This window comes from Ovis canadensis, chromosome 23 (assembly GCF_042477335.2).
Source record: "Ovis canadensis isolate MfBH-ARS-UI-01 breed Bighorn chromosome 23, ARS-UI_OviCan_v2, whole genome shotgun sequence".
Taxonomy (NCBI): Eukaryota; Metazoa; Chordata; class Mammalia; order Artiodactyla; family Bovidae; genus Ovis; species Ovis canadensis.
This window is the reverse complement of record NC_091267.1, coordinates 34,471,909-34,760,266: the sequence shown is the minus strand read 5'-3', so window position 1 is coordinate 34,760,266 and position 288,358 is coordinate 34,471,909. Positions and strand designations below refer to the sequence as shown.

The 288,358-nt window shown below is 41.3% G+C and overlaps 6 protein-coding genes, 1 long non-coding RNA gene and 1 other non-coding gene across 14 annotated transcripts in view; 5 read left to right on the top strand and 3 right to left on the bottom strand.

Annotated features, from left to right (window-relative positions):
• Positions 1-652, top strand: part of LOC138428095 (ribosomal biogenesis factor-like) — a 1,168-nt gene extending 516 nt beyond the window's left edge. The window contains exon 2 of the mRNA XM_069568308.1: positions 298-652. Coding sequence (XP_069424409.1) covers positions 298-652 — 355 coding nt within the window. The remainder of the gene's footprint in view (positions 1-297) is intronic.
• Positions 653-4,263: 3,611 nt separating this feature from the next.
• C23H18orf21 (chromosome 23 C18orf21 homolog) lies at positions 4,264-15,541 on the top strand. Of its 2 annotated transcripts, XM_069568706.1 has the most exons (6): positions 4,264-4,489; positions 4,572-4,594; positions 8,420-8,619; positions 9,915-10,111; positions 11,971-12,349; positions 13,031-15,541. In XM_069568706.1, the coding sequence occupies exons 1-5, from the start codon at positions 4,413-4,415 to the stop codon at positions 12,122-12,124; spliced, it is 651 nt and encodes a 216-aa protein (XP_069424807.1). In that variant the 5' UTR covers positions 4,264-4,412; the 3' UTR covers positions 12,125-12,349; positions 13,031-15,541. The 2 variants fall into 2 exon arrangements, with proteins under 2 accessions (XP_069424807.1, XP_069424808.1); XM_069568707.1 differs by lacking the exons at positions 9,915-10,111; positions 13,031-15,541 and having other exon boundaries at positions 11,971-12,149.
• A 12,721-nt stretch (positions 15,542-28,262) lies between these two features.
• RPRD1A (regulation of nuclear pre-mRNA domain containing 1A) lies at positions 28,263-96,342 on the bottom strand. 3 transcript variants are annotated; one of them, XM_069568704.1, is made up of 8 exons: positions 96,008-96,336; positions 67,752-67,881; positions 64,834-64,940; positions 64,657-64,754; positions 62,182-62,308; positions 61,898-62,073; positions 31,537-31,734; positions 28,263-29,026 (listed from the first exon to the last, which is right to left on the bottom strand). In XM_069568704.1, exons 1-7 carry the CDS (start codon positions 96,156-96,158, stop codon positions 31,585-31,587), a joined length of 939 nt encoding a protein of 312 aa, XP_069424805.1. In that variant the 5' UTR covers positions 96,159-96,336; the 3' UTR covers positions 28,263-29,026; positions 31,537-31,584. The 3 variants fall into 3 exon arrangements, with proteins under 3 accessions (XP_069424805.1, XP_069424804.1, XP_069424806.1); XM_069568703.1 differs by having other exon boundaries at positions 28,263-31,734; positions 96,008-96,342; XM_069568705.1 differs by lacking the exons at positions 28,263-29,026; positions 31,537-31,734 and adding an exon at positions 57,893-60,582.
• Positions 96,343-131,215: 34,873 nt separating this feature from the next.
• On the bottom strand, positions 131,216-153,265 carry SLC39A6 (solute carrier family 39 member 6). Its single transcript, XM_069568694.1, has 10 exons — positions 152,504-153,265; positions 150,054-150,872; positions 148,373-148,556; positions 146,369-146,538; positions 145,113-145,331; positions 138,916-139,021; positions 136,187-136,564; positions 134,475-134,555; positions 133,182-133,372; positions 131,216-132,467 (listed from the first exon to the last, which is right to left on the bottom strand). Exons 2-10 carry the CDS (start codon positions 150,861-150,863, stop codon positions 132,315-132,317), a joined length of 2,292 nt encoding a protein of 763 aa, XP_069424795.1. The 5' UTR covers positions 150,864-150,872; positions 152,504-153,265; the 3' UTR covers positions 131,216-132,314.
• On the top strand, positions 138,687-138,758 carry TRNAE-UUC (transfer RNA glutamic acid (anticodon UUC)). The gene has a single exon. It is a non-coding gene; the product is annotated as a tRNA-Glu (tRNA).
• On the top strand, positions 152,790-208,668 carry ELP2 (elongator acetyltransferase complex subunit 2). Its single transcript, XM_069568684.1, has 22 exons — positions 152,790-153,503; positions 162,658-162,736; positions 165,468-165,538; positions 169,796-169,952; positions 170,348-170,425; positions 171,813-171,877; positions 173,170-173,236; positions 173,710-173,850; positions 175,232-175,327; positions 177,659-177,759; positions 177,947-178,078; positions 183,793-183,942; positions 186,603-186,791; positions 189,639-189,708; positions 190,201-190,296; positions 190,439-190,496; positions 191,079-191,151; positions 200,151-200,343; positions 203,999-204,120; positions 205,773-205,906; positions 206,412-206,525; positions 208,111-208,668. Exons 1-22 carry the CDS (start codon positions 153,366-153,368, stop codon positions 208,265-208,267), a joined length of 2,481 nt encoding a protein of 826 aa, XP_069424785.1. The 5' UTR covers positions 152,790-153,365; the 3' UTR covers positions 208,268-208,668.
• On the bottom strand, positions 207,563-222,070 carry LOC138428238 (uncharacterized). Of its 4 annotated transcripts, XR_011252356.1 has the most exons (5): positions 220,961-221,422; positions 219,926-220,097; positions 219,595-219,755; positions 211,294-211,362; positions 207,563-208,643 (listed from the first exon to the last, which is right to left on the bottom strand). It is a non-coding gene; the product is annotated as an uncharacterized lncRNA (long non-coding RNA). The 4 variants fall into 4 exon arrangements; XR_011252355.1 differs by lacking the exon at positions 211,294-211,362 and having other exon boundaries at positions 219,595-219,752; positions 220,961-222,070; XR_011252354.1 differs by lacking the exon at positions 211,294-211,362 and having other exon boundaries at positions 220,961-221,408.
• Positions 221,457-284,935, top strand: MOCOS (molybdenum cofactor sulfurase). The gene is made up of 15 exons (XM_069568683.1): positions 221,457-221,710; positions 229,187-229,276; positions 230,512-230,578; positions 231,709-232,353; positions 236,420-236,496; positions 239,039-239,238; positions 245,212-245,328; positions 246,749-247,210; positions 252,082-252,244; positions 260,248-260,326; positions 261,650-261,774; positions 267,263-267,368; positions 270,851-270,986; positions 273,951-274,055; positions 284,154-284,935. Exons 1-15 carry the CDS (start codon positions 221,569-221,571, stop codon positions 284,304-284,306), a joined length of 2,667 nt encoding a protein of 888 aa, XP_069424784.1. The 5' UTR covers positions 221,457-221,568; the 3' UTR covers positions 284,307-284,935.
• The last annotated feature ends 3,423 nt before the right edge of the window (positions 284,936-288,358 follow it).

Sequence of the window (288,358 nt, the reverse complement as noted above, 5' to 3'; positions counted from 1 at the left end):
ACTGAACTGAACTGAACTGAACTGAATACATACTGTTGGAGAAAGAAATGGCAACCCACTCCACTATTCTTGCCTGAAGAATCCCATGGACAGAGGAACCTAGCAGGCTACAGTCCACGGGGTCGCAAAGAGTCGGACACGACTGAGCGACTTCACTTTCACTTTCACTTTAAAGCTATACAGAAAACCCAGACTGACTCATGAAGAGTCTAACCACATAAAAAATCTTGGGGGGCAAAATGCTATAAACCTTCCAAGGATAAAAGTTAAGTAAGGAGCTGGATCTTGCGCGTACAGATGGCATCACCTGGAATTTGAGAAGCTGCACAAGGGTATCGGAGGCCTGACAATAGCCAAGAACAAACTAAGAGGGGAGAAGTCCAGAAATGTATTCCACATAGCCAGCCAAAAAAGCTTTAAGGTTAAAAATAAAGTAAAACCAGTTACCACTAACCTTAAGAAGATAAACATTGTGAATGATGAAAAAGTTAACAGAGTGAATAAAGCTTTTATAGATGTACAAAAGGAACTGGCAAACTTCTCAAAAGGCCTTTCCCTTGATCCCCTACAGAAACAACTGCTATCTCAGCAGTGTCATGAACACGTACCAGTTAATGTTGATGAAGCTAGAAGATTAATGGCTCACTTGTAATACACCGATGATGCATCAAATTCCCCAAAAATACCAATAAATTTAATCTTTTATACAAGAAAAAAAAAGTAAGGAAACTGCATCATAAATGACAAGCAGAGGATGAATTTCACCAAAATACAAAGATTCCCAGAAACTGATAAACAACTCACTGAAGATTTCTTTCCACAAAAGAAAATGCAAACCATCAAGAAATGAATGAAAAGAGGCTTTATTTCAGTGGTATTTAAGTAAGCTAATAACCTTCACCTTTTCACCTATTCAATTTGACCCAGCTTTCTCAGATATTGATGCTGAGAGTGTGAATTGCTACAATCTTTCTTGGATGATCTAGGAAATTAAAATATGGATATTATTCCACTCAGTAATTTCTCTTTTAGGAATTCAGACAAAGGAAATAAAAAGCATTAGCATATACAAGATATTTGCTGCTGCACTATCAGAGCTAGTAAAGCACTGAAAAAAACTGAATGTTCATCAATAGGAAAATGGTTAAATAAATTATGGTTCATTACATTTTGTCATATTGTCAGCTATTAAAAGCACATGCGAGTATGTGTGTGTATATATATATATATATATATATATATATATCTTCAGTATACTGGAGAGATGTGTATGACTTGTTGTTAAGGAAAAAGGCAAGTAATGTGGTAAAGGACTAATATTCTACTTTTGGTTTTTGCTTTTTGTATATGTCTTGTTTTGTTGTTGCTGGGTATGTGGTAATGGTGTTTGGGGATATTTATATATTCATATGGGCATTCCAGGTGGCACTAGTGGTAAAGAACCCACCTGCCAACGCAGGAGACATAACAAAGAAGCAGTTTTGACCCCTGAGTTAGGAAGACGCCCTGGGGGAGGGCATGACAACCCCCTCCAGTACTCTTGCCTGGAGAATCCCATGGACAGAGGAGGCTGGTGGGCTATAGTCCATAGGGTCACAAAGAGTCAGACATGACTGAAGTGACTTAGCATGCATGCATGTATTCATACATGTGCTTGTGTGTGTAATGGCACAGGAGAAGAGACTCAACTGCCAGTGTTGATCATCTCACAGAAATAGGGTGGAAATGTGGGAAGAGCATATGTAATAACTTTTCTTCTGAAAAATTAAAATCTGGTGTTAAATAGATACTTTCTCTTTACAAACTTTTGCATCATGTGACTTCTTTCTGAACTTAAAAACGAAGGATAAATAAGAGTCTAATATCCAGAATATGGATACTAGTGGCTGGTCATGGCAGCCCACTGTAGTATTCTTGCCGGTAGAATCCCATAGACAGAAGAGCCTGGTGGGCTACAGTCCATATGTTTGCAAAGAGAGGGCATGATTGAAGCAACTTAGCACACACGCACGCATCCAGAACACATTTTTTAAAACTGCAACAACTCAACAACAAAAAGCAAACAATCCAATTAAAAACTGGACAAAGAACTGGAACAGACATTTCTTCAAAGATATACAAATTGCCATCAACACATGAAACGATGCTTAACATCATTATGCAAATCAAACCCACAAAGAGATGTCACTTCACACTTGTTGGTGAAGATGTGGAGACGTTGGAATCCTTGTTAAAAATGGGATTACAGTATGACCCAACAATTACACTGCTAGGTATAAATCCAAAAGAATAGAAACTAACACACCTTCAAGTTCACAGCAGCAGTATTCACAATAGCCAAAAAGCAGAAACAGCTCACATGTCCATCAATGACTGAAGAGATAAAATAGGTGCCAATCCTAAAGGAAATTAACCCTGAATGTTCATTGGAAGGACTGATGCTGAAGTTGCAATATTTCGGCCACCTGATGTGAACAGCCAACTCATTGGAAAAGACCTTGATGTTGGGAAAGATTGAAGGCAGGAGAAGGGGATGCGAGAGGATGAGATGGTTGGATGGTATCAATGAATCAATGGACATGAACTTGGGCAAACTCTGGGAGATGGTGAAGGACAGGGAGCCCTGGTGTGCTGCAGTCCATGGGGTAGCAAAGAGTCGGACACGACTTGGTGACAACATATATACACTTCAGTTCAGTTCAGTTCAGTCATTCAGTGGTGTCTGACTCTCTGCGACCCCATGAATCACAGCACGCCAGGCCTCCCTGTCCATCACCATCTCCCGGAGTTCACTCAAACTCACGTTTATCACTTATCAGCCATGCATCCTCAGGCAAACAACTTATCTTTCACTGCCTCAATTTCTTTCTTCACTGAAAGGTATGGTATGGAATGGCATGCTCAGTCGTGTCTGACTCTTTGCAATTCCATGGACTGTGGCCCTCCAGGCTCCTCTGAGTCGGTGATGCCATCCAGCCATCTCATCCTCTGTCGTCCCCTTTTCCTCCTGCCCCAAATCCCTCCCAGCATCAGAGTCTTTTCCAATGAGTCAGCTCTTTGCATGAGGTGGCCAAAGTACTGGAGTTTCAGCTTTAACATCATTCCTTCCAAAGAACACCCAGGGCTGATCTCCTTTAGAATGGACCGGTTGGATCTCCTTGTAGTCCAAGGGACATTCACTACTCAGCTATAAGAAGGAATGAAGTTCTGATATATAATACAAAGTGTATGAACCTCAAAAACACTATACTAAATGGAAGAAGCCTCACCTGAAAGATCTCATGTATGATTCCATTTACTTGAGGTTGGTGGCTCAGTGATAAAGAATCTGCCTGCTAATGTAGGGGACATGGGTTCCATCCCTGGGGCGGAAAGATCTCACTTGCTGTGGAGCAACCAAGCCCCAGCATCACAATTACTGAGCTCACCTGCCTCACCTACTGAAGCGGACAGAACCTAGAGCCCATGCTCGGCAACAAGAGAAGTCACCGCAACGAGAAGCAAGAGCATGGGAAGCAGAGAGTCGCACCCTCCACTTCCCCACTCCCTGCAACTAGAGAAAAGCGTATGCAGCAATGAGGACCCAGCACCGCGAAAAATAAAACAAATTTTAAAAAGTGTTATCAGCGGTTGCCAGGGGCCGAGAGGGAGGGGACAACGGGGAATAACCTCCTAGCTTCCCCTACGCTGTTCAACTGTTTCCAAACTAGTAACTGAGCTGTGTAGTTAGCCTTAAAATGGCCAACGAGTTAGGTGAATTTCACTTCAATTAAAAACAAAATAATAATAATAATAAAGATAAGCTCGTTAGCGCCCCTGCCAAGAGCAGGCTGAACTGGAGACCCCAGCGGCCCCCTTGTTGGCCCCGCATCCGCCCGCCGCGGCCCAGGTCAGGACCCGGGCTCCCAAGTGTAGAGACGACGGTGCTGGAGGCGGGCGCACCCTCGGCTCCCGACACTGCCAACCCAGCCCAGTCAAGTTACTCCGCTCAGGCTCCCATGTGATGTGATCCTCAGACTGAAATATCTGCCTGCAATTCAGAAGACCAGGTTCGATCCCTGTGTCGGGAAGATCCCCTGGAGAAGGGATGGCAACCCATTGCATGGACAGAGGAACCTGGTGGGCTACCGTCCATAGTCTCTCAAAGAGTGGGACGCGACTGAGCGATTAACGCTTTCACTTGACTCCCAGCCCTCGGGGACCAGGCGGAACCCAGGGGCGGGGCCAACGGCGACGGAAGGGTCGGCCCCCGGACGCCAGCCCGGACGCGGAGGGACCGGAACCCTTCAGCCGAGGGTGCCTGGCTCCGGAGGACGGTCGGATCCGGACATCAAAGTACGCCGCTTTAGGAAGCCGGCTTCCGGAGTCTCATTTTTGCAACCGGGTCTCTGCGGCGTGGGATATCGGCGGGAATGAGGCAGAAGCACTACCTTGAGGCCGCGGCGTGGAAACTACGAGACAGCTGCCCGGGCCAGGCCCGCTACCTCCTGTAAGAGAGGAGGGAGGGGAAGCGGGAGGCGAGCGGCAGGCGGGTGTGTCCCGTCCCTTACGAGTGTCTGTCTCTTTTGCAGCTGGGCCTACAGCTCGTCACACGGTAAGGAGGACGCCCGTTGGTTGTGGGTCGGGCTCTAGTGGCCCCGCTCCCTCCCTTCCGCACAAAGAACCAGATGATCCAGAGAAATGTGATCGACCCACAGCCATTATAAACCCCCCTCCAGAGGCTTCTTAGTTCCGTAAAAAAAAGGAATGCCTTAACATGCCTTACCTTGTCTGACCTTTTATTGGCATTTGACACAGTTCATCAATCTACTCGAAATAGTTTCTTCACTTGGCTTCCAGATCTTCACCGAGTTCAGCTCCTGCCTCTTTAGCCAGTACTTCTTGATCTGCTTTATTGGCGCCTCCTTCTCCACCCTCCAAATGATGGAGTGTCCCAGGACTCAGCCCTTGGACGTCTTTTCTACCTACGCCCAATTCCTTGATGATAGTTTTTCATGCAGTCTTACGGGTTTTAAATTCTTCGTACTGAGGACTTCCAAACTTATATCCCAGTTCAGACTGCTCCCCTGAATCCTAGACTCATCCAGATGCCTTGACAACTTTTTTTGAATGTCACATTAGGCGAAAACTCGAGGTTTATCTCCCAACAGGACAACCCCCCTTCCCCAGTTCTTCCCATTTTAGTAACCAAAGTGAAAGTGGAGAGTGAAAAAGTTGGCTTAAAGCTCAACATTCAGAAAAGGAAGATCATGTAATCTGGTCCCATCACTTCATGGGAAATAGATGGGGAAACAGTGGAAACAGTGACAGACTTTTTTTTTGGGGGGGGGGGGCTCCAAAATCACTGCAGATGGTGATTGCAGCCATGAAATTAAAAGACGTTTACTCCTTGGAAAAAAAGTTATGACCAACCTAGATAGCATATTCAAAAGCGGAGACATTACTTTACCGACTAAGGTCCATCTAGTCAAGGCTATGGTTTTTCCAGTGGTCATGTATGGATGTGAGAGTTGGACTGTGAAGAAGGCTGAGCGCTGAAGAATTGATGCTTTTGAACTGTGATGTTGGAGAAGACTCTTGAGAGTCCCTTGGACTGCAAGGAGATCCAACCAGTCCATTCTGAAGGAGATCAGCCCTGGGATTTCTTTGGAAGGAATGATGCTACAGCTGAAACTCCAGGACTTTGGCCACCTCATGTGAAGAGTTGACTCACTGGAAAAGACTCTGATGCTGGGAGGGATTGGGGGCAGGAGGAGAAGGGGACGACAGAGGATGAGACGGCTGGATGGCATCACGGACTCAATGGACGTGAGTCTGAGTGAACTCTGGGAGTTGGTGATGGACAGGGAGGCATGGCGTGCTGCAATTCATGGGGTCACAAACAGTCGGACACGACTGAGCGACTGAACTGAACTGAACCTCATCCTTAAGATTCATTTAGCCCAAAAATCTAGGAGCCACTCTTGTCTCACTAACAGCCTTCCTCCCCAGGACAATATGCCAGCAAATCCTGTTGGCTTTAAAATGTATCCAACATCTAGCCATGTCTTTCCACATCCCTCTTACCACCCTGTCCAAGCCATCAGTTTCTCTCCTGAATTATTGCCAACAGCTCCCATGCATCTCTGCAGTCCAGACTCAATCCAGCAGTCAGTGTGAGCCTAACAGAAACCTAAGCTAGATTCATGTCAGTTCTCTGCTACAAACTCTGAAATGACTGTCCACCTCAGTAAAAGTGAAGATCCTTATGAGTCCACAGGTGTACCTATGTCATAGGTCGCATTACCTCTTTGAGCTGCTCTCCCTTTTTTTCACTGAACTTCAACCACTGCCAGGTGCCCATGTTGTGTCATGGCCTTTGCAACTGCCCTTCCAGTACCTGGAAGTCTTACCTCACCTAAGTCTTACCTTACCTACTTGGATTCCTTTCTCATTTCCTTCTGGTCTCTTGAAAATGTCACCCCACGAAGCCTTCTGTGGCTTCCCTATTTAAGATAATAGCAGCTATATCAGCAATCCACATTCTCCTTTCGTCTTTTTTCTCCCAAGCACTTAACATTTGGCATTGTGTTCACTGTCTCTCTCCATGAATTGTGCTCTGTTCACCATGGTATCTCCCACAACCAGTGCTTGGCACATAACAGTCTCTCAGTGTGAATGAATTTTACACTTTTCAGAGCTAAGTTACAAGCATTGTCCTTAGCTTTTCAATAGTGCTATTCCTAGCACTTAACACAGGACTTACCCCTAAATATTTAGGGTGTACCCACCTTCCTTTTTAGCAACATTACCTTCACACTTCACCTTTCCCTAAATAACCATGCTTGCTTTTTCACTGTGGTTGTACTCAAAAGCCCTTTACCAATAACAGATGCCTTTTCCAAATACAGTTTAGAGTTTATACTCATCTACAATGACCTTTATCAAGCCTCTTTGAAATTTTCTAGCTAGTCTATATAGAGTTTAATAATTTTCAGGGCATTTTAATCATATTTTGTTACAGTTCTTACCAGTCTTACCTTCATTTCCCTAGGGCTCCCCACGAACATGAATTCTAAAAGACAGCAACTCCTTTTCTTCCATATTTATGTCTCCAGCCTAGCATGGTAGATGGTCAGTGAATGCTTTCTTGATTGCATAAAGGGCCTGGGGCAAGTCTGTTGTCCTGTTACCTTGTACTGCAGACAAAGCCCAGCTCACAACCACAAAACTGTGCTGATTGTTTAAAAAAGAAAAGTCACAATATTGTTATTTCATGATAAATGTGTTTGTAAAATTTGTGAGACTTACAGCCTTTTTTTACTTGGTAGTAATAATGAACAACATAGCAAAGAGTGGCTCAGTTCAGCCGCTCAGTTGTGTCTGACTCTGCAACCCCATGGACTGCAGCACGCCAGGTTTCCCTGTCCATCACCACCTCCCAGAGCTTGCTCAAACTCATGTCCATCGAGTCAGTGATGCCATCCAATCATCTCATCCTCTCTTGTCCCCTTCTTTCCCCTTCACATCTTACTGTTGAGCACAATTATTTTCACATCAGCATCAGGGTCTTTTCAGATGAATCAGTTCTTCGCATCAGGTGGCCAAAGTTTTGGAGTTTCAGCTTCAGCATCAGTCTTTCCAGTGAATGTTCATGATTCATTTCCTTCATGATTGACTGGTTTAATCTCCTTGCAGTCCAAGGGACTCTCAAGAATCTTCTCCAACACCACAGTTCGAAAGTATCAATTCTTTGGCACTCAGCTTTCTTTATAGTCCAACTCTCACATCCATACATGACTACTGGAAATACCAGATGGACCTCTTTTGGCAAAGTAATGTCTGCTTTTTAATATGCTGTCTAGGTTGGTCAGATTTTCTTCCAAGGAGCGAGCATCTTTTAATTTCATGGCTGCAGTCACCATTTGCAGTGATTTTGGAGCCTCAAAAAATAAAGTCTGTCACTGTTTCCCCATCTATTTGCCATGAAGTGATGGGACTGGATGCCATGATCTTAGTTTTCTGAATGTTGAGTTTTAAGCCACCTTTTTCACTTTCTTCTTTCATCAAGAGACTCTTTAGTTCTTGTTTGCTTTCTGCCATAAAGATGGTGTCATCTGCATAACTGAGATTGATATTTCTTCTGGCAATCTTGATTGCAGCTTGTGCTTTATCCAGCCTGGCATTTCGCATGATGTGAAAAAGAGTGGGGACTTAACTTATCTGTTGCTAAAAAGAGTGACTCGATAGAACTATATTGTTTTGTAAAATAAATTATTGCCAATTTATCTTTGTAGATTCTTATATTTTGAGTTTTGCTTAAGGAAAATTTGTATTTGCTCATATTAAATAATATACTCTTGCATTTATAATATTGATAGTTTGTGGTAACAGAATACTCTGATTTGCTGACTTTTGGGTTTTACTTGTGTAATTTTAGATGATAAAAGCACTTTTGAAGGAACATGTCCATACTGTTTCCAGTTGCTTGTTCAGGATAAATCTCGAGTGCGCCTCAAACCCAAGCCCAAACTGACACCCAGAATACAGAAACTTCTGAATCGAGAAGCAAGAAATTATACACTCAGTTTTAAAGAAGCAAAAATTCTGAAAAAGTACAAAGACTCCAAAAGTGTGCTGGTAAGATTTCAATTCCATTCTGTATAGGTAAACTAGACTTTTCTTTTACTTACGATAAGGTTAAGAATTAGCCTGAATATAACTCAGAGGTTTGTAGTAGTATATTTAGATTGTCAAAATATATATATGATTTTTTTCTAGTGATTACTGTTTCATCAAGAGTACAGCTTAGTTTTGTTTTTCAGTGTTACCTAAAACCAAACATAATGAACTCTCAATGCCCAGATCTTACTGTTGAGCACAATTATTTTCACAAATTTGAGGATTTCTTGAGCTCACCAGTGTGACATCATCCGAACTGCAGTTACCACTAAATATTTTCAGCTAATGGTCCTTTTCTTCAGACACAGTAAACTGTATTAGGTATACATAAGGAAAGAGCGTAAAGTATTAGGTACCAGTGTCATTTCTTCAGTCACCCCCTCCATGTCAGAGTATGTATTTAAGTTATGTCCAACAGAGATAAGTGTGTCTTATGTTCATTCATCAAACATTTATTGAGAATCTTACATTATGCCAAACAGTGTTATATATTGGAGATGTAAAGTAGAATAAAACAACCAAATTAAATTACTTATGGTTTACTATGTAGCAACCAGTATTAGATACACTTTATGTGCATGTTCTGTGTTAAACATTTATCAACTATTCCAGTGCCTGGTTACTAGGCACTGTGCTGGGCATGGTGGACACTATGACAGATTAGGTCTGGCCTAAGACCTAACAACTTGGATTGGAACTGCCATATTTAGGAGATTACCATTGTTGGACAGGTAAGTGCATTTTCATAAAGCAACTTACACCTCTGTGAATGCATTTTTACCTGCTCATGAACATTAGAGTACTTCTCATAAACTAGTTTGTTAATTTTGTTGAGGCCTGGGCCGAATCTGGTGCCTGTGAGTCAGATGTGTAGAAGAGCATTTAGCTATAAAATGGACCATGTCTTGAACAATGAATCCTGAAAAGAAAGTCAACCTCTATTCCTAATGAAGTGAAGAAGGATGAGAATGTGAGAATTCATGTGCCTGGTTTTATAAATTACTTTAGACTTGTATTTATATATAGATTCACTAAGGGTCTGAAGGAGTCAATTATTTTCAGTGATATTTTGCCATATTTTATTGGGAAAAGGCTTGGAATTTTTCTGCAAAAAAAAAGTTGCAAAATGTTGTAAAGGTATAAATGCCTAGATACTAAAGGGTGCCTTACATATAAGAATTTAATGAATATACAGTTTATTGGATTAAATTATAAGGAGAAATAAGACTCACTGTTTCTTCTTTTTGTGGCAGTTGATTACTTGTAAAACATGCAACAGAACAGTTAAACATCATGGGAAAAGCAGAAGCTTTCTGTCAGCAGTGAAGAGCAATCCTACCACTCCTATGAGTAAACTCAGCCTGAAGACCCCAGAGAGAAAGACTCCAAGTTCTGCAAACCTAAATCATATGTCTGGTTCCAAAGGCAAGAGCCCAGCATTGATTTTCAGGTATGTTAATCCATTAAGCTATATAAATAGCCATTGCTAACCCCTGAGTTCTAATTTCTCTGTATAATAAACACTCCCTGAAACTGCCATGCAGTTGAGGAAGTCATCACTGCACTGACTTCCAGGTGTGTTCCTCTACATCCAACCTCTCCCTGGGCCCGTTCCCAGCTGCCTCTTAAATATATCCACTTCCCACCCCTGCATGTCGCCAGAGGTAACCACTCAAACCTGCCCCTCCTCCTAAGTTTCCTTAATCTGTAAATGAACATGCCCTTCTAGACATTCTGACCTGAAATGGTCGGTGCAGTTGACAGTCCTGCTCCCTCTGTCTGGGCCCAGTCAGTCACCGGTTTCTATCCATCCTGCCCCCAAGGTGTTTGCACCTGTCCTCTCCTTTTCCTCCGTGCTGCTGCTGTCTGTTCAGGTCATTATTCATCCTTTGCCACAATTACTACAATAATTCCCTGAGTCTTCCTGCTTCTAGTTTCAAACCCTTCTAGTCCAATATTTATTGAAAACACAGTTCTGATTAGAAAAACACAGTTCTGATTAGAAGCCTGTGGTACCTCACTCTGTGCATATGAAAGACATAAACCCAGAGTGGCATGGGTTTCAGCCCCCACTACCTGGCACCAATCTGTCTGCCTATCACTTGCCTTAATTCATCCTTTGTGTCACCAAGACAACCAGTCAGGGTTGACTTTCCTGCTCTAAACCTTTATTTTCTGCAGTTTCCCCTGTCAGAAACTCAACAGAGTAGGGATTTGTGAAATGATGTGAAGTTAACTATGTGACTGGGCACATGTTTTATTTTCAGTAATCCTCAATACTCTATTCATTATGCTGATGAACAAATTTAACTCTGTACTAACTGTGAAAGGAATTTTAAACATTTTTATTACAGAAGAGTCTGATAGCTTCTTGAAATTAAATAACAAAATTCAGCAAGGACTAGATTATTTCTGCTTATTAAAATTGAGGTTTTTATGAGGATTGACATTTAAAATTTCAAGTCAGTTTTCTCTGTATCCCTGATTATTTTGGTGTTTGATATGATAGGAATTCATCGTGAAAGTTTCTACTTACAGGATATATGCAGATAAAAGAAAATTTGGAATATTTAAAATAATTCACTTGCATTTAGACCAGACTGCTTATTAGGTATATGCAGGAAAGAGAAAGTTATCATGTTTATCATGGTTGGGGAGTCAGAAAAGGGATGAGATTGACAAACCCCAAATATTGTTTGGGGGTTGAACACACTTGGAGAGAATGAAGTGGAAGGAGGCATAAATACACACATACCAGAAGGGGAATTGTTTATTCAGTGAAATTTATAGAGAGTACCCTCTGTGCTTGGCTCTGCTAAAAAGCACTGGAATATACAGTTAGCCATACAAAATATCTGCCCTCTAGAGCTCACCTTGTATAAGGGTGAAAATACAACAGAATGGTACCTGTATGCATAGGTTGAGATTTTTCACTTTTGAGAAAGAAAGTGGTCTTGAGCTGTGAACTAAAAAATGTTTTTGCAGTCCTTGCTTAGAATTATGAATTTTGATGTCAGTCTTACAAGGAACTCAGTCCTAATGAGACTTTGCCTTTAGCTTCCTCTTTCAGGTATGAAAGAAGCTTCTAGACACACCCCTTATATCTCCTAAATGTTGCCATTAGCTTGTTTAGTGAGATTTTTTTTTTAACAAACTGGGAATGGCTTTGCTGGGTACAGCTACTGCTCATGTATGGCCGTAATTATTACAGAAGGGTAGAGAATGATTATAGTAGTAGGTATCTAGGCTAAGTAGGAGGAACTGCTCTCTGTCTGTATATCTAAGTGTGGCTTTATGTTTTTTTTTCAGAACACCTGCATCTGGACAGTCAACATCCATTTGTTCCTCAAAGCATGCAAGCAAAACAAAGAAACACTTCTCTCGACTAAAAATGTTGCTTAGTCAGAGTGAATCCAAAAAGAATCCAAAGATGGACTTTAGAAATTTCTTATCTTCTTTGTAAAAGATAGATTATGAAAATAAATGTTTAATGCAGTTTCTGAAACTAAGTTAGAAAAACTGCTTTTTAAAAAAGTTACTTATTCTTAAAATAAATGGAAACTCAGGTCCAAGAGCAAACTTTTCTTGGCATTCTTCAGTGTTTGTGGAGAAAATAGCTCCTTGGAATGGAAAAAATTAACCATGCCTGCCTCACAGAGTGATTGCAAGGATCAAAAATATATGAAAGGTAAGTAGTAAAGATAAATACGGACAGTGAGTGGTTATATTATGATTTTCTCCTCCCCTAAGTTTTCATGATTTATGTCCTTTTCTTTCATAAGGAAATTGAGACCATTATAAGAGCTCTACTTCCTTTCTAGCTGTCTGTGGCCTTACTGTTAATTCAGAAAAAGTGTACACTATAATGTTTCACTGTAAGTGGCATTTCATTTGCTCTGGTGAATACCTACTGTTAGGTCTGAAATTTATATTGGAGCATAACACAGTAACTATCTTAGCTTAGTTAAGATAGCTATCTTAGTTTAGCTATCTTAATATTTCCTGGAACATAGATATGCTTTTTTTAAAATGATAGGCTAGGATTATATTCAACCTGTGTTTTAAAAGCTCTTTAAGTAATTTACTTTATAATCTGTTTCCAAGCCTCTTTGGTACTTAAAAGTTTAAAACTTAAATTTCTTAAGAACATACAGTGAAGAAAGGATAATCTCTTTAGTAAATCGTACTAGGAAAACTGAACAGCTACATGGAAAAAAATGAAACTACTATTATCTCACACCATACATAAAAATTAAAATTAACTCATAGTGAATTAAAGACTTGAATGTTAAGACCTGAAACTATAAAACTCCTAGAAGAAATCATAGGCAATATGCTCTTTAACATCATCTTTGCATTATCTTTCTAGGTATGTCTCTTCAGGCAAGGGAAATAGAACCAAAAATAAATGGGATTACATCAAATTAAAAAGCTTCCATACAGCAAAGGAAACCAATAAAATGAAAACCTACTGAATGGGAGAAGATAGCTGCAAATAATATAGCTGATAAGGGGTTGATAAACTCATATAACTCAACAACAATAAAAATAACCTGTTAAAAAGTGGGCAGACTGCCTTGGGGCCTGGAGATGCCTCCCCTTATGGGCCTAGCCCAGCCGGAGGGGTAGAGGCTTGGAACAGGCAGCAGGGAAAGATCATGTAATCAAGAATTATTTAAACTGTTTGCTGGACTTCATTTACCATTATGATGGGATATAAAAGTTTAAGGGCTTTTGCCAAAAAAAAAATCTATGAACCAGCTCTATACCAGTTCTAATAAATCTGCAAAGACGGGGGAAAAAAAAAAAAAGTGGGCAGAGAAGCTGATGGACATGTTTCCAAAGAAGATATACAGATAGCCAACAGACACATGAAAAGATGTTCAACTTCACTAATTAGGGAAATGTGAATTAAAATCACAATGAAATATCACTTCACACCTATCAGAACAGCCAGGATCAAAAAAGCCAACTGTTGGCAAGGATGTGGAGAAAAGGAAGCCCATGTACACTGTTAGAAATATTAATTGGTGTAGACACTGGAAGATGGAGATTTCTCTAAAAATTAACGATAGAGCTATCATAAGATCCAGTTATCCCACTCCTTGCTATTTGTCCGGAGAATACAAAGACACAAATCTGAGAAGTTATCTGTACCCCCATGTTCATCGTGGCATTATTTATAATAGCCAAGATATGGAAACAACCTAAGTGCTCATCAACAGGTGAAGATTCAAAAAGGTGTTACATATATACAATGAATACTACTATGCATGATTCACATGGAATGCTCAGAATAGGAAAATACCTATAATAGGAATAGATTAATGGTTGCTGAGGGGAAGGGCGGGGGAATGCGGAGTGGACTGATAAATGAGAATAGGATTATTTTTCACAGTGATGCAGATATTCTGGAAAGTTAACAAGAATTTGCTGTATGGCTCAGGAAGCTCAAAACAGGGGCTCTGTATCAATCTAGAGAGATAGGATGGGGAGGGAGATGGGAGAGGGGTTCAAAAGGGAGGGGATATATGTATACCTATGGCTGATTCATGTTGAGGTTTGACAGAAAACAAAATTCTGTAAAGCAATTATCCTTCAATTAAAAAAAAATTTTTTTAAGAAAGTGAAAGTCACTCAGTCATGTCCAACTCTCTTCGACCCCATGGACTATGGAATTCTCCAGGCCAGAATATTGCAGTGGATATTCCCTTCTCGAGGGGATCTTTCCAACCCAGGGATCAAACCCAGGTCTCCCACATTGCAGACAGATTCTTTACCAGCTGAGCCACCAGGGAAGCCTAAGAGCACTGAATGGAGTGGGTAGCCTATCCCTTCTCCAGCAGATCTTCCCAAACCGGGGTCTCCTGCACTGCAGGCAGATTCTTTACCAGTGGAGCTACCAGGGAAGCTCCCTAAATATTCTGGAATTAGTAGTAATTATTGGGTAACTAAAAACTACTGAATATACTAAAAACCACTGAATTCTACACTTTAAAAGGGTGATTATAATGTGTAATTATCTCATTAAAGCTGTTGTTTAAAAAATGAAAATAAACATTACCTAAAAATATTACAGTGTATGTTGGCAGCAATGTAAATTGCTAGTATAGAAAAGGATACGTAGGTTCCTAAAAAAAACTAGAAACAGAACTACCATATGATCCAGGAATCCCACTCCTGGGTATCTATCTGGAAAAACTGAAAACACTTAACTCGAAAAGATACATGCTCCCCAATGTTCACTATAGCGCTATTTACAATAGCCAAGACATGAAAGCAACCTAAATGCCCATTAAGAGATGACTGGATTAATAAGATATACATACACATACAGATACATATGATGGAATATTAGTCCTGAAAAAGAACAAAAAGATTGCTTGGAGGAGGGCATGGCAACCCACTCCAATATTCTTGCCTGGAGAATCCCATGGATAAAGGAGCTTGCCAGGCTGTAATCCATAGGGTCACACAGTGTCAGACACGGCTGAAACGACTTAGCACGTGTACATGCACTGTTATTTGCAGCAATGTGTATGGACCTAGAGAATATGCTTCATGAAATGTCAGACAAATGATGTATATCACATGTGCAAAATCTAAAAACTAATATAAATGAATGTAAAGCAAACAGACTTATAGAAAATAAACGTGACCAAAGGGGAGAGGAAAGGGGCAAAGGACAAATAAGGGATATGGGATTAAGACAAATTATTATATATAAAATGGATTAGCAATAAGCTATCACAGGGAATTATACCCATGAATCTTGTAATAACCTATAATGGAGTATATCTGCAAAAATACTGAAAAACTATGTTTAACATCTGAAACAATACTGTATATCAAGTATATTTCAATAAAAATTTTTTTAATATTACAGTGTAGATTGTTGTTATTTAGTCGCTAAGTCATGTCCAACTCTTTTGCAACCCCATGGACTGTAGCCCGCCAGGCTCCTCTATCCATGGGGTCTCCCAGGCAAGAATAATGGAGTAAGTTGCCATTTCCTTCTCCAAGGGATCTTCCTGACCTAGGGATCAAACCTGCACCTCCTGCTTGGCAGGCCAAATTCTTTACTGCTGACAAGCCACCTGGGAGGCCAGTGTAGATACTCTGCACTGGCAGGCAGATGTACCACCACTAAGCCACCAGGGAAGCCCCTACTTGTGTGCTCTTAAAAACAAGTACAGTCTTCTGGTTAAGACTGTCTTTGTGGTCTTGCCCTACAGAACGAGCCTGTGTCATTTACTGACTGTGATCTTTGGCAAATTCTTAAATTTCTCTGAGTCTGTTTCATTATTTCTAAAACGAGGATAATAATAATACTTACCTCATAAAGGTGCTGTGAGGACTCCATGAGATGGTACCTAGAAGAGTGGATGGAATATTAAAAGTGCTCAAGCAATTTGTGCTATTATCATAGTTGATCAAAAAATCTTAATATGACCACCAATAAAATAGCTAGATGAATAACAAGATCAACTATTACACTATTGCCCTTTGAATGTGTCTCACTAATGATGGATATAGGCAAATTGTTTTTAATTATATGGACAAAGACACACTTCTTGTCTAAACTTCTTCTCTGAGCCCCTTTTTGACTAGGCCTCATCCTTGGGCTTTGTATTTGGCCTGCCTAGACCAGTTTTAGTGAAAATCCTGCTAAGTCAGTTTAGCAAGAATTCCCCCACCCTCAACATCTGACTTTAGTAATTTTCCATCCACTGGACCCTCTCATTTGCTGCTCCATGGCCATAAAGTCCAGCTGCCTTTGGCATAGAGTTGAGCCCCAACTTTCTCCCCTATTGCAATAATTTCAATACCTGTAACAAATGTCCTGAATAAAGGCTTCCCTTCCCTTTAAACAAGTGTTAAATAATTATTTTTCTTTAACAGTATCATCACTTGTCTAATAAATCTTCAGTCTAAGTTCAGTAAGGCAATGTGGTTTTCTAACAAGTGACAGACTGACTTTGGTGACTCCTGTCTTGAGGTGGCATGTAGGTAATGGAGGTTAAGCGAAGTCTGATCTATGCATTCATTTCATGAAGTGCAGAAAATCCAAGTGGTTCAGTCTCCGGAAGTTATGTCCAAGAGGTCCTTCTGGCCTCAGCTGGGTCTTCCTGTAATGGCTCTATCCACAGTTGCAAATACAAGATTTATACACACAAGCCTCTCTGGAATAATTCCAAAACATCTTTTACTTTTCTCAAGGACAGAAATTGCAGCAACATGTGTGGAAACAACATATTCTTTCATCAACCGGGCATCCCAAAATATTAGTTATAAATCTTGAGTACAACTAGCAATTGTCATTAAAGTTAACAGACAAAAGAGTGGTACAGGTGTTCATATAGCTTTTGATATATTCAATTCAACCTGTCTTTTCAACCTTGTTTTGATATGAAATACTTGAAATTTATCTTTTCAGACCTATTAGCATTTTAGAGAACATTTTCTTACTAATTTTAATATGCAACTATACACACAGCAAATATATATAATTTATACTATTTAAACTATGTCTTTGAATCCTTTCTTAACTTTTAAGAATGTAAAATCACCAGTTGTAGCTTAAAGTGAAAGTGTTAGTCACTTAGTCATGTCCTACTCTTTGTGACCCCATGGACTGCAGCCCGCCAGGCTCCTCTGTCCATGGGATTCTCCAGGCAAGAGTACTGTAGTGGGTTGCCATTTCCTTCTCCAGGGGATCTTCCCCACCCAGGGATCAAACCTGGGTCTCATGCATTGCCAGAGATTCTTTACCATCTGAGCCACCAGGGAAACCCTTATTCATTTCAGGTTATCCCAAAATTTCAGTCTGAACTTGGGTATTAAATATTTGTATTTGGGGTTTTGGCTTCAATATCTTGGAATTAAGAGTGTGTATACCTAAATAATTCTCCCTGCAATTACTAGCTAGCTGTAGTACCTGCTACTTTTTCTCATATACCCTCAGGGAAACACTGGGCTTCCCAGGTGGTGCTAGAGGTAAAAAACCCACCTGCCAATCAAGGAGACTTAAGAGACAGGGGTTCGATCCCTGGTTCAGGAAGATCCTGAGTAGGGCACGACAACTCACTCCAGTATTCTTGCCTGGAAAATTGCATGGACAGAGGAGCCTAGAGGGCTACAGTCCACAGGGTCGTAAAGAGTTGGACACAACTGAAGTGACTTAGCATGCACGCAAACATCAGGCAGGATTCCTGGCATTTAAATATAACTGTATATAAATAAAAAGAGAAATAAAAGTTGTTTAGGTAGGTCTAATATTTAGCTTTTTAATTTTGTGGTCAAAAGCAGGACTATTTAAACATATAACTTAGAGAAAGAAGTTCCCTTGTGGCCTAGTGCTGTCATGACCCAAATTTAATCCCTGGTCGAGGAACTGAGATCCTGCAAGTCATGTGGCATGGCCAAAAAATAAAACCTAATTTGGACTTTTGAGTTTTGGGGAGTTTACACTCCTCCACTAAGATTCCAGGAAGTGTTTTGTTATTTCCTCATATCAATTAAGAATTACATTTCCCTGAGCTTCCAGTATCTCTAAGGTGCAGCAGTATCTTGTCTAGGATAATAGGCTTCATTAGAGATTATGGTCTATCTAAAATATTGCTGGCACACCAATTCTATTCTAAAGAATTTATAAAGTCTCTAACCATAGTCTCATACAAGCACATCAACTATACTAATACTGTCTCTAGGCGCTTTCTGGAAAACTACAGTACCTAAATTCTGACAAGAGAAAAACACTTAGACCAGTAAGCCTCTGAAACCTGAGGTTATCCAACCCGGGGAAGTTTCATGATCTTGGTAATATTACTTATTTGGCTTTGCTGGGTCTTTGTCGCTGCCTAGGCTTTTCTCTAGTTGCAGAGGGGCTGCTCCCTAGGCACGGTGCTTCTCTTGCTATGGAACATGGGTTCTAGGGAGTACGGGCTTCAGTAGCTGCAGCACACAGGCTCAGTAGCTGCGGCTCCCAGGCTCTAGGGCACAGGCTCAACAGCTGGGTGTATGCGGTGAGCTGCTCCATGGCATGTGGGATCTTTCCAGGTCAGGGACTGAACGCGTGTCTCCTGCACTGGCAGGTGGATCCTTAACCACTGAACCACCAGATGTGTGTGTCTATGTGTGTTAGTCGCTCAGTCATGATTCTTTAAGATCCCATGGACTGTAGCCCACCAGGCTCCTCTGTCCATGCGATCCTCCAGGCCAGAGTGCTGGAGTGGGTTGCCAGTTCCTTCTCCAGAGGATTTTCCTGCACCCAGGGATCGAACCTGGGACTTCCACATTGCATCACCAAGGAAGCCCCATAACCTCAATTATATATGTAAGCCATTAAGCTCTTGTAGGGGAATCGTTAAACGTCAATAAAAGCAGGAAAATATAGTACATTCCCACAAATTAGTGCGTAGGTTAAGCTAGGAACAGAACCCTCACTTGAGGGTGTATTTTACAGGTCCAGGTCTGAGAGACACAGCCAAAGCTGGGTGACGGATGCTCTTCCGAGGAGGATTCATATATTTTACCCTTAGTCAGTACATAGTTCTCGCTGTTGCCTCAAATCTTTACAGTCAGGAATGACATTCCTCAAATTATGTGGTTAAACAAACTAGCTGCTGCATTTACCAAAGACTAAATCTAGCTAGTGAGCAGCAAGAATGAGTAGCACGGTCCCTGGTCTGCAGTCTGACCATCTCTCCCCGTCAGACAGTCAATGTCAGTCATGATGACGATAGAGTGAAAGAAATCAGACTGTACTCCACGTTTCATTTTTATCTGCTAGGATCTTTATTTTACTGGTCCATAGTCTTAACAATTGTTGCAAGTGAGTTCAGATACAGCGTCAGGTTTTATGAAGCTAAACATCATGTTCTAACCATTGCATTTCCAACAACATGAGTAGAATAAAAAAATGCATCACTTTTTTGCCACAGAGAAGAGAAATGTGTACACACACATACATACACACAGCTGTGGCATGGGGTAGTGGCGAGGGGCAAGGAACAATTCTCAAAACAGCTTGTGCTGTCTGGCCCATGCAGCGTGTAGCACATGCCTGAAATCAGGTTTTTCCTTTAAACCTTACCCTTCTTTTCAACAGACCTACTGTAAAGTTAGTCATATTATTCAATAGGAGCAACATTTAATGCCTTCAGATTTCCACTGAGCAAAAAGTATGTTTATATACAGTATTTCATTTAATTTTCATTTAATCCATCAGTGTTGTTGAGACACAGGTCAAGAACACATTAAAAAAAATCTTTTTCATTGCTTGTTTGATCCATGGTGAGTTGGCAGAGATAAAGTCAAACGCCATTCCTCTTTTCTATAGTGCTCTCTCCAGGGACTTCCCTGGCGGTCCAGTCGTTAAGAATCTGCCTGCCAGTGCAGGATACACAGATGAAACCCCTGGCCCAGGATCTAAGATCCCACATGCTGTGGGGCAACTAAGCCCACGTGCCACAACTACCGAGTCTGCACACTCCAGAGCCCGTGCTCTGCAACAGGAGAAGCCACCACGAGAAGCCCGCACAGCACAGCTGAGGAGTGGTCCCCGCTCGGCGCAGCTAGAGAAAACCCACAGGCAGCAATGGAGACCCAGCACAGCCAAAAATAAAATAAAATAAAATAACTTTCTAAAGCTCTAGCCTAGATCAATGGATAAAGAAGCTGTGGCACATGTATACAATGGAATATTACTCAGTCATAAAAAGGAATGCACTCGAGTCAGTTCTAATGAGGTGGACACGTGAAATAAAGCAGAAAGAGAAATATAAACATCATATACTGACGCATATACGTGGAATCCAGAAAGATGACACTGATGAGTTTATTTTCAGGGCAGCAGTGGAGAAACAGACATAACAACAGACCTAAGGACATGGTGGGAGGGGGGGAGGGAGAGGGTGAGATGTATGGGGAGAGTAACATGGAAGTTTACAGTACCATATGTAAAATAGATAGCCAGTGGGAATTTGCTATGTGACTCAGGAAACTCAAACAGGGGCTCTGTGACAAGAAGGGGGAGATGGGGAGGGAGATGGGAGGGAGGTTCGGGAGGGCGGGGACATGGGTGCACCTATGGCTGATTCGTGTTGATGTTTGACAGAAGACAACAAAATTCTGTAAAGCAATTATCCTTCAATTAAAAAATTAAGTGGCCAAAAAGAAAACAAAGCTCTATCCAACTGTTCCCCATAGACATGGAAACCATTCTTTCCTCAGTGTTGCACATTTTTTCATACCACTTGCATAGAACTGATGACATTATAATATAGTCAGTATCTGCTTCCCACATTAGAACTGTAAAGGACAGAGGTGTAGCTCACTCATGCTTGAATTCTCTCAGCTTCCGGTACAGTAACTACTACATATTAAAGGCTCAACATATTCATTAAAAAACAACAGAAACTACATTTGCTGTATGAAATGGAAGGGAGGTATTTACTCAGACACCATGTGTGCATGTAGTCACTCAGTCATGTCTGACTCTTTGTGACCCCATGGACAAGACCACCAAGCTCCTCTGTCCATGGGATTTCTCGGGCAAGAATACTGCAGTGGGTTGCCATGTCCTTCCCAGGGGATCTTCCCAATACCATGCACCACTATTAATTGGGCTTCTGACAGCTTAGGTCAATACAATCTTGAAAACCTGAAATGGGAATTCTGGAATACTTAATTTCATTAGGTAGCATACAATGAAAGAAGTCTATATATCCTTCCCAAGAAGCTACGGTTTTCTTGGGAAACTACAAACTCTGAGACTATCTTCCTCTTTCTGGTCACTACAGTTCAGAACTACTCTCCAGCCTGAGAAGAACTGATGATACAATTTTGACTTCACAGCTGAATTTTGTTGGCTCTTGATGCTATGTCTTTCTAGAAAGTGCTTGATCTTTTTTATCTGAAGACCTCTGCAAATAACTACTTAACAGTTTCATCCTTTAGAAAAGTACAATGTGCAGAAGCATTCTAGGACGACATAAAATACAAATCACAATTTCATTAAGTAGCATACAATGAAAGAAGTCTATATATCCTTAATAGTATATCAATAAATAAGATTTCTAGTACAGTACCAAAAAACTCTACACACTGCTATCGTATGCACGTAATGCACTGAGTAATATAACAAAAATGGAAACCAAATCAATGTTCATAAACAAAAATGAAAGGCTTCCCTGTCAGTCCAGTGGTTAAGACTCTGCGCTTCCACTGAGTGGGGCATGAGTTCGATACCTGGTTGGGGAACTATTATAATAAAGTCCCACAAGCTGTGCAGCATGGTCAAAAATAAATGCAAATATGGAAGAGTAATAAATTGCCAACATCCACTGGATCATCAAAAAAGCAAGAGAGTTCCAGAAAAACATCTATTTCTGCCTTATTGACTATGCCAAAGCCTTTGACTGTGTGGATCACAATAAACTGTGGAAAATTCTGAGAGAGATGGGAATACCAGACTACCTGACCTGCCTCTTCAGAAACCTATATGCAGGTCAGGAAGCAACAGTTAGAACTGGACATTTAACAACAGACTGGTTCCAGATAGGAAAAGGAGTACGTCAAGGCTGTACACTGTCACCCTGTTTATTTAACTTCTATGCAGAATACATCATGAGAAACGCTGGGCTGGAGGAAGCACAAGCTGGAATCAAGATTGCCAGGAGAAATACCAATAACCTCAGATATGCAGATGACACCACCCTTATGGCAGAAAGTGAAGAAAAACTAAAGAGCCTCTTGATGGAAGTGAAAGAGGAGAGTCAAAAAGTTGGCTTAAAGCTCAACATTCAGAAAACAAAGATCATGGCATCTGGTCCCATCACTTTCATGGCAAATCGACAGGGAAACAGTGGAAACAGTGGCTGACTCTATTTTTCTGGGCTCCAAAATCACTGCAGATGGTGATTGCAGCCATGAAATTAAAAGACACTTACTCCTTGGAAGGAAAGTTATGACCAACCTAGATAGCATATTCAAAAGCAGAGACATTACTTTGTCAACAAAGGTCCATCTAGTCAAGGCTATGGTTTTTCCAGTGGCCATGTATGGATATGAGAGTTGGACTATAAAGAAAGCTGAGCACCAAAAAATTGATGCTTTTGAACTGTGGTGTTGGAGAAGACTCTTGAGAGTCCCTTGGACTGCAAGGAGATCCAACCAGTCCATTCTAAAGGAGATCACTCCTGAATATTCACTGGAAGGACTAATGCTAAAGCTGAAACTCCAGTACTTTGGCCACCTGATGCGAAGAACTACTCATTTGAAAAGACCCTGATGCTGGGAAAGATTGAGGGCAGGAGGAGAAGGGGACGACAGGGGATGAGATGGCTGGATGGCATCACGGACTCAATGGACATGACTCTGAGTGAACTCCGGGAGATGGTGATGGACAGGGAGGCCTGGCATGCTGGGGTTCATGGGGTCGCAAAGAGTTGGACATGACTGAGAGACTGAACTGAACTGAATATTTTAACCAAATAATGCTTAACACTGACTCTTAACTTTTTATAGTGAAAGCAACTATTTAGAATTTCTAAAATGACAGTAAATAAGCACTTGGGGGATCTCTTCATTGTATCTAACCTAATTATTCAAAGGTAATTATTAAGCTGCAAAATATATATCTAATGAATATTTAAATTCATATATGACTATGATTATATAACATCTGAAAATAAAATTCCTCACCTATTGCCCTGGGTTATTTGAATTACTGTTACATTATATAACTACAAGAATTTTTAAATTAATAATATGGAGCTTTTTAAAAAACACTTAGAAAACTTCTATATTAAAATAATTAAGTTTTCTGTATACTATTTCTAAGTCATTTGTTTCAAAAAAACACACTAGCCTTAAAAAAAGATCTAAGCCATGTTATAAAACCTGGGTAAGAAAAAATAATATTTGAACCAATCAGCTGTTCAATTTTTATTAGCAGTTCAATTTTTATTGGTTCCTGGTGGGAAAATTACACCCAACTAGAAAAAGAGCTTTATGCCACTTATATAGAACTTCATCATAATTGTAACTGCTGGGCTCATCAATGGACATAAAAGCAAGAAAGAAAAGAAAATAGAACTAGAAAGAAGTTAGTCTTTCTTCCTCATGCTTTCTAAGACAGGGAAAGACTAGCAATTCTAACAGGGAGAATGCTGAGCGCTAATGACTAGGCTATGGTGTCATGCACTATCAATTAGACAAAGGTAAAAAGAACTGGACATGAAGCATGTCTGAAGTGCTGCAGAGCTCAAAAGTCAAAGTGTTACTTGCTCAGTCATGTCCGACTCTTTGCATCCCCCATTGATAATAGCCTACCAGGCTTCTCTGTCCATAGAATGCTCCAGGCAAGAATATTGGAGTGGGTTGCCATGCTCTCCTCCAGGGGATCTTCCTGACCCAGGGATCGAACACTCGTCTCTTTAACATGTCCTGCACTGTCAGGCAGATTCTTTACCACTAGCGCCACCTAGGGAGCTCAAATACCAACTCAAAAGAACTATGAAAACTAAATTTCCCTCACTTAAATTTCCCTCACTTGAGCTGCAGTCTAACAGCTCAAATCACAAAACCACAACCACCTTATGGCAGTTTATCACCAAATTATACAAATACCTTAACAACCAAACAGCTTGTGAGCTCTCTGCTAGTAACCTGACCCCATAAAAGTACAAGATTTTACAACACAAATATCAAGAGCTGGAAAAAGGAGACACTACTAATGTGATATTTTGAAAAAGCCATGTATTAATATATGATTTAAACTTCTTAAAATTTCTTGTTTAACTTGTATTTCCATAAGTAAACACAAGTTTTATTTAAAACAATAAATATTTCTTTGTATATTTGTAATATGACTTTAAGATGATAAATCTAACTAAACAACGCAACTGAATTTTTCTAAATTATATCTGAATAATAAGCCAATGGCTCTGCATAGCAATTTCCCTTAAATCAAAATTTCAATTTTGTACCTTTTCCATGATGCAGAGAATTCAAATGTAAAACACGTTACTTCAGAAATTCACTTCAGTCATTCCATTTTAATCAGTGATCCATTTATAAAAAGGGCAATAAAGGGACTTCCCTGGTGATCCAGTGGTTAAGAAATGTGCATTGCGATGCGGGAGATGTGGGTTGGATCCCTGGTTGGGAAGCTAAGATCCCACATGCCACGGGGCAAGTAAGCCTACGAGCCACAGCTTCTGAGTCAGCGTGTTCTGGAGCCTGTGTGCTGCAACAGAAAGACCCTGTGCAGCCAAGACAAAGGGGTGCGGGGAGGAAAATGGAGTTTTTCACCTTTGATGGCATCCAGCAAGTTGAAAATAAAATCACAGGGATTTCGGCAATTCAAATGGCTAAACCTGTGGTGTTATAAACATACAAAGGGCTAGTCAGCCTTTTCGATAAGGCAGATGACAGTTGGACTCCAGACTGGATCGCTGTTTCTCCTTCACTCTACCATCCTCAGAAGAAGGATAAGAGATGCACTGGACAGAGAAATGAAATAAGAAAATATTTTCATATTTTCTCACCTGAGAAATTTTCCAGAGAAGAGACAGGCGGTTTCCAAAATGTAGAAATAATGTAGATGAAAAGCATTTCTTGGCTTGCCAGAAAAGCGTATTACTTTACAACTGCGTTTGTTGCACCAAGTCCTTTTATTCCCTCTAAAGCTTTTCCACACTTGACGATAAATTGCTGAGGTAAGCTGTTGACTGTCTCGGACAGTGGTACACAAAACAAACCTGGAACTTCAGCGTGCATCAGGACTGCCCAGCGGGCTTGTGTGAAGGATACACTGCTGGTCTGCAACCTCCGATTTTCCAATTCAGTAGGTCTGGAGGTTGAGACTTCAGCATTGTAAAGAAGTTCCCAGCTGAGGCTAATACTGCTGGCCTATGGAACCACTGGCTTGGAAGAAATATGGTAGTTTAAAAATAAAAGCACACTTTGGTCAATTCTAAAGTGTTATCATATTCCATTCCCACTAGACTGTAAACCTTTTGAGAACAGCCATGCAGTTGAATAATCTCTGTATATCTCAAAAGATTTAATACCTTAAACACAGTAGGTATTTACTGAAATGTTGTCTAAGAGTATCCCTAGCAACAGCTCATTCTAACTCTACTTTGTTGATATGAATACAAATAACTGCTTTGAAAAAAGCAATTGGAAATCAAAGTAGGGACTTGCACAGATATTTGCACACCCATGCTTATAGCTGTACTATTCACAATAGTCAAAAGATAGAAGCAATCTCACATGCTGTGCAGCACAGCCAAAAAATAAAAAGTAAATAATAAATACATAAGGTGGAAACAATCCAGGGTCCACTGACAGATGAATGAATAAACAAAATTTGGTGTATCCGTTATTACTGAGTATTAAGAAGAAGGAAATTCTGAGACGTGATACAACATGAATGAACCTAGAGTGAATTATGCTAAGTTTAATGAGGTAGGCACAAAAGAACGAATATTTTATAATTCCACTTATATATCTGGGGAAGTCAGATTCATAGAGACAGAAAGTAAAATGGCTGCAAGGACTGACTTCTAGCTTAACGGGTAGAGTTTTATATGCAGAAGTCTTTGAAGATGTTTTAAAGGTGGGTGGTAGGGATGGCTGCAGAATAATGTTACTCATCAATGTATTTACTGCCAGAGCACACTTTAAAATGGTGAATTTTATGTTACATTTGAAAACAACACAAGGCAACTGGGTGTCATAGCTTTTCGTAAGCCCCCATTCTTCAGCAATGCTTCCAGTTAAGATGTTTCTTTTTAATTTGAATGTTTGCATCATAACTTCACATTACACAAAATGTGATATGGTGATGGTGGAGCTGCTACACAACATATCAACTTAACAGGCAGCATTGTGTGGTGGTTCAGAAGCACAGGCCCAGTGTCAAACTTGGAGATGGGTCTGAATCCCAGCTTCACCATTTGACTTGTTCAGGGTATCTAAGGCTTCTCCATGGGCTTCCCTGGTAGCTCAGCTGGTAAAGAATCCACCTGCAATGCAGGAGACCTGGGTTCAATCCCTGGGTCGGGAAGGTCCACTGGAGAAGGGATAGGCTACGCACTCCAGTATTCTTGGGCTTCTCTTATGACTCGACTGGTAAAGAAGCCACCTGCAATGCAGGAGACCTGGGTTCGATCCCTGGATTAGGCAGATCTCCTGGAGAAGGGAACAGCTACCCATTCCAGTATTCTGGCCTGGAGAGAAATTCCATGGACTGTACAGTCCATGGGGTTGTAAAGAGTCAGGCACGACTGAGCAACCTGCACTCACGTTAGCTTCTCCATAGGTAAAACTGGAGTAATCAGAGCCATCTATCACAAAAGTTACGTGAAGTGCTTACAGCAGTCCTGGTGTATAAAGTAAGTAAGTAGAGTCGCTCAGTCGTGTCCGACTCTTTGTGACCCCATGGACTGTAGCCTACCAGGCTCCTCCCTCCATGGGATTCTCCAGGCAAGAGTACTGGAGTGGGTTGCCATTTCCTTCTCCAGGGGATCTTCCCAACCCAGGGATCGAAGCCGGGTCTCCTGCATTCCAGGCAGACGCTTTAACCTCTGCGCCACCGGGGAAGCAACATATATGTGAGACCTACCATCGGTATGTTATAGACCATAATCTGCTCAGTAGGGCACTATTTCCCAAAGTGCAGTCAAGAATATCCTGCTCAGAATCATCAGGTAGCTCATTTAAAATGCCGATTTCCAGGTCTATCCCAAATCTTCCAAACAGAATCTCTGGATAGAAGTTCCCCTATAGAAAACCTACTGCCACAGCGGGAAATAGTGGAATGGCAATGGGAAGCCCCCGAATTCAGATAAAGTGACCAGAGGCCATCCAGGGGTGGGGAACCAGGGGCACTGGCCTAAGGACTAGCTCTCTCGAACTTTCTAGATGGTAAAATCACAGAGAATTCTGATCCACGAGGTATGTGCCCTTCCTGCAAATGTACCAAGAGAGACTTATGAAAGTTTAGCAAACAGTGCCCTAGAGATTCCTTAGATTTCTAGTATTTTCCAGCTCTGCTTTAAATGTGGTGAGAGGACCTGTACTCCAGGGAGTTCAAGGTACTGTAAGTGAATCTGCCGATTCAAAGGCACTTAAGACTGTGCAGCAGGTCATAAAAGAAGATGCAGTTTCATTCTCTGCCCAAAGAACTTGCTACATAATGAACTGTAAAACCCATACTCTTATTATCACTTGGAATTGCCTGGAATTTTAAGTCATCAAGCAAGTCACAGACTTTAAAGCTGGTCTAGAGCAGTGGTTGTCAAACTCAGTGGCATCAGCATAAAATTGTTAGGAATGTAATCAGGCCTTACCCCAGTACCTCTGAGGGTGGAGCCCCGCAATCTGTAGTTTAATAAGCCCTCCAGGTGCTACTGATGTTCGCTCAAGTTTGGTTCTCACTGACCAAGCAACTGGAATTTCCTTTGGCAGTTTCTCCACCATACCACTGCTGAATACTTCCAGCACTTTCCTTCCCTCCCAGTCCATCCTCATCTCCCCTCCTCACCCCATATCCACCTGAGCAAATACACAAAAATGATCTGCACATCTCAAAAAGAACGTAAAACTTTATTAAGAACATCTTATATTGTCATCAGATACAACCAAAGAAAAGGGGGTAAAGAAATAGGGAGACTTCATCTTCCCATGTGCTATTGCCACCTCAGAACAGACTCATGTGTGGATGGCTGGAATTACAGATAGCAACAAATGCTCTGTATAAATAAATTCAGTAAGTAACACAATGCTCCCTTTCTATACAGAGAAGAACTGAGTTTACACTTTTAAAAGCTGTGATATAGTGCAACAACTATTAAGACTGCCGCTTAGAAGCTACTTCTTAATAGAATACAAAGCTGTTTAGTAGCTTTTTGTTATTTCATACAAATTTTTTGAATGGAAAATTAAGAAAGGACAGTCTAACTTTCCTAATTAATTTGTACTTTTGAGAGCTTTCTTTCTGAAGATTTCTCAGAACCAGTTCAATAATAATAGATGAGTTGCTCATCTACAATGACAACCAACAACCTGGTTTTAATTTTGCAAATCAAGATGACCAGGTCATCTCAGCTTTTGCTGATCCTGAAAGAGTTCTTATAGAAAAACCCTGATTCAGAGTGCATGTGAGATGAGGCACCAAAACAGCTGCACCTGGACTGGTTTTCCTAGAAGGGGAGGTTGGCTATTGAGCACAGCTGATTTTCCCAGACTCCCAGGCTCCCCCATGTGGTTCTTTTACTTACTGTATTGATGGAAGGAGCAGAGGGAACACCAAGGAATCTGTTCAAATTGCCACTCCAGACAGCTCTCTGCACTGTTTGTGGAGAAAAGAGTGATGGTATCCATTCAAACCAAACATGCCTACTGCAAGTATGGTGACATGCTTTTTCCTTGAGGGGCCAGGCCAAGCTGCACTCAAAATGCATGATTTGCCTCACGTACACAGTGAAGAAAATGTTCATGATTTAGAATTTGGTATTAGAGTACCCCCAGCTAACCCAGCTAAAGTTTCTTGAGAAATTTTAGTCCCCCTTTTAGAAAGGAAGGCTATTTACAGCTAAGGCTTACCACATTAACTATCAAGACTTCTAAACTAGACCATATCATTTGTGTTCATGGTCAGTGAATTAACCAACAACTGAAGGCTTATGAAGACTTGGTCAAAGGGCGAAACTGGGGGTAGGATTCAGGTTGAGTACGATCACTTACCACAAATTGCATCAAGCTCTTTAAAAAAAAAAAAAGCATTTTTATAATAAATATTTAGAGCAGATACTGGCATTAAAATCAGTATCTAAGTCAGAAGTCTTTCTTAAATGGTGAAAATATTTCAACAAACTTCTAGTAGGTTTCAAATCTTCCCAGGAGTACATAGTTTATAAATTAGTATTAAATGGAAAAAAAATGTATTTTGAATAACTCACCACTTTAGTAGATCATAAATAAGGTCAAGATGCTACAAAACAAGTTAATACACAAGTTTTCGCTTTCACTTTAACAAAGTGGCATACTTTTGTAACAGGTATGACCAGGTTTCAATAATTGTGCATTCCTCACACCCTCCACCCCCACGCTGAATCCTTTCCTTACGTACCCTACACCTAGGGACAGAGCTACACGAGACAGAGAGACACCCCAGTGCGTAAGTCCGGCTGCTACACACCATCTCCTTAGTGCAGAGTGATGTTACCAATGCTGGTCAGGATCTACTACTCATAATCTGTCAACCACATTACACGTTCAGTACATTCATGGTTAAGCGGATTAGGTTCCTGGGTGAGCTCTCTGTGGGAGTGTTCACAGGGAACCTAATTACTACTGTTCCTGTGGAAAATGTGCCCCGAGTCCCAAAAGTTGACTAAAAACCTTTGGGATATAAGCTATGTATGGGTGGGAACTACTACTAAGTGTGTCTGTTTTGGAGAGGCCAAACCGTTCAAAGCACTGTTCTGAAAACTACTGGCTGCTAAAATGAAATACTGGCTTTCTCCTTCACATATAGTAAATTCACTTTAACTATAATTTCTAATACTGAGAAAGAGTGAAGCCATTCAGACTAGTGAGACATAACTGACCTGTGGGATTTAAAAAGCTGTTTTATTGACTAAGATGAATCTTCTTACAACAAAAAGAAAAATGTCTTAATATGTAATCAACGGAAAAAAATGTTTATCCTAAATAATCACTGAGTACAAAATCCACAGCTTAACAGTGTGATTTAAAGAGAAAGCAGGAGAGCATGCAATTGCTCTAACACAGGGTTAGAAATAAAAGGTAAAAGTACATTTGTTTTTGGTAATTCTAAATATACAAATATAATATTTACCATATCTACCCTGTAGTGTAGGACTGCTTAATTCCCAAATATACGTAATTCAAAAACCTTAAGGAAACATTAAAAATGTTCCAGGCTACTTTACTGAACATTAATGAATATTGAGTTCATGAGATATTAGAGCTAAAAATACTACTGTTTTTTAAAGTTAAATGGCTAAGAGAATATTAAGGTACCATTATTTTACTCTTCTTTTAATCCCACAGATGGCTTTTTATGTTAAAGGGATCAATTATGTTAAAAGGAGCTTGATTTGACAAACAGAGATTCCAGAATCAGAGTTGTTCTCTTGGTACAATGTCAAATTTTTTTTAAACATTTCCAAAAGCATTTTCATAGCTATCTACCTAAATAACTCTAAACAGCTTTTAATCAAGGGGTCCCTATATAACACTCCTTTTATCCTACACTGTGGCTGTTGGACGGAACCCCTGTTGTGGAAAGGTTCTCCAGGTTCTGATCTGACCCTCAAAACAACATCCATGTTTAGTATTAAATGACCGACCTCTGGGGAATAAGGAATCTAAGGTGTTGAGAGGCACAGAACTGATGTTTTGGTTGAGGAGAAGGGTGAAAATCAAGTTGGAACACCTAGTCCCTTCTACAATCAAGTCCTAACTATACCATAATAAAGTCTCAACCAACCTGATTAGTTCTTACCCTTTAGGAATCACATACTATACACTGATTAGATACTGAAGAAAATAAAGAAAAACATTTGAAAATACATGAAGAAATAGAAACATGGAAATTTCTCACAAGGCCCTGGATCAAAAAAATTTACAAAAAGATCTTTTGAAAATAATCACTACTTGTGAGCTTAATACACATAGAGATTCACTTTGTTTAAACTAAGTCATGTTAACTTACCAATAAAATAGTAAACAAACCAACATTTTAAACAATTTTATAAATTACCTGTCATTTCTTTTTGTTAATGTCACTCTCAACAATATACAAAAATAACACTACAGCACTATCCACCTAACCTGTCTCCATCTCTTGCAAAGTCCTGGGCCCTGGAAAGAGACTGGTCATCAATCTTCACTGTAGATATCCCCCGCAAAGGGCAGGTGCATGTGGCTGCCAGTGACATTGGGCAATCGAGATAAGTCCGGCAGGCTCTGGATCCGGGACCTGAGTTCTTTGCGCACCAGGGAAACTCTGGCTAACTTGCGCTTGTATTCCTGTAACATCAAACCACTCTCATTAGCACTGTGGGAGTTCAGAGAGGACCTATCTAGCTTATCCAGCTAATGCTCTGCAGAAAATCTGATAAAGCACTCAGTTTATGCTGAAAAACAAGATTATGTGAGCCTTAGGATCAAGAGAGGGATTTGGGAAATACTCAAGTAGAGAAACTCATTCTTAGGAAAAACTACAATCTTAAATTGCTGCTTCACACCTGTAAAAAAAAGATTAACATATTAATGTATCAATATTTAACTGAAGCATATAGGATTCTCAGGTATACCGGGGCAAGGATAATAAAAAGTATATATTTACTTCCACAAGCTTAAAATAAAATTTAGCAGTGTTTTTGACTATAAATGCTGGCAAAAAACCACAGGAGTATTATCAGTATCTTTGAGTTTATCTCGAATAGAAACCAGATGCTTCATTATTATATCATTTTTCACATTTATCACTACTTTGAAATGATCAGACCAACTGCTAGTATTACTTATCAGTAAAGAACCATGTATTAGTGTACAAGTTTTATTACTTCAATAACTATTTCAATATAACTTTTTCCTATTGTAATGTTATGCATTTTATTTTCTACATTTAAAATATTTAACTTGAGAAGGGGTCCAAGGCTTCATAGGCTCACCGAAGGATCTCAATGGCACAAAAGGAAAAAAACTTAGGAAACCCTGCAATCAGCAGACTAAGGTGTCGGACTATAAACCAATAAAGATCATGTCTGGCTTAGGGGGAACAGGCCACTCTCTGCAGCAGAAATATCTTTTATTAATAACGGAAGTTTTCAGACTTCAACCAGAAGAGAGGAACCTTCTTTACTCCATCACCTAGTAGAGGCAGGGTGTGAAGAGGGGAATCAAAAAGTTGACTATCATTTCCTCTGTAAAGACTAGAAACTTTTCCACCCTCTGACCAAGGGTTAAGCTCCCCGAGACAGAGCAGGTGAGTAAGAAGTTTTCATCTGGGGCAGAAGGCCTACCCACAAGGAGCCCCTTTTTGTTTCTCAACTCTGACTGAATCTCCTAGGAAATTTCTGGAGAAACTCAGAATTCTCAGAAGAACACCAGCCTCACTGACCATCAATTAAATGAGAACCTCTGGAAGCAGGTTCAGAGCTCTTGAATTTTGTAAAAGCTCCCCCAAAGGATGCTAATATACGAGCCACTTCTCTATAGTTTTTGTCTAAAAATGAAATCAGGGAAGCTTCTCTGTATTACTGAGTTCCCTCTTTTAAAGAACAACCATTAATATGCCTGGGGAAAGGAGTCAGTCAGAATTACTATATCCCGACCACTCTAAGGCAATGTGGGAAAGAGGGTTTCTGAAGCACACTGGGGAAGTGAGCACCCAGGCAGACAAAGCCAACGAGGTTGAAAGCTGGGCATGCTGTAGGACAGCTTTGGACACGTGAGAAAGGTGTCGATTCTTGCCCTGTCTGCCTGTCCTTGCACTTTTAATCCATCATGAAGGTCGAGGTTGAGTAAGGGAGTTTAACAGGGATCTAAAACCTCAAGGTTACGACTTTCCTGTTCCCTTTTTCCCTTTGCCAGTGACACTCTGGCACAGCAGGTAGGTTTCAGTACAGCAGCTCCGAGTGGCACACAGCAGAGCAGCTAGGTGTTCATTCTAGATACACACTTTTCAGTCCATACACATCTCCACCCTTAGCACACTTCCTCAGAATACTCTGGTGGGGGCGGGGGCAAACACATACCTCCATCTGTCCCGTCTGTGTGCATGCTCAGGGGCTTCAGCTGTCTCTGACTCTGCAACCCCATGGCACGCTCCTGTTCATGGGATTTCCCAGCAAGAATACTGGAGTGGGTTGCCATGGCCTCCTCCAGATCTTCCTCACCCAGGGATAGAACCCATGGCTCCTACGTCTCCTGCATAGCAGGCAGATTCTTTACCACTGAGCTACCAGGGAAGCCCCCATTTGTCCCTGTTTGTACTAAATCGTTCTTTAATAAATAACACCTCAAGTACTCCGAGGTTAGCACGATAGATTCAGATGCTGTTCAAACATGCACAGAAGTAATTTCTCTGCTCCTCTTGAGGCTAGATGTCCTGAGAAGTCTCATGTGCTTTTAGTGATCATTACTGCCCATCCTAATTTCAAGTCTCTAGCAACCACACAGGCTGTTCTTGTTACTGAGATTTATCTTAATCCTTCGATTCAAAGGATCTACGGCAATTAAAAGCCCTTCACCAACTGGTGACATTGCATACAAAAAAGTGGTAAACATAAGCAAACGCTGCCCTTTACTGGATGTCCACTGATACAGCAGGCATTAAAAAAAGAGCCCATTTCATCCTCTCAGTAATCCTGTGAGAAGACTGACTATCCCTCACAAACAGTAAAAATCAGGCTTTCTTCAATTAGGAACAAAAGTAGTAACCAAAAATTTTTTTCTACTGTCAGAATCAGACTTTCATCTGAAAGACAGAAGATTTAAGAAGTTGTAGTTAACCATCTGATGTTAGCCTGAAGAAAAAACCAGAAGAAACCTGATTACCCAATTCTATGACCCAGGCCACAGTTCTAAAGGTCTTAAATTGCCTCACTGGACTCCACAGGCTGGTTTCCTATGGCAACGATGCTTACAGTAAGAGGTGTGTGTTGTTCTGAAACTGAGGTCTACCTCAGACGTGGAGGTTGAGAATACTGGGGCACTGATAACCCCTGCCCACCGCCCCTACCCACCCCAACGCCCCATTCCGCCGCCGTTCAGGAGATAGCAGTCTTCACAAGCAGCTGAGAGGAACACAGGCTGCTGCACCCCTCCCCTCCACCTAAAGTTCAGGTCCTACAGCAGGGGGAGCATTTAGAGAAAAGCCTGCCATCGTCTCCACCCATAGTTCCACAGTCCCGACTCTCAGACTTTACAGGAGGAAAGAAACAGGCAATAAAACAGCGCCCTCCTGGGGTCGGAACAAATATCTAACTGACCTCAAAACAAAATCAGTATCTGGAAGAGATTCCTGCACTCCCATGTTCATCGCAGCATTGTTCACAATAGCCAAGACACGGAAACAACCTAAGTCTCTGCCAACAGATGAACGCATAAAGATGTGGTACGTATGTACAATGGAGCACTCAGCCATGAGAATGAAGGCAATTCTGTCATTTGCAACAACCTGGACAAACCTAGAAGACACTGCTGTTGTTTATGGTCACTAAGCTGGGTTCGACACTTTTGTGACCCCATGAACTGTAGCCCGCCAGACTCCTTGGTCCATGGGATTCTCCAGGCAAGAATACTGGAGTGGGTTGTCGTTTCCTTTTCCAGGGGATCTTCCCAACACAGGGATTGAACCCAAGTCTTCGGCATTGCAGGTGGATTCTTTACCACTGAATAAAAAAATTAGCCAAAGACAAATACTATGTAATCTCACTTACATGTGGACCCTTAAAAAAAAAGATGAACTTACAGAAACAGAGTAAGAGTGATGCTGACCAGGGACTGGGGTGCTGGGTGGGGGGAGATGGGAAGACGCCAGTCAATGGTAGAAGCCTTCAGTTATAAAACCAATATGCTCTGGAGATCTAATGTCGAGATGCTGATTATAGTCAATAATACTGAGTACACCTGGTATCTGCTGAGAGTAGACCTTATGTTCTCATCACCAAAAAGGAAAGAGAGAAAAAGTAATGCTGTGTAGTGAGGAATATATTAATTAACCTGATTGTTAGTAATTATTTTACAAAGAATACTTCTGTCAAATCATCCCACCATTCTCTGTAAATATACACAATTTTATGTGACAGTTTCACCTCAATGCAGCTGAAGTTGGGGGCAAAGAAACATCTCTTTTTATTCTTAGTAAATAAAAAAGGCCACTACAGCTAAGTCCCTTTTAGTTTTCTCATTCTTTTCTAACTAAACCTGCATTTTGCAAAAACGGCTTTCAAAATTTTTGTATTTTAACCTAAAGAGCTTCTTTTTCCTGCAAGAGTTTAGCTCTGTTCCAGTAACAAAGAGGATCTGAATTCCAAAGTTTAAAAAAAAAAAAATGCTGAAAAGCCAAAGCATTAAAAAATCAGGCCCTTTCCCTTAGTAATAAATACTGAACTGATATATACACCCTTCACTGCAAAAGTACAGTGTTCTAGTTTGTCTTTTTTAAATTTTTATTTTTTAACTGAAATACAGTTGATTTATAGTTATTGTAAACCCTCTAGTGTACAACAAAAATGATTAAGTTATATAGAACATACATAAAAGAATGTATCTATATTCTTTCTCAGATCCCTTCCCATTACAGGTTAAGATGTTGAATATAGTTCCCTCTGCTATCCAGTACATCCTTGTCATCTACTTTAGATACAGTAGTCTGTATCTGTTCATCTCAAATTCCAGTCTATCCCTTCCAGCCTTTCCCCCTTTGGTCTCTTTTTTCTTTTGTTCTCGTCTGTGATTTGTTGACTATCTTCAGTACTTTTTTGGATTACTTCTTGTTTATATCTACTATACATTTTGGGGTTTGCGATTACCCTGAGGTTTTGGTATAGTCGTCTATATAAACACGAGTGTTGTAAGTCACTGATCTTTCCATTTCAAACACATTTTAAATACCCTGCCATTTATACTCTCCTTCTCTCTAGGTTACATTTTGATAACGTATTTTACATCTAATTGCTCTGTATATCCTTTAACTGCTTACTGTGGACACAGGTGTGATTTTACTACTTTTGTCTTTTAATCTTTCTAGCTTTGTGTGTGGGTGATTTCCTTAATGTTTTCTTTTACCTGTGAGCTTTTTCATCTCTTAGCCTGTCTCTAGTTGTGGCCTTTTCTTTTTCAGCTAGAGAAGTTCCTTAAACATTTTTTTGTAAAGCTGGTCTGGTGGTGCTGAATTCTTCTACCTGTTACTTCTCTATAAAAGCTTTTGATTATCCATCAAATCTGAAGGAGAGTCTTGTGGGTAACATATTCTTGGTTGTAGGCTTTTCCATTTCACTCATTTCTGGCCTGCAGTTTCTGCTAAAAAAATCAGCTGCCATTTTTTGAACCAATGTTTTACCTCATTTCCTGCCAACTGTTGATACGAGTTATTTTACTTCTCCCTTGTTATTCCCCACTCATTCAACAAGGCCTCTATTTTTATTCTTAATTTACTTGCCAGATCTCCACCAGCACCACACTCAAACAGCAATGCTCATGTATATTTCAATATCAATCAATCAGGAGGTGCAATCTATCTTGTGTGCAGTGAAAGTGGGGTAGAGCTAGGTTGAAATTTGAACCACTAGAAACACTTTACAGCTAATATTGAGTATCTCATGTTGTGTCCAAATTTTCTCATTTCATACGACCTATTTTAAGATCAATCTTTGCCATAAGCTTTTCCTACGGTGGTTTCACACCTGCTACTATTCAAGTTAGTTCTGAACCTAAATACTACTGTTCTGTTCTCTGGTTTTTATATCCATAACTGGGGAAAACACACTTCGTGTCTATCTGTATTCCTTATAGTGTCCAGCAGAGCACAGGGTATGAACAAGTAGGTCCCCCGTGGATTCTCCTGGAAATTAAGTCAAAAGATCTGGATACAAGTACTGCTGTGAAAATGCTGCACTCAATATGCCAGTAAATTTGGAAAACTCAGCAGTGGCCACAGGACTGGAAAGGTCAGTTTTCATTCCAATGCCAAAGAAGGTTCAAACTACTGCACAAATGCACTCATCTCACATGCTAGCAAAGTAATGCTCAAAATTCTCCAAGCCGGGCTTCAACAGTACATGAACCAAGAACTTCTAGATGTTCACGCTGGATATAGAAAAGGCAGAGGAACCAGAGATCGAATTGCCAGCATCTGCTGGATCATAGAAAAAGCAAGAGAATTCCAGAAAAACATCTACTTCTGCTTCACTGACCATGCTTAAGCCTTTGTATGGATCACAACAAACTGTGGAAAATTCTTAGAGACGGAAATACTTGACCACCTTACCTGCCTCCTGAGAAACCAGTTTGCAGGTCAAGAAGCAACAGTTAGAATCATACATGGAACAATGCACTGGTTCCAAATTGGGAAAGGAGTACGTCAAGGCTGTATATTGTCACCTTGCTTATTTAACTTATATGCAGAGTACAACATGTGAAATGCCATGGTGGATGAAGCACAAGCTGGAATCACGACTGCTGGGAAAAATATCAATAACCTCAGAAATGCAGATGACACCAGCCTTATTGCAGAAAGCAAAGAGGAACTGAAGAGCCTCTTGATGAAGTGAGAGAGGAGTGAAAAAGCTGGCTTAAAACTCAACATTCAAAAAACTAAGATCACGGCATCTGGTCCCATCACTTCATGGCCGAAAAAAAGGGGAAACAATGGAAATACTGAGTTTATTTTCTTGGGCTCCAATCACTGAGGATGGTGACTGCAGCCATGAAACTAAAAGACACTTGCTCCTTGGAAGAAAAGCTATGGCCAACCTAGACAGCATATTAAAAAGCAGAGACATTACTTTGCTGACAAAGGTCTGTTTAGTCAAAGCTATGGTCTTTCCAGCAGTCATGTATGAATGCGAGAGCTGGACCATAAAAAAGCTGAGCGCCAAAGAATTGATGCTTTTGAACTGTAGTGTTGGAGAAGATACTTGAGAGTCCCTTGGACAACAAGGAAATCCAACCAGCTGATCGTAAAGGCAATCAGTTCTGAATATTCATTGGAGAGACTGATGCTGAAGCTGAATCTCCAATACTTTAGCCACCTGATATAAAGAACGACTCTTTGGGAAAAACCCTGATGCTGGGAAAATTTGAAGGCAGGAGAATGGGACGACAGAGAACGAGATGGGGGTCACCGATTCGGTGAACACGAATTTGAGCAAGCTCGGGGAGCTGGTGATGGACAGGGAAGCTCGGCGTGCTGCAGTCCATGGGGTCGCTGGGTCAGACACAGCTGAGTGACTGAACTGAACTGCTTCCTCCATTTATTACCTATAATCTTAGGCAACATGCCCTAAGATTATCTAAGCCTCAGTTGCTTCCTTTATACAATATGGGTATCTATTTTATTGGGCTGTGAGGCCTAAATAAGTTAATTTTGGAAGTTTTCAAACTATGAAGTGTCATATGACTGTAGTCATCATTCTGAGATGGCATCAGAACCATTGTGCACCAAGAACAGCCAAGAGAATAAATGTCCTGAAATGCGGATTTCTTAGTCACTTTAGGGCTGACCCAGATACAGTTGTTCTAACATTCCAGTTCTTAAAATAAATGTCTTCACTATTTCTGAATTTAAATGTATATATAAGGGCAAACTTTTTCTTGCAGATGCCACTAAGTAGTCTGCTCTCTTCTTTCATACATGACTATGACTTAAAAAAAAAAAAAATTAAAGAGAATTTCAATTGTGTCCAGGTGAAGATCGTTAATAGCCAATAAAGGCTGTGGTCAACAATTTCAAGCATCATGCCTACCACGCTCCAGCCCTTCCTTCCTACCTACTTCCTGAGGGACAGCTGCTGCAGCAGAAAAGGAAAACACCAAGTTAGGAAGCCCAGTCCTGATTCTAGTGAGTAAGCTGTGTAGCTTCTCTAGGAACCGAGTCTGAGTGTAATCCAGGTTCCAGAATACTCTGAACACAAGGTTTTGACAAATCATTCTTTCATCTGTGGAATCAATCTTCAGCATCCCCTTCAAGTATAAAATATGACTGGGCCAGGTAACAACCAGTTTTAAAAGACATACATACTAGGATATATTTTTAGTCAAGAAAACATGGACATCCTAGCATGTGGAGGTTATTAAAGACTTTCCCCACAACAGTTACTTCTTAAAGATGAAGTCAGTAATGTTTCCACATGACATCTTATTTATATAGTGTTCTTAGGTGTACCTATGTAAACACCTAAGCAATTTAATTTCTCCCTTTATGACTGTATGTATCCTTAGTTGAAATTTGATAGTAACATACTTGAGAATCTTGGGTTACAATGGATTAATGTTAAAGGTAGAGCTAGTCATCTTCATTCCAAACAGTATCAAGACATAATCTTCAGAACATATTATAAGAACCCCTTAGGCTGATGATAATGCTCACAATCCTGGTTCCTTTTATTGTTCTTCTGCAGAACTCTAAATGGCTTTGTTCTTTGATATGTATATGTCTTTTGCCTCTCTCTAGATGTTATGAAGTCTTTCTTACACGACTTTCTTCAAATAACTATTAATAGAAGCTCCAATTCTCACTTTTGAGAATCCACCATAATTTACTTCATTTTGTTTTTCCTGGTGTTGGGACTCTTTGCTAGGTTAGACAGGAAAAGTTAACCAAAGAATTTAATATCAATCAAGATTTTTTTATTACCACTTTTTTTTCGAAACAAGGCCAAGAAATTCCACAGTGTCAAGAAAATTAATCAAGTCTGTGTCGTTTCCAGGGAACAGAGTATAAAGCAGGTAAAGATCTCAGTAGTTTGCCCTAACCTGTCATCTAGAAAACAAATACCCAAATTTAGTTTGGTATACAGTCCTGAAATTTTTCAAAATTATAATAATTAAAATATTTTAAAAATATCAAATCCTTTCTATTTTATTTTCACAGTATCCTATTTGTCTCTGATGGGCCCATTTTTCCTTGACCATCTGCAGAAAAGTTCTACCTTTTAGTGCGAAATACTTTAGCATAAATGAATGTTATCTAACACTGTCTTACATCATTCAGCTCCTTTGAGGGCTCACTATCATTTTCTTAAGTATTCTAAAAGCAGATTTTACCTTAAAATATCCTTGAAAAAGGTAATTCCCACCTGTTAATAAGTTATGATTCTACTAGCACAAAGGATCATTAGCTTTCTGGATTAACAAGTAGAAAAAAGATTCAATATTTACTCAGGGACTAAGATTTCTGCAGGGAACCCAATGCCTACCTGGCTATCAGCTGGGTTTTTAAAAAGTCAGTAATGCTAAATTATGATGAGGGTAGATACTGTTACAAATAAGCTTTATACATTTCTAGATTCATCAAGTATGATCCTAATTAAAATTTTGATGTGCTGACTAAATGTCAAACACGGTTCTAAGTGGCCCATTTAATCTTCATAGGCAGAGATTATTATCATCCATGCATTACAGGGCTTCCCTGGTGGTTCAGCTGGTAAGGAATCTGCCTGCAATGCCGGAGACCTGGGTTCACTCCCTGGGTTGGAAAGATCCCCTGGAAATGGGAATGGCTACCCACTCCAGTATTCTGGCCTGGAGAATTCCATGGACAGTATAGTCCATGGGGTCACAAAGAATTGGACAGGACTGAGTGACTTTCACAGATAATAAAACTAAAGCACAACCGCTGCTGCTGCTGTTCAGCCGCTCAGTCATGTCCAATTCTTTATGACCCCATGGACTGCAGTCCGCCAGGCTCCTCTGTCCATGGGATTTCCCAGGCAAGAACACTGGAGTGTATTTCCTTCTCCAGGGAATCTTCCCGACCCAAGGATCAAACCTGCATCTCCTGCTTGGCAGGCAGATTCTCTACCACTGAACCACCAGGGAAGTCCAGAGCACAATTACCCACTTGTTAAGAAACTTCCTCTAAAGTCAACAAAGGCTGCAAACCGACAATCTGGCTTCAGAGTCTTCATACTTAACCATTATTCTATCTTACCTCTCATATCTAGAATTGTTACTGGTATGGGTATTCTGAAGAAGTGTTATCCAGCTGAAATCTACCTTACATCGAATACAGGATTAGCACAATTACAGGACCAACAGGTCCCTAAAACTCAAAACCCAACACATTAAGGAAACAAATTGTGACTTATAGTAGGTAGTCTATCCCTTCATTAAAACACCTCTGGAATTTCCAGTAGTGGAGAGATGTCATTTTCACATAAGTAACAGCATATGGGCTTAAAGATTAAAAAAAAAGCGGGGGGTAGGGAAGGGGACCAATGATAGTAATAGCAGCAACACAGAGACACAAGAGAAAAGAAACAAGAAAAGGTAAAGGGCCAGTCCAATCAGCAATGATGACCAACATTTCAGGGAAGTTGAACCTATTGCCAATTATCACTTTTGACATTGGAAGGGGAGCATGAGCCAGGAGCCTACAGGCCACTTCTCTGAGTAACTTCAAAATCAAATGGAAAGAAGGAAATTAAGGAAGTGAGATGTAACACATTAATTTTTCTACTCATCTTATATTTACCCTAGGAAGTAGACTTAATCACGCTTTCTTGAAATTATTTTCATCTCCTGTGTGCCTTTTAGTCTCACTCCCTAAGAAAATGTTATCCAGTTACTAAAGAATCACACTATCTCAGTGTCATGGAGGTCAGCTAATTCGGTATTTCCCAAATTGAGTGTCCAGTAGGTTTTCCAGTATGTCATGTATGGATGTGAGAGTTGAACTACAAAGAAAGCTGAGCACCGAAGAATTGATGCTTTTGAACCATGGTGTTGGAGAAGACTCTTGAGAGTCCCTTGGACTGCAAGGAGATCCAACCAGTCAATCTTGAATATTCATTGGACGGACTGATGCTGAAGCTGAATCTCCAATACTTTGGCCACCTGATGCGAAGAACTGACTCATTGGAAAAGACCCTGACGCTGGGAAAGATTAAAGGTGGGAGAAGGGGATGACAGAGGATGAGATGGTTGGATGGCATCAGCGATTCGATGGACCGGAGTTTGAGTAAGGTCTGGGAGTTGGTGATGGACAGGGAAGCCTGGCATGCTGCAGTCCATGGGGTTGCAAAGAGTTAGATCCAACTGAGTGACTGAACTGAACTGAAATTGGGTGTCCTGCAGAATATTGCTACACAAGGCTTTTAACAGGCAGGCCATAAACCAGGGATTCTAGGCTGTTCAAGAGCACATACCGCTTCTTTGTGACATCCCTACTCCCGTCTCCAACGTGCTCATGTCCAGAATGAAGCTTCAGAAGAGATTCTGGTTTGTAACATTCCTCAAAAACACTGACATACATAACACAGGCAAACATTAGAGCCAACATTTCTCTTGTTCTTGTCATTCAATCTCTTCTTGACCGCCTTCAGCAACAGCAAACATTGCATTCTCTTTTACTTTTAAAGAACAGTTTCACTGGATACAGAATTCTAGGATGGAATTTCTCCCAACACTTTTCACTCCACTCTTCTTGGCGTGGTTCTGCTGTAATTCTTTTCCTACAGGTAAGAATTTTTTTTTTCAACTTTTCCCAAGGTTTTCTCTTTGCATTTCATTTTCTGCAATCTGAATATGACACGAAAACTGAAAGAGTTAGTCGCTCAGTCATGTCCAACTCTTTGCAACCCCACGGACTATACAATGCATGAAATTTTCCAGGTCAGAACACTGGAGTGGGTAGCCATTTTCTTCTCCAGGGGATCTTCCTGACCCAGGGATCAAACTGGGGTCTCTCAAATCACAGGTAGATTCTTCACTGTCTGAACCACCTGGGAAGCCCCAACACGCCTAAGTGCAAGCTACATTTTTTGTATCCTGTCAAGTATTTGTCCTCTCAGGTTCCTGGATCAGTCAGTTTGATGTCTTGTCATTAATTTCAGAATTTCTTCTGCTTCATTTGTTCTCCTTCTGATATCCCAAGCAAATGTTATGTTACACTTTTCCAAACTGCCCACAATTACTGAATGTTCTAGGTTTGGTTTTTGGAGAAAAGGTTGTTGCTGTTGTTCTATTTTCTTTTTGCATCTAAGTTGAGAAAATCTCTACTGATGGATTATCAAGCCCATATATTTTTTTCCCTCAGCAGTGTCCAGTCTACTGAGGTGATCATCAGAAGCACTCATATCAGTGTTTATTCCTAGCATTTAAAATTTGATTCTTTAAGCATACACCTCTACTTATATCTGTTCTTGCATGGTGTCTATTCTTCATTAGAGTTGTTAACATATTAATCAATTACATTCCTGAACTGGTGATTCTAAAATTTGTGTCATACAAGAATCTATTTCTGACTTCTTGTTTTGTCTCTTTAGGCTGTTCCTTGCCTTTTGGCATGTTTTGCAATTTTTCAAAAGCCAGACAATAAAAAACTGAGGTAAATAGAGGTTTTACATTGGTCTGGCCAGGATTTGGGCTGTATTGAAGGTTTGCTGCAGATGTAGATAGCTGAGGCTTTTTGAAACACATTACTTTCATAGTCCTTTCACATTAGGCCAGGTCTAATTGGAAGAATGGTCTTGTCATTTGGAATACATCCACTGGTCCTAATTCAGCCTTCTTATATAAATCAAACTCTTCTCTCCCAATGGCTTTCAAAGCATCTGAAGACAAGTAGCACATAAATTATGCCTGTCCTTAAGTCTGATCTCTGATATCCCCATTTGTTCAACTGTCCCCAATGTACTTTGTCTTTATTTCCTTTGCCATCCTGACCCCTGCCTATGAATACACTGTGGTAATTCCCTTTGCTAATGTAGAATCCAGCCCAAGTTAAATACATAAATCCAGCTATAGTTTAACAAGCATGCAATGAAACAGAACTTATTTTTCATATTCTGAACATTTAGGGTAGCTTAACACTGTTTATGTTACTACAGCTTTATCACCACGCTAACAGCTACATGACCCCTGTTTTCTCAAGAAATGATGCCAAGCCATACTGATGCAGTTAGCTTAGAGAAATCTAAATGCAGGAACTGACAGTGGAAATTTTTAAGTGATAATGAAGGCAATGCAAGAGTCAGGGATTCCCCATTCAATCTGCACTGGTTATGGACCAATGGTTATTAAACTGTGAGCTATAGATGCATATTAGAGGCAGCTTTAATTCAACTAAAGTTGTGAACAAATCTGGGCAATGTGCATTTTTCAAAACTTTTGGCCACTCAGAAAATTTAAAAATGACAATGCTCTCATATTCTATAATCTGATATTTCATGAACAAATTTTTTGGGGGGGTTTGTGGGGGGGGACACACAGCATATGAGGTCTTAGTTGCCAGAACAGCGCCCCCTACAGTGGAAGCACAGTTTTAATCCCAGATGGGAACCAGGGATGTCCCAAACACTTTTTCTTTAATCAAAGACAGCCGAACACATTTATCTATGGTCCCAAAAGTTAAAAAGTAACTGAAATCTCATTAGGCTTTAGAACACAGAACACATTACTGTAGCATAATGTATTCAGCATCCAATAAGTTATAAAATTTATCAAATTTACTGATAATGATCTGCCTCATTAATGTGTATTTCATTGTATGTAAAATTATCTCAATTTTAAAATGCACTAAGTATTAGTCCTAAAAAACACCCAAGAATACTACTTTATGATGGAATAATATCACTGTATATTAGAAAGCTTCCAAGAATGAAATTGGCTTTGCTTTGAAGCAGCGCCTTTCTTCAGAACCTGATCTAAGTAAGCATGACCAAATTTGACATGTTTTACAAAGAAATTTTGCTTTAGGAAGCTATGCCAGACAAATTCTTTCTGTGGGATTATATTAGTATGAATGACATAAGGCTCTCTTTAAAATTTTCATTACCTAAGAAGTTCATATTTTACTTCAACAAAAATGGTATGTGCAATGGTATCAAAATTAGCAAGACAAATTCTAACATGAATCTTACTTCAAAAAGGAGTGGACAAATAAATTAGAAGGTATAGTTACCAAAAATACCACTTCCCCAATAAATTACAATGGTGCATTGAAGGACTGAGCTGAGAGAGGCAGTGAGGACTTGTATTAAACAGATTAACTTCTAGTATTTTTGATAGTAAATATCTCCCCCAGCCAGTATCTCACATGGACCTAGGTCTTCCAATAGATCCACAACTTATATATCCTACATGGATAAATGGACCTCTTTCCTAAGGCTTCAGCTGTCTTTTTAATAAAGGAAACAAAAGATACAATAAATGCTGCTGCTAAATTGCTTCAGTCGTGTCCAACTCTGTGCAACCCCATAGACGGCAGCCCACCAAGCTCCCCCGTCCCTGGGATTCTCCAGGCAAGAACACTGGAGTGAGTCGCCATTTCCTTCTCCAATGCATGAAAGTGAAAAGTTAAAGTGATGTCCCTCAGTCGTGTCCGACTCTTAGCAACCTCATGGACTGCAGCCTATCAGGCTCCTCCATCCATGGGATTTTCCAGGCAAGAGTACTGGAGTGGGGTGCCATTGCTTTCTCCGACAATAAATGTTGGCCACCTATAATGTTGTTTTAAAAAGTCACTATCACAAACACTTTTTAGAAGATGAGATTGAATATATGCAACTATTCAAAACAAAACAGTGGAGTGAAATACACTGAAATATTAAAAATCATTCTTTTCAGAGAGGCTGATATGAACTCTTGAAGCTGGAATTTTTTCGGTACTTTCCAAATTTTCTATAATAAACATTTATTGTTTTTATGATGGGAAAGCATTTTAGGAATAAAAGGTAAGGAAAAACTTTTAACTCTGCATACAAACTTACTTAGAAGTTTCCATGATGAAGAATGGGGGCAAAGTTAAAAGCACTGAATTTTAAGAGTTTAAACAGATCTCATAAATCATTAGGTTTGATATCTGCATTTTGAAGATGAGGGGGAAAAGAGATTTATATTACACAACTTCAAACCAAAAGTTCTAAAACCCATAACTCTCTGGTTCATTATTCTAATCCAAACTTCATACTCACTGAAGGCTAATCAAGATAAATATCCAAGTTGGATGTAAATCTGTACATTGAGTATAGCTGTAACTCTTTTAACATTTTTGTAATTATGCTTACAATGGTATTTTTAATCTGTGATTTTTATAAGAAAGTACACTGAAATGTTATCAGGAGCTAAGTAGTTTTAATATATTCATTTTAATGTAATTATTTTAATATATTTTTCAAATTTCCTTTGAAGATAATATTAACTAATACTTCAGTGCTTCAGTGTTCTCATTCATAAAACAGTATCCACCTCATATAGTCACAAATAAAGATAGGATCAGTACCTAGAACTGCACCTTCACAAAGAGTAAATGCTAAGTATTCGTTATTATTTTATAATAAAATTATAAATTGTCTCCTTAGAATGGTGTTTAACTGTAGTATCAGGTTTCAGGTTAGACACTGGTCATTTTTCACCCATATAATGGAAAATGTTTCCTTTATTCAGGATTGGGATATTTCATGCAAGAGGCCAAAGATTTTGGTAATCTAAATAAAAACTAATAAGCTCTTAGAGGCTGTGAAGACAACCTATTTTCTGATGGATACTAAGTAGGGATGGGGTAGGATCTCCACATGTGTAGGCATTTTCAGTAGTTTACATCACTATGTTGGACTTTTCTGTTAACTATTTCTTAGGGGAAAATTCTTCTGTCTGAATCTGCTGTTTTATGTATTGCCCTTCAAGGAATGCCTGGTGATTCCAGTGATGTTACTGTCTTTGTGACTAGACTGTTATGTACAACTTACTTGGGTTGTCACTAAAGTGGACAAGACCCAACATCAATTATCCCAGTGAATGATTTTCCAGAAACAGGTGATCCCCATTACTCCTGGGCCTCACCAGCTTGGAGGAAACACTGCCCTTTCCCTCTGCTCCAAGCTCCGATACAGACACGAATGCCTCACCGCTGCTACCTGGCCCAGGGAGTGGGGGAAGTGACCTTCCTGTTTCCACGGCAGCACGCTTAGTCACTGTGTGTTGTTCCAACCTCCTGCTTCCACTTCGGAGCTTAGAATATTTGAGCAAACGCTCTCATCTTGCGGAGGGCACATGCCAAGATGTGGTGTATTTCTTCAATTCCTATCAGTGATCCACCTTCAAAGTAGACTGCCATTTGAGGGGGGAGGGCACCCATATCATTTATCTTATTAGAGTGGAACTATCATATACATATTTAATAAATATAACTTCTGCACTGTATCTATCTGAATCTTTTAAGCAATCTTTATCAGTCACTATAAATAGGATTTTCTGTTGCAATAGAAATGTTCTATATCTGCACTATCCAACAGAGTACCAAAGAGCCACAGGTGGCTACTAATCATCTGAAATATGGCTAATACTGATAACTTAAAATTTTATTCAATTGTAATTAAATATCACTGTGGCTAGTGGCTACTGGGTAGTGCAGCTCCTTATCTCTTTACATTTCACCTCAACTCCATGTGTGTCTCCAATTCATTTTTCTTCCTCAAATTTCATTTCATCCCCCTCTTCACTGAATCTACCTTTATATTTGTGTAATATATATACATATACATCTTTATTATATCATAAAGATAGACCATGCTAGGTTTAATAATTCCTTTTACTTTAATATATATTAACTTTTCTATAAGTTCTAGGAGGTGGGAAAAGCTGCCACTCAGTCTAACATCGTTAAAAAAAAGAAATCTACTCTGCTTTTATTTTCTCTACAGAAGAGAGTGAAAATCTAAATCAGGCAAGAAATAATGTGAATATCACACTTTAATTACACCCAAGTCTCCTAAAAGAATCAATTATATCCCAGACCAACTTCATTTCTGAGACAATTACATCTCAGATATCACAAAGAACTACCAACAGGGTGCACGCCAGCATTATTGTACCTAATTTTGAAAAAAGGTTAACCCTGGAGAAGGAAATGGCAACCCACTCCAGTATTCTTGCCTAGAAAATCCCATGGACAGAGAAGCCTGGCAGGCTACAGTCCATGGGGTCGCAAAGAGTCGGACTGAACGACTTCACTTGACTTGACCAGACTCTAAAAACAACAGAGAAGTTAAGTATGGGGCAGGTAAGTCCAAATCTCAAAGAAAGATTGAATATATTATTTAAAAGAACCTAGGAATCCAGCTGCAATCACTGAGATGCTAAGAATATAACTAGGAATATAAACACTTGCTTTTTGAGAGCTCACACTACAGATACAAAAACATGCAGACACCGTATACTCTTTTTACAGTATCCCAATAAATAAAACATAAATTCACTGGTTAAATGAATTAAATGAGTTAAAACAGATGTAAACTATCTAGAAAACCTCCAAGTCTCTTTGTTTTGAGGCTGAAACTTCTGGGGCACTTACTATATGCTAAGCAGTTTAAGCACCCCTACTCGTTTAAATCCCGTAATAATCATATAAAGCAGGTATAATTATTATCTCTACTTTACAGACAAGGAAAATGAGGTAGAGAAAGATCAAATGACTTGCCATTTGCCACTCAGCTAGTGGGTGGTGAAGCCAGATTCTTAACTAAGGTAATCCGGTTCCAGAGTTCCTACTCTTCAGCACAGAGCTAAAGTGCCTGGCTATGTGTTCACTGATACAAGACCAAGCTGATTAACTGGGGAAAACATCTAATCACAGGCATATGTTTCTAGCCTAGCCTTATCTCTCAAACAGATAAAAATACTTTTATTTGTAATTTTAAATATATTCTTAAGAAATCTGCAGAAGAAACAAAAGCCAAAACAAGAAGTAACAAAGTGTTTTTAAGAAAAACTCTTACAGACTGAAACCCTGACTCAGTAAGATAATACAGACACATGTATTTTAAAAACTAATTACATAAGAATCTGACAAACAACTCCAAGATTAACAACATTGGCTGATGTTCAAAAAAAAAAAGTTTGAAACAGTCCCCAAATTAGCATGAGCAAAAAAATGCCAGAGCTACACTGTCAAAAATATACTCCACTGAAAAAAAAAAAAACCCCTCAGAGCTAGAAGTTTATATGTAGCCAAAAAAGCTCCAAAGTGAACGGAATGGTCTTTCTCAAAGGAAAGCAGGGTGTTTGCTTTGATATCCCTGCTGCATCAGTAACAGAAGTACAGGAAAAGTGGCATGATTCGCAGCTGGCAGCTTTCTGTGGCCACAGAGCAACCAGAGCTAGAGGGTCCACGGGAAGGATATCGCAACTTCCGAGGACAGTGGGAAGGCAATCGAGGCTTCAGGGGACAGCGCGAGGGCAACCGAAGTGTCAGGGGACAGTGGGAAAGAAGTAGAAGCTTCAGAGGACAGCAATCAGGAGGTGGCAACAAAAGTAACAGATTCCAAAACAAAGGCCAGAAGCAGAGTTTTAATAAAGCATTTGGACAGTAACTTGAAGTAGAGGATTTATTTGGCAAAAACAGAACTATGTTCAGCAATGTGGAACTGAACATTATTTTTCATACAAAGTTAAAAGCACATTGTATTTCCTTCCTGACCACTTGCCCAGTCCCCATCTCTTCGAGAGAGAAAAGCTTCATCTATTTCTGACTGATGACTGTCATTTATAACTTTATTGCTGCATTTATAACTTTATTGCTACTTCCATCTGGGTATTCCTTTGGAAAAGGTGTATGGATTCATTACATATTCTAATGTATTGTTTATAGATTATAAGATAAAATCAAGCATGTATCTGCTGATACTTTTTAAGTTGACCTGTCTTTATATTTAGAAATGTCTCTTAATAGTAGGCTTCCCTGGTGGCTCAGACGGTAAAGACTCTCCTGCAATGCAGGATCCCTGGGTCGGGAAGATCCCTGGAGAAGGAAATGGCAACCCACTCCAGTAATCTTGCCTGGAGAATTCCATGAACAGAGGAGCCTGGCAGGCTACAGTCCATGGGTTGCAAAGGGTCAGGTATGACTGAGCAATTATCACTCACTATCACTCAAAAAAGCTCTTAAATTATTTATGCTAAAATAATATTTTATTTATTGGAATTAACTTCAACATTCTTTAGAGAATAAAAAAAAAGAAATCTAATTATTTACTTTGCTTACTGAAGTGATCTTTTCTCAGAGCTCATTACTTTCATCAAACATGTACTTTCAAATACCTATTTATTTGTACAATTCCTAAACCCACAGATTAGGAAAAATAATCTAAAAGCAGAGAGAAAATGCTTTAAACACTAACTGTAAGCAATAAAACATGTAAGAAGCTAACCTACAAAGAGCACATATGAAAGTTTCTTAAAAAAGCAGACAGTAGCAGATTAAGCGGTATTTAACATTTACATTAAATAGGTCCAAATACTCCTATACATTTCACCAAGCTCTATGGGGAGGACTGTTTTCCAGTTATTAGACATTTATAATGCAGATTCTCCTGTGTGTCACTTTAGCAAGCAACCTGTGCCTGTGGCGACTCCTGGCAGCACAGGGAGGGTCCAAGGACCACCGTGACTAAAGGGGTCCTAGGGTGGCGTGGCTCCTGTGCTGGGAAAGCAGAGGCAACGCTCCAGTCAGGTCTGGGCCGACTGGGCAAACTCGCAGAACTCTTGGTGCTAACATCTCTTCGGATGCCAATTCCCTATCCACCTGCCCCAGGGTTGTAGCATCTGTGAACTGGCCAACTAAAAGCCAGTATTAAATCTCTTTTTTTCAACAGAGATCAATAAAACACTGACAAAACTCTCCACTCCCCCCATTAGAGAACCATGCTGTGAGGGAGAACAAGTACAACAGAAATAGCAACATCAACAAAAACCCACGGGACAATTAAAGGAAAACAGAAATGAGGAAAAACGATGAGAAAAGATAAACAGTGTGGCATAAAGATTCAAGAGAATCAATATATGTAACAGGGAATTTAAGGAGAAACTATGGAGAAGGCAATGGCACCCCACTCCAGTACTCTTGCCTGGAAAATCCCATGGGTGGAGAAGCCTGGTGGGCTGCAGTCCATGGGGTTGCACAGAGTCGGACACGACTGAGCGACTCAGCAGCAGCAACAGCAGCATGGCAGCTCAGATGGTAAAGAATCCACCTGCAATGCAGGAGATGCAGGTTCAATCCCCAGGTGGGGAAGATCCCCTGGAGGAGGGCATGGCAACCCATTCCAGTATTCTTGCCTAGAGAATCGCACGGACAGAGGAGCCTGGCAGGGTCCATGGGGTCACAGAGAGTTGGGCACGACTAAACAACACGTTAATAAAAAATTAACAAAAATAAATGGCAACATACATTTTTCTGATAAAAGGGCACAGTAATGTCAAGCCAAATTAATAAAAGGCCAATATCCTAAATATGTGATAGTCAAAGTGTTAAATGTGTAGGAGAAGAGAAAAAAAACCACGGTAAGTAGGCCAAATGAAAAAAGAAAGTGACCCAAGAATTCTACATTCAGCCAAGCACTCATATGAGAGCAGAAAGGAAAGCCACTCACAGACATACCAAGACTTGCACTAATTTTGCTATTCGTCAAGACTTCCACATCTTTGTCCTTTTTTTGACATAGTTGACTGGAACAGCTTTTCAAGTAAATTTTTAAATGACAAATAATATACAAACAATGTAATAAAATTAAAAAATAAGAAAAATATGATTTTCTACAGACCACTGAAAAGAAACTGGTCGGTAAAGAGCAAAGAGGGAGAAAACTAAATAGAGAGCTATTCTTTCAGAATAAGTAATTTCAATATCAATAGTAGGTTGTGGTTTTTACTTATAATTCTGGATTTTTGGTATAATCTACATTTTCCCCAGGAATGTATGTGAATGTATACACACACACATACACACACAAATATATAAACACATAAATGAACAAAAACTTTTGTGAAATTTCCTTAACAAAAGTATATAGTAAATTTCTAGCTACTGTTCAGAAAATGGAGATTACTAGTCTCAAAACCATGTGCTCCCTTCACATCAGAAACATTATTCAAACATAGGCTATCTTTTGAAAAGTGTGCTAAAATAATTTCCAGCACTGGGTAAATTAGATGATCTCCAAACCAAACATCAATCTATTACTACAACTACCATTTTTCAAAGCAAAAACTCAAATTAAAAAAATGCACAAAGGACTTCTCCAAAGAAGACAAATAAATCACAGACAAGCATATGAAAAGATGCTCAATATGACTATCAGGAAAACACAAAGCAAAACCACAATGAGATACCATTTCATGCTCATTAGAATGGCTACTGAGCAACAAAGACAGAAACAAACGTTGACAAGGGATGTGGAGAAAGGGGAGCTCTGTGCATTGTTGGTAGGATGCAAAATAGTTGTGGCCATTATAGATGGGATAGTATGGTAATTTCTCAGAATAATGGAAAACAGAATTACCACACGATTCAGCAATCCCACTCCCGGGTATATACCCAGGAGATGTGAAATCAGGGACTCAAAGAGATATTTGCTATGAACCCATGTTCACAGCAGCATTATTCACAATAGCTAAAAGGCAGAAGCTACTACAGTGTTCACTGATAGACAATTGGTGGTCCAGTGGTTGAGACCACCTGCCAATGCAGGGGACATAGGTTCAATCCCTGGTCTGGGAAGATCCCACACACTGCGAGACAACTAATTCTGTGCACAACTACTGAAGTTCATGTGCCCTAGAGCCTGTGCTCTGCAACAAGAGAAGCCACTGCAATGACAAGCCCCACTCACTGCAACTAGAAAAAGCCCTCAAGCAGCAATGAACACTCAGCACAGACAAAATTAAAAAAAAAAAAAAAAAAAATTCTGGCCTATAACATGGAAGAACCTAGAGAATATTATGCTAAGTGAATGAAAGTGAAAGTGGTAGTTGTTCAGTCGTGTCCGACTCTGTGCGAACCCATGAACTGGAGCCTGGCAGCCTCTCTGCCCATGGGATCCTCCAGGCAAGAATACTGGGGTGGGTTGCCATGCCCTTCTCTAGGGGATCTTCCCACCCCAGGGATTAAACCTGAGTCTCCTGCACTGCAGGAGAATTCTTTTACCATCTAAGGCACCTGGGAAGCCCCTGCCGTCAAAAAGACAAATATTGCATGGTTACTCTTATATTATATATCCAGCATAGACTTACTCATAGAGTCAGTTTGTCAGGGGTGGTAGGGAATGGGGAGTTGATTAATGGGTATAGTTTCAGTTCTGCTACATGAAAACAATTCTGCAGGCTGGCTACAAAAGAACATGAATATACTGAACAGTACTGAACTGCACACTTTTAAAAATGGTTAAGATGTCAACTGTATATTTATCTTACAATTTTTTTAAGTGTAAAAGAAAAAAAAAAACTATACCATGACTTTAACTGCTCCCAGAATTTGTCCCACTTAAGATTTTTCTGGGTATTATGCAATTTAAAGGATCTGGCAGTAGGGCAAAAGCAAAAAAAAACAAAAATTATGTAAAATAATGGCTTTTGGTATTTATTGCCAACTGTCTTTCACAAAGAATGAGTGATACATGAATTTACATCAACAGTGTAAGAGACCCACTCCCATCTTCCCTTGCCATTGCACAGGATGCCATTTCCTTTCCTTAAACTTGTAGCTAACATGAGCATGAAAATCATATCATTTTACTACTTTTTCATTTTCCCCCTACTTCTAAGAATTTATGAAACCATGATTACAGATAAGCATATTCTTAAACTGGAAAAAATAAACGCTAAACAGCAGGCAGCTGGCTATAGAAATACTTCTTTAAAACAGAATATGATCTAGATATTAAAATGAGAATCTCTGTAATCACAGGAAAATGTTTACAGTACACGTGTAAAAAGGGCAATGTATAAAAATGTCATACGTGCTAATACAATGACTGACCCCATCTTCCAAATCTTGTCAAGGGTTATTTCAGGAGGAATGAGACTTTCGGTGATATAAACTATGAGAAGCATGTATTACTCATAAAATCTTTTTTTAAAGAACTAATATTTATTGACCCCTCAAGCTAGTTCTCTAGTTTAATATCCTTTTACTCAATGTCAGAATCATTCCCACCACGGTTTTCAATCTCATTTATCACTGATTCCTCTTACTCTTCTGATCCAATTAACAAATTATGGTGATTCAATTGTTCCCCTCACCTGCCCATCCCTTTATTTTCTCACTGCTATCATCAACTATGGTTTAGGCCTTCATTACCCATAATATAAAATTTCCAGTAAAGTCCTATCTGGTCTCCCTATCGCAAATCTCTTGCCATTCTAATCCACTTGGCAACTGCAACCGGGTTTCCAAACACTGCCAATGCTACAAGTCCTCTCTGGCCTCTGGGCTGTTATAACCAACCATCTGCTCAGCCAGCCATTCAGTGCCGTCACAATTTGATTCCAACCTACTTTTCAATCTCATCTCACTCCTAATTCTCAGCTGCTACAGTAACAACCAATAATTGTAGCAGCTGTCAGTTGTTGAGCACTTTACTACACACAGGGTGCTAACTGCTTTATATGTATAAATTCCATAATCACAATGCTTCTCCTGAAGGGTATTACTAGTATGAGTTCTATTCCACAAAGGAGTTAACAAGCAGAGGCGCAAATAGAGTTTAATTCCTCTTTTTACCTAAGTGAACGTAGACGAGGACTGATTTCATTGGTAGCTACAGTTCTTCCACCAGGTAGCACTGTGATGCTTATAAATTCAGCCCTTATGGATTGCTGAGTATTACTGCTCGTTATTCATGTTTTCTAATCTATCATTAAAGTGTTATTCTACTAAAGACAAAAAGTAAACACGTAAAATAATTTTAAAATTCCAAAACGGTCTTTCATTTTTTGTTCAAAATTCTCAGCTGCAGTTCTAGAATCCAGTCCTTTAACACAAAATCCCTTTTTGAAAAAGTACTGGGCTTATACTAATATGACTTAAAAATTAACTTATTTTCTGCTGAATATAATTTTCTTCAAAAACCTCAAGTATCTTTAATCATTTTATCAAAGCATCATTCTGATTTAATTACAAAAGAAATCACAAATTTAAAATACAAAGATTACTTATTTCTTGCAAACTACATTCGTACTAGCATTCATTCAAGAGAAGGTGATGGCACCCCACTCCAGTACTCTTGCCTGGAAAATCCCATGGACAGAGGAGCCTGGTAGGCTGCGGTCCATGGGGTCGCGAAGAGTCAGACACGACTGAGAGACTTCCCTTTTATTTTTCACTTTCATGCATTGGAGAAGGAAATGGCAACCCACTCCAGCGCTCTTGCCTGGAGAATCCCAGGGACGGGGGAGCCTGGTGGGCTGCCGTCTATGGGGTCGCACAGAGTCGGACACGACTGAAGCGACTTAGCAGCAGCAGCAGCATTCATTCATCATTTGATGGCCAACTATCATTTTACTCACTCAACAGAAACACCTACCTACTAGGAGAAAAACTATTGCTCCAAACCCTTAAGATACAGCAATAAACATGAAAAATAAAGTTCTTCCTCTCTTGGTACTCACATTCCAGTCAGGTACAGATATAAGTATATAATAAGGTTTTAAATTTCAAACAGTGGTTTAAGTTCCACAGAGAAAAAACAATATATCAGCAATGTAATCAGGAGAAGGGTAGGTGGAATTTTATGAGACAAGGGTTCTAAGGAGGTGATACAGGAATGAAGAAAAAGGAACCAAGTTCCCAGGTGGTGCTAGTGGTAAAGAATCCACCTGCCAATGCAGGTTAGACATGAGATGCAGGTTTGATCTCTTGACTGGGAAGACCCCCTGGAGGAGGGCATGGCAAGCCACTCCAGTCAGTATTCTTGCCTGGAGAATCCCATGAACGGAGGAGCCTAGCAGGCTGCAGTCCATAGTGTCGCACAGTCTGACACAACTGAAGCAACTTAGCACGGAAGTAAAGATTAGGAGACAGCATTGCAGCCACTTTGTTAGCAATTGGCAAAGCAAAAGCCCTGGTGTGAAAACTTGCTTCATCTGCTTAAATTGATGCCTCTGAGACGGTTACAAGATGAAGTTAACAGAGACTCGAGACTAGTCATCTCACAGGCCATGTATGGCGTCTAAGATCCAAAAGTGTAATAGGAAGCATTGGAAAGTTTTACACAGGGGTCTGATGAGATCTGTTTTCCTCTTAAAAGACCAATCTAGCTCCTGTGATGCAGAGAGTTAACAGAGGGCGCAGGAACCTCAGCTGTTAAAACAATAGAGGCAACAGACATCAGTGTGGTCTGGCAGGAGTTATGAAACATATATTATTACTTCTATTTAATTAGACACAAAAGGTCTTCCATTTACATAACAAACTGAACTCCACTTCCTCCCCAAAAGTCACTAAAATAATAAAACAAGCTATCAAGGCAGAAGCCCACCACGAAAAAGAAGGAACCACAGTATACAGATGTCCTGGAAGTTTTAGAAAAGAGAAAAAAATGAAACAAGGGATAATGACCAAGGGTAATGTAATTCATCCTGAGGAATTCTGGACGTTCTGAGGACTCTGAGGCACCAAGCTCCTTGAAATGTAATGGTGGGCCTTGTTTTGACAATGAAGACCAAATACGTACATCTTTCCATCAATCTGTTAAAACTCATCTCATAGAGCCAACAGATGAGGGATAAGAAACAAAGCCAAAGACCTGCTTCTGAAGATACGAGTCACACAGATAAGAATGAGGCCCTGCTCTGAACAAAGACGTCCTATGTTAGCTACTGAGCAAATGTGAACCATTTTGTCTAGAGAAAAGCCATGGCCCAGAAGAGAAGACCTATACAGATTAACGATTATTTGAGGATCATCAAAGGCAATGACCTAATATGATCTTACTGAAAGTCTTTAACATGAATGAGCAAGTTCATCTTTAGGAATTTATCACAAGAGGTGAGTAGGGAGTTAATAAAAGAGATGTTTACTTTCCCTGAAAGTCCAGTGGCTGGGACTCAGTGCTTTCATTGCTGAGGGCCTGGGTTCAATCCCTGGTCAGGGAACTAAGATCCCACAGGCCTTCCAGTATGGCCAGAAAAAAAAATGTCCACTGCAATACTGTTTATAGTATCAAACAAATGGAAACAATTAGTCATAAAGAACAGAAATATCCATACATTAAAAAAGAAAATAGTCACATGATAAGATGCATATATCACATGAAAAGGGTAACACAAAATACATGGACCCAATACATACGGCTAATAAGCCTTTGCTTATGTAGCTTTTTTCCCATGATGAAAACAGCTTACTGGAGTAGTTATCAAAAATAATTAAAAGATTACATAATCCTTGAAAAATGGACATATTAACCATAACAAAGTTTTAAACTTAATGATATTTTGATCTCAAAAAATAATCTAATTAAGACACTAGTAACATTTGCTTCTTTAAAAAAAATTCATATAGCTCCATCTTATTAATTTTAAATTTAAATGAAATCAGTATGATTTCAATGGAAAGACAAAGTATAAAGAAATAACTAAAGATTCCATAAGCAGTTCTCCATACTCTTACTAATATGCCCTTGAATGATACTTGTAATTTGATAAATCAGTAAATAACAATCAAAAAGCTACATGCAAACACTTTTAGCATTTTAAAATGTTTAATTCTGCATCTTCAGTGCTATATATTTAAAATATTCTTATTTCCTATATTGAGAGATATACGTGTTTCTAATCACTAAATGTTTCATGCAAAACAAAATTTACCTTTATGCACTTTTTAAAAATGGAAATTAAACTTTTTGGAAAGCAAAAAATTTTATAAAAGCAAGCACTCTTGAAAACGCCAAGTAAATTAAGAAATGTCTACTTAGGAAGATGTCATTTAAAATATTAATTATAAATAGAGGCAAATACAAATAAGATAGTAAGAGGGAAGAAGAATTCATAAGCACAATAATCATTAGAAAAAATTAGACAAAAATAACAAAAAGTAATAAAAAACAAAAATCTACCACGTAATTAAATATGTGTAAAACAAACAGGCCAGCAGGATAGAAAAATGACTACATTCACAAATATACATGTATACAGAAATAAATATGATCAAAATTATACTTTACAATATAGCAAAATAGACTAACATTAAATGACTAATCATTAATCAATGACAAGGGGACATTTACTATCACTTTCAAATAGTTATATCCCTATATCATATATATCATGAACAAAAAGTCCTATAGGATAAAATTATTAGGGAAAAAAACTACAGAAAACTTGTATAGTATTTTTATAGTTATGAAAATTGAGAAGGCAATCCTAACTATATCCAAAAAGCCTAGAATTTATAAAGGCAAAGACAATTTGTCATTGAACCATATACCTAGAACCAAAGTTAAAGAGATACAGGAAATCAGCAGAAATGAAGTGGCTAACAAATATTTTAAAATGACCAACCTAAGCAAACAAAAAAAATATTTTTAACCTATAAAATATACAAAAATTTTTAATATTTTTATGTGTTTCATTTTTAAAGTTTTTATTGAATTTGTTGCAATATTTTTTCTGTTTTCTGTTTTGGTTTTTTGGCCAGGAGGCATGTGAGATCCTAAGTTTCCTAAATCTTAACCACTGGACCATCTGATTTTGTACCAGATATACAAAAATTTTAAAGATCACTGACTTCAGTACTGGATGATGTTGTGCAGGAAAAGATGCACTCATACTTCAAGGAGTTGAAAAAAGCAAAATCAACATTTAACCAGTCATTCTTGACCTAGCTATTCTATTCTACTTCTGAGACTCAATCCTATAGATATATACTAGCACTACTAAACAAACCTGCATTAACAGGATGTCCTCTGTAATACTAGCTGTAATGCACAAAACTAATAAAAGCACCTCAACGGGTACAATCTGACACCATAAGGGAAAGACTTAAACAAACAAACAATAGTCATACCATGAATATTATTCCCTCATTTTAAAAAATTAGGTAAATCTGAATATACTGATAAAGGACTGCAAAGGATAAACACTATCCTCTCTGACAGCTTTCCCACCCTGACTTCTAAAACTTGGAACTGTGATTTGATTTCTCCTTTTAAGAGCCATCAAACCATGATTTCCAGTTTTCTATGGAAGTCTACCAATTTAAAACTGATCAATGTTGCATGAGGTAAATACGTACTTCATAAAAGCCTATTTTTTTAAATACCATCTGTATCATGAAAAGTCACCTGCTTTAATAACCAGCTATAGTTACAAGTTTAAAAAACGATTCATAATTTCCAAAAAATTTTTTAAACACTTCATGTTTTCATTCATTACAAATGTTTTAATACTGGCTTCCTTAAGAAATATGAAACAGCCATTATATCCCCTCTTCTTCTTAAGAGCAATTACGGACATGTCAATACCTGGTCAATCACACTTAATGTTCAAGGATGCCTGACAAGTAAAAACTATGTGATGCTGATATGGTCTAAATCCTGACCACTCAGTCTCAACTTCAAAGGGATGCCATCTATTTGGCGCAAAACATGTCTAAAAAACTCAAATTATTTTCACATCTTCTGAAAACAGAATCACCTAGTTATAAATGATATTTACAAAGAGTGCTACGAAACAACTTCCTAGTTTATTAGAAATCTAAATATTTTTTACTTCTAAGAAACATCTGACATAGTTTAGGTGGTTTATGATAACAAAAATCTAGTTATTCTAAAACACAACAAAAAAGTTCCTAGAACACCTTATTTTGAGAAAAGTGACTACCAGCTGCTGCTATAATCTTACACTGATGCAAAAACTGGAAGCAAAATTTTCATTTTGGAGGCAGATTGCTTGGGTTCTAAACAAGTCACTACCTCTTTACAACCTTAAACAAATTATTTAATCTCCTTCCATTTCCTCTATTTATAAAATTCGTATGTTTCCTGCTACACAGGATTAAATTAGTTGATATGCGTGAAGCGCTTAGAATAGTACCTGACATATGGTAAATTTCACTGCCATTATCATCATCAGCCTCACTACCTGTAACTGTCATGAAATCTGCCTTCCTGGAAGACACTGGGATAAGAGGGGGTTAGGCTGGATGGTATCTGATCATTTTTCTATACATTTCAAACATAAACGCTATTTTTGTAACCAGTGATATATAACCAGTTTAAGTGGGAAAGCAGTATGAAGTGGAATAATGAGGTTTCAGTCTTCAGTTTTCAAAAACATGAGACAATTCAGGCTTTGGAGTTTGATATTTATTTTTAGCAGGAAGAATATGCTAAGGTTGATGACATCATTAGAAGATACGCCCATGTCCAATACCTGCAACAGAAGCTCAACAGAAGTTAAAGAAAGCATACCAAGGACTAGAGACAAACATTACATGGCATTACTTACCCTTAATTCTGCTAACAGTAAAACAAGTAACAGTGTGTTTAAGACTGAGGTTCCATCACAAGATCAAAAACCAGTAAGTTAATTATCAAACTTATTTTTTAGAAAATTCTGTTATATGTAAAACTGGGCAACCTCTCTAAAGGTGAGCAAAATGCCAACAACTATGCTTTGAGTGTGTATGTGTGAGCAGAGGAGGGGAGGACTGAAAGGGGTAATGCTACACAGTGCTGACAATACGGGGTGGGAGAGCTCTGATGCTGGTACTTAGTCAACTGCATTCACAGGTAGCAATGGTAATCATCTTTGGCACAGTCAGGGACTGCTGAAACAAGAACTAAACTCTAATAAATAGAAGCAACTTAACAGATGCAGCATCATAACATACCTAGAAATTTAAAGAGGACTATCTTAAAAAAGGGATCCAGACTTTAGAAATTCTATGTATTATTAGAAAAAGAAATTACTATAGCAGCAAACAATTTTAACAAGAACTAATCAAATTAAAGATTCTGTTAAATAAAATGAAGTCTGGTTCATTCCCTACCCCTGACAATGGCTACTCTGCTCAAAGGAAATTTGAGTTTCTTCTTTTAACCCCTGTAGCTCCAGACTTCTTGTCAACAGTATCAATCATCATTCAATTTAAAGAAGCAATAACCTTCTACTTAAGGGGGTGTCCAACCCAAGAGTGGAGTAGAAATATGTTAAAATTCAAGAATGGAATAATGAAGTAACCTGACAACTACCTTCCTAAGCAAAACTGATAAACTGCTCAGGGACAGGGAAACTGGGAACCAGTATACCCGTAACAAAAAGTCTTTATTTCTTAATTGTATACCCAAAAGACTGCATGTACTCAGAACAGGAATTAAGTCCAACCATAATTTACTGTAGCTAAGACAAGACTTTATACTAACTGCTATTTTCCCATTATTTTTGTTATTGAGGATAAGGGTTTAAACGCATAAGATGAATTACTGTTACTGGAATTTCACATGAGTAATTTAAAAACACAACCAATTTTTACTCATTCGAAATCTCTAAATTTTCTTAGGCAGACTGAGTTGGTTCAAGTAAAAAACCAATTAATGTAGCTTAATTGGAGTAGCTTACCTGGGCCATTGTCTAAAGGGCTCTATGTTCAAAAAGTGCAAAACGTGCAGGAATATTAAGCTATTTTAAGGTTCCTACCAAAAATAAATTTAATAAACAAGCACTAAATAAGGAAAAGGTTACGCACTTCCAATTTATGCTCTTTCTCTGCAAGGGCTTCCTTTTGACAACGAAGAAAATCTGCTAACATTCGAGTGAGCTGCTTCCTATCATCTATTTCAGCCGCCAATCTGCCGTTGTAGTCTGCCAGCAACATACAAGCATCCTCTACCATTTTAGAAAGTCTTTCTCCAGACTCTTTATCTAAGAAAAGCACAGGATAACACAAGTATTACACAACAAAAACAATGCCATATGCTGTTTCCTTACCCTGTCCCCCTGAAAAGTTCAGATCAGACTTGCTCTTCTTACCTGTTATTTTATCTAGAAGGGACACTTCTTGAACTTCAACAGGCAAAGAAGCTATCCTTTGATGAACTGCTGCATCACCAGAAGCTGCATTTTCTAGATCTTGCAATGCTCTAACGAGATCTAGAGTCTAAAAAGTTAGACAACTTTAGAACCAAAAGTAGTGAAGCTTAAACAAATATAAAAGACCTAAAATTCATTCATATTCCTTAATCTGACTATTCGACTATTAAAATGATGTGATTCATTTGTAAGCCAAATATATACAGTGGTAAGGGGTCGCAAAGAGTCGGACACGACTGAGCAACTGATCTGAACTGAACTGAAGACGGAAGGCAGGCTATAACTTCAACCTGGAGAATACAAGTTTTATGAATGACATATTCATTGTAGAATCATTATACTAATATATAAGAAGAATTTCTAGTATTAAATTAGATATTGGGGGGTAGAAAACATAAATCATCATCTATCATAACACAGAAGAGCCCCCCAAATTCCATCTCCCAATGAAGTAATTAAAGCATAAGAGAAATGTACTTTTGGAATATGTATGTTCACATATGATACCTTCAATTATTCTATGGTTTGTTACTAAGATCATTAAAATGTTACAAAGTTCCATATATCTGGTGACTTATATTTATATAATGCTTAATCAGCATTTTAACATCAATATTTTCATTGCACTGTTTTCATACCAGCTATAATTAGGAGGGATGGGCAAGTATTTGCTGATAATTTCATAATTCATAACATCCCTAAATTATTCCAAAGAAAACTGAGTAAATTTTCTTTTTCCTAGTCTCCATTCCCATCCACATCTTTTTCACTTGTTTTCTTTTTTACATCTCTAAGCCTAGATTCTGGAACACTAAGAAATTACACACATACATGAAAAGTGTAGGATATTATTAACACTGTATATATTTAGATGACACTGCCAGCCAGTTTCGAATTTTTCTTTAAGCTATCCCCTTACAAAAAATGTTATTACTGGGGTCTAGCATATAGCAAATAATCAAAGATTAGAATGAATGGAACCTAGTTAGAAATATACTATCCCCAGTGTGCTTTTAATTCACTACTGTTTTTAAAATCCAAATATTACAAAAAAAAGTTATTTTGTTATATTTCACCACTACAATGAAAGTGAGCTTAACAGCAATGACATGACAAGGAAGCTTGTTTCTCATGATGCCCCAAATAACTTACATTATTATTATTTTTTAATCAGACTTAGAAAGTTCTAAAATTTTCTGGATTACTAACAAGAAACCTGGCTTTATGGTTTTGACAATGTATGCATGCTTTAATTACAAACTACTCTCATTACACCTTCACACTCCTACATGAAGAAAGCAAGCGGAAACAACCTCCTGACAGAGGAGAATGAAATGATTAGGTCCTATGAAGAGAAATCTTTGCCATTCTGAACCATTGAGAATTAAGCAACACAACTAACCAGAAAATGGTCATTATAAAGCCAAAAGCAATTGCACTGTATACAACAAGTGCTAGGGAGGAGTCACGTCAGAAACTCCTAGAAGTACAACTTAGGTTACTCTCTCATCAGGGAGAATAGGAAAGGGTCAGACCCTTTAATTAAAACTGGAGTAAAATACTGTTCTTGGAGTGAGTTTCAGTCCAGGTCTCCAAGTCCATGGAGCACTTAAGTTCTTATTACTCTACAGGATACTAATTCCTGCAAACCACATCTGCTTCCAGACAAAGCTCAGCAGGGACCACATTCTGGCTCACACACTGAGTTACGTTTCTGTACCATTTGTAGCCCATGAAGATATTTACCTTGTTTTAAGAGTATGGCTATGTCTTCATTTTCTCCTTTAAAATTCTATCTGTCCCTCCTATATGTTTGAAACATAGAAGGAGGAAGCTTTAAGACTCAATGCCCACATAATTAAGGTAAAAATGTCTTTTTGGAATCATCTGATGGTTAGAAAATGCTATACTGTACCAACCTGGGAGGACATGGAGTATTAAGATAATGATTCTAATTAATCTGTTTTTACCATGGAACTACATGGTTCCATATGGTTCCATAGAACTATATGAATACGTACTTGTTAACTCTAACATGCATTTTTACATGTTTAAAAGCGAAAATACTTAAAAAGATTGTTTATCTCTAGGCATGGAATTTTTTGCATACTTAAACAATATAATAGTCTACATTTTATTTAAAAAAAAACAAACTGTTGAAATGGTAGATATCTCACCAGATCTTATCATACCTGGCAATCAAATACTTTTTATGTGAAATAAAATTGCCTAATATACAACACACATTAAACATTAAGTGGTTAATCAGAAAATAAGACTTATTCACATAGCTTGTTTCCTATACCCAGAATTATAATAAGTCAATTTACAGAAATAAGACAGCAAAATTAGTAAAGCTTGGTGGCTACATGAAATACTAGAAATATAACTCTCTCAAGAGAGAAAAACTGCTACCTGTGGTGGTTCACTTGGAGATCCTAGAGAGGAACAGTTTTCATTCTCATCCACCTTTATCTGCTCATACGTTCGCTTCCTAGGCTTCTTGTCACCATCTGAGTTGAAAGAACATTTAACTTTTAATGAAAGAACACCTTTCAATGAAGAGATAATGATAAAAGATTATATACTTACACAGAGCTTGCTTAAGTTGTTCTAATACATCATTTTCATACACAGACCTTTCTTCCCAAATAGACAGCACTCTTCCAAGGTGCTTCTTACAACTTTCATCAGTTTCACTAAAGAGAAGATAAAAACATTAACAGTAAAATGCACAGTGCCATTGCAAAGATACTGGTGATTTTAAATACAATGGTTACCCACTCCCTGAAAAAAGCTGCCCAACTGTTCACTGGAATTTCACTATGTGACCAGCAGTTCAAGGGTGAAGTGACCAAGACAGACATACTCTCTGCTTCCCTTAAAGAACTTAAGAGACACACTAGTAAGCAAAAAACCACCAAAGAAGGATGACAGCGCTAGGACTGGTGACAAGGGGTCATCAAGAAAGTGCCTCTAGCCTCATGGGGGGCGGAACATAAAGCTAAGGAAGACTGCTAACAGGTGACTCTGAAGCTTATTTCACAGATATTTCCTGACCAATGTACGATCTCCGACACTGGAGATAAGATGGAGCTTTGTGGCAGCTGTTATTTGTAAGAGCCACAGAAGAGAACAGAGCGTTAGAGATGGGTTTCACAGAGACATGGCCCACTTCAAGAGAGATCAGGAAAGGTATGGGAGGAACAGTATTTGAAGAAATGATATGCTTATCTGGACACACAGAAGTGGGAAACAGCCTACTCCCAACACTTCCCACCACCTTCACCACTCCCGCTGCAGACTGAACCACCACGATCTCTTGCCTGGATTTCTGCAACAGCCTTTTCACTGGGTTCCCAGGCTCTACTCCTTCATCCTATTCTCTACTAATGTAAACCACTTCATACTGCTCTCAGTATGAAAGAACCACCAATTATACCAAGGATAAAAGCAAAGACTTTACCCTGGGCCACAAACTGGGCATGTTCTACTTCCTGGCTACCTCTTAGACCACATTTCCTAAATGCAAATCTTGCTGATCCTCAAATATGCCCAGCACATGGTATCTCCCTGTGTCTGCCTCGAGTTTTCTCTACCCAGGACCCTTTCCCGCTAGATAGTCAAATGGCCTGTTTTATCCCTCCCTTCAGTCTCTGCTCCCCCAAACTGTCAATCCTCACCTCATGAAATAACTGAGTGTCATCACACTCTCTAGCTCCTTCCCTGCTTTATGTTTCTTCGTAGTACTTATCTCTTTTTTTTTTGACATTTTTAGATATATTCAGTTGTATTATTCTGTTATCCACTGAAATTTAAGCTCCACTAGAACAGAACTTTATAGTTCATCCATTATGGTATCCTCACTGCCCAGCACAAAGTAGATGGCCAATAAATATTTTATGGAATTTTAGGAAGAGGCAATGAATTAAAAAAGCCCAAGCCAGAAAGAACTAAATAACTTAACCACATAACTTAACCACATAACCATAAGGTAACCAGTTAACTTAAACCACATAAACTATAGTGTGCATGGGGGAGGAGAGGGGTTGAGGAGGTGGAGAAATGTGAGCAGGAGTCTGAAGAAGTACACTGGGCCAGGGAGGAACACCTGAAGCTTTACTCAGCACTTCAGACCTGATCTCTAGAGAAACAAGAACCACTCAAAGACAGAAGACTGTTTAGTCAGTTCTACAGCTATGGCTACAGTTTCCTAGATGGATTAAACAATACTGGAGGCTACTGCAATTATACAGAAATGACATTATGGTAACTGGAATGACAGGAAGTCTAAGAACCAATAGAACTCTATGTACTATATGGGATACAGCGAGTCAAGGAGAAAGGACAGTGGATATATTATAAATCACGGTATCACAGAGAGTTCACAGTAACACCTAATTTCTCACAGGGGCATCAGGATAGATGAAGTTGCCATTCATTAAGAAAGTGAACCTAGAGAAGGAGCAAGTTTGACAGGGAGGAAGGATATTGTGAATTCAATTACATATTTAAGTCTCAGATGTGTGGAAGCATACAACTAGAAATCAATACGCAATTGGATATACCTACAAAACTGAAAGGAAAAACACTGCACTGGAGCAAAGATTATCAGCTTTTAGGGTGTGGATAATAACTAAACATATGAAATGTATGAAATCACCCAGAGGACTAGTAAAGAATATGACACCAGGAGGCCTTGGACTGAATTCTAAGAAACACCAGCACCTGAAAAGATGGTAATAGACAGTATCTAAATTGAAGGATAAATAATATTAATTTAAGAAAGCAACATACAGCAGTGTTTCACACTCTGTAATTCTTTTAAAAAATACATCTGCTGACTTCAGGGCATGTGGTGAGTATATTTTCATCCTTAAATCATTCATTCAACACAGATCATCATTCACCACTGAATTCTACAAATTAGACTGATGTAATTGCCTACCCCAATGTTTACAAAGTAATCTACCAAATATTTGCACATAATATTTGGAAATAAGCATTTTAAAAGCACAGACTTCTACCTTCAGAAATTTTCTATAGCAAAATTTTCAACAGGCTTGTGATTATTTTAAATATTCTGTATTATCAAAGCATTTAAAAATGTTGTGACATATACCCACACACCAGAAAACATTAAAATTATTATATGCAATATGACAGAAAGGGGTAAGTTTTTCCAGAAATATTAGTTGGAAGATTGATCATTATAAGCACACAAATTTTCAATTCAACACACTTATTAATTCTTAATAAACTTCATTTCAATATGGCAGTTGCTTTTGGTCACTTAAGAAACAGGTGAACTCCAAATGTCCACCTGAGCAAAACCTTTTCCTTCATACAAGTATTTAACATATTTATAAATGCCATCATTGGTAAGTCTTCTCAAATGAAAACTTCAAAGAAATACAGCTTATTTTTTTATTTTAATGTCTTAAGTTTTAGCAAAAGGACATATTAGACATTTATAACAGATTACCTAGTACCCAAAACAATGACCATACCTTGAAACATGCTTAAAAGCCTCCACTATAACGGGTGCAAAATCTTTTGTAAACTCTGGCCCCTTCCTTTTGCTGTTTTGAATGACATCATTAGCTAGGTAGAGAAAAGTAAGCTTCCTGTTCGGTTTGGCTGGAAAAAAAAAAAAATCTAATTAAAATACCCTCAACTTAACTGAGACAAACTTTCTCAATACCTGAAATTAAGTAGTTTGAGAACTACAACAAACTTACTAGCCTTTGTATATTAGGTTCAACCCTAGCTTCTCATTCTACTGCTAAATTCAGCAAAGCAAGTCAATATTCTTTAAAGGATAACTACTTTATTGTTTCTGAAGATCACTCACATGAGAGAAAAAAGAGAATTCATGAGGCAGAGGTAGCCAATAACATATTTCCTTACAGGTTTACTAAGTCATCTAAAGCACTTATCTTTGATGGGTAGTATTATCATTAGTTACAAATTTTTATACATGGAAATCATCACATCTGTGTAAAAATGTATTTCTGTGGCTATTCTGTACTAAATTTTATTAAAACTATTAAACACTACATAAAATACAGTGAAAAACCTCACTTAAAATAAGATGGTGATTGGTCATGTTATTAAAATGGTACCTTAAATCTTAACTGAATTTATGACTACTTTATTGACAATACATATATTCATTTAAACATCAATCATTAAGTTACCATGAAACAAAAGAGAACAAAATGTAAGACAGGTTGAAAGAGGCATTACTTCGATCAATTACAGATTTTTTCACTTACTAAATAAATATCTGTCAAGCTAACAGAGTGAATGTTAGAGAAACCAAGTGGACAAAGTTTAGATGTCCCCCTACTTTGGATTACATGGCCTTAAATAACTGATTCATCTCGACAAAAATACACCCCTACTCACAACATTCCGTGGGTACAATTATCCTCCTAAAAGAGCAGACAAGATTTCAATAATCTAACCAGAATACATTATTACTCATTAAATGTTAAGTGGCATAAAAGTACTGAACATGACTTAAAATTTATATATATATATATATGTGGAAAAATTAGTTGAACACAACCTTTTATACTATTTTCACAGTAGTATTTTACTAGAATTGGAATCATTCAAAGTTGTACAATTATATTCACAAACAGCATACTTTGTGACATTCACATTACACTGGTGTAAGGGCTTACTCTAAGGACTGATAATCCAGTGTACTATTCACGGGGACAGTTTATTGGATTTAAGGCAAATATTTGGGCAGACAGCATTTAGTCCTCAAGATACAAGTATTTAATTTAAAATTTAAGCCACTTTTGAGTTCACATTTTTCTTTTAGAGACTGTAAAATATTGAGTCACAACTGATCAGACCTTACAAACCTGTAGTGCCCATTGACTACATAACCTGGTTTGCCTGTCTAAAGTTGCAGTCTACCAATTACTGGGCTTTTGAAAGTTGCTGGCACAGAATGAAGATAAACGGAGAGATGGCAATAACAGAGACCAACTTCTGATTCTTCTGGCTCTTGTCTGGTCAGCTAAACCATAGAGGACAACTGATTAAGATACCAAGATCCTTTCTTGTGAAGATTATAACAGTAAATTTCCAGTATTCAACCATATCTTTAAAAAAAAACATCCTAACCTTTGCCCACAGAAAACCTCACACAAAGAAAAGGCCTTAATCTAAATATTAAAAGTATTAATCCAAGTATTTGCATTCTTGACATCAAAAAGAATTTAAATACTCAAATTTGTTCTTAGCACTTTATATATATATATATATATAACCTAATTTAATCCAAATAATGTAAGGTATCATTATTATTTGAATTTGGCAGTTCAAAAAGGTTATCTGCCCACAGTGAAATAGCCAGGAAGGGATCAGTCATGATTTGAATTCCACAAGTCCAACTGCAAAGGATTTCCTCTTAACATTAACAACTGGACTATGCCTCCTGTCATAAATGCAAGTGGGTATGACTTTTGAGAAGATTTAATAGCAGCTCAACCAAAATGTTTCAGAATGTTAACAGTATTATTCACAACAGCTAAAAGGTGAAATAATCCAAGTGTCTGTCAATAGATGAATGAATAAGCACAACATAGTATATAGATACAAATAGACTACTACTCAGTCTGAAAAAGAAAGAACATTCTGACACAAGCTACAATGCTCAGATGGTAAAGAATTCACCTGCAACGCGTGAGACCTGGGTTCCATCCCTGAGTTGGGACGATCCCCTGGAGGAGGGCATGGCAACCCACTCCAGTATTCTTGCCCGGAGAATCCCCATGGACAGTGGAGCCTGGTGGGCTACCATCCATGGGGTCGCAAAGAGTCAGACACGACTGAGCAACTAAGCACACACAGAGGACGTTATGTTAAGTAAACAAGCCTGCCACAAAAAGACATACACCGTATGACTGCATTCGTAACAGGTACCTAGAATAGTCAAATTCATAGACAAAGTAGAACGGTGGCTGTCAGGGGCTAAGAAGAAGGAGATACGGAGAATTACTGTTTAATGGCGACAGACTTGCACTTTCATAACAGGAAAAGAGTTCTAGAGATGTATGTTAGTGACAGTTGCACAACAGCATAAATATACTTAATACCACTAAAACTTCACACTTAAAAATGATTAAAGTGTTCAATGTTATGTTTATTTTCCCACAAAAATTTTAAAGTATATATTTCACAATTTTTAAAATTTGTGAGTGCCTAACCTCTTGAAAATAATTCAGAATCATTTTCTGCAATGTACACTAAAGAAAAAATTTACAAGATATCAACATATATTTCCCAGTATATTCCAAAGGACAAACTCTGAACCAGCAGCATAACTTTATAGTATGGGATCCAAATACCAAGGCATTATTTTCATTTTTTCCCTTGTGGAAACCACAGCAAAATATGAGAAATACCTAGAAACTGCCATAAATTATACCCTTCTCCAGATTTTCAGGGGAAAAAAATGTACTGCCATTTAAAACTTTATGTAGAACAAATAATAAACTAATGGAACAAATTACAACAAGCAATTCCAGAAGAAATCACATTATTTTCAAATAAATTTTTTTGTAAATAACAGATCCATAAATTGTTTCTAAAACACACAAAGCTAACAACAGGAGCAAACAAGCCATTTCATAATTTCTTAAAGAAATAACTCTATTGGCAACAGAATATAAGGCTAAATAATGGGTCCGACCTAATCAATTCCTATGTTTTTACTGTTCACAGGGCTCCCTGTAAAGACACCGATTTTCCCAATCTTCCATTCAATTTAACTCGTGTTTACTTAATATTTGCTGTGTGCCATGCTGTGTTCAGACCAAAAATAATCTGTCCTGTTCAATCAGGACTTTGCAACATAAAAACTGGCACAAGATAGGTCATGTAACTACGTGAGTTCTTTTTTTTTTTTAATTCTCTCTCCGCTGATATATGACACCAATACTGACAGCAACCATAAACTCAGTATTATATCCCAGTTAGCCTACCCACTCCAGTATCCTGACCTGGAGAAATCCATGGACTCTACAGTCCATGGGGTCACAAAGAGTCGGATACGACTGCGTGACTTTCACCTCACTTCACTAGTCTGTGTGTGCCCTACCATGTTTGTACCAGTGAAGTATAAGCCAAATAAGGACCAGTCAACATATTGTGAGAAATCATTTTCTTGTATCTCACCTCACCAAACAAAATTTTAAGCTCCTGTAGGTACTAAGCATAAAGCTTCCCAGGTGGCACAGTTCAGTTCAGTTGCTCTGTTGGGTCCAACTCTTGGCAATCCCATGGACTGTAGCATGCCAGGTTTCCCTGTCAATCACCAACTCTGGCAGTTTGCCCAAACTCATGTCCATTAAGTCAATGATGCCATCCAACTATCTCATCCTCTGTTATCCCCTTCTCTGCCTGCCTTCAATCTTTCCTAGCCATCAGGGTCTTTTCAAATGAGTCAGTTCTTCGCATCAGGTGGCCAAAGTATTGGAGTTTCAGCTTTAGCATCATTCCTTCCAAAGAACACCCAGGACTGATCTCCTTTAGAATGGACTGGTTGGATCTCCTTGCAGTCCAAGGGACTCTCAAGAGTCTTCTCCAACATCACAGTTAAAAAGCACCAATTCTTCGGTGCTCAGCTTTCTTCATACTCCAACTCTCACATCCATACATGACCACTGGAAAAACCATAGCCTTGACTAGTGGACCTTTGTTGGCAAAGTAATGTCTCTGCTTCTTAATATGCTGTCTAGGTTGGTCAGAGCCTTTCTTCCAAGGAGCAGGAATCTTTTAATTTCATAGCTGCAGTCACCTCTTGCAGTGATTTTGGAGCCCCCAAAAAGAAAATCTCTCACTGTTTCCATTATTTCCCCATCTATTTGCCATGAAGTGATGGGACCAGATGCCATGATCTTAAGTTTTTTAAATGTTGAGTTTTAAATCAACTTTTTGACTCTCCTCTTTCACTTTCATCAAGAAAGTGTTCTTCTTCCCTTTCTGCCATTAGGGTGGTGTCATCTGCATATCTGAAGTTACTGATATGTCTCTGGGGAATCTTGATTCCAGCTTGTGCTTCATCCTGCCTGGCATTCCCCATGACGCAGGTGGCGCAGTGGTCAAAATTCATGGAGATGCAGGAGACATGTGTTCGATCACTAGGCCACAAAGATCCCTTGGAGAAGGAAATGGCAACCCACTCCAGTATTTCTACTTGTAAAATCCCAAGGACAGAGGAGCCTGGTTGGCTACAGTCTATGGGGTGCAGAGAGTTGGATGCAACTGAGCATGCACATGCGGACACACAGGTACTAAGCATAGCCCTTTGTCCAGGGCCCTTGTATATGAACAGGTACATCAAAACAAATAATAATTAAATTCTGAGAGCTGCTAATCTGTGAAAACATAGTATTACCTAAAAAGTTGAGCATACACCTCAAAAAAGGGCAAAGCAAGTTCAGTTTATCACACAAGTAAGAAATAGTTACACAGTAATTCAGAAAGAGGGCTTTCCTGGTGGCTCAGTGGTAAAGAATGCACCTGTCAATGCAGGAGACACAGGTTTGATACCTGACCCAGGAAGATCCTACAAGCCTCAAAGCAACTAAGCCCGAGCACCACAGCTATGAGCCTGGGAGCCGCAACTACTCCTGGGCCCAAGTGCTGCACCTACTGAAGCACTTATTGGGGAGCCCATGCTCTGCAACGAGAAGCCACCACAATGAGAAGTCCAAGCACAGCAACTACAGAGTAGCCCCTGCTTGCTGCAACTAGAGAAAAGCCTGTATAGCAATGAAGACCCAGCACAGCCGATAAAAATAAATTTTAAAAATCATTAAAAAAAAAAAACCAACAAATAATTCAAATAGAAGATCAGTTACAAAGCTTCAAAAAGATGAGACCAGGCTATTAAATAAAGAAAAAGAAACAAACCTATTCAAAGGATTACAGAAATGGCATCTAGTCTAACACATAATGAATTCAAAATCTAATTTTACTTCTTCATAATCAGATAGGATAATGGTAATATCATTACTTATTTTCTTACACTGTTCAGACCACAGGCCTACTTGCTTTGATATATACGGAATATTAAAATCTAATTTAATCACGGTGTTTTATGGAGACTGAAACTTACAAGCACAGTAGATGATAATGCTGATAAATACAACAAATAGCTAAAAAAATTTTTTTGTCATCTATAAATGTTAAGAACTTTCTAAGAGACGTCTTCTATATAGAGAAGCAGCAAAAAAAATAATAAAAAATAAATGTTACATACACATGCATGTATACATACACACACAAAATAATGAGTACCAGTGCAATTCTTACAGGAGGAAATAAGAAAACCCATTATCTTGAAAACAAAAATCTACTAAAGATTTATTAACTGTCCGACAGCCTCACTTATTCCCATGATAAACTGATTCACAGACCAGAAAACATGTTCATATGGATGGCTAGGTGGTTGTAAGAAACACAAGCTGGAATCAAGATTGCCGGGAGAAATATCAATCACCTCAGATATGCAGATGACACCACCCTTATGGCAGAAAGTGAAGAGGAAGTAAAAAGCCTCTTGATGAAAGTGAAAGAGGAGACTGAAAAAGTTGGCCTAAAGCTCAACATTCAGAAAACGAAGATCATGGCATCTGGTCCCATCACTTCATGGGAAATAGATGGGGAAACAGTGGAAACAGTGTCAGACTTTATATTTGGGGGCTCCAAAATCACTGCAGATGGTGACTGCAGCCATGAAATTAAAGGACGCTTACTCCTTGGAAGAAAAGTTATGACCAACCTAGACAGCATATTCAGAAGCAGAGACATTACTTTGCCGACTAAGGTCCATCTAGTCAAGGCTGTGGTTTTTCCAGTAGTCATGTATGGATGTGAGAGTTGGACTGTAAAGAAAGCTGAGCACCGAAGAATTGATGCTTTTGAACTGTGGAGTTGGAGAAGACTCTTGAGAGTCCCTTGGACTGCAAGGAGATCCAACCAGTCCATTCTGAAGGCGATCAACCCTGGGATTTCTTTGGAAGGAATGATGCTAAAGCTGAAACTCCAGTACTTTGGCCACCTCATGCAAAGAGTTGACTCATTGGAAAAGACTCTGATGCTGGGAGGGATTGGGGGCAGGAGGAGAAGGGGATGACAGAGGATGAGATGGCTGGATGGCATCACTGACTTGATGGACGTGAGTCTGAGTGAACTCCAGGAGTTGGTGATGGACAGGGAGGCCTGGCGTGCTGTGCTTCATGGGGTCGCAAAGAGTCGGACACGACTGAGCGACTGAACTGACTGACTGAGGTGGCTGTAAGCAGAAACCTCTTAGTAATACTCTTTGCCACAGAAAATACAAAACCAGCAGATGATTCTTGAATGGATTCTATCTATCCCAGATGGGACAAAGAGTTCAGTCAAACACAGATGACTGCTTCTTAACAGGTGAGGTGGGTGAAAATGGATAGTGCCGGTGTATTCCTGCATCACTGCCGGGATGCTTCAGACTTTTGGTAGCCCATCCTTTGCTTAAAATCCTTCCAAGATTTTCTATTGTTCTCCAGATAACATTTTAAATCCTTACCACAACCAAAGGCCCAGAAAGATCTAACTCCACCTCAACACTATTCTTTCTTCAAACCCGAACTTCCTGGACTCCTACGTCTACTTTAGACCTCAGTGAAACGGGTTCCTCTGGTTTTTCTCTGACCACCCACCACACACTGGTGAGGCAGTCCTGATATGCTCTCATGCCACCTCATACTTTTCCTATGGAGCATTTATTCCAACCATTTAACTTTTTATTTAATCTAGTGCTTCCCAACTAAATCCCATCGAAAGTAACAATTGTCAGGCTCATGCACCAATCTATGGAATCAAGCCCAGCAGCTAAGTCATAATTTACTCAACATTTACTAAATCAATAAAATTTGTGCTAAACCTTTATGTCTGTAATTATTTGTTCTACTAACTTAGCTTCTGGTCTTAACCTCACCCAGCTGAAAGGGGAATGCAATTACACTACTCTCAGAAACCTCCACTTCAAATTCACATTACGAAAAGACGAACTTTCTTACAGATACAGCTACTCTTTATTTTCAGTGTATTCAGTTTCAATATTTTCCTTTCCTCCCTCCTCCATTTTAGAGTTCTCGCAAATCATAATCCCACAGAAGAATAAGCCAACAGTGTGAATGGGAAGGTCAAAGAACTACAAATGTTAATCAACTAAAGCCAACTACCATTTCTACCTATTAGATTGATCAAGACAAGTCTGACACTACAGTTGGCAAGAGTATGAGTTAAGATTATCCTCTTTAGATACCTCCAAACATGATTAAAATTTAAATTAGTGTGACTTTTTACAAAAATAATTCTGCAATACCTATGAAAAATGTAAATACACGAATCCCTTCACCCTGCAAATTTCCCTTTTAGGAGTTTATCCTATGGTATCTTCTCATAAATGCACAAAAAAACCACAAAGGATATTCACGAAACAACACAAAAGACAGAATTAGATAAATCATGATATATTCATATAATCCATACTCTATAGCTAAATCACTGCAGATGGTGACTGCAGCCATGAACTTAAAAGACGCTTACTCCTTGGAACAAAAGTTATGACCAACCTAAAGTATATTCAAAAGCAGAGACATTACTTTGCCGACTAAGGTCCATCTAGTCAAGGCTGTGGTTTTTCCAGTGGTCATGTATGGATGTGAGAGACTGTGAACAAGGCTGAGCGCCGAAGAATTGATGCTTTCGAACTGTGGTGTTGGAGAAGACTCTTGAGAGTCCCTTGGACTGCAAGGAGATCCAACCAGTGCATTCTGAAGGAGATCAGCCCTGGGATTTCTTTGGAAGGAATGATGCTAAACCTGAAACTCCAGGACTTTGGCCACCTCATGCGAAGAGTTGACTCATTGGAAATGACTCTGATGCTGGGAGGGATTGGGGGCAGGAGGAGAAGGGGACAACAGAGGATGAGATGGTTGGATGGCATCACTGACTCGATGGACGTGAGTCAGTGAACTCCGGGAGTTGGTGATGGACAGGGAGGCCTGGCATGCTGCAATTCATGGGGTCTCAAAGAGTCGGACACGACTGCGTGACTGAACTAAACTGAATAGCTATTAAAAAGTGGGATATATTTATATATAGATATAGAAAGATATCTAAGATATATTATTGAATTAAAACATATCCACACACACAGTAGATAGCTTTACTTTGGGGGAAGATCAAGAATCTGAAGGGGATTCAGAATTACCAAAAAAGAACTGTCATAACAGGGGAACACTTGAGCTATATATTAAATGATGCACGTGAGCCACGTACTGAAAAGGGCTCCTGGGTAGTGTGGACTTGCTGCTCTTCCAAAGCTCAAACTTCACCCCAGACCACTCAGTTCAGTTCAGTTCAGTCGCCCAGTCGTGTCCGACTCTTTGCGACCCATGAACTGCAGCATGCCAGGCCTCCCTGTCCATCACCAACTCCCGGAGTTCACTCAGACTCACGTCCATCGAGTCAGTGATGCCATCCAGCCATCTCATCCTCTGTCGTCCCCTTCTCCTCCTGTCCCCAATCCCTCCCAGCATCAGAGTCTTTTCCAATGAGTCAACTCTTCACATGAGGTGGCCAAAGTCCTGGAGTTTCAGCTTTAGCATCATTCCTTCCAAAGAAATCCCAGGGTTGATCTCCTTCAGAATGGACTGGTTGGATCTCCTTGCTGTCCAAGGGACTCTCAAGAGTCTTCTCCAACATCACAGTTCAAAAGCATCAATTCTTTGGCGCTCAGTCTTCTTCACAGTCCAACTCTCACATCCATACATGACCACAGGAAAAACCACAGCCTTGACTAGATGGACCTTAGTCGGCAAAGTAATGTCTCTGCTTTTGAATATGCTCTCTAGGTTGGTCATAACTCTTCTTCCAAGGAGTAAGCGTCCTTTAATTTCATGGCTGCAGTCACCATCTGCAGTGATTTTGGAGCCCCAAAAAATAGTCTGATACTGTTTCCACTGTTTCCCCATCTATTTCCCATGAAGTGATGGGACCAGATGCCAAGATCTTCGTTTTCTGAATGTTGAGCTTGAAGCCAACTTTTTCACTCTCCTCTTTCACTTTCATCAAGAGGCTTTTTACTTCCTCTTCACTTTCTGCCATAAGGGTGGTGTCATCTGCTTATCTGAGGTTATTGATATTTCTCCTGGCAATCTTGATTCCGGCTTGTGTTTCTTCCAGTCCAGCGTTTCTCATGATGTACTCTGCATTTAAGTTAAATAAGCAGGGTGACAATATACAGCCTTGACGTACTCCTTTTCCTATTTGGAACCAGTCTGTTGTTCCATGTCCCCAGACCACTATACCACTATAAAAGACAATGCGAACTGGAAAAGATCTCAAGAATACATGTCACATTGTTTGTTCACATTATGCATACAGAGTGGAACTGAAACTAAAACTTTTTTGGTCTATTATAAATAATATCTTTAAAATAATACTAAGTTTCTTAAGACCTAGGCACTATTCTAGAAGTTTATTATGTATCTCTTTTAATCTTCAAAACAATCCTACAGAGTAATTATCCCTATTTACCAATGAAATAAGTGTTGAAGTAATTAAATGCACTCAGAGAAATGCACTAAAGTCAATCAACACCTACTACAATCCCTAAATAATATTTTATTAACAAGACCAGGAACTACATAAGATAAGCCTGTAACATCTTGTCGTGATAGAAAGTAAGAAACCTATTTTAAAAACTACCACAGTTGTATCCAGAGGACATAGGCAATGCTCCACGATCAAAAAGATGACTCAGTGATCTAAAACATAATCATCTAAAAATCTGTAAGTTCATAAAAAATACTTTTAAAAAGTGGTTGCTAAGTAACTGATTCAGTTGACAAAGCGGGGAAAATGAGCCATTTAGCCTCCTTTTCTGTGTGAACTGTATTCCAGAGTCAATGGTTGATGAAGGGAAGTTCTTATACACAAATGCTGAAATTTCAGCATGCTCAGAATCACTTAGAGGGCCTGTTAATACGCAGATAACTGGCTCCTACTGACAAAGTTTCTGGGACAGGACCCAAGAATTTGCATTTTCAACAAATACTCACATGATACTGATTCTGCAGAGGCCCATGTTTTTGAGAACCACTGTTAGAAAAGAACTCTGGATAATAAACACAGAAAGAATGAAATAATTAAAAATTCATAGTTTTGTAACTCCTGATAAAGAGTCTAACCCACCACCATCACAAGCTGCTAAAACCACGTGGTGAAAGGAGATGGTGTACGTGTGTGCGCGCCCAGTCACGTTTGAGCTCTGCGGTCCCAAGGACTATAGCCTGCCAGGCTCCTCTGTCCATGGGAAGAATACTGGAGTGCGCTGCCATTTCTTCCTCCAGGGGATCCTTCCGACCCAGGGATTGAGTCCACATCTCCTGAGTCTCCTACACTGGCAGGTGGATTCTTTACCACTGCCCCATCTGGGAAGCCTTTGAAAGGTGACAGGGGACTTTTTAACAGAGTCACAATGACAACAACTAAATCCACTGATCAATCTCACTTTTAAACAGAAAACAAACTTGACATTAGAGATCTCTTAATGTGATGCAGCAAGAAGTGCATAAAATAGGCAAGAAAGTATTCTTTGAGAATGACACCATAGGGATTGAATCAGTCAAATGCCTAAGGAGGGAAATTATATAGTCCATCTGATAATCTCAACAAATAAACTGCATGAAAAAATGTGTGTGTGGGAGACACAAATTTAAGAGACCTATTAACCAAATGTCATAAATGGACCTTGTTGGATTCTGTTCTGAACATTAACTACAAAGAGACATTTTTTTAGGGAATCTAGGATACTGAACATGAACTAGTTTCAAAAAAAATTTTTTTAAGTCAACAAAGTTAACTTTGTTAGGTGTGACAGAGCTCTTACAATTATACTAAAAATTTAACATAAAGCTTACTTTATCAATTATAAATATATGTAAATGCTCTGAAGTCTAGTTTTGCTTTAAAAAAAACACAGAAAAAAATATCAGGGTAGGGAAGATTTAGGGAGATGAAATCAGAAAGATAATGTTACATAAATAATGTTGAAGCTGGATGATGGGTTCACTGAAGTTCAAAATCTTACTGTCTCCTACTTCTGTATACAATTTTGTCTATCATAAACAGTTAAAAATCTAAGTTGGAGTGTAAAAAGTGAAATCTCCTTTCATCTCCACCCCCTTATCATGAATGAGCTCATTATTATAGTGTATAGTTTCCACACCATTAACTGTGCCTTTGCAAATACCATATACTCATTCACATGTCCACAGATACCCCATACAGAGGATTTTTTTCTTCAATAAGATCACACTATACATAATGTTTTGCAGTTTTTTCACACTTCAAATATCCAAAGCATTTTTGTCTTCATAAACAGATCTGTCACCAAACTCTTTAGGAGCCTCATTCCTTTTAATAACTACTGAGTTGATGCTTTTAAACTATGGTGTTGGAGAAGACTCTTGAGAGTCCCTTGGACTACAAGAAGATCCAACCAGTCCATCCTAAAGGAGACCAGTCCTGGGTGTTCATTGGAAGGACTGATGCTGAGACTGAAACTCCAATATTTTAGCCACCTGATGGGAAGAACTGACTCATTTGAAAAGACCTGATGCTAGCAAAGATTGAAGGCAGGAGGAGAAAGAGACGACAGATGATAAGATGGTTGGATGGCATGACTGACACAATGGCCATAAGTTTGAGTAGACTCTGGGAGTTGGCGATAGGGAAGCGTGGCGTGCTGCAGTCCATGAGGTCGCAAAGAGTTGGACATGACTGAGTGACTCAACTGTAGTCACATGAGACATATATATGTTGTTTCAAATCTTTAATATCTTTTATCTTTGTAAACCTGAGCAAGTATGTCTACAGGATAGATTCTAACAGGCAGAGGTAATAGGTTAAAAGGTATGTTGTTTAAATTTTGACAGACATTGTCAGGCTGCCCACCAAAGAGGTCAACTGTTTGAATTTCTCCCACATGAAAATGTTCATTTCTCTACATCATCAAGATACTACTACTAATATTTAAGATCTCTGCCAATCTCCCCAGAGTAAAATGATTGTGTTTTCATTTGTAATTCCCTATATACCAATAAAACTGATTTATTTATTTTCCTTCTTTTGTAAATTGCCTATTCACATCACATTCCTCATTTTTCTACTGAGCTTTTTCTTATCAAAACTCACAAGAGCATTTTATATGTTATAAATATTAGCTTTTTCCTATTTTAGGTAGTACAAATATTTTCTCTGAACCTGTTGCTTAAAACCAAAACTTGGTATTTTCTGCATTTGGGGATTTTATAATTTTATGTGGCCAAATCTATTTATTTCCTATATGACTCATGGCCTATACTTTATTCATGATCCAAAACTAGAAATTATAAATATATATTTTTTCTTATATGACTCTATAGCTGAATCTTTTCAGTGCTGTATCTGTAATTCAACTGAATTAATTGCATAGATGATATTAGTTAGGAATCTAAGAATTACTTGTCAATATCCTCTTTGGCCTTCCCAGGTGATGTTAGTGGTAAAGAACCTGCCTGCCAATGCAGGAGACTGAAGAGATGCAGGTTTAATCCCTGGGTCAGTCAGGAAGTTCCCCTGGAAGAGGGCATGGCAATCTACTCCATATTCTTGCCCTGAGAATCCCCATGAACAGATGCCAGGCTATAGTCATAGGGTCGTAAAGAGTTGGATGCGTATGAAGCAACTCAGTACACAGCATGAAGCAGCTGAGTACACAGCACTTCCTATCTCTTATCCCATGAATTTCAAGCATCTAATTCGCCAAATGCCCACATAAAATAGGTCTCACAAATCTCCACTCTGTGTCTTCCATATATATTATTATTCCTGTACCAATAACATACTCGGCTCATTTCATGTCTTTACAGTCTCCATGGATACCAAGAAGGACATACTATTTCTATTACTGTTTTCCGGTCAAAACTGTCAAAATTCTCAAGACAAAAACTGCCATAGCTCTTCCTGCACATTCATATTTTCCAAAGATTTACAGAATTAAGAGTTAAATTTCTCAGACTGCTCTGAACTTACAGATTAATGTGAGGGTAACTGACCTCTTTGCAATCAAATTTACTTAGCAGTTTTACCTACTATTGTATTTTAAAACACATACAATAAAGGCATGCTTTAAAGCAATAAAAAGCACAAGTGCCTGGCATACAGCTACATTAAAATAAACTTGTTAATACTTAACACAACACATAAACCTGAAAATATCCTATAATATCAAAGACAAGAAAACACTGGTGGAAAACACTAGTCTCAGTAACAAATGATGTGTCCTAATTCCAATATAGAGACCAATTTGTAGGAGACTTCAGCTTCTGAGAAGATAGAGCAGACATATGTTTTTCTAGTCCTCCTCAAAGTAAAACTACAAATCCTGGACATCATAAATAAATCAAACACAGGAAAAAAAAGAGAAGGTAGACTGGCTAGGGGCCTTGGGAGTTCAACACAAGGTGGGTTCCCAGAGTTTTCATTTTGCCTCAGATATCTCAGATTCAAAGTTGACAAGGCCAGCAACCCAGAAGTCCTAACAGGTGCAAATATAAAAAACCCCAACAAAAGCTTTCTCGCTCTAGTCAAAAGAGTAGGAAAAGGGCAGCCTAAGAAGACAGAAAACTTCTAGAAACTAATCTACCTACTCCAACCAAACACACTACAGAAAGGAAAAGGAAACAATCAGTGGCCCCACTCACACCCACAGCAGCAAAGCCTGTAATGTGGAGTGTAACACCTCTCCAGAGTGTTGTCAGAGAAGGCAAAGCAGAGAGCCTGTGCTTCCACCCCACCCAGCAGCAGGGAGGCACCCCTTACCGGGGTGGTGTCACAGAAGGACTAGGGGAAAGCCAGGACCTCCACCATGGTCCAGCACTACTGGGCCCACACATTCACTCCTACACGTCTGTGGGAGCAGGGTGAGTCTTACGGGAAGCTAAAACCCCCACTCACACCCAACAGTAATGGAAAAGACCTCCCTCTCCTGACGGGGTAGTGTCAGAGATACCCGGCTAAAATAGAATTAGATAAGGTCCAAAGTCTCATCAGTCAGTTCAGTTCAGTTACTCAGTCGTGTCCGACTCTGCGACCCCATGAACTGCAGCATGCCAGGCCTCCCTGTCCATCACCAACTCCTGGAGTTCCCTAACACTCAAGTCCATCGAGTTGGTGATGCCATCCAACCATCTCATCCTCTGTCGTCCCCTTCTCCTCCTGCCCCCAATCCTTCCCAGCATCAGTCTTTTCCAATGAGTCAACTCTTCGCATGAGGTGGCCAAAGTACTGGAGTTTCAGCTTTAGAATCAATCCTTCCAATGAACGGGGCTTCCCTGGTGGCTCAGAGGTTAAAGCGTCTGCCTGCAATGTAGAAGACCTGGGTTCGATCCCTGGGTTGGGAAGATTCCTTGGAGTAGGAAATGGGAACACACTCCGGTATTCTTGCCTGGAGAATCCCATGGACGGAGGATCCTGGTGGGCTGCAGTCCACGGGGTCACTAAGAGTCGGACACGACTGAGTGACTTCACTTTCACTTTCCAATGAACACCCAGAACTTATCTCTTTTAGGATGGACTGGTTGGATCTCCTTGTAGTTCAAGAGTCTTCTCCAACATCACAGTTCAAAAGCATCAATTCTTCGGCACTCAGCTTTCTTCCCAGTCCAACTCTCACATCCATACATGACCACTGGAAAAACCACAGCCTTGTCTAAACGGCTCTTTTATGTATCAAGCAAAAAATCCACCATACCAAACATCAAGATCTCAAACTGAACGAAAAAAAAGACAATCAACAGATACCAATACAAAGATGACAGAGACTTGAGAATTGATAAAAATTTTAAGACAGCCATCATATAAATGCTTCAACTAGCATATGCAAATATGCTGAAAATTCAAAATTTCTGGAATAAAGCTGAAGCAGTATTGAGAGAAACTTGCAGCACTAAATGCACAGACTAGAAAAGGTGAACAAGTCTAACGTCAATAATCTAAGCTCTCACCTCAAAAACCTACAATAAGAACAAAATAAAAATAAATTCATAAAACAAGGTAATAAGGAGAAATAAAAAAAGTAGAAGCAGAAAAAAATGAAAGTGATACACAAAAATAAAGCTGCTTTCCCCACCCTGGTTTTTTGAGATCCAACTGACACAAAGCACTATTATCATTTAAGGAGTACAACACAGTGGCTTACATATACCGTGAACTGACTACCACAATTAAGTTAAAATCTGTCATCTCATATAGATGCAATAAAAGAAAAAAAAAATTTTTTAACTTTTTTCCTCCTTCTGATGAGACCTCTTGGGCTTTACTTTCTTAACACTGTCATATATACCATACTAAACTGTTAGTCACGCAGTCGTGTCCAACTCTCTGCCACCCCATGGACTGTAGCCTGCCAGCTCCTCTGTCCATGGAATTCTCCAGGCCAGAATAGCCATTCCCTTCTCCAGGAGATCTTCCAACCCAGGTATCAAACTGGGTCTCCCATTTTGCAGGCAGATGGTTTACCACCTGAGCCACCATACAGCAATGTTAATTACAGTCATCATTTTATACATTCAGTTCACTTCAGTCGCTCTTCCAAAGCTCAAACTTCACCCCAGACCACTCAGTTCAGTTCAGTTCAGTCGCGCGGTCGTGTCCGACTCTTTGCGACCCATGAATTGCAGCACGCCAGGCCTCCCTGTCCGTCACCAACTCCCGGAGTTCACTCAGACTCACGTCCATCAAGTCAGTGATGCTATCCAGCCATCTCATCCTCTGTCGTCCCCTTCTCCTCCTGCCCCGACTCCCTCCCAGCATCAGAGTCATTTCCAATGAGTCAACTCTTTGCATGAGGTGGCCAAAGTCCTGGAGTTTCAGCTGTAGCATCATTCCTTCCAAAGAAATCCCAGGGCTGATCTCCTTGCAGTCCAAGGGACTCTCAAGAGTCTTCTCCAACACCACAGTTCAAAAGCATCAATTCTTCAGCGCTCAGCTTTCTTCACAGACCAACTCTCACATCCATACATGAGCACTGGAAAAACCATAGCCTTGACTAGACGGACCTTAGTCGGCAAAGTAATGTCTCTGCTTTTCAACACACTATCTAGGTTGGTCATAACTTTTCTGACACTGTCATAAAGTCTGACACTGTTTCCACTGTTTCCCCATCTATTTCCCATGAAGTGATAGGACCAGATGCCATGATTTTCGTTTTCTGATTGTTGAGCTTTAAGCCAACTTTTTCAGTCTCCTCTTTCACTTTCATCAAGAGGCTTTTTAGTTCCTCTTCACTTTCTGCCATAAGGGTGGTGTCATCTGCATATCTGAGGTGGTTGATATTTCTCCCAGCAATCTTGATTCCAGCTTGAGCTTCATCCAGCCCGGCATTTTGCATGATGTACGCTGCATATAAGTTAAATGAGCAGGGTGACAATATACAGCCTTTCATAGTGAAATATGTTTTTCAATATATTAGCAATAAATACATGAACAGTAAAATCAAAAATATAATATCCTTTAAAATTGCCCCAAATAATTGATATATTTAAATGTAAACATAACAAAACACAAGACTTGAGTACTGAAAGCTATTTGACAGTTATAAAAAAAATCAAAAATTATAAATAAATGGAGAAATATACTCTATTCCTGGATTAGAAGTGACATAATTAAGGTGTCAATTCTCCCTAAACTGGATTAATGCAACTCTTATCAAAAACTCTAAGCAAAATAATCTTTATTGATATAGACCAGATTATTCTGAAATCTGTTGAGAAAGGCAAAAGAACCAGAAGAGCTAAAACAATTCTGTAAGGAATCAACGTACCCAATTTCAAGACTTGTCATATAGCTAACAGAGTAATAAAGATCACCTGTGGCACTGGTGAAAGGAGACACACGTGGATCAATGGACTAGGCCAGAGAACCCAGAAACAGAATCACACAAATACGCTCAAGTCCATTTTGACAACGGAGCAAAGCAATTCAATAAAGGAAAGATACTCTGCTTTTTCAACAAATGATACTAGATCATTTAAACCTTGATCTAAATTTTACACCTTATATAAAAATTAACTATTACATGCAAAACTATAAATATTTCCCAACAAACTGTTTGGAAAAACAGGTCTAATCAGAGTTATTAAAACTTGACACTAAAAACATAATTTATAAAGAAAAATTTGATCAACTAGGATTAAACAGTGGTGTGTTGGGATTGAGGTGGATGTAGCTAAAAGGCAACACGAGGGGTTGCTTGTGGTGATGGGTATGTTCCATATTTTGACTATATCAATGTCAATCCGATAGCTGTGATGTTTTGCAGGATCCATAATATCAGATTTTTTTAAAAAAACTAGTTTTCTGTGATGCTACCATTGGCGAAAGCTGGCAGTAGGTAAGCAGGATCTCTCTGTATTATTTCTTAAAACTGACTGTGAATCTATAATTATAGAAAAATAAACACTATTTTTAAAAATGTCATGTTTGGGGGCTAAAAAATCACTACACCAGCACTTCCAGAAGAGGGTGGTTAGAAGAAAATCTAGTGTTCACTCTACATATTTATTTATAGACATTAATATCAATTTCAGTTACTTAACTCCAAAAGAATCTAAAAGCTAGAGTTTTAAAAATGAAAACAATTACTACACTGAATTAGGCAAGATGAGCTAAAATAAAATTGATGTGAAGAACTCATGGTCTCTGTTAATCTGAAAACAGCTCTCACACTTTCTGGTCTCAATCCCATCATGTTCTTATACCCATCAATATGTACCTTATTAAAAATTAAAAGAGGAATTCTTAACATAATCTTTAAAGTTACATGTTAATACAAATAGCATTTGTTTAAAAAATACATTTCTCCCCAAAAATCTTAAGTGAGTCATACTGTTTTACATTTTTGCAAATCTCCACCTCAACAGAATATAGATGGATTCTCCTATCTGTCTCCCTATAGAATATACTACAATACATTGTTTTACTGAAAGCAATGAAAAAAAGCAGACCACACCCAGATAAACTTGGTAAGAGCAAACTGTCTCAACAGTTACAGACAGTTTCGGATATTCTTTGAAACTACACCAAAATACAAAAAGCCATAGTTTTTTAAAAGATTCTAAATTGCAATATGGAATCTAAACCCCTATCAGCGAACTTCTAAAACTCTCTTACATTAAAATACTTTAATCTATCATGCTCTTTGAATGGATCTTTGACTTACATTATCATTTTTTAAATCACAAATTAGTTTCTTGATAAACACTGGTTTACTGAGTTACAAAAGCATTCCAAAAGCTCAACATTTTATTAGGTGATTATTTTGAAAAATTACTTTTGCAAAAGTATCACTACTGATTTCATTGGAAAAGTGTTTAAAAGCACTGAGAAGGTGTCGGGCTCAAGACGGCACGTGAAATTTTCCAAAACTCTAGTTTTTGCTTGAAAATTGTATAACGGGCAACAAATACTGTCAGTTTTCTTTCTTGAGTAAACAGACTCATTACAGTCATTTTGAGAAAACATCTGGCAAATATCCATGTCTCAATAATCGCCGTTTCTCTCATCAGTCAGTTTTTTCAAATAAAATGATATTCCATGGAAAAAGCAGCTGGTTTAGCTCAGAACGCAATCACACAGGTGTATTTCCTCCAGAATGTGCAGTATACAGAACTTCATGTATACTTCTCATTTTGTTACACAGATTATTTAAAAGACATGTAATCACATCTAATGCGATTCTCTAGTCAAACACTGAGAGCTTTTCCCCTACAATCCAGAAAAAGAGAAGAATGCTCACTTTCACCACTTTTATTCAACATACTACTGGAACTTCTAGGGAGAGCAATCAGGCAAGAAAAAGAAATAAGATCCAAATTAGAAGCAAAGAAGTAAAATTATCTGTGATCATCAATGTTACTTGTTGTAAATAAAACCCTAATGAGTCCACAAAAAACTGTTAGAGCTAATAAATGAATTCAGCAAACGTGCAGCATATAAAACATTAAAAAATGAACTGCATTTCTATAAACTAACAATGAACAATAGAAAAAATAAACTAAGAATTCTATTTATAATTTTATCAAAAAGAATAAAATATTTAGGAATAAATTTAACCAAACAGGTATAAGACTTGTATACTGAAAACCATAACAAGAAATAAAAGATACAAATAAATTGGAATATATCTCATTTTCATGGACTGGAAGATTTAATACTACTAAGATAACCATATTCAAATTAACCTACAAATTAAATGGAATCCCTGTCAAAATGCCAAACCCATCCTAAAATTCAGATAGATTTCCAACTGATCCTAAATAGCCAAAAGAATCTTAAAAAGAAAATTAAAGTTAAAAGACTATTTGCTGATTTCAGTACTTAAGAGAAAACAACAGTAATCAGAATAGTATAGTATAGGCATAAGGACAGATGTACAGACCAACAGAATAGAATAAAGAGCCCAGAAACAAACACCTGCATACATAGTCTTCACTGGTTATTATGGAAAGGAAAATTAAACCACAGATACTACTCCATAATCATTAGAATGTCTTTTCTCGAAACAAACCAAAAAACAACAACAACAACAACAGAAAACACTGTGTACTGAAGAAGATGTGCAGAAACTGGAGTCCTGGCGCACTGCAAGGGGCAACATAAGACGGCGCAGTCAGTGCGGAAAACAGTGCAGCTGTTCCTCACAAAACCAGACACAGAATTACCACAGGATTTTCCAGCTTCACTTCCGGGCACACACTCAGAAGAACTGAAGAAGGCACTCAAACACAGATATTTGTACAATCTTGTTCATACCAGTGTTGCTCACAACAGCCAAAAAGTGGAAGCAACTCTACTGTCATCAACAGATGATTAAAATCTGGTATATAGATACAAGACTATTATTTAGCTCCTAAAAAGGGAAAAACGTCTGACACATGCTACAGCATGGATGAACCTGGAAAATTATGTTAAGTTAAATAAACCACTCCCAAAAGAATAAATTCCATGATTTCACTTAAACGAGCCAACCCAGAGTGGCCAAATTCATACTCACAGAAGTATGGGTGGTTGCCAGGGGTGGGAGAGAATAGGGAATTACTGTTTAATGGGAATGGAGTTTCAGCTTGGGAAAATGAAAAAAGTTCTGGAGGAGGATGGTGATGACAGTTGCAAATCAGTGCGAATTGACTTAACTGTACACTTAAAAAATGGTTAAAATGGTAAATTAACATTATGTATATTTTACTAAAATAAAGAGGGAAAAAAAGGTTAAAGTGTTAAATTTTATGTTTCATATGTTTTACCATAATTGAAAAAGCCCACGCACACACACAGACACACACACACACGGGTTAAGATTTAACAAAATCAGTAAGCTGAGCTACTGTGATCAGCAGTCAGGAAAGTGACTTTTTTTAGCTGTGAACATGCAGTTTGAAAAATACAATGATTACTGGTACAGTCTGGTGCCTCTGCCTTGATTAATTATTAGGCACTACCAGTTTTCACCCACCTTTCCTTTTACGCCATCAAAGAACATACCAACACAGCAAAAAGAGCTGTGAGAGAGAGAATATCTTGGTAGTATTTGAAAAATAATTTTTACCTTGTCTCATATGCTTCCTAAAAGGGTTCTGGTGATCCACCAAAGGGGATCTAGCGACCACACTTTCAGAACCACTTCTCTAAGAATGGATAAATATGGGAAGAGCAGAACAATATGACAGACTGAAAAAGCTAGAAATTCTTCCAAGTCTTCCTCAAACAGGTCAGTGTTTGTAACTGGAGTTCATTATTGGCCTTAACACATCAGAAGTTCCTAAAAATCTTATGATGGGCACACAATGTATACAAAATGCAGTTTGTGAAGACAACATAAAGACATACAAAAAGGTGTTAAATCATCTTTTTAAATTTTTTAAATCTTTTTTATTACTTTTTATTTTATTTTGGCCACACTGTGCAGCTTGTGGGATCTTAGTTCCCCAATCAGGGATCAAACTTGGACCTTCAACAATTAAAGTGCAGTCTTAACCACTAGACTGCTGGGGAATTCCCTGTATCTTTTCTGAGTTGAGAGGAAATTCATATAAGTTTAAATTAACAATGTTAAAGTATATATATAACCCAGGGACATTTATCATACAGTTGTGCTGCCATCACCTATATCTAATTCCAAAACACTTTTGTCACTCTCAAAGACAACCTCATACCCATTCAAGTCATTCATTTCCCATTCCTCTTCTCTCCGAGTCTCTGGCAATGCCCTTCTCTCTTTGTGGATTCATCTATTCTGGATATTTCATATAAATTTCACTTCACATGTTTTTGAGGTTCACCCACATTGCACATGAATCAGCATTTCATTCCTTTTCATGGCAGAATAATGTTTCTTTGCATGGATATACCACATGAATCTACTCATGCACTGATGGACAGTCAGGCTGTTTTCACCTTTTGGGTATTGTGAATTGTACCACTGTGAGTATTCTTGTAAAGTATTTGTCTGAAAACCTGCTTTCAATTCTAGTGAATACATACCTAGACGTAAAATTACCTCAAGAGTGCTAGTAAAAGAGGTGGACAGGACTTCCCTGGTGGTCCACTGGTTAAGAATTCACCTTCCAATGCAGGGGCATGGGTTTGATTCCTGGTGGGGGACCTAAAATCCCACACGGCGTGAGGCAACTAAGGCCCACGCACCATAACAACCAGGCCTATGGGCTCTAGAGCCCTTCCATCGTAACTAGAGAGAAGCCCAGCCCTGCAACAGAAGATTCTGTATGCCACTACTAAGACTCGATGAAGACAAATAAATAAATATTAACAACAACAAAAAAAGTTGAGGAGTTAGGCAGTAGGGTGGGATAGGACACACACAAAAATACTGCTAGAACAGTAATAAAAAAAGTTGCAGGTGGGGCATGTATGAAGAAAGGCGTCAAGACAACCTTTAAGTTCTGAGTTTAGGCAACTAGTAGACAGTAATTCCTTTCACTAAAATACGAAATATAGGAAGAGTAACAGGGAAGCGGGACAAGAGCGGGGAAAAGACGATAAACTGTTGTTTTGTACATGCTTGATGTGCTCAAGAAATACCATTCAGTGGCATTTAGACTGCTAAAAAAGAAAAAAAAATTACTGAATCATCAGCACAGTGATGGCAGGAAACATATTTTAAGGCACCAATTATAAATATATAAAGTGAAATTATTCTTAATCATTAAAAGCTTTCTACATGCTATAGCATATTAACTGTATTTTTAAAAATTCTAAAACAATTGCTGCTGTTGTTCAGTCACCAAGTTAAGTCCAATTCTTTGTGATCCCATGGACTGCAGCACACCAGGCTCCTTTGTCCTCCATCACGTCCAAGAGTTTGCTCAGATTCATATCCATTAAGACAGTGATGCTGTCTAACCATCTCATCCTCTGCTCCATGCTTCTCTTTTTGCCTTCAGTCTTTCCCAGCATCAGGGTCTTTTCCAATGAGTTGGGTCTTCAAAACAGGTGGCCAAAGTATGGGAGCTTCAGCTTCAGTCCTTTCAATGAATATTCAGTGTTGATTTCCTTTAGGATTGACTGGTTTGATCTCCTTGATGTCTGTGGAATTCTCAAGAATTTTCTCCAGCACCACAATTTGAAAGCATCAATTTTTTGGCATTCAGCCTTCTTTATGGTTCAACTCTCACATCTGTACATAAGACTACTGGAAAAACCATAGCTTTGACTATACTAACCTTTATTAGCAAAGTATTATCTCTGCTTTTTAATACACTGTCTAGGTTTCTTATAGCTTTTCTTCCAAGGAGTAAGCGTCTTTTACTTTTGTGGCTGCAGTCACCATCTGCACTGATTTTGGAACTCAAGAAAATAAAATCTGCCACTGTTTCCACTTTTTTCCCATCTATTTGCCATGAAGTGATGGGACTGGATGCCATGATCTTAGTTTTCTGAATGCTGAGCTTTAAACCAGCCTTTTCACTCTCCTCTTTCACTTTCACCAAGAAGCTCTTTAGTTTCTCTTCACTTCTGCCATTAAGGGTGGTGGTATGTGCATATCTGAGGTTACTGATATTTCTCCCCACAATCCTGATTCCAGCTTGTGCTTCATCCACCCTGGCATTTCACATGATGTACTCTGCATATAAATTAAATGAGCAGGGTGACAATAAACAGCCTTGATGTACTCCTTTCTCAATTTTGAACCAGTCCCTTGTTTCATGTCTGGTTCTAATTGTTGCCTCTTGACCTGCATACAGGTTTCTCGGGAGGCAAGTAAGGTGATCTGGCATTTCCATCTCTTTAGGAATTTTCCACAGTTTGTTGTGATCCACACAGTCAAAAGCTTTACTGTAATCAATGAAGCAGAAATAGATGTTTTTCTGGAATTCTCTTGCTTTTTCTATGATCCAAAGGATGTTGGCAATTTGATCTCTGGTTCCCCTGCCTTTTCTAAATTCAGCTTGTACATCTGAAGGTCTTAGTTTACATACTGTTGAAGCCTAGCTGGAAGGACTTTGAGCTTTACCTTGCCAGCATGTGAAATGAGTGCAATTGTATGGTAGCTTGAACATTCTTTGGTATAGCCATTCTCAGAATCAGAATGAAAACCTGACACTTTCTAGTCCTGTGATCACGGCTGGGCTTTCCAAATTTGTTGGCATACTGAGTGCAACACTTTCACAGCATTATTTTTCAGGATTTGAAATAGCTCAGCTAGAATTCCAACACCTCCACTGGCTTTGTTCTTAGTAACAACAGACTGGTTCCAAATAGGAAAAGGATTATGTCAAGGCTGTATACTGTCACCCTGCTTATTTAACTTATATGCGGAGTACATCGTGAGAAATGCTGGGCCGGGAGAAACATCAATAACCTCAGATATGCAGATGACACCACCCTTATGGCAGAAAGTGAAGAGGAACTAAAAAGCCTCAAGATGAAAGTGAAGAGCAGAGTGAAAAGGTTGGCTTAAAGCTCAACATTCAAAAAACAAAGATCATGGCATCTGGTCCCATCACTTCATGGCAAATAGATGGGGAAACAGTGGAAACAGTGGCTGACTTTATTTTGGGGGGCTCCAAAATCACTGCAGATGGTAAGCAGCCATGAAATTAAAAGATGCTTACTCCTTGGAAGAAAAGTTATGACCAACCTAGAGAGCATATTCAAAAGCAGAGACATTACTTTGCCAACAAAGGTCCTTCCAGTCAAGGCTATGGTTTTTCCAGTAGTCATGTATGGATGTGAGAGTTGGACTGTGAAGAAAGCTGAGCGCCAATGAATTGATGCTTTTGAACTGTGATGTTGGAGAAGACTCTTGAGAGTCCCTTGGACTGCAAGGAGATCCAACCAGTCCATTCTGAAGAAGATCAGCCCTGGGATTTCTTCGGAAGGAATGATGCTAAAGCTGCAACTCCAGTCCTTTGGCCACCTCATGCAAAGAGTTGACTCACTGGAAAAGACCCTGATCCTGGGAGGGACTGGGGGCAGGAGGAGAAGGGGACGACCGAGGATGAGATGGCTGGATGGCATCACCAACTCGATGGTCGTAAGTTTGAGTTAACTCCGGGAGTTGGTGATGGACAGGGAGGCCTGGCATGCTGTGATTCATGGGGTCGCGTAGAGTCGGACACGACTGGGCGACTGAACTGAACTGAACTGAATGCTTATAGGGTAGGTTAATTGTATCTCAATAGAGCTCTAATTATTTTGGTAATTATATCTCAACAGAGCTGTTACAAAACAAGAAAATGCTCACTTCTGTTTTTGGTTACACTGTGTTGTATGTATCAAGGATATAGCTACTTTGTTCTTCTTAGGGGCCCTGGGGTACATATCTCCAAAAAGAAATTATCTTTCTTTCAGGGAGACAAAGATAAGCAGACAAGCAGGGGAAACCGTCATAACTGCATTTGACATAGCATTTCACCTACTGGTTCTTACATTTTCATCAGTACTTTTCCCTACCAATGTCATTTAACCACTTCAAGAAACTAAAAAATGCGAAGCTTAATACAAAATGTTCAACTAATTTTCCTTAGTTTATTTCTTGACATTCCAAATTTGATCAATCCTTTGTAAAATACTTATTCTGCAGAGATAATGTGAGGATTCAAGATATCACAATAAGATGTCTAAAATAATGCCTGGTTCTCAGTAAATTACTGTCATCATCATTATACTAAAGAAAACAAAGGATCCTAAAGTTGATAAGCAAAACTGCAGAGAACGGGGAGGACATAAAGGTTATGTGTGCCCTACAAAGGCACAATCATGTCACGGAAAGGAAACACTTGGCAGAAAATCCCACATCACACTGAAAAATGCAGCAGCGTGATCACCTCCACAATTACCATCATTTCTATCTTCACCATCAACACCCAACACTTCTCTCCCCTAAAGCATCTATTTACATGCCTTTAATTTTTTCTATTTATGGAATATTTAAACCTATGAAAACATTCCCAAACTCAGCTAACAGAGAATCTTATCATTTTCAATACATGTTTCAAATATATGTACTATGTGCTACACAGATCTGTTTTCATTTCCTCTCTCCCACTATCTTGGCCTATGGGGTCAAGCATGTTTTCAGACTTTCACTACATGGCATAATGGTCTGCACCTTGCTTTCTTAGCTCAACATTTTGCTTGTTTGTTGTTTTTTAATTCAGTCATGTTGTTTCATGTAGATCTAGTTAATTCATGAAAACTGTATTATATTAATATTGTATGAATGTAAAAACACAGTTGTCCATACTCTAATGAGATGTCTACACTGTTTATCTATTTTTATTAACAGGCTACAATAATTTCTTGAGTTTCCAGGATATAGTCATAGAACTAGTAGGTCAAAGGACATATGCCTTCAACTTCATTAGAGGTTACTAAGTTCATCTCCTTTTTCACAACCAGCAGCAGTATAAGAGAGTTCTTGTTTCCTGTCCTCCTCACCAATCCTTGGCACTGTCATACATTTTGCAGGGCCATTCTCCCTCCGTTTGCAGGATCTTAAGTTCCCTGACTAGGGATCAAACTCAGTACTCTCCCCACTTCCCGCAGTGAAAGCTTTGGGGCCTAACCACTGGATCATCAGGGAATTCTCTGTCATACTTTTAAACTTTGCAAACCAAATGGTCTAATGCAGTACTTCATTGATTTATGTCTTCTTGATTAGTAAGATGAGTATCATTTACCGGTCTTTCACGATTCTGCTTATGTGAAATGCCTTTAACAGTGATGGCCACTTTTCTACTGATCTGTGGTAGTTCTTAAGAATAGTCTGGGTAACAATCCTTTTGCTCTTTCTCCCTCCCCTCCAACATAAACAATATAAAACTGTTGCTGATTTTCATATCTAATAAGGTAGATAAGCAAAGATAATTCCTGCCTTCTCAAAGTTAATAGCTATTTTCCAGACATTTATGTCTGTGTTTCTCAAACCTTTTTGGCCACTCACAAGTGAATTTCTCCATGAGGGCCAATAAACACACACTTAACATATGAAGTGAAAAACAGGACTCTACATCAGTTTTTTCTAAGTAATTAACAACAAGCAAATACACAAGAAAATCACAGCTTGTCTCCTTTCTATATAAATAATTTGGATAGGGTATTAATACAACATATGGCTTTCGTATGGATCAGTACACAAGCATTTATTTGATTAATAACTGTTAGCTAAAATGCTTAATTCATAATATCAGGTACATCCGGATGCCTGAAACAATAATTAAAGAGTCTACTCTCTTTATCCAATAAATTAAGGTATAAATCCAGACTAAGCAGATCAAATATTTTAATTTTCAGTCGCACCATCATACAGTCGGTTCTCCTGGAAAAATTTGCTCTGCAGTAATGAAATGATTCTTCTAGATATTTTAGTGACAGCAGATTTCAGCTGGAAAAAAGTTAACTTCACTTACAGAAGCACTATCGAATGCTTTGTAAAATAAAGACACTACCCTAAAGACGTGTAATAATAGACCAAGAAAGTACCTTAGATCACTTAACTAATACATTTTCAGGTGAGCCACGTGCAATCCAGAAATTAAGAAATCTCCCTAATCCAGGTCCTCCTAGAATCTACAGTCCTCTAAAATCCACAAAATCAGGATTCTTTCCATTACATCATGCATCTTATTTTAGACTCCCCCAGTCTAAAAACTGATTCCTGTCTTGATTTTACAAGATAGTTTTGTGTTATAGAAATAAAATCATCTCCCAACCCCATAACAATCTTTTACTTTCCATACTTCCCAATTTTGCCCTTCCCCCTATCCTCCATTAGACTGTACACAATGAAAAAAAAAAAAACCTGACTGCTAAATTTCTGAGTGTAATTAGTAGTGGAGTCCTGAGCCCCTGGCTACTGTTTCCACGTTAAACATAGCACTAATCCTTTATATCTTATCCAACAACACCTACTAAACATCGCTTCGCAGGAAGCGCGGTGCACGCCGCTCCTCCTCGCCGGCAGCCCACCGACGCCAGGGAGCCCGGGGCGCCGGGTAGGGGCGGTGCGGGGCACCCGGGGGCTGGGGTCGCTGGGGGAGTGGGGATCCCAAGGAGCGCGGGGAGGGGGGTCCCGGAGGCGCCAGGGAAAAGGCCGGGGGGCGAGGAGCGGCCGACTCACCTTTCCGCAGCTCCCGCTCCCACACGGTGACGATGGGTCGCGAGTGCTTGCGATGGTGGATGAGCCACAGGGACAAGGTCTGCACGCTCTGCTGCGAGTTGCTCAACTCCGACAGCTTCTTCTCCAGCGCCGCCTCGGAGAAAGCGGACATCCCTCCGGCACCGCGTTTGCGCCGTCCCACGCGGTGGGGCTGAGCGGAGGAGACTTTCGCCGCCCCCGCCGCGGCCTCGCCCCCTCACCCCACCCTTCCCCACGCCCTCACCACCACTGCCGCCACATCCAACACCGGCCGCAAACCAGCAAGATGGCGTCCAGCCGGCAGTGACGTCACGGCTGGCCGATGCCCCGCCCCCCGACCAGGCGCGGCCGAGAGGCGGGAACTCCTAGCGGAAGAGGCGGGACCGAGGCTAGTGCTGAAGAGGCGGGACCGAGGCTAGTGCTGAAGAGGCGGGGCGGGTCTGGGCGGGAGGCGGGGCGGGTCTGGGCGGGAGGCGGGGCGGGTCTGGGCGGGAGGCGGGGCGGGTCTGGGCGGGAGGCGGGGCGGGTCTGGGCGGGAGGCGGGGCGGGTCTGGGCGGGAGGCGGGGCGGGTCTGGGCGGGAGGCGGGGCGGGTCTGGGCGGGAGGCGGGGCGGGTCTGGGCGGGAGGCGGGGCGGGTCTGGGCGGGAGGCGGGGCGGGTCTGGGCGGGAGGCGGGGCGGGTCTGGGCGGGAGGCGGGGCGGGTCTGGGCGGGAGGCGGGGCGGGTCTGGGCGGGAGGCGGGGCGGGTCTGGGCGGGAGGCGGGGCGGGTCTGGGCGGGAGGCGGGGCGGGTCTGGGCGGGAGGCGGGGCGGGTCTGGGCGGGAGGCGGGGCGGGTCTGGGCGGGAGGCGGGGCGGGTCTGGGCGGGAGGCGGGGCGGGTCTGGGCGGGAGGCGGGGCGGGTCTGGGCGGGAGGCGGGGCGGGTCTGGGCGGGAGGCGGGGCGGGTCTGGGCGGGAGGCGGGGCGGGGTTGGCCAAGCTCCTTCTAGGAGAAGGTCTCTTTCCCAAGCGGTAGTTAAAATCTACATAGGTATTTAAATTTAGTACAGCCACTTTGGAAGATAATATGGCGTGATATAGTCCATTTTATTATACACCTTTCTTGTGACCCTGCGATTTCCCTAACTGCTAACAATGCTAGGAAAACACTAGCACGTTTGCCAGGCCTAGAACCTTTCTTCTGGGGGAAACTATGTCTCCAAAGGGGTAATTAAAAATCCCTTGAACACCAGGCGTTGTGTGGTCCAGCTGCATAACAGAGAGGGGTTGGGACTTTAAGTAAATGGCTAAATTATTTGTGATAGTTCATATTACAGAATACATGCAGTAGTTTAAAAGATTTATAAATCCAGTGGTGGGTTGTGTTTTTTTTAAGTTGCAAAAAAAAGATACAGAATAATGTTTCTTTTATAAAAATGTACATTTTATAAGAATTCATAAGTATATAAAGGCATGGCAAAAAGGTCTAGAAAAATACACATTGCATTAATAGTGGTGTAAAGACAGGATAAGAATTGGCGCCCCTTAAGCTCTGAATTTTTTCATCTTTTACAAGAACATATTCATGTATTACAGAATTTAAAACTAATTTCAGAATTCTCATAATTCAGCACATTTTGACATAGCATTTGTCTGAATTATGATACATCACAAAAGAAACAGAAGAGGAGATACTATCATATTCTAAATATGAATGCAAAAAAAAAGGTACATAAGAAACCACAGGAATGCCTAAGCCATGTTTTGAGACGCACTGCTTAAGAACTTTCCACCAAGTAGGCATCAAATAGACCTATTTATTTGAAGCAGGGGCTGCAAAACATTGTAGATGTGTGTTAGTCACTCAGTCGTGTCCAGTTCTTTGCCACCTCATGGACTTAGCCTGCCAGTCTTCTCTGTCCATGGAATTCTGCAGGCAAGAATACTGTAGTTAATAGCCATTCCCCTCCAAGGGATCTTCTCGACCCAGGGATCAAACCCAGGTCTCTTGCATTGAAGGCTGATTCTTTACTGTCTGAGCCACCATGGAAGCCCAAAGATGTACTAAATGCGATTAATGTATGTTTTCAAATGGTTAATTTTATGTTATGTGCATTTTATTTCAGTAAAAAAAAAAAGAAACCTAATAGCAATGACTACATTTATTTCACATTCTCCACATTGTAATGGACCCAAACGGTTATGAGGGCTCTTATGTTTGCCAAACTTAGGATAAAAGAAAATTTGCAAGCTAAAAAAAGTTCAGTTTTAAGTTAAATTTTGTGTAAGGTTTTTTTTTTTTTACTTAAGAATTTTTTATTTTTAATTGAAGTGTAGTTGATTTACAATATTATATTAGCTTCAGGTGTACAAATAGTGACTCAGCATTTTTGTAGATTATACTCTATTTTAAGTTATTAGAAGATGATAGCTATAATTCCTTGTGCTCTGTATATGTAAATCATTAATAAATTTATGTTCAATGGTGTATTTCTCCAGTTAAAAGAAGCATACTGATGTTCGTATACAAAGACATACAGTAACAGGGTACAAAAGATTTCACTTACAAGTTTCCAGATTTGAATGTTCTTGTCAAATGGTAATATGTCTAGTACATTTTATGAACTGAAAGAGTAGAGAGATTTTTTCAGTGCTCTCAGGTTATCATAAATTAATCCTTTATACAATATATTACTCCCCTCTATTCTGATAATAGTACTAAATATAATAAATGAGGGAAAGCTGTTCAATCTTATCACCAAAAGGTATGCATGGCTACTGTCTTCACCAGTCACCTAGCCAGCTTCTATATACTTTTAGACCAGGAGCTTTTAGGTTATGAAGACGATCAGAGAAAATTTCAATAAGAAGGACCTAAGCAAGTGCTGGTATCAAGTTACACGACAGTAAAATTCCAAGGTATTGATCCCTGGGTTCAAGTCTCTCAATTAGAGGGACACAAGCCATCATCAATTCATTGTTCCAGTTGTCTCGTGAAACATATTAAACCGTCCCCAAAGAGTGACTTTTCAAACAATAACAATCATTTTATTTTAGCTCAAAAACTTGAGGAATGACCAAGGTCAGTTAGCATTTATGCGGTCACAGTCAGATTATGGCTAGAATCACCTCAAAGGATTCCTTGCTCATGTTTGATGCCTGGGCTGGAGAGACTGAAACCACTGGGAGGTGAAAGAGCTAGAGCCCTCAGATCCATCTCTTCTCCTCCCTTCTCTCTCTTTTCTTATCTTCTCATCTCCTCCTCTTCTTCCTCTTCCTCTTCTTCACCTCTCTCCCTTTCCCCACTTCCCTCCCTCCCTCCCTTCTTCATCTTCACATGATCTCTTCACATGGCAACTCCAGGATACACAGATCTCTTAGACAACTGCAGAAGTCTCTAGACTGAGTGTCCCAGGGGCACCTGGAGGTCACACAAAATTGCTTCTATCTTTTCTATTAGACAACACAGTCAAAGCCCACTCCATTCATGGACATAGACTCTACTTCTTTAAAAAAAAATTTTGACTGCATCACATGGCATGTGAGATCTTAGTTCGCTGACCAAGGATCAAACCTGTACCCTCTGTGCTGGAAGCACAATAGAGACCTCCTCTTGATGGAGGGAGCACCAACAACCCACAGACATGGTTCCAAGCATCCTATTGGATGCTTCCCACTTTTTGTCTTCAGTTAGTCCTGGGTATAATACCTAACGCCTAATGTGATTTTCTTGTCTTTTAGCTAAAACATGTAATAAAACTAACTGTTGGGTTTGCATCCACTTTCCTTTGAGTGCCACCCAGTCCCCTCTAGTATCTTTTCCACCATCAGTTGATTTCTGGTTAACTAAATTCAATTTGTTGTTATTTAGTCGCTAAGTTGTATCCAATTCTTTGTGACCCCATGGATTGTAACCCACCAGGCTCTTCTGTCCATGGAATTTCCCAAGCAAGAATACTGGAGTGGGCTGCCATGTCCTTCTCCAGGGAATCTTCCTGACCCAGGGATAGAACCCATGTCTCCTGCATTGGTAGGCAGATTCTTTACCACTAAGCCACCAGGGAAGCCTAAATTCAATTAATAACAATTTTTTTTTTTTTTTGGCCTTACCATGTGGCCTGGGGGAACTTAGTTCCCCAACCAGGGATTGAACCTGTGCTCCCAGCAGTGGAAGCATGGAGTTCCCACCACTGGACCATTAGGGGATTCCCTACTAACAACTTTTTATATGGCTTACACCACAATAGACAAGACATTCACAAGTCTAACATCCCTGTCATTTCACACCCGGGAAAGGATGGTTCTGTCTCCATCAAAATGGAGGAAGGGGGATGCTATATGTTGCGGTAGAGAAGTAATGGGAAAGGTAAGTGAATGCCACCCAAGTCTTCGAAACTCTTTCAACATTTCATAAACTTGAGCAGGCAATGATCAAAATAGAGTTGTTCTGGATATAATATTGACCTCTCAATGTAGAATATATATTGTCGTAAAAGAAAAATGTACTTACATTTCTATAGGTTTCTCCAGAATCTTTAATAATACCAAAATGTTTAAGAAAACAAGAAATGAGGAAGTCAGGTACTTTGGCCTGTACATGTTTTCCCCACACACATAAATACTGCCATAAAGCCATTGTTACATCTGATCCAACAGCTCATCTGCTAAAAAAGGAATATGAAGCTCTGACTTTAGTTCAAGAGCAGATAATGTTCTCTAAACAACCTTCTGATGAATGGAATCTTGACAGTAGATCTGAATTTCAGAGTGAAATATCCTGCAGGCTGACTTCATCTGTCCTGGATTAAAATAGGGAACTGAGAAAGTAAAAAGATAATCTGAAAGCTGATAGCTAGTGTTACCCTAAAACAATAAAAACAACCAGTTATTTTTACCAGCACAATGAGTGTATTTGGGAAGAGCTTGAGTGTGTTAAATCACTACAGTCATGTGTGACTCCTTGTGACCCTGTGGGGGATCTTCAAGACATACAACTGTGGTATGCCACAAGTAAGCCTAGTAAAACAAGACTGAAAACTCTTACAGAGAAGGGAAAGGTGGGAGGAGCTGTTAGAACCAGAAGGTCCCCTGAAGGAAACGGGAGTTTGAAATATAGTGGCTTTCTCATTGGCTGGGCTGTTGCCAGGCAAAGACAAAAAAATTTCCCCTCCTTCTGGTGGTAGCAGCGTGGCTTCTGCTGGAGAGACAGGGTTTCTCTTCCTTTGGGGATCCAGTGATAGGTGTGTGAGAGCTCCCCCTTCTGGCCTCCCAACTCCATTTTAGCGTTGTTCAGTCACTGTCGTGTCCGACTCTGGGACCCCATGGGATGCAGCATGCCAGGCTTCCCTGCTTTTCACCATCTCCGGGAGCTTGCTCAAACTCATGTCCATTGAGTTGGTGATGCCATCCAACAATCGTCCTCTGTCGTCCCCTTCTCCTCCTGCCCTCAATCTTTCCACTTTAGTGAGGTTTACCTTTATTAATTTTCACTCTAGGCTGTAATGTCCTGGAGTAGGAAATGGCAACCCACTCTAGTAGTCTTGCCTGGAAAATTCCATGGACAGAGGACCCTGGCAGCTGAGGTCCACAGGGTCACAAAGAGTCGGACACGACTGAGTGACTGAGCACACAGGCTGTAATGTTCCTAACAAAACATCAAGTTAGGCCTTACAGGATATAAACAATAACCAGACAAGGTCATTCTGAGACTGTAGTGAAACAAGTCCCCACTGAAGCCATGAAAATGGCTAAGATCTTCCTCTTATACCTACAAGAATGATTACAGCTTCTTTACCAATGACAGCTCTTGCCCAATCTGAATCCTTTGGCAATCCAGATAAAAATTATCAAAGATCTACCAAATTGTCCCTGTGTCCTGACAGCACCCAATCTAGGACAGGTTCCTGCTTTCCCTAAAGACTCCTTAGAACCCGCCAGCATAAGCTCAGATCTTGTAATAAACTCTTCCTCATACCTTCTTAATGATATATCCCTCCCCCACACATCCCTATACATTTCCTGGGATGGGCTCTTCCTTGCTGCAGCAAGCTAAATGAACCTAATTTTAACTTTAAATGGTTCTTGTGGTCTTCAGGTAGTGAGTTTTAATATGGGATATACATCAAAATTTTAATAGTGGTTAGCGATATGAGTAAGAAAATGGTAATCTCTTCTTTCCAATGTTTAGATTTCAGTATGGTTTGACTTTTTGACCACAAGCATGTATTATTTGTATAATGAGAAAAAATAATAAATAAACAGATTTTGATTGGGGTAGAGGAGGGAACTCCAATGTGTCTCCCTTGTCTATAAGAAAAAGGTCATAGTCTTAGCATGGCATACAAGGCTCTTATTAACTCAGTTCTACCATTCTCAGCAGCCCCATCAGCCACAGCTCCCCTCTCTGTGCTCTTGAGCCCTCAAGCAGTGATAAAACTTTGCGAATTATTTCCCAAATCCTGTACAATTCCATTTTCCACTGCTTTATTCATCTATCATGCAAACAATATCCTTCCTGCAAACACCTGGCCTTTCCCCAAATAAAGAAGCTCCTTTCAAAACTGGTTTGAATTGGGACTTCCCTGGTAGTCCAGTGGCTAAGACTCTGCGCTCCCAGAGCAGGGGACCTGAGATTGATCCCTGTTCAGGGAACTAGATCCCACATGCCTCAACTAAGAGTGCACAGGCTGCAACTAAACAAAACAAAACAAAACAAAACAAAACCTCCCACATGCCACAACTAAAGATGCCACGAAGGAAGATGCTACATAACTGAGACCTGGTGCAGCCAAATAAATAACAAATATAAAAAAATAAACAAAATAAAATTGGCTTGACTCAATAGACCAGTGGACAAATAAAATGTAGTCTATGCATACAATGTGATAATATTCAACCATAAAAAGGAGTGAAATTCTGATACATGTTACAACAGAAGTGAAATTTGAAAATGTGCTGAATGAAGTAAGTCCATTCCAGAGGACAAATATTGCATGATTCCAATTATATGAAGTACCTGTGCATGCACGCTAAGTTGCTTCAGTCTGACTCTTTGCAACCCTATGGACTGTAGCCCGCCAGGCTCCTCTGTTGATGTAATTTTCCAGGGACGAATACTGGAGTGGGTTGCAATGCCCTCCTCCAGGGGATCTTCCCAACCAAGGGATCAAACCAGCATCTCCTGCAGGTCCCGCATGAAAGTGAAGATGCTCATTCGTGTCCGACTCTTTGCAACCCTATGGAGCCCGCTGGGCTCCCCTGTCCATGGAATTTTCCAGGCAAGAATACTGGCATGGGTTGCCATTTTCTCCTCCAGGGGATCTTCCTGACCCAGGGATCAAACTCAGGTCTCCCGCATTGCAGGCAGACTCTTTACCATCTGAGCCACCAGGGAATCCCATCGTTTCTGCGTAGCAGGGAGATTCTTTACCCCTGAGCCACAGGGGAAGCCCCGTAAGTAACTAGAACAGGCAAATCCATAGAGACATAAAATAGGATAGAGCTTACTGCAGTTGGGGGAGGAGGGAATGCACTGCACTGCAGATGTTTGCTTCCTTGTCTGTCTCCACTTCTAGAATGTGAATCCTCAAAGGACCTAGAATATCTTGGAGCCACTGTCTGATTCTTCTTGGGAACTCCACAGGAAGGATACTGGAAGGCCAAGCAAGCTTTGGAGATCTTAACAGAGCTTCATACAAATTGAAGGCAATTAGTCCAGGCTTCTAATCAGTGCCTTAGTTATGTCTATAATATCCTAACCCATTATATCTCCAGCCTCCATTCAGAAGTCAAGTCACTGGAATTCTTTCTACTGAGGGCCTCATTTTTTTTTAAGCTTTTATGGTGAGTGGAAACTTGCTCACTCTGTGACTTACCCATTGTCCCAACTTCACCCTCTGAATTCTTATTAAATGAGCCTATTTTACTTTCAAGTGACAGCCCTTCAGGTATATGAAGACCATCATTGTAGTCACTCATTAAATCATTTTTTTTTTATGATGTTAACCCCTGTGAAAACAGCCTGTTACCTCATCCTCAACCAATCAGAGAACTGTGCACAAACTGCTCATGCACCCTGCAACTCTCTCTGTCAGCTTGCCTTTTTTTTTAATTAATTAATTTATTTTTTTAATTTTAAAATCTTTAATTCTTACATGCGTTCCCAAACATGAACCCCCCACCCACCTCCCTCCCCATAACATCTCTCTGGGTCATCCCCATGCGCCAGCCCCAAGCATGCTGTATCCTGCGTCAGACATAGACTGGCGATTCGATTCTTACATGATAGTATACATGTTAGAATGCCATTCTCCCAAACCATCCCACCCTCTCCCTCTCCCTCTGAGTCCAAAAGTCCGTTATACACATCTGTGTCTTTTTTGCTGTCTTGCATACAGGGTCGTCATTGCCATCTTTCTAAATTCCATATATATGTGTTAGTATACTGTATTGGTGTTTTTCTTTCTGGCTTACTTCACTCTGTATAATCGGCTCCAGTTTCATCCATCTCATCAGAACTGATTCAAATGAATTCTTTTTAACAGCTGAGTAATACTCCATTGTGTATATGTACCACAGCTTTCTTATCCATTCATCTGCTGATGGACATCTAGGTTGTTTCCATGTCCTGGCTATTATAAACAGTGCTGCGATGAACATTGGGGTACATGTGTCTCTTTCAATTCTGGTTTCCTCGGTGTGTATGCCCAGCAGGGGGATTGCTGGGTCATAAGGTAGTTCTATTTGCGATTTTTTAAGGAATCTCCACGCTGTTCTCCATAGTGGCTGTACTAGTTTGCATTCCCACCAACAGTGTAGGAGGGTTCCCTTTTCTCCACACCCTCTCCAGCATTTATTGCTTGCAGATTTTTGGATCGCAGCCATTCTGACTGGTGTGAAGTGGTACCTCATTGTGGTTTTGATTTGCATTTCTCTAATAATGAGTGATGTTGAGCATCTTTTCATGTGTTTGTTAGCCATCCATATGTCTTCTTTGGAGAAATGTCTATTTAATTCTTTGGCCCATTTTTTGATTGGGTCATTTATTTTTCTGGAATTGAGCTGCATAAGTTGCTTGTATATTTTTGAGATTAGTTGCTTGTCAGTTGCTTCATTTGCTATTGTTTTCTCCCATTCAGAAGGCTGTCTTTTCACCTTGCTTATATTTTCCTTTGTTGTGCAGAAGCTTTTAATTTTCATTAGATCCCATTTGTTTGTTTTTGCTTTTATTTCCAGAATTCTGGGAGGTGGATCATAGAGGATCCTGCTGTGATTTATGTCTGAGAGTGTTTTGCCTATGTTCTCCTCTAGGAGTTTTATAGTTTCTGGTCTTACATTTAGATCTTTAATCCATTTTGAGTTTATTTTTGTGTGCGGTGTTAGAAAGTGATCTAGTTTCATTCTTTTACAAGTGGTTAACCAGTTTTCCCAGCACCACTTGTTAAAGAGATTGTCTTTACTCCATTGTATATTCTTGCCTCCTTTGTCAGAGATAAGGTGTCCATATGTGTGTGGATTTATCTCTGGGCTTTCTATTTTGTTCCATTGATCTATATGTCTGTCTTTGTGCCAGTACCATACTGTTTTGATGACTGTGGCTTTGTAGTAGAGCCTGAAGTCAGGCAAGTTGATTCCCCCTGTTCCATTCTTCTTTCTCAAGATTGCTTTGGCAATTTGAGGTTTTTTGTATTTCCATACAAATCTTGAAATTATTTGTTCTAGTTCTGTGAAAAATATGGCTGGTAGCTTGATAGGGATTGCATTGAATTTGTAGATTGCTTTGGGTAGTATACTCATTTTCACTATATTGATTCTTCTGATCCATGAACATGGTATATTTCTCAATCTATTAGTGTCCTCTTTGATTTCTTTCATCAGTGTTTTATAGTTTTCTATATATAGGTCTTTAGTTTCTTTAGGTAGATATATTCCTAAGTATTTTATTCTTTTCGTTGCAATGGTGAATGGAATTGTTTCCTTAATTTCTTTTTCTACTTTCTCATTATTATTGTATAGGAATGCAAGGGATTACTGTGTGTTGATTTTATATCCTGCAACTTTACTATATTCATTGATTAGCTCTAGTAATTTTCTGGTGGAGTCTTTAGGGTTTTCTATGTAGAGGATCATGTCATCTGCAAACAGTGAAAGTTTTACTTCTTCTTTTCCAATTTGGATTCCTTTTATTTCTTTTTCTGCTCTGATTGCTGTGGCCAAAACTTCCAGAACTATGTTGAATAGTAGTGGTGAAAGTGGGCACCCTTGTCTTGTTCCTGACTTTAGGGGAAATGCTTTCAATTTTTCACCATTGAGGAGAATGTTTGCTGTGGGTTTGTCATATATAGCTTTTATTATGTTGAGGTATGTTCCTTCTATTCCTGCTTTCTGGAGAGTTTTTATCATAAATGGATGTTGAATTTTGTCAAAGGCCTTCTCTGCATCTATTGAGATAATCATATGGTTCTTATTTTTCAATTTGTTAATGTGGTGAATTACATTGATTGATTTGCGGATATTGAAGAATCCTTGCATCCCTGGGATAAAGCCCACTTGGTCATGGTGTATGATCTTTTTAATGTGTTGTTGGATTCTGACTGCTAGAATTTTGTTAAGGCTTTTTGCATCTATGTTCATCAGTGATATTGGCCTGTAGTTTTCTTTTTTTGTGACATCTTTGTCAGGTTTTGGTATTAAGGTGATGGTGGCCTCATAGAATGAGTTTGGAAGTTTACCTTCCTCTGCAATTTTCTGGAAGAGTTTGAGTAGGATAGGTGTTAGCTCTTCTCTAAATTTTTGGTAGAATTCAGCTGTGAAGCCGTCTGGACCTGGGCTTTTGTTTGCTGGAAGATTTCTGATTACAGTTTCAATTTCCATCCTTGTGATGGGTCTGTTAAGATTTTCTATTTCTTCCTGGTTCAGTTTTGGAAAATTGTACTTTTCTAAGAATTTGTCCATTTCTTCCACGTTGTCCATTTTATTGGCATACAACTGCTGATAGTAGTCTCTTATGATCCTTTGTATTTCTGTGTTGTCTGTTGTGACCTCTCCATTTTCATTTCTAATTTTATTGATTTGATTTTTCTCTCTTTGCTTCTTGATGAGTCTGGCTAATGGTTTGTCAATTTTATTTATCCTTTCAAAGAACCAGCTTTTAGCTTTGTTGATTTTTGCTATGGTCTCTTTTGTTTCTTTTGCATTTATTTCTGCCCTAATTTTTAAGATTTCTTTCCTTCTACTAACTCTGGGGTTCTCCAGTTCTTCCTTTTCTAGTTGCTTTAGTTGTAGAGTTAGGTATTTATTTGACTTTTTTCTTGTTTCTTGAGGTATGCCTGTATTGCTATGAACTTTCCTCTTAGCACTGCTTTTATAGTGTCCCACAGGTTTTGGGTTGTTGTGTTTTCATTTTCATTAGTTTCTATGCATATTTTGATTTCTTTTTTGATTTCTTCTGTGATTTGTTGGTTATTCAGAAGTGTGTTGTTCAACTGCCATATGTTGGAATTTTTAATAGTTTTTCTCCTGTAATTGAGATCTAATCTTAATGCATTATGGTCAGAAAAGATGCTTGGAATGATTTCGATTTTTTTGAATTTATCAAGTTTAGATTTATGGCCCAGGATGTGATCTATCCTGGAGAAGGTTCCATGAGCACTTGAAAAAAGGGTGAAATTCATTGTTTTGGGGTGAAATGTCCTATAGATATCAATTAGGTCTAACTGATCTAATGTGTCATTTAAAGTTTGTGTTTCTTTGTTAATTTTCTGTTTAGTTGATCTGTCCATAGGTGTGAGTGGGGTATTAAAGTCTCCCACTATTATTGTGTTATTGTTGATTTCCCCTTTCATACTTGTTAGCATTTGTCTTACATATTGCAGTGCTCCTATATTGGGTGCATATATATTTATAATTGTTATATCTTCTTCTTGGACTGATCCTTTGATCGTTATGTAGTGGCCTTCTTTGTCTCTTTTCACAGCCTTTGTTTTAAAGTCTATTTTATCGGATATGAGTATTGCCACTCCTGCTTTCTTTTGGTCTCTATTTGCGTGGTATATCTTTTTCCAGCCCTTCACTTTCAGTTTGTATGTGTCCCTTGTTTTGAGGTGGGTCTCTTGTAAGCAGCATATAGAGGGGTCTTGTTTTTGTATCCATTCGGCCAGTCTTTGTCTTTTGGTTGGGGCGTTCAACCCATTTACGTTTAAGGTAATTATTGATAAGTATGATCCCGTTACCATTTACTTTATTGTTTTGGGTTCAGGTTTATATACCCTTCTCGTGTTTCCTGTCTAGAGAATATCCTTTAGAATTTGTTGGAGAGCTGGTTTGGTGGTGCTGAATTCTCTCAGCTTTTGCTTGTCTGTAAAGCTTTTGATTTCTCCTTCATTTTTGAATGTGATCCTTGCTGGGTACAGTAATCTGGGCTGTAGGTTATTTTCTTTCATCACTTTAAGTATGTCTTGCCATTCCCTCCTGGCCTGAAGAGTTTCTATTGAAAGATCAGCTGTTATCCTTATGGGAATCCCCTTGTGTGTTATTTGTTGTTTTTCCCTTGCTGCTTTTAATATTTGTTCTTTGTGTTTGATATTTGTTAATTTGATTAATATGTGTCTTGGGGTGTTTCGCCTTGGGTTTATTCTATTTGGAACTCTCTGTGTTTCTTGGACTTGGGTGATTATTTCCTTCCCCATTTTAGGGAAGTTTTCAACTATTATCTCCTCAAGGATTTTCTCATGATCTTTCTTTCTGTCTTCTTCTGGGACTCCTATAATTCGAATGTTGGAGTGTTTCATATTGTCCTGGAGGTCTCTGAGATTGTCCTCATTTCTTTTAATTCGTTTTTCTTGTTTCCTCTCTGATTCATTTATTTCTACCATTCTATCTTCTATTTCACTAATCCTATCTTCTGCCTCCATTATTCTACTATTTGTTGCCTCCAGAGTGTTTCTGATCTCATTTATTGTGTTATTCATTATATTTTGACTCTTTTTTATTTCTTCTAGGTCCTTGTTAAACCTTTCTTGCATCTTCTCAATCCTTGTCTCTAGGCTATTTATCTGTGATTCCATTTTGATTTCAAGATTTTGGATCATTTTCGCTATCAATATTCGGAATTCCTTCTCAGGTAGATTCCCTACTTCTTCCTCTTTTGTTTGGTTTGGTGGGCAACTCTCCTGTTCCTTTACCTGCTGAGTATTTCTCTGTCTCTTCATCTTGGTTATATTGCTGTGTTTGGGGTGGCCTTTCTATATTCTGGGAATTTGTGGAGTTCTCTTTATTATGGAGCTTCCTCACTGTGGGTGGGGTTCTGTCAGTGGCTTGTCAAGGTTTCCTGGTTAGGGAGGCTTGTGTTGGAGTTCTGGTGGGTGGAGCTGGGTTTCTTCTCTCTGGAGTGCAGTGGAGTGACCAGTAATGGGTTATGAGACATCAAAGGTTTTGGAATAATTTTGAGCTGCTGTATATTGAAGCTCAGGGGAGTGTTCCTGTGTTGCTGGAGAATTTGCGTGGCATGTCTTGTTTTGGAACTTGTTGGCCCTTGGGTGGAGCTTGGTTTCAGTGTAGGTATGAAGGCATTTGATGAGCTCCTATTGCTTAATGTTCCCTGAATTCAAGAGTTCTCTAATGTTTTCAGGCTTTGGATTTAAGCCTCCTGCTTCTGGTTTTCAGTTTTATTTTTACAGTAGCCTCTAGACTTCTCCATCTATACGGCACCGATGATAAAACATCTAGGTTAAAGATGAAAAGTTTCTCCACATTGAGGGACACTCAGAGAGGTTCACTGAGTTACAAGGAGAAGAGAAGATGGAGGGGGTAGTTAGAGGTAACTGGAATGAGATGCGGTGAGATCAAGAGAGGAGAGAGCAAGCTAGCCAGTAGTCACTTCCTTATGTGCGCTCTATAGTCTGGACTGCTCAGAGGTATTTACGGAGTTATACGGGGAAGAGGAGAGGGAGGAAGTAGACAGAGGTGGCCAGGAGGATAAGAGAGAGGAATGAGAAGGAGAGAGACAAATCCTGCCAGTAACTAGTTCCTTAGGTGTTCTCCACCGTCTGGAACACACAGAGATTCACAGAGTTGGATAGAGAAGAGATGGGGGAGAAAAGAGACAGAGGCCACCTGGTGGAGAGAAAGGAGAGTCCAAAGGAGGAGAGAGTGGTTAAGCCAGTAATCTCGCTCTCAGGTAAACTTGGGTAGTGAAGTTTGGGTTTTTAAATGTACAAAATTGACAACATAAACCTAAGAGCAAAGATTAAAAATCTAGAGTAGAGGTTGGATTTTCAAAAATGCAATATTAAAGAAAAGAAGCAGAATGAAAAAGGAAGAAAGAAAAAAAAAGAGAGAGAAAAAAAAAAAAGAATTATAAAAAAAAAAACCACCAACAACCATCCAAAGACTATATATGGTGTTTGCCTTTAAAAAAAAAAAGTCTTTTTTTTTAATAGTAATAGTAGGTTATAGAAATAAAAATTAGAGGAGAAATAGAAGACTTAACAATTTAAAAAAGTTAGAAAAAAAAAAAGGAATGATTTTAAAAATAGTAAAAATATATCTAGCCCTTCTCTGATGTTGTGGGCCATGTGGGATCACTTCCAAGGTGGTTCCCTCTGTTTAACTTCTTCTGTTTGCTGGTTTTTTAGGCTCACTAGTTCAGTCGCGTTGTAGGGAGGGGGGATGCTGCAAACAAATAGCACTGTCATGTGCACACAGTGTCTCAGCCCCGCTTGACCTGTCCCTTCTCGCAGCGCACAAACTGCTACGGCTCTACGATGCTCAGCTGGGAACCGTCTGGGGCCGGCCCTAGGCTGCATACACTTCCCCGGTCCAAGCCGCTCAGGTTCGGCGCTCAGGCAGCCCTCAGAGGCACAAATGCGGCTGGGACTGCGCTTTGTGCCCTTCCCAGGTCCGAGTAGCTCAGGAGTTTGGCGAGCGCGATCACCGCGACTTGTCACCTTTTCTGCCGCTGCTGCTCAGCTTTCTGGGTGGACCGCTGGCGCCCCCCATGAGGCAGATGGTGACTGTCCAGCACCCCCAGAAGTCTTAGCAAAGAAGCCTGCTTGCAGTTAGGTAAGTAAAGTCTCTCCGGTTCTGCAATTGCCCCTTTCCAGTCCTTACAGCTCTGGCTGCCTGTCCCCGGCGGGGGATGGTCTGCAGCCGGCTTATTCCGTTCCGTCCTTTGTTCTGTGCTCGGTCCTGGCGGTGTCTTCTGTTCGAGCTTTTCGTGCGGTAGCTATCCCATAGTCTGGTTTGCTAGCCCAAGTTAGATCGTTCTGGTTGCCCGTGGGGCGTTCCTGCCCGATTCTTACAAAGCGCTGCGGCCACGCCTCCCGCGCTTCCCTGCCCTGCCCCCACTAGCTTGTGGCGTATGCAGGCGTCTGTGCTGCTTTTCCGCTGGGGGAGTTACTGTTGGGCTTGTAATCTGTTTTTGAAGACAATGGTCTGCTTTTCTGGTTGCCTGATGTCCTCTGCCAGCCTACAGAAGTTGTTTTGTGGAGTTTGCTCAGCGTTGAAATGTTCTTTTGAGGAATTTGTGAGGGAGAAAGTGGTCTTCCCGTCCTATTCCTCCGCCATCTAAATCATTTTTTTAAATGTATGCTTGAATAAGAAAAAAGCAACCACTAACCTTGGGAACTAGTCTGGTCCTCTCAGCTAGGTCTAGGTGGCATCAGTCATTGGCCTGGCACTCACTGATAGGCAAGGTATTTTCCTTGATGGACATAAACAATTTCACAGAGCTCCTACATCAATCTAGACCACTCTGTGATCTTGGCAGCATGAGGTAAAACAAAACAAAAACCAGATCACTTCATTAATCTTATCTAAGCAGTTATAAAAAAAATAGGGTTACTGTATAAACCACAAAAAAACTGAACCTCCCCCCTCTCCCTGTTAATATAACTGCTGTTGCTTTACCAGTTACAGTATTAGGCTTGCACTCTGCCCTCTAGCCTGAAAAAACTCATTAAGATACCCAACCAGGGAGTTATTACAGCTTCTGGGCAGTGTCCAATCCAGAATAAAGCCCCACTTCCTTGAAATCTCTCCCAAATCCCTAATATACTTACTGCTCTAAGTCCTTGCTAACAGCTAGAATCGCTCCACAGTCTCTCCTGGGGCCCCTTTTCCCACTTTGCAACAGGCCCGCAAACCAGTTCGTTTAACTGCGGGTGTGTAACTATGGCCCACCTGGAGGACACTGACATACTGAACAGCTGATGGGAGCTGGGCCGTAGGGGCAGAGCAATGAATAAAACGCACAGAAATCACTGCCCCTCATAGAACTTATATGGAGGTGAAGAGTGAACCGTGTATGTACATGTTATATGGTGTGTTGGGTTGAGTGCCGTGGGGAAAAGTAAACGGGATCGGTGGGGCCGTGGGGGAGTGTTGATGTGAGTTAGAAGTGTTTAAATGGTTAGCCAGGGAAAGCCTCACTGAGATGACACTTGAAAATCTGAAGGCGGGAAAGCAGGAGCCAAGCAGTTATTTCATGGTGTGTCAAGCTGACAGAAGGACAAATGAAATGATGCTAACACAGGAGCGTGCCTGGGGTGGCTCAGGAAACAGCAAAGAGGGCTCTTACGGCTGGAGTGGGATGATCAGAGAGGAGAGTCATAGGAGAGGGCAGAGAGAAAACCAGGGTGGGGTGATCAGAGAGGAGAGTCATAGGTGAGGGCAGGGAGTAAACCAGGGCGGGATGATCAGAGAGGAGAGTCACAGGAGAGGGCAGGGAGAAAACCAGGGCGGGATGATCAGAGAGGATCAGAGAGGAGAGTCATATAAGAGAGGGGTAGAGAGTAAACCAGGGCAGGCTGATCAGAGAGGAGAGTCACAGGAGAGGGCAGAGAGTAAACCATGGCGGGCTGATTAGAGAGGAGAGTCATAGGAGAGGGCAGGGAGTAAACCATGGTGGGGTGATCAGAGAGGATCAGAGAGGAGAGTCATAGGAGAGGGCAGAGAGTAAACCAGGGCGGGGGAGGGAAGGACAGTCCCATAGCACTGCTAGGACCTGGGCTTTTACTCTGCAAAACGAAGTTGTTGGAAAGTGTTGAACAGAAAAATGACATGGTCTTATTTACATTTCAGTTTTAAAAAGCCAACACTCTAGCTGCCATGTCAAGAAGAGATTGAAGGGGCTGGACCAAGGGGTTAGGAGAGAGATGGGACACAGTTTTCCCTGGCTATCTGAAAGCAGAGTGATCCTATAAAACTTTTTCTAAGCTGAAATGATGGAAGGCGAAAAAGCAATTACCTTAGGGCACATCTTGCTAATGATGGAAAAAATAAATCATGATAAAGCACAGATGCTCACGCCAACAGTGAAAAGCTGACGTGCCTTGATGCTGAGATGCTGAGTGTAGCTCAGTTCCCAGGGAAGGAGGTTGGCGGTGCCATTCTCCAGCTTTGGGTGCAGCCTCAGTAACCCACTAGCTGCTAAACACTATTTTCGCCTTTCTCTTTTTTTTTTTCCATAAAAGCAAAAAATCCTCTTGAGATTTCTTTCAGTTAGTAGATATTTTCCAAGAAGCAAAGTAGCAAAACTCTAACTTTCCGAAAAGCAGGAGAAACCTGTACTTGTGATAATCCTGTGAAGGATGATGGTAAGTGAGACTAGGCTAGAAACACTGAGGGTTCTGGATATATTTGGCAAGTAGAACAGGCCAAATTTACTAAGAAGGCAAGGTTTGAAAGAGAGACAAGTCAAGGAAGACATTAGGGTTCGCAGCCTGGGAGCTAAAAGTGGAAGGCTGACCATTGTCATTAACTGTGGGAAGACAGTGGGAAGGCAGGTTCCTTAAGAAGGAAGAAACAGAAATTCATATAAATTTGCAGTTATAAGTGAAGATGTTGGGTAAGCAACTGAATAGCCTACAGTTCAGAGGAGAGGTCTGGGCTGGAGTTACCATTTTGGAGTTTGGTGATATGAAAGAAAGACAGTGAAAGTCGCTCAGTTGTTTCTGACTCTTTGCCACCCCATGGACTATGCAGTCCATGGAATTCTCCAGGCCAGAATACTGGAGTGGGTAGCCTTTCCCTTCTCCAGGGGATCTTCTCAACCCAGGGATCGAACCCAGGTCTCCCTCATCGCAGGCAGATTCTTTACCAGATAAGCCACAAGAGAAGCCCAAGAATACTGGAGTGGGTAGCCTTTCCCTTCTCCAGGGGATCTTCCTGACCCAGGAATCGTACAGGGGTCTCCTGCACTACAGGTGGATTCCTTACTAACTGAGCTGTCAGGGAAGCCCTAGTTCAGAGGAGAGGTCTGGGCTGGAGTTACAATTTTGGAGTTTGGTGATATACAGTATTTAAAATCATGAGACTGCATGAACTCACTAACTAATGAGTACAGACTGACAGAGGAAGGTCTCAGGGGACTCCTGTGTTTAGAGGTTGGGAAAATGAGAAGAAATAACCTAAAAATAACCAAAGGATATTAGCCATTGGGATAGGAGGAAAGCAGTAGTGGGAAATCCTGAAATCCAAAGAATGCATTAGAAGAAGGGAATGGTCAACTATGTCACATGCTGCTACTTAGCCAAGATGAGGATGAGAATTGACTGGCAATTTTATGTTTTGTTGACTAGCAAGATTTAGCAATATTTTCCTTTGGTCTTTTCTTTTCAGGGGAAAAAACTGATTCTATAATCCCTTAAAAAAAAAATCACCTTCTAATGCATGCCTTAATTTACTTATGTATCTTACTGTCTGCATGTTCTTCTAGAATGAAAGCTCTATTAGGGGAGGGGTTTTTTGTCTGTTTCAATACTTAATAAAAATTACATAGACTAGCATCTGATCATAGTCAAAGCTCAGTAAGTATTTGCTGAATGAATGGCTTTCAGATCCATCACTATGTTGGCTTGACATCTGTGAACATGCCCGTTTGGCAATGTTTCTCTTGAACCACCAGAGTACGTTCTGGCCAAGTCCTGGAATACTAGAATGGTTCCTCTTTGTTCAAAGCCTGGTGTTTTATGGTGCAGCCTAGCAAGCCCAGTCTGTCTGGGAGGCAAGCACCCTGCTCTGTCTTGCCGCGCTATTCAGCCCCGCGTACTTTCCTGTGAATTGGAGAAAAAGTCCAAGGCCAGCCAGCTCTGCGGAGTTCAGGACATGAGACACATCTCTAATGTGGAATCAGGTAATTCAAAGGAAATGGCAAAAAAAGGACATCAGACAACAGATCAGGAAATCCTTTTTAAGATGGGGTGCCCAGTGAGAACTCCCCGCAATGTTTCAGCTTTGGAAACTGACAGGACCTGCAGCCTTTTCTGCGGCATCAAGGGGTGCTGAGACTTTTGTCACACCAATGAATTTAACTGAGCTTCATTTTCCTGATCTGCAGCATGAAATTAATCAGGTCTATACTGCAGAGTTGTTATGTGAACTGAGAGAATTATGTTCAGGACTACAGCAGACCTTAATAAATGTTATTATTCTTTATTTTTTCCTTTTCGGCTGAGCCATGCAACATATGAGGTCTTATTTTTCAGACTGGGGATTGAACCCTTGCCCCCTGCATTGGGAGGTCAGAGTCTTAACCACCAGACTGCCAGAGACGTCTCAATGCTATTATTACTTCATAATTACTTTCTATTTGCTAAATGTTTACAACTAAGATAAAGTGGAAGAGATTTTTTTAAAAAAAATTATAACTCCATACAATAAAAAAGGAGAAATACAATATTTGTCCTTGTGTTTCTGGCTTATTTCACTCAGCGTGATGTTTTCAAGGTTCATATAAATGGTAGACACTTTTATTTCTAAATTGCATTTTTTCTTAAGAATGAGAAGTTCTGCAATATGCAATCTCTTATGTGGTAAAAGAGCGATTTGAATCTTTTTCCATGCCACTCAGCTCCCATATTTTATGTATTCCTCCTACACAAGAACAGAAAATACTTTGCAGTCAGTTCAGTCGCTCAGTCGTGTCCGACTCTTTGCAACCCCATGAATCGCAGCACGCCAGGCCTCCCTGTCCATCACCAACTCCCGGAGTTCACTCAGACTCACGTTCATCGAGTCCATGATGCCATCCAGCGATCTCATCCTCTGTCGTCCCCTTCTCCTCCTGCCCTCAATCCCTCCCAGTATCAGCGTCTTTTCCAATGAGTCAACTCTTCGCATGAGATGGCCAAAGTACTGGAGTTTCAGCTTTAGCATCATTCCTTCCAAAGAAATCCCAGGGCTGATCTCCTTCAGAATGGACTGGTTGGATCTCCATGCAGTCCAAGGGACGCTCAAGAGTCTTCTCCAACACCACAGTTCAAAAGCATCAATTCATCGGCGCTCAGCATTCTTCACAGTCCAACTCGCACATCCATACATGACCACTGCAAAAACCGTAGCCTTGACTAGATGGACCTTAGTCAGCAAAGTAATGTCTCTGCTCTTGAATATGCTATCTAGGTTGGTCATAAGGAGTAAGCATCTTTTAATTTCATGGCTGCAATCACCATCTGCAGTGATTTTGGAGCCCCCCAAAATAAAGTCGGACACTGTTTCCCCATCTATGTGCCATGAAGTGATGGGACCAGATGCCATGATCTTCGTTTTCTGAATGTTGAGCTTTAGGCCAACTTTTTCACTCTTCACTTTCACTTTCATCAAGAGGCTTTCTAGTTCCTCTTCACGTTCTACCATAAGGGTGGTGTCATCTGCTTATCTGAGGTTATTGATATTTCTCCTGGCAATCTTGATTCTAGCTTGTGTTTCTTCCAGTCCAGCATTTCTCATGATGTACTCTGCATAGAAGCTAAATAAGCAGGGTGACAATATACAGCCGTGACGTACTTCTTTTCCGAATTGGAACCAGTCTGTTGTTCCATGTCCAGTTCTAACTGTTGCTTCCTGACCTGCGTACAGATTTCTCAAGAGACAGGTCAGGTGGTCTGGTATTCCCATCTCTTTCAGAATTTTCCACAGTTTATTGTGACCCACACAGTCAAAGGCTTTGGCATAGTCAATGAAGCAGAAATAGATGTTTTTCTGGAACTCTCTTGCTTTTTCCACGATCCAGCAGATGTTGACGATTTGATCTCTGGTTCCTCTGCCTTTTCTAAAACCAGCTTGAACATCAGGGAGTTCGCAGTTCATGTATTGCTGAAGCCTGGCTTGGAGAATTTCGAGCATTACTTTATTAATTCAAATATTTCTGCTCATTAGCAAAACTTATTAGGATAACTTATTAGCAAAGTTATCCTCATATCAGTTCAGTTCAGTTCAGTCCCTCAGTCGTGTCCGACTCTTTGCAACCCCATGAATCGCAGCACGCCAGGCCTCCCTGTCCATCACCAACTCCCGGAGTTCACTCAGACTCACGTTCATCGAGTCCGTGATGCCATCCAGCGATCTCATCCTCTGTCGTCCCCTTCTCCTCCTGCCCTCAATCCCTCCCAGTATCAGCGTCTTTTCCAATGAGTCAACTCTTCGCATGAGATGGCCAAAGTACTGGAGTTTCAGCTTTAGCATCATTCCTTCCAAAGAAATCCCAGGGCTGATCTCCTTCAGAATGGACTGGTTGTATCTCCTTGCAGTCCAAAGGACTCTCAAGAGTCTTCTCCAACACCACAGTTCGAACGCATCAATTCATCGGCGCTCGGCATTCTTCACAGTCCAACTCGCACATCCATACATGACCACTGCAAAAACCGTAGCCTTGACTAGATGGACCTTAGTCAGCAAAGTAATGTCTCTGCTCTTGAATATGCTATCTAGGTTGGTCATAACTTTTCTTCCAAGGAGTAAGCGTCTTTTAATTTCATGGCTGCAATCACCATCTGCAGTGATTTTGGAGTCCCCAAAAATAAAGTCGGACACTGTTTCCCCATCTATGTGCCATGAAGTGATGGGACCAGATGCCATGATCTTCGTTTTCTGAATGTTGAGCTTTAGGCCAACTTTTTCACTCTTCACTTTCACTTTCATCAAGAGGCTTTCTAGTTCCTCTTCACGTTCTACCATAAGGGTGGTGTCATCTGCTTATCTGAGGTTATTGATATTTCTCCTGGCAATCTTGATTCTAGCTTGTGTTTCTTCCAGTCCAGCATTTCTCATGATGTACTCTGCATAGAAGCTAAATAAGCAGGGTGACAATATACAGCCGTGACGTACTTCTTTTCCGAATTGGAACCAGTCTGTTGTTCCATGTCCAGTTCTAACTGTTGCTTCCTGACCTGCGTACAGATTTCTCAAGAGACAGGTCAGGTGGTCTGGTATTCCCATCTCTTTCAGAATTTTCCACAGTTTATTGTGACCCACACAGTCAAAGGCTTTGGCATAGTCAATGAAGCAGAAATAGATGTTTTTCTGGAACTCTCTTGCTTTTTCCACGATCCAGCAGATGTTGACGATTTGATCTCTGGTTCCTCTGCCTTTTCTAAAACCAGCTTGAACATCAGGGAGTTCGCAGTTCATGTATTGCTGAAGCCTGGCTTGGAGAATTTCGAGCATTACTTTATTAATTCAAATATTTCTGCTCATTAGCAAAACTTATTAGGATAACTTATTAGCAAAGTTATCCTCATATCAGTTCAGTTCAGTTCAGTCCCTCAGTCGTGTCCGACTCTTTGCAACCCCATGAATCGCAGCACGCCAGGCCTCCCTGTCCATCACCAACTCCTGGAGTTCACTCAAACTCATGCTGGTCGAGTCAGTGATGCCATTCAGCCATCTCATTCTCTGTTGTCCCCTTCTTCTCCTGCCCTCAATCCCTCCAAGCATCAGAGTCTTTTCCAATGAGTCAACTCTTCTCATGAGATGGCCAAAGTACTGGAGTTTCAGCTTTAGCATCATTCCTTCCAAAGAATACCCAGGACTGATCTCCTTTAGAATGGACTGGTTGTATCTCCTTGCAGTCCAAAGGACTCTCAAGAGTCTTCTCCAACACCACAGTTCGAACGCATCAATTCATCGGCGCTCAGCATTCTTCACAGTCCAACTCGCACATCCATACATGACCACTGCAAAAACCGTAGCCTTGACTAGATGGACCTTAGTCAGCAAAGTAATGTCTCTGCTCTTGAATATGCTATCTAGGTTGGTCATAACTTTTCTTCCAAGGAGTAAGCGTCTTTTAATTTCATGGCTGCAATCACCATCTGCAGTGGTTTTGGAGCCCCCCAAAATAAAGTCTGACACTGTTTCTGAAGAAGGAGTTCATAGGGCCTGCACTCCATCTTAAGCCTGTTCATGCTGATCATGCTCAGCCACCTTTACAATGGACTTTGAACTCTGTGTTTAGTGCCTATGAAAACAACAACAGAAGGATAAGACCCCCTCAAGACAGGGGAACCTTGAAGATCATATCTAGGTTGCTAATCACCTAAGAGAAAGCATACACTAATCACCCCTTCCTCCAGACAGGCCATAAATTTTTCTGTATCTATCAGAGTGTAATCTCGGGTTTATTGAATATTGGCTAATTGTTTGACTGTTTGAGCACATGAGCACATACCACGTGAATGATGGGGTTAATGGGATTGCATTTTCCTTGATTTATGTAAGTCTCAAGGAATTTGGAGTGGTGGGTTCAGACACATACACATGGAGTATAAAAGATTTTCACAAATGCTGGTCAGGTTCCTTGGCTAAGAGGAGACTCTGCCTTGGGCCCGCGGTGTAATAAACTGCACTCCACTATCTGCACTGTCCTTCTGAGTGAGCTTGTTTCCCCGAACAGGTGGCTACAACATTTCCACTGTTTCCCCATCTATTTCCCATGAAGTGATGGGACCAGATGCTACGATCTTAGTTTTCTCAATGTTGAGCTTTAAGCCAACTTTTTCACTCTCCTCTTTCACTTTCATCAAGAGGCTTTTTAGTTCCTCTTCACTTTCTGCCATAAGGATGGTGTCATCTGCATATCTGAGGTTATTGATATCCTCATATAGATCTTATATAGATACATTAAATGAAACTGGCTCTTTTTAGTTGCAGGGCAGGAAGAGAGACACAGACATAGAGAACGGACTTGTAGGCACAGCAGGAGAAGGAAAGGGTGAGATGAATTGAGAGAGTATCATTGAAATATATTCATACTCATATTTACCATGTATAAAACAGATAGCTAGTGGGAAGTTGCTGTATAATACAGGGAGCTCAGCCTGGTGCTCTGTGACAACCTAGAGGGGTGGGCTGGTTTGGGGGGTGGGAGGGAGGTTCAAGATGGAGGGGACATATGTGTATTTAGGGTTGATTCACATTGTTATATGTAGGAAACCAACACAATATTGCAAAGCAATTATCCTCCAATTAAAAATAAATCTTAAAAACTGGTTCTTTAAATTGACACAAAACAAACAATTATTGAACACAATGGCATCATCTCTAAATTATGGCCATCCTCTGTTTGGGCAATGGCAACCCACTCCAGTACTCTTGCCTGGGAAATCCCATGGACGGAGGAGCCTGGTGGGCTACAGTCCATGGGGTCGCGAAGAGTCGGACACGACTGAGCGACTTGTTTCACTTCTGTTTCTAAAACTGGAAGTTGCATTAAAATTCCACAAGGCGGCAGACTGATTCCATTAAATCAGGTTATTGCACTGATTTAAATACAGTCTAGATAGTCTCTGTATTGGCATTTCCGAGTTAAAAAAACTTTCTAAGCCAACACAAGGAATCTATGAAGGCATTTTCTCCCAGAAACAACTTTGCAAATGATGATTAATTTTGTAAATCAGTTCATGAATCTTCTTTACCATTAAATTAGTTGTAATAGAATCATAGAATTTTACACATAAACTTAAAAATGATTTAACTATATACTTCTTACCCCAACGCAAATATATTTATTCTTGGCTTAAAAAAACATGGCAGTTCTATTGTCCAGCACAGGGAACTCTACTCAATATTATGTAATAACCTAAGTAGGAAAACAATCTGAAAAAGAATAGATACGTGTATAACAGCATCGCTTTGTGCACATCTGAAATTAACACACTGTAAATGTAAATCAACTATACCCCAATATAAAATAAAATCGTTTTTAAAGAACCCTTATATTTACCTTTCCTCTTAACAAAAATGTCAGTGGGGAAAAATGCCAGTGGAAATTTTAAATTGTACAGTTGCTATGGAAAATGGTATGGTGGTTCCTTGAAACATTAAACATATAATTATGATTCAGAAATTCCATTTCTGCATATATACTCAAAAGAACAGAAACAGATATTCAAACAGATATTTGTTCATAGCAGCATTATTCACAAAAGACAAAATGTGGAACCAATGCTACATCATTGGACAAATGGTTAAATGCAGTGTGGTATATACATACAGTGGATACTATTCACCTTTCAAGAAGACAGACTCTCTGATACATGCTTCAACATGGATGAACATTAAAAACATTATACTAGGTGAAATAAGCCAGACTCAAAAAACCAGATACCATATGATTCCATTTATATGGTGTACTTAGGATAGTCAAATACATGGAAACAGAAAGTAGGACCATGGTTTCCAAGAGCTGGGGGTAGGGAAGATAGGGAATTATTCTTCTTCAATGGATACAGAGTGTCAGTATAGGGTGGTGAAAAACGCTCTGAAGAGGGGTGGTGGTGATATTTTCACAACAGTAAAAATGTACTTAATGCCAGTGAACTGTCCACTTAAAAATGGTTAAAGCAGTACCATTTATGTGTTTATATTTTACCACACACACAAAAAGGCATCCTAAAGTAAAATTCAAGTACAGAAAATGTATCGTGTGTGTGCTCGTGCCTGGTCACTCACTCGTGCCCAGCTCTTTGTGACCCCCTGGACTGTAGCCTGCCAGGCTTCTCTGTCTATGGGATTTTCCAGGCAAGAGGACTGGAGCGGGGTGCCATTTCCTTCTCCAAGGGATCTTCCCAACTCAGGGACTGAACTCATGTCTCCTGCATTGGCAGGTGGATTCTTTACCACTGAGCCACCTGAGAAGCCCCACAGGAGGTTAATAAAGAATACTAAATGGGATGGGACAGCCCAGTGGTTAAGAATCCACACTTCCACTGCAGAGGGGTGCGGGTCCCATTCTCGGTCAGGGAACTAAGATCCCGCATGCTTCACAGTGCAGCCAAAAATAATAAAAAGAAAACTCCCTCACCTTACTGTATATACCTAAAATTTATAATCGTACATCTACACCCTTGTATAAATAAATAATTTGTACATTGTAAAACTCAATTACCAAAAGTTTTACAGGAAAATTTACTTTTCAAGTTTTCATTGGAGTTCTAGAAGCTTTAATACATATGTAGATTTGTGTAATTATCATTAGAATCAAGATACAGACTGCTTCCATCACCTCAAAAAATCTTGCATTACCATTTTATAGTGACACCCTCACCACAACACTAACCCTGGGAAACTGCTGACCTGTTCTCTGTATTCTATTATCTCCTCCAGAATGTCATAGAAATGGAAATATCCAATATATAACCTCTTGTTATCTCTCTTCCACTTAGCACAATGCCTTTGATATTCATGGAAGTTGTATACATCAAGTGCCCAGTTTTTTTAAAGAGAAAACTGAAAAGTTTATTGGAAAAGAAAAGTACATGTGGGAAGATGCAGGGGTGAACTCAGAGAGGGAACAGGGGCAGTCTTCTGGGTCTTTGAGGTGTTTTTGGCCAATTGTACTGGTTTTAAATTCCTCCCCCCCTCCACCCCCCCACCCCCCCAGCCAATTCCTGAGCATTGCTATTTTGTTCCTTACTGAATAATACTGCATGGAGCAAACACCAGAGTATTATGTATCCATTCAACTGTAGATATATATTTGGTGGTTTCCAGTTTCTGGCAATCCTGTATAGAACTGTTATACAAGTTTTCACGTAAATATAAGTTTTAATTATTCTAGGGTAAACACTCAGAGAGGGATTGCTGGGTCATAATGTAGGTTTACTTTTTAAAATATATATACACTTATTTTAATTGGAGGCTAATTACTTTACAATATTGTATTGGTTTTGCCATAAATCAACATGAATCCGCCACGGGTGTACACATGTTCCCCATCCTGAACCCCCTTCCCACCTCCCTTCCCATACCATCCCTCTGGGTCATCCCAGTGCACCAGCCCCGAGTATCCTGTATCATGCTTCGAACCTGGACTGGCCATTCGTTTAACATATGATATTATACATGTTTCAATGCCATTCTCCCAAATCATCCCACCCTTGCCGTCTCCCACAAAGTCCAAAAGACTGTTCTATACATCTGTGTCTCTTTTGCTGTCTCACATACAGGGTTATTATTACCATCTTTCTAAATTCCATATATATGTGTTGCTGCTGCTCCTAAGTAGCTTCAGTCGTGTCCAACTCTGTGCAACCCCATAGACGGCAGCCCACCAGGCTCCCCCGTCCCTGGAATTCTCCAGGCAAGAACACTGGAGTGTGTTGCCATTTCCTTCTCCAATGCATGAAAGTGAAAAGTGAAAGTGAAGTTGCTCAGTCGTATACTGTATTGGTGTTTTTCTTTCTGGCTTACTTCATTCTGTATAATAGGCTCCAGTTTCATCCACCTCATTAGAACTGATTCAAATGTATGCTTTTTGATGGCTGAGTAGGTTTACTTTTATAAAAAATTGCCAAATAGTTTTTCACAGTGGGTGTACCTCTTTGCACACCTGCCAGCAGTGTATGCAAATCCCAGATGTTCTACATCCTTGCTGGTAGTTGGTATTGTTAGTGTTTTTTATCTTAGCCATTCTAGTAGGTGAGTGTCTTATCTTATCTAGCAGGTGAATATCTTATCATGGTTTGAATTTTCCTAATGGTTAATGATGCTGAACACCTTTCATGTGCTTATTTAAATACCATCACATGTCCTTTTTGGTGATATGTCTGTTGAAGTCTTTTGCCCATTTAAAAAAAGTAGGTTGTTTTATTAGAGTCTGAGTTTTATATATGTTCTAGATACAGGATCATTGAATGTTATTTGCAAATATTTTTCTTTCAGTCTGCTGAGTCTCTGCATTCTCAAAAAACCTAAATTTTTCATTTGATGAAGTTCAATTTATCAATTTATTCTTTTGTAGACTAAGAGCTCTTTGCCTAACCCCAGGTCCTGAGGATTATCACATGTGTTTTTTCCTAAGAGTTTTATGGTCTTGTACTTATCATCTATTTGGGGTAAAATTTTGTACAAGTTGTTAGGTTTAGGTAGATATTCTTTCTTTCCCTGTAATGTTCAATTATCCCTATTCCATTTGTTGGAAACTTCTGAGTTCTCCATTGTGAACAAATAACTTGGCTATATTTGTATAGGTCTATTTCTGGACTCTGTTCTACTCCATTCATTTATATATTTATCTCTTAACCAACATCAAAGTCTTGATTATAGTAGGTTTATAAGGTGAGGTAAGGTGAAGTCGCTCAGTCGTGTCCAACTCTTTGTGATCTCATGGACTTCTCCGTCCATGGGATTCTCCAGGCAAGAATACTGGAGTGGATTGCCATTTCCTTCTCCAGGGGATCTTCCCGACCCAGGGACTGAACCTGGGTCTTCCGCATTGGAGGCAAATGCTTTAACCTCTGAGCCGTTAGTTTTATTTTTTGAGAAGATGACTGTGATTGACAAACTGTAGTCAGACTGATCAAGAAAGAAAAAAGATGCACTTTACCAATAGTAGGAATGATATCACTCTAGAACTTCTGTTGTTAAGTGGATAAATGATACACAGCTTTATGTCTATAAATGTGGCAACTTACATAAAACAAACTAATTTTTTGAAATACATGAATTACCCAAACTCATTAAACATGAAATAGATGGCTTGCATATCCCTTTATCTGTTAAAGGAATTGAATAGATAGATTAAAAACCTTCAAAGAAAACTCTAGGCCCCAGATTGTTTCAATGGTGAGTTCTAACAAAAATTTAAAGAAGAAATAATACCAATTCTGTAAATTAACCATTTCTAAAAAATAAAAAAGGAGGAAACACTCCCCTCCTCATTTTATGTAGCCAGCATTCTTCTGACACCGGCATCAGACAAGAACAGTAGAAGAAAGCTGCAGACCGATATCCATCACAGGTTTAACAGAAACAAAAATCCTCAACAAAATATTTGCATATTGAATCCAGCAATATACAAAAAGGATAGCATACTGGGCTTCCCTCATGCGTTGGTGGCAAAGAATCAGCCTGCCAATACAAGACACTGGTTTGATCCCTGGGTCAGGAAGACCCCACATGCTGCGGAGCATCTACGCCCATGCACCGCAACTATTGAGCCTATGCTCTAGAACCTAGGAGCCACAACTACTGAAACCCCAACCTCCTTAGAGTCTGTGCTCCGCAACAAGAGAAGCCACTGAAATGAGAAGCTTGTGTGTGGCAACTGGAGAGTAGTCCCTGCTCTCTGTAACTAGAGAAAAGTCTGCACAGCAACAAAGACCCAGCACAGCCAAAAATAAATAAAGTTATATCTAAAAAAATACAACATATAATGTATCATGAGATTTACCCTAGGAATGCAAGGTTAGTTCATTAATTACAAATTAATCTATCATACTAAATGTATCAATTGATACCAAAAAAGCATTTGACAAAATTCAACATTCATTCATGATAAAAATTCTCAGCAAAATTCTTCAGAAATTCTATTCTATGAATAGAACTTCGTTAAGATGATAAAAAGGCATCTCCAAAACACTTAAGTGAACACTACATCTAATAGTGAAAAACTGACTGCCTCTCCTGCTAAGATGAGAACTAAGCAAAGATGTCTACTGTCACTATTCCTATTCAAATCACACAGAAAGTCTTAGCCAGGGACTCCCCTCGTCGTCCAGTGGTTAAGACTCTGCTTCCACCGCAGCGGGCACAGTTTCCATCTCTGCTTGGGGAACCAAGATCCTATACGCTGCACAGCTTGGGTGGGAAATAGGGGAGAGTCGTAGCTAGTGTGATAGTCATAATTTTAAAAAAAGAAACAAAAGGCATACTACATAGAAAATCTCAAGCTATCTACAAAAGTCTCCTAGAATAAATGAGTTTAGCAAGGTTGTAGGATATACAGTTAACACAGAGAAGTCAATTGTATTTCTACATATTGAAAAATAAATTAAAAATTGAAATTTAAAAAAGAATGATTTATAATGTCAACCCAAGTGGCTCTAGTGGTAAAGAACCCACCTGTCAATGCAGAAGATGTAAGAGATGTGAATTCAATCCCTGGGTCGGGAAGATCCCTGGAGGAGGAAATGGCAATCCCCTCCAGTGTTCTTGCCTGGAGAATTCCTGGACAGAGGAGCCTGGTGGGCTACAGTCCATAGAATCCCAAAGAGTCAGACACAACTGAAGCGACTCAGCACACAAAACCCCAAAAGACTTAATTTCAAAATGTTGGCAGAATTTGCACGCTGAACACTATGCACTGATGAAAGAAAACTTCAAAGACTAAATAAATGGAGAGATACACTGTTGCTCGTTGATCAAAGACTAAATATGGTGGTCAATTCTTCCCAAATTCATCTATAGTTTTAACCCTAATTCTAATAAAAATACAAGCACAATACTTAAAAAAATTTTTACGTTATGTTTGTTTCTGCCATACAATAACAAGGATCAGTCATAATTACACATATATCTCCTCCCTCTTGAGTCAACCTCCCTTCCCCTCATCTCATCCCTCTAGGCCATCACAGAGTGCCAGACTGGGCTCTCTGTGTTATATAGCAACTTCTTACCAACTTTCGATTTTACATATGGTAGTGTGTGTATACTGATGTTACTTTCTCAATTCATCTTACCCACTCCCTCCCTCACTGTATCCACAAGCTCATCCTTTCCATCTGTGTCTCCATTTCTTCCCTGCAAATAGGTTCATCAATATCTTTCTAGATTCCATGTTTGCATTAATATATTTCTCTTTCTGACTTGCTACATTCTGTATAACAGCCTCTAACTTGATTCACATCACTAGAACGGACTCAAACTCATTCTTTTTATGGCTGAGTAGTATTCCATTGTACCATATCTTCTTTATTCATCTGTTGATGGACATCTAGGTTGCTTCCACATCCCGGCCATTGTAAATACTGCTACAATGAGCACTGGGGTATATGCCAAGCATAATAGTTTTGGAGATGGAAAAATTGATTCTAAAATTTACATAAGAAATCAAGGAAACAGAATAGCCTAAACATTTTGGGAAAAAAGGGTATGCAAACCTGGAAAGTCCATGATTTCAAGACTTAACTGATTTTAAGAATTATTATAAGGCTACAGTAATAAAGATAGAATAAAGACTTCAGTAATAGACTCAAACAAATATGGTCCAAAAGCTGTAGTAATTAAAAACAGTGTGATGCTGGCTTTAGGACTATAGATAATATAGACCAATGGAATAGAATAGAGAGCCCAGAAATAAACTCTTATAAATATGGTTTTCAACAAGGGTGTCAAGACTATTCAGTGGAGGAAAGGACAGCAACAATGGTGTTGGGAAAACTGGATATCCACATTGAAAAGAATGAAGTTGGACCTTTATGTAATACCATTCAGAAAAATTAACTCAAAGGAGATGAAAGAGCTAAAACCGTAACACTCTTAGAAGAAAACATAGGGGAAAACCTTCGTAATATTGGACGTGACAATGATTTAGACATGACACTAAAGGTACAGGCAACTAAAGAAAAGATAGACAAATTGGACTTCATCAAAATAATTTTTTGTGTGCGTTGAATAACAGTACGAACAGAGTAAAAAAGCAACTCAGAGTGAGAGAATATATTTGCAAATTGCATATCTCATAAAGGATTAATATTCTGAATATGTAAAAAATTCCTACAACTCAACAACAAAAACCAAACAACTCAATTTAAAAATGGGCAAAGAGATCTGAATAGATAATTCTCTAAATAACATATACAAATGGCCAATAAGCACATGAAAAGATGCTCAACACCATTAGACATTAGGGAAATGGAAGTCAAAACCACAATGAGCCGTGACTAACAAAAAGCAACAAATATTGGTGAGGTTCCAAAAATTGGAACCCTTGTACCAGTGGGAATGTGACACTATGCAGTCACTGTGGAAAACCATATGGCAACTCTTAAAAACACAGACATAGAATTACCATATGATCCAGCAAGTTCACTTTTGGGTATATTATATACCCCTCAAAGAACTGAAAGCCAGGAAACTGATATTTGTACTTATGTTCATACTAACAGTAGGGTACCTGAAATAGCCAAAAGGTGGAAACAACTCAAATGTTCACTGAGTGAATGGATCAACAAGATGTGCTATATACATATAATGAAATATTATTGAGCCTTAAAAAGGAGAGAATTTTTGACATGGATGAACCCTGAAGACATTATACTAAGCAAAATAAGCCAGACTCATGTGGACAAATATTGTATTGTATGATTCCATCTATATGATATACCTAGAATAGTCAAGCAGTAAGTAGAGTCAGAAAGCAGGGCCATGGTTACCAGCAGCTGGATGAGGGAAGAAAGGGGAATTATTATTTAAAGGGTTGGGCTTCCCAGGTGGTGCTAGTGGCAAAGAATCTATCTGCCAATGCATGAGATGTGGGCTCAATCCCTGGATGGGGAAGATCCCTGGAGGAGGGCTTGGCAACCCACTCTAGTATTCTTGCCTGGAGAATTCCATGGACAGACGAGCCTGGCAGGCTACAGTCCATAGGGTGGCAGAGTCTGACACAACTGAAGCAACTTAGCATGAAATACACATTTCAGTGTGGAATGAGGAAAGAATTCTGGAGCTGGATGGGGCTGATGACTTCACAATGTGAACGTATGTATGTAAAGCCCCTGAACTATACTTAAAACTGGTTTAAACAGTGAATTTTATGTCTTTTATTTTTAAAAGAAAAGGAAAAAAAATCCATCCTAGCTATCAATGACATAGCTATACAATTCTGGCAGCTTGCTACTTCCTTAAATATTCATTATACTTTGTATGTAAGCATGTAAGTTGGGAGTTTCAAGTTCCACTCCATTTTTGGAATAGGAGTTTTTTGGTCTTTATTTGGTCTTTAGTTCCTCCCTCTCTGCACATCTCCCTTCCCCTCCACTGCTACTCTTTCTTAAACCCTTGACTTCATACCATGGGGATATTCAAGGAGACAAGTTGCAAGACTTCTCAAATTCTAGTAACTTTGTTTCTAATATGCTGAAATGCTTTTCTTTAATCCTGAATGAGAATTATATTAATTAAATTTTTATCTTTCCATTTCACTGTTAACATGGTTTATGACAGTAATGGGTGTTCTAATTAGGCATCTTTGTATTCCCAGGGCCACTTTACTTGATCGAAACATACACTTCTGAGTTTGATTGGCTGTTTCATTTAGGATTCTTGCAGAAGACGTAAGAGACGTGGGTTCAATTTCTGGGTTAAGAAGATCCCCTGAAGGAGGGCATGGCAACCCACTCCAGTATTCTTGCCTGAAGAATCCTATGAACAGAGAAGCCTGGTGGGCTATGGCCCGTAATGTTGCAAAGAGTTGGACATGACTGAAGTGACCATGCATTCGCTTTTGCTTTCCCTTTTTGTACTATGCTGTGAGGTTTTGTAAAGGTCTGGAATTTTATCCAATTTAGGAGCTATACGTTAGCCTTTTTGTCTGTGGATTGGGGCGTAAGACATGAACTTCTGGAACACAATGGACTTGTTCATAGCATATAGCAAGCAGCATAAGCAGCATTTGAGGCCCTCTTGGGCTTCAGGTCTCATAGGAGCAAAGGGAAAGGTTGCAGGTGGATGGTGCACATGCTGAGTTTGTGTGGCACCGAACACTGAGCGTGGGGAAACCACCTCTCCTGTACAAGATCTGCTCTTCGTCTTACACCTCATCTTTCAAGGTTGTTCACTGATAATTGGCCCAGGCAGAGTTTTCAGGGCCTTTTATTCTTGACTTAGCTGCAAGAACATACAGGAAGTATTAAGGTACCAGGCAGATTGCTTTTCCTAGAATGGTTTTGTATCAAGTTACACTAATCTCAATTAACATGATGAATATTTTTTTTTCTAACCCCATAATCTACTTGGATAATATGTGTTGCTTGAAGTTTTGGTAAATCTACAGCAAAAGGGTGTTATTTTGAGGGAGGCTTGAGACAACTGTGATGTGGTGGTCATTTTAACAGTTACTGATTTTCAATTTTTTCCAGAAATATTCATAATTAATGATTGTTAATTATCCAAACAATGACTGTTTGGATCTACTACATCTCTATTTATGTCTCCTTCTTTATTCAAGATATTATTTATTTGTACCTTTTAATTTTCTATCAGTCTGTTATGTGTTTCCCCCCAAACAGCCTTTGGTTCATATTCTACAGTTTCTGCACTGTCCTCTGATCTTCAGTCTCTCCCACACAGAGCCGTGGGAACCAACTCCTTAAATCGTTTATATACTCACTAGTGAGTTCAAACTGGAGTGCAAACTATGGTTGCTATCATCCTGTTTGTGAACTGGTCTAGCACACCTTCCACCTTCAAAATCTCTGTGAAAGAAGTAGGTACAAGCCATCTCCCAAACTCCAGGAGGAACAGTTTCCAATGTCCAGAATTTCATCTTGCACTAACCCAGCAGTGGCATCAGGGCGGGTCTGTGGGTTTCTGGAGCACAGCAATCATTTAGCCTGAGAAGGAGATGTTCCATCTCATCCTTTCAAGCACTCCTGCTGCTCACCCCAATCCAAGGAATTCTCATTAGTCAGACCCCTCTTACTTGGTTTGGGGAACAGAAATGCTGGTCCAAAATTGTCTTTCAGGACACAGGCTGTACGGTCTTGCCCAGTTATTCTTGATTCTCCTTAGAATCTAGGGTATCAGTGCTTCTTCTCAAGCTTAGGTTCTGGGGTTTGTTTTTTTTGTGTGTGGGGGATTTTCTAAGTTAGGGACAGCTTTGAACAAACTGTGGACTAGTACTTTCTGAAGTGCCCTTTGTGATAAAAATGTAAAAAATTGAATAAAGTCACCTAATTCAATAATATAAATGAATCAACAAGTATATATAATCTGGGTTATACTTAAGAAAATTAAACATCTCAAATTGATAGAGATAGAAAGTAGAATGGTGGTTACCAGGTGCTCTGGGAAGGAAATGAAGAGTTTCAGTTTTGCAAGGTGAAAAAGTTCTGGAGACAAATTGCATAACATTGTGAATATATGCAAAATTATTGAGCTGTATGCTTAAAAATGGCTAAGATGGTAAAAAAAAAAGCAAAGAAAATCAGACTATATGACATGAAGATGACATGGGAATTTATTTTGTAGAAAAGCAACAACTAGAGAATGCCACACAACCCTAGTACATCTAAAGTACTATATATAAAAATGACAGCTGCTCACAACGACCACACTGAAGCACTGGAAGATACCAAACTACTTTCTGAATCCAAGAAGTCAAATTATAATCAGTACTGTTTTAATGTTCTTACATATGCCGAAATTCTAATACGCTGACAAGTGGTAAACCAGGTAACTAGAACATCCAATAATGTAACTTTGGGTGATACATAACATGACTCGGTGATATCCAAGTCTTTTGACAATACATAAACTTACTCATACTCATCTGGCATATCTCCAAACATATTTTAAAATTCCAATTTCTTGGTCAGATGATGTATTTTGCAAATTATTAAATATATTTAGATGTCTTTACTATACAAAGTTAAATGTACAACTAAAGTAGTAAAAAGTGCTGAGGTGTTATGGGAACATTAATACTCTGACAAAAATGTTTATGAATGTACTCTGTACTTTACTAATACTGCCTTTTTTCATTTATATCTAAATTTCCCCTTCTATTTAATAACCAGTTTTGATTTTTTATACAAAATCTATAACTTCTTAATTCATATAGATTCTTCTCTTTTTCTCCTTATTTCTTAGCTTAAATTCATTTTAAGTTTTATTGGTATCTTAAGCTTCATGTGTATTCTTACTCCTAAACACCAGCAGTTCTTCAGAGGCCTAAAATCCAGCATGGGAATCACTATATTAAATTAGTTCTAGAAAAAGAAACATTAAAGATATTTTTTCTGAAATATACAGAACATGTCATGCCAAATCTCTTGTTTATACAATAAACTGGTAATATTGGTAAATTGCACATACAGCTTGTATTATAACTTAAATATTAAAACGTACCTTTATGTTACCACCATAACTGACCTTATAAGCATAACAGATGACAATATTCAATACAAAAAAACCCACAAAATCCACTAACCTTAAGTGCTATGGATCGCATCATATGAGCTCATCTCCCTATGACCTATTCAAACTACAGAGAGCAAACTATAGCTTTAAGCTACTCTAGCATTTAAACCCTAATTAGAAATTTATACGAAACACAATTTTATGTTCAAATATGGAAATAAGCAACATAATTCCAAAACCCAAAAGAATCCCAGCATTCTGGAGACAGAAATATCCCCAGCGGCTACATCCATGGTCACTGGCATCGTTGTGCAGCATCTCAGGCACCTTTAAAACAAACAAAAGAGCAACCTTTACGTTTCCAGAACCACAGATTTTAGAAGAATTTCCAGGACACTATACCAGCTTTCTATGTAGCTGGTATATACCATGAGTCAAATTTCTAAAACACGAATCTAGCTAATCATGTCACACAGCATTTCCGAACAGTTAATTAACAATGATTACTCATGGTCTGCTCAGCAAGTCAAAATTATATTGATCCAGTTTACTCTACTGTAAAATGGAGAGTTACACTGATTACCCTGCTTACTGTCTGTATCTGTACATAACCTGTGGTTCACTTAAAGTTCAGAGATATGGAAATCTTTTATCTTATAAAATATAATCTTAGCAGTAAGACTGGCTGAGACTGTTAAGTGGACTTTGGTGACAAAAAGATATGACTCCTTTATCTGTTAGTAAGGGTCCTTTAAGTGTTCTGATGTATACAGAGTTTGCCAACAGTATGTGGCTTGTACTAGGTTTCTCACAAGTCTATGTACAAGTCAATGCCTATTTACTGAAACTCTACTCTCAGAAAGACACATCAGAAGCAGGTAGATGCTTCTGTGCATTCTGAAGTATACTTTGTATACGTTGTTGAGCACAGAATCTCACTGCAACTACATTTATCCTACACTCTTTTAAAAAAACCTGTTTCATTGGACATTTTTATTTCCTTGTTAGTTAATTCTGTAATTTGACTTCTTAAAAACTTACCATATCAACCAGAGCAACATACATGAACAAGCCCGCAGTAAGTGCAAATATCCACATGGAAACATTCTCAGCGTAATGACCAATGAAAATGCCTGTGGCCATTCCAAGATACGCCAGCATGGCTGACAGGGCATTATAAAGAACAGCCTGCTTAACAGTCATGCCAGCCTTCAGTAAGACAGCAAAGTCACCTTTAACAGAAAACACAAAAAGGCAATTAAAGTCATTAAAAAGATCATTATTAAGACATATACCCAAAAGACTTTCCAGATTTAAGAAATCTTCCAAGTTTTCTGAGGAGTGGAAAAAAAAAAAGACAAAATTAAGAATCACCCAGGGTTAATCAGTATAAAACACCCTAACAGTTTTATAAACTAAGACATCTTTTATCCAAAGTTTTTCTCAAGGTTTCTTGTTTGTCGAGGAATGTCAATACCAAGAATCTACTGCTGTGCTCTTGCACTGTCCTCAAGGGGCTCCTTTTAACCGACCACAGGCAGCAAGAGGGAGGAGAGAACACACAGGAAATGATCAGCAAAAGATTAAGGCAATATGCGTCATCATTAAGAGCTGCAGAGTCTAATGTTCTGGTTATAAAAGAAGAAAAGAAATTAAGATCAAAGTACTTCAGAGAGGCTTCAAGGAGCCTGAAGGATCTAGAATGTGGAACACAAATCAGATGTTGAGGATTACAAGCATCGAACAGGAAGATGGGAGGCCTTCTAAATGGCCGAACACACACCAAGGGACAAACGTGAAAATGGTGCGACAGGTGTGTGGCCGCCTGCAAGAAGAAAAACAGGGACACACACGGAACCAGGGCAACTCTGGGAAGGTTTTAAGTCCTGGTGAAAGAGAAAAAGAATATTCAAAACACAATTCATCAACTTCTCTTTCTTTTTAGTTCCAATGAAATTCTCTTTGTCAAGTTCTCTCTGTTAATGGAAGATGACTATTTGCCTGTGGTCTTATTTCTATTCTGTGTACGATGAAAATAGGGACTGACGTCACCATACGCTGATACAGGAAGGTATCTGGCAGGGGAAGAGGACCAGAGATGGGGCTCAGGGATCTGTTTGGCAACCCCACACAAGCAATTGTGTTATCAGAGTTGCAGGGTTAGAATTCTGGCTGGAAACAGACTTGTCCTCAGTAAGAAACAAAGCTAGCTAGGATAGTAGATTTATGAGAAGCCATAAATGAGAAAGCCTGCTGGAAACTATCCTTAGCAAAAGCCAGTGACACTGAGATATGCTATCCACCTGGAAAATACCGTTTGTAGTGTTCTCTTACCTAATTCATGAGGCAACTCATGACAAAACACAGCAACAGAAGTACTTAAACCACTCGATAAACCTTCAGTAAAAGCAGCACCTGTGTGAAAAATCACTGCATTATTTTGTGGGTGTGTATTTTTAAAATTTGTATAGCACATACAGTGAGGTAAAAGAAACAAACTATATTCTGGTTGTGAATAAACAGAACTTTCTCAACTGCACTCTGTAACTTCTTCATAACTAATCTTAGATTATTCAGTTCAGTTGCTCAGTGGAGTCCGACTCTTTGCGACCACATGAATCATGGCATGCCAGGCCTCTCTGTCCATCACCAACTCCCAGAGTTCACTCAAACTCATGTCCATTGAGTCAGTGATGCCATCCAGCCATCTCATCCTCTGTCGTCCCCTTTTCCTCCTGCCCCCAATCCCTCCCAGCATCAGAGTCTTTTCCAATGAGTCAACTCTTCGCATGAGGTGGCCAAAGTACCGGAGTTTCAGCTTTAGTATCATTCCTCCCAAAGAACACCCAGGGCTGCTGTCCTTTAGAATATTCAATTAGGCTTAAATTCCCAAAGGAGCACAAGCAGATATGATTGAAGGGAAGGCTGGGTTGTGCCTTAGAGCGATTAAATGATCTTACACAAACCTGAGAAGTAACTGCTGCCACATAAAGCACTTATGGAGAAATATAAAACAAGCTGATTTAAAAGGTTTAGGGGAAAAAACCTCAGGAATCAAGAGTACAAATATGTTTCCTAGCCTCAGAGGAATCCACTGTGTAATTAGACTTTTTTACATTTATCCTTTCAATGCCTTGATAAGGGAAGTTTAAGACAAATAGCTCCCTGCTTTTAAAAGTTAACACCTTATACAACTGATTGCTTACAAACCATGACTGAGCATTTGCACATCCTTCTGTGTCGCTTAAGTTGTGCACGGTGCAGAGGAGGAAGAGCGCAGTGTGGGGAGCAGGGCCTGGGCTCCTCCCAGCTGGGCAACAAAATAATACTGCCTCGTCGGACCTTGCCTGCCTGCTCCGTAATTATTTCCATGGCTCCTTCCAGAACTCTGTGGGTCTGTGTGCACAGGTGCTCATTCATGCCCAACTCTTCGCAACCCTATGGACTATAGTTCACCAGGCTCCTCTGTCCATGGGATTTCCCAGGCAAAATACTGGAGTGGGTTGCCATTCCCTTCTTCAGGGGATCTTCCTGACCCAGGCAGTCTCTTGAATCTCCTGCTTTGCAGGCGGATTCTTTACTACTGTGTCACCTGGGAAGCCCCTCCCTTCCTGCACTAAATTACTACAATTCATAAATATTCTATTAGCTCTCAATGGTAGCACAACTTACAAAGAGTCTGTAACTCTTCTTTGGGTACGGATTAGTAATTGAAACTTATTAGATAGATGAAGATTCCTTTAGCATAAAAGAGAAGATGGTGGAAAAGATACTTTCACTTTAATACATACTATTTATATTGCAGATAAGGGAAAGTAACTTTTGGCAGCTACAATTTAAAGGGCCAAGCACAGTTTCTAGCACTTTTTCATCTTATCTCACATTTATCGAGTACATCACTGTCAAAGCAGTCAAAGAAGAGATAACATTTTGATAACCTTGGGTGTTAACAGCCTTATCAAACCAACCTACTCTTTGCTAAAATCAGCAGCTTAAAGGGGCATTTTCAGAGATCAACAAACAAGGGCTGAAACACAGAGACATACCAATTGCAAGGCCATCGCTGAAATTGTGCAGGCCGTCCCCCATGATCACCATCCAGGCCAACGTGGCGATGCCAGCATCTTTCAGCTCCTCCCGGGAGTAGCGCTGGCTGTGGCTGTGAGGGTGGTGGTTCTGGTGGTGGTGGTGATGGAGAATATGATGGTAGTCATGATGGTGGTGGATGAGATCATCGGACTGGCCGAGTGTATCATGGAAATGGGAATGGCATTTATTCTTGCACCCTCTGGGTACATATTCATTGTAAACTTCCTGCGGATGGGCATGAGCTATCATGACCTCCTCTTCTTCCAAGATTGCTGGCTGCTGAGAATCAAAGTGGGAGGGCTCTTGTGAGTCAGCTCGTAAATAGCCTTCAGGTCCTAGATGTAAACATAAAGGACATTGGGACAAAGTAAAATGGCTCTGTTAATGCGCACATTTCAAAATTTCCACTGACAGAGTCAACAAGACGTCAAAGCACGGCAACTCTCTCACATATACCTACCTGGAAGACTAGACTTTAGAGTACTGTTGATGAAACACCTCAGTACGTTTTAGCGAATTTTATAAGTTAAATGATTTCGCTAAGAATGGATTTTAAATGATAGCCTTCAGTAACCACCCCAGATCCTCCCTTAAATTCTTTTGCCTCCCTATGTTTTTCAAGATAGTTTTTTTTTCTGATTATAAAAGAATCACATATTTTAGAAAAATATTTCACTGTTGATATTTAAAATACTTTAGAAAAATATTCCAGAAAAATTGGAAATAAAAAACACACATAATTCTGTCATCTGAGTTCCTCTCTTTCAAAATTCAAGGGAAAGCAAAAGAGGGGAATTGCTTGGTGGTCCAGTGGTTAGGACTCTGTGCTTTCACTGTCAAGGGTCTGGGTTCAATCCCAGTCAGGGAACTAAGATCCTGCAAACCATGTATTGTGGCCAAACAAAAATTAAAAAGGAAAAGCAGAAGAATGTGAAATACCATCATCACCAAGAAACATTTATCTGTGTAAACTCCAACAACAGATTTTGCTTTTTCCTTTTTGTACACTGGCATCAACTTTCCTGGGAGCATTCCTAACACTATGGTCCAATTTTAAAAGTTATTTCCTCTCATCATTATAAATTTCACTGGAAATCCTGAAGATGGAATAGATGCAGGAAGACAAGTGAGAGTATTTCACTCGCTCTTTAGAGAAGAGCAGCATGCTGGAGACAAAGGGTGAACAGAAAGTCTTAGGACTGCCCAGTAGCAACAATAAGCTGCTCTTCCTCCTCAGTCAGCAACTGAGCGTCTACTCTGGGCCAGGCACCGGGACAAAGTGGAGCAGAACAAAGTCTGCCTCAGGAAGCTCATGTTCTTGGGGGAGACAGCCACTTAACAAGGAAATACAGATATAATAAGGTAATTAAGGCACGGACAGCATGGGAAGAAAATAGAAAAGGCAAATATGAGACGAGTGAGTGGGAGACCTCTGTATTGGGATGAACCAGGAAGGCCTCTAAGAAGGAGATGCCTGAGCTGAGATTGAAACAATAGGAGGAATTTATATGAAGACCTAGGAGAAAAGTGCTCTAAGCAGAAGAAACTGAGTATCAGCCTCTGAGACAGACCTGATATGCTCACAGGATGAAAAGGAGGCTGTGAGGCTGGACAGAGTGAACCATCCGGGGGAGTGGAAGGCAGGGCAGGACCTCAAAGGTCATCATGAGGCCTTTGGTTTAAAATTTTAACTGAGCCTGTCCAACAAGAAATGCCAGGCTAATAAGCTCTAGGAAACATAGTAACACAGTAACTTTACAGTGAAGAAACATGGGAGACACAACCTTAGCCAAGTGATCAAAATTGCCACCACTGCTATTCGACTGAGCATCATGGTGGGAGGCAGGTCACGTCACTGGAAAGGATGTAATACACTTTGTGCTATTCCTGCCCAAACTGATCAACCTAATGCAAAAACAACAAACAAACTCAAAATGAGGGACAATAAGAGGCAACATTTGACCCTGACTTGTACTCTGGATCATTTTTTTTCCTTTTGGGGGTTAGGGGAGTATAAAGAAATTATTAAGACAATTGGATAAACATGAAAATGGTCTACAGACTAGAAAATGGCATTATATCAGCTTTAATTTCCTGGTGTTGATCACTGACCTGTGATTACATACGAGAATGTCCTTTCTCTTGGGAAATATAACAAGTATTTAGAGGTAAAGAAGCATCACTTTTGTAACTTACTCTGAAATGGTTTAGAAAAAAAAAATGAGTAGTATGTATATACACAGAGAAAGAGAGAAAGAATGATAAATGTACATAAAATAACTGGGGAATACAGGAAGAGGCAGAGGAATTCTTTGTACTCTTCTTAGAACTTTTCTCTAAGTTTGAATTTACCTCAAAATAAAAAAATTACAGAAAGAAGACATATAAATATACATACAAAAAACCAACTCACTGGCAATTAAAAGAAAGCATAAGTTTTAAAAAGAGGGGAGGGATTCCCTGGTGGTCCAGTGGTTAGAACCTGGCATTTTCACTGCTGGGGCCCAGGTTCGATTCCTGGTTGGGGAACTAAGATCCCAGAAGCCTCGTGGCACAGTCAAACAAAAAAAGGGAGGGGAAGGTTAATGGGAGTGGAATAAGGTCCCATCTCTTCCGGATAGTCTGAGCTGCCTGCAAATCACAGAGTAATGGCCTCCCTCCAGCTCTCAGATTTACAAGGACTTACGATCATCTGCATCTACTTTCTCCTCATTTGTTGAAAGTTGAGATTCATACTTGGACAGCTGCTTTTTAATCTCCACATCATCATCATTTTCAGGTTTTTTCTGATTCTGTAACAGCAAGGAAAAGCGATACTTGAAATAGGTGGCTTACTTATGCATACACCTTCAGATAAACAGTTAAGCAAGGGATTTCATAGACAAAGACAACAGAGTGACAGGCTTCTAAAGGAATGAACCCCATCTAAGGGCAAGGCCTGCACTTAACTCCACAGCACCTAGTAGTCTGTTCTGGGCTTCCCTGGTGGCTCAGAGGCAGAAACTGTTCAGAAAGGTAAAGGATGATGCATCAGTAATATGAAAGAAAAATCACACACTCATCTTTCTGCTGGTCCCTCAGGTCATGCAGTATAATCCGTTCTCATGAAAACAGCACTGCATCCCCTGGGAGCTATTTAGAAATGCATGATCTCAGGCCACAGCCCAGAGCGAATGGATTAGAACTTGGATTTTAACTAGGTCTCCAGGTGACTCATACACACATTAAAGTTGAGCTCTGCCTCAGGCCATCAGTTCAGAACAGGCATGTCCTCCAGGCAAATAGTGATCTGCTAACCAACTGCCTGGTTTCCTCCAATGCCTTTTTTGGTCAATGAAATCCCATACTTGCCACACTTTTTATAACTTAAAATTATACTGTGATACTGATATGTATTTGTTACTAAAACTAAAATACTTTTGCTGTCATAAAACACCATTACCAAGTTTTCTCTTTTGAAACAAATCCGAGTAGTCAGTCTTGAATTTATCACTAGATTTTTAAACCAGCTGAATACCATACTTGAGATACAGTCCATATCTCAGAACCCAAGATCACTGTTAGAACCCAAGGTCACTGTTAGAACAATGGTGCCTGTGTATTACCGACTTATGTAGAATATTTAAGATAAGGAAAACTGTCACAAAAATAATCACCTTCTTATTTGCAGTATCTTTTGAATATGACTCAATCCCCACCATAACTGAGACTTCATTTTTAGCTCTAACAGTATATAAAATATCTGCACATTTTTAGGTTATAAGAGTTTTTAAAAGGAAGCATAAACCAATCTTTATACCTACCCCTGGCATGATGCCTCAAACATGGAAAGTACTTAAATATTTGTGAAAATAAGTGAATTCAGGATACTTTAAATCACTTAACTGATGTTTTATTTCTTGCTGAGCAATGACTATCTCTAGTTTTTAACCAATTCTTTCATTCCACAAGTATTAAGGGCCTCTAATGTTTCCTGTGCTGAATCCTGGCAATACATCAATACACCATAAACCAAGATACACATAGTTCTTGTTCCCATGGAGCTTATCACCCACAGGGAGGGAAGTTTTATACAGGTAATGATTATACAATTCTTTGATTGCAATTTTTGATACACTTTACAAAGGACAAATACACAGTACTACAAGAGTGTACGCTACTGCTGCTAAATCACTTCAGTCGTGTCCGACTCTGTGTGACCCCATAGACGGCAGCCCACCAGGCTCCCCCGACCCTGGGATTCTCCAGGCAAGAATACTGGAGTGGGATGCCATTTTCTTCTCCAATGCATGAAAGCAAAAAGTGAAAGTGAAGTCGCTCAGTCGTGTCTGACTCCTAGAGACCCCATGGACTGTAGCCTACCAGGCTCCTCTGTCATGGGATTTTCCAGGCAAGAGTACTGGAGTGGGTATAAGACCTAACTGACTCCCATGACAAGATTCGTCCAGAAAGTGATGTTTATGCCAAGACCTAAAGATGAGCAGGGGTTTGCTGGAGAAGGGTGGGGAGGAGTAATCCAGGCAGGGAGATGGCATGTGGGAGGACCCTAAAGTAGAAAGGGAGCAGCCGCTTCTTTAACTGAAAGAAGTGCAAGGTGGATGGGGTCTGGTAGGTCAGAGACTGGGCGGCCAGTAGTGAGGCTGGGTAGCGGGGCGTCCAGACAGTGCAAACCATGGACTATGGTCTTCATCCTATCGTGGCCTTCATCCTATAAGCAATGAGATGTATGGCAGAAAGGATTTTCAGCAGTGGTGTCCAACCCCATCAGACTCATTTAAACAAATCACTCTGCCCCCTCCACTCTGGATTAGAAGAGGACAACAAAATAATGTAGACAGTCCAGTCAGGAGGCAACTGCTGTCAGGCAGGTAAGCCGAGCTTAGACCAGAACAACAACAAGGAAGATGGAGAGAAACAAATAATTATAATTTCACTGCTGGATACACTTAATAAAACTAGGTTGGATATGAGGATGAGGGAGATTCATAGATGATTTTCAGGTTTCCAGCCTAAGCAAGAAACCTGAGAATCTGGTAAAAAGAAAGTCTGAGGTAGAAACATCATAAGAGCCTAACTACACACCAAGTATGTGATTCAACCCTAATTCGAATAAACAGATTGACATGTACGGATGTTTAAAGGGAAATCTAAGGTAAAATGTTCCATTATAAGACCCTGATGCTGGGAAAGACTGAAGGCGAGATGAGAAGGGGACAACAGAGGATGAGATGGTTGCACGGCATCACTGACTTGATGGATATGAGTTAGAGTAAACTCCGGGAGTTGGTGATGGACAGAGAAGCCTGGCATGCTACAGTCCATGGGGCCGCAAAGAGTCAGACATGACTGAGTGACTGAACTGAACCAAACTGATGGGTCTGAAGAGCTACCAATGCTTACCATGTAAAGAGTAGTTTTTGCTTTTTGAGAGAAGTAAATGAGATTTACGGAGAAGGCAATGGCACCCCACTCCAGTACTCTTGCCTGGAAAATCCCATGGATGGAGAAGCCTGGTAGGCTACAGTCCATGGGGTCGCTGAGGGTTGGACACGACTGAGCAACTTCACTTTCACTTTTCACTTTCGTGCATCGGAGAAGGAAATGGCAACCCACTCCAGTGTTCTTGCCTGGAGAATCCCAGGGACGGGGGAGCCTGGTGGGTTGCTGTCTATGGGGTCACATAGAGTTGGACACGACTGAAGTGACTTAGCAGTAAATGAGATTTAAAACTGTTACATAAGTAACACTAAGATCTGCCTGCCTTGAAAACAGATAAAGGCAATAGTTTCTAAAAAGGAAGAGAACATGAAATGTTTGTGAAACACCTGTGGGAAGTCTTTGCCTAGAAATTATGCTTATTTACTATTTAATGCTTCTTATGTGTGTGTGTTCATTGTACTTAGCCTGCCAGGCTCCTCTGTCCATGGGATTCTCTAGGCAAGAATACTGAAGTGAGTTGCCATGCCCTCCTCCAGCACATCTTCCCAACTCGAGCACTGAATCTGAGTCTCTTACATCTTACTTGCACTGGCAGGCAGGTTCTTTACCACTACTGCAACCTGGGAAGCCCTTAACGATTCTTAAGCATTCAACAAATATTTACCAATCCTCTACTATGTGCCAGACACTATTCGAGGCACTGGAGATATAGCAGTAAAGAAGATGGAGCGGTCGTGGGCCTTAAGAGCTTACATGCTAGCAGAAATTATTTGAGAACAGAAATTCCAAACTTTGTCAACTACAATGCATAACCATATATATGTAAGACAAAAACAGTAATATATGGAATGTATTGTAATATCACTGTTGCATTTAAAAACATGGGTCAAGACACAAGATTGATTTCACAGCTCACAAATAGTTATAATTTAGAGTCTGAAAAACACTGATCTGTCTTAGACCACAGACAGCCTACCTCTTAGAGTCCTATGTTAGAACATCAGGTTAATAAACAGAACTTTTTAGGTAAAACTAGAAAATTACATTGAAATTAGAATGGCATCTGAAATAGAAATGCAATAAAACAAACAAACACAAACAAAACCCCTCCCCTGCAAAAAAAATCCTTGAAAATGCAGAGGAGGAGGATATATCCTCAAAGCCACCCAAGTGAAGCAGCAGGGACAATGGGGACATGGAAGACGTCCTGGATTAAGAAGGAGTCAGCTCTCGTTGCTTCATTTATTCCCTGTAAACTGACATTCTGTAAGGGTTCAAAATCTGCAGTTGAAGTGACCATTAAATCCGTAAGGGCAAATATTCACAGGATGGAGGAGGCTACTCTGCTCACATGCACTGGGTTCCCAACCTGAGCTCTAAGCTCAGCCAAGAATCAACTATGTTAGTTTTCAAGTCTCTTCATGCCAGCTATACCTGCTATTGCAACTGTATGATTTAATTACATATTATTCAGACTATGAAATGCCAGTGAGAAGAGTTATTGCCATGAAAATTTAACTTGAATGCTTCTGAAAGATTCAAAGGCAAGTTGCCAATTACATAAGGCAATCACTGTATAAATCTTTTTAATTTTCAAAAAATCTGGATTCCACATTAAAATAGCTTTACAAGTATGTAACCTCTTGCTCAATTTAAGAGAAACCAAAACTGGATATTTAGAAGTAGCAGGACTGCAGAGAAAAAAATGATCATACAGAACTGACTCCAAGATCTTCAGTTCAGTTTAACTGCTCAGTCCTGTCTGACTCTTCGCGACCCCATGAATCGCAGCACGCCAGGCCTCCCTGTCCATCGTCAACTCCCAGAGTTCACTCAAACTCACGTCCATCGAGTCGGTGATGCCATCCAGCCATCTCATCCTCTGTCGTCCCCTTCTCCTCCTGCCCCCAATCCCTCCCAGCATCAGGGTCTTTTCCAATGTGTCAACTCTTTGCATTAGGTGGCCAAAGTACTGGAGTTTCAGCTTTAGCATCATTCCTTCCAAAGAACACCCAGGACTGATCTCCTTTAGGATGGACTGGCTGGATCTCCTTGCAGTCCAAGGGACACTCAAGAGTCTTTTCCCAACACCACAGTTCAAAAGCATCAATTCTTCGGCACTCAGCTTTCTTCACAGTCCAACTCTCACATCCATACATGACCACTGCAAAAACATAGCCTTGACTAGACGGACTTTAGTCGGCAAAGTAATGTCTCTGCTTTTGAATATACTTTCTAGGTTGGTCATAACTTTTCTTCCAAGGAGTAAGCGTCTTTTAATTTCATGGCTGCAATCACCATCTGCAGTGATTTTGGAGCCCAAAAAAATAAAGTCTGACACTGTTTCCACTGTTTCCCCATCTATTTCCCATGAAGTGATGGGACCAGATGCCATGATCTCCGATTTCTGAATGTTGAGCTTTAGGCCAACTTTTTCACTCTCCTGTTTCACTTTCATCAAGAGGCTTTTTAGTTCCTCTTCACTTTCTGCCATAAGGGTGGTGTCATCTGCATATCTAAGGTTATTGATATTTCTCTCAGCAATGTTGATTCCAGATTGTGCTTCTTCCAGCCCAGTGTTTCTCATGATGTACTCTGCATATAAGTTAAATAAGCAGGGTGACAATATACAGCCTTGACGTACTCCTTTTCCTCTTTGGAACCAGTCTGTTGTTCCATGTCCAGTTCTAACTGTTGCTTCCTGACCTGCATATAGGTTTCTCAAGAGGCAGGTCAGGTGGTCTGGTATTCCCATCATTCAGAGTTTTCCACAGTTTATTGTGATCCACACAGTTAAAGACTTTGGCATAGTCAATAAAGCAGAAATAGATGTTTTTCTGGAACTTTCTTGGTCAACATCAAATGACCAGAATGAGTACACAAATGGCCAAAACATGTACATGTCATTATTAAGAGTCCCCATGAGGACAATCTTTTTTGACTGATTTACCCAGTCACATCAGATAGGAAGAGGAATATAACCACAGGCAACTCCAAAGATATTTTCACCAGATACAGAGCCTACTGTTGAGCTTCATATTACTTCTGGGGGCACTTTGCAAACAGCAAGTCTGAGTGAGTCAGACAGTCTTTCAACAAAACATAATATTTAGCTACTGACTAATTTAAAAGCTGCACATACTTACCGTACATAACTCAAAGAGTTTGGGGTAAGTACACACCCGTGAAACCACCTCCACCATCAATGCCTTGTTTGGTCATTTATATAGATATTTACCCTTGCCTGTGACTCTGAAGGGAATACTGAAGACAGGAAGTCCAGGGTTACTGACTTCCATGAATGCTTCTGGGAGCAAAAAGGTGCTGAACCTCCTCACAAATGAAGATCACACACCTTGGAAAAGCTCTGCTAACGGTTCGGTTCTAGTGCTGCTCTAAATAAATGTCCAATGCATAGTAAGTAATCAGTACAGTTTTTCTTACCTTTTTCTTCTTATCTTTAAATTGCTTGATCAACGTGAGAACATGTTCAACAAGAAACATGAAATACAAGCCTCCCAGAGCTGTCAGCCCTTTCCACGTAGAATCAAAATAGGTATTTTCTTGAATGTTTTGAGAAGAGAGGTGGCTGAAAAGTGGTCCCCTCTTCATTTCCATTGCTGTTTCTTCATGGCTGTGACTATGGTGATGACTTGCATGAGACTAAAGGCAAAATAATACGGATTTTATAAATTCATTTGTTTCACATGTCAGAAAAATTGGCTAAGATAATTAATGTCAAATACGAAACCATTCAGAATTAGGCAATTAATGTTCTACGTCAGAATGAGGGGAGGTTTAGGCTATTAAAAGTAAAACTACCAATAAGCAGCAGTGACCCAGAGCTTAATGTATATAATGCAGTTTAGTGCAGTGGATCTATTCAGTGTAGAGACAGACACATTCTCCAGTGATCCTCATAACGTATGCGTAGAGGGTATCTCCAATGTTTCTCCATGGCCACAAATAAGTCTCAACAGGCATATAGCGTCTACTGCTCATACATCCAGTGGAAAAGCCCCTACTACTGTTCTCGGTGCACTTCCAAGAAGCCCAGGCTGGGTAATGGGCCCTTGCCAGTACCTGAGATCCAGGCACCCTGCCCCAGTGGCCCACAGCTGGGTGCAGCAGGACCTTCTGTCACCTAGTGTTAGGGAACCAGGTGTGGTGCACACCAAGGTGAGACTGGGGGTCATGGATACAACCCACAGAAACGCTCCTAGAAACTAAATTTCCAGCCTTTTATACATATCAATACAGAGCACAAACAGAAAATACATACATTCAATTTATATGTTTATAGATTCACACATTATATATTAGTATTTAATGTTGAATAATAAAACACACTGAAAGTGAAAGTCTCTCAGTACTGTCTGACTCTTTGCGACCCCAGGGACTATACAGTCCATGGGATTCTCCAGGCCAGAATACTGGAGTGGGTAGTCATTCCCATCTCCAGGGGATCCTCCCAACCCAGGGATCAAACCCAGGTCTCTTGCATTGCAGGTGGATTCTTTACCAGCTGAGCCACGAGGGAAGCCCAGGAACACTGGAATGGGTAGCCTATCCCTTCTCCAGTGGATCCTCCCAACCCAGGAATCGAACCAGGGTCTCCTGCATTGCAGGTGGATTCTTTAGCACCTGAGCTACCAGGGAAGCCCTATAAAACAGACTGATGGGATAAATTATTTACTTACATGTGGAAGAAGGTGTAAGAAAGCGTCACCACTCAGTGTCCCGACAGCCAACGCCACAAGGAAACTCAGAAGAAACTTGAAAAACACCCGATTCATGAGAGGCACTAAGATGACACCCAGCAAAGACAGGAAACTGATGACGGAAATGGCTATAAAGCCACCAACCCAGGCTGTCAAAGAGAACAGGACAGAGCAAAGGACAAAGCAAACAACTGATAAACTTTCAAAGTGAGACTGCGGAGTGGCATAAAGTAATCTGTAAAAGTGGGGAAGTTTGTACCTATGACTTGATTCATGTTGATGTTTGGCAGAAACCAACACAATACTGTAAAGCAATTATCCTTCGATTAAAAACAAATAAATTTTTTTTAAAAAGTGGAGCTAAAGAAATACAAATGCAGTGGAACAGAACTGTGGCTATAGAGCAATAACCAAGAAGCTGGATCAAATGTGACTGAACCCTCTGGGCAAAAGGCATAACCTAGGAGAACATTCTTCAGTGAGGGTCCATCTAGTCAAAGCTATGGTTTTTCCAATGGTCATGTAGGGATGTGAGTGATGGACTATGAAGATGGTTGAAGGCCGAAGAATTGATGCTTTTGAACCGTGGTGTTGGAGAAGACTCTTGAGAGTCCCTTGGACTGCAAGAAGATCAAACCAGTCAATCCTAAAGGAAATCAACCTTGAATATTCATTGGAAGGACTGATGCTGAAGCTCCAATACTTTGGCCACCTGATGTGAAGAACTGATTCATTGGAAAAGACCTTGATGCTGGGAAAGATTGAAGGCAGGAGGAGAAGGGGACGACAGAGGATGAGATGGTTGGATGGCATCACCAACTCGATGGACATGAGTTTGAGCAAGCTCCAGGAGTTGGTCACAGACAGGGAAGCCTGGCATGCTACAGTTCATGGGGTCGCAAAGAGTCAGATATGACTGAGCAACTGAACTGAACTGAGGGTGAAGGAAGGGGAAGGTATGGTTACCAAGGATGAACTCTCAATCACTTGGGAACTGAGCTTACAGACGCCCATAACAGTTAAATTATGACAGAGAAGAGGAAAAAGTTAGGAGAGGAGGGAAGAAAGGAGAAAGGAAAGGAAACTGGGAATCAGTAATATCCTCAGTGAACAAAGCAATCAATTCTTCATTATAGGTTCTGAACAACACAACTTACACTATAGCAGACTGTATCCTGGTTTCATGTATTAATAAGAACACACTAGGATTAGGCTCCTAAACAACTCTGATCATTCTCTAAACAATGTGACAACATACAAAGCAACCTCAATTTTTCAATTGGAGGATAACTGCTTTACAACGTTGTGTTGGTTTCTGCTGTACAACAATGTGAATCAGTCATAAACATACACATATCCCTTCCCTCTTGAGCCTCTCCCGTACCCCACCCTCATCCCACTCCTCTGGGTCCTCACAGAATGCTGGGTTGAGCTTCGTGTGCTATACAGCAGCTTCCTGTGTGTATGTGCTCAGTCACGTCTAACTCTCTGATCCCCTGGACTGTAGCCCTCCAGGCTCCTCTGTCCATAGGATTTTCCCAGCAAGAATACTAGAGTGGGTTGACATCCTCTTCTCCAGGGGCTCTTCCTGACCCAGGGATCGAACCCGAGTCACCTGCATTGGCAGGTGGATGCTTTACCACTGAGCCACCAAGAAAGCCCCCAGCAACTTCCCACTAGCTATCTATCTTACACATGGTAATGTATATGTTTCAATAGAACCCAAAATTTTTGAATGACCTTGACATACCCTGTGGGAGGACCTCAGACAAGTTACAATCTAATGTATTTTCTAGTTTTTGTTTATTTTTTTTAGGGTAAAGCTAACACATTTGCTTTCTTCACATCCAAGGCAGAGAACAATTAAGATGATATATTTGGAATTATGCTGAAAAATGAGTAGGCTGATGTAAATAGAAGGAAAAAGCACAACATAAATAGATCTACTGGAAATTATTTTTACATAAAAAAAGGCAATTTTACCTATTTGTAAAGAATAGGTCTTTGGAGGGATTTCAGCTTTCTTTTCACTTGTTGTATGAATCAGACATGATCTAGTATCAATCTGATTGATGATGGCTGGGCAGAGATAGTTGAACTCGGTGGCATTCAATGGAACCTGGATGCCCATGCCATGAGATGTAAGCAGCTTTGACGCACTGAAACACTGAAGAAAAAAAGAAATAAACACGGAAAGGCATTCCCATTAGAGAATCTAAAAAAGCTGTTGATGGCAAAACACGCTTTCCTTACTGAAGCTACTTCTTTACTTATGGTAAATCAAGATCAACTTTTGTGTTAAGTACTTTGGAATTTGCCTCCAGCTACCTGGAGATACTTTGTCACAGGGCTGATTTCCCATCTCTTCAGCTTATTTCTTCTTGGGAGAAGCAATCACATCACTAGTCACCTCTGGAGAAAGCCTCAAGAGGAAAAAGTTCGAGGATAAACAGACATTCACAAGCCTGTTAACTCACCGTATAAACCTATCAAGGAAATGAGCTTTAATTTCAAGATGGGTTCATTAGAGATTGAGAAATATGTTGTTTCTGTACTAACGCTATCATACGTGGCTAAACAAGCCCAAGACGTGTTCCTCTGCCAGCAATGACGTACTTGCAAAACTTAGCTCAGTGCTGTGTACGCACTGGGCAAAATAATAACACTTTGCAACGAGAGAATACTAAATTCCGTAGATTACTCACTCTGGCAGAGGGCAACACTGGTTAATGAAACAAACCTGCACCGGCAGGAAGCTGTTTCAAAAATTTAATTAGATGACAAGCTTAGTTTGAAGAGAATCTCTGCTGAAGAATGTAAGCTCCCTCTTCTCACCGAAAGAAAAAACCCAAACAAAAAAACCCACAAAAAAAACCCACTGGCACTAGCATCTGTTTCTTATCTTCTGAAAAGCTATTTTAAACTCCCACAATTCTTGGCCACTACTACTCCAAACAAATTTTATTACTAGTGTTGCTATGGGAATGACCATTAGTAGGATTATCCCAGAATTAGTACAGTCATGTGATGGTTTGAATGAAATACTTAAGTTCTGCCTATGAATGTATACCAACTAATGCCTTGTTGTTGACATCTCTTAGCCAAGGCAAACTGTGTACAGCCTGGAAGTCTAGCCTCAGAGAAGAAAACACATAAACTCAGGACCTCACTACCCAGACTTTTCACTTGCCCAGCACGTCACTCTAGGTAGCATCTCCAATTTCACCCACCTTACAAGTCACTGTGATCCCTTTGTCAAGGAGGCAAAGCTGCTCTTGCATTCTCTGGCCCTTTAAACCACACCTTTCCCTAAAACATCAATTCTAACTCCTGCTCTTTCGATCTTCCATTTTACGTTTGTTTTTTTTTTTTAATTAATAGTATTCATCTTCAAAGATTTTCTCCCCAAAATAATTTCATGTTTTAAATTCTATATTAGAAAATAGCTTCACCAGGCATCATTATTCTTACCGAAGAACTTATCCCACAAGTTTTTTATCAGGAATGTTTTCAACATAGTGGAGACACTTTGAGCTAAGTGCCTTGCTGAGAAAGGAGAAATTCCCCTTTCAATGAACTCACCATTTTATTTTTAATTTAGAGGGAATAGCAATGACAGGATAGACAGCAGGCATACTGATTAAAATAACGAGAAACATCTTACCTCCTGAGTATTTTCGCTTGGGCTTCTGGAATACATAAAGTCTTTTCTGGGCTCATTCATTGATTCATTGGTTCGCCTACTAGCCAGTCTGCTGGCCCGGCTCTTTTCTGTGATACTGGGTGGAGTGGAACTGTTCACATCTTTGGGGAGAAGTTTCCCATGTTTTGGAGTTTCTATGGTCTCGAGAAAGTGAGTTCCCTCAGAGACAGCATTATACACAGTTGAGGTCACTTCACTAGTACCAATACCCTCCTTGATTAAAACATTCCTTCTGCCACTGGCATGTTCTGATCGATGAGACCCCTTCCCGTGGCTGTTTCTTGGCTCTTTGCTTGCACCATCAGAGTCATGGTCTGAGCAGAGAGCTTTCCGACTATTTTTACTGGAAGCAGCGTGATTATGGTGAGAGTGATGCTCATGGTCAGAGTGATGCTCATGGTCAGAGTGATGCTCATGGTCAGAGTGATGCTCATGGTCAGAGTGATGCTCATGGTCAGAGTGATGCTCATGGTCAGAGCGATGGTCATGGTGTATATGAATTCTCTTAATCTTATCTATGCCTATATTCTGAAGCAACTTTTTGAACCCTTCAATTGACAGGGAATTATTTTCTCCATAGCGGTGGAAAAGCTGCTGTAGATGATGCTGCCGCGTGGTAATGGCCAAGTTAACATTAATGCCAGATTCCCAACTTGGAATAATTTTTTCAGTGGTCTGAGGGAAAGCAGTGGCTGGTCCTACTTCATGAAGGGGATTTGTGACGGACAGAGTGAAGGTCAGGATCAAGATCACTGATAAATTCCTCGCCATCGCACCTTCCTAAAGAAGACAGAAAACGAAAGGAAAGAAACAACCTTGTCTTCACTTCCAAAACAATTTGAATTAAGAAATCTCATGCTGAAAACTGATGTCTAATCAAATAACCAAGTTTAACAGAGCACCATCTAGGGTGATCGTTGTAGTGCTAGATACTGCAAAAAACAAACAAAAAACCAACTGGAGTCCTAGGCTCTACCTCTGCATTGCTGAAACATGGGAAACAACAGGAGAGCAGTTGAGTGCTAAGACTCTGTAATTAACATTATAAAAGCAATAGTAATTCAGAGACTGGAGGGACCCATGTGGTCACAGCCATATTGGCATTATATCATGTTTCAAACAAGAATTCAAAACAAAAGAACACAAAATCCAAACTAGCTACCTCAACCACGACCACCACCATTTCACAGAACAATCTTTTAACATCAAAGAAAGTAAATATGGCAATCAGAATAAGTCACATTTAACATTTTTTTCTTAAACCATATATAAATCTATTTGAGGCCTTTCTCCCCCAATCCCATTCTTCAGAGGCAACCAATTTGGCCAGTTTCTTGAGAATCCCTCATGCATACTCAGGTACACGTGCGGCTTAATCATACTAATGGGATCTTTTGTTTTTCCACTCAACAAATGACACCTTTCCATGTGAGTATATACAAAGTGATCACATATTTTTGAATGACTGCACAGTAACAGTTCTTTAAGAAAACTTAACTTTATTAAAAAACTGTGTTGCTCTTATTTTGCTATCACTCATCTGCATAATACTGCTGGGAACCAAAGAACGATGCTCCAAAGAGGAGTTAGGGATCCAGCTGAGCCTTGAAAAGCAGAATTCAGTTAAGCAGACGAAGGTATAGGCCAAAAGAAGCAGTTAGACTAATATCTCAGGACCCAGTCAGCAGATGCCCAGTACCAATGATGGGTGGTGATCGTGACCAAATTGGTCTGCCTCCAGTGAAAATAAGGGGAGGTCGGGCTCCGGAGTGAGATGGCAAGGGTGAGGAGCAACCGAGCTCTACCACCTTCAGCTCTTCCTTGGGCCAGCTGGTAACACCTATTTTATACGGAGACAGGGGAAACCACTCGCATGGATGTCTGTGGAAGTGCTCCAAACGCTGTCAGCAGTACTGCACAGCTGCTGCTTATCGTTCTGTGAAAAGAGGACGTACGCACTATCACCGGGCTAGACTCCTAAAAGAACAATCCTTGGGGCCCAAAGTTTTAAGGGACAGAAGAAAACCTTTAAGAAATACACGAGGAGCGAGATGGGTGGAGCAGCCCCGTTCCTTTCCCAAGAGAGGGAAGGATGCTTAGGGCGGTCCCAGACTCGCCAGCGGATCTCCATCCCCGCAAGTCCGCGTGTGCTGGAGAAAAAAGCAGAAGCAAAGGGCCTGGAGAAACGGGTGAGCGGAGAAAACGGGAAAGAGCTCGCAAAACTGCCTAGAAGGGCTTCTTATTTTTAAACACCACAGTACTCTCTCGGAAAATGAGATGAACAGGACAAACCATTTCCTTTCCCCGTTGGACCCCGAAGCCCGCTGTGCACCCTAAACTGGGAAGTCCGGCCTCGCCGGCTCCGCGGGGTTCCCCTCTCCGCCCACCCTTCCTAGACCAGCGGGACTCACCTCTCCGCGGCCTCGCCGACCCCCGGCCCGCTCCCGCGCGCCGGTTCAAGTTCCCGCCGGCGGTGCGGAGCCAACCCTTGTCTCCCTAGAGATCTCTACACGGCACGGAGAGGCGGCGGTCTCATCGGCCCGGTTGCCCCTCCGTCGGGGGAGCGCCGCGTAGACCCCGGCTAGCCGCGCCCCACGCGCCGCCGCCGCCTCCCGGGAGCAGGAGCACAATCACTAATTAGCGCCGCGCCCAGCAGCCGCCAGGAGCCGCCGCCTCCGCCGGCCTCCGCTGCGGGGCATGCGCAGTGCGGCTCCACCCCGTCCCCGGCGGGCGGGTCCGCGGGTCCGCCTGTTCGTCGGCGCCACGGGGCTCGCAGGGCCAGGAGGGGGGCGGAGACGGGGGTCCCAGTGCGCGCGGGGCACCAAGATCTGCCCGGGGCCCTTCCTCCAGCTCCTCCGCGCCCCCCGCCTCTCTGAGAAACTCGTTCGCCAACGCCCCACCACCACACTGAGCCAGCCCCGTCTGCCGCTGGGATGCCGGCAGTGAGGGCAGCGGGACGTGCTCTGGGCACACGAGTTCTGGGTCTTTCTGGAGAGTTCTGAGCGCTTCCGGCCGCGTCTGTGTTCCTGGGACGCAGGCCGTGCCTGGGCTACGGTCCTCGACACGAGAGTCGAGCTTACCACAGGCAGAGGGCCAATTGGGCTGGGGAGGGGGTGGGGCGGGCCCGGCGGAGGCGGGGTCGCCCCCGCCCCGCCCCCGGCCGCCTCGGAAACGCGGCCCGGATAACGCCCGCGGGAAGACGCGGCGGGCAGGCAGTTCCGCTCCGAGGGCGGAAGTGCGTGCCCAGGTTTCAGCCGCTGACCAGACAGCAACATGGTGGCACCCATGCTGGAGACGTCTCATGTATTTTGCTGCCCGAACCGGGTGCGGGGAGCCCTGAGCTGGAGCCCCGGGCCCGGAGGGCTTCTGGCCTTCGGCACGTCCTGTTCCGTGGTGCTCTATGACCCTCAGGTGAGAGAAGTGGCCAGACCCTGTCTGCTTTTGGCGCCACATCTGCTGCTTATGCTCGGGGGCGGACTCTGTAGAGGCTGCTCCGGAGCCTGGAGATCCGGTGTGCGGTCCGATCCGCTTCGGGGAGGGTGTCTGGGCGGTGGGTCTGGCTCTGGCGCGCAACACTCGCCTCTCGCCAGTCTCCTGCGCTGCGTCAGCCTGGGGTCACCGTGTCCTACAGGTGGTGGCCTGTTAGCCGCAAAGAGAAATTCAAACGATGACAACCTTTTCTGAAGCCTTCTGTGGGAAACTGTTACACTGTTAAGGAATCAGTTTGGGTTTGAAAAGATTTCCATTTAAATGTGGGTTAACGGCATCTCACAGGTGCCATCTCATTCTTTTAAAATTTAAAGTTTTTGTTTTCTGTTTACCTTTAGCCTATGAACAATATTGTGATAGTCTAAGGTAACCAGTGAAGGGAATTGGCCATGCATATACTCGTATCCGGGGCTATCTCATTTTGGTATTACCCTAAGTGTTACTTAATAAACTTTTGCTGTTTTCAGTTTCAAAGAAATATCGCTTGCAGTTTAGCTTCGGGAGTGGACATTTTAAACAATGTGCCATTGGGGCAACGGTCCTAGGAAGTGGAGCTCCTGAGCACTTATCCATTCCCAGAACTGCAGCCAAATGATTGTTTTCTTGGCCTTTTCGCTACCAAACTTCTCAAGTGACTAGTTTCTGTATTATTCCCTGAGTTCATTGTGATCCCATTCCCACTGGCTGATTTTGGACAATACAGTTAGTGTTGCTTCTCAAAAGATGCCTCAGTATAAAAAGTAAAATACTGGGAATTCAAATGCAGTGCAGGAGATAGCATTTTTTAAAAAATTTTACTAGTTTATTGCAAAATTCTGACTTAAGGGATTAGATCTCATAGACAGAGTGCCTGAAGAACTTTGGACTTGTGACATTGTACAGGAGACAGGGATCAAGACCATCCCCAAGAAAAAGAAGTGAAAAAAAGTAAACTGGCTGTCTGAGGAGGCCTTACAAATAGCTGTGAAAAGAAGAGAAGCGAAAAGCAAAGGAGTAAAGGAAAGATATACCCATTTGAATGCAGAGTTCCAAAGAAAAGCAAGGGGAGATGATAAAGCCTTCCTCAGTGATCAATGCAAAGAAATAGAGGAAAACAATAGAATGGGAAAGACTAGAGATCTCTTCAAGAAGATTAGAGATTCCAAGGGAACATTTCATGCAAAGATGGGCTTAATAAAGGACAGAAATGGTATGGACTTAACAGAAGCAGAAGATACTAAGAAGAGGTGGCAAGAATACACAGAAGAACTGTACAAAAAAGATCTTCATGACCCAGATAATCACGATGGTGTGATCACTAACCTAAAGCCAGACATCCTGGAATGCCAAGTCAAGTGGGCTTTAGGAAGCATCACCACAAACAAAGCCAGTGGAGGTGATGAATTCTAGTTGAGCTATTTCAAATCCTGAAAGATAATGCTGTGAAAGTGCTGCACTCAATATGCCAGCAAATTTGGGAAACTCAGCAGTGAGTTTACAGGACTGGGAAAAGGTGAGTTTTCATTCCAATCCCAAAGAAAGGCAATGCCAAAGAATGCTCGAACTACTGCACTATTGCACTCATCTGACATACTAGCAAAGTAATGCTCAAAATTCTCCAAGCCAGGCTTCAACACTACGTGAACTGTAAACTTCTAGATGTTCAAGCTGGTTTTAGAGAAGGCAGAGGAACCAGAGATCAAATTGCCAGCATCCATTGGATCATCAAAAAAGCAAGAGAGTTCCAGGAACACATCTATTTCTGCTTTGTTGACTATGTCAAAGCCTTTGACTGTATGGATCACAACAAACTGTGGAAAATTCTTCAAGAAATGAGAATACCAGCCCACCTGATCTGCCTCTTGAGAAATCTGTATGCAGGTTAGGAAGCAACAGTTAGAACTGGACATGGAACAACAGACTGGTTCCAAACTGGGAAAGGAGTACGTCAAGGCTGTATATTGTCACCCTGCTCATTTAACTTCTATGCAGAATACATCATGAGAAATTCTGGACTGGAAGAAGCACAAGCTGGAATCAAGATTGCTGGGAGAAATATCAATAACCTCAGATATGCAGATGACACCACCCTTATGGCAGAAAGCGAAGAAGAACTAAAGAGCCTCTTGATGAAAGTGAAAGAGGAGAGTGAAAGAGTTGATTTAAAACTCAACATTCAGAAAAGTAAGATCATGGCATCTGGTCCCATCACTTCATGGCAAACAGGTGGGGAAACAGTGACGGACTTTATTTTGGGGGGCTCCAAAATCTCTGTAGATGGTGACTGTAGCCATGAAATTAAAAGACGCTTACTCCTTGGAAGAAAAGTTATAACCAACCTAGACAGTATATTAAAAAGCAGAGCTATTACTTTGCCCACAAAAGTCCGTCTAGTCAAATACTGGTGTTTCCAGTATTTATGTATGGGTGTTTGAGTTGGACTATAAAGAAAGCTGAACATGAATCTGAGCAAACTCCAGGTTATGGTGGAGGACAGAGGAGACTGGAGAAGACTCTTGAGGGTCCCTTGGATTGCAAGGAGATCCAACCAGTTCATCCTAAAGGAAATCAGTGCTGAATATTCACTGGAAGGACTGATGCTAAAACTGAAACTCCAATACTTTGGCCACCTGATGCAAAGAACTGACTGATTGGAAAAGACCCTGATGCTGGGAAAGATTGAAGGCAGGAGGAGAAGGGGACAACAGAGGATGACATGGTTGGATGGCATCACCGACTCAACGGACATGAGTTTGAGTAAACTGTGGGAGTTCATGATGGACCGGGAGGCTTGGCGTGTTGCAGTCCATGGGGTCGCAAAGAGGTAGGACAGGACTGAGTGAACTGAACTGAGTATATTAATTGTATTGAAAAGTCCATCATCCTAGACATACAGACCGAAGATGAGATGGTTAGATAGCATCACTAACTCAATGAACATGAATCTGAGCAAACTCCAGGTTATGGTGGAGGACAGAGGAGCCTGGTGAATTGCAGTCCTTGGGGTCGCAAAGAGTCAGATGGAACTTTGTGACTGAACAACCATGGACACACGACACATAGTCAACCAGTTGGCAACTGAAAAGATGCTCAACATCACTAATTAGAGAAATGCAAATCAAAACCTCAGTGAGGTATCACCTCAGACTGGTCAAAATGGCTGTCATCAGAAAATCTACAAATAATAAATATGGAGAGGGTCTGGAGAAAAGGGAACCCTCCTAGGATGTTGGTGGGAATGTAAACTAGTGCAGCCACGATGGAAAACAGTTCAAAGTTCCTTAAAAAACTAAGATTAGAGTTACCATAAGAGCCAGCAATCCCATTCCTGGACATATATCTGGAAAACACAAAAACTGTAATTCAAAAAGTTGCATATACCACAGTGTTCATCAGTTCAGTTCAGTTCAGTCGCTCAGTCATGTCCGACTCTTTGCGACCCCATGAATCTCAGCATGCCAGGCCTCCCTGTCCATCACCAACTCCGGAGTTCACTCAGACTCACGTCCATCCAGTCAGTGATGCCATCCAGCCATCTCATCCTCTGTCGTCCCCTTCTCCTCCTGCCCCCAGTCCCTCCCAGCATCAGAGTCTTTTCCAATGAGTCAACTCTTTGCATGAGGTGGCCAAAGTCCTGGAAGTTTCAGCTTTAGCATCATTCCTTCCAAAGAAATCCCAGGGCTCATCTCCTTCAGAATGGACTGGTTGGATCTCCTTGCAGTCCAAGGGACTCTCAAAAGTCTTCTCCAACACCACAGTTCAAAAGCATCAATTCTTTGGCACTCAGCCTTCTTCACAGTCCAACTCTCACATCCACACGTGACCACTGGAAAAACCATAGCCTTGACTAGATGGACCTTAGTTGGCAAAGTAATGTCTCTGCTTTTGAATATGCTGTCTAGGTTGATCATAGCTTTCCTTCCAAGGAGTAAGCGTCTTTAATTTCATGGCTGCAGTCACCATCTGCAGTGATTTTGGAGCCCCCCAAAATAAAGTCTGACACTGTTTCCACTGTTTCCCCATGTATTTCCCATGAAGTGATGGGACCAGATGCCATGATATTTGTTTTCTGAATGTTGAGCTTTAAGCCAACTTTTTCACTCTCCTCTTTCACTTTCATCAAGAGGCTTTTTAGTTCCTCTTCACTTTCTGCCATAAGGGTAGTGTCATCTGCATATCTGAGGTTATTGATATTTCTCCTGGCAATCTTGATTCCAGCTTGTGTTTCTTCCAGTCCAGCGTTTCTCATGATGTACTCTGCATATAAGTTAAATAAGCAGGGTGACAATATACAGCCTTGACGTACTCCTTTTCCTCTTTGGAACCAGTCTGTTGTTTCATGTCCAGTTCTAACCATTGCTTCCTGACCTGCATAGAGATTTCTCAAGAGGCAGGTCAGGTAGTCTGGTATGCCCATCTCTTTCAGAATTTTCCACAGTTTATTGTGATCCACACAGTCAAAGGCTTTGGCATAGTCAATAAAGCAGAAATAGATGTTTTTCTGGAACTCTTGCTTTTTCCATGGTCTAGTGGATGTTGGCAATTTGATCTCTGGTTCCTCTGCCTTTTCTAAAACCAGCTTGAACATCAGGAAGTTCACGGTTCACGTATTGCTGAAGCCTGGCTTGGAGAATTCTGAGCATTACTTTACTAGCATGTGAGATGAGTGCAATTGTATGGTAGTTTGAGCATTCTTTGGCATTGCCTTTCTTTGGGATTGGAATGAAAACTGACCTTTTCCAGTCCTGTGGGCACTGCTCAGTTTTCCAAATTTGCTGGCATATTGAGTGCAGCACTTTTACAGCATCATCTTTCAGGATTTGAAATAGCTCAACTGGAATGCCATCATCTCCACTAGCTTTGTTTGTAGCGATGCTTTCTAAGGCCCACTTGACTTTACATTCCAGGATGTCTGGCTCTAGCTGAGTGATCACACCATCGTGGTTATCCGGGTCGTGAAGATCTTTTTTGCACAGTTCTTCTGTGTATTCTTGCTGCTACTTCTTAATATCTTCTGCTTCTGTTGGGTCCATACCATTTCTGTCCTTTATTGCATTTCTGTCCTTTATTGAGTCCATCTTTGCATGAAATATTCCCTTGGTATCTCTAATTTTCTTGAAGAGATCTCTAGTCTTTCCCATTCTATTGTTTTCCTCTATTTCTTTGCGTTGATCGCTGAAGAAGGCTTTCTTATCTCTTCTTGCTATTTGGAATTCTGCATTCAGATGCTTCTTCTTTCCTTTTCTCCTTTGCTTTTCGCTTCTCTTCTTTTCACAGCTATTTGTAAGGCCTCCCCAGACAGCCATTTTGCTTTTTTGCATTTCTTTTCCACGGGGATGGTCTTGATTCCTGTCTCCTGTACAGTGTCACGAACCTCATTCCATAGTTCATCAGGCACTCTGTCTATCAGATCTAGGCCCTTAAATCTATTTCTCACTTCCACTGTATAATCATAAGGGATTTGATTTAGGTCATACCGGAATGGTCTAGCGGTTTTAGCAACACTATTTACAACAGTCAAGACATGGGGAGCCTTGTGGGCTGCCTTCTGTGGGGTCACACAGAGTCAGACACGACTGAGGTGACTTAGCAGCAGCAGCAGCAGGAAGACATAGAAGCAATTTATATGTCCATCGACAGATGAATGGATAAAGAGGATGTGGTGATATGTATATATACGTGTGTGTATATATACATATATATACACACACACACGTGCACGTGCACGCACACACACAAGGGAATACAATTTAGCCACGAAAAGAATGAATACCATTTGCAGCAACGTGGATGAACCTACAGATAATCATACTAAGGGAGACAGAGAAAGATAAATGCCATATGGTATCACTTACATGTGGAATCTAAAAAATTTACGAAGGAACTTGTTTAGGAAACAGAAATAGACCCACAGACAGAAAACAAACTTATAGTTGCCTAATGGGAATGGGGCAGGGAGGGTTAAATTAGGGCGTTGAGATTAACAGATATGTACTACAATATATCTTATAAAATAGAAAAACAACGGGGACGTATAGTGTAGCACCGGCAACTATGTTCAGTATCTTGCAATAGCCTATAATGGAAAAGAATCTGAAAAAGAATAACTGAATTACTTTGCTTTACACCTGAATCATTGTAAATCAGCCATACTTAAATTAAAAAGTTCCATCATCCTCCTATCCAGTGCAGAGTGAAACTTGAAATAGTTGTACTCATTTTTCTTGAGCTTGCTTCCCTCCTTCCAGTTTTTGTTTTGTTATTACCATGCACTCTTCAAAAGCTTTTTTTATTTTATTGAAATATAGTTGATTTATAGTGCTGTGTTGGTTTCTGTGTACAGCAAAGTGATTCAGTTATACAGAAATATATACAGTAGCTTGCTTTTGCAAATTCCTAACTTTGAATCCATCCATCCTTCACCCTCCATCCCCCTTGACAATGACAAGTCTGTGTCTGTGAGTCTGTTTCTGTTTTGAAGATAAGTTCATTTGTGTCATATGTTAGATTCCACATAATGATATTTGTCTTTCTTTTTCTGACTTTCCTAGTATGATAATCTCCAAGTTCATCCATGTTGCTTCAAATGGCCTTATTTTTTTTTTAATGGCTGAGTAATATTACCTTGTGATAATGTGTGTGAATGTATATGTATATCACGTTTTCTTTATCCCTTCATCTGTCGATAGATATTTATGTTGCTTCCATTTCTGGACTATTGTAAAAATAGTGCTGCTTTGAACATTGGGGTGCGTGCATCTTTTGAATTAGAGTTTTCACCTTTTCCAGATATATTCTCAGTAGTGGGATAGGTGGATCGTTTGGTAGTTCCATGTTTAGTTTTTTAAGGTACTGTTTTCCATAGTGGTTGCATCCATTTACATTCCTGCCAACAGTGTAGCAGGGTAGACCACTGCTACAACCACTCTTCAGCATTTGTTACCTGTAGACTTTTTAATGATGGCCTTTCTGACTGGTGTGAGGTGAGATCTCATTGTAGTTTTACTTTCCATTTCTCTAATTAGCGATGTTGAGCATCTTTTCGCATACCTCTTGGCTATCTGTGTGTCGTCTTTTAGAAATGTCTAGATCTTCTGCTCATTTTTTGAAAATTTTTGTTGTTGTTGTTGTTATTGAACTGTGTGTGAGCTGTTTGTATATTTTGGAAATTAAGCCCTGGTTGGTCACATCATTTACAGATGTTTTCTTCCAGTCTGTAGGTTGTCTTTTAGTCTTGTTTAGTCTTGTTCCTTTGCTATGATGTAAAAGCTTATAAGTTTGATTAGATCCCATATGTTAATTTTGCTTCTGTTTCTGTTGCTTTGTGAGACTGGTCTAAGAAAACACTGATACAATTTTTGTTAGAGACTGTTTCGCCTATGTTCTCTTCTAGGAGTTTAACAGTGTCATGTCTTATATTTAAGTCTTTAAGCCATTTTATTTTGGGGTTTGATGTGAGGGTGTGTTCTGACTTTATTGATTTACATACAGCTGTCCAGCTTTCCTGACACTTCTTGCTGAAGAGACTGTCTTTTCTTCATTGTATATTCTTGCCTCCTTTGTGAAAAATTAATTGACCCTAGGTGTGTGGGTTTATTTCTAGGCTCTCTGTTTGGTTCCATTGATCCATATGTCTCTTTTTTTTTTTTTTTGTCAGTGCCATGTTGTTTTGATTACTGTAGCTTTGTAGCACTGTCTGATGTCTGGGAGGGTTATGCTTCTTGCTTTGTGCTTTTCCATGCACTCTTAACTGGCAAGATAAATCACATAAAACCAAGGGTAAACTTTACGTTGGCCATCAACCAAGGCTGTAGAAGCCTATCTTCCTGCAGCTGTCTAGTGGATTTGTACCCATGCCTTCCACCACATTTTAATTTTTAATGATAAATTGGTGGCTATCTCAGGGGATTTTAACATCAAGAAAAAAGGTGTATGGATCCTAGGAAGTTTTGTTAAGTATTGTTGGCTGGGTATTTAATTAAATATAGGATTAAATGTGTCAGATGCTAAAGTGAAACTTTGGAGATGATGTTCGTTCAGCACACTCTTTGATGCTAGTCTTGAACTGAGTGGTGATGACGCAAAAATAATGGGTTATGACTCCTGCCTATCAAGGAATTCTCATTCTGGTGAGAAAGACAATGAAATACTTTAAATCAGCAAGCTCCAGTGTTTTTGGCACCAGGGACTGGTTTCATGGAAGACAGTTTTTCCACAGACCAGGGATGGGAGGGTATGTTTTGGGATGATTCAAGCGCATTACATTTATTGTGCAGTTTATTATTACATCAGGTCCATCTCAGATCATCAGGCATTAGATCCCGGAAGCTGGGGGCCCCTGCTTTAGATTGTTTCCCAAACTCACATAACCCATATGTGAACTATATTAGCTTGTGCACATTTCCCTTTGTATACCTTTTTCTCAGCTGTGAGAATTCCAGTTGATGTGTAAGCAGGTGTGAAGTCAGTGCTCTAGGCAACCAGTAGAGAAAGGGCTGTAAGAGGAGGGCCCCGTAGGCAGAGAGTCTCCAGCAGTGGGGGATGTAGAGAAAACCCAGGTGTGGAGTGATCTGGTGAAAGCAGCAGTCTGAGGATCTGCAGGGAACCTGGCTGTAGGCCCTGAAGGGATCTGATGTCTGAGGACCTTCGTAGTTGTGGCCTAGTGACCTTGTGTCCTTAAGGCTGAAGAATCCAACACCAGATCAGCCATGGCATGCTAAGTAAGCCATGATTTTGCATCCATCAATCATGCATTCCTTGATTTTTCTTTAGGTCTACCAAATTCTTGAATCTGTACAAGCATGGTAAAAGTAGACCCTGAGACCAGTGAGAACATAGGCCTTGTCTAATCTGGTTTGGAGACAGGCTCCCTAAATAAGAAGAGGGTAGGGCTGAGTGACTGTGGAGTGGGGCAGAAGGCAGGAATGAATTTTAAAAAGTGAATGGATGACTTAAGCCATGGTAAAGTTTATGAGTTAAGGAAGGTGATTCTGTTTGAAGTAATCCTGAACATTTTCTGAAATCTGATATTTATTAATTTATCAGCTCCTCTGTGGGACACATTCCAACATACTAACTGGTGTTTTCTCCTCTACAGAAAAGGGTTGTTGTCACCAACCTGAATGGTCATGCTGCTCGAGTCAATTGCCTACAGTGGATTTGTAAACAGGATGGTTGTAAGTATTAATCTGACTTCTCTTAATTTAGCATTACTGTATCCGATATTATGTATTTAGAAAAATAGAAGAAAAATGACATGCTCAGTGAAATATCTGACTTATACTACTTCTACTTTGAAGCATGGATAACGCAGCAGTACTTAGGATGAGGGTAGAGGCACCCCCCTCCTGAAGCGAGAGCCCCGCCATTGCCCACAGCTTTTGATCCAAAGCCTGTATGCTTGTATTGGAGCCCAGACTGGGATTCAGAAAATTCGGCCTCTGGGTGGTCTGTTTCTGCCACAGACAAACAATTGATTTTTTAGGCAAGGCATTGCATTTTTGTTGACCCTAGTTTGCATCTTCAGTTCAGTTCAGTTCAGTAGCTCAGTCATGTCCGACTCTTTGCGACCCCATTAATATACAAAAAGTAAAACTTTGGACTAAATCAGTGAGTGATGCATGACACCTATGAGGTCAAAATTATTTTCTGAATAATACTAAGAAGTTATTCCTCACCTTCATTCTGTCCCAAGTATGCAGTGCCATTTTCCAGTGACTACGTAATGTGTGATGTTGCCACCGTTTAAACACTGGAGCAGATATGAAAATCCAGGTGTATTCTAATAAAGTCAGACTTGAAAGAGGTTTGCTGAAATATTAAACAGTGCCTTTCTTCTTATTTTTTTTTGTTTTGGGAAATACAGGGTTTCCCCCTATTAAAAAATGTTATGTTAGTTCTTGTTATTCGTAAGTGAACTAATATACAAGTATTTTTCAAATTTCTCAGTTTTAATTTCTGTTGTGATTAATATTGGCACATATAGCCTATATAAACAAAAGGTCTTTGGGGTCCTTAAAAAATTTTATGAGTGTCAATGAGTCCTGATATCAAAACATTTGGGAATTGCTGGACTAGATTATCTCCAGGTCTCTTTCATCTCTGAGATTCCACGGCTCCAGAATTTTTATTTAGCATTGCTTTTAGATGGGCTTCTAAAATCCTGTGGAAATTCCTCATATGTCTTAACTATACCTACTATAGTGTTCTTATGGACTCTGAATTAATTTTATTTTCTGATTTTTCAACTATTTATTGAGAGCATCCTGAGCCAGGCCCCAAAATTTCCTGAATTAGTGAGCTGTGGTTTTATCTGTGACATTAAGAGAACATTTAATAAGCTACTTATTACAGTTGGTAATGCAGAGTTAGTCATATTAGGTCAGTAAAAACCATTAAATAGTAGAAAGAGTGGCTGTTAGTACATATATTAAAATAAAATTCTTATTATATTAATTGCTACCAAATGACATCAAAGCCTACTTGAATCTCAGTATAGGGATTCCTTTTAAAGTATTAATTTGGGCTTGTATGTTTTATCTTCCCTTTAAAAGTGAGGTTACATAAAATGAATTGCTTGTGTATCACTGAAATCTATCACGGTTATAACTGATTTTCTCAGAATTGGATTCAATTGCCAGATAATTCAGGTACTCTTTCTAACCCATATATCAGTGACATGAAATTCTAGTGATATTATTTTATATTTTCAAAACATCTGGTTCTTATCACATTGCTTTCATGTACCTTAGAGCAGTTATCAGAGTGATATAGTTAGGTCAGTGGCTTAAATGCCATGACACATGAAGAAATTAAAGCCCAAGATTGCACCTGGCTGGCAGCAGGGTTAGGATATGAGCCTGGGACTTTTGAGTACAAATCTAATGTGTTCAGTCTGCCAGCTGTTTCACCTAACTATCTAGGCATAAACCAGCAGAAATAAATAAATGGAAAATCCAAACCAAGATTAGATTATTTCCCCCTTTTTGGTTCTTATTCATTTTCTTCTATCAATAAATAAATGTTTGAAGGAGCTATTTTGAAATATGTGTTTGATTTCAAAAATATTTCATGTGCTTGACAGTACCAGCTAACTATAATGACTGGTATATGTTATTTCTACCCAAAGTGTTTAGCCTGAGTCTCATAAGGAAACAACCAGGCAAATTCATATTGAGGGACATTGGGCAAAACAACTGGCCTGGACTCGCATTGTGACAAAAGGAGAAACTGGAAAGTTATTCAGGATTAAAGGAGACTTAAAAGATGTGTCAATCAAATGCATAATGTATGGTCCTTAGATTTTTGAGTAAAAAAGAAGTTACAGAAGACATACTGGGACAGTCTTGGGAAATTTGAATATGTATTATTATGTAACATTACTGTGTTATTGTTAACATTCTTGAATGTGATAATTATATGTGGTGGCTCAGTGGGTAAAGGATCCACCTGTCAATGCAGGAAATGTGGGTTCGATCCCTGCGTTGGCGAGATAGATCCCCTATTGAAGGAAATGGCAGAGCACCCCAGTATTTATGCATGGGAAATTTGATGGAGAGAGAAGCCTGGTAGGCTACAGTCCGTGGGGTCGCACACAGTCAGACACAACTGAGCGACTAATCAACAACAATGTAGGAGAATGTTCCAGTTTTTGAGAAGAATAGGGTAAAATATCTTAAGGATCAAAGGTCATCATGCCTCCAACTTATTTTTGAATGGTTTGTCAAAAGCAAAAATGGAGGTGTGTGTAAATGTACATACAGAGAGCAAGATATCAAGCAAATATGGCAAAATCGTAACAGTTGGTGAATACAGGTAAAAGTATCTGAGTTTTGTTTTTTCCATAGCTTTGAAGTTTTTCAAAATAGCTGGGGAAAAAATGTTCATTGAGATACAATTTTTTTTCAGCTCCTTCAACTGAATTAGTTTCTGGAGGATCTGATAATCAAGTGATTCACTGGGAAATAGAGAATAATCAGGTGGGTAGACATGTTTATGATTATAAGAAATGACTGTCATATCTACATTTATTTTCAGTTTTTCCTGTCATTTTTCTCATGTTCCTCCTTGATGAACTTCCTTATTCTTGCTTATTAGTAATCCAGATCCTGTATCTTCCATATGTCATAGGTCCTGTCCCCTTCCTTCTAATACCTGCTTCCATATTCATAGGCTGTCAGTCATTTCTTTGAATGTCTTAACATTTGAAATAATTTACAAAGTGCTCTTACATGGGCTGTTTTGTTTTCAGTGATCACAAAAATTCATACTGCTGTGTGCATAGGACAATGGTTGCCTTGTGGATACAGATTTATATAATTCTGCGTGATGTTACAATATGCAGTACTGGGCGTGCATGGACCTCTGTGGATGGACGTTTAGGTTGGTTCTGGTTGGAAGCAGAGATTAAAAATGTGAAGCTGGTGCATCAGATATTTGAACATCTGCCATGCAGAAGATACAAATGAGCCAGAATCCTGTTCATGAATCGTGCATATATATCGAAGATAAAATGTGGTTAAATAACTACAAATTTGTTTAATAAGTACAAAGGTGGCTGTATGGGTGAGTGCTTGCACTTGCTGTACCACAACCATGCTGCTGTGAAAGTTCAGTAGGGATTTAAGACGTGGCCCTTGAGTTGAGTCTAACAGTATGAGATGATTTTCTTAGGAAGACTTAAAGGGTTGAGGATTCCAGGTAGGAGAAAAATGTATGAATCAAAGTTCATGTAAGAAAGGAGACCATCTGCTCAGCAGTATCCGTTTTTCACCATAGCCTAAGATGTCTTAAGGGCAGGGCTTTTCAGGCTCATTCAGAGAATTCTTCATCTTTAAGCTCTGAGTGAAAAGGAGTCTGTGGCCACTGTGGGAACCAGTACATGTTCTTCTCTTAGAGAGTCGTTAAGTGTATATGAGCACAGTGGAGGCTCTGGACAGTTCTGGCATGGGCAGGCCTGCCCATTCCAACCAGTGTTTCCTTCAAGTCTGATACCCCCCCCCACCCCCCTTTAAATCCCTTAGCATCCATTGTAACTTTGAGGAACACCATTTTGGAAATATTTCTTGATACCACATGATGGGCAGTAGAAGTGTTACTTCTCTAGTAAGAGGAAGAGACGATCTCGTGAGACTTTGAGTTCAAGAGTTTGTTCTTTATGAACAGGCGTTTGGGAGTCATTCATGATTTCTTGCCTGGAAAATCCCATGGACAGAGGAGCCTGGTGGACTTCTGTCCATAGGGTCATGGGAGTCAAACACGACTTAGCAGCTAAACCCACCAGCAGCAGGATTTCTAGGTAGTGGAGTATTATATGTCAAAGGAAAATGAGTCTAACAGGAGTGTGCCAAATTGGGATAGGAAAAAATATGAAGAAAGAGATATGAAATGTATTCTTGAAGGCAGAATGATTTTGGCATTGACTAGATAGTTGTCAAAAGAGTGGGAAGCTTGTGGGTAGAGAAGTGAGAAATCAAAAACAGTGGGATTCTGTCTCCGGGCCCTAGAAGAAAGATGCTTCTACAAAGCAAAATAGGCAAGTGGGAGAGAAGATGTTGTAAACATTTCACTTGTATTGCTGGCCAGATACCCAGACTTGTCTCCAGAGAAAGGGGCCAGATGTGGAGGTGGGGATTGTGGAGTCACTTAGACTTGAATGAGAACTGCAAAGGCTTATGTAGCAAAGCAGCTCCTATTTGGACTTACCTTGGCAGAGGAATTTAGAGAGAACCACTTGAGCTCTCATTTTTGAGACCTTGAGTTAAGACTTGCAAGACTCTTTTGTCAGTGCTACCCTAAGCTTCTGTCGGTAGAGAGACTTGCAGGCTAAGTATCTGATGGCAGATAGCAAACTTAGACATTGACCAGAAAGGAGGCTGAGGCTAAACAGGAAAAGGAGGAAGATGAAAGGCCTCAAAGAGGGATGAAGGGAGTAAGAGGATTTGGAGGAAGGAGTCACACACTGTAGCTTGAGAGGCTTAAAGGTTCCGTCTGGTATGCATTTTCATGCGCACAGGTGCTCATTGCATCTTGACTTCTGATAAAAGGAAATAGTTTTAAGCTGGCATAATAAGAGATTTGAGTCTTTGACTAGTGGGTGTTGTTTTTTAACAAGCCAGTGAACTTGTTTTGTTTGAGCTTTTAAGATTCTCTGATGGTTGAAATAAAATTCTGCTTAAAGATGTGAAATGACATAGGAAACAAATTTATGATTGCCATAGGGGAAAGGGGATGGGGATGGGGTAAAATCAGGAGCCTGGGATTAGCAGATACAAACTATATAAAATGAATAACACAACAAGGCCCTACTGTATAGCACAGAGAACTTTATTCAAAACCATAACAGGAAAGGATATGAAAAAGAATATGTATAATACAATGTAACACTGTAAATCAATGATACTTCAGTATAAAATAAAACAGACAAAAACAGGTGTGAAATGAGTTTTTCCCATAGATTTAACATTTGGGAAGTAATTATACAGACTCAGATAGCATTACCGACTGAGTGGGCATGAATTTGAGCGATCTCCGAAACATAGTGAAGGATGGGGAAGCCTGGCATACTGCAGTCCTTGGGATTGCAAAGAGTTGTACACGACTTAGTGACTGAGCAACAACAATAACAATAAATTTTAAATACCAGAAAGTATAAAGAAGAAAAAAGACACAAGATTTACGTGGCTAACATTCTAATGAAGATTGTTCCATATCTCTAGTGTTTAATTATGTACTAAAGTGATTTTGTTTACTTGAATTTTAAAAAGTGGTTTTTTTCAGAGAAGTCAGAGGTTAATGACTACAGGAATTTAGTGTACAAAGCCTTATATGTAACTATTAATTACCTTTTTGAGTGGCAGAGTTCTACTTAAGTAATTGGAAAAACAGTTGAGATATTTAAGGCACCTTTATTTCAGCAGACAGCAATTTACAAAACATACCTCTCAAGGAAAGTGGTAAATCTTACATATTTGGAACTGTTAAAAATACAGACCCACAATAACAGAAATGATACTACAGATCATAATCTTGCATGGCAGGCAGGAAGAGTGATAACCAGGTGGCATTTCCCAGTTTTTGCCAGTTCTTTATTTTGTAGCTCTGCTTGATACATGCAAGTATTATGAGTGGATGCTGAAAAAACTTGGTAAAAGTTTGACAGCAAACAGAACATTTACTCATTCCTAAAACATAATCTCACATGTTGCTGCTAAGTCACTTCAGTCGTGTCCGACTCTGTGTGACCCCATAGACGGCAGCCCACCAGGCTCCCCTGTCCTTGGGATCCTCCAGGCAAGAACACTGGAGTGGGTGGCCATTTCCTTCTCCAATGCATGAAAGCGAAAAGTGAAAGTGAAGTCGCTCAGTTGTGTCCGACTTAGCGACCCCATGGACTGCAGCCTACCAGGCTCCTTTGTCCATGGGATTCTCCAGGCAAGTACTGGAATGGGGTGCCATTGCCTTCTCACATATTACCACCCAAAAAAATTTTCATAGTGAAAAAACATGGTTGACACTACCTTTGCTAAAATATCAAAGGTAATTTAACTGATAGTGGAACAGGCTGACATTGCATATCTGCTGGTGTGTTACACTGATGTTGTGACAACGTCACAATGTCAGCCCTGAATCTTTTCATGGGGAGATGTCAGACCAATCCCAGAGGAGGAGTCCACAAATCTGGCCTGTAGTCTTCAAAGGTATCAATGTCATTGATGTCTTTCCATGGTGATAAGTGAGCATTATCCTTTTTGTTGGCTTAGAATATGAGTCTAAAATTATTTAATCAGTTTCCTATTAACACTTTTTTTCCTATTAATACTTTTAAGTTGATTGCAGTTTTCCTGAAGAGTGTATGATAAGTATGCTTTTGCATTTGTCTTTTATTATCAGTTAAACTAGTGCTGCTCTCTCAGAGTAGGTTCTTAGATGTGAGATTGCTATGTCAAGGGATGTACACATTTTGTGTGTTGTTAATATAATCAGACAGACTTCGCACAAGTTTATGTTCTTCTCAACTTGTTCTTGTTCAGTCGCTAAGTTGTGTCTGACTCTTTGCAACCCCATGGACTGCAGCACGCCAGGCTTCCCTGTCCTTCACTATCTCAGCTTGAAAGGACTTATTTCTGGGTCAGGCATTTTAACAATGCCTTTAATCCTCTGATTCTAGTTAAGTGCAGGTGAAACTGATAATTCTTTTGTTTAACGTAGCGTTTTTGTTGTTATTTGTGATTCAGCTTTTAAAAGCAGTCCACATCTACGGCCATGAAGGACCTGTTTATGCAGTGCATGCCGTTTACCAGAGGAGGGCGCCAGACGTTGCATCGCAGACACTGATAGTGTCCACAGCTTCCGATTCTACTGTTAGAATCTGGTCTAAACAGGGTTCTGAAGGTAGGTTTAGAGCCATTGTTCCAAACAGATGAAATAATAATTATCAAATGAACAGCATCTTAGATGAGTGTCATAATTTTTTGTCTTTCAAGCAGTTTTTGAAATGTTAGAATTCTAATCTACATGTTTTTTCTTGCATACTTTTCTAGAATTCCTGTTTACCAAACTGTTGATAATGTAAATTTCCTCAAAGCCTTTTCATTTAGGTCTTTTTGTTCTCTGTAACCTTGTTCTCTTGTAACCTTAAAGCTGACCGTTTAAATTCCCATTGTCACTGGGGGCCCAGGACTGACTTTTCTCATCTCTCTGCTGATGTCCAGGGTTCTGATGATGCCGCTGGACCTCTCCAGGAGGATAAGCTGAGTTAGTTGTTCATGGTGTGTTTTATTTCTTAGTGACATGCCTTCAGACCTTGAACTTTGGAAATGGATTCGCTCTGGCTCTCTGCTTGTCTTTTTTGCCTAATATTGATGGTGAGTTTCCTGCTAGGTGTATATTAAAAGAGCAGTGTATTTTTATATCTCCATACAACTAGGACCTCAAAGAAACGTATTGGATCTTAATTTTGTATCTGAATATTTTCAGAAGACAAGTTGAGAGACATGGATAACATACTTTTGTTCTCAGTAGTCAAATGATCTGTGTATAAAACATAAGGTTAAGGGGGTGGCTGTTAGAAACTTCAGTAGCTGTTAAAAATTTAAGACATTTAATATGAACTTGAGATTGATACTCCTATTTATTAGATACATGTTCAATATAGATGAAATTTGGGGAAATTGCCTAGCTCTGTAGAAGATGGAGGTCTGGGATAAGTTGAGAAGGTACTAAGGATGGGCCCATGAGCATTTCTCTCAAGGTGACAGCCCCTGCTCATTGTGCGCAGTGACAGTTTGCCTCAGACCACTTAAAATCTCTAAGCGAAAAATGTCCTTTTGCTGGGAAGCCCGTCTTTACCTGTCTTTGATTATCCTCCACCAGGATGGTGGCCGGTGCATGTCAGACAGTCTTGTGGCTCCCCAGTTGCCTGGAGGACAGAGCTGGTGGGCAGAGGCTGGGCCTGGAACCCTTCAGGCTGTTTTGCCCTCTGCAGCAGGAGCTGCAACTTCGTGGTCTCACGTGATGTCCCACTTTCTGCCAGGGCTTCCCAGGAGGAGGAATTGCACACGTTCTGTTGTGGTTTTCGTTACATACAATTTCATTTCTTCGCATCTGCATTGAGGCTGAGTGACTGAAGTTTTATGGCTTTTTTAAAAATTGATTTAAAGAAAACTAATTTTACAGTCACACCTTTCATAGCTTTTTAACCACATAGTTATATATGTGCTTTTATTTTGTTCTTTAATTACTCCGTGGATTTTGTTTTATTATCAAATTCTGGAAACGTAGGGTCCTCAAAGTAACAAACATACTGTTAAATCTTTGTGCAATAACCAGGATGCTGGGCTCTTAGTTGCTCTCCCGGGTTTTTTATTATTCACATGGGCTAATGATTCCTATTAAGTGTTCTGGCTGACATGGTTAAGTGCTCCCAGCTTGTTTTTACTGCTGAGCTCTTTTTATTGCTCCTTCTATCGTAGATGACACAGAACAGAGGAGAGGATTCTGTTAATAGTCATTCTTTGCCAAGTATCCATTTAATGGAACATTCTAGAATATTCATTTTATTCCTAAAGATATTATTGAGTGCTTTCAATTTATTTGTTCAGTGATGTGGGAAATAGAATTCAAGGCTCTACCTAGAACTTAGGACACGGCATAGGTGATTGTCATAACTTAGGATGGCTGTTATGATGTTGTATAATATTTTATATATATATGTTATATGATGCTTATAGTAATGCCTCTTTTTCCTCCCAGTGCCGGTATTAGCATGTGGTGATGATGACTGCAAAATTCACTTATTTGTTCAACAAAACAATCAGGTAATTGTTCATCTTTCTTTAAGAGGCTAGAATTATGTTCTGCTTAATTCCATATCTTAAGACAGACTTTCTAGATTATAGAGTTTGGGGGATGTTCTGATCTAAGTTGACCAATCCAATAGGAAAATCTTTTCGACAGTCCTCTGTTAAACCGCTTGTCACTGTTTGATCGCCAGGTACTCTGCTGCTGCTTTGGCCTCCAAGTCCAGACTTGTTGCAGAAGACAGATTGTTAGGTCGGGAAGAAGAGAGGGAAATGTTGTAGTAGTGTTTTTCTTAAGGAATTTAAATAAGATATAACATACCTACCGTGAAATACACCCCTAGCAGTGATTATTTGTTCTTGTAATCAGTTCCTGTTCTTTGAGTGGTTAAACCAGAGGGAAGTTTCAGAAAGAGCGTTGGTTAACCCTGTGTTCATTTAGTTAATAGAGAGTGAGTGAAAGTCGCTCAGCCGTGCCTGCTCTTTGTGACCCCATGGACTATACAGTCCATGGAATTCTCCAGATCAGAATACTAGAGTGCATAGCTGTTCCCTTCTCCAGGGGATCTTCCCAACCCAGGGACTGAACCCAGGTCTCCTGCATTGCAGGTGGATTATTTACAAGCTGAGCCACCAGGAAAGTCCAAGTATGTAGCCTATCCCTTCTCCAGCGGATCTTCCCTACCCAGGAGTCAAACCAGGGTCTCCTGCATTGCAGGTGGATTCTTTACCAGCTGAGCTACCAGGGAATCCCTAGTTAATAATAGAAATACTTACTTCTTTGCATTTTATAAGAAAGCTAAAAATCATTATGTTCAGCCGCCCAGCTTTTTTCTGTATTGCATCTACAGTGTATGTCATTTACCTTGTGAACAGTTGATGTGTTTGGGGACTACAGATATTATCTCCTCATGCTGCTGCTGCTAAGTCGCTTCAGTCGTGTCCGACTCTGCGACCCCATAGACGGCAGCCCGCTAGGTTCCCCTGTCCCTGGGATGCTCCAGGCAAGAACACTGGAGTGGGTTGCCATTTCCTTCTCCAGTGCATGAAAGTGAAAAGTGAAAGTGAAGTCACTCAGTCGTGTCTGACTCCTAACAACCCCATGGACTGCAGCCCACCGTGACTGCTCAGTTAAATGATATAGATGATGACTTTTTTTCATTCCCAAGTGAGAACTCACTCTATCAGATAGTGTTCCCAGTTTTTTTTAAAAAATGCAGGAGGAATGGCTGAGATCAAATGAAGTCACTGATATACATTAAAATATTAAATTCTTACATTAAATCCTGTGATTTTTGTTATCTTACTAGTTTCAGAAAATGCTTTTTCTCTCTGGACATGAGGATTGGATAAGAGGCGTGGAATGGGCAGCCTTTGGTCAGTATGAAATATTGCTAAAGTACATATAGTGCAGACAAGTATGTATAACTTTCAAAAAAGCAGCCTCTTATGTTTTAATTTAACATTTTCTTTGTATGTAACATTTTTCTGTTAGCCCAGTTAGAAAAGAGGATATTTATCCTTTGTATTAAGTATTAGTTGGGATGGTAGAGGGTGACATAAGTTGATCTTTACAGGAGGACACTGGCTATTGCTTGTGCAGACAGTCTTGAGAAGTTCGTAGCAATTAGTAGATTGTATAGGAATACCAAATATAACTGTTTATTAGCATTTTATGTGTATTTGTCAGTCATTGAAAATTAATATCTGTCAAATTAATGAAAGATAGGGAAGCAAAGTCTAATTTTTTCAGGAAATCTAGAAATGTATATATTGTAGAAGAAAAACTCTTATACTTAAATTTAAGAATAGAATGTTCTAAAAATAATAATATCTGTTTTTTTAACTAGGAAGAGATCTTTTCCTAGCAAGCTGTTCACAAGATTGCCTGATACGCATGTGGAGACTGTATGTAAAATCAACATCTTTAGAAACTCAGGAAGATGATAATATAAAACTGAAAGAAAATACTTTTACTGTAGAAAATGAAAGTGAGTAATAATGAAAATATTTGATGCAGTAATTCTTAGATTTCCTACCTGATTTATTTATCTGTATCACTACACACATATGTGAAGGTTAGGTTTTCAGAAGTATCAGATCCCTAGCTGAAACTTATATTATGCATTTTTCCTTTTTTATTTTTATGTGAGAGTAAGTCATTTTTAATATAGGAAACTTACTTTTCTAAACCATGTTAGGTTTTTTTGGTTGCTGAAAATGTTTAGTATTTTCCTCAATAAATTGGTTTGTAAAATTTTGCTTATTTCAGTTTTAGCATAGGAAGATCTAAAGAAATAATGTGAATTATTTGTTACCTTTGTTGGAGGATATTCATAAGAGACAACTAAATTCCTATATTTGAATGGCATATGTAGTTCTGATTTTCTTATTGTCTGGCATTAGAATAGTACCCCTCCATGGTAGGTTCTATTGGAGATAATTTTCTATGGGTATGAAAATCATAATGCTAATCCTTACTTAACATTGTTCATCCAGAAATACACTTCTTTGTTATTACTCTTCTTGGTTATAATGCCCATTAGAGTTGAGATTTGGTGACAGATTTATGGAGAGAACCAAGAAATACTATAAGCAGCACATTGTTTCCAAATATGGAAACTTTTGTGATATTTTCATTAATTATTTTGTTTGAAAGTTCACAGTACTGATTTGACTTCCTTTATTTTTACATTTATCTTAGGAGTGTTGTCTCTTTTTAATGGTAGTTTAGACTATTTCATATAATGAGTGAGGATTGCAAAGGAGGCCGGCATGTCTTTTTTGTTTTTTAATTATAGCATAAGAGTCACTGTCCCTGAAAATTTAAAATAGAACATATCCCTTAATTTTTATTTATAGCTAAGTAGGCAAATGGCATCCCACTCCAGTACTCTTGCCTGGAAAATCCCATGGACAGAGAAGCCTGGTAGGCTGCAGTCCATGGGGTCGTGAAGAGTCGGACACAACTGAGCGACTTCCCTTTCACTTTTTTCTTTCATACATTGGAGAAGGAAATGGCACCCCACTCCAGTGTTCTTGCCTGGAGAATCCCAGGGACGGGGGAGCCTGGTGGGCTGCTGTCTATGGGGTTGCACGGAGTCCGACACAACTGAAGTGACTTAGCAGCAGCAGCAGCAGCAGGCAAAACATAAAGAAAAATCTATACATCTTTAGAGTTTACATATCTTTTTTCTCCTGTAATTTTGAACAAGGGGTAAAGTTAATGAAATTTAGAATTCAGTGTTTTTTGTTGAATCTAAATCATGTTCTGTTCTGATTTTTTTTTAATGTAATTGTACAACTGAGTTGGTTATGAAAATGTTCCTTTTAAAAGAGCTTTGTGGGAAGAATCTTTTTTTGTTGTTGTAGGTATTAAAATAACATTTGCGGTTACTCTGGAGACTGTACTGGCTGGTCATGAAAACTGGGTAAATGCGGTTCATTGGCAGCCTTCATTTTACAAAGGTAGGAAGAAAAGCAAACACAAAGCCCTCGTTTCAGTTAAGTCTGACTGATAGAATTTTAAGCTGACCAAATGAAGTAGAGGCTATTTTTGAGTGTAATTAGAAATCTCAGGGACTTCTCTTGTGGTCCAGTGGTTAAGAATCTGCCTGCCAGTGCAGGGGACACAGGTTCGATCCCTGGTCTGGAACTGAGTTCCCACATGTCACAGGGCAACTAAGCCTGTGAACCCCAACTGCTGGGCCCACGTACCCTAGATCCCATGCTCCGCAACAAGAGAAGCCGCTGCAATGAGGAGCCTGTCTACTACAACTCAAGAGAAGCCCCTGCTTGCTGCAACTCAAGAAAGCCCTAGCACAGCAGCGAAGAGCCAGTGCGCCACAATGAAGACCCAACCCAGCCAAAACAAACAAATTTTTAAAAAAGAAATCTCAAGTATAAGACATTTTCATGTTGGCAGAGTATAATACTGTAACCTGTTCAGCTAGCTCTTCAATTCCATTGCAAGTTGTATTTCTAAAAGAGAAAAAACTATGATTCCTGCTTTGATGCCAAAACTGCCATGCGGCTTTTAACTTTTTATCTTTAAAGTTTTTACCTGGTCCTTGTGGGATTTAAGAGAAATTGACTTTCAAGCCAACTTCACTTGACCCTTTACCCTTGGAAATACAAAGTTGGTAATACCCAGCTACGTCATTTATGACTAAGTAAAGATTTTCCTTCTTTCTTTTGCCCTTAACCTCTGTTTATGGAGTGATGATTGTGTGCACTTTCGAGTTGGCACTGAGGTGTAGAGCTGAGCATGGCAGCAGCCCCATTTTCTCTTCCCAGCTCCTTCCCCAAGACAAGAATAGAGAGCAGCAGTAATTAATGCTCAGGTAACACCATCCAGCTTTTATTATATTATGTCATATTTGCTGCAGTTTAAAAAGGATAAATTAGATATTATAGGACTTCCCTGGTGGTTCAGTGGATCAGAATCTCCTGCCAGTGCAGGGACCCTGGGTTCAATCTCAGGCATGAAATGTTCCACATGCTGCAGAGCAACTGAATCCGTGTGCTCCAACTGCTGAGCCTGCGAGCCACAACTGAGCCCACACACCGCAGCTACCGAAGTCCGTGCACCTGGAGCCTGTGCTCCACAGCAAGAGAAGCCACCACCGTGAGAAGCCCTCACTCCCCTACTTGCCACAACTAGAGAGAACCTACGCAGCAATGGAGACCCAGCACAACCAAGAATAAATAAATTAATTAAAATAAGAGATAAATTAGATATAGATACGGGGATCCCTGTAGTTTTTCCTGAACTCTTCCCCCTCCATCCTTCCCTTAAGGCTGAATTCAGTTATTCCCATGCACTTTTTATCCTTTTATACTACACATATTTATGTAATCATAAAACTGTTTTGTAGCTGTTAAAATGATATCAATATGCATTTGCGCTTGTACAACCTGCCTTTTTAGCTTAATACACTCAGCTATATAGTACAGTACTATAATAAATGTATAATACTTTCTCACAAATAATAAAACATCTTTAATCTTAGAGCATTTTACCTTGAAAAGTACAGTAGTGCAGTACAACAGCTGGCATACAGGGGCTGGCATCAAGTGATCAGGCAAGAAGAGTTACTGACGGGAGGAGGGAGAAGAGGTGGGAGATGGTAGAGCTGAAGGGCTGTCAAAAGATGAAGGCCAGGCTGCAGTCTCACCCAACACCTGATGTTGATGGCAAAGGATTGGTTCTTTCCTGGATTCAGTTCTATGTAAGCCTGTTGAAAAAATGATCCAGTGATGATCTGGGTAGCAGCTCTCTTTCTCTTGTCGTAGATGACAAGGTAGCACTGGATTGCATTCCGAATGGCTGCTCCAACCCTCGGGTACTGGTCTACGTTCAGGTCCCGTGCCTGAAAAACCAACAGTGCCTCCTCAAGTAAAGAAAATCCTCTTGCCGTTTCCTGTGTCGTGAATCTCTTCAGTTCTTCAGTTTCTTTTTCCTCTCTTCTCTCTTCGTCCTTTCTGTGGGCCTCCTAATTCTTCATTGGAGGTCTTCATTAGAAAGTGCCTTGTATCGCACAGCAAGGAGTTCAGTGAAGTCGCCCTCTTGCACATCTAGCTTAAAATAACGATACTGTACCACTGGACTCTATACAGTGCTGTAAAGTACCCAAAAGCATGACCACTTGTAGAGGATACATACAGGTGACAAATGCATGCTAGACACGTGAACTAACTTATGTGACTGGACATGGCGAGCGCACTTTGCCTCTATGAAAGTGTGCAATTTGAGTTTTTTATTTAGAGGACTTACTGTAGTTTGGTTTTTTCCTTTAGATGGTATCCTACAACAGCCAATGAGATTGTTGTCTGCCTCAATGGATAAAACCATGATTCTCTGGGCTCCAGATGAAGAGTCAGGAGTTTGGCTAGAACAGGTAAAATGTGAATATTTAAGGAAAAGAAAAATGAGTACGTGAAGCAGTAAATCCCAAGTCAGTGTTCCGAGAGCTACAGATGTTCACTCTTCGTGTATGTTAAATAAATGAGAACACAATCTCTGGAATCAGTGGTTTCTGTTGTGAGAAATCGGTTATGAATTGTTTTCTGTGTATTGTTGAGTAGGTTCGAGTAGGAGAAGTGGGTGGCAATACCCTGGGATTTTATGATTGCCAGTTCAATGAAGATGGCTCCATGATCATCGCTCATGCTTTCCACGGAGCGTTGCACCTTTGGAAACAGAATGCTACCAACCCAGTAAGGAAAATGCTTTTAAATCATTTCTGATCAAATAGAGTAAATCGTAAGTGAAACCAAGGGAAACAGTGTTGTTTTACCTCTAACACTCTTCAGAAACCTAGTAGAGGCATTTAAGTTCAGATGACGCCACTTTTTCTGTAGATGTTATTCTGTTGTTATACTAAGTAAGAAATTTATGCTTTTCTAATAATAAAATTCAACTGTCTAACATTGTTGCAATATTAAAATTTGCATGTAGTTAAAATTTTTATATAAGTGAAGTTTAAACTGCATAAAATTTAAGCTCTCCCTTAAGCTATATACATTTTGTGTTGAGAGTTTTTCCTAAAATGTTCAATTTCTTTGTCTTATGCAAGATAACATAATTTGATGTTTTCCTGTTGGTTAGCTAGGTGCTCCACTGATAATTTGTTGAGTTGTTGAATGACTGACTGACATAAGAGCATTTAGAAGGACCTGTTATTTTATGAAGGAATATATTAATGCTCTCAGGGGCTCTTCATATATGTAATTCTAAATGATCCTGCAAATATTGGGCTTTTCTAGATCTCTCTTACACTTTTTACTCTCTTGGAGAGGAATAATCTTTCTCTAGGTAGGTATAATAGCTGCTTTACAGTATTATTCCAATCTCTTGCTTCCTAATTTGCTTCCGACCTGTTTCTCTGGGTTTGGGGAAATGGGATGACAGAAACAGTGTTAGGAGCATGTGGATCTTGGCCCCAGAACTTACTAGCTATGTTTTTGAGGACATTACCGAACCTTTGTCTCAGATTACTCATCTGTAAAATATGGACAGTAATAAAACTACTGAGAAGGATATGGCATCAGGTCCCATCACTTCATGGGAAATAGATGGGGAAACAGTGGAAACAGTGTCAGCCTGTATTTTTGGGGGCTCTAAAATCACTGCAGATGGTGATTGCAGCCATGAAATTAGAAGACGCTTATTCCTTGGAAGGAAAGTTATGACCAACCTAGATAGCATATTGAAAAGCAGAGACATTACTTTGCCAACAAAGGTCCATCTAGTCAAGGCTATGGTTTTCCAGTGGTCGTGTATGGATGTGAGAGTTGGACTGTGAAGAAAGCTGAGCGCTGAAGAATTGATGCTTTTGAACTGTGGTGTTGGAGAAGACTCTTGAGAGTCCCTTGGACTGCAAGGAGATCCAACCAGTCCATTCTGAAGGAGATCAGTGCTAGGTGTTTATTGGAAGGAATGATGCTAAAGCTGAAACTCCGGTACTTTGGCCACCTGATGCGAAGAGTTGATTCATTGGAAAAGACTCTGATGCTGGGAGGGATTGGGGGCAGGAGGAAAAGGGGACGACAGAGGATGAGATGGCTGGATGGCATCACCGACTCAATGGATGTGGGTTTGGGTGAACTCCGGAGTTGGTGATGGACAGGGAGGCCTGGCGTGCTGCATTTCATGGGGTCACAAAGAGTCGGACACGACTGAGTGACTGAACTGAACTGAACTGAGAGGGATTTTGGAGTTTTGCCAAGAGAACACTGCTCATAGCAAAGACCCTCTTCCAACAACAAAAGAGAAGACTCTGCACATGGACATCACCAGATGGTCAATACTGAAATCAGATTTATTATATTCTTTGCAGCCAAAGATGGAGAAGCTGTATACAGTCAGCAGAAACAAGACTGGGAGCTGACTGTGGCTCAGATCATGAACTCCTTATTGCCAAATTCAGGCTTATATTGAAGAAAATAGGGAAAACCACTAGACCATTCAGGTATGACCTAAATCAGCCCCTTAGGATTATACAGTGAAAGTGACAAATAGGTTCAAGGGATTAGATCTGATAGAGTGCCTGAAGAACAATGGATGGAGGTTCATGACATTGTACAGAAGGCAGTGATTAAGACCATCCCCAAGAAAAAGAAATGCAAAAATGCAGAATGGTTGTCTGAGGAGGCCTTACAAATAGCTGTGAAAAGAAGAGAAGCGAAAGGTAAAGGAGAAAAGGAAAGAGATACCCATTTGAACGCAGAGTCCCAAAGAATAGCAAAAAGAGATAAGAAAGCCTTCCTCAGTAATCAGTGCAAATGGGAAAGACTAGAGATCTCTTCAAGAAAATTAGATACCAAGGGAACATTTCATGCAAAGATATGCATAATAAAGGACAGAAATGGTATGGACCTAACAGAAGCAGAAGATATTAAGAAGAGGTGGCAAGAATACACAGAAGAACTATGCAAAAATGATCTTCACGACCCAGATAATCATGATGGTGTGATCACTCACCTAGATCCAGACATCCTGGAATGTGAAGTCAAGTGGGCCTTAGGAAACATCAATATGAACCAAGCTACTGGAGGTGATGGAATCCCAGTTGAACTGTTTCAAATCCTAAAAGATGATGCTGTGAAAGTGCTGCACTCAATATGCCAGCAAATTTGGAAAACTCAGCAATGGCCACAGGACTGGAAAAGGTCAGTTTTCTTTCCAAACCCAAAGAAAGGGAATGCCAAAGAATGCTCAAACTACCACATAATTGCACTCATCTCACACACTAGTAAAGTAATTTCTCAAAATTCTCCAAGCCAGGCTTCAACAGTACGTGAACCATGAACTTCCAGATGTTCAAGCTGGATTTAGAAAAGGCAGAGGAACCAGAGATCAAATTGCCAACATCCATTGGATCATTGAAAAAGCAAGAGAGTTCCAGAAAACCATTTATTTCTGCTTTATTGACTATGCCAGAGCCTTTGAGTGTGTGGACCACAACAAACTCTGGAAAATTCTAAAAGAGATGGAAGTACCAGACCGCCTGACCTACCTCTTGAGAAATCTGTATACAGGTCAGGAAGCAACAGTTAGAACTGGACGTAGAATACTGGTTCCAAATCCGGAAAGGAGTTCGTCAAGGCTATATATTGTCACCCTGCTTATTTGACTTCTGTGCAGAGTACATCATGAGAAATATCCATAATTACTGGGAGAAATATCAGTAATTTTCAGATATGCAGATGACACCACCCTTACGGCAGAAAGTGAAGAAGAACTAAAGAGCCTCTTGATGAAAGTGAAAGAGAAGAGTGAAAAAGTTGGCTTGAAACTCAACACTCAGAAAGCTAAGATTATGGCATCAGGTCCCATCTTTTCATGGCAAATAGATGGGGCAACAGTGTAAACAGGGAGAGACTTTATTTTGGGGGGCTCCAAAATCACTGCAGATGGTGACTGCAGCCATGAAAGTAAAAGACGCTTGCTCCTTGGAAGAAAAGTTATGACCAACCTAGACAGCTTATTAAAAAGCAGACATTACTTTGCCAACTAAGGTCCATCCAGTCAAGGCTATGGTTTTTCCAGTAGTCATGTATGGATGTGAGAGTTGGACTATAAAGAAAGCTGAGTGCCGAAGAATTGATGCTTTTGAACTATAGTGTTGGGGAAGACTCTTGAGAGTCCTTTGGACTGCAAGGAGATCCAACCCGTCCATCTTAAAGGAAATCAGTCCTGCATATTCATTGGAAGGACTGATGCTGAAGCTGAAACTGCAATACTTTGGCCATACTGATGTGAAGAACATTTGAAAAGACCCTGATGCTGGGAAAGATTGAGAGCAGGAAGAGAAGGCGACAACAGAGGATGAGATGGTTGGATGGCATCATCGACTCAATGGACATGAGTTTGAGTAAGCTTCGGGAGTTGATGATGGACCGGGAGGCCTGGTGTGCTGCAGTCCGTGGGGTCGCAGAGTCAGACACGACTGAGCAACTGAACCGAACTTTACTGAGAGGGATTTTATGATGCTAAAATGAGTTAATACTTGTACAGTGTGAAAAGCAGGGCCTGATACATACTTGATACTGTATATTCTAAATAAATAGATGAAAGAAGTCAGAACCTTTGAGCAGAATTGAGTCAGCAGAGTTTGAATGTGCATCTAATGGCTTCCCTTACAAAGGAAAAATTCATGTATCCTGAGTGGTGCAGTTGGTTAGTGCATGGTACTTATTTAGGTACAGATTCATGAATTTGCTTGACCTTTAGTTTGTGAGCTTTGTAATAGTTGTGTCATAGAAGGATTTGAATTCTCAGTACATGCAGTGATTCACTTTTCCCCTTTGTATCTGCCATTTGGAGTTGACCTTTAAGATTGTTTTTACTATTATATGAACCAGGGAATCATTATCTATGACACTTTCCAATAAGACTTTTTTAGGATAAATTTAATTTTGTTCTTAAGAGCTCCTTTGAGCCATATTTTATCTGGTCTTTGAGGGCCTTCATAAGAAAAAGCATTAGATGAGTAGGGAGGAACTCTACTACTCAAACCAGAGGACAGAATTTCACTGTAGTTTTGCTTAAAACTTGATTTCAGATTTATAATAGTTTACCAAATATTTAGAGTATTTCTTTAATAGACTTTATTTATTAGAAAAATTTTATATTTACAGGAAAAATTGAGCAGAAAATAGAGTTCCCATTTACCCCTGCCACCCAAGTATGCATAGCTGCCTCCACTCTCCACATCCCACACACATTTGTTACAATCAAGGGCAATTTCTAAAAACAAATGCTGCCCTTCAGAGCTGTGTTGATAGTCAACAGTGCTGTACTTTTTTCTGAATCTTTTGGAAACTCTCATTAGTGCTAACTTTAGAGTCAATTTTTATATCACAGAAGAAATGAACAGCATTTCTTTGTTCTAGCCTGTTTATGTTTTTGGCCAGAAAATAAAATGGCTTAACCGCATTCATCAGCATTGGCTTTGAATGACCTTTTAGCTATTTATATAAATTTAATTTTTCTCTAAAGTTCAAGTTTTATACCACTTGAGTTGTTCCAAAAGATGCTCTGTGGACATTTTCTATATTTCCTTTCATTATCGGAGAAGGCAATGGCACCCCACTCCAGTACTCTTGCCTGGAAAATCCCATGGATGGAGGAGCCTGGTAGGCTGCAGTCCATGGGGTCGCAAAGAGATGGACATGACTGAGCAACTTCACTTTTCACTTTCATGCATTGGAGAAGGAAATGGCAACCCACTCCAGTGTTCTTGCCTGGAGAATCCCAGGGACGGGGAAGCCTGATAGGCTGCCATCTATGAGGTTGCACAGAGCTGGACACTACTGAAGCGACTTAGCAGCAGCAGCATTTCATTATTTATTTCCTGGTTACTGGTGCTGGCTCCCTCAGGAGGTAGACTAACTAGGTTTGATTTAACCTCTGTCCTCTACACCTGCAGCTTTCTACTTAACAAAGAGAGTTGGTCATCTACAGACTCGTGTTACCCAGTACTCTTTATTATTTAGTTTAACAATTAAATGGTTGTGTATTACTGATACCTAGTATGTGCCAGTGTTGTATAAATATAGATTCATCTGACTATCATAATGACTGTAGGAGCTAGGTAGCTCTTTTACAGTAGAGTTAATTGAGGCACAGAACGATTGGGTAATGTCTAGGTTCCAGGAAGCATTCACAAATGGCAAATGGAGGGGACTTCCCCAAGGAAACTGCTTTGAAGGACATAACACATATTTGAATGTTTAAGTTCTAATCTACTTGACTGAAAAACAGATCCTGTTACTGTGAATTTCCATCTTTTTTACTTAACTTTTCACCTTGTTTGGGAGTCACGGTCTTTCCCATATCGGACCTGAGGGCTGAAGGCATTATCAGACTTAATTTTGAATGAAAATACATTGATTGTTTTGATGTATCATGAACACTTTTGTTGCAGAAAGAGTGGACTCCAGAGATTGTTATTTCAGGACACTTTGATGGTGTCCAAGACCTAACGTGGGATCCAGAAGGAGAATTTATCATCACTGTTGGTACTGACCAGACAACTCGACTTTTTGCTCCTTGGAAGAGAAAAGACCAGTCACAGGTAAAACATCTTCCTTCTTGACGGATCCATTTGAAAAGAACATCCCTGAGCTCATGAAGAGAAGGGCAGCAACATTAGCCATTAGGGAAATGCAAATTAAAATGATGAGATGCCACTGCACACCCTCTGGGATATCTGAGGTATAAAATACTGACAGTGGCAAGTGGTAGTAGGTTGCAGAGAGACCGAACTTTCATACATTGCCAGTGGGAATGCAAAATGATATAGCTACCCTGTAAAATAGGTTTCTTAAAAACTGAAGCATTCCAAAGAAGACATGCAGATGACCAGTAGATGTGTGAACAGATGCTCACCACTAACCATCAGGGAACTGCAAATCAGAACCACAATGAGATACTCTCTTTCATCTCTCAGAGTGGCTGTGATCAAATAGAAAACAAACAGTGAATAGTGTCAAGGATGTGGAGAAAAGGAGCCCTCCTGCTCTGTTGGTAGGATTGTAAATTGTAGCAGTGCTATGGAAAATGGAGTGGAGGTTCCTCAAAAAATTAAAAATAGAACTACCCCATGATCTAGGAATTTCATTTCTGGGTATTTAAAGAAAACAATACTAATTTGAAAAGATACATCCACTCCCATGTTTATTGAAGCATTATTTACAGTACATATGTTTATTTAATGTAATTATTGTAAATGATTACATTATTAACAATAGCCAAGATATGGAAGCAGCTAAGTATCTATTGATAGATAAAGAAGACATGGTATACATACAATGGAATATTAGCCATTAAAAAATGAAGTCTTAAATATGTATATAACTGAGTCACTTTGCTGTATAGCAGAAATTAACACAACCTTTTAAATTAACTTTACTTCAGTGAAATTAAAAAGTAAAAAAAATTTTAAAGAGGAAACTAAAGTCTTGCCATTTATAATAAAATAGATGAATCTAGAGGATACCGTGCTAGTTGATACAAGTTAGATGGAGAAAGACAATGTGATGTATCTGTGTAATCTAAAAAACAAACGAGCAAACAGTGAAAACAAACTTATACAGAGAATAAGTGTGTGTTTTCCAGAGGTGTGAAGCTGGGCGAAATAGGTAAAGGGATTAAAAGGCACAAACTTTCAGTTATAAATAAGTCACAGGGGTATGATACAGAGCATAAGGAATATGGTCAGTAGTGTTTTAACAACTCCATACGAGGACAGGTGGGTGGTTACTAGATCTATTATGGTGACTGTTTTGTAACGTATTTAAATGGCAAATCACTATGTTGTACACTGTGTTGAAACTAACATAACATTACATATTTCAACTGTATTTCAGTAAAAAATTTAAGCACACATGTATTCTTTCTAATTCAAACAATTGAAATGTTAGTTGCCAAAATGTGTTTACTTTAGTTCCACAAAAAAGTTCTCTTTTACCTTGTAATTTTAGTTTTAATTCATTAGGAAACACTGTCAGATCTGCAGTAAAAGCTAATTTCTAATATCATATAGTGTCACTTAATAGTGAGCCCAGCTTTTGTTGAAGAAACTTTTCAGTCTTGGCCCTAAACTTTCAAAAACCACAATAAAACTTTACCACTGATAAATTATTGAACTGTGCTATATACTACAAAGTATACTCAGTTTCTGATAAAAATTCATGAAACTGACTGTGGGTCAGACTGTGAGTGCTAATGAAATTTTGGCATTTCTGCTTTAGCAGCGTTTTGGTAAATTAAAATTAATAGAGAACATTGGGAGCACACTATAGTCAAGCAAAAAAGGCAAATGATTCTGGAGTGGTTTTCTGTGACTCTTAGTAATTTGCTACCAGTATTACTCAGTTGTTGTTTACTCATGATTCTTTAAAAAAAAAATCAGTAAATCAGACTTTATCCAAAATGTGAAATTCTATCCTTTGAAAGATGCTGTCAGGAAAATTAAAAGATGAGTCACAAGCTGGGAGAAAATATTTACAAAACACATACCTGATAAAGGATTTTTATCTAGAGTCTATAAAGAGCTTTTTAGAACTCAGTAAAATCAAAAACAAACAATCCAGTAAAAAAGAGGAGGGGGGGAATGGGGCAAAAGGTATTTCTCTGAAGATGATATATTAATGGAAAATAAGAATAGGAAAAGATCAGTACCATTAGTCATTAGGGAATGCACATTAAAGCTATAATGAGATACCATTACACCACTATTAGAATGATTAATGTTTAAAGGCTGACTTGCACAATTGCTGATGAGGGTGTGGGTAGCTGTATCTTTCTTACACTGCTGGTGGAATTGTAAAATGTATAGGCACTTTGAGAAATAATTTGACAGTTTATTAGAAAGTATATAATCATTCAATTCTCATACCCACAAGAAATGTTTACTCAAGAGAAATAGGAACATATATTCATACAGAGACTTGTACATGAAGGTTCATGACTGTTTTCTCACTAAGACAGCTGGAAACAACCCAGATATCTGAGTAGGTGAGTGGATCAACACTTTGTGGTATAGCCATACAAAAGGAATACTACTCAGCAAGAAAATGTATTGAACTGTTTATAATAACATGGATGAATCTGCCCCATGATCACATTTTCATGGCATAATGAATCATTTTATGTCTGATACTTTGTTTGTTGAAAAGAATTCAGTTTTTGAAACATGTGATCTTTTTTTTTTTAATCTTTTTTGGCATCCAGGTGACTTGGCATGAAATTGCAAGGCCTCAGATACATGGATATGACCTTAAATGTTTGGCAATGATCAATAGGTTTCAGTTTGTGTCTGGAGCAGATGAAAAAGTTCTTCGAGTATTTTCTGCACCTCGGAATTTTGTGGAAAATTTTTGTGCCATTACGGGTCAGTCACTGAATCATGTGCTTTGTAATGTGAGTATTCCCCTAAATGTTTTAACTAGATCTCGCCACTTCATATAACATTTTAAAGAAGTTTTATGTAAGGCTGTAAGTGGAGAGTATGGGTAGAAAGGAAGTCAAATCATTTTATCATTGGCTTGATAAATTTTTGCGTATACTATACAGGCAGTAATTTAAATATTAGTATAATAAATTTTATAACAGATAAGCCCAAGACACTGTAAAGAATTAAAATATTAAGCTACAAATACTATGTATATTCACTGTGTTTGATAACTGTGATAAAACACAATGGGTTGTATTTTCAAGGAGATGATCATCTTGATGCAGATTAGGGGTAGGGGGCAATGGAGCTCATGTACTTAAAATTGTTAGATAAAACCAGTTAATTGCTGAATCTTGTGTTGGCTAAGGTAATAGTCATAAAAGGAAGTGTCACTGTAGTAATGAGAAAATGGGGCTTCATTTGAATTTTGAAAGGGGTAAGTTTTTATTAATGTTCATTTTTACCCTCTTTCTACAAAAGATTTGAGCACTTATAAAAATACATAGGTTATAAAAATTATCAAGTAACCAGATTTGAGGGAAGGGAAAGCAAGTAGCCAGGTAGTTGTGTTAGACAGAAATGCATGTCATACAGTCATTTGCAGTCCTTAGAGTTGGGTCACAAATTTGCTTCTGAGCTTGAGAAGGGTAAGTACACTTTTAATAGGCAGAAGGAAGGCGAGAAAGAGAGCAGTGGAGTGGTCAGAGCTGCTTGAATGAAAAGTGTTACCAAGGGAAATGGAGAACTGGGGAAAGGTCTAATGGTAGAGGACCTGGGAGCCAGACATAGTTGAGACTCCGGTACTGACGACGGGTCCTGAACAAAGGAAGTGATGAAATGCGCTTTGTGGGGAAGAGTGATGTGGGAACAGGATACCTTTGAGCTCAGAGACTTTGAAGGCAGGGATGTTAGCACCAGTCTGGGAGGAAAAAAAAGAATCATTTTAAAAGAAATGTCCAGCTGTGCTTCCTAGAGTGTCCCATGGACACCTCTGGCCACAGGCTGCCTTAGTTAGGTAAAGAAGAGGAAAGATCCTGTTACATAGTTTCTAATGCTAATGGACAGTAGAACAAGATCAAAAGAGGGGCCTGGATTGTGGTCATTAGACTGAGCATGGTGTGGTGTGCTTTTTATATTTTTTTCCCATATTAAATATTGGGATATGTAGGAATGCCTCTTTTTTTGCTCTTTTCCATGGTGTTTCATTTTCTAGGTTTCTAAAATAAAGCATCCAGTGTCTCAGGTAATCAGTGTTGTTGAGTTTAAATTCCCCTTGCTCATGTTTGTGTTCAGTTCCATCAATAGAAAGTTTAGATTTTTAAGAAATACTGTTAGCTTATGGACATGTGCCAGTTTTGATGGTTAGTATTTGTTTCACTCGCAATAACTTAATTGATATGCAGCATATAAACGGATTCAGTTCAGTTCAGTTGCTCAGTCGTGTCCGACTCTTTGCGACCCCATGAATCGCAGCACACCAGGCCTCCCTGTCCATCACCAACTCCCGGAGTTCACTCAAACTCACGTCCATCCAGTCAGTGATGCCATCCAGCCATCTCATCTTCTCTGTCGTCCCCTCTCCTCCTGCCCCCAATCCCTCCCAGCATCAAAGTCTTTTCCAGTGAGTCAACTCTTCGCATGAGGTGGCCAAAGTACTGGAGTTTCAGCTTTAGCATCATTCCTTCCAAAGAAATCCCAGGGTTGATCTCCTTCAGAATGGACTGGTTGGATCTCCTTGCAGTCCAAGGGACTCTCAAGAGTCTTCTCCAACACCACAGTTCAAAAGCATCAATTCTTTGGCGCTCAGCCTTCTTCACAGTCCAACTCTCACATCCATACATGAGCACTGGAAAAACCATAGCCTTGACTAGATGGACCTTTGTTGGCAAAGTAGAGTCTCTGCTTTTCAAAATGCTATCTAGGTTGGTCATAACTTTCCTTCCAAGGAGTAAGCATCTTTTAATTTCATGGCTGCAGTCACCATCTGCAGTGATTTTAGAGCCCCCCAAAATAGAGTCAGCCACTGTTTCCACTGTTTCCCCATCTATATGCCATGAAGTGATGGGACCAGATGCCATGATCTTCATTTTTGAGTGTTGAGCTTTAAACCAACTTTTTCACTCTCCACTTTCACTTTCATCTTGAGGCTTTTTAGTTCCTCTTCACTTTCTGCCATAAGGGTGGTGTCATCTGCATAGCTGAGGTTATTGATATTTCTCCCGGCAATCTTGATTCCAGCTTGTGCTTCTTCCAGCCCAGCGTTTCTCATGATGTACTCTGCGTATAAGTTAAATAAGCATTGCCACTTTAAAGAGTACTCTGTTTAAAAGTTTTAAAATACTCAAAATTTTAAGTATGTTTAATGAAAATACTATGACAGTGGCTTCCTGGGAAACATGTTTGCATGAGCCTCACCAGGGATGTACCCATGAGACTCTCTTGTAAATAAAGGTTCAGGCCTTCTGTTTTCAGCCCACTCTTCGCTGGAAGCCATCACAGCGCTTTCCTTGTCAAACCCTGAAACCCACTGAACTGTGAGGGTTCAGTGAGCTTGTGGATGAGAGGATACCCAATTTTATGGATTGGGTGGGGGCTGGGGCTGGGGTTAGCTGGAGCCTGTCTGCTGGAGAATGAATGCTTAGCATTTCATTTCTTGGTTCAGAAAATGGAAGTCTGGGTAGATAACCCTCAGTGTAAGTGGTCTTTACACTGCTTCTCAGCATTAATGAGCATAGCATTTTTTTTTCCCCGCAGTGCCTGAGGTAACAGTATCTTTTTAGCATTTAAGACGTGTTTCACATTTTTTATTCCAGCAAGACAGTGATCTTCCAGAAGGAGCTACTGTCCCCGCTTTGGGATTATCCAATAAAGCTGTCTTTCAGGGTAAGACTGAGTTCGTCTCCAGAATTACTGAACCTATAATGGTACTTACCACCTAGTTACACACTTGTATAACATGTACCAGTGTTCATTACAGGTGATTTCTCTTTTTATAGATCACAGTACAGGCAACTACTCTATGTATCCTTGCACATCCTGAAATAGGTGCTGCTTTTACAAAGTGTACTTCGTGGAGCGCTTCCAACCACAGATACTAATGTGGGTTGCCTGAAAAACGCGTTCCATAGTTTATAAAAAGTTTGGGAAATATTCGGTCAAAGGAAAATGAAGGAATTTTTATGAAATTGACTACAGCACATATGGAAAATACCGGAGTAGTGGAAATACCCTTGGCTTTGCAATCACGTGAACAGCACTGAATTACCCTCCCTTGAAGTGCCGCCACTTTCTCACTGGTGGCCTTAACATTGGGATGTGTGTAGGAGACATAAAGATGGGACCACATTCATGATGTTGATGCTTCTTTTAAACTAGGAGATATGGCTTCTCAGCATTCTGATGAAGAGGAGCTGTTAAATAGTGCTGGTTTCGAGTATCACCAGGTGGCCTTCCAACCCTCCTTACTTACTGGTAAGAAAAGGCAAAAGTATGATTTACTAGAATCATTAGTACACATAGTGTGGTATCTGTCACCGGTGACCTAAATCTGTGCTTCAGAATTCACTTGCATGAAAATAGAAAAATTAACTGCAACACTGTAAATTTGTTATAGAACCTCCCACTGAGGACCATCTGCTGCAAAATACTTTGTGGCCTGAAGTTCAAAAACTGTAAGTTAAACTATACTTAGCTGTTTGGTCTGATTCTATCCTAACTTGTGGTATTTTTCCCCCCACAATTTGATTTTCTCCTTTGCTTTCCTCTTAGCTACAATCCCCCACCCCCAGATCTAAAGATAAAGATCTCTTGGTAGCCTTCATAAGGGGTGAGAATCAAACTTTACTTAGATTTTTATAATGCTGTGTATTATAGTTACTAGATTTGTTGGTTTTGATTTTTTAAAGTAGAGAGGCATAGCACCAATTTTTTTTTTAACTATTACTTTTTTTCCTACAGTGGTTCCCTGTTCAAACCTTTCTGTGATTTGTTATTAATATTTATTGTACTGACTGGTTAGGGGTGAAAACTTGTATTTAATTTAGTAGTTTGAATAAGTTATATTATTGCTAGGAAGTTACATTTTTCTCCACTCTCTGCTTTTACCCCAGTTACTTCCCTTGACAGAAATGTTTCTTAAAAGAACTGTGTGTTAGCTAGAGAGATTAATCTTTTCACATTAAAAAAATTTGCAGCATGAGAATAGATACATTTCCTAATACAAGGGTCATCCATTTTCTGTTTTTGAATTTTAGATACGGACATGGCTATGAAATATTTTGTGTTGCTTGTAGCAATTCAAAGACTCTGCTTGCCTCAGCTTGTAAGGTAGGGCATGTTACTTTTCTGTTCTGCTTGGTCACAGGTTATTTAAATCAGGCTCCTGCAAGCTTAGTGATGCAGGCAGAATTCAACATGAAAGGCCACAGGTGCCTGATTTTTCTGAATCTTGCTTTCTCTGCCTCTTTTCCATCTGTCTCTTCAGAAGCTTGCAGTTGCCTTTTAAATCTGTCTCAGCTGCACAGTTTTGTTTTTCAGTACTTGGCTTGAGCCTATTTATGCCCCTACTCAAAAACAATTTAATCAGATATCTGAAAATTAGACCTAAAAATGTGATAAAAACTTTTAGTAATGGGAGTGCTGGAGACACAGGGGAAGGCAAAACCCCGTGTGCGTTTCATCTGACCATTTCTTGAGGCCGCTCAGGGTGCTGACCTAATAGGGGAGTCAGTCCCTTGGCCCATGCCATGGTGAGGCAGGGGGGCGGCCAGGGCAGCGAGCTACCAGTAGGTGGTGCTGCAGAATCGTGCACTTCAGACAGTGGCCTGGGGGAATGGTCTTGAACTTGCTCTTCAGTGTTTATATCCTGTGGAGGATAATGTGAACGATCTGAGACCCATGCATTCCTCTGAATTTCCTCAAATTATCTACTTGTTTTAAACAAGAAAATACATTTATTTACTTGTTTTAAGCATGATGGTAAGAGCTGCCCACCTGGATGGCCACCTTTGGGTTTCTTTGTTTTGGGTTTTTTTCTGTGTGTTTGTTTTTTGTCCGTGCTCTTGCTGTGGCTTCTTTGTATTTGCCTGTGTTGAGTTGAGGGTCACCCTAAGAAATAATGTCATGCTCCTTTTCCCCCACCTCTCTTTGTTTATTGGCCTCTTTGTGAGGGTGGTCCTGAGAGTTTTCTTTCTGTTAATACAGATGCCTTTGGGTAGAATAGGGCATAATAGCAGTAACAACTATGCTTCTACTGAGCAAACTTTTTTGTGTCTTAGAGCACTGTTAATCATATATTTTCTCCTTTTGAAGTTGGCTCACTTGTAACAAGCATGGGCATTTCTCTTTTAAGCTAACATTCTGTAGCTGTTTTATTTAGGTGTCATGAGTGTACTGAAGGAGAAGAGGGCAGTAGAGGATGACATGGTTAGATAGCATCACTGACTCAGTAGACACGAACTTGAGCAAACTCCAAGGAATTGTGGAGGACGGGGAAGCCTGGTATGCTGCATTCCATGGGGTGGCAAAGAGTCCAACACAACCTAGCAAATGAATGGCAACAAAGTGTACTATAAATTGAACATTGGACACTTTGATAAATTTTGGCATATACCTGTGAAATCACTATAATCATAATGAAGATACCATCCACACCCAGTCCTGTGCTGTGCTGTGCTTAGTCACTCAGTTGTGTCTGACTCTTTGCAATCCCATGGGCCATAGCCCGCCAGGCTCCTCTGCCTCCAGGGATTCTCCAGGCAGGAGTACTGGCGTGGGTTGCCATTCCCTTCTCCAGGGTATCTTCACAACCCAGGGATCAAACTCAGGTCTCCAGTTTTGCAAGGAGATTCTTTACCATCTGAGTCACCAGGGAGGCCCGCCCCTATCCCTAGTAAACCATGAATCTGTTTTTTAACATGATTCAGTTCAGTTCAGTCGCTCAGTCATATCCGACTCTTTGCGACCCCATGAATTGCAGCACGTCAGGCCTCCCTGTCCATCACCAACTCCCGGAGTTCACTCAGACTCACGTCCATCGAGTCAGTGATGCCATCAAGCCATCTCATCCTCTGTCGTCCCCTTCTCCTTCTGCCCCCAATCCCTCCCAGCATCAGAGTCTTTTCCAATAAGTCAACTCTTTGCATGAGGTGGCCAAAGTACTGGAGTTTCAGCTTTAGCATCATTCCTTCCAAAGAAATCCTGGGGCCGATCTCCTTCAGAATGGACTGGTTGGATCTCCTTGCAGTCCAAGGGACTCTCAAGAGTCTTCTCCAACACCACAGTTCAAAAGCATCATCTCTTTGGCGCTCAGCCTTCTTCACAGTCCAACTCTCACATCCATACATGGAAAAACCATGGCCTTGACTAGACGGACCTTAGTCAGCAAAGTAATGTCTCTGCTTTTCAATATGCTGTCTAGGTTGGTCATAACTTTTCTTCCAAGAAGTAAGTGTCTTTTAATTTCATGGCTGCAGTCATCATCTGCAGTGATTTTGGAGCCCCCCAAAATAAAGTCTGACACTGTTTCCACTGTTTCCCCATCTATTTGCCATGAAGTGATGGGGCCAGATGCCATGATCTTCGTTTTCTGAATGTTGAGCTTTAAGCCAACTTTTTCACTCTCCTCTTTCACTTTCATCAAGAGCTTTTTAGTTCCTCTTCACTTTCTGCCATAAGGGTGGCGTCATCTGCATATCTGAGGTTATTGATATTTCTCCCAGCAGTCTTGATTACAGCTTGTGTTTCTTCCAATCCAGCGTTTCTCATGATGTACTCTGTCCACTGGAGAAGGGAATGGCAAACCACTTAAGTATTCTTAATAACAGGATACTGAACGAGGAACTCCTCAGGTCAGTAGGTGCCCAATATGCTATTGGAGATCAGTGGAGAAAGATGGAACCAAAGCAAAAACAATACCCAGCTGGGGATGTGACTGGTGATAGAAGCAAGGTCTGATGCTGTAAAGAGCAATATCCCATAGGAACCTGGAATGTCAGGTCCATGAGTCAAGGCAAATTGGAAGTGGTCAAACAAGAGATGGCAAGGGTGAACGTCGACATACTAGGAATCAGCGAACTAAAATGGACTGGAATGGGTGAATTTAACTCAGATGACCATTATATCTACTACTGCGGGCAGGAATCCCTCAGAAGAAATGAAGTAGCCATCATGGTCAACAAAAGAGTCCGAAATGCAGTACTTGGATGCAATCTCAAAAATGACAGAATGATCTCTGTTCATTTCCAAGGCAAACGATTCAATATCACAGTAATCCAAGTCTATGCCCCAACCAGTAATGCTGAAGAAGCTGAAGTTGAATGGTTCTATGAAGACCTATAAGACCTTGTAGAACTAACACTCAAAAAAGATGTCCTCTTCATTATAGGGGACTGGAATGCAAAAGAAGGAAGTCAAGAAACATCTGGAGTAACAGGCAAATTTGGCCTTGGAATGCGGAATGAAGCAGGGCAAAGACTAATAGAGTTTTGCCAAGAAAATGCACTGGTCATAGCAAACACCCTCTTCCAACAACACAAGAGAAGACTCTACACATGGACATCACCAGATGGTCAACACCGAAATCAGATTGATTATATTCTTCGCAGCCAAAGATGGAGAAGCTCTATACAGTCAATAAAAACAATACCAGGAGCTGACTTGTGGCTCAGATCATGAACTCCTTATTGCCAAAGTCAGACTTAAATTGAAGAAAGTAGGGAAAACCACTAGACCATTCAGCTATGACCTAAATCAAATCCTTTATGATTATACAGTGGAATGAGAAATAGATTTAAGGGCCTAGATCTGATAGATAGAGTGCCTGATGAACTATGGAATGAGGTTCGTGACATTGTACAGGAGACAGGAATCAAGACCATCCCCATGGAAAAGAAATGCCAAAAAGCAAAATGGCTGTCTGGGGAGGCCTTACAAATAGCTGTGAAAAGAAGAGAAGAGAAAAGCAAAGGAGAAAAGGAAAGATATAAGGATCTGAATGCAGAGTTCCAAAGAATAGCAAGAAGAGATAAGAAAGCCTTCCTCAGCAATCAGTGCCAAAAAATAGAGGAAAAGAACAGAATGGGAAAGACTAGAGATCTCTTCAAGAAAATCAGAGATACCAAGGGAACATTTCATGCAAAGATGGGCTCGATAAAGGACAGAAATGGTATGGACCTAACAGAAGCAGAAGATATTAAAAAGAAGTAGCAAGCATACACAGAAGAACTGTACAAAAAAGATCTTCACAACCCGGAAAATCACGATGGTATGATCACTCATCTAGAGCCAGACATCCTGGAATGTATAGTCAAGTGGGCCTTAGAGAGCATCACTACAAACAAAGCTAGTACAGGCGATGGAATTCCAGTTGAGCTATTTCAAATCCTGAAAGATGATGCTGTGAAAGTGCTGCACTCAATATGCCAGCAAATTTGGAAAACTCAGCAGTGGCCACAGGACTGGAAAAGGTCAGTTTTCATTCCAATCCCAAAGAAAGGCAATGCCAAAGAATGCTCCAACTACCGCACAATTGCACTCATCTCACATGCTAGTAAAGTAATGCTCAAAATTCTCCAAGCCAGGCTTCAGCAATACGTGAACCGTGAACTTCCTGATGTTCAAGCTGGATTTAGAAAAGGCAGAGGAACCAGAGATCAAATTGCCAACATCTTCTAGATCATGGAAAAGGCAATAGAGTTCCAGAAAACATCTATTTCTGCTTTATTGACTATGCCAAAGCCTTTGTGTGGATCACAATAAACTGTGGAAATTCTGAGAGAGATGGGAGTACCAGACCACCTGGCCTGCCTCTTGAGAAATCTGTGTGCAGGTCAGGAAGCAACAGTTAGAACTGGACATGGAACAACAGACTGGTTCCAAATAGGAAAAGGAGTGTGTCAAGGCTGTATATTGTCACCCTGCTTATTTAACATGATAGAGTAGTTTATATTTTCTAAATTTCTAAATTTTTCTATAAATGTAACTATAGTTTGTACTCTTTTTTTGTGTGTAGCTTCTTTCATGTGTCATAATTTGAGATTCATCTATTTTGTTGCATGTATCAATTAATTGTTCATGTTTTTGTTTCTGAATTGTCTTCCCTTTTACATATATATTACAATTTGTTGATCCATTCACTTAATGGACATTTAGGTGATTTCCATTTGGGGACTTTTACCAGTAAAGCTGTTATAAACATTTGTGTACAAGTCTTTGCATAGAATATGCTTTCATGTCTCTTGAGCAAATACATAGGAGTGGAATTGCTGAGTATATGGTAGATACATGTTAAAATTTTTAAGAAGCTTACAAACTGTTTTCCAAAGTGGCTGTACCACTTTACAGTCCCACTGGCAACGTGTGAGAGTTTCAGTTGCTCCACACCTTCACTAGTACATGATATTGTCATGTTTTTAATTTTTACCGTTCTGATACTTTTGTAATACCTCACTGTACCTGTAATTTGCATTTCCCTAATGATTAATGATATTGAGTATTTCTTTGTGTGCTAGTTTTCCATCTGTGTATCTTCTTTGATGAAGTATATATTCAGATCTTTTGCCCAGTTCTTCATTGTATTGTTTTCTTATTACTGAATTTTGAAAAGTTCTTTATATACACTGGATACTCCTTTATCAGATATTTGCTAGGTAGATAATTTTCCACAGCATCTTTTCCTTTTCTTGGCAGTGTTTTTTCAGAGGGCAGAAGTTTATGTTTTGGTGAAGTCTAAGTTATCACTTTTGTTCTGTGTTGAGTTTGTGCTGCTTGTGTAGAATCTCAGTAATCTTTGCCTGACTCAAAGATCTTCTGCATTATTAAGCATGTTTGCTGTGCATTATGACGAATTCTTTATCAGGCTGCAAAATCTCCCTACAGTTCCTAGTTTGCAGAGAGTTTTTATCAAGAATGGATGTTCAGTTCTGTTCAGTTCAGTCGCTCAGTCGTGTCCGACTCTTTGCGACCCCATAATGGATGTTAGATTTTGTCAAATTTTTTTCTTTGTTGGCATGTCATATGTTTTTCCCTTTTATTATTATGAAAAGTTACATTGAATGATTTTTTCAAATGATGAACCAGCTTTGCATTCCTGCTCATGATATATATGTATATAAATTTTAAAAAATTATTCTTTTTATTGAGGTGTAACTGACATGTATAACATTGTATTAGTTTTAGGTGTACAGCATAATGATTTGACGTTTGTTTACATGGGGAAGTGATCCCCGCAGGAAGTCTAGCTAACACCCATCATCATACATAGTTAGAAGACAAAGTTTTTTCTTGTGCTGAGGATGTTTAAGATCTCAGCAGCTTTCAAATACGCAGTTCAGTACTGATGATAATTGCTGTGCTACAGATTACGTCCCCCTGACTTAGTTATCTGTAGCTGGACGTTTGTACCTTTTGACTCTTCACCCATTTCACCCAGCCCTCAATCCTGGCTTCTGGATAGGTGTTAGTGCTGTTAAGGTTTTCCTCTAAGCATTGCTTTTGAGGCATTCTGCAAATTTTGGTATGTTGTGTTTTCATTTTCATTCAGTTGAAAATACTTTCTAATTTCTTTCACCTTTTATTTTCTAACTATAGGTTATTTTGAAATATATTAGTTTCCATATACTGAGTATTTTTAAGGTGTTTCTGTTACTGATTTCTAATTTAATTTTGTTTAAAAAGTATAGTATAGCTTCAATCATTTGAAATTTAATCTTGGTAAATTTCCATGTTCCCTTGAAGAAGGTAGATTGTTTCTGTTGGGTGGAGTGTTCTGAAAAATATGACTTATATTGGTTGATAGTATTACCGTCTTTGCTCTTTTTGTTCTGTTGTGTGTGGCATTTTGAAATCTCTGACGCCAGTTGTGAACTTGCCTTTTAATCTTTGTAGTGCGTTCAGTTTGTACTCTGTGTTTTGAAGCTCTGTTGTTAGATCCTAAGCATTTATGATCATTATGTTCTCTTGATTAACTGATTAGTTTATTATTATGAAATGAAACTCTTTATTTCTGATAATAGTTTGTGCTCTGAAATCCACTCTGATGTTAATATAGCCACTCCAGCTTTCTTTCTTTTTTTTGGCCACACTTCGAGGCTTGCACTGTCTTAGTTCCCTGACCAGGGATTGAACCCATGCCTCCTGCAGTGAAAGCATGGAGTCCTTACCACTGACTAGTGCTTGAATTATGTGTCTTTTTTCATCATTTTACTTTTAAGTTGTTTGTTAACTTTTATCTCAAGTGGATTTCTTGGAGGCAGCATAGAGTTGGATCTTTTTCTTGTCCTGATAATCTTTCATTTTAATAGGGGTGTTTATTAGACTGTTTGAATTTAATGTAATCATTGATATGGTAGATTTACTTTATCTTGCCATTTGTTTTCTGTTTAATCCATCTGTTCTTTGATCCATTTTACTTATTTTTGGTGAAGTAATTGCTTTTTATAATTCTGTTTCATTTCTTTTGCTTAGCAGATATAACTCTTTGTTGTGTTATTTTATTGGTTGTTTCACATTTTATAGTATGTGTCTTTAATTTACCGCAGTTTAGCATCAAGTAATAGTGCACTGTTCATGAGAAAATAAGTGCATTTTCATTTCCCCCTATTTTGTGGCATTGTTTTTGTACATTTTGCTTCTTTACAGAAATCCCATGATACTATTATTTTTGCTTTAATAATCAATTATCCCTAAAGAGATTTAAATAATAAAAAAGTTTTTCCAACAGATATAATTTTCCTTCTGCCTGCAGGATATTCCCTAGCATTTTTTGTAATGTAGTTCTGCTGGTTAGGAATTTTTTTTGAGTTTTCGCTTGTCCAGAAAATATATATGTCTCCTTCATTTTTAAAGTGTACTTATGGTAGGTAAAGGATTGTTTGTTTTCCTTTCTATACTTTAAAAACGTTGCTTTATTTCTTCTGACTTGCATTGCTCTGGATGAGAAGCCGAGTGTGATTTTTCTTTGTTACTCAGTAATGGGCTTTTCCTCTCCATGTGCAGTTTCTTGTTTATCCCTGGTTTTAAACAATCTGACTATTGTGGGTGTAATTTTCTTTGTGTTTCTTGTGCTTGAGTTTTATTGAACTTATTGGATCGTTCAGTTTATTGTTTTCATCAAATTTGAGGGCCATTAGCTTTTTAAGTATTTTTTCTTTTCATCCTTTTGCAGACCATATTTGGCTGCTTGATGTTGTCATAGGGTTCAGTGATGGTCTTTTGTTTTTTAATTTTTTCTGCTCTATGATTCTTTTTGTCCCTTGGGGTAACTGTTCGTTGTTGCCAGACATCAAGTATTTTGAAGTGCCATTGTTTCATGTATTTCGTTTGATCTTTTAGTTTTTTTCATACAAGATAGTAAATCTGGTCCCTGTCAACTTCGTATGGACCAGAAGTGAAAGTCTCTTAACTACTAATTACACAGTTAATGCAGAAATGTATTTTGTAAGAATATAATACATACTTGTAAAATTATGTAAAATGCATACTTGGAAAAATAGTATGGCAGCTCCTCAAAAAATTAAAATAGAACTATACCATATGATCCAGCAATTCTGTTTTTGGGTTTTTATACAAAGAAAATGAAAACACTATTTATATAGATAAACGTACCCTTGTGTTCATTGTACCTTTATTTGCAATAGACAAGATATGGAAGCAGCCAAAGTGTCCATTGATAAAGGAATGACTAGGAAGGGGTGGTGTGTGTGCACGTGGATGTGCAGTATAACCCAGCCATTAAACAAGAGTGAAGTCTTTCCATTTGTGGCACCCTGGATAGACCTGGAGGGCATTATGCTAAGTGAAATAAGTAAATAAGTCAGACAGAGAAAGATAAATACTAAATGATTTCATTTATATGTGGAATCCAAAAAACAAAACAAATGGACAAACAAAACAGAAGCAGATTGGTTGATACAGGGAACAGACAGGGTGTTTTCAGGAGGGGTGGAGAGATGATAGAAATAGGGGTATAAGAGGTATAAACTTATAAATAATTCACAGTTTCAAAATAAGTCACAGGGATGTGAGGTGCACATAGGGAACACAGTCAATAACAAGGTAAAATATTGTATGTTAATTATAATTTTAAAAATTCTGATTCCACTGCCAGTCTCTTAATTATTCATCATTTCTAATCCCTGTCTGTCTCTTCTCAGGGGTTACACCTGGTTATAGAATTTATGGTATCTTCTGAGAATTTGTGGTTTCTATTTATGCAGATACATGAAGAATACTGTAGAAGCAATGTGTTACTTTGAAAAGTGGTTTTGTTTTATTTTTTCCAGCGTATTTCACTTACATTGCTTTCTTGTTTCATCTCTGTCCTACAGGCGGCCAAGAAAGAGCATGCCGCCATCATTCTCTGGAACACTGCATCTTGGAAGCAGGTGCAGAATTTAATCTTCCACAGCTTGACTGTCACACAGATGGCCTTCTCTCCTGACGACAAGTTCTTACTAGCTGTTTCCAGAGATCGGACCTGGTCACTGTGGAAGAGGCAGGACACAATCCCACCTGAGTTAGGTAAATGGCTCCTGGCTGGGAAGAGTACTAGTGAGACAGCTATATCCATTTACTCACTTTGAGCAGCTGTTGGGTAAAGTGAAATGATAACAGGGTGAAGGCTAGAGTCTGGTTACTGGGAGTCTTTCAAAGTTTTTGACATTTGAGGAAGACTTGACCTTCCTTGTAAGGATGATAATGTTTTCAGATACCTTGGTTAAAGAACCATAAAAATCTGTATGTACAAAATTTAGACTTTGCATATGGTTACAGAATGCCACCATAAAACCAAATAGATGATATATACTGAGGATTTTATGGGACAGGAATAATAATATACAGTTAAATTACCCACCTGTTTCACACTGGTAATTCAGACATCCACTTGACTTCCTTGGTGGCTCAGATGGTAAAGAATCCACCTGCTATGCAGGAGACCTGAATTCCATCCCTGGGTCAGGAAGATCCCCTGGAGGTGGGAATGGCTACCCACTCCAGTATTCTTGTTTGGAGAATCCCGTGAACAGAGCAGCCTGGTAGGCTGCAGACCATGGAGTTGCAAAACCACTGGACATGACCGAGGAACTAATACTTGTGAATGACACGACCCCTGGGCAAGATGCTAACACACCTACCTGCATTCTTCTTTGGACCTGGCATAAAATGAAAAAACACTGAAAAGGAAAAAAGAGTCTCCTTTGTGTACTTACAGCAACAGCCTATTATTCTTCAGTTTCAGTGAGTGGGTAAAATCTAGAGAGTGGTTAAAGTACTTTTGTGTTATATAATCCTGCTGTTAATTTTTTCATTGATTACTACATCAATTTGACTTATGATGTTTTTAGTTCTTTGGGTTTTTTATATTTTAGAGAATATCAAGTACTATGACACATACTGAGCAGTATATGTTAAAACAGACTGATTTCATTTGCAACCAGTGATTTCCTAATATGTAGCCTTTACTTTTTAAAGTTAAAATGAGGCTAATAACAAGTCTATATTATAATGTGTTATATCTTTGTGGATTGTTGATTAATAGATACATTAGTCTTCCCTTGATACACAGCTAGGTCATTTAGGTTTAGTCCCTGTGAGGGCTAGAAGTTAGTTACCCTACACTTAGAATCTTACAAAGGAAAAGATTAAAAAAAAAGTTTTTTTTTTTTTTTACATTAAGAGTGCATTATTCTTTTTTCCATAGCTTAATACACAGATCTGGCTACTTCCTGAGTAAGTTTAAATTTCTTCAGGCTTCTTCTTTAGGCATCAACTGAACTTTTAGTTAAGTGTCCAGAAGATGTTTTACATCATTCACTTCAGTTCAGTTCAGTTCAGTCGCTCAGTCGTGTCCAACTCTTAGCGACCCCATGGACTGAAGCACGCCAGGTCTCCCTGTCCACCAACTCCCAGAGTTTATTCATACTCATGTCCATTGAGTTGGTGATGCCATCCAACCATTTCATCCTTCGTTGTCTCCTTCTCATCCCGCCTTCAATCTTTCCCAGCGTCGGGGTCTTTTCCAGTGAGTCAGTTTTTCACATCAGGTGGCCAAAATATTGGAGTTTCAGCTTCAGCATCAGTCCTTCCAATGAATATTCAGGACTGATCTCCTTTAGGATGGACTGGTTGGATCTCCTTGCTGTCCAAGGGACCCTCAAGAGTCTTCTCCCAACACCACAGTTCAAAAGCATCAATTCTTTAGCCCTCAGCTTTCTTTATAGTCCAACTCTCACATCCATACATGACCACTGGAAAAACCATAGCCTTGACTAGACGGACCTTGGTCGGCAAAGTAATGTCTCTGCTTTTTAATATCCTGTCTAGGTTGGTCATAACTTTTCTTCCAAGGAGTAAGCGTCTTTTAATTTCACGGCTGCAGTCACCATCTGCAGTGATTTTGGAGCCCCCCAAAATAGTCTGTCACTGTTTCCACTGTTTCCCCATCTATTTGCCATGAAGTAGTGGGACCAGATGCCATGATCTTACTTTTCTGAATGTTGAGTTTTAAGCCAACTTTTTCACGCTCCTCTTTCACGTTCATCAAGAGGCTTTTTAGTTCTTCTTCACTTTCTGCCATAAGGGTGGTATCATCTGCATATCTGAGGTTATTGATATTTCTCCCGGCAATCTTTCCAGCTTGTGCTTCATCCAGTTCAGCATTTCTCATGATGTACTCTGCATAGAAGTTAAATAGGCAGGGTGACAGTATACAGCCTTGACGTGCTCCTTTCGTGGTTGGAACCAGTCTGTTGTTCCATGTCCAGTTCTAACTGTTGCTTTTTGACCTGCATACGGATTTCTCAGGAGACAGGTCACGTGGTCTGGTATTCCCATCTCTTTCAGAATTTTCCAGAGTTTGTTGTGGTCCACACAGTCAAAAGCTTTGCCATAGTCAATAAAGCAGAAATAGATGTTTTTCTAGAACTCTCTTGCTTTTTCTATGATCCAGCAGATGTTGGCAATTTGATCTCGGATTCCTCTGCCTTTTCTAAATCCAGCTTGAACATCAGGAAGTTCACAGTTCACGTATTGCTGAAGCCTGGCTTGGAGGATTTTGAGCATTACTATACTAGCGTGTGAGATGAGTGCAATTATGTGGTAGTTGGAGCATTCTTTGGCATTGCCTTTCTTTGGGATTGGAATGAAAACTGACCTTTTCCAGTCCTGTGGCCACTGCTGAGTTTTCCAAATTTGCTGGCATATTGAGTGCAGCACTTTCACAGCATCATCTTTCAGGATTGGAAATAGCTCCACCGGAATTCCATCACCTCCACTAGCTTGGTTTGTAGTGATGCTTCCTAAGGCCCACTTGACTTCACATTCCAGGGTGTCTGGCTCTAGGTAATCACACCATTGTGATTATCTGGGTCATGAAGATGTTTTCTGTATAGTTCTTCTATGTATTCTTGCCACCTCTTAGTATCTTCTGCTTCTGTTAGATCCATATCATTTCTGTCCTTTGTTATGCCCATCTTTGCATGAAAAGGGGTAGCTCTAATTTTCTTGAAGAGATCTCTAGTCTTTCCCATTCTGTTGTTTTCCTCTATTTCTTTGCATGGATCACTGAGGAAGGCCTTCTTATCTCTCCTTGCTGTTCTTTGGAACTCTACATTCAAATGGGTATAGCTTTCCTTTTCTCCTTTGCCTTTAGCTTCGCTTCTTTTCACAGCTATTTGTAAGGCCTCCTCAGACAACCATTTTGCCTTTTTGCATTTCTTTTTCTTGGGGATGGTCTTGATCACTGTCTTCTGTACAATGTCACGGACCTCCATCCCTAGTTCTTCAGGCACTCTATCAGATCTAATCCCTTTAATCTATTTGTCACTTCCACTGTATAATCATAAGGGATTTGATTTAGGTCATACCTGAATGGTCTAGTGGTTTTCCCTATTTTCTTCAATTTAACTCTGAATTTGGCAATAAGGAGTTCACATCAGTCACTTGAGAGTGACTAATCAGTATAATATCATTTCCTACTAGAAAAATAACTGTATGCCCATAGTTTTCTGGTGAGGTGTCTGCTCCCTGGCCTTGATCTGTTGCAGAAGACATCCATTTATGTGTATAAATTGATGACTAAATTGCATGATTTATATGGCACTTAAACATAACTTTCTAACAAGGAAAAACCAGGTTTCTCCACTTTGAGAGTAGTGCATAAATGTGTTTCTTTCAGACCCCATCTTCAGCCTGTTTGCCTTCACTAACAAAGTCACTGCTGTGCATAGCAGGATTATTTGGTCTTGTGATTGGAGTCCGGATGGCAGGTATTTCTTCACTGGAAGTCGGGACAGAAAGGTAATTTTTTTTACCTTTGTATTTTTTCAAATGTAATATAATAATATTACAGGTATCTTTGGATTAAAAAAACACACATAATCCTAATTTTCTAATACGGTTTTTAAAAATCAGTTTATGTATTCCCTCCTGTGTTTTTCATATGCATACAAGTAAGAAAGACTTTTCTTACTTGTTAAATTCTATAAATACATGTCTCTGAAATATCAACTACAGAGGAGACTCTTCAGACTCATTACTAACATCAGATGGCCCCAGTGGGAGAAAAGTAGTAAATGAAATGGGTTAAGACTATCCATACTTTTCTTTTTCATACTTGTATGAATTTAAAATTCTGTGAATAGTTGTTACCTTTTCATTCATTGGAGGAGGTGGGGTATGTGAGTGTGTGTGTCCCAAGCTTTGAAAAAAGTCAGGATAAGTGAGCTAGCAGTAGGTTCTTGGCCTTGCCCCTTGCCCTTGTTCTCTGGGAAATGTTTGCCTGGCCCAGTCTTTCCTCTGGTGTTCATGCTCTTTGAAACGTCCACAGGATTGCAAAGAGTTGGACATGACTGAGTGACTTAACAACAACATGGCAATAGAGAGGTGATTAGGTGGGTGAGGGTGTTGATGGGGTGGGTTGGGGGGTTTGAATGGAAATTTTCATTCCCAATATATCTTTTGTTATTATTTCTTACTATTAAAAATTCTGTGTGTAACTGTGGTTAGAAATAAAAGTTATTTTAAAATGTTAAAAAAAAAATATCCTTTCCTTCTGTGCAGTTCCTGCAGACTAGAGGTCTGAGGCGCCCAAGCGTCTCCTTTCCGCCCCTGCCCTCTCAGTCCTAGTCATGGTATTCCTGAGCAGGGGGCTGACACAGCGTGTGCTCAGTGACACACACAAGTGTCAGCCTCTGACACGCCCTCTCCCAGCCCTTCTCTCCTCTCACTGGCCTCCCCGTGTCTTCCCCAGCATTTATCTTCCTACTCTCTGCAAGCTGCTCAGGCAGCAGGTCTGCTTCCGCCCTCCACAGTCAGGCCCGCCCGCAGACGGTCCAGCGTGACTCTCAGGGAGACGTCAAGGCTGAAACGGCAAAGCACCGTCCATCAGGCGGTCTCGGGAATGCCCTTCTGCTTGCCTGGGCAGAGCCTTCTGCTCAGAGTCTCTTTGGTCCTGAAGTTGCAGCTCTTGTCTCTTTCACTGCCCTCTCCATTTCTTTGTGACTGTTCACACCCCTTCGAGGCCTGAGCTTCCAGAAAGGCCTAATTTCTTAGCTTGGTATCATCAGGTTGGGGCCTCCTGAGAGCTGAGCTGGGGTGTAGAGGAAAAGCCAAGGACTTAGTATGGTTCCATACATTTTGAGGTAATTTCTTGGGGGAATGCACAGGCACTCACTGGGTCAGAACTGGTTTCCTGAGTATAAAGAGCAGGCCTCTGGGCAGGGACAGTCGACTTTGGCCCAGCACACTTGGGTAGTTGAGATCTCAGACTTGTATCTGCTACACGGTGGCTTCTCTGTGATGCTTGCAGTCCTCAGAAGTCCCGGATCACAAATGAAAATGATGAATTAAAAAATTTCAGTGTCATCTATGCCATTGAAACTCTAATGCATCGCCATTAACAGAAACCTTGCAGAGAGAAAGCGTTACAGAGTTTGATCTGTCTGTGCTAGGTGGTTGTCTGGGGTGAGTGCGACTCCAGCGATGACGCCATCGAGCACAGCATCGGGCCCTGCTCCTCCGTTCTGGACGTGGGTGGAGCTGTGACCGCCGTCAGCGTCTGCCCGGTGCTTAACCTTTCCCAACGGTCAGTCTCTGTGTGGGGGCTTCATCTCATGTTTCTTTAAGAGGACCACTTAGTTTCTCAGTGTGTAGCCCTCTTATGCTTTCATCTGTGGGTTCTTTCAGCTTCCAAGTTAACTATTTTTTTAAACTAATGCTTATGTTTCTCATAAGAATTTCTAAATTGATAGAACTTGATGGTATTTAGAGTGGTGAAATAGAGATGGGGAGTGTGGCTCAGAGGTTCTTATTCACCAAATGGAAGATGGTGCTACTTTCTCTATAGCGAGTATCTTTAGTAGACTGAGGGCCCCACAGCCAGCCAGGGAAGCGCTGGCTCGCTGGCCTTGCCCACCAGGGACAGAGGTGGAACTGTGCACCCTCGATGGAGAGGCGGCTTCTTGCGTGCACGGCAGAGCAGCACACTGGGTCCTGGGTCCGAACAGAGTCCTTCGTCAGCCAGAGGGAGTCGGGAACCCTGAAGAAATTCATGCTAAATTAATCAGTCTTCACCCTTCTTTTAAAAACAGATACGTGGTTGCAGTAGGATTAGAGTGTGGGAAGATTTGTTTATACTCCTGGAAAAAGACCGATCAAGTTCCGGAAATAAACGACTGGATCCGCTGTGTAGAAACAAGTCAAAGGTATTTCTTTCCTGTTTTTGCTTCCACCAGATCAGATAGACATCGTTGGAGTCTTTAGCAACAAATCTCATGCCTCATTTGCGTGGAGAAGAACACGCATCCGTTCCCGGTGCTTACCCCCGATTGGTACCTGTGTTTTGTGACATTCTCTTGAAATTGACATTTGCTACTATACTGCACTTATTTTTAAAAAGTTTATTTGACCACATGGCTTGTTTGCCTGATACCATCTTTAGAGATAACACAGTGGAGATGAAAATGAATTTCAGAATGATGGGTTTCAGAATGTGACCACAGTAGAATCTTAGGAAAATTTGATTCAGAATGTTGGTGATTTGTTTGGAAATATTATAGACTGTGGTTGGTAGCCAGATCTCATGTTTGAACACTTCAGCTCAGCTCCCAAAATGGCGCAAACTGCCAGGTGCCGCTCCCAGCCCTGTGACCCGCCTTCAGGCAGAGCGAGGGCTCTGAGCCTTGGGCCTGGGCCCCGCCTCTGCTGGCTCAGAGCGTCTGCTCCTCATCGCCTCCTCCTCATCCACCTGCCTGGACAGCAGGGATCACTTGTCAATCAACTTCACCCATTTTATGCATTAGAAATGACGAGACTTGCAAAAAAGTCACACATCATTCTGTGTTAGATTTTTTTTTTTAGGATTCTTCAACATTTGTATGTTTAAACTATCCAAAATATAACTTCAAATACAGTTCCAAACAACAGCACCATGAGGAAGGCCACTGGCTTGATGACGAGAGACATGTATTGTACAGGCTATTTCTTCCAGAGGAGTTTGTCTCCTTATCAGCAAAGCATGTTAATGCTTGTGATAATTGTATTCATTTAAATATATTAAAAGGAGATCTGATTTGTCACTGCTTCTCTCATGGCTTTGCTCCCACCTCTCTGAGGCTGGGTTTGGCTGTTGAAACAGTTCATGCTGTTGGCTTACCTAAGAGAGAGGTAGCCAACGAAATTCCATATTTCAGGCATTTGAAATTGCCTCTCTTCCCGGCCTCCCCTGCCTTCTTTTCCTTCCTTTCGGTTTGCTCTGCCCGCGATGCTCACTCTGCCTCTGCCTGGTACCTGGCAAGCGTGACACTGGCAGGAAGCCCCGTAGAAAGCACAGGCAGGGGCATGTACAGAATTTGAGTTTTTCATTAAAAATTTTTTTTGTCATTATGATGACTTTGGATTTGCAAGAACTGATTCCTGACTTACTTTATATTATTTGGATTGCTAACATTACAGTTACCAAATTAGTAGTAATGTTACCTGAAAGACTTAATTTCAATAGACATTTCTCGAATTCCACTGATCATTAAAGCAGAATTTGACAGAAATGCATTGTCTATTTCTTGCTGTTTTTGGTGGTGTCCTTGGTCGGTAAGTAAGATGTTTTCAAGGTTAAAATAAAATTGCTAAACTGTTAGTCACAGCACATCTTGATGTTCAGGTTTTGACTTCCATTTATGTTAACATCACTAATAGGAAGCGCATACTAATTTAATTAATATGAATTGAGCAGCCAGTAAAATGTTTCATGGTTGTAGCATATGTTCATCTCATGATTTCTCTTTGTTTTAGCCAAAGTCATACACTTGCTATCAAAAAATTATGCTGGAAGAATTGTAATGGAAAGACTGAACAGAATGAAGGAGAAGGTGCAGAATGGTTACAGTTTGCAAGTTGTGGTGAAGATCACACTGTGAAGATACACAGAGTCGACAGATGTGCGCTGTAGTGGACTTAGTGACTACAAGCGTATACCCATCAGTGTCTGTATTTATCATGTAAATGGATAACCTTTCTTTACCTCATACTTGTATCGAGTTTCATTTTTAAGCCTTATGGCAGTAGTCCTTTTATGAGTCTCAGACCCTCTGAAATATGATGGAAGCTACAGACTCTTTGCTCAAAATGTTTATATATGCACCCACTCTCAGAACCTCGCCCATGCTTTCAGGGATTCAGACCTGCATCTGTGTGTTCCTGATTGAGAGCCTCTGTCCCTCCTTTCTTCATGACCGAATTTGCCTAATTCTGTGTCATTTTCTTCTGTTTTCATATGCTGCTGTTTGGGACATTTTATTATTTACTGCCCTCTTCTGAGGGAGGACCTAAAAAATAAAGAGATAAAACCCAGATTACTCAATTTTCAACAGTTCTTGTAAATAAACGGACCACACAAGTGTGGTCTTGACCCCTTCCTCCCAGTACATACCAGCCATTCTAGGAATTTGGCAGGTGGTTGTGAGTTTGAACTGCAGTCCCTCCCTTCTATTCCTTCAGGGTTTGACTTAAAGTAGAACATCCCAGCATTTAAACTGACAGATGAAGGGGCTTGGAAAGTAGAGTTCCGAATCATCTGAGCCCCTGTGAGGTCACGTGGATTAGTCACGAGAGAAAGGCTGAGGTCATGAGAGTGAAGGATGTCCCCAGGGGGAGTGAGCGGTAGGAACAGATTGAACATGCCAGAAAGACAGTATTGGGTGTGCCTGCAGAGGTTTGGGAAGTGGGCCACCAGAGCTGAACATCCTTGGGAGCTGGGTCAGGAGAGCTTCACAGAGGGTGTGGGAGAGCCTGCGAAGCTGGAGGCATCTGACCCTGTGGAAATGAGCCACCTGGCAGACTGCCCCTTAAACGCACACTGTACGTAATAAATGTGCTGGAAGAGGGAGGGGTGGGAGTCTATGCTGTTATCCAACAGGACATTTTGCTTCCAGAGGAGTTAGTCTAAGTCTAGTGATACTTAGTCTAAATGAAAGTTTTTAGAGCAGAACTATCTACTGTTTTTAGTCCAACGGAAATACAGTGTAAGCCACCTTTCTTCTAGTACCCACATAAAGGAAAAAGAAGTGTAATTTATTTTGATGACCCATTTGTTTTAACCCAGTATATCCCAAATAGGATCATTTTAACAGACAATATAAAAAGTTACAGAGATTTTACCCTTGTATATGAAATCGTTGTATCCTACAAAGTGCAGTTTACATTTAGAACCCATCTCAGGGTGGACTGACCACATTTCAAGTGTCCGCTAGCCACCTGTGGCTACCGGTTATACCCATATTTGGACAGTGCAGTTCTGAACTACAGAATCTCTCTAAACTTGTTTTAGACCTTTAGTGGTGTGTGTGTGTAAGCACACGTGTATGAGCATGTATGCACCAAGGCAGTGAGCACCTCAGCATCTTCACCACAAACCAGGATGCCCTAAAGTGTGGTTTCTCTGCTAATCCAGGGAAGGGTCTGGATCTCCCCATTGGCACACAGTAGTTTGTTCAGATGCCTCGCGTGTGGGACTTCAGAGCAGATTCAGTGGACTTAACAGCCCTTTGGAACACTCTCCAGCACACAGGAGAGCAGTCCTGGTCTTGAGGAAGCCAAGTTCATGGTTACTGTTTGACCAGTTGTAAACAGCTTTCCCAAGTTGTCCTGAAGCATCTGTGTCATTCAGTTTCAGTAAGTGTTACCAGGAGCTTCATACACACACTTTGTAATTTTACCATGATGGTCTTGTCTTTTTAAAAGTTCTGGCTGCGCTGGGTCTTTGCTAGGCTTTCTCTAGTTGTGTGCCAAGCTTCTCGTGGTGGTGGCTTCTACTGGTGTGGAGCACAGACTCTAGGGCACTGGCTCAGTAGCTGTGACCCACCGGCTTAGTTGCTCTGTGGCCTGTGGGATCTTCCCAGACCAGAGATTGAACCTGTGTCCCGTGCATTGGCAGGCAGAGTCTTAACTACTGGACCACCTGGGAAGTCCACAATGGTCTTAATCTGTTCTTCCTGGAGACACTTTGAACCATACTCTGGTAGTTTATAACATCTAAAGCAAAGGGACAGTCTTGCAGCTTTGCTCTGGAGGAGCTGAGGAGTATTTCAGGATCCCAGACCTACCCTTGCCAGCCTGCCCTGATCATTTAATTTCTCTGCCTGATTTACAGCATCAAAGTTCAGATTGATGCCAAGTGCCAGTCTAAGCAGTCTCTTCTGACCTACAGGACTTTCCTGGATGGAGGCGAGGTGGTTGGGTTGTGTTCCCGGCAGTGTTTATCTTGGACAACTAAGAGTCAAATCCTTGCCTTCCCAGCAGCCTCGGGGGAAGCAGCTGTGGTTAGTGATTCCAAAGACAGGCTGGGATTGGAGGGAGACTGTGCCAATTCAGGGATAAAACAAAAGGACAGAAGCATCCTCTCCTAAGTGAGAAATCCTCACCACTCCAGAAAATCCTGTAAGGATTCTGTGGTCTGTAAGGAAAATGCAAGGTCTTCTTACTCTGTACAAATCCTGTGTACTTCTCAAGGAAGCCTGGGTGAGTGTTGGAACCTGGAGGTAAGGAATCAGAGTTGTGTTTGAACCCTGGCTCACACTGGCTGTGTCTGGGTAAGCTTTTCTCGTCTCTGTAAGTGGAGATAACATTAATGGGTCAGTCTGACCTCGATTCAACTCTGTGAAAGAAAACGCAAAATGTTCTTTTTGGCTTATTGCAAGAATGAAGTTTTCTCTCTAAAAAGAAATCTAGGTAGGCAGGCCAGGTTGGGGGGGAAGACGCCTCAACATGATCAAGGCACCCAGGCTTTTTGCCCTCATCCTCAGTGTGTGGCTTCCTCACTCTCCAGGATGGCTGCTTGGCCTCCTGCCATGATCTTTGCATCCCAGCCAGCAGAAAGGAGGAAGGCATAAGAGGCTTGCCCCTAACTTTAATAAAATTTGGAAGTCCATACAAGTTCTGCTTAATGTCTGTGACCTGAATTTTATTTTGTAGCTGTACCTCAAGAGAGACTGGGAAATGAAATGTTTATTGCAGGTGGTTCTTAGCTGAGAATTGAATTGCTTTATTCTGGAAGAGAGGACAGATGTTAGTCTCATTTCATAAAAAGTAACCACTGTAGTTTACCCATCCATCTCCCCTCCCCCATCCCCCCACTTGCTCTGGTCATAGCTGTGCTGTGGTCCACAGCGTGTGTGCCCTTAGTCGGGTTTATGCTTTGTCTTCATGTCTCATTAAATGGTGTTTTCCCCCCATAGCAGTAAGTTGAATTGGTGTTTCACTATGCAGTTATAGGAGAAGGCAATGGCAACCCACTCCAGTACTCTTGCCTGGAAAATCCCATGGATGGAGGAACCTGGATGTCTGCAGTCCATGGGGTCGCACAGAGTCAGACACGACTGAAGTGACTTAGCAGTAGCAACCACCTTGGGTTGTTTTGAGGATTAAATGAGCCAATGCATTAAAAATGCTAGCCCAAGGTCTGGATTTAGTAAGACACCAATAACTGGTAACTGTTACAATTAAATAAAGTTGAATTTGTGTCACCTCCATAGAGCCTTTCAGTTCAGTTCACTCGCTCAGTTGTGTCCGACTCTTTGTGACCCCATGAACCGCAGCACGCCAGGCCTCCCTGTCCATCACCAACTCCCGGAGTTCACCCAAACCCATGTCCATTGAGTCGGTGATGCCATCCAGTCATCTCATCCTCTGTCGTCCCTTTCTCCTCCCACCTTCTATCATTCCCAGCATCAGGGTCTTTTCAGATGAGTCAGTTATTCACATCAGGTGGCCAAAGTATTGGAGTTTCAGCTTTAACATCAGTCCTTCCAATGAATATTCAGGACTGATTTCCTTTAGGATGGACTGGTTGGATCTCCTTGCAGTCCAAGAGACTCTCAAGAGCCTTCTCCAACACCACAGTTCAAAAGCATCAATTCTTCGGCACTCAGCTTTCTTTATAGTCCAACTCTCAGACATCCATACATGACCACTGGAAAGAGCCTTTCTATAGAGCCTTTATTTTCCCTCATTTCAAGGATTCTTTCTCTGAATTCATAGTATTTTATTCTCATTTTCTTTTATGGCCTTTGTTGCTTCCTATCTCTATTAATGTGTATCTTAGTCTCTTAATTGTGCCCAACTCTTTGCAACCCCATGGACTGTACCCACCTGGCTTTTCTCTCCATGGGATTTCTCAGGCGCGAATACTGGAGTGGGTTGCCATTCCCTTCTCCAGGGGATCTTCCTGACCCAGGGATCAAACCTGGGTCTCCTGCATTGCAGCCGGATTCTTTACTGTGAACCACAGGGAAGCCCGTATATCCTAAGCAGTATCAATTAGATACTTTCTGTGGTAAGAAAAGTTTCTCTCAAAAAAGAAACAGGGAATTGTTAGCTCATGTAACTGAAAACAGTCCAGTGGCCGGACAAGGCACAGGGGCAGTGTGACCAGGACCCGTCTCCCCGTCTCTGATTCTCAGCTCTGCCCTCTCCGTGTGCCAGTCTTGCAGGGCTGCCCTTGCTCATGGCTACAAGAGGGATGAAAGCAGCCCCTGAGGCGACTGATTGCCTTGCTCATGCACATCAAAAAGAATAAACCCTTCAGAGCTCTCTGGTGGTCCAGAGGTTAGGATTCAGAGCTCTCACTGCCAAGGGTCTGGATTCAGTCCCTGGTGGGGGAACTAAGATCCTACAAGATGCAACAAGGCCAAAAAAAAAAAAAAAAAAAGAATAAACCTTTAAAGGTGAAGTCCCTAACTTTACTCTGAATGACCCACAGTGGGCAAAGGAAAGCACACAGAGTGGCTGGAGCCTGCCCACCTGCTGTAGCAAGAGCATGAGATTACCTGTTCTGGGGCTGGAGGCAGAGTCAGCCCCGTGAGGACCACACGGGGCTGTTTTCCAAAGCAGAGGCGGAGGGGCAGTGGGTGCTGGCTAGGTAGTGAGAGCCAAGTGTACAAGCCTATGAAAGCCTAAACATCAGGGCATCAAATTAGCATCTAGCACAGTTTATCTATCTAGCACCATGTACTGTCAAATAGTTGCTGAATTTGAGAATAAGTTTGATAACGGCTGACTGGTGGGGGAGCATTCTCCAGTGTAAGTCACCAGTCAGTAAAAGGAGTAATTGGCATCAAACCCTCTCCCTGCCTTGGTGGCACAAAGAGGGGACAAAGAGCAGGAAGAAGATAACAGCGTAGAGGGGAACAAGAAGGGAGTGGTTTGGCCTTGTTCATTGACTCCTTGAATGAACAGGGAGAAGCTAGGGTCCCAGGGAAATGGCCTCAGGAAGATGCCTGCTGTTTCGCTCCTGTGGTCTGCCTAGCACTGGGTGGGGTTGAGGGGGTTGTTTTGAACATGAGTTTGGATATAATAAAGCCTTGTTCCCAAACATGGTGATTTTGAGCTGCCCTTTCAGCTCCTATTCACAGAGAAGGTCTGTCACTGCAGGGGAGGGAGCTTCCTGGGGTTTTCTGATCTTTCTTTCCACTGCTCTCAAGTTGTTTCTACCAGAGCTTCCTCCCTACCAGGCTCTGCTGAGAAACCAGCTCCATTGCTGTCTCTCTTCCTTTCTGCTGTCCAGGTCCTTCTCTTACTATATATATATATAATTTATTTATTTATCTATAAACAAAAATTATATATATATATATATATTTACTTTTTATTTGGCTGCATCAGGTCTTAGTATGGTTTGAGGGCTGCAGAGTACATGGGCTCAGTAGTTGCAGAGCTGGGGCTTAGCTGCCCCATGGCATGTGAGATCTTAGTTCCCTGAACAGGGACTGAACCTGGGTCCCCTGCATTGGAAGGCAGATTCTTAATCACTGGACCACCAGACCCTCTTCTGACTTCTCTGGTACCAGGATATCTAGATCATTGTTCTCGTTGTTGGGGAGGTATGCATTTCACTTCTAGCAGGAAACACTAATTTCATCATCCAAACCAAATTCAGCCTCCTCTGAAACATCCACCCTCATTTTACCTGGCAGGAAATATGATTCATTGTAATTGGCAGCCTCCAACTATCTCCACGATCAAGAGGCCTGGGGGGTTTTAGCCAACAGAAAAACTACCCTTCCTTACCGTTTAAGACCAGGCCATTATAATGGAGCTTCCATCGCCACCCAGACAACGGAAATGATCACTTAGGTCACTGTATAAACGACCTCACCAAGCAAGCTCAATAGTCTGACTAGTCCTCGTCCCAACTGGCTTTTCAGGCTTAGTTACCACCAAGGTGCTCTGCTCTGGCTCTCCTCCCATCTCTGACTGTGCCTTCTCACTCGTCAGTGGCATGGAGGCAGATGACTCCTAAATGTCACTGTCCCTGGGACTTTGACTCTTTCCTTGAATACTCCAGAGCTCCTGGGATGACCTGTCCACAGGCCCCTCCCATGAGTTGTATCTCCAACTGACACTGTCCTTCCTGAGGCTGGGGCCCGAATTTTCATTTAGACATCCTGAATTGAGCCCCATCTTGGTTCCAATATACCTGGGCTGCCAGGGGTCTCAGACACACCTCTTCCCATCCCTCCTGTACCCCAGACAGGCTCCTCAGCACTGGAGGGTCTGACAGCTCTCTCACCTTCCTCTCCATACCCTCCCCTCATCTCCACCCTGGAGCCTGTGCTCCAGCCTCAACCAAGGTCCTGCTTTGGGAATATTCTGAGCCTTCTGTGCCTCTAGGCCACCGAACACGGAACGGTCCTCGCCTCCCCCTTCTCTGGACCCTCTGGAGTCCCAGGTGAGGGAGGCTCAACCTTCTGAAGGAAGGACCCTTCTCCAGCACTCTGCAGCATGGAGCAGACCCATCTTCACTGTCCTGGGGGCCTCTCAGCCCAGAGGCTACCTTATGGACTGTTGTCTTCCCAGTCCTGACCAGGTTCCCAGCAGGGAGCAGCTCCCCAGTGGACACTGAACAACTGTCCCTGCCAGAGCCCGTTTTCATCTGCAGTAATTCAGCCTTGGACAGTTGCAAGAGGACCACCCCACCATCTGGCCCGGTCACAGTCATTAGACAGTTTGGCTGAAATCACCTCTTTGGGGCACTTTCTTGCTCAAGAATCTTCAGAATGATATTCCAGTCCCTTGGCCTGACTTAGAGCCTTTTAAAACTCACCCCCAAACCTGCCCTACCTCCTTCCTTACCTCCGCAGGCTCTGAGAGGCACTCACGGAACTGTTGCCAAGCGAGCACTTGAATGAATGCTACACGAATGAAAGTCTTCGGTAGAGTGGAGATCCTCGAGAATGGGGCCCATTGCCGTAGCCTGAGTGCAGAGCCAGGCTCAGTGGGCTGGATCAGGGACAAAGCCCCACTAAGGGGGAGGGACAGCGCTCCCTAACCTGTCTACCCAATCTGGCTATGAAAGGGAAAGTGTTAGTCGCTCAGTTGTGTCCGACTCTTTGCGACCCCGTGGATGGTAGCCCCCCAGACTCCTCTGTCCATAGGATTCTCCAGGCAAGAATCCTGGAGTGGGTTGCCATACCCTCCTCCAGGGGATCTTTCTGCCCAGGGATTGGATCCAGATCTCCTGCCTTGCAGGCAAATTCTTTACTGTCTGAACCACCACACATATTTTTCATGGTTCTTGGTAAGAGAGGGTCGTCCGGAGGATCTGAAGAGTTGTTTTACTACCAAGTTCTAAACTTTGGGCCCTGAGGCTGGTTGCCAGGACCTCAGCATGGACCAGACCAGGCTCTTGTGAGGTCCCGGGACCAGCAGCTAGACCAGGGAGGATGAAGCAGTGGCAGGCCTGTAGCACAGGAGTTTACTGAATGATGAATATGTGTAAGACATTCACTGGTGGGGACTGGAGGTTCTACTTCAGGCGGGGTAGGAGTGAACAATCTAATTTCTGACAGTCTCATTCTGGCAGGAGAGGCCCAGGGTATCTTGGAGACTGAAGCTCCCGACATCCCCCTCCACCCCACCCTCCCTTCTTCACTGTAGCCTAGGTCTCAGGCTTTTTCCTTTGGGGTGCCTTCCCTGGACTCCTGGTTGGAAGTAGCTCCTTTCTCTCCTCCCTCCTGCCATTCTAACCTGCATTCTGAAGCCAAGCAACAGGGCACTCAGCCCCTACTGTCTGAGTCATGTCCCTACATGGCTGTAGGCACAGTATCTTCACATCCTCTGGAGCATGCAGGGCCCTGGGCAGAACCAGGAGCTTAAAGATACTTCTTGACTAAAGGGTAGTTCAGTGGTTTTTAATGACCTTAAGCGTTCTACACTGTACATCAGAGGATACAGTTGACAGAGTGAAAAGGCAACCTACGGAACAGGAGATAATATCACAAATGATGTATCTGATGAAGGGTTAATATCCACACTATATAAAGAATTCCTACGATGCAATAAAAAAACCCCAAAACAACCAAGTCAAAAAAGAAGGGGGGCAAAGGATTTGAACAGACAATTCTCGAAAGATGATATATGAATGGCCAATAAGCACCTGAAAAGATACTCAACGCCGCCAATCAGTAGGGAAACGCAAATCAACACCATAGAGAGAAGCCACCTCACACCCAGTAGGATGGCTTTACCATAACAACAACAAAAATCTAACCAAACCAAATAAAACCAGAAAGTAAGGACTGGTGAGAATGTGGAGAAATTGGAACCCTGTGCACTACTGGTCAGAACGTAAAATGCGGCAGCTGCTGTGGAAAACAGTGTGGTAATTCCTTAAAAATTAAAAATAGCACTACCATACGATCCAGCAATGCCGCTTCTGGTTATACGTTTGAAAGAACCGGAAGTAGGATCTCAAAGGGATACTCCCACACCCATGTTTATAGTATTGTTTATAATAGTCAAGCAGTGGAAGTATTCCAGTTGTCCATCAGTTTGGATGGGTCAAAAATATGGTATATACCTATGTGTGCGTTAGTCGCTCAGTCGTGCTGGACTCTCTGCAGTCCCACGGTGTGTAGCCCACGAGGCTCCCCTGTCCATGGGATTCTCCAGGAAAGAATACTGGAGTGGGTTGCCATGCCCTCCTCCAGGGGGTCTTTCCGACTCAAGGATCAAACCTGGGTCTCTCACATTGCAGGTATATACCTATAGTGGAACCTAAACATATATATAAACACACACACACACACACATACACACACACACATATAGCAGGTATATACCTATAGTGGAACCTAAACCTATATATATATACATATATACACACACATACACACATATATATATATATATATAGCAGGTATATACCTATAATGGAACCTAAACCTATATATATGTGTGTGTGTATATATGTACACACACACATATATACCTATATACACATATATATACACACATACATACACACACACACACACACACATATATATAGGAAGTAAAGTAAGTGAAGTCACTCAGTCATGTCCGACTCTTTGCAACCCCATGGACTGTAGCCTACCAGGCTCCTCTGTCCATGGGATTTTCCAGGCAAGAGTACTGGAGTGGGTTGCCATTTCCTTCTCCAGGGGATCTTCCTGACTCAGGGACTGAACCTGGGTCTCTTGCATTGCAGGCAGACGCTTTACCCTCTGAGCCACCAGGAAACCCTATACATTATTCAGTCTTAAAAAAAGTGAAGTCACTCAGTCGTGTCCGACTCTTTGCCACCCCATGGACTGTAGCCTACCAGGCTTCTCTGTCCATGGGATTTTCCAGGCAAGAGTCCTGGAGTGGGTAGCCATTTCCTTCTCCAGGGGATCTTCCTGACCCAGGGATTGAACTGGGTTCTACCTGCATTCTAGGCAGACACTTTACCGTCTGAGCCACCAGGGAAGATCCTGAAAAAAAGGAAATTCTAAACACATTCTACCACATGGACATTATGCTAAGTGAAATAAGCTAGTTACAAAAAGACAAATACTGTTTGATTCCACCCATATGAGGTACTTCAGTTCAGTTCAGTTCAGTCGCTTAGTCATGTCCAACTCTTTGTGACCCCATGAATCGCAGCATGCCAGGCCTCCCTGTCCATCAACTCCCAGAGTTCATTCAAACTCATGTCCATCGAGTCGGTGATGCCATCCAGCCATCTCATCCTCCGTCGTCCCTTTCTCCTCCTGCCCCCAATCCCTCCCAGCATCAGAGTCTTTGCCAGTGAGTCAGCTCTTCACATGAGGTAGCCAAAGTACTGGAATTTCAGCTTTAGCATCATTCTTTCCAAAGAACACCCAGGACTGGTCTCCTTTAGAATGGACTGGTTGGATCTCCTTGCAGTCCATGGGACTCTCAAAAGTCTTCTCCAACACCACAGTTCAAAAGCATCAATTCTTCGGCACTCAGCTTTCTTCACAGCCCAACTCTCATATCCATACATGACCACAGGAAAAACCATAGCCTTGACTAGATGCACCTTTGTTGGCAAAGTAATGTCTCTACTTTTGAATATGCTATCTAGGTTGGTCATAACTTTCCTTCCAAAGAGTAAGCGTCTTTTAATTTCATGGCTGCAATCACCATCTGCAGTGATTTTGGAGCCCCCCAAAATAAAGTCAGCCACTGTTTCCACTGTTTCCCCATCTAGTAGAGTAGCCAAATTTTTGTGTACAGAAAGTAGAACAGTGGTTGCCAGAGGCTGGGGGAGGGGGAAGTGGAGTTCTTATTTAACGGGTACAGAACTTGTTTTGCAAGATGAAAGGAACTCTGGAGATTGTTTGCACAGCAGGTGGATGAACTTGATACTACTGAACTGTGCACTTAAAAATGGCGAAGGGACTTCCCAGGTAGTCCAGTGGTTAAGACTCCAAGCTTCCAATGCCGGGGTCGTGGGTTAGATCCCTGGTTAGGGAACTAAGATCCCATATGCTTTGTGACCAAAAATAACAAAAAAAAAGAGCTCTGGCTTCTGAAGAAAAAAAAAACTCCTAAGAGGGTAAATTTCATGTTATGTATATTTAACACAATTAAAAAAAATTTTTTTAAAGGAGTTCTGAATTGGCCCATTCAGATTGTTTCCTAGCAAGTCTGTCCTAAAGTAGCACCCTTGTGGATTTCTGACTTGTTACGCAGCCACATAACACCTTGAGGAGACGTACTCCGTCCATTCCCTGGGAAATAACCTGTCACTCCTCAGGGTGCAGTTCAAGGACGCTAACGTCAGTATCACTCGGGCTAGTTAGAAACCTAGAACCTGTCCCATGCCTGCCAAATTTAATTAGAATCTGCATTTTAATAGATTTCCAGATAATTCTTGCAGGTTAATTCCTGAAAAACTTGTCCTCAAGGAGAAGAAGGGCATTAAAAAGAGGGGTGAGAGGAGCACCACCCCCCACTATTCCCCCAACTTACAGGTAGGGAAACGGAGGTCAAGATGCCCAAGGTTCCTGCTCCAAGTGTGGCTAGAAGGTGTGGTACAGGCAGGTGGGTTGGGTGATGATGATAAGGAGCAAAGTGGGGCACCCATCCATCGATGCATTCATTCCTTCCAGAGTAAGATCCTAGGGATTCTGCTGTGAATGAGATGAGCCAGAGTGGTCTTCAGGCAGAGTCCACCCAGGCGCTACAGCCTCTGGACCCAGTGCCTTCAGTCTGGGCCACAACCACCACTTCCATGCCCCTCCCCCGCAGGGTCTTTCTTAGATCTGGTGCTGGGGGCACGGTCAGGAGGGCTGGCTCTCACAGTGGGCCACTGGGCAGCAGGATCCTCGGGGTGCTTTTTATACAAGCAGAGGCTGGTCCAGGGAGTCTGCGCCACTCACTGTCATGCATCCCAAGGCGACCGCAGGCCTGGCAGTCGCACAGGCAATGAACTTGTCTCCTGGGCTCCCTTCCCACCACAGCTTGCTTGAGGGCTGGGACAGGAAGGAAGGGGGCAGAGCACAACTATTAAAAGAATGATGAAACTATTGAGAGGAACAGGATGTAACAAAAACTGGTTAGAACCTCCTAGGCCCAAGATGGTGGACAATTTGACCTCCAGTAGACCTTGAGCCTCATACACTCACTCTAATACGTTAGCCTCTGCTAAAGGGCACACCACCAGTGCCCTGGCAGTTCCATAAAAGGCCAAAAAGTGGATGCTACCCTAGTTCCTGAAAATCCGTGCCCCTTCTCCAAGACAGAATATTCCTCCCACTCATTAGCCTATGAAATGACCCAACCCATGGAAACTAAGCACCCACACTTCCAGGCACCTTTCCCACCTTCTGAGACAGCCCACACTCTGTCTATGGATTGTGCCTCTAACTAAACCTTTCATTTTTCTGTGTCTTGCTCTTGAATTCTTATCTGCATAACCTGCCTCGAGGATAGATGTGATCTTGACCATCCTCTCATGCCCCATTTTTCCTACTACAGAGCCAGTAGTAGGGCCCTACTGTGGGTCACCAAGGACCAGAATCTGAGTCCTCACCTCAGCTCCCTCCAGACTTTCTGGCCTCCTACAGTGGGTTCAGCACAGCCCCCGCCTGGTTCTACACCCGAGGCACCTGCCCTTCCCTGGGCCTCCAGTACGTTTCACTCCATCCTGGGAAGCGGCCTGCACCTGCCCACCCGCTTCTTCACTCACTCCCGGCCGCGCAATTCGCGCACGTGGGTGTGACCCAGCCCTCCACACTCGAGGCAGTAATCCCCTCGGATACAGGGCCCCGGATGGAGCGGAGGAGGAGCTTTTGCTTGGGTCGCACTCCAACTACCCGGTTCCGAAGGTGCGCACCTGCCTGAACTTGATTAACCAAACTCTTGGATCCTCGGTCTTTTTCCTCTTTCACCTTTTGCTCAGCCGCATTTTCAGGGACGCCGAGCGCACGCCCCACTGGGGAACCGCAGCCCTGGCAAACGCCCGGGCAAACGCCCCGCCCCGCACCCTGGAGTTCCTCCGGGGAGAGTGAGGGTCTCGGGGCTGCGCTGGGCTCGGGCCAGGGAGAGTCGGGCCGGGAGGATCTCCAGGTTCCAGGATTCCCAGCAGCAAAAGCAGTTCATTGCATCTTCCATCCGCCTGTCCGTGGGACCGCAGATACACGAAACTTTGCGTTCCCAGGGTCTGGGGGCATCTCCATGGACTGCGATGCAAAGCAGACAGTCACGGGCACTGCCTCCCCGGCCCCCAGGTGGGAAAAGGGCAGAAAGGGGTGAAACTCCGTGAGTCAGCGCACCCAGGGCCTGCCGGGCCGGCCCGGAGAGGCGCCGCCCCTCGGCGGGGACGCGGTGCCACTGGAGGGCCGGGAGGCGCGGCCGGGCGCGGCGGGGCGGAGTCCGCGCGGGCTGGCCCGGGCGCTTCCCAGCCGCTGCCTGCCTGGACGGCGCGGCGGGCAGGCCTGGGTCATGGCCGGCGGGGCCGCGCATCCGGGAGCCGAGCTGCTGGCCTTTGAGCGGTTCCTAGACTCGAGCCTGCAGCCTCTCGTCTACGGGTACGGCCGGGGCAGCCTGCGTGAGCTCCGGGCGCGCGAGTTCGGCCGCCTGGCAGGTGAGACCGGCGGGGGGAACCTGTGCGGGGCTGGTGGGGGACACACGGTTTCTAGAACCAACGTGGGGGCGGGGGAGCTTTTGCTCCCTGTGGGAGCGGCGTTACCTCACTGGCGTCGCATCTTGAATCGAAAGACCTGGAGGAATGTGTCCACGCGCCCTCCTCGTGGACGCGGCTCGCTGGGGTCCTACCTGCAACCCCAAGGCTTGCTGCTCCTTAGACTTCCAGTCCTGTGGTACAGACATGGTCCTTTGCCACCTGTCTCTGCCCTCCGGGAACAAGACTGAGGATTCCTTTGGCCTTTGCTTGCCCGAGACTCCCGGCTCTAAAAGTCCAACTGGAGCCAGGGTTGCAAAATGCAGGAATGTCCGGCAGCTGTGACTATTCGTGTGCTCGCCCGGGGGCGGGAGCGGTGCTCGAGAGCCCAGCGCGCGGGGTGGGGACCGCGACTTTGCGGGCGCGCGGGGTGGGGACCGATGGGCTGCGCTGCAGACTCTGGGTTGCCTCGCAGCAACTTTTCGAAGTCTCATTTTTTTCTCACTCGTGTAGGTAAAACAATGCCTCGGAAGTGCAGCTCGGTGGGGGATCTGAAGAATTAGCAAACCGTGCAATTTGAACTTTTAAGTACAGGACGAGATTGTATATTGGACGTGAGGACCGGGATCACATCGTGCCTTGGAGTTCCGCAAGGCGGAACAGGCAGTTTAAATTGGAAGTCAAGCTCCATGTGGCCCGCGGTCCTTCCAGCCCATTGCTGCAGGGCGGGAGGGAACCACTCGCACTGGGTCGGGACTCATCCTTTTGCCGGGGACCTTGTATGAGGGGCTTCTCCAAGCGTTAGAACGGCATTCTGGTTGAACTGGGAGGGATGAGGGGTAGGGGGCAGGACGTGGCGCCGGGCACCGGGATTTGAGGTGCACTTTTTCTGGGCTTCCCTGGTGGCTCAGACGGTAAAGAATCTGCGTGCAATGCAGGAGATGGGAGTTTGATCCCTGGGTCGGGAAGATTCCCTGGAGAAGGGAATGGCTCCGCTCTCTAGTATTCTTGCCTGGAGAATTCCATGGACAGAGGAGCCCGGTGGGCTACAGTCCATGGGATCACAAAGAGTAGGACATGACAGTGTCTAACACTTTGACGTTTTCCACTTTATTCTGTCTTGGCAAACAGTGTCACTTTCCAGCTTGTGACAGAAGGGCAGCCAGGATGTATGTTTCATTAATCAGCTCTTTGCCTCATTTTCTCATGTTTTGGAAAGTGATGCTTTTTTTCTCTCTCTTTTGGGAGCTTTAAGGGCTGTAGTCCAGTCTGTACTTAACCTGGAGAGGCTCAAGGAGGAGACAGGGGCCCTCTGGCTGTCTCTCTTCTCTCCCTGATCTTCCCAGTCCCGCATTCATCTGCTGGAGATGGTTCCCCTTTACCCTCCCCATCTCCTTCTCCTTCTCTGAATTTTTTTGGTTACGGAAACTTCCCACCCACAGAAATAGAGACAGCTATAGAATAAACACCCCACAGGTGCAGAGGAAGTGAGAAAGGTGTCCCATTCTTTTGAAGCAAATCCCAGAGGCTGTTATTGTTCAGTCCCTAGTTATTTTAGCATCCCTCCTCCTTAATCCCCTGATCCCCTCCAGCTGTGATCTCTTACACCCATCATTAGCTGACCCCTCCTCTCAACATCACCTGGGAAAGTGGGAAGTAGGTGTCTCTCTGTTTCATTCTTGTGTCTCAGTGAACAGCACGCTTTTCCTCAGGGTAAAATTTAGCTGTGATACGATCCCAGGCTGGCCTTAAGTGCCCCTTTAACATCTACTCTATTTGTGGTAGTGTTTTGTGATTATCTATCTGTCATCTACTTGGTACAATTTCCCAACATTTCCCAACATTATGATTGTGGTAGACATTTGAGGACTAAACTCACCCTTCCCATCATTGGGAGTCTTGGAAAATATCCCCCCTTTTTTCACATGGAAACAAATGAACTAGCAAGAGGGCAGGGAAAAATAAGCAAACCAAAATAACTCAAGATTCCCCCTCTTCTTTCTTCCCCTGACCTCTCTCCACATCCCCTCAAAGTTTTCCTGCAGGTTTGAGAATTTGTCTGGTTAAGTGGTTTGCTCTGGATAACTAAATGCTTAACCTTTAAATGCTGAAACATTTCCCAACTCATTGGATGGGAACATCCTTGTTTTCGTGAAGGGAGCTTGTGGATTCCACAGATGTGGTTCAAATGGTTCTTAAAGCCTCTGGGTGCTGATCGATGGCCACTCACCTTACGTGGAACCAAGAACTGAAGTTACATGAGCCAGAGCAGACCCTGGGATTTCCTTTCTTGAAGACCAAATGCCAACTAGTTTAGGGGTCTTTTGCCTGTTTCTTCTAATAATAACGGCAGTGCACTGTCGCTCTCCCTAATGATGGTTGGACAACGGCCTTTCTTTTGGTGTGGTATCTTTCTATTTCTGAATCTTCAGTAAATGAGAACATTATTTGAAAACTAATGTTTTGGATTAGATAATACATTTAACATGGTACCAAATTCAAAAGGTGCCAAAAGAGGTTGAAGAATGGCCAGGGAGCCCCTGCTATCACTCCAGCTGCAGTCACCGTAGCCACCCCACAGTCAACTGCTGCCATTTCTGTTTTGTATGCCTTGGCTATGTTTATATGTATGTGTACATTTTTTTTTCACATGGTTGAGCCATAACATTTCTTACCACCTGACATAATTTACATTTATTTATCGTCTTTCTCTGTCACTAGCATACGGCTTCTATTTTGTCTGTTGTTATGTTCCCAGCACTTAGAACAGTGCCTGAAACAGTAAGTGCCCCCAAATATTTCTTGAATATGAAAACACTCAATAAACTAGGAATAAAAGGAAGTTTAATCAACCAGATAAAGACTATCTACAAAAAAAACCCACGGCTAACCTCATACTTAGAGGTGAAAGAACGAAAATTTTACCCTTGAGATTAGGAACAAGGCAAGGAAATCTGTTTTTACAACTTCTATTCAATATAGTCCTAGAAGTTCTAGCCAGGAAAACTAGGCAAGAAAATGAAATAAAAATCATCCAGATTGAAAAGGAAGAAGTAAAACATCTCTACTTGATGAGAGTGTAATCTTGTGTACAGAAAATCCTAAAAAAAATAAGCACACAGAACAGTTCAGTTCAGTTCAGTTCGGTTCAGTCGCTCAGTCATGTCTGACTCTTGGCAACTCCATGCATTGCAGCACACTAGGCCTCTCTGTCCATCACCAACTCCCGGAGTTCACTCAAACTCACGTCCAGCGAGTTCGTGGTGCCATCCAGCCATCTCATCCTCTGTCGTCCCCTTCTCCTCCTGCCCCCAGTCCTTCCCAGCATCAGAGTCTTTTCCTGAGTCAACTCTTCACGTGAGGTGGCCAAAGTACTGGAGTTTCAGCGTTAGCATCATTCCTTCCAAAGAACAGCCAGGGCTGATCTCCTTCAGAATGGACTAGTTGGATCTCCTTGCAGTCCAAGGGACGCTCAAGTGTCTTCTCCAACACCACAGTTCAAAAGCACCAATTCTTCGGTGCTCAGCTTTCTTCACAGTCTAACTCTCACATCCATACAGGACCACAGGAAAAACCATAGCCTTGACTAGATGGACCTTTGTTGGCAAAGTAATGTCTCTGCTTTTCAATATGCTCTCTAGGTTGGTCATAACTTTTCTTCCAAGGAGTAAGCGTCTTTTAATTTCATGGCTGCAATCACCATGTGCAGTGATTTTGGAGCCAAAAAAAATAAAGTCTGACACTGTTTCCACTGTTTCCCCATCTATTTGCCATGAAGTGATGGGACCAGATGCCATGGTATTTGTTTTCTGAATGTTGAGCTTTAAGCCAACTTTTTCACTCTCCTCTTTCACTTTCATCAAGAGGCTTTTTAGTTCCTCTTCACTTTCTGCCATAAGGGTGGTATCATCTTCATATCTGAGGTTATTGATATTTCTCCCGGCAATCTTGATTCCAGCTTGTGTTTCTTCCAGTCCAGCGTTTCTCATGATGTACTCTGCATATAAGTTAAATAAGCAGGGTGACAATATACAGCCTTGACGTGCTCTTTTTCCTATTTGGAACCAGTCTGTTGTTCCATGTCCAGTTCTAACTGTTGCCTCCTGACCTTCAACAAAACAGTTAGAACTAAAAAACAAGTTCAGCAAAGTTGTAGTTTAGATCAGTGTACAAACATCAATTCAATTTCTATACAGTATCAATGAACACTATGCTAGTGAAATGAAGAAAACAATTCCCAAAGCCTCAAAAAAAAAAAAAAAACACCAAAACCAAAATACTCAGGAATAAATTTATCAAAAGAAATACAAAACTGTAAAACATTGGAATAAAAGAAGACCTAAATAAATGGAAAGACATCTTACATTCATGGATTGGAAGACTTAATGTTGTTAAGATGTCACTACTCCTCAAATTGACCTAAGACTTAATGCAATTTCTATCAAAATCCCAAGTATTTTTCTTTTGACAAGTTGATCCTAAAATTTATATAGAAATGCAAATGGTCCAGAATACCCAAGGCAATCTTGAAAAAGAACAAAGTTGAAGGGTTTACATTTCCATAAAAGGAAAGGTAAGTAAGATTTATATAAAGTTATAATAATCAAGACAGTGTGGTATTGGCATAAAGATAGACAGATAGACCAATGAAGTAAAATTGTGAGTTGAGAAATAAACCTGTACATTTATGGTCAATTTATCTTCATCAGGATGTGAAGACGATCCAATAGGAGAAAAAAGAATATCTTAAATGGTGTATCCACGCACCAAAGACTGAAGTTGGACCCCTCTTCAACACTGTATTTAAAAATTAACTCAAAATGGATCAAAGACCTAAATATAAGAGCTAAAAGTATAAAACTCTTAGAAGAAAGCATAAGTATAAATCATTAGGACCTTGGATTAGGCAATGGTTTCTTATGACACCAAAATTACAAACAATAAAAATAGACAAATTGTACTTCATCAAAATTAAAAACATTTTTTTTCAATGAATCCCCTCAAGAAAGTGAAAGAACAACTAACCAGGGAGAAAACAAAGTCCACACAAAAGTTTGTACACATATGTTCATATCAGCATTATTTATGATAGGCAAAAATAGAACCAAATATTCACCAGTAGATGAGTAGTTAAACAAAATATGTGGCATTCCATAAAATGGAATACTATTCAGTCATAAAAAAGGAATGGAGTTCTGATACATGCTACAATATGGATGCCCCTTGAAATTGTTATGCTAAATGAAAGAAGCCAGGCACAAAAGCTCACATGTTGTATGATTCCATTTATATGGGAAGTCCAGAATAGGTAAATCTATGCTGTGCTCTGCTTAGTCACTCAGTAATGTCTGACTCTTTGTGACCCCATGAATATAGCCCGCCAGGGGGTTACAGTCTAAGGGGCTTCTCTAGGCAAGAATACTAGAGTGGGTTGCCATGCCCTCCTCCAGGGGATTTTCCCAGCCCAGGGATTGAACCCAAGTCTCCTACATTGCAGGCAGATTCATTACCCTTTGAACCTATAGAGGCAGAAAATAGATTGGTGATTGCCAGGGCTAGGGCTGGGTGGATTTAGGGAGTGAGTAGTAATGGCTGTGGGGGTCTCTTTTTGGGGTGAATAAAATGTTCTAAAATGAGATAGTGGCCGTGGTTACACAACTATATGAATATACTAAATTGTAAATTTTTAAAGGACAAATTTTATGGTATGTGAATTAATCTCAGTAAAGCCATTATAAAATAAATGAAAAATTTATTCTGCACAAAGCAAAAATATTTGTTAAGTACATGAAATAATGAATGAATCTATTCACATGTATGTTCTTGAAAACATGTCTTGGAGTTTGTTCCATGGCCATACTTACAAACTGCCAGATGGAAGTATTCAAATTCTTTATTTTAAATACATAGACAGTGCTGCACTGAATGTCCTCATTGACAGGCCATTTCACCTATCTTCAATTTATAAGATAGATTTCAGGAAGATGAATTGCTAGGTCAAGGAGAGTTTGCATTTTAAAAGCATAAGTGATACTGCTAAGTAGCTGTTCACAAAGAAGTGGTACCAGTTTTCCCTCCTACAGCCATGTCCCATTGGGCCTGTTTGCCCACACCTCACCCACACAGTGAGTTATCCAGCCTTTTGATCTGGAGCAGTCTGATTGGTAAGGCTCAGTATCTTGCTGTCATCTAAATTTGCCTGTCTCTATTTGGGGAAGAGACTGGAAAGGTTGCCTCCATTCCCAGGCATCTCTGAAGCCTTCAGAGCTGTTAGAAGGTTGGGGACTGTGGAAGTCACTGTGGGAAAGCAGAATCAGGGCTGGATAGCCACGGATGCTCCAGGGAAACTCCAGAATAGGGTGTAAGTCATAGTGTGAAATAGCTTTGCCATCCTGAATCAGGGACGTCTGCTAGGCTCCTCCTCCTCCCCTATGGACTGCTTCTCCAAGTTCAGAAGAGACACGGTTCATCAGGAAGGCTCTCAGGGCCCTAAGGGCTGTTAAGTGCTGAAGTGCAGTTCTTCCATTGCTCATGACTTTTCTTGGATTAAGAATCACACGTCGACAAGGGAGGGTTGGGGAGCAGAGAAGGACTGGCAGTTTGAGATTAGCAAATGTAAACTGGCTTCCCAGGTGGTGCTAGTGGTAAAGAACCTGCCTGCCAATGCAGGAGACGTAAGAGATTCGGGTTTGATCCCTGGGTCAGGAAGATCCCCTGGAGGAGGGCACGGCAACTCACTCCAGTATTCTTGCCTGGAGACTTCCATGGACAGAAGAGCCTGGTGGGCTATAGTCCATAGGGTTGCACAGAGTCAGACAAGACTGAAGCAACTTAGCACTCATGCACAAACTATTATATATAGGATGGATAACAGCAAGAGATCAAACCGGTCAATCGTAAAGGAAATCAGTCCTGAATATTCATTGGAAGGACTGATGCTGAAGCTGAAACTCCAATACTCTGGCCACCTGATGTGAAGAACTGACTTGTTGGAAAAGACCGTGATGCTGGAAAAGATTGAACGCAGGAGGAGAAGGGGACGACAGAGGATGAAATGGTTGGATGGCATCACCGACTCAACGGACATGAGTTTGAGCAAGCTCTGGGAGTTGGTGATGGACGGGGAAACTTGGTGTGCTGCAGCCCGTGGGGTCACAAAGAGTTGGACACAACTGAGTGACTAAACTGAACTGAAACAGCAAGATCCCACTGTATAAGACAGAACTATATTCAGAATCCTGTGATAAACCCTAATGGAAAAGAATATGAAAAGAATATTAAAAAAGAAGAAGCACATGTCAAGAGGCTGGGAGAATCAGTGTCCTGTTATGTCTAAACACATCAAATGGGCACTGGCCAGGTTCACACAAAGCAGATCTAGATAAAGTGAGTGAAATACCTCTGAAAATAATCACAGCTTTATTTTGTATTTTCTTTCAGGAACTGTCTATCTTGACCATGCAGGAACCACGTTGTTCCCCCAGAGCCAGATTACAAGCTTCATGAAAGATCTCATGGAAAATGTTTATGGTAAAGAAAAACACAGCATAACTGATTTTTTGCATTGAACTTCAGCCAACTATTGGGTTGGCCAAAAAGTTCATTTGGGTTTTTATGTCCCACCCCAAATGAACTTTCAGGCCAACCCGATACATTCAGCTGATAGATCTATTGCCTAATAAAATGTCAGATGGACAGGTGGGGACAGTGCTGAATACACAGCACTGAGCAAGCCCCTTGTGAGAGGGGGTCAGGCAAGCACCTGGGGTCAGTGCCATAGCACATGTGCTGCTGGGTAGGAGAGACTGGTTCAGGGATACGTGGGTAACCTCCAGAAGAAGGGGTCGGTGTCAGGGAGGAGGCCTGGGGTACGAAGGTGCTGCGTGTGGTGGTGGAGTGGCTCTGTGGGACCAGCGCAGAGCAGAGGATGGGACAATGGGGAACATGCACTCATTCACTCCATCAGTGTTTATCAAACCGCCCTGGTGTTGGGAGCATAGTGCTGTAATGGGAACGAAGTAAATACATTCCCTGCCTTCATGGACTGCGGTCTAGGAGAGACACGACCTCAATCAAGTGATTCCAAATAAATGTAAAAAAGAAAAAGTAAAGTAGTGTAACACAGAAATAAAGTAAATTATTAATAGTGTGAAGGGCTGTGACCCAAAGACCCTAGTGCCAGGGGGCTCTGTATGTGCAGAGTGACCATGAGTTGGCAGTGTAGCTATCAGGGAAAGCTTCTGCAGGAGGGGGCAGGTGCTGGAGGAAGAGCAGGAATTTACTCAGAAAAGAGGAGGAGAGGGCATTTCAGGCAGAAGCAGCAGCATGCGCCAGGACCCTGCGGTGGTTTTAGGAACCAGCCCCCAAACAGGGAGGGGAGGAGAGCGGCGGAGATGTGAACAGAGCTGGGTAGGCGTGGTATTCAGTTCACTTCTTCTACCTGGTGGGGGTTTGGGATCTACAAAACAGCTCAAAGGACACGGTCCAGAATCTATCCTGTAGCCCGTGAGGAGGAATTTTGTTTAATGGCTCAACTATTATTATTTTGTCTTGCTTGACTGTTTTCCTGTCTTTCTGCACTTTTTCACTTCTCTGATTAAATTTACTCTTTGGAACTCAAAGAGGCTGGATCATACAGTAGTTTGTTTGTTTTTTTTTTTTTTTTTGCTTAACTTTTTGAGAAACTGAAGGAGAGGGTATTGGAGGAACACACCAGGAGAAACCATGAGTAGTGACCCTGTGGCTTTGTCTTTGTAATCTTCCAGGTAACCCTCACAGCCAGAACATCAGCAGCAAGCTCACCCATGACACGGTGGAACAGGTGCGGTTCAGGTGAGCAAATCGGGGTGCCCGCCTGCACGGGTGCCTGTGGGTGGATGGACTTCCTACCAGATGCCCACGTCCCACAGAGGTGCTGAGTTGGTTTTGGGAAGACCATGTTCAGCTAAATGGCCACACAAGCACGCTGCTAACCACCGGGTCAGAGGTCAGGAAGGTAAGCGTGAGCAGGTACAGAGTGAGAGCAGGTGCCATCACGAGTACAGGCAGGCGCCTCTGAGGTATCCAAGCTGTTGTGTGTGGCTCTGGGCTGGTGCCACCATTCCTGGGTGACACCCAGGAGTGACAAGGAGTGACCCTAGTTCCTAAGTCTTGTTTTCGGGCAGAAGAAAAGTGCTTTCTCTGGTTTTTTCCTTTACGTATTTCAGATTTAGACATCTTGTTTTTTCCATTTCTCCCCTCCCTTTTACTAGTATTTGCACATAAAAAATTCTGCAAATAATTTAGGTGGTACCTAAAGATACTTGACTCAACACAATTTCAAATTATTTCCTACTTGAAAGTGACACCTTTTGCTATAGGGTTGCCTGTGTTAAAACCAATGTGAAACAAGTTGATGACTTAGAACTTGTTATGACAGAGGCAGACACTAAACCAAGAAGTGGTGTTTTCAGCTGAGTTTAAGGTAGTTGTGGATTTTGTCTTATCCACTTGGGGGTGGGGATTTGGGAGGCTGGGTAATTTTGCCAGTTTGCACCTCTTTGCATCTCTTCCCACAGCTTCCTCTGCCCCTGACCTCACTTCACCATTGTGGCAAAGCCTAACTGTTTTTTTTTCCCCTCTAGTTATTAATATAGAGAGGGGGCTTCCCTGATGGCCCAGTGGCAAAGAATCTGCCTACAGTGCAGGAGACACAGAAAATGTGGGTTTGATCCCTGGGTTGGGAAGATTCTCCTGGGGGAGGAAATGGCAACTCACTCCAGTATTCTTGCCTGGAAGCTTCCATAGACAGAGGAGCCTGGCAGGCTGCAGTCCATGGGAGTCTCAGAGTCGGGCACGACTGAGTGAGTGAGCACTCACACACACATGGTGGAGAGACGTCTTATTAAGTAGAAATACAGCTGCCTCTGAGCATTTAACGCGGCCGGTGACCGCGGAGTGGCCTGATGCTGTGCTTCTTCCAGGATCCTGGCGCACTTCCGCACCTCCCCGGAGGACTACACGGTGATTTTCACCTCCGGGAGCACGGCTGCTCTTAAGCTGGTGGCAGAGGCTTTCCCGTGGGTGTCCCCAGGCCCGGAGGGCAGCGGCAGCTGCTTCTGTTACCTCACCGACAGCCACACGTCCGTGGTGGGCATGAGGAAGGTCACCGCGGCCAGGGACGTCACCTGCATCCCGGTCAGGCCAGAGGACATGTGGTCGGCCGAGAGGCAGGACGCGGCTGCGGCCGGGGACCCCGCCGGCCAGCCTCCGCATCTCTTCTGCTACCCGGCTCAGAGTAACTTTTCCGGAACCAGATACCCGCTGTCCTGGATAGGCGAGGTCCAGTCCGGGCGGAGGCGCCCGGCGAGCCGGCCCGGGCAGTGGTTCGTGCTGCTGGACGCGGCCGCCTTCGTGGGCACCTCGCCGCTGGACCTGTCGGTTCACCAGGCCGACTTTGTCCCCCTGTCCTTCTATAAGATCTTTGGCTTCCCCACCGGCCTGGGCGCTCTGCTGGTGAAGAACCGTTCGGCTGCTCTGCTGAGGAAAACCTACTTCGGAGGAGGCACGGCCGCTGCGTACCTCGCGGGAGACGACTTCTACGTCCCGAGAGAGTCGGTGGCTGAGAGGTAGCCTGGGGGTGGGAGCGGATGCTGAGCGTCAGCGTGGCGCGGGCCTGGCGCCTGCCACCTGTAGGACTGTGCAGAGGAGGCGGGGGTTGGCTGGAGCTTCCACAGCAGGTCTGTGTGTCTCCCGCAGCTGTGGGGGAGCAAGGGCCTGCCAGTAAGGGGTGCTAGCAGAAGACATGAAGCCCTTCCAGGGGTAAGGAGGGTCGGCCCCAGGCCTTTGCCCACAGCCCTGACATGACGGGAAGCTACTGAGGCAGTGACTTTTTTAAATTATAATTTTTATTTTTTTCAATTATGAAAGTATGATAACTCGGGCTTCCCTGGTGGTTCAGTGGCAGAGAAGCTGCCTGCAAAACAGGAGATGTGGGTTCAATCCCTGGGTCAGGAAAATTCCCTGGAGAAGGAAATGGCAACCCACTCCAGCATGCTTGCCTGTGAAATGCGATGGACAGACACGATAACACAATAATAAGAGACTTGGAAAATATAGAACAAAGTTACATGTAGTTCCGCTATATATTGCTCTTATTTTTCTAGGTAGATAAATTAAGATTTTTTTAAGTTGGAGTTTCAATATCAAACTCTCAAAAATTAAATGGAATGAATATACAGGAAAGTAGGATATAGAAGACCTGGAAAGCACTATGAACCAATCCAACAAGCGCAGCAACCCACTCCAGTATTCTAGCCTGGAGAATCCCTTGGACAGAGGTGCCTGGCGGGGTACAGTCCATAGGGTCGCAAAGAGCTGGATACGACTGAAGCGACTTAGCACATAGACATACGATTTTTGCACAGCTGCTGCTGCTGCTGCTAAGTCACTTCAGTCGTGTCCGACTCTGTGTGACTCCATAGACAGCAGCCCACCAGGCTCCCCCGTCCCTGGGATTCTCCAGGCAAGAACACTGGAGTGAGTTGCCATTTCCTTCTCCAGTGCATGAAAGTGAAAAGTGAAAGTGAAGTTGCTCAGTCGTATCCGACTCTTCGCAACCCCATGGACTGAACAGCAGTAGGATACAAATTCTATTCAAGTTCCCATAGACTGTAAACTTGGAGATACTGGAACATATCCAGGGACATAACACAAGGTGCTGAAGCAGCGACTTAAGAATTTGGTACCATTTGGCACAAGTGTGCACACGTGTTGACAGCACGGCTGTATTTCAGCAGCTAGAATCAGCTCAGCTTGGTATCTGGTCAGCAGGAGGAGTCGGTCAAATGAGAGGCCACCAGATTCAGGAGTGCTGCTAAGAGCAGTCTCTATGAGCACCCCCCACCCTGGGGGGTGGTTGCCAGGGAAGTTTGAGGGCTTGTCTGGGGCATGAAGATTGAAGGTATGAGTGGGTGGAAATGGCAGCCGATCCAGGCTTCTGCGGGGGCCAACAGCGGGTGGTGGCCAGGTACCATGAGGTGGGGTCAGGACCTGGTCACTGTGCTGGGGCCTGAGAAGGCCGCAGGGCCTGAATGGGAAGGGGGTTCAGATCCCCCACAGATCCAGGTCAGACTGGAGGGTCCTGCAGGAGGGGGGCGTGGCCTCGGCAGTAGGGGCATAGCCCAGAGTGTAGGTCTCGGAGCTGGACTGCTGGGAGGTGGCTCCACTGCCACCAGCTGTGGGAATCGGGGCCTGTGATTTGACCTCTGCCCCTCGTGTTTGTCCTGTAAAGTGCGTCTCTTAGAGGATACAGTTCTTTAGCACTAATATAGGTTAAAGCACCAAGACTGAGTTGGCATCAATACGTTATGAAGCTATTCGATGTCTCTTTTATTTAGAACTTCTCCATAGATGGGCAGTTCTAAAAACAGGAATGCGAATGTAAAACCTCTTGAATCCAAGTGTGATAACATAGCGTGTAATGTAACCAAGTGAGAAAAGAATGACAGGCACTCCATGTAAGTTAAAGGCAGAATGAAATAACAAGCGAAATTTTATTAAGCCAATAGGGGCACCTGAAGGTGAGGAGGAACAGGGCTGCTCATTCCAGGCGGGGCGTGGGTGCAGGTGGGCTGCCTCTTACAGTCTGGGTGAATTGCCTTCTAGCAGGTGCTGCACCAAGATTCCCAGATAGCTGAATGTATTTGTTTACCATTAGAAGTCTCATTTGGGGAGTTTCCCTGGTGGTCCTCTGGTTAGGACTTGGTACTTTCACTCTGGTGGCCCGGATTCAATCCCTGGTCAAGGGACTAAGATCCTGCAAGCCACGTGGCCAAAAAAAAAAAAAGTCTCATTTTTTCCTTCTAAGCCTAGATTAGCATGCACGAGATTTAATACCCAATCCAAATGTTTCTTGAGCATGTACCTGGACCATGCTCTTTTAACAAAATATTTATGTATTTATTTGTTTGCTTGGCTGCACTGGGTCTTAGTTGTGGCATGTGGGATTTTAGCTCCCTGACCAGGGATAGAACCTGGATTCCCTGCATTGGGAGTGTGGAGTCTTAGCCATTGGACCACCAGGGAAGTCCCATGTTCTTATTCTTTTTCTATTTCATAACCCAATGAAAACAACTTTTGATGGAAACATAAAACCTCCCTTTTCTCCTGAGTCTATTAATTTTTGATCAATAAATATTTATTATTGATCAATTAATAGCTGAAGTCATTATTGCCTAATCATGTTTAATTTATTAAAGACTCATATGGTCAATTAATTATCAATTGATTCATTGTTAATTCTGTATGTTTATTAATTACCATTTGTTTTATAAAAAAATTTGCATTGTGGTAATGATATTTTGAGCAACTCTTATCCCCAGAGTATTAAAATACAAAGCATGATATTTCCATTGAAAGCTTCAGCTTACATAACGCTGCTATTTGTCACCACTTCCCTGGTAGCTCAGCTGGTAAAGAATCTGCCTGCAATGCAGGAGACCCTGGTTCAATCCCTGGGTTGGGAAGATCTCCTGGAGAAGGGAATGGCAACCCCCTCTAGTGTTCTTGCCTGGAGAATTCCATGAACAGAGGAGTCCGGCAGGCCCCAGTCCATGGGATGCTTGCTGGAAACTCCTTGCTGTCCCTAGCCTTCCCCTCACTAATGCAGCAGCTAGGGGCATCTAATCAAAACCCAGGCCCCATCCAGTCACTCTCTCTGCTCAGAGCCCTCCAACCACTCATCTGACCCAGGGTAAAGTTCTCTGACTTGCCCTCTGAGCGCTCCCAGGCCCACTGATCTTGCTGTTCCAACTCTACCTGCTCAGGGCCTATGCTGCACCCCTCCTTGGATTACTGTTTCCCTTTGGAACTGTGAACTTAGCTTCACAAATGAGCAGTCTTCCTTGCTCCCTTACTTTCACTCTGCCTCTGCTTGAGTGATCTTCCTCGGAGAGGACCTGCCCTGACCGTCTCATCTAAAGGAGCCGCCAGCTGGGGCACTTGTCACCCCTGCCTTGAGCTTATTTGGCTTCCCTGTGTGTTTGCTGTTTGTCGTTTCTTATTTCAGTGCCCTTAGAGGGATGGAAGCCCAGTGAAGGCAGGAATCCTACTTGTCATGTTCACCGCTGTATCCTTAGCAACCAGAACAGTGCCTGGCATGCGGTCCGTGGACAATAAAGATTTGATGAGGATTATTTTGTCTAAACGAACCATTGAAAAATGTAAATATAGTGAACAGCTTGGTAACAGGAAGTTTATTGAGAGCCTTCTAATAACTGTAGTCCTGTAGACTTTGGAATGATAGACTCTTCTTAGGAACCTTGTGGCTACACAATGGATCTTACTGAATCAACGCCCTGTCAAGGGGTGCTGTCTCGGGGTCAAGGGCAGCTTTGTAGGAGCCACAGCACTTGAGGTTTTGTCAAGTCTGAAGTCTTCCGAGGTCCTGACTATCTTTCAGGGCCCCTCATCATCACTGCCAGACATAAGCTGCAGAACAGGTCAAGGCCAGAGGTAGCCTGCGTGTCTTGGTGTGACAGCCATCTGTCTCGAGGTGGGAAAGGAGACTGCGTATAAGGCTGCAGAGGCAAAGTCTCCATAGACCCGAGGCGCAAAGCCCTGGTGTCACATACATGAAATGCACATGGAGGCTTTGGTCACAGCTTGACCTTGTCCCTCTCCCCACTGTTGCAGGTTTGAAGATGGCACCATCTCCTTCCTTGACGTGATAGCACTAAAACATGGATTTGATGCCCTAGAGCGCCTCACAGGTCAGTGGACATCTTTTTTATCCTTTTTGGTCCTACCAGATCTTGGTTGTGGCACGTGGGATCTTTAGTTCTGGCATGTTAACGCTTAGTTGCAGCACACAGGATCTAGTTCCCAGACCAGGGATCGAACCCGGGCCCCCTGCACTGGGAGTGTGAAGTCTTAGCCACTGGACCACAGAGAAGTCCCCTCAATGGACATCTCTATGCATGTGGTGTTTGCTCCTGTTGCCCATGTCCTTGAAGGGAGCCCTGGCATGGATGGGATCCGGATAAGGAGAGAGTCTGTGCGAGAGATGAGCACCTGGCAGCTCTGCACTGATGCAGGTGGAGCTGATTCTGAACAACTTCCAGAAATGATTGTGCAGCAGGAGTGAGAGACTGGGCCTTTCTCTCTCTCTCTCTCTCTCTTTTTTTTTTTTTTTGGTTGGTTAAAAGAATGTTTTAAGAGTAGAGACTTTCCAAATCCTGAGATTAGTAACCTCATAGAAGCAGAGGAGCCATCCTTGGTCCCTGCTTACAGATCCTGAGAACTTATAAAGCTCAGTTCGCTGGGTCTTCCCACAGGGGAGGTTTGTGATGAGCCCACTTTGCCCACAAAGGATCTTATACTCAGAGAGATTAGATGCCTTCCCCAGGGCCAGGGAACCTGGGAGGGCTAGGGTTTAAACCCACGCAATCCTAATGCCTTACCCGAGTCCCCAGATGTGGTCTCTGCTGCTGGCCTTTGCAATGACACATGCTTTCTTTCCTGACAAGAGCTTGGGGTGCATGAGCAGGTGGGGGCATTCCCTGTAGTCTGACACACAGATGGGTGCACATCCAATCTGGTGGGGTACAGGCTGGAAGCAGCTCTGTCTGGTGAGCCGGGCCTCTACCCTCCTGCTATGCCCCTGTCGCTCCTTTCAGAGGCTGAGCTTCCAGGACGGGGCAGCACTGCTTGTCCTGTCCAGATGAGGATGGAGTTGTGGTGAACTTGGCACACCACAAGGGACTTGGCTTGATAGTTAGGCAGCCCTTTCTCTCTCTGTCTCTCTTTCGTCAAAATAATGTAACCCTTAGGTCCTCAGCCTAATCCCAGCACTGCAAACATACAGGACTTGTGGAAGGGTCGTCCTGACAGTAATGCAGGCTGGTGAGTGGGCATCACCCAGACAAAGCAGAGACCGTGAAAACAGACATTGAGAAACAGGCACTTTTTCAAGGAAAGATGCTAACAAGGTGTCTGAACCACAAGTGACAGAGTCTGACAGGGCTGGGGTACCTCTGAAAGCAGGTTGACAGTGTCAACTCCACAATAAGGCAGACCCTGATTTTTCCTTAGTTAATTGCTCTTTTTTAGAAAAAATTGTGGTGAAATCTATGTAATATAAATGGCGCTTAGCCATTTTAAAGTGTATACAGTTCAGTATACATTAAGTGTATTCACATTATAGAGCAGTCATTACCACTATCCATGTCCGGGACTTTTTAATCATTCCAAACTTAAAAAACAATATCTCCCCAATTTCCCCTCTCCAACCCATAGTATGTCTATTCTTTCTATTTCTATGAATTTGCCTGTTTTAGGCACCATACATAAAAGAGATAATACAATATTTGTCCTATTGTGTCTGGCTTATTTTACTTAGCATGTTTTCAGAGTTCACCCATGGTAAAACAAGTATTCTTAGCTGCTTTGTATAGTATTAAACACTCACAATTTGTATGATTTAAACACTTACAAAAAAACAGCAAGACAGAAGTATGTTTGAAGACAAAATTATACATTTTTGCAGTCTGTTACAAAAGGGTCTCAATTAGCTGAATGCTTAAGTAACATTTGTTTTTTTTATTTTGAAAAGGAAGATGATAGCAGTTCCTATGGGAAAATTCCACAGAAGCAGTAGTGGTAAACTGTCATTCAGTACCGATGACCTAAACATTTACTGTGTGGGCAGTACCATACTCTGATTACAGAGTAAGTTCCCTACATGTGAGCCTTCAAACTGCGAACTTTCAAAGATTCGAACATGCGTTCTCGTGTCTAGTCACCTAAGTTTGTTCACGTGTCTGGCGTATGTTTTCATGTGCGTGCATCCTCTCCAGGTGGCTGTACTTTTGTGTACTGTACTGTATAATACGGTATAGAGTGTGATGGTACAGTGTCTTTATTTCAAGACCAGGATGTCTGGAAACAGACGTAAAGGCAGCAGTGATGGAGCTGGCGCTACTGTCCTTTTCAAGGTGCTGTTCTGTAAGATTAAAAATGTTTTCTTTTTGAGTCTGTTTTTCACGTATTACTTGTGTGAAAAGTATTAAAAACCTGTGCAGGTACAGTACTATATAGCCGATGGTAGGCTGCCTTTGTTGGACGTATGAACAAATTGGACTTACAGACGCACTCCCGGAATGGAACTCATTTGTATGTAGAGGACTTACTGTGTGTAACATCATTAATACGAGATCCAAGTTTGCCAGTTATAATGATCTCGTTTTCTTAAAACTGAGACTGACTTTTCCATCACATTCATGCTTCCCTTTCACCCCTGTTCGTTGCTCTGAGGTGGGATGGAGAGCGTCCGGCAGCACACGTTTACCCTGGCTCAGTACACCTACGCTGCCTTGTCTTCCCTGCGGTACCCCAACGGAGCCCCTGTCGTGCAGATTTACAGTGACTCTGAGTTCAGCAGCCCAGAGGTGCAGGGTCCCGTCATCAGCTTCAATGTGCTCGATGACCACGGGAACATCGTTGGTTACTCCCAGGTGGGTTTTTCTTTTCATCCTGCTAACCTGTTCATATCAGCATCACTCTTGTCTGGAATTCTGTAGCCCTGAAATTTGAGGACAAGGCCTCTGGGCCCTTTGCAATAGTCATGAGGAATCCTGTGTCCTGTTGGAGAGGCCACTGGTCCCTCCTTAGAAGCTCTGCACTCCCATTGACATGCAGTTCTAATAAGCATGGGCTATTTAGTTCTTCGGCCTACTTTATTCAGCCACAGGTGGTCAATTTCAAATGGGAAGAGAGAGACCAAGTTTCTGATGGCAGTGGCAGGGGACAGCTGACAGCTTGCCAGCAAGGGAAGACACCCTAACATAGTGTAGGCAGAGCAGCCTGTCTGAGGTCATTTCGTATACCAGCAGCTTGGTAGCCCCACCATTACATCAGACCGTGTCGCAGTGGCACTCAAAATCCTGGGCCTCTTACCACTGTTTGTTTGCATGTTGCTTGGAACTCATCACTCTTTTTTTTATGACAAGTAGAAATGATGTCCTTAGTAGCACAAAAGCCCTTATTTCTGCTGTAGTTCATTATACTAAGTTCAAAGTGTTTGGTAGGCTGGTTATAAAATAGTTTCTGCAGATATACCCTTTGTATGCATTTTCTCAAGAAAACACTGCAGGTAGTGGTTTTCAGGTTGGGAACTGCTTGGATCCCTGTGATACTGAATAAGCTGGTCACTGCCCAGTACATTAAAAAACCTAGAGTCACACTGAACACCCAGACATGGCAGTGGGTGGTCACCAGATGGGCTGTGACAGATTGGGCCTGGGGAGCCCAAGGCCCTTCCCAGAGCCCAGGTTTCTAGAACTGCTGTGAGGAGCGATTTGATCATCACATCAGTTTGGAAGATGCTGCTTATCATCCCTTGAAAGCCACTCTTTCCATACACCTGTGTTAAATCCAGAGTTTCTCAGATGGAATTCATTTCTCAAGGGATCCTATCCCTGCCTCCCATGAACTTTCTTTTTTCAAGGAAAAAAAAACTTTTTTTTTGGAAGATCCATAAACTTTCTGAGGACAAACTTAAGAACTGTTTTCTGGAAGAAATGTTGGTTCTCACTGATGTCCAGGGACCAACACTCTACAATCATTAGTTGTCTCTTGGGTGAGATTATTGTGAAGATATTGCCGCCCCCCCCCCCCCCCCACTTGCGCAGCAGCAGAAGCAGCCCAGCGTCATTCAGAAGCAGGCAATTTTAAATGCTTTTGAGGGGTGGTGTAAAACACACTGGGGCCAAAGGTTTGCCTTCTCAAATACGTTTTTCTGGGTGATTGGTACAATAAGTTTCCTTCTTGAATCTAAAATAAGTGTGTTTTTGAGGGGTGTGGAGGAGGGCAGGCTGATGACTCTGAAATGTGGTGTGGCAAGCATAATGCTGAATTCAGGTTGGGCTGCTCATCACTTAAAGCGGGGGCAAGTGTCAGTAGAAAGGAAAGCTATTGAGTCAGAAAAGCCGAAATCTAGGGAGATGGTGGACTCATGCCTGGAGAGTAACTCCAAAGATTCTGCTCAGTCATGACAATTTTTAGCAGGAAAATGGGGGAAAAAAACAAGTTAATCATTAAGGTAAGAGGTCAGGTTCTTTGCATTTCTCATAGTGTGTAGACCCACTGATGTCTCCTGATCTTCTTTTGGAGATTGTCTGGCCTGCTTGGTCCACCTGCAGATTTGCCAAGAGGAGCTGGGGGTATAGAGTCAGTCATTCTTTAACTATGTAATTCTTCATTCTTACTCCTTTTAATCCTGAAAAGAGATCAAGTGGTTAGGCCAGGCATCGTGTACATTCAGTAGAGCGTAAGTCAGGAGTTAAGTTAAATGTTACCTCGTGATCCCATTTTTATAATTAAAGTCTGAGGGAAACAGAGATGAACAAATCAAAGAGGGGCAAAAGAGCTGCTTACAAATTCCCACTCTCAGGGATCATTCCACATCTATGGGAATAGGGACGAAAGTCTGTCTTCTGTAACTGTTTCACACTGAGGAAGGGTGTCTCAGTGTTAGAGTGAAAGATGTCCACGTGGGTGGACATCTCTTTGCTGACCATTTTAGTTGCCAGCTTACCTATGTGGGCAGAGCAAGCTACAGTTATTCTAATGCCGACAAAGGTATAGATTATTATGAGCAGCAGTGTTAATTCCAATTCTTTCATCAGACACTGAGTCTGTGACTGTCCTACTTGTTGACTGCTCGAGCCTGGTCTTTTGTGACTCTTGGAGGCCTGGGAGATTTCAGTTTTTTCTGCAAACAAGAGGCAGGGGACACAGAGGAGCCTTTGTACTTAGGTTGGGGTGGGGAATCAGTTCCAGGCAGAATGGTGAAAGAATCACCCATTTGCCCAGAGAAGCAAAGAGGAAGATCTCCCCAAGAAGAAGGAGCTGCCCATCTTGGTGTCTACCTGACTTCACTGGGACGCTCATTCCCTGAGGTCTCACACAGGGGTTTCTCCCTTGTGCGTCTATAGAGGAAGCTCATCCCATGAGTGGAGGTCATGGCTGGGGCATGGCCAGCTGTGTCAGCTCAGGAGAATCCTGGGTTTGCCTGGTCTTTGTCACATGTGGGAATTCCACAGAGATTTGGAGGGTCTTTGGAAACATTACATGGCATCAAGGCTGGGTCTGGTTGTCTCTTTTTCAGGGGATTTGTGAAGGAATTGAGCCTTCTGTGAGAAGCTTTTGGGTACCTGTTTTTGATATCCAGGCCTCCTCATTTCAGTGATGCCTCATTGGATGGCATCAGTGACTCATGGACATGAGTCTGAGCAAGCTCTGGGAGCTGGTAATGGACAGGGAAGCCTGGCATGCTGCAATTCATAGGGCCGCAGAGAGTCAGACATGACTGAGCAACTGAACAAACACAGGCACCTCCTCATTTCATTTTCCCCTCTGGTGGAAGTCAGTCTACCCAGTTTTTAAGTGGGTGGGTTCAGAGTCAGGCTGCCTTGCACTGGCTCTCTGAGCTTGGGTAAGGTAATGTAAGCTCCCCAAGTCTCTGCGAAATGGGATAAGAATGTACCCTGATGACAGTTTGTCATGAGGATTGAATGAGATACAATATATAGCTCCTTAGTGTCGGGCTGGCATGAAGCAAGTGCCCCATTGTACTGTGAATATAGCTCTCATCCTGTTCCAGCAGCCAGTTCCTTCACCTGGCTGGGCACTGGCCAAGCCTCTGTGGGATTCCAAAGGTCTCAGGGTGAGAAAAGATGAAGTTGTGATGAGAAAGTAGAATGAAGGGCAACTGTGGCCAAAACAGCCTCTTCCACCCACATGCTCTTCTAAGTGGGGCCCTTGTCTTTTTCCCTTGAACCTTGGCGGGTCTGTGACTCACTCATATTCAACGGCACGCCTCCAAAGGTGACACTGCTTGGCTTTGGAGGCTAGGCCAGAAAAGCCCGTGCAGCGTCAGCATTGCTTCCTGGGGCATTCACTGTTGCAGCCTCAACTTACTGTGAAAGGAGGCATACCCTCAGCAGCCCTGCTGTGAGGAAGCCGGAAGCAAGCGTGTTGGTGACTGTCCTGGTTTTAGCGAGGCCAGACCCGTCTTTGAGAAAATGAACCTCGAGGGAATTCTAACCCCAGGCATGTCACTCCCAGCCCCCAGGCATGTCACTCCCAGCCTTCTAGTCTTGCCAAATGAGATCAGCCATCTCTGGGCCCTTTCTGAATATCTGACCCCCTGTAGCCATGAGCACAATACAGTGGTTGTTGTTTTATGCCACAATGTCTGGGTGGCTCATTTTGTGGCTGTGGTAGCTGGAATAGTGCATATCTGGGAGAGGGGTGAGTGTGGGAGACTTGTAATTCAGCTTGGCGGGAGCTGGGGTCGGGGAGGGAGGTGCTTTCCTAGGGGCTGTCCCTTGAGTGGAGGTCACCTGACCCTGGAGGTGGAGTTGGCCAGACCCAGTGGGGCCGCCAGGCCTCACCACAGACAGCAGGAAATCCCTGGGTTTCATCAGCAGAAATGGCTTCTTCACACTCTGACAGTCCAGGGGTGATGGCTAAAGTGCCGACAGTGTGTCTTCACAAAGGCGTGTGGGAGGCACCGCTGTTGTGCCCGCCCAGCAGGGCAGCATGCGGACCCTGTGCGTGGTGACCTGTGTCTGACACGTTCTTCCCAGGAAGGAAAGTCTCCAAGCCTTCCCCAGCTGGGCAGTTGTGTTTGTTTCCTCAAGTGCAATTAGAGGACTTCCCTGAGTTTAGCCTGAGTCACCAGGGCGAAGGACCCTCACTGGGCCCCCAGGCCTTTGGGGGAATGGAACCCTGGACCCATAAACAGAGGACCTGGCACAAACATCCCTCGTGCCAGCTCACCTTTGAGCCTTGTGAGCAAGAATCACCTGTCCAGCTTCCAGTGGAGAAGAAAAAGACTTGGAACTTCTGGATTGAATTGCAGTTCTGTGATGGAACCCAAAGTCTAGGATATTATGAAAAGCAAATCGGTAACATGCGGTGTCAACACCGTAATGTTTGCAGTCTGGGCTGGGAGCCGAGGCAGGGCTCCTGTGAGTGATAGCTCTGCTAAGGCCCACTCTGGGATCAGGGCAGATGGTCCTGGTCTGTCTTGCCTAAGGGCACTGAGGAGCTGTCCCATGTCCCAGCCACACTCAGATTTTATTCTTGTGAATCTCACTTGAAACCTGTGGGGTCTTTTTTTCAAAAATTAATTCCTTAAAATTCTTTTTTTTAACAAGTGAGATCAAATGTATAACATTGTGTTAGTTTTAGGTGTACAACACAAATTAGTGAGTAATTCTATATATGTATACATTGGGAAATGATTTCTACAAGTTTAGTTAACATCTATCACCACATATGGTTATAAAAATTTTTTTTCTTGTGACGACAACTTTTAAGATTTACTCTCTTAGCAATTTTCAAGTATATAATACATTATTGTTAACTATAGTCACCATGCTGTATGTTATAACCCCAGGACTTATCTATCTCTACATAAGATAGATATCTATCTTGTACCTTTTGACCGCCTTCACCACACCCCACCCTCCCTTGCCCCTGGCAATCACCGATCTGTTCCCCGAATTTTCATTTGGTTCCATGTGTATGATCATACAGTATTTGTCTTTGTCTGACTTACGTCTTCACATATTTCATTATGACTGAGCAAAATGCCCTCAAGGGCCATCCTTGTCACAAATGGCAGGATTTCTTTTTTTTTTAATAGCTGAACAATATTTCACTGTGTGTTTAAACACATCACATTTTCTTTATCCATGAATCCTTTGATGGATGCTTAAATTGTTCTCATGTCGGCAGTAAACATGGGGGTACAGATCTCTTTTCAAGACAATGATTTCATTTCCTTCAGGTAAATACAGCAATTAGTTCTACTTTAAATTTTCTGAAGGATTCCTGTACAGTTTTCCATAGTTGCTGTGCCCGTTCCCATCAACAGGATTCCCTTTTCTCCATGTTCTCCCCACCTCTTATTATTTGTTGTCTTTCTGATGATAGCCTTTCTAACAGGTGTGACATTACATGCTAGATACTAGATATTTGAGAGGTGGTATCTTATTTTAGTTTTAACTTAGATTTTGCTAATGACTAGTGATGTTGAGCATGTGTTCATGCATCTGTTGGCATTTGTATATCTACTTTGGAAAAATGTCTATACACATTTTCAGTTCATTTAAGAAATCAGATTATTTTAAATGTGAGCTCTCAACTTGGAATTTGGTGTAATAATTTTTCACTTTTCATAGGCATATATCTATTACCCAACTGGATAAGCTTTAATTATCAATAATATTTTATAAAATGTATTTATAAAACCCACGATGGATCATAGCATTTTAGAGAAAAATTCCGAGCTCACATTTTCATTTTACTGTTAGGAAAGAGAGACCCAAATATGGAACCTGAAACTCTTCAGTCCAGGCAGTCAGAGTAGAACCGGACACTCCTAACCCTAGTTCTGTGTCATATTAAACCCACAGGTGGATAAAATGGCCAGCCTTCACAACATCCATGTGCGAACCGGCTGCTTCTGTAACACCGGGGCCTGCCAGAGGCACCTGGGGATAAGCGATGAGATGGTGAAGAAGCATCTTCAGGTTGGTACTGGACCCTGTGGCCCAAACGCTGCCAGCAAGACCCAGTGCTAATGCCTCATCTTCACCAGAGGCTGGACCCGTGTCTGGAGTGGGGGCTGGTCTTCGGGTTCATTTCTCTGAGCCCACCCTGTGAACGTGCAAAGAAAAAGGGGTCAACAAAATTAGAAAATGCTTCAAGATAGTGCCTGCATGCCAGGCGTGTTTTAGTTTGAGGGCAAAAATTTAAAGGCAGTAGAGGACTTTTTTTTTTTTTAATTCAGAAGATGACTTTTAACTGGGGACAAGCCGATGTGAAAATGTGCTCCTTAACTAGTTTAGTCCTGCCAGAGTGAAATCTGCAAGCTAAGAAGTTGCTCGTCCTTTGGCAGAGTGAGGAGAGGAATTTTTCCAGCGGGCATTCTGCGTTTCTCAGGTCCCCACCCTTCCTGCCACTTCCCTGAGTTGAGGTTTGTCACTTCAAGGTACATTTTAGTTTGAACCGTTTCATAAGACTAGTTCGAGTGGCAGAAGGCCTTATTTATATCAGAATAGTTTATAAATTGTTTCTTTTGGCTGCCGCTAAGTAATGAATATATTAGATCCCAACCAACCATGAGCTGTGTTCTGCTTAAAAAGAGAGAGGGAGTCTTAGAACACAGATGAAGGCAATTCCAGGTATGTTATTGAACCTGAGGAATGCTGTGGACCCATCTCTTTGGGTATCTGACTTGGGTTCAGCTCTGGGGTGGTAGGCCGCTGGATCAGTGATCAATGACAGGCAGCGGGGCTTATAGAGGCTTGGGGACTTCTTGCTTTTCTTTCCCCACCTCCTGGCCAGGCACTTAGTACTGCCTTTGGCTTTCATTATGGGCTTGGGCCAGTCATTCCTTGAGGCAGCATCTCTGTCTTGCTCTTTTGTCAAAAGGCAGCTGCAAAGGATACAGGCCTCTCTTTGATCCTGAGAGAGTCTAACAGGCATGGCCAGCAAGCTCTCCTCCCCTTTCAGCCCTGGGTAGACCAAGAAGCTGACCTATCTGTGCTTTTGAAACTTCAGTCTGTCTTTTGCTGCCGTTGTGGGTCAGCATTGTATATATGGCTCTGGTAAATGCTTTATGTGAACAATTGCTTTTAAACTTTAAAAAAAAATTATTTATTTATTTATATTGAAATATAGTTGGTTTACAATGTTGTGTCTTTTAAACTTTTTAATGGCCCCATGGGATTGGTATAGATCCCCACTCACAGTGAGCCATGTGATGCCGGACGGGGAGTCAGAGCCCTGGGTTTGTGAAACTATGCCTGAGGCACGCAGCTCTTCTTAGTGTTGCAGCTCTGTTTTCCTGGATTAATTTTATCTTCTATTATCAACAAACTTTGTTTTACAGAATGGTTTCTGGTCCATCATGAGGACCACTCTGGCTGACTTGTTTCTTTCTCCTAGGCTGGTCACGTCTGCGGAGATGATGTGGACCTCATAGATGGGCAGACGACGGGCTGTGTGAGGATTTCTTTTGGATACATGTCTACCCTTGAGGATGCCCAGGCCTTCCTCAGGTTCATCATAGCAACCCAACTGCACCCGTCTCATGGCCAGCCTCTCCCTCTGGCCACCCCTGGGGAGGCTGGAGCCCCGCCCGGAGACAGCGAGGCTCAGAACGCCGTGCCTGCCACCTGGGTCAGAGGTAGCCCCTCACCTCAAGAAGACGCTTCCCCACACTCCGGGGTTTGGAACAACTCGCCCACCGCTTTCAACGCAGAGGATCTGTGTCCGCCCCTGCTGGAGGCCACCGGACCCCAGCAGACCACTTTAGAGAACGCTGCTGACATCCCAGATGGGGACCTCAGGTCACACGTTGTCACCAACCTTTACCTCTACCCAATCAAGTCCTGTGCGGCATTTGAGGTAAGGGTTTCAGTGGCAGCTGAAGAGATTGCTTCTTTTGTGTTTATTTTATAATATTTTTTGATAAAGTAAAGAAAAAAAGTTCAGGAAGTGAAGGGAAGCATGCAGAAAATCAAAACGTCAGTACCTGCAGCACACAGGCTCAATGGTTGCAGTTCCCAGGCTCTGGAGCACAGACTCAGTAGTTGTGACCCATGGGCTTAGTGGCTTTGCAGCATGTGGGATTTTCTCAGACCAGGGATCAAACCCGTGTACCCCAGGTTGGTAGCAGATTCTTATCCACTGCTCCACCAGAGAAGTCCTCATTCTGTCTTTCTTGGTTTGAGCTGACTTTTGACCATGACTCTGCAAATGGGAATCCCCGAGAGGACCCTATTTCTGGGTGTGACTGCCTAGTTACTGTTGATAGTTATGGATGTAACTTTCATGCAGAAGCATTTTACATACTTTGGTTCATTTGATCTTCAAAACAATAATATGAGGTGCTAGGTAATATCATCCCTATTGTATAGATATGGAGCCTAGGGGCTATTGAGGTTAAGCACTCTGCCCAGGTCATGACCCCCTAATAAATGATAGGGAAAGGATTTGAACCCGGGTCTACTGACTCCTTGGGTCCACACTGTCCTGAGTCTGTCTGCTTAGCTCTCCCTGTGGAGGTGAACTACATAATGTCTGCAAACAGGCTGGCCTGGCAGTCACCCTACCTGGGAGATGGGAGTGCTTGCCTTGGTTGGCCAGCTGGCCCCGACCCCTCCTGCAGTGGCCGAACTTCCTATAAGACTGTCTTTCTGTGATATGTGTGTGTTCCAAGTCCCAGGTGAGGTCCCCCCCCTCCTGAGCCTCTGGGATCACAGGCTCCCTAGCTCCTCATTGGCTAGTCCATGCTGAAGGAGACTGTCCTCCAGTCTGAGACCATGAACAAGCAAGTTCTTCTCCACTCCTGAATGCAGGCAGGTGAGGAGTATCAGGACTGTCTTTTCTCAGATGAGTCATGTCCTGTAGAATAGCCGTGCTGCACACAGAAACACAGCAGGAATCAGTGACCCATTTTACAGATGAAGACACTGAGACTCAGTAAGGTTTCATATTTTGCTAAAAGTCTTCCGTCCGTCTGCTCATTCAGAAACTATACACTGAGTGCTTGCCACCTGCTGGGCCTGCACCTGTGTGCAGTGATGAACAAAATGGAAATGATTCCTTTCCTTAGGGAGGGCAGTATCTCAGGAGGGAAGCAGACACTTTACAACACACACACACACACACACACACACATACATACACACACACGCATCTCTCTCTCTCTCTCTCTCTCGCTCTCTCTGTCTACCTATCATTTATCTGTCTATCCATTCACAGCCATGATTTCACACTGATATCTCCAATTCCAATCCAACACCACAGGGTTTATTTAGCCATCCCCTGCACTTGAAAATCTTGTGAGAAACCTGGCTCCCATTGCCCTCAGTGAATACTTATTTGCTCAAATCCTTCCGTAATCCAGCCCCCAGCTGCGACAGCTAAAAAGGTTACCCTTCACATGCCAACACAGACATGGTGGCTGAAAGCTTGCCCCTGACAAAGAGGAAGAAGGAAGATGGAAGCCAGTAAATTCAGTGTTTAGGTGGCAAATCAAAGGATAGACAATGATAGACATGTTCCAACAAGTGGGTGTAAGGAACAGCGACGGGCCCGAGACTTTGCCCTCCTAGCAAGCTCACAACCCAGCCTGCCTCAGTGTCTTGGATGCGACAAGAGACATGAGATTCCATGGGGCTTCCCTGGTGGTCCAGAGGTGAAGACTCTGCATTTCCAAAGCGGGGGATGCAGCTTTAGGATCTCGCATGCTGGGGGGCGGGGGAAGATGAGATTCTTGGGTCAGAGATAAAAGGCTGTTACTCACAGCCTGCAGGTAGCAAGAGCTTCATGTTTGTGTTGCTCTTCTTTCCCCCCAAGCCCCAAGAAAGGGTCCAGAGGGGCCCAGGTGGATGTTCTGCTCATATTTGGGAGCCCCCTAACTCAGGAAACCTCTTTCATAATAGGATGCCAGCCAAGCTGTGTAGTCCTCAGTCAGGGAGGAGCTGATATGTTTGTGATACTGGGCTGTGAGCAAACTTGCCCTCTACTCCAGAGGGTTGTTCACTATACAAACATCCTTGACAGGAGAGTCTGGAACAGAGGACAGTTTGTGCTTCTGCTTGTTAAAACAGACATGCAGAAATGAAAGATCCATGGAGAAATGCCACCCAATAATAGATTGTCTTCTAAAAAGTTATTTGTAATTCAAAACATGTTTTCTGAAAGAAATAGTGACTTAGTGGTGGATTCTGGGCTTGGCCCCTAATATTGCTGAACTCAAGGGTTCTGCCAGCAGGAGCAGCCATGGTCTGTGGGGAGAGGATGTCTGGTACAGAAGGCAAGCGAAGGGCAGAGTAAAGGGATTGACATCTGTGGGTCACCTGTTACATTCAGTTGCTTTACAGTTAATGCACTGTTTTGGTTTTCACCTAATCCAATGACAATAATGTCCATTTTATATAATACATGACAGAGCCAAGGCTCAGGAAGGTGGTAAGTTGTCCAAAGCCGATGATAACTGTCGGAGGTGAGATGTAAGCGCCAGGCTTGTCAGTCCTCAAAGTGCCAACCCCACCCCACCCCCCGCTGCACCGCGTTTCTGCTTCTTGGGTACAGGGCTCCCCTGGCTGGAGGAGCAGTTTCCCTTCACATTGTTCCTCCTAGAGATCTGCGCCGCGCTCACCCCAGGCTGGAAGCTCCTCTCCTTCACTTCCTCCCCCTGAAGCCTCCGTCTTCACTGAGGTCCCTCCTTCGAGGACCCACCCCAAAGTGCCCCCAGTTAAATATTCTTCCCTTTCATCATTACCCCCATTGGAAGTTTTCAGACTCCTTTGGGTGGTTAACTTGGGTGCTCAGAGGAAAACAGAAGGGTGAAATTGATTCTTGCACAGTTGTGCAAGAATGTTGGTCTCTTTAGCATAATACTATTTCAAAAGCAGTGGGTGGTGTGCGCCCTTCTTTAACAAACAGCAGGCAGTGCTGAAAACAGTGGGTGTAACCTGTGGACAAAACTGCAAAGACCTGGTCTCACACTATTGATATTTCATTATTTTTCCCCTAATGTGCTTTTTGTGTTCTGGATCCCATCCAAAACACCACGTTATGTTTAGCTCTCGTGTCTCCTTAGGCTCCTCTGGGGTTGTACCAGTTTCTTAGACTTTCCCTGTTTTCAGCACCTTGATTGTGTTAAGGAATACTGGCCAGGTATTTATTAGAATATCCATCAGTTTGTTTTTGTCTAATGTCTTTCTGGGGATTAGACTGGGGTTTGGGGTTTTACGGCAGGAGGACCACAGAGATAAAGTTCTCATCGTATTGTGTCAGGGTACATAGTATCGTTGTGGCTTATCACTACGATGTTAACCTGGGTCTCATAGTGTTTGCCAGCGTTCTTCACTGTCAGTTCCCCCTCCACCCATTCCCATATTGTGCCCTTTAGAGGCAAGTGACTAAGGGTAGCCCACACTTAGTGGGTAAGGAGTTATGCTCTACCTTCTTGAGGGGGGGCCATCTACATCAATAATTCGGACTTCTTCTATATGAGAGAGTTGACCTTTCTATTTAATCATTTATTTATATCAGTATGGACTCACAGGTATTTAATTTATATTTTAGGTTATAATCCAATACTGTGTATATATGTGTAAATCGCTGTTATATATTTCCTGACCCAGCCCTAGAATAAACCGTTTCTCCAAGAAGTTCTGGTTGTTTTTATTGGAGAATGGTATTAAGTGCAAGATCTAGGCACTGGCCATAATTTGTATTTTAATTTAGTAGAAATATGAAGCATTGAGGAATATACATATTTTATACACTCAAGATGGATCAGCTCAGTGACCATTTCAGTGGAGCCACCATTTGTGCTACATTACGAGGATATGCCTGCTCAGGCATCCTCCGGTGTGGAAGGACACACAGAAAGCGGGAGCAGCAGAGACCTGTGGGGAGAGGGCACAGGGTGGGCAGAGGCCTCCTCCCCATGTCCCTGCTAGGCACACGTGTTACCCACTCAAAAGGCACACTGAAGTGGACAAGGATGGAACTGGATCTGGAGGCTAAATGGAAGGTCCCTTGATCCCGTAGTCTCCTTTGCATTGTCCTCTTCTTCTTTAAATGTTTGTTTCTTTGGCTGTGTCAGGTTTTAGTTGAGGCACACGAGTTCTCTGCTGTGTGATGTGGCATCTTTGGTTGCAGCCCCTGGGCTTCCCAGGTGGCACTCGTGGTAAAGAACCCGCCTGCCAATGCAGGAGACACAAGAGATGCGGGTTCGATTCCCAGGTCAGGAAGATCCCCCGGAGAAGGAAATGTCAAGCCACTCCAGTATTCTTGCCTGGGGAGTTCTATGGATAGAGGAGCCTGGCAGGTTACAGTCCATGGGGTCTTAAAGAGTTGGGCATGACTGAGCACACACACACACGTAGACTCTACTCCTGGCAGGTGCTCAGGCCCCGTAATTGTGGTTCGCAGGCACTTGCGTTGTGGCATGAAGGCTCCAGAGTGAGGGTTCAGTAGTTGAGGTGCAGGGGCTGAGCCGTTCCGAGGCACGTGGGATCTTCATTCTCTCACCAGGGATCGTGCCCACATCTCCTGCATTTCAAGGTGGACTCCTAACCACAAAGGGCATCAGGAAAGTCCCTGTCTTTGTTTCCTTCTCTTCCACCCTTTCATCCTTCAGGAGTCTGTGCTGAATTCCTGAAGCCCATGTGTATCAGTGCAGCCCCTGCGCAATAAATGAGAAGATCATTTGTGAGGAGCGCTGGCTTAAAATACACTGACTGTTTTTTTTTTAGGTGACCAGGTGGCCTCTAGGAAGTCAAGGGCTGCTGTATGACCGAAGCTGGATGGTTGTGAATCACAATGGCATTTGCCTGAGTCAGAAACAGGAGCCCCGGCTCTGCCTGATCCAGCCCTTCATTGACCTGCAGCGGAGGATCATGGTCATCAAAGCCCAAGGTCTGAAAACAGGGTTCACTTTTACAGAGTAGTTGTCAAGAGTAGCTTTATTCTCATAAAATGAAATCATGACTTTTCCTCCACTAAATATTAAAATATTCCAAAAGGAAGTGAAATGATGTATAGAAGAGACAATAGGAAGTTTCTTCCTCTTTTTTTTTTTTTTGTTTGTTTGTGTGTGTGTGTGGAGGATATTTCTGGGAAAAGGTAAAGATCTGACCATCCAATCAGAAAGTAAAGAGGTGTTGAGTTTGAAATTATATGTTGTCCTTTCACTTACATTAGTTTTATTTCCTTCACTCTTCATAGCTTCTGCAAGCTTTAATTCTTCTTTGTGGATTTTTATTATGAACTGTCTAACACATAGACAGTAGACCAGCTCTGTCCAGTGGACCCCTATGTGATGATGGAAATGTTCAGCATCTACATCGTGCTGTTTGGTAGCCATCAATCTGATGTGGCTACTGAGTATGTGTAATGTGCAGGATGCTGGAGCTAAATTTTACATTTTATTTAATTTAAATTAATACATGTAGTGGCTACAGTGTTGGACAGCACAAATGTGAATAAGATGCAATCTCAAAAACAACAGAATGATCTCTGTTTGTTTCCAAGGCAAACCGTTCAATATCATGGTAATCCAAGTCTATGCCCCAACCAGTAATGCTGAAGAAGCTGAAGTTGAACAGTTTAATGAAGACCTACAAGACCTTCTAGAGCTAACACCCCAAAAAGATGTCTTTTTCATTATAGGGGACTGGAATGCAAAAGTAGGAAGTCAAGAAACACATGGAGTAACAGGCAGATTTGGCCTTGGAGTACAGAATGAAGCAGGACAAAGGCTAATAGAGTTCTGCCAAGAGAAGACACTGGTCATAGCAAACACCCTCTTCCAACAACACAAGGGAAGACTACACATGGACATCACCAGATGGTCAACACTGAAATCAGACTGATTATATTCTTTGCAGCCAAGATGGAGAAGCTCTATACAGTCAGCAAAAACAAGACTGGGAGCTGACTGTGGCTCAGATCATGAACTCCTTATTGCCAAATTCAGAAAGAAATTGAAGAAAGTGGAGAAAACCACTAGACCATTCAGGTATGACCTAAATCAAATCCCTTATGATTATACAGTGGAAATGAGAAATAGATTTAAGGGACTAGGTCTGATAGACAGAGTGCCTGATGAACTATGGATGGAAGTTCGTGACGTTGTACAGGAGACAGGAATGAAGACCATCCCCAAGAAAAAGAAATGCAAAAAAGAAAAATGGCTGTCTGAGGAGGCCTTACAAATAGCTGTGAAATTAAAAAAATAAATAAATAAATAAATAAATTAAAAAAAAAAAAGCAAAGGAGAAAAGGAAAGATATACCCATTTGAATGCAGAATTCCAAAGAGTAGCAAGGAGAGATAAGAAAGCCTTCCTCAGCGATCAATGCAAAGAAATAGAGGAAAACAATAGAATGGGAAACACTAGAGATCTCTTCAAGAAAATTAGAGATACCAAGGGAACGTTTCATGCAAAGATGGGCTCAATAAAGGGCAGAAATAGTATGGACCTAACAGAAGCAGAAGATATTGAGAAGAGGTGACAAAAATACACAGAAGAACTGTACAAAAAAGATCTTCACGACCTGGATAATCACGATGGTGTGATCACTCACCTAGAGCCAGACATCCTGGAATGTGAAGTCAAGTGGGCCTTAGGGAGCATCACTATGAACAAAGCTAGTGGAGGTGATGGAATTCCAGTTGAGCTATTTCAAATCCTAAAAGATGATGCTGTGAAAGTGCTGCACTCAATATGCCAGCAAATTTGGAAAACTCAGCAGTGGCCACAGGACTGGAAAAGGTCAGTTTTCATTCCAATCCCAAAGACAGGCTGTGCCAAAGAATGCTCAAACTACCGCACAATTGCACTCATCTCACACACTAGTAAAGTAATGCTTAAAATTCTCCAAGCCAGGCTTCAGTAATATGTGAACCATGAACTTCCAGATGTTCAAGCTGGTTTTAGAAAAGGCAGAGGAAACAGAGACCAAATTGCCAACATCCACTGGATCATGGAAAAAGCAAGAGAGTTCCAGAAAAACATCTATTTCTGCTTTATTGACTATGCCAAAGCCTTTGACTGTGTGGATCACAAGAAACTGGAAAATTCTGAAAGAGATGGGAATACCAGACCACTTGACCTGCCTCTTGAGAAACCTGTATGCAGGTCAGGAAGCAGCAGTTACAACTGGACATGGAACAACAGACTGGTTCCAAATAGGAAAAGGAGTATGTCAAGGCTGTATATTGTCACCTTGCTTATTTAACTTCTATGCAGAGTACATCATGAGAAATGCTGGGCTGAAGGAAGCACAAACTGGAATCAAGACTGCTGGGAGAAATATCAATAAGCTCAGATATGCAGATGACACCAGCCTTATGGCAGAAAGTAAAAAATAACTAAAGAGCCTCTTGATGAAAGTAAAAGAGGAGAGTGAAAAAGTTGACTTAAAGCTCAACATTTAGAAAACTAAGATCATGGTGTCTGGTCCCATCACTTCCTGGCAAATAGATGGGGAAACAGTGGAAACAGTGGCTGACTATTTTTCTGGGTTCCAAAATCACTGCAGATGGTGACTGCAGTCATGAAATTAAAAGACGCTTACTCCTTGGAAGGAAAGTTATGACCAACCTAGACAGCATATTCAAAAGCAGAGACATTACTTTGCCAACAAAGGTCCGTCTAGTCAAGGCTATGGTTTTTCTAGTGGTCAAGTATGGATGTGAGAGTTGGACTATGAAGAAAGCTGAGCACTGAAGAATTGATGCTTTTGAACTGTTGTTGGAGAAGACTCTTGAGAGTCCCTTGCACTGCAAGAAGATCTATCCTTAAGGAGATCAGTCCTGGGTGTTCATTGGAAGGACTGATGTTGAAGCTGAAACTCCAGTACTTTGGCCACCTGATGTGAAGAGCTGACTCATTTGAAAAGACCCTGATGCTGGGAAAGATTGGGGGCAGGAGGAGAAGGGGCCAACAGAGGATGAGATGGTTGGATGGCATCACCAATTCAATGGACATGGTTTTGGTGAACTCCGGGAATTGGTGATGGACAGGGAGAGGCCTGGCGTGCTGCGGATCATGGGGTTGCAAAGAGTTGGACACGACTGAGCGACTGAACTGAACTGAACACACTTACATCATCCAGTTTTAACAAACTTAGCGTTTGGCCACATTTGCTTCAATTTCTCCTCCTCGTCTCCATCCTCCTTCCCTCTCTCTCTTCTTATTACCCACCTTCTTTCTCCCTTCTGCACATGCTCTTTCTCCGCCTCCGTAAGAAATAAAAACATTTCAGATACAGATGAAATTCCCTATGTGCTTCCCTGTGCTCTCACTCCTTCTTCTGCACTCCACCTACCATTTACAGAATATGCCAGTTTCCCCCCTAACTTATAGCTATACTTTTGTGATATATACCACTCCCGTAGATTCAGTGATCATGTTTCCTGGCTGTCGGTGTTCCATTCTGCCTCAGTGGTTTATTTTGTCTTGAACCAATGAGCCACTGTCACTGCTAGAACTATATACTGAATCTCAGTAACTGATAATCTACTTCTGCTTCATTGACTGTGATAAATCACTAGATACAACCAGTCCATTCTGAAGGAGATCAGCCCTGGGATTTCCTGGGAAGGAATGATGCTAAAGCTGAAACTCCAGTACTTTGGCCACCTCATGAGAAGAGTTGACTCATTGGAAAAGACTCTGATGCTGGGAGGGATTGGGGGCAGGAGGAGAAGGGGATGACAGAGGATGAGATGGCTGGATGGCATCACTGACTCGATGGACGCGAGTCTGAGTGAACTCCGGGAGTTTGTGATGCACAGGGAGGCCTGGTGTGCTGTGATTCATGGGGCCGCAAAGAGTCGGACACGACTAAGTGACTGAACTGAACTGAACTGAAAGCCTTTGATTGTGTGAATCAAAGCAAACTTTGGAAAATTTTTTCAAGAGATGGGAATACCAGACCACCTTACCTGCCTCCTGAGAAAACTGTATGCAGGTCAAGAAGCAACAGTTAGAACCAGACATGGAACAATAGACAGGTTCAAAACTGGGAAAGGAGTATGTCAAGGCTGTATTTTGTCACTTTGCTTATTTAACATACATGCACAGTACATCATGTGAAATGCCAGACTGGATGAAGCTCCAGCTGGAATCAAGATTGCCAGGAGAAATATCAATAACCTCGAATGTGCAGATGATACTACCCTAATGGCAGAAAGCAAAGAGGATCTAAAGAGCCTCTTGATGAAAGTGAAAGAGGAGAGTGAAAAAGTTGGCTTAAAACTCAACATTCAAAAAACTAAGATCATGGCATCTGGTCCCATCACTTCATGGCCAATCGATGAGAAAAAATGGAAACAATGACAAATTTTATTTTCTTGGGCTCCAAAATCACTGCAGATGGTGACTGCAGCCATGAAATTGAAAGATGCTTGCTCCTTGGAGGAAAAGCTATGACAAACCTAGATAGCATATTAAAAAACAGAAACATTACTTTGCTGACAAAGATTCATATAGTCGAAGCTATGGTTTTTCTAGTAGTCATGTACAGATGTGAGAGTTGGACCACAAAGAAGGCTGAGTGCCCAAGATTGATACATTTGAACTGTGGTTTTGGAGAAGACTCTTGAGAGTCCCTTGGACAGCAAGGAGACTTGTCAGTCCGAAATCACAGGAAATCAGTTCAGAATATTCATTGGAAGGGCTGATGTTGAAGCTAAAGCTCCAATACTTTGGTGACCTGATGGGAAAAGCCGAATCATTGGAAAAGACCCTAATGCTGGGAAAGATTGAAGGCGGGAGGAGAAGGGGATGACAGAGGATAAGATGGTTGGGTGGCATCACTGACTTGACGGACATGAGTTTGAGCAAGCTCCAGGAGATGGTAACGGACAGGGAAGCCGGGTGTGCTGCAGTCCATGGGGTCACAAAGAGTCGGAAACGACTGAGTGACTGAACAATAATAACTGATAGGGCTTGCCCTTCTACCTCATGCCTCCAAATTGTCTTGGCCATTCTTGGCCTTTTGTTCTCTGTATGAATTTTTACACATGCACACAATTGAATAGTCACTCCCATAATCGAGATAGACAACAAGAAGCAAAACCCCAGAAAACTCCTTCATGCTATCTCTTTTCAGTCTCTCTTTTCCCCATCCTTAACACTTGGCAGTCAAAACTCTATCTCTACCCTTTAAAAAATTATCACTGTTAGTTTTTGTTTGAGGATGTTATATAAATGTAAACACACAATCTGTGAGCTTTTGATGTTGGCTTCTTTCACTCAGCATGATGCCTTTAAGTCCCATCTAAGTTATTGCACGAATCAGTAGTTTATTCTTTTTTTTTTTAATTGTTGAGTAGCCTGGTAGGCTGCAGTCCATGGGGTCACGGAGAATTGGACACGACTGAGCGACTTTACTTTCACTTTTCACTTTCATGCATTGGAGAAGGAAATGGCAACCCACTCCAGTGTTCTTGCCTGGAGAATCCCAGGGACAGGGGAGCCTGGCGGGCTGCCGTCTCTGGGATTGCACAGAGTCGGACACGACTGAAGCGACTTAGAAGCAGCAGCAGCATCATTCCATTGTATGGACCTACCAGAGTGTGGTATGTCCTCCTTTAATCTACTGAAGGGCATCTGAGTCATTTCTAGTTCTGAGCAATTATGAATAGAGCTGCTTTTAATATTCATGTACAGATTTTTGGGTGCTCAGAAGTTTTCATTTCTTTAGAATAAATACTAAGAGTTGATTGCAGGGTCATATAGTAAGGGTAATTTACTTTTAAAAGAAACTTCCAGACCATTTTCTGGAATGTATTGTTTTCATTTCCACCAGTAATGTATGAGAGTTCTAGTTGCTCCACATCCAGTCAGTTTTTGTCAGCGTTTTGTTTTATTTATTTTAATAGGTGTGTAATGGCATCCCATCATGATTTTAATTTGGTTTCCCTACTGGCTAATGATGTTAAGCAACTTTTGATGTACTTACTTGCTTTCTGTATGTTCATTTTGACCCATCGATTACAGAAGTGTGTTAATTTCTATGTATTTGGAGATGTTCTTATTTTCATTCTGTTATTGAGTTTAGTTTAATTCCATAAACTCTCCAAAAGAGAGTACTTACTTTGTAGATTTTAAATTCATTAAAATTTGTTAAGTTTTGGCTTATAACCAAGGATGTGATTTATTGTCATGAGTGTTCCATATACACTTGAGAAGAATGTGTATTCTGTTGTTGGGTGGAGTGTTCTGTAGATGTCAGTTATATCCACTTTGTTGATCAGTATTGTTGTTTTTCTATACACCTGCTGGCTTTTTATGCACTGGCTACTAGTTCTGTTAATGACTGAAAAAAGAGTGTTGAAGTCTTCAACTGTAATTGTCGATTTGTCTGCTTTCTCCTTAGTTCTGTTAGTTTTTGCTTCACATAGTATGACTGACTTCTTGGTGAATTGGTCCCTCTTTAAACAATGTTCCTCTTTATACATCATAATTTTCTTTGTTCCAAAGTTTGAAGTGTGAAATTCTTTGTTACAAATCCTACCATTGAGCTCTGATTCGGTTACTGTTTGAATAGTATATCATTTTCCACCTTTTTATTTATTTCTTCTAGCCTGATCAATATTTATATAACATTCCACAAAATGTATTCATTTAAACTGTACCACTCAATTATTATTATTCTTGTATATTTATAATCATCACCACAATAAACTTTAGAACACTTTGTCATCATCCTAAATGAGAAAGCCCATACCCACTAGCAGTCACTTCCTATTCCCAACTTCATCCCCAGTCCTGGTCACTACTAATCTACTTTCTGTATTTATGGATTTGCCTGTTCTGGATGTTTCATGTAATTGGGATCATACAATATATGACTGACTTCTTTTGCTTAGCATAATATTTCTAAGGATCATCATACTGTTGAACAATTAGGCATACTTATTTTTTTATCTGCTTATCAGTTGATGGATATTTAGACTGTTTCCACTTGTGGTTATTAGGAATAATGCTGCTATCAACATTTGTGTGTAAATTTTTCAAAATTTACTTATTTTTAATTGAAGGATAATTGCTTTATAGTATTGTATTGGTTTCTACCAAACATCAACATGAATCTGTATGGCTGGAGAGCACAGGTGGGCCGCAGAGGAGGCGTCCACAGAGAAGGGCCACCACGAATTCTACTCAGGCGTCTTGGCTTCATGCCTTTCCCTGTATTTTTAATGACTCATGAAGGATAAGGAGGCATGCAGAGTGGCAGCATGCCTCAGCTGTTCCAGCCTTTGTCAACAATCTCACACTCTTCAGTGGCCCGGGATCAATTTCCTCTAGTTTCTTCCGCATATTTTATTCTAAGTTTATGTACATATGTTATTTGCTCCTTTGTATGTATAATGTGTATACAAACTTTTTAGAGAAGAATCACTGCCCAACTCCACTGACATGGTAACAGTTTTGTTTTTTTTTTAGCACTAATAATGATTGATTCAGGAATCCAATTTGATGCTGACTCCTAGCAGCTAGGAGAATTGACAGTCTATGCTGACCTTCTTCTAGAGCGAGACTTCATGCCGGCCTGTCTATTTCTAGAGGATCTAGGTAGCTTAGAGAGCAATGACATCAGGATGTGGAGTCCTCCAGAGGGAGAGACACCTTTAAAGGGATTTCAGCATCGCAGGGACTATGGATGTGACTGCTCCAGTGCGGGGTCTCCCACGAGAAAGCTGCTCAGCCCACCTGCTGCTGCTGGTGCTGACAATGATGACGAGAATCTCTTTTATAAAGAGATTTCTAAGACCCAGCTGCTTATTTGACTCAACCAATTGCCCAGCTCATTAATTCTTGTATATTTGAGACTGATGGACTTTAAAAACATATACTTGTTCTTTTTTGCATGATGATAAATTTGTCTCTAACCTTTGTTCATTAGGGATGGAGCCTATAGAGGTGCCTCTTGAGGAGAACAGTGAGCAAGTTCGTATTTGCCAAAGCAAAGTCTGTGCGGACAGGTGAGGCTGTGGCAGGTGAAACTCTCAGGGAAGGGAAGAATGAAACCTCACTTTGTAGACATTCTCTCTGGTCTTTGAAAGATGCACCTAAGTCCATTTTCATGATATCAGGCACTCATGGTTCCCAGTATAAGAAGCCTGAGCTTACACTATCCAAAAGGCTTTATTGACCAGAAAATGCCAGTCCTCTCAGATGCAGCTACATGAAACCAGGGATAAATAATTGCAGACTCAGACAGTACAGAATCTGCTTTGTAGTACAAGAGTTGTGAACTCAGTCTCTGGATGAGGAAGATCCCCTGGAGAAGGGAATGGCAACCCACTCCAGTATTCTTCCCTGGAAAATTCCATGGACAGAGGAGCCTGGTGGGCTACAGTCCATGGAGTCTCAAAGAGTCGGACACGATAGAGTGACTAACACTTTCACTTTCACCCTGAAATGGCTGTATTTCTCTCCATGGAAGATTTGCTATAGTAACTTTCCAAAATATTCACCCAAAATTCATTACTCTGATTGGAAATGTGCTTTGATGAGTGTTTAAACCTGCACAAGAACTGGCAAGAGGGTGCAGAGTGTGCTCACCCCATGGGCCTCCAGCACGGCCAGGGCCCACGATGCCCAATTGGGTAGAGCACCATCCTCACACTATCACCTTCCCACCTTTCTTGAGCATGTACATAGCCCTTCATCATCCCAGTGTGACCCAGAGGTGCCAACAGCTTGGGTCCAGGTTGGATGTGTGTAGCTTGTGTTTGACATATCCCTTCATGACTGACTTGTTCGCAGTGCAGAAGGAAACGCTGTCTGATCAGCACTATGCGTAGCATGATTTCCTGAGCACAAATGTGCCCACTGACTGCGTTATTGTGTTCACTAAAAGCCATTGGCATTTTAAAAGGCTTCTACTAGTATATGAACCACTAGTGAACTATGAAGTTAATAATTTTTGTGTTTGCGGGGTTTAATTGGTTGGGGTATTAGATGGGCTGGGAACCATAAGATCGGGACCCACAATCAGAAAATTTGTCTTCCGCATGTTTTCTGGTCGAGATTAGGTAAACGGAGAGGTAGAAAGAGAAATTTCTAAAACTTAATTTGATCTGAAAACTTTGTGAAAAGCACAAATCTCAGGGCTTCCCATGCCCTGGAAATTTCTCTGCAGCTTCCTAAGCACACCTGTCATTTTAGGTGTCTATACTGCTGGGGACTTCATTATATTCTATTATGTTCTGTTATATTATACTATATAACATTTTGCTATTTCAGTTACTTAAAGGAATACTACATAACGTTCACCATCCTTCCTTTTTCTTTTTTGTCAGGGTAAACACATATGATTGCGGAGAAGAAATTTCCAACTGGCTGTCAAAGTTTTTTGGCCGTCCCTATCATTTGATCAAACAAAGTTCAGACTTTCAAAGAAATGCAAAGAAGAAACATGGCAAAGGTATTACATTTTGGATTGCTTCTCGGGGGACAGGAACTTGGACTCACACTTGCAGACGTGAACATCAGTCCACAAAATGGGCTGACAGGGCAATCTGCTCATGAAGTGGGGGTGGTGGGCCTTTGGCAGACAGGTGCCCAGGTGGCCCCGCAGGTCAGCAGGGCCCATGTGTGGTCTTCAGACCGACCCTGAGGAGATAGGTGGGCTTGCGGGCTCCGCTCAAGCTCTCTGCCTCAGTCCTGCATGTTTGGAAAAATGGGTTATTATTATTATTTTTAAAATAAAAACATTGGTAGCTTGCTATATCCTAAGAAAATCTGGATTTCTGTCCTGACATCAAGTGATTGTGAGACCTTGGCAAATCCTTGAAACTCATGGTGTGGAAATTCTGCAGACCTCAATTACTTAGATTTAAGGGTTTTGACAGTTTTTCCTGCTGCAAGCTGTTGTGAGCATAAAACAAGACTTTAGAGAAGAAAGTACTTTGAGGTCACAGTACCATGTGTGAAGAGTACGCTTTCAGGTGTCTGTTCCAATGTCACCTCAGGAGACCGTTGCCTGACTGCCCTCCTATGAACTAGAGCCCCCTCTTGAAACTCCCAGCTCATTCCCTGTTTTATTTTTCCCTGTGGCTTTTTTTTTTTTTCTTAATCTTTTGGTCATGCCACAGACCTTGTGGGATCTTAGTTCCCTGACCAGAGATTGAACCTTCACCCCTTGCACTGGCAGCGTGAAGTCTTAATCACTGGATCACAGGAAAGTCCCTCTGTGGCACATTTCACATCCTATAAGGAAACATTTTGCTCATTTATCCTGTTTATGTTCTGCCTTCTCTCTGCTAGATCATAAACTCGGTGAGGGAAGGATTTTTCTCTGCTTTGTCCTCAGTGTTTAGAACAGACCTGATATATAGTAGTTGCTCAGTAAATACTAGATGACTAAATCAATGGACTGGATAGTTGCTACATTCCTGATTTGGGCAGGAATGACCTGGCTTAGTCACTAGCTCTCAGGGAGACTGGCTTGTAAGTCTACACCTGAAATGAGTCTTGGAGGGCTTCAGGGAAGAGGTGAGTTCCAGGCAGAGAGCGGCACGAAGATTGCTGAAGATTACTGGCAGGGCTCGGCACTTCATGGGCTCAGGGAAGGGTTTAGGAAGGTGGGATGTGGGTACGGGGGTGATGGGGGTAGAGCTGGGGAGATGAGATGAATGTGCTGCTGAGTCAGAAGCACTATCTGTGGGTGGGAGACTCATTGAAGAATTCTATGCTGGGGAGTTTCATGATGCTGCTTGTATCAGAAAGACATCCCTGGTGAGGTGTGGAGGCTGTGATGGAGAGAGAGAAGAAGGAAGCAAAGAGGTCAGGCAGGCTCTGCCTGTCCTGATGGGAGATGGAACCTGGGCAGGTGAAGGGGGCAGCAGAGTGAATCTGTTGCCTGCTCGATAGCAAGGTCAGGGAGTGTCAGCCTGTGAACGTTATACTTCAAAGATGCCATTTATGGTGGTGTGGTCTCTGATGGTCTGGGTCTAGGTCTTTGAACACTTAAATTTTTTAAACTACACTACCTCTTTACACTGTCACCTAAATTTTTTAAAAGTAGTTTAAGAAGTTGCAAAGGATGTGATTTCCAGCATACTGTGTATATACAGGCTTACCTTGGAAATATTGTGGGTTCAGTTTCCAACCACCACAAAAGCAAGTCACACATTTTTTTTGGCTTTCCAGTGCATATAAAAATTATGTTTATACTCTACCATAATCTATTAAGTATGTAACAGCATTAAGTCTAAAAATCAGTGTGTGTGTGTTAGTCGCTCAGTCGTGTCCAACTCTTTGCAACCCCATGGACTATAGCCCACCAGGCTTCTCTGTCCATGGAATTCTGCAGGCAAGAATACTGGAGTGGATTGCCATTCCCTTCTCCAGAGGAGCTTCCCAACCCAGGAATCGAACCCTGGTCCCCTGCATGGCAGGCAGACTCTTTACTGTTTGAGCTACAGGGAAGTCTACCAATCAGTGTACATACCTTAATTAAGAATACTTTAGCCTTCAGCAAGTCATAGTAACATCAAAGATCACATAACCTAGGAACATGGATCATATAACATAGTAACATCGCAGATCCCCATAACATATCATAATGAAAAAGATTGAAACATTGCAAGAACCACCAAAACGCAGCACAGAGACATGACGTGAGCAAATGCTGTTGGTGCTGTTGGGAGAGCAGTGCAATGGACTTGCTTGATGCAAGGTTGAACACACCTTGAGTTTATAAAAAGTATAGTGCCTGCGAGGTACCTGTGAGGTTCGATTAAGGTGGATTTCGATAAAATGAAGTTCATGTGTGCTGTGAGCTAAGCTGCTTCAGTCGTGTCCGACTCTTTGCAGCCCCATAGACTATAGGCCGCCAGGCTCGTCTGTCCGTGGGATTCTCCAGGCGAGAATATTGGGGCGGGTTGCCATGTCCTCCTCCAGAGGATCTTCCAGACCCAGGAGTTGAACCTATGTCTCTTACGTCTGCTGCATTGGCAGGCGGGTTCTTTACCCTAGTGCCACCCGGGAAGCACAAAACAAAGTATACTTGTAGGCACTGAAATGAAAACTCATATTTTGCCCTTTTAAATATAAGCCAGTGGCATCCCATTATCATAATAATTTGATTCTTATGAGTATTCATTAAAAAATATGTATATGAACAAACTGTTTTGCCCCACCTCGAGGCATGCAGGATCTTAGTTCCACAACTAGGGAGCTAACCCATACCCCCAGCAGTGGAAGTGTGGATTCTTAACCACTGGATCAGCAGGGAAATCCTCAAAAAATATTTTTAATGTACAGAAATTGCCTTTCTTTCCTTTTCCTTCTTCAATTTGGATTGCTGTTCCACTTCCTTGATGGAATTTTATCTTAGTGTTATATATTTTATGCTTGAAAAATCTTTCCTTGATCACCCTATCATATTTACCTTAAACTAAAATTATATATGAATTGAAATACAGAAAATTTTAAAAAGTTTTCTGTGATCGTAGTGTCTCAGTGTTAGGACATTTTTTTCTGGGTTGAGTTCTAATCATGATTTTTAATAATTTTTTAAAAATAAACACAGTTGATCAAAGCAATACAAACTATATTATAAAATTTGAAAAATAGCTATTAAACATAAAGAGAAAAAATAGTGGAAAACGACTCTGTTAATGAGATGACTGGCTGCCCGTGATTAATTCCCGTGTCCATGAACAGCTATCATCTATGATCAGAATAGCTGGTGCTGGGCGTTGGTTCTCTTCTGAAGAATCTCATTTAAGTCAGTAAAGAGCTGGGGATGATGGAGTTTGGTTAGTGGGCTGTCACTCAAACCTTTCTTCTGAGGCACAGGGATCTAACATCAGGATGGCTTTCATCATCTGTCACTTGACAGCTTAATTAGTTCCGGCAGTTTTGTGGTTAGCAAAGAATTGGAAGTCATTTGACCTACAGGAGAATCATCATTCACCCATACTTAAGGGACTCTTATTTTCTTAGCACAGACTCCAGGGCTGTGAATGGGGCTTTTGTTTTCCACCAGGAGATTTTTAGCCTGAGGGCCAATATGCCACCGGAAAGGTGCGGTCTTTCCCAGTGAAGGGTGATAAGGGCCTTTTGTGGGCACCTCGCTGCTCTGATGAGCTGTTCTAGCGAAGAAGCCATGGAAGTAGAGAACCTGTAAGCGATTCTCGTGGCACTATCCATTCTTAGGTGTTCTGGCATCCACAGGCCTGAATCTGAAACAGCTCTCTGGGTTTTGGTCCAGGCAACCCTTTCGTATCAACATCTATAATGACAGCTATGGCATGCCCGACTAGAGGCAGTTCTGCATGACTTTGATATTTTCTTCCACTCCTTTTTTAATAATAAAAATTTCTGTAGTTTAAAAACTTGTCTTATTTATATATATCTAAGGTCAATATTGGGCTTTCCTAGTGGCTCAGTGGTAAAGAATACACCTGCCAACGCAGTGAACGCAGGTTTGATCCCTGGACTCCTGGAGAATGAGATGGCAACCCACTTCAGTGTTCTTTCCTGGAAAATCCCAGGGACAGAGGAGCCTGGTAGGCTATAGTCCTTGGGGTCACAAAGAGTTGGATACAACTTAGCGACTGAACAACAACAAAGTCAATATTACAAGCTTTGCCAAGGGCAAAACCCAGCTTTTCCTTAACTAGATTCCCTGACTAGATTCAGATCTTCCTGGGCCCAGGATCCGCATCAAGGTCCTTCTTTCTTGGGGAAGAGCCCCCCTACTTCCCCACAGCTCCATCTCTTCTCAAAATGTTACCTTCAAGTCTCTTTTGCTGGAACAATTCAACGTCAGCTTTTTTTTTTTTTTTCTAGATTAGTAACAGAATCTTCTAGGAGCTAATTTTCTTCCTGTTTGAATTATGCGTAGAACATTTTTTATTATTCCCACAGGCACCAATTTTTCCCTTGTAGAAATAATCTTTATTATTTAAAAATGCAAGTCGATAGAAGCACAATTCATTTTCATTCCAAGAAAGCAATTCTTCTTTTAAAATTTGATTTAAATTTTTTAATTTAGTATTATTGGCATACAACATTATATTAGTTGCAGATGTATGCCATAATAATTTGATATTTGTATGTATTGCAAAGTGATCATACAAGTCTAGGTAACATCAGTCACCATACATAGTTACATTTTTTTTTCTTTTGATGACAACTTTTAAGATTTACTCTCCTAGCAGCTTTCAAATAGGCAATACAGTTTTATTAACTATAGTTGCCACAGTATACCAGAGAAGGCAATGGCACCCCACTCCAGTACTCTTGCCTGGAAAATCCCATGGATGGAGGAGCCTGGTGGGCTGCAGTCCATGAGGTCGCTAACAGTCGGGCATGACTGAGCGACTTCATTTTCACTTTTCACTTTCATGCATTGGAGAAGGAAATGGCAACTCACTCCAGTGTTCTTGCCTGGAGAATCCCAGGGACGGGGGAGCCTGGTGGGCTGCCGTCTATGGGGTCACACAGAGTCGGACACGACTGAAGCGACTTAGCAGCAGCAGCAGCAGCCACAGTATACATTACCCTTCCAAGATATATATTTTATGCTTGGATGTTTGTACCTTTTGAATCCCTTCACCCATATCACCCATCCCACCCCCTGCCTTTGGCAACCACCAGTCTGCTCTATGAGCTTGTTTTGTTTGCTCGTTTTTTGGTGGGTTTTTTTTTTTGTTTGTTTTAGATTCCACCTATAAGTGAGATCATACAGAACTTATCTTTCTCTGTCTGACTTATTTCGTTTAGCATAATGGCCTCAAGGTCTTTCCATGTTATTGCAAATGGCAAGATTTCATTTTGAATGGCTGCATAATATCCCGTTGTACATGTACACCACAGTTTCCTCATCTGTTTACCCATCCGTGGACACTTAGCTTGCTTCTCTGTCCAGCAGCCCTTTTAAACACTCCATCCTCTTTTAGATCAGTCTGCTCGTACGACAGCCGCCCTTTCTCTGGTGAATGAGGCACAATATCTGCTGATAAACAGATCCAGTATTTTGGAACTTCAGCAGCAATTAAGCACAAGGTAAGATTCCTTTACTATTTGTTATTTACCTTGGGAAAGAATGCCTGCAATGCAGGAGACCCAGATTTGATCCCCTGGGTTGGGAAGATCCCCTGGAGAAGGGAATGGCTCTACCCACTCCAGTATTCTTGCCTGGAGAATTCCATGTACAGAGAAGCCTGGCAGGCTACAGTCCATAAGGTCACAAAGAGTTGGACGTGACTGAGTGACTAACACTTTGGGAATAGCAAACAGGTGTAACCACTTGCCTCTGGAAGTGAGCCAGTCACCTGCCTGGGGAGAAAAATTCTGAGAATCTTGAGTCCAGACCCTTCATTGAGAAACCAAGGTCCAGAGAAGTCACAAAACTTTTTAGGCCAGTTTACCTTAATCTTTTAGAGGGTTATTTATCTTCCAGTGTCCTTCTTGATGCCCTCAAGATGCTTAGTGGAGAATACCAATTCTCATTGTGTGATCATTTCAGTTCTTAACACTTGCTTTAATGGAATTGTCAGCAAGTTGACACAGCTGTTTTGCCCCCCACCCCCCACTGTTCCCTGGCCCCTAGGAGCCTTGCCCTCCTTCCACAGTTATTTTGAGTGAAAATAGCAGTTGTGCTTTTCAAGTTAAAACTGCAGATGTCATCTGTACCATCAGACAGAACCAGCGCCCTTGCCCACTCACTCCCACCCAGAGATCTCCCAAGGACTCTGGAAAGGTCAGCTCCAGAAAGGGGCTTGGGTGCTTCAAGCCCCATCATTGGTTTTTAGAGGAAATTGAAATCCCTAGGTAATCAGATCATTGGGACAAAAAAAGCTATTATGTAAGCTATTATGTAAGAGACAGGCGGCTCATTCGTCCACACCTGTCTGTGTCCTGAGCCAGGCTCCTGTGACTACCACGTGCCATGTGGTCCTTGGCACCTGTGTGCACACACACAAGCGTGTACATATGTAGCTTAATAAGAACAACAAAGGTGGACTTTTGTAGTAATTCCTGTTTACGTGTGTGCTCAGTCACTCAGTCGTGTCCGACTCTTTGTGACTCCTATGGACTATAGCCCACCAGACTCCTATGTCTGTGGAATTTTCCAGGCAAGAATACTGGAGTGGGTTGCTATTTCCTACTCCGGGGGATTTTCCTGACCCAGGGATCAAACCTGCGTCTCTTGTGTCTCCTGCATTGGCAGGTGGATTCTTTACCACTGCGTCACGAGGGCTTCCCAATTCCTGTTTATCGTCATCGGCAAAAACAGACAATGGTGTTCCCTTGCTGAGGTCCATCCTGCCCTGTTTGGGGGCAGAAACGTGATGCGTGGTCCCTGGGTGTTCACTGAGTTTTCCCAGCACTGAGGGACCCTCTTTCTTAGGTGCCCGGAGCCCTGGAGGGATCAGGTTTGTGGTTTTTTGGAATTTTTGGTGTGGAAGAAGAGGTGGCTTGATGCAGCTCTGGTTCCATCAACTGGTTTAGTGAAAAGCTGACAAGTGGTAGGGGGTAGGAAGAACAGGTGATCAAAGATAAGAGAAACAGCCTGTGATTAATACGTGGTGAGCATCCCTGGTTCTATTTTCAAGTTTGATGGATGCTCTTGTATACATACTGATGCTGATAGCTTTTAGACATAAAACTTTCCCTTTCATAAAGCGCAAGGGAGGTCTTATCACCTGGAGGGTAAATCCAGAATCAAAGGATATCAGGACTGGGGCTTGCTAACCCTCTCCTGTCCCACAGGGACCCTGCGGTTGTCACTGGTCCTGGGAACTGCACATAGTCCAAAGCTGGACTTGGTTATTGTGGTCCCTGGCTTCTTCTGGCTGTCCACTGTTTGGAGGAGATTGGGATAGAGACACGGACCCCTTTCTCTCCCCCAGAGCCTTTCAGTTCTATCTCCAGGGAAGGCTCCAGTATGCTCAAAGATTTCCCCCGAAACTTAAAAGTTTTTTTATTAATGTGCAATGAAGGGCAAAAATCATAAGTACATAGTTCAGTGAATGTTTACAGATGTCTGTATACCCATGGAGCCGCCGCCTCGATCGAGCAGTGAACATTTCTAGTGCCCCAGGCCCCTTCCTCACGCCCCGTCTCAGTCAACCCTGTGGACATCCCTAGTATGGCTTCTTTCACTCTAGAACAGGGGTCCCCAACCTCCAGGGTCTAATGCCTGATGATCTGAGGTGGAGCTGATTTAATAATAATAGAAATAAAGCGCATGATAAATGTAATGCCCTTGAATCATCCCGAACCCCCCCACCAACCCTCATCCAGGAAAAAATTGTCTTCCATGCAGCCAGTCCCTGGTGCCAAAAGGGTTGAACTCAACTTAATGGGCTTATACTGTGTGCTTGTCTGCTGAAGTCTTCAGATGCTTTTTCAGTGCTTTTTTACCTTAGGGGATGGGATGCATGGCGGTACAGGTAGCCTTTTCATGGTACCTTTGGAGAAGGGAAAGGCTACCCACTCTGGTATTCTGGCCTGGAGAATTCCATGGACTGTATAGTCCATGGGGTCGCAAAGAGTCAGACACAACTGAGGGACCTTCATTCATTCATTTGTAGTAGTAAACAAAAATTTTAAACAGGAAAATTACATAAATAATATACACCTAGTTAAAGCTGCAAACAGGATGGAAGTTAGGAAATAACGTTTTTTAATTGAGATGCAGTTGACAGGCAACATTATATTAGTTTCAGGTGTACCACACGATCCCATATTTGTATACAGTGAGAAATGGTCACAATAATTCTAGTTAACATCTGTCACCACACATAGCTGTAAAAATTTTTTCTTGTGATGAGTACTTTTAAATTTTATTCTCTTAGCACTTTTAAAATAGGCAATACCGTATTTTTTTAGACAATGCACTATTATTAACTATAGTTGCCATACTGTACATTACACCCACATGACTTGTTTATAACTGGAAGTTTGTACCTTGCGACCCCCTTCACCCATTCTACCCACCTCTCACCTCTGGTAACCAGCAACCTGTTCTCCGTAGAAAATACATATTAAAACCTCCCATGTATATACTCTATCCAGCTTTATGATGGTCTAATATCCAAAAATATCCAAAAAGAGTGTGAGCTCTTGGTACTTTTTAGGTCCTTGGTAATTAAGCCTGTTGATATTCTTTAAATGCCCTGTCCTGACTCACCTTGTAGAACTGGTATTTTCTCACAAGTTTATCCACTTGACCCCTCCCTGTTCACTGGGTTTACCAAAGTTCTTCATCGCGTCAGCAAGGACTGACTCACTCATTGCACTGCCTCTTGTGAGCTTCTTCATTGGAGGTGGGACCATATTCTAGGGGAGATCCTGGAGGTCTGACCACAGCTGTGTGTCTTTTAGCCTTGCACTCATGATAAAAGCTTCTTCTGATCATCTAAGCCTCAGGACACAGTACAGCTGATGAACTCAGGCATTGAATGGCAGGAATGTTGACTTACTACGGTAGTGCAATTATCAATGCCTCCGCTTTTCTCTTTCTGGTGTGTCTTACACAGTTGTGAGAATGGCAAAGAATTATTCCCAATGAACAATCTCATCTCACGTTTCCGTGCCAATATTATTACCAATGGAACAAGGGCTTTTGAAGAAGAGAAATGGGATGAAATTTCAGTTGGTTCCTTGCGTTTCCAGGTAAGTTCCGAGAAGTCCTATTATCTTTCCTTAAGAGTTGTCAGTGGGAATTGACCTCAACCTTTGGCTGGGATAGTAGCCGGTAGAAGGGAGTCCCACCTTTGGGGTTGACTCTTACCCACAAAACCTCAGCAGGAGGGTATGTGACATCTGCATCCTGGGCCACCCTTTGGAATGATCCATCCATCCTTCCTTCAAGGGGGTGCCAGTTTCACGTGGGGAAGAGAGAATGTACAGGTGATGGAGGTACAGACCTCGTCGCTATGTCTAGACTAGCTATGTCTTGGAATGCTTGTGTCAGTGAGAACTTCCTCCTCTTGAAACTTGCTGTCTGGAGCTCCGGGAGGACGTCCAGATGCTTCATGGTCCTTCAGCGCCCAGGGCGGCTGTACTTCTCCTCCCGCTCTTGCTTCTGGCCTCACTGGAAGCCGGAGAGGAGCTTGCAGTCAAAGGATGAAGCACCAAGTTGTCCTGCCTCCCCAGGCTTTGGGGTCCCCAAACGCAAAGTCTTCAGCTGACATCTGCATTCCTCATGAGAGTGGGTAAGGCCCCCGAGCCCCGAGCCCCGTGGCTGCTCCCATCTCCCTGAGGTCGGCACCCCCTCCTCCTCTGCCTGTCCTGTGGACCTTCTCTCCATCCCCTCAACAAGCCAAGATGCCTGCCTCAGCACCTTGCCCTTGCTGTCCCCTCTGCCTGGCGCACATCTGCAGCTCCTTCAGGTCTAGCTCAGATGTTACCTCCTTGGGAAGGCTGTTTCTGACCCACCGTGGGGGTCATGCTCCGCACAGTGTCCGCTTATTTCCCCAGAGTGTAGGAGAGTGGGGCCAAGTCTATTTATTCCCCACCGTCCACCTAGGGCCTAGAACAGTCCTGACCCAGAGTCAGTGTGCCACGGTTGCTGACGAAATGAATGGCCGGGACAGCCAAGGAAGAGCTGGGGCCAGAAGGACGGGTCCTCTGCGCAGAGCAGCTCTAACTCCCGGGAAAGCAGGAAGCAGTAATTTAATCTCCAATGGCAGGTTTCAGAGTTCTGCAGGTGGTGTGTGTGCTGTGCGTGCTCAGTTGCTCAGTCGTGTCTGACTCTCTGTGACCCTGTAGACTGTAGCCCACCAGGCACCTCTGTCCATGGGATTCTCCAGGCAAGAATACTGGAGTGGGTTGCCATGCCCTCCTCCAGGGGATCTTCCCAACCCAGGGATGGAATCCAGGTCCTTATGTCTCCTGCGTTGGCAGGTGGGTGCTTTACCACCAGCGCCACCTGGGAAGCCCTGCAGGTGCAATAAACTGCCTGGCACACACACACAAACGCCCCAAAGAGCTTTCCTGTCCGTTTACCTCTCCAAATTCCTCTTACGCTGGAAGCTGCTCCCCCTTGAAAAAGCCGTCTCTTTTCTCTCCCACAGGCCTCTCTCTGCGCCAGCCTTCCTGCCGTCCCCCTCATCCCTCCATCCTGACTTCCTCCTCTTCATTTTCTATTGCTGTGTCCTTGCCATGCTGTAAAAGCACCCCCTCTGACATATCCTGCCTGGGCCAGGGTAAACACTCAATATATGATAGATGGAGAGAGAGGGAGAAAGAAAGGAAGAGAAGAAGGAAAAGGAAAGAGAAGAACTACAACTAGGCTAGGATCGCTGTCAGAAACTTACTTTGTAACAGGTAAGCTGTGAGATACATGGGGACATGCATATAAGAAACACTTTAAAAAAGCTCTCTCAGATGCTTTGCTTTCGTTAGGTCATGATACTTAATAAACATCAATTAATGAAAGTCAAAATATACATGCCCTTTGACCCAATAAATTTACTTGTAGAAGTATATCCCACAAAAAATAGTCTTACAAATAGGTGAAGATATACTACAAAATTACTAAGTGCAATACTTTGTAAATATAAAAATTGGAAAATATCCTAAATATCCATAAGAGGGAGGTTGAATAAATTAGGTTACATCCATACAATGTTGTCCTATGCAGGTGTTAAAAAATATAAGCTATAGTTAATACTGTGTCTTTCAAAAAGTAAATGCTAAATGAGGAACCTGGGATTAATGGATACACACTGACATATATAAAAGAGATAAACAACCAGGACCTACTGGATAGCACAGGGAACCATGCTCAGTATCTTATAAACTGTAATGAGTTTTTTTTTTCAGATGACTTTGCTGTATACCTGAAATGTCATAAATCAACTATACTTCAATTATAACAAATTTTTTAAGTAAATGCTTAGGAGATGTTTGTGGGTGGTAATACTCAGTGCAGAAGCAGTTACAATGCAAAAAGATCCAGCACATCTCTTTTGGAAAGCAGTTTCTCACTGGGTATCATCAAGTCATAAGAGCTTTATACGTATTGACTTTATAACCTCATTTTGAGAGATTTAGCCTAAAAGATTCAAACATGAGAGAGTTGTGTGAATTAACACGTTTATGGCAATATTACTGATCAAGCAAGGCATGAAAAACCATGCACTTGGCGTCAAAGGAGAAGAGCTGAGTGCATCCATGCACAGGAATGCCAGGCCTTGGTGCAAACTGCAGTGTTTCACAGGGGCACCTGTGGTTGCGTGAGCTACTTGCCCAAGTCTCAAGTGGTCTGTGGCCATCACAGTAGCACAGGGTGTGTGGCTGGCCATCTCCTCCCAATATGTCCTGCAATCAGTGCTTTGCTCCCTGGAGGAAGCCCCACACCCCCTGATAACCACCTGCGAGTCACAACCACTCTTTACGTGTTCTACAAAACCCTGCTGCAGGGGTCTTTCAGCTGGCAAACACGTGTGGGTGATTCCCTAGTGAGCGTTGGGAAGAGGCGGCACTCTTGGCTCCTTGCAGTTGGAGCATTTCTCTCTGAGTCTGAAATTGGCTGCTTACAACCATTCCTCTAGGACCCAGATTCCTCCCTGCAGAGTGGGACAGCTGGGTCAGTTTCATGACAACACTGTCTTTTCCCTTCTCACCGCCCAGGTTTTGGGACCTTGTCACAGATGTCAGATGATTTGCATCGATCAGCAAACTGGACAACGAAACCAAGATGTTTTCCAAAAGCTTTCTGAGAGGCGAGAGAGAAAGGTAAGCATGATTGCTAAATACGACACCCCATCTTAAGATCCTGATGCGTTGTCTACACTGAAACGAATCCTTAAAAATGCTGAGTAATTTTTAGAAGTGGGAGAACATTCTAAGGCTGATAGGCTACCATCAAGGTTCAGACTTTGTCTGTGACATGATCTTACCTTTCTTTTCTATTCATTTCCTCACTTTTTAAAAACATTGTGTTTTTAATTGGAGGATAATTGCTTTATAATGTTGTGTTGGTCTCTGCCGTACAACAGCATGAATCAGTCATAAGTATACATACATTCTCTCCCTCAGGAATCTCCTTTCCACCCTCCACCCCCTCCCACCCCTCTAGGTCTCACTTTTTAAAAATTACATATATTTTTGAAAGATGGCGGAGGAATAGGACGGGAAGATCACGTTCTCCCTCACTAATTCCTCAAAAGAACATTTCAACCCCGAGCAAACTCCACAAAACAACTTCTGTAGGCTGGCAGAGGACATCAGGCAACCAGAAAAGCAGACCATTGTCTTCAAAAACAGCATCCCCCCTCCCCACAGCGCGACTGAACTAGTGAGCCTAAAAACCAGCAAACAGAAGACGTTAAACAGAGGGAACCACCTTGGAAGTGAGCCCACACGGCCCATAACATCAGAGAAGAGCCAGATATATTTTTAATTTTTTAATATTTTTAAAATCATTCTTTTTTTTTTTTTTGCCTTTTGCATTTTTTTTTCTTTTTTTTCCGAGCTTTTTTTTAATTGTTAAATCTTCTATTTCTCCTCTAATTTTTATTTCTATAACCTAGTACTACTATTTTTTTAAAAAAAAGACTTTTTTTTTTTTTTTTTTAAGGCAAACACCATATATACTCTTTGGATGGTTGTTGGTGTTTTGTTTTGTGTTGTTTTTGTTTGTTTGTTTTTTAATAATTCTTTTTTTTTTCTTTCTTCCTTTTTCCTTCTGCTTTTCTTTAATATTGTATCTTTGAAAATCCAACCTCTACTCTAGATTTTTAATCTTTGCTCTTAGGTTTATGTTGTCAATTTTGTACATTTAAAAACCCAAACTTCACTACCCAAGTTTACCTGAGAGCGAGATTACTGGCTTGTCCACTCTCTCCTCCTCTGGCCTCTCCTTTTTCTCCACCAGGTGGCCTCTGTCTCTTTTCTCCCCCATCTCTTCTCTATCCAACTCTGTGAATCTCTGTGTGTTCCAGACGGTAGAGAGCACCTAAGGAACTGGTTACTGGCAGGATTTGTCTCTCTCCTACTCATTCCTCTCTCTTATCCTCCTGGTCACCTCTGTCTACTTCCTCCCTCTCCTCTTCCCTGTATAACTCTGTAAATACCTCTGAGCGGTCCAGACTATAGAGCGCACATAAGGAAGTGACTACTGGCTAGCTTGCTCTCTCCTCTCTTGATCTCACCACATCTCATTCCAGTTACCTCTAACTACCCCCTCCATCTTCTCTTCTCCTTGTAACTCAGTGAACCTCTCTGAGTGTCCCTCAAGGTGGAGAAACTTTTCATCTTTAACCTAGATGTTTTATCATCGGTGCTGTATAGATGGAGAAGTCTAGAGGCTACTGTGAAAATAAAACTGAAAACCAGAAGCAGGAAGCTTAAACCCAAAGCCTGAAAACATTAGAGAACTCTTGAATTCAGGGAACATTAAGCAATAGGAGCTCATCAAAAGCCTTCATACCTACACTGAAACCAAGCTCCACCCAAGGGCCAACAAGTTCCAAAACAAGACATACCACTCAAATTCTCCAGCAACACAGGAACACTCCCCTGAGCCTCAATATACAGGCAGCTCAAAATTATCCCAAAACCTTTGATGTCTCATAACCCATTACGGGTCACTCCACTGCACTCCAGAGAGAAGAAACCCAGCTCCACCCACCAAAACTCCAACACAAGCCTCCCTAACCAGGAAACCTTGACAAGCCACTGATAGAACCCCACCCAAAGTGAGGAAGCTCCATAATAAAGAGAACTCCACAAATTATCAGAATATAAAAAGGCCACCCCAAACGCAGCAATATAACCAAGATGAAGAGACAGAGGAATACTCAGCAGGCAAAGGAACAGGAGAGTTGCCCACCAAATCAAACAAAAGAGGAAGAAGTAGGGAATCTACCGGAGAAGGAATTCCGAATATTGATAGTGAAAATGATCCAAAATCTTGAAATCAAAATGGAAACACAGATAAATAGCCTAGAGACAAGGATTGAGAAGATGCAAGAAAGGTTTAACAAGGACCTAGAAGAAATAAAAAAGAGTCAAAATATAATGAATAACACAATAAATGAGATCAGAAACACTCTGGAGGCAACAAATAGTAGAATAACGGAGGCAGAAGATAGGATTAGTGAAATAGAAGATAGAATGGTAGAAATAAATGAATCAGAGAGGAAACAAGAAAAACGAATTAAAAGAAACGAGGACAATCTCAGAGACCTCCAGGACAATATGAAACACTCCAACATTCGAATTATAGGAGTCCCAGAAGAAGAAGACAGAAAGAAAGATCATGAGAAAATCCTTGAGGAGATAATAGTTGAAAACTTCCCTAAAATGGGGAAGGAAATAATCACCCAAGTCCAAGAAACACAGAGAGTCCCAAATAGGATAAACCCAAGGCGGAACACCCCAAGACACATATTAATCAAATTAACAAATATCAAACACAAAGAACAAATATTAAAAGCAGCAAGGGAAAAACAACAAATAACACACAAGGGGATTCCCATAAGGATAACAGCTGATCTGTCAATAGAAACTCTTCAGGCCAGGAGGGAATGGCAAGACATACTTAAAGTGATGAAAGACAATAACCTACAGCCCAGATTACTGTACCCAGCAAGGATCTCATTCAAATACGAAGGAGAAATCAAAAGCTTTACAGACAAGCAAAAGCTGAGAGAATTCAGCACCACCAAACCAGCTCTCCAACAAATTCTAAAGGATATCCTCTAGACAGGAAACATGAAAAGGGTGTATAAACCCGAACCCAAAACAATAAAGTAAATGGCAACGGGATCATACTTATCAATAATTACCTTAAACGTAAATGGTTTGAACGCCCCAACCAAAAGACAAAGACTGGCTGAATGGATACAAAAACAAGACCCCTCTATATGCTGCTTACAAGAGACCCACCTCAAAACAAGGGACACATACAGACTGAAAGTGAAGGGCTGGAAAAAGATATACCACGCAAATAGAGACCAAAAGAAAGCAGGAGTGGCAATACTCATATCCGATAAAATAGACTTTAAAACAAAGGCTGTGAAAAGAGACAAAGAAGGCCACTACATAATGATCAAAGGAACAATCCAAGAAGAAGATATAACAATTATAAATATATATGCACCCAATATAGGAGCACCACAATATGTAAGACAAATGCTAACAAGTATGAAAGGGGAAATCAACAATAACACAATAATAGTGGGAGACTTTAATACCCCACTCACACCTATGGACAGATCAACTAAACAGAAAATTAACAAAGAAACGCAAACTTTAAATGATACATTAGATCAGTTAGACCTAATTGATATCTATAGGACATTTCACCCCAAAACAACGAATTTCACCTTTTTTTCAAGTGCTCATGGAACCTTCTCCAGGATAGATCACATCCTGGGCCATAAATCTAAACTTGATAAATTCAAAAAAATCGAAATCATTCCAAGCATCTTTTCTGACCATAATGCATTAAGATTAGATCTCAATTACAGGAGAAAAACTATTAAAAATTCCAACATATGGAGGTTGAACAACACACTTCTGAATAACCAACAAATCACAGAAGAAATCAAAAAAGAAATCAAAATATGCATAGAAACTAATGAAAATGAAAACACAACAACCCAAAACCTGTGGGACACTATAAAAGCAGTGCTAAGAGGAAAGTTCATAGCAATACAGGCATACCTCAAGAAACAAGAAAAAAGTCAAATAAATAACCTAACTCTACAACTAAAGCAACTAGAAAAGGAAGAGTTGGAGAACCCCAGAGTGAGTAGAAGGAAAGAAATCGTAAAACTTAGGGCAGAAATAAATGCAAAAGAAACAAAAGAGACCATAGCAAAAATCAACAAAGCCAAAAGCTGGTTCTTTGAAAGGATAAATAAAATTGACAAACCATTAGCCAGACTCATCAAGAAGCAAAGAGAGAAAAATCAAATCAATAAAATTAGAAATGAAAATGGAGAGATCACAACAGACAACACAGAAATACAAAGGATCATAAGAGACTACTATCAGCAGTTGTATGCCAATAAAATGGACAACGTGGAAGAAATGGACAAATTCTTAGAAAAGTACAATTTTCCAAAACTGAACCAGGAAGAAATAGAAAATCTTAACAGACCCATCACAAGCACGGAAATTGATACTGTAATCAGAAATCTTCCAGCAAACAAAAGCCCAGGTCCAGATGGCTTCACAGCTGAATTCTGCCAAAAATTTCTAGAAGAGCTAACACCTATCCTCCTCAAACTCTTCCAGAAAATTGCAGAGGAAGGTAAACTTCCAAACTCATTCTATGAGGCCACCATCACCCTAATACCAAAACCTGACAAAGATGTCACAAAAAAAGAAAACTACAGGCCAATATCTCTGATGAACATAGATGCAAAAATCCTCAACAAAATTCTAGCAATCAGAATCCAACAACACATTAAAAAGATCATACACCATGACCAAGTGGGCTTTATCCCAGGGATGCAAGGATTCTTCAATATCCGCAAATCAATCAATGTAATTCACCACATTAACAAATTGAAAAATAAAAACCATATGATTATCTCAATAGATGCAGAGAAGGCCTTTGACAAAATTCAACATCCATTTATGATAAAAACTCTCCAGAAAGCAGGAATAGAAGGAACATATCTCAACATAATAAAAGCTATCTATGACAAACCCACAGCAAACATTATCCTCAATGGTGAAAAATTGAAAGCATTTCCCCTAAAGTCAGGAACAAGACAAGGGTGTCCACTTTCACCGCTACTATTCAACATAGTTCTGGAAGTTTTGGCCACAGCAATCAGAGCAGAAAAAGAAATAAAAGGAATCCAAATTGGAAAAGAAGAAGTAAAACTCTCACTGTTTGCAGATGACATGATCCTCTACATGGAAAACCCTAAAGACTCCACCAGAAAATTACTAGAGCTCATCAATGAATATAGTAAAGTTGCAGGATATAAAATCAACACACAGAAATCCCTTGCATTCCTATACACGAATAATGAGAAAGTAGAAAAAGAAATTAAGGAAACAATTCCATTCACCATTGCAACGAAAAGAATAAAATACTTAGGAATATATCTACCTAAAGAAACTAAAGACCTATATATAGAAAACTATAAAACACTGATGAAAGAAATCAAAGAGGACACTAATAGATGGAGAAATATACCATGTTCATGGATTGGAAGAATCAATATAGTGAAAATGAGTATACTACCCAAAGCAATTTACAAATTCAATGCAATCCCTATCAAGCTACCAGCCACATTTTTCACAGAACTAGAACAAATAATTTCAAGATTTGTATGGAAATACAAAAAACCTCGAATAGCCAAAGCAATCTTGAGAAAGAAGAATGGAACTGGAGGAATCAACTTGCCTGACTTCAGGCTCTACTACAAAGCCACAGTCATCAAGACAGTATGGTACTGGCACAAAGACAGACATATAGATCAATGGAACAAAATAGAAAGCCCAGAGATAAATCCACACACATATGGACACCTTATCTTTGACAAAGGAGGCAAGAATATACAATGGAGTAAAGACAATCTCTTTAACAAGTGGTGCTGGGAAAACTGGTCAACCACTTGTAAAAGAATGAAACTAGATCACTTCCTAACACCGCACACAAAAATAAACTCAAAATGGATTAAAGATCTAAATGTAAGATCAGAAACTATAAAACTCCTAGAGGAGAACATAGGCAAAACACTCTCAGACATAAATCACAGCAGGATCCTCTATGATCCACCTCCCAGAATGCTGGAAATAAAAGCAACAATAAACAAATGGGATCTAATTAAAATTAAAAGCTTCTGCACAACAAAGGAAAATATAAGCAAGGTGAAAAGACAGCCTTCTGAATGGGAGAAAATAATAGCAAATGAAGCAACTGACAAACAACTAATCTCCAAAATATACAAGCAACTTCTGCAGCTCAACTCCAGAAAAATAAACGACCCAATCAAAAAATGGGCCAAAGAACTAAATAGACATTTCTCCAAAGAAGACATACGGATGGCTAACAAACACATGAAAAGATGCTCAACATCACTCATTATTAGAGAAATGCAAATCAAAACCACAATGAGGTACCACTTCACACCAGTCAGAATGGCTGCGATCCAAAAATCTGCAAGCAATAAATGCTGGAGAGGGTGTGGAGAAAAGGGAACCCTCCTACACTGTTGGTGGGAATGCAAACTAGTACAGCCACTATGGAGAACAGTGTGGAGATTCCTTAAAAAATTGCAAATAGAACTACCTTATGACCCAGCAATCCCACTTCTGGGCATACACACTGAGGAAACCAGAATTGAAAGAGACACATGTACCCCAATGTTCATCGCAGCACTGTTTATAATAGCCAGGACATGGAAACAACCTAGATGTCCATCAGCAGATGAATGGATAAGAAAGCTGTGGTACATATACACAATGGAGTATTACTCAGCCGTTAAAAAGAATTCATTTGAATCAGTTCTGATGAGATGGATGAAACTGGAGCCGATTATACAGAGTGAAGTAAGCCAGAAAGACAAACACCAATACAGTATACTAACACATATATATGGAATTTAGGAAGATGGCAATGACGACCCTGTATGCAAGACAGGGAAAGAGACACAGATGTGTATAACGGACTTTTGGACTCAGAGGGAGAGGGAGAGGGTGGGATGATTTGGGAGAATGACATTCTAACATGTATACTATCATGTGAATTGAATCGCCAGTCTATGTCTGACGCAGGATGCAGCATGCTTGGGGCTGGTGCATGGGGATGACCCAGAAAGATGTTATGGGGAGGGAGGTGGGAGGGGGGTTCATGTTTGGGAATGCATGTAAGAATTAAAGATTTTAAAATTAAAAAAAAAAAAATAAAATAAAAGTATACTTAATATGCTCAAAAAAAAATTACATATATTTTTAATGCTTTCAAATCTTATTGAAGAGATAAGGAGTATAGATAAGAAATATTTTTAAAAAAAGGAAAAGAAAGGGACTTCCCTGGTGGTCCTGGTTAAGACCCTGCACTTCCACTGCAGAGGGCACTGGTTCGATTCCTGGTCACGCTACTAAGATCCTGCATGCCACGCGGTGTGGCCAAAGCAGTGAGGGGCAGGGGGCGGGAAAGAAATAGTAACTAAAGTAGTTCTGTCATCTTATTTTCTTTGCCACAGAAATCTCATGAAGAAGACAGTGCGTTAGAGTGAACAGGATAGCTGCACAGGAAGATTGAATAAATTTCACTATATAAGTTTATAAGTCATATTCTTGAGGCTAAAATGACTAAGTGTTATTGTTGTGGAATTCAGATGATATGAAGCTGACTTTCTAACAGATTATTCATTAGGAAGACTCATTTAGTTCCGGGCTCACACTTTCTGTCAGGACTTTCTGTTTGCAAAGTATTCCAGGAAGCCAAGTAAGCAGTCAGGCTGCATGGAGCAATTCTTGAAAATTAACAGAAATAAGGCAAGTGTTTCCTGTCTTTTCAGTAACAGCCTGGCAAGTTAAGTGATGGTAAAATGTCTGCATTGTCCCTTGTGTTTTTCCAAAGCCAGTTTTTGTTTCACATTCATTGATCGACAAAACTTTCCTTTCAGATGTGGACAGGTGTGGTCTGCAGAGCTGTTGCACTTGAGTGTTAACACCGGTGTGTCTTTCTGCACAGGTTCAGCCGCCCGTGTCAACTGCGGGCATGGGGACCTTGAGTCTGCCTCAGGTTGTTAGGAGAGGGGATGGGTGGGCACAAATGCTATTAGACATGGAAATGGTATTTCTCAGTGTCACGATAATTCTTGTGCGCAAGTCTTTTATTCTCTCAAATTTTGGAATAAATTTAGATTTATAGAAAAATTGCAAAGAAAGTACAGAGAACTCCCATGTACTCCTCACCGACATGTACACAAATACTAAGGAGTTGATTTGGTTCCAGTCCCTAGCCTGGGGCCTGGTGGTAGCCAACTGCTATAATCTCAGGAATGAGCAGACCTAGGAGCACGTCTCATATTCCAAAGGGTTGCTCACTCTTTGGAGCAGCTCTACTGGCTCACTCACACTGATGGCAAACCTTGAGCAACTCACACAGCTCTTTATTTTGGACCTTCCATCTTTATTCCAGAAAATTTGGAGAACTTAGTGCATATCAGTTCAGTTCAGTCGCTCAGTCGTGTCCGACTCTTTGCGACCCCATGAATCGCAGCACGCCAGGCCTCCCTGTCCATCACCAACTCCCGGAGTTCACTCAGACTCATGTCCATCAAGTCAGTGATGCCATCCAGCCATCTCATCCTCGGTCGTCCCCTTCTCCTCCTGCCCCCAATCCCTCCCAGCATCAGAGTCTTTGCCAATGAGTCAACTCTTTGCATGAGGTGGCCAAAGTACTGGAGTTTCAGCTTTAGCATCATTCCTTCCAAAGAAATCCCAGGGCTGATCTCCTTCAGAATGGACTGGTTGGATCTCCTTGCAGTCCAAGGGACTCTCAAGAGTCTTCTCCAACACCACAGTTCAAAATCATCAATTCTTCGGCGCTCAGCCTTCTTCACAGGCCAACTCTCACATCCATACATGACCACAGGAAAAACCATAGCCTTGACTAGACGGACCTTTGTTGGCAAAGTAACGTCTCTGCTTTTGAATATGCTCTCTAGGTTGGTCATAACTTTCCTTCCAAGGAGTAAGCATCTTTTATTTTCATGGCTGCAATCACCATCTGCAGTGATTTTGGAACCAGAAAATAAAGTCTGACACTGTTTCCACTGTTTCCTCATCTATTTCCCATGAAGTGATGGGACCAGATGCCATAATCTTAGTTTTCTGAATGTTGAGATTTAAGCCAAGTTTTTCACTCTCCTCTTTCACTTTCATCAAGAGGCTCTTTAGTTCCTTTTCACTTTCTGCCGTAAGGGTGGTGTCATCTGCATATCTGAGGTTATTGATATTTCTCCTGGCAATCTTGATTCCAGCTTGTGCTTCTTCCAGCCCAGCGTTTCTCATGATGTACTCTGCATAGAAGTTAAATAAGCAGGGTGACAATATACAGCCTTGACGTACTCCTTTTCCTATTTGGAACCAGTCTGTTGTTCCATGTCCAGTTCTAACTGTTGCATATCATATGTTCTAACTAGTGCATATCACACACTAGTGCATATCACACATTCTTATAGAAAATGCAGAGTTTTGCCCATATTTTCACAAAATGGCTTTTGCATCAGGGAACAGAGCAGAAATCAGCCTGACAGTGGGTCAGAAGCCCAGAGCAGGAGAAAGCCCTCCTGTGGGAAACTCAGGGGATACAGGAAGGAAGAAAGATGAAAGGTCCAGCAATGAAAAGGTGTGGAAGACTATTAGGAAAAAACTCTTTGGAATGAGAACCTGTGGTGTCATGGGCTATTGGGATTCTCCCTGTTTTGCTTTTTTAAATTTATTTGTTTTTACTTTCGGCTGCGCTGGGTCTTTGTTGCTGCACGTGGGGGCTGCTCTCTGGTGTGGTACACAGGCTTCTCCTTGCAGGGCCTTCCCTTGTTGCAGAGTATGGGCTCAGTAGTTGTGACGCGTGGGCTTAGTTGCCCGGCAGCACCTGGAAGCCTCCTGGACCAGGGATGGGACCCATGTTCCCTGCGCTGGCAGGTGGATTCTTTGCCACTGGACCACCAGGGAAGTCCAGGATTCTCCCTGTTTCTCGCTACTTCTACTACATGACGGACAGGACATATCAAGTCTCAGGACCTGTCTTTAAAGACCTGATTTAATTTTAGTGGAATGTTATCATTTGCAAAATTATTTTAACTGCTAAAATAACCTGTCTTGTTGTTGTTGCTGTTTTGTTCACAGGTGAAATTTGGAGTGTACCTGATGCATACATCTTTGGATTTATCTTCTCCATGTTACCTCTCTGTAGGATCTCAGGTGCTCCCTCTGCTGAAAGAAAACATAGAACACCATGATATACCTGCTACCGAGAAATCTCAGGATGCTATCTCCTAAATTTTTTTCAGAATATTAAAATTTCTCTTTTACCCTCTTCATTCTTTTTTTCTTCCAGTTTTATGGAGATATAATTGACATACAGCACTATGTAAGTTTAAGATATACAGCACAATGATTTGACTTACATACATCCTGAAATGATTACCACATACGTTCAGTGTGTGTGTGTTTAGTTACTCAGTCATATCCGATTCTTTGTGACCCCATGGACCATAGCCTGCCAGGCTCCTCTGTCCATGGACCATAGCCTTCCAGGCTCCTCTGTCCATGGATTCTCCAGGCAAGAATACTGGAGTGGGTTGCCATTTCCTTCTCCAGGGGATCTTCCCAACCTAGAGATTCGAACCTGGGTCTCTTGCGCATTGGCAGGCCGGCTCTTTACCACTGCGCCACCTAGGAAGCCCCAAGTTCAGTGCACCGTCTTATGTAGATGTATTGGGCTGGCCAAAAGTTTTGTTCATTTTTTCCATAAGATGGTGCTAGTAGAACTTAGTTGTCTAGCTTCATTTGAAACAATTTTATTAGATTAAAATATTGTGACTGCTGTCATATCAACATGCATTAAAAAAATAAAAATTAGTGAATTTTTGTATTGCTATTTTAATATTAAAGATGAAGAAAAGCAACATTCTTGGCATAATATGCTGTATTATTTCAAGAAAGGTAAAAATGCAACTGAAATGCAGAAAAAGATGTGTGCAGTGTGTGGGGAAGGTGCTGTGATGGATGGAATGTGTGAAAAGCGGTTTGCAAAGTTTCATGCTGGAGATTTCTCACTGGACAATAGGCCACAGTCAGGTAGACCAGTTGATGTTGATGGTGATCAAACTGAGACATTAATTGAGAACAAGCACTGTTATACCACACGGTACATAGCTGACAAACTCAAAATACCCAAACCAAGTGCTGAAAATTATTTGCACCGATTGTTATGTTAATTGTTTTGATGTTTCAATTCCACATAAGTTAGGCGAAACAAACCTTGACGGTATTTCCACATGCGATTCTCTACTGAAATGTAAAGAAAACTGTTCTGTTTGGAAAACAAATTGTGACAGGCCATGAAAAGTAGATACTATGCAATAATGTGGAACAGAAGAGATCATGGGACAAGTGAAATGAACCACCACCAACCACACCAAAGTCCGGTCTTCTTCCAAAGAAGAAGATGATGTATATGTGGTGGGGTTGGGAGTTTTCTGTCGTGAGCTCCTTCTGGAAAGCCAAACAATTAATTCCAACAGGACTGCTCCTAATTAGGCCAACTGAAAGCAGCCCTCAACGAATAGCATCTGGAATTAGTCAACAGAAAATGCATAATCTTCCATCAGGATAATGCAAGACCTCAGGCTTCTTTGATGACCAGGCAAAAGCTGTTACAGCTTGGCTGGGAAGTTCTGATTCATATGCTATGTTCACCAGACATTGCCCCTTCGGATTTCCATCTAGTCTGTTAATGGAAAAAGTTTCCATTCTCCGGAAGACCGTAAAAGGCACCTGGAACAGTTCTTTGCTCAAAAAGATAGAAAGTTTTGGGAAGATGGAATTATGAAGTTGCCTGAAAAATGGCGCAAGGTAGTGGAACAAATCGGTGAATGCATTGTTCAATAAAGTTAGTGGTAAAAATGCAAATGTGTCTTTTATTTTTACTTAAAACACTGAAGGAAGTTTTCAGCTAACCCAGTAAAGTTAAAGAAATGGAAACCAATACAATTTTTCCTTGTGATGAGCACTCTTAGGATTAGCTCTTTTAACACCTTTCCTATATAATATAAAACAATGTTAATTATATTAATCATGTTGTACCTTACATCCCTGGGACTTACTTATCTTATAACTGGAAACTTGTATCTTTTGACTGCTTTTATCCAATTTTCCCACCCATATCCCACCTCTGGTAACCACAAACACAAATTTGATCTCTTTTTCTATGAGTTTATTTTGAAGTATAATTGACCTGCAACATTATGTTAGTCCCTGGTACACAGCATAGCGATTCAATATTTCTGTTCTTTTCAAAATCAGGATAAGTTAGTTATGATATGTCACCATAGAAAGATATTACATAATTGACTATATTTCCCACACTGTTTCATAACCCTGACATTTATTTTGCAACTGAAAATATGTGCTTCTTAATTTCCTTCACCAGCTTTCTCTTGCCCCCCTCCCCTCTGGCAACTACCTATTTTTTCTTTGTATCCATGACTTTGTTTAGTTATGTGTGCTTATTTGTTTTGCTTTTCGGATTCCACATATAAGTGAATTCATACAGTATTTGTTTATCTCTGTCCAATTTACTTCACAATTAGCATAATATGCTAGGTGCATCCATGTTGGCACAAGTGGCAAGATTTCATTCTTTTTTAAAAATTTTATTGGAGTACAGTTGAATTACAATGTTGTGTTAGTTTCAGGGGTATAGCAAAGTGAGTCAGTTATACATATACGTATATCCACTTTTCTAAGATTCTTTTCCCGTGTAGGCCTTTACAGAGTTTTGAGTAGAGTTCCCTGTGCTTTATACAATAGGTTCTTATTAGCGACTTCATCTTCATTTTTCCCTTTCATGCGTTGGAGACGGAAATGGCAACCCACTCCAGTGTTCTTGCCTGGAGAATCCCAGGGACTGGGGAGCCTGGTGGGCTGCCGTCTATGGGGTCGCACAGAGTTGGACACGACTGAAGCGACTCAGCGGCAGCAGCAGCAGTGATCTATTTTACAGATAGTAGTGTGTGTCAGTCCCAATCCCCCAATTTATCCTCCCCGCCTTACCCCCTGGAGACCATGAGTCCGTTTTCTATGTCCATGACTCTACTTGTTTTGTAAATAAATTTATTTGTATTCATATATAAGCGATGGTATGTGGTACTTGTCTTCCCGTGTCTGACTCACTTCACTCAGTATGACAGTCTCTAGGCCCATCCATGTTGCTGCAGATGGCATTATTATGTTCTTTTTTAAGTGTGAATAATATTCTGAAGCATATATGCACCTCTCCTTTTTCTGTTTATTTATTGATGGGCACTTAGGTTACTTCCATGTCTTGGCTGTTGTAAATAATGCTACAGTGAACACAGCGAAGCATGTATCTTTTTGAATTAGTGATGTAATTTTCCGTGGTTATAAACTCAAGATTAGAATTGCTGAGTCATCTATTTTTAATTTTTTGAGGAACGTCTATATTGTTTTTCATAGTGGTTGCTCCAGTTTACCTTCCCACTGTTAAGTGAAGTGAAAGTCGCTCACTTCTGTCTGACTCTTTGTGACCCCATGGACTAGAATACTGGAGTGGGTAGCTGTTCCCTTCTCCAGGGGCTCTTCCCAACCCAGGGATTGAACCCAGGTCTCCCACATTGCAGGTGGATTCTTTGCCAGCTGAGCCACAATACCTTCCCACTAATAGTACACAAATGTTGCCTTTTCCTTGTACGCCCATCAGCGCTTGTAATTTGTTGCTTTTTGATAATTGTTCTTCTGACAGATGATTCTGACATCTCATTGCAGTTCTAATTTTCATTTCCCTGATGATTAATGATGTTGAACATCTTTTCTTTCTTTTTCTCTTTTTTTTGGGGGGGGAGGGGCAGACATTTATTTCTCAGTTCTCGAAGTTGGGAGCCCAAGATCAAGGTGTCGGCAGACTCAGTGTCTGGTCGGGCCCCTCGTCCTTGTTCACAGCCAGCACTTCTTCCTATGTCCTCACTTAGGAGAAGAATGAGGGAGCTCTCTGAGATCTCCTTTGTAAGGGCGCTAATCCCAGTAAGGGGGACTGAGCATCATTTCATGTGCCTATTGGCCATCTATGTCTTCTTTGGAAAAATGTCTATTCAGGTCCTCTGCCTATTTTAAAATCAAGATTTCTTGTTTGTTTGTTTATATTGAGTTGTATGATTCTCTGCATACTTCGGATAGTACCCCCTTATTGGATATACCATTTGCAAATATCTTCTACCGTTCAGTAGATGGCTTTTTGTTTGTTGATCGTTTCCTTCACTGTGCGAAAGGTTTTCAGTTTGATGTAGTCCCATTATTTCTCTTTGCTTGTG

Coding starts and splice junctions, on each gene's coding strand:
- MOCOS (XM_069568683.1), top strand. CDS start 221,569: ATGGCCGGCGGGGCCGCGCATCCGGGAGCCGAGCTGCTGGCCTTTGAG. Junction 230,579..231,708: donor GTGGAACAGGTGCGGTTCAG/GTGAGCAAATCG, acceptor TGCTTCTTCCAG/GATCCTGGCGCACTTCCGCA. Junction 239,239..245,211: donor ACATCGTTGGTTACTCCCAG/GTGGGTTTTTCT, acceptor TTAAACCCACAG/GTGGATAAAATGGCCAGCCT.
- RPRD1A (XM_069568703.1), bottom strand. CDS start 96,158: ATGTCCGCTTTCTCCGAGGCGGCGCTGGAGAAGAAGCTGTCGGAGTTG. Junction 62,309..64,656: donor CTCCAAGTGAACCACCACAG/GTAGCAGTTTTT, acceptor CTAACTTTTTAG/ACTCTAGATCTCGTTAGAGC. Junction 62,074..62,181: donor CCTTCTAGATAAAATAACAG/GTAAGAAGAGCA, acceptor TGCTTTTCTTAG/ATAAAGAGTCTGGAGAAAGA.
- ELP2 (XM_069568684.1), top strand. CDS start 153,366: ATGGTGGCACCCATGCTGGAGACGTCTCATGTATTTTGCTGCCCGAAC. Junction 173,237..173,709: donor CGTGGAATGGGCAGCCTTTG/GTCAGTATGAAA, acceptor TTTTTTAACTAG/GAAGAGATCTTTTCCTAGCA. Junction 190,497..191,078: donor TGGCCTGAAGTTCAAAAACT/GTAAGTTAAACT, acceptor TTTGAATTTTAG/ATACGGACATGGCTATGAAA.
- C23H18orf21 (XM_069568706.1), top strand. CDS start 4,413: ATGAGGCAGAAGCACTACCTTGAGGCCGCGGCGTGGAAACTACGAGAC. Junction 8,620..9,914: donor AAGACTCCAAAAGTGTGCTG/GTAAGATTTCAA, acceptor TTTTTGTGGCAG/TTGATTACTTGTAAAACATG. Junction 10,112..11,970: donor AGCCCAGCATTGATTTTCAG/GTATGTTAATCC, acceptor TTTTTTTTTCAG/AACACCTGCATCTGGACAGT.
- SLC39A6 (XM_069568694.1), bottom strand. CDS start 150,863: ATGGCGAGGAATTTATCAGTGATCTTGATCCTGACCTTCACTCTGTCC. Junction 148,557..150,053: donor CAAGCGAAAATACTCAGGAG/GTAAGATGTTTC, acceptor TTTTTTCTTCAG/TGTTTCAGTGCGTCAAAGCT. Junction 139,022..145,112: donor TTAAAGATAAGAAGAAAAAG/GTAAGAAAAACT, acceptor TTGCTGTTACAG/AATCAGAAAAAACCTGAAAA.